This window comes from Vipera ursinii (genome assembly GCF_947247035.1).
Source record: "Vipera ursinii genome assembly, chromosome: 5".
Taxonomy (NCBI): Eukaryota; Metazoa; Chordata; class Lepidosauria; order Squamata; family Viperidae; genus Vipera; species Vipera ursinii.
In genome coordinates, this window is record NC_139518.1 from 42,404,864 (window position 1) to 42,634,511 (window position 229,648).

The following is a 229,648-nucleotide window of genomic DNA, read 5'->3' on the forward strand; positions in this document are numbered from 1 at the left end:
ATGAAGTAGTGATCAAAATGAAAAGGACCCCTACTCTGGGGCCATAATGTTCCCGCTATGTAGGAATAGTGAAGTAATCTGATATCATCAACAAGCAGCACAACAATCTTAGAGCATTGTACAAAGTGCCCAGACTCACTACTAGTCCCAAGTTCTGCCCCCTCCCTAGCAATTGCCAAACGAGAGCCAAACGGGGCCATCACATCTTTTCCCGCGAATTGTACAGTGTGGAAGCACCGCCCCCGTTTCTCCTGCCTTCTGCGAATGCGCAGTTGATGGCTTTGAAGCCGGAAGGATGAGGTAAAGGGCGTCTAGACCAGCGTTTCCCAACCTTAGGAACTTGAAGATGCGTGGACTTCAACTCCCAGAATTCCCCAGCCAGCATAGCTGGCTGGGGAATTCTGGGAGTTGAAGTCCACGCATCTTCAAGTTCCTAAGGTTGGGAAACGCTGGTCTAGAAAATGCTCTTCTCGTTCAAGCGCCCGCGAGGCAGTGGGAGAGTGGCGGGGGCGGGGCTACCTGCGCAAATTCGTTCTCCGCCCATCCGAACCTTTGTACGAAGGCGCGCAAGCGCTTGCCTGAACGAAGGATCACGTGTTTGAAGTTTAAAGAGACCAAAACCAAGGCGGCTAATCGCCTGCGTAGCAGGGCAGGGGGCGCTTTGCGAAGGCGGCTGCGTCCCACCGTTACGGAAGCGCCGGGCCGAAGAGCAGCCTTCCCGTTCATCCACCGTCTTCGCCTCCCGCCTGTTCCCGAGACCGCTCGCCAAGATGGCAGATCTGAACCGAGAACTGCAGGAATATTTAGCTCAGTCCAAGGGCGGCGGCAGTGGCTCGGCGGTTTTGTCCGTTCCTCAGACGCCGCCTCGGGACGAGGCAGAAGAAACTGGCTTGGGCTTGGGCGTCTGGCTGCGGCGCATGAACCCTTTCCCCGCCACCGGAACGTGGTCGTCGTCGTCGTCGTCGGCCGACCCGGAGCCGGATCCGTGGCTACCGACAAGGGTGTCCCGTTGGCAGAGACTGGTGGGAAGTGCCGTGTGTCTGCTGCTGGCTGCGTTATGTTTCGGCCTGGCCGCGCTTTATGGCTCGCTCCTGCTGCTCCGGAAGTTTGCACTGCTCTGGTCTTTGGGCTCGGCCTTTGCGTTGGGAGCCGCTGGTTTCTTGCAGGGCCCGAGTCGCTTTCTGGGCGACCCTGAGCGGCGCGGCCTGGCCATCCTGTATTTGGGCTCTCTGGGCGGAACTCTGTATGCCGCTCTCGGGCTCCGAAGTACGCTGCTCACGGTGCTGGGAGCTGTGGTCCAGCTGGGAGCCGGAGCCGCCTACTTCTTTTCCTCCTTACCTGGCGGTACTACCGGGTTGCGCTATGTCAGCAGCTTCCTGGGTAGCTTCGTGCGACGAAGTGTTTCAAAAGCTCTTCCAGTGTGAGTTAACCTGTCGTCGGAAGTCCAGCTCCCAGACTTGGGAAGACTGCTCCGCCAGGAGGCACCCCGGGCCGCTTTTCAAAGTAACGCGCAGAGCAGGATATGCAGGCTGAATCCCAGGAATCCTGGAATAGAGAGTTTCTTCTGCGTCTGCTTTGTGAATGCCAGAAGACAAAAGACAAGGAGATAATTCAGTTGCCTCGCTGTGGCTGTTTGACTCCTAAGAAGTACTAGTAAAATAAAAGATGCGACTTAAAACTGAACTACCTACACTGGGAGGTAGAAGGAGCCGAAGGTTTTGTAGAGTCTTGTGTGTTCATCCAGCCATTGCAGAAACGTGCCCCATTAACCATTTTTAAAATGTACAGTCTCACGATTTCTCTCACTCTCGGGCTATATAGGAGAGACAGCTTAACATTCCCTTTACTTATTCGTTATTGAAGTGTTTGCCCTCTTCTGACACAATTTTGGGGTGGATGTGATTAGGATGCTTTGTCAACAATTTAATTGATGGTGCTATTAGCCTTTGGACTGCTGTGATTACGACTTCTCCATTCCAGTCAGAGGTACTGCCCTTTTGGCCATTTTGTCCTGAACTGCAGAACAGACTTGGGTTAGATGAGGCTAAGTATATAATTTGTTAAAAATGTGTTCTTTTAACATCTGTATGGTGAAATTAGCATGTGAAGCCATATACATGAAGAGGTTTTCTGTATATGTTCTGGAATCCCATTTCTCAGGAGTTTTGCCTTGTTGATCATTCCCATCCCCTTTACTTTATGCTACTCTTCTGCATTCCAACAATGCTTTTGCACCCGTATTTCTGAACAGCCCCTTTGAAGAAAAAAAACACTAGTATCAACTGTCTCTCCCTCATGCTGTCTCTCACTTTGCTTTATTTCTTGTTTCTCATGTAGTTCTTCCCTCTTCACATCTTTCAAGAGTGCTAGAATGATAGTCAGAGGTTACTGATGGGCTAGTCAGAGGTACAAAACATCTTGGTGCCTGTGACCTATCTTTTGGGGAACTTGAAAGATACACCAAACTTTTGTTCCAGGCACATATTGTCTGCATGTGGGAGAGGGTTGCCCACTGAGCAGCCTCTGAACTCTTTAAATCCACTGCCAGCACAACATCAGCAGGAGCAGGAGACTCCTCTCTTGCTTTCCTACCAGCCCTCTCCTAGGTCTGGACTGAGCCTGGATCTGGTTACCTAAAAAATTTGCCCCAAATCCAAATTAGGGCAAGTGATTGTTTTTTTTCCCCTGAGGGACAATCAGCAGGAGAAATGGACCCAGAGGAATCTATGAATTATTTTGCTTTAATTGTCCCGCATTACAAGTGTAAGAACAACCCAGTTTGCCTTGCTACTACATTTACAAACTACATAAATTCAGGGTTGGTGTCACAATTTTGCAGTGCAAATGTACTTCATATTGTAGCTCGTAAAGCATACCTCTTATGTGTTGTGTTCTCTGAAGTCAAAAGCATTAAATGTAGGGAAGTATGTTTAAAAGTCAAACTCAAATGCTTAATAAACTAGCATTCTATAAAATAATTTCTAACATGTTAAATACATGCAATAACTGTCCAATTGTCTATTATTGAATAAGAAAGGTCTGTCATAGATGTTTTGTTAACTTGAAAGCAAATGCTTATATTTAAGCCCCCCCAAAATCTACAGACCTCCACCCTAGACAATTTAGTCAAAAACAAGTCTTGCTAAATCTAGTGGCACTTCCACATTCGTGCATTAAGAAGGGATCAAATAGTGAGTTACAGATTAATAAAATGGTAATTTTTAATTTAAATTGGTGTTTGAGTCAGTGATTTGTGTTAGCATATATCATGCAATAGAAAATAGTTGTAAATCCAAAAGCTGCTAAATATTTAAATGTGGAACAAATTTTCATGCAATTATTTGAAGTTTCAGAAGTTCAATAAAATGAAACTTTGCAGTCCTTTCTATTTAAACTTAAGTGAGGCTGCTTATGCCCCCCAAAAGTGACTATAGGATTGCAAGCTAAATGTATTTTTACTATATAAATTAGTCTACAGACTTGGAGTATATTATTCTATTTCAGCTTTTCTCAATTTTTTTATTTTGGAAGAACTCTTGAAATAGTCTCAAGGAACCCCTGTATAAAAATGATAAAAAATGCAAAACCAGCACAATACAATTCACTTCTAACCTGTACAATCCAATTTTACAACTTTTACAACAGCAAACTGGCAGGTCAGCAGCTGAGTTGTGACATAAAAATTCCCATTATTACAAATGCTTGTGTGATTTCTTTTTTTAAAATTAAGTTAGTCTCTCACAGAACTGTTACAACTTCAACCTTAAGAGTTTGGTAGAACTCAGTTCAGAAAGGCTGTTCTATTCCCTAGTGTGACATATGGGGGAAAATGTTATTTTAAAAACTTTAAATGGAATGTTTAAAATGTGATGGATTTTTACTTTTTATGTTGCGTTCAAAGAACATGGAAGTATGTTGTGCCAAATTACCAATTTACTAATTACATTTTTTCATTCACTATTTAAATTCCTGCACATAGGAAGATAACCACTTTCCTGTGATATTCAACCCTTGGGATTTATCAATTTATTTAAAATGATGTACTTTTACTATTTTCTATATTTTCTTAATATTGAATTTGATCTTGGATTCATACATTGGAATGAAAATAGATTTTATATCTATGAAATAAATTTGAAAAACAAAACTTGCCACAGGAAGAAAACTCCACATAGTCAACTATCGGTGGTGACAACTCTGTCACAGTTGTCTGGCTGGCAGCCAGAGGGAGAGCCAAGTGAGCAGCTAGGAAGAGCTCAGAACCATCAGGGCAGCCAGTGGGGAGGCGGCAGTGGTTGGGAGCTTCCCATACTCACACACACACTGCCATGCTGAGCTCAGCTGCTACCGCACTGTGTTAGAAACTGCCACTGCCAAACCAGGCTTGGAGCCACTTCCAAGGTGGCAGCAGCAGGGGGTATCAAAATGGGAAGACCTTGGCTGCCAGCTCCCCTCCACCTGCCCCACCATGCTCTACCCACCTGGTCACCCGGCTCTCCCTCCGGCTGCTCACCATGCATTGTCCCCATGATAAGTTGGCTCTGTGGAGTTGAGTGCAGATGAGGTGGCAGCATGTTGGCCAGTGAGTTGCCCTAGCCTAGACCCCAGAATTTAAGACTTTACAGTGAAAATGGGAAAACAAGTTTAAAAAAAGGTACCATCCTGCTTTTTTATTAGTTTGTGCTTATTCACTCCTTACTTTAAGTGAAAAGAAAATTAGATCCTAATTTTAAACAGAACTACTCTGTTTAAATTAATGCAGTTTATCCTGGTGAATTTGTCATTACAGCAGTGAGACAAATTAACTTCTGAACAGGAATAGGTATTCCCAAAGCTAATTGATGTCCTCTACTTGGTAAGGAAAAGTCAAAAATATTCAAAATAGAATATGCTTTATAATTTATCTACCAAAAATGGAGAGATATCTGTACATCATATGTACTTGTTCTATACAAACTTATATAATTTGTCATTTTTCTCATAGAAAAACATGTAAAAGTCCTTTACAAGGTGGTTTAATTCACTTTTCTTTAACTGTGTAACTAATAAGTGGTGTGAGGTACCAAAGATTGTTTTGATTTTGTGACTGTTATGACTTGCAAAAAATGAAGAAATATGCCTGTTTTGCATACTTCTAATGAGCATGATTGCCTTGTTCATTGTGTTTTGAATAAGTTGGTTGGCTTACTGTACAGCTGACCCTAAAATATTTTAAATTCCTCTTACCTAAATCACATTGATCTTTTAATGGCTCAATATCTATGTACATAATATATAGAAATTTCTAGGCTGCAATTGTTTACACATTTTATAATAAATCCTATCATATATATTAGGCTAGTTATCTGCCTTGTTTTTATGCCAAATCATGATGGATTCGCACATCATGGTAAGCAAAACAAAACAAAACATATTGTGATGTGTAAAACCAACTTTTGATAAATAAAGCTTAAACTGTCTCAGAATCAGAATACTGGATAATAAACATCTCAACTGAGGACATTTTATTGTAAAATAAATGTAAAACAGATACAATACTATAATGGAAAGAAACGGTACTTACACCTTTAAGAAAAATATGGAAAATATGTAAAGGCTTTTTTTAGGTTATGTCTAGAAATTCAGACTATAGTTAGGTATTCTTTCTTGATATTTCTGAAGCTATGTTCATCTATTTTTTTAAAAAAATATTAAATGGTTTGGTTAAATTATAGCTTCAGAAACAACAAATTCAAGTCTTCAGTTTAGAAGCCCATTCAGATTCTTCAAAGGGTTTTCATTAGGGATTAGCTAACATTTCTTTCTTATTTGAGGTCTTCCACTGCATTTCAAAGTGGTCAGCTGGCATAATATTGGGGTGTTTTTCTGAATAAATCAGAATTGATCATTAATTATCAGATCACAGAACAATGTTCATATGTTTTAACTATATGTCCTTATTGTACCATATACAAATATCTCACTCTATGGACCAAGAAGTACTCAGGGAATCTGTACATGAAACTCTTCTGCTCGTTCTGGTTACGGAAGGGAAAGACATTCCTAGTAATTAACAAAAGTGATTTTCATTTATATATTTTTATAACATGCTAACTGAACATGTGAGGCTTAAAAACTGTGTGTAAGTAGCTGATAGCTAGTTCTGTGGCAGTGCATGTATCCAGTACAGAAAATGTCCATAGAAATTTTAGGAGATGGTTCCTCTATGATATGTGAAAACGTGTATAGAAAAATCACACACTCTTGTTAATTTTGGGACAAATTGCATTCTGTATTCATACAAAAACAACTTAACTTTTCCTGACAACTGTACATATAGAAACAAGTTCTTGACATGAACTGAAATCTGGATGTGTTCCATATCTCACATCACTAAAAAGAAAAACAAAAACACCCAGCTTTATCTTCAGATATCAATTTAAGAAATATGGATATGGCAAGGAATTGGGATGGCGTGGAAATGAAACAAAGATTGTTGTGATGGTATTATTAGCTGGTATTTAATGTTGGAAAAGACCTTAGGAACTAATGAACAATCACTTATCTCCATCTAGAGTCCATGTTTGTAGGATTGCAGAATTATTTTTGCAATGATTCTGCAACAAGTGGAAAGACTGGGTTTTCCCCCCAGTCATGTCTACTTCTATCGACCCCTTCCTCCACCTCTAGAACCTCCTCGCCTTGACTGGCTTGAGTTCATGTTACTTCCTCTTCCCCAGTTACTCCCACTTCTTCCTCCTCTAGAAGGATTGTTTCCTGGGGGTCCTCCAAATTCTTCTCTATGATATCCATCATGGTGCTCTCCATCCAAAGAACTGGATCTTCCAGATTTTGACATTCTCTGTGAAAGTCCCGATTTTCCACGTCCTACAATAAAAAAGGGCAAACTGAAATTAGTTCATGTTATTGTTATCTTTCTGATAGAAAATACAAAGAATGTCATCTCAGTTTTTTACACGCTACCATCCCAGAATCTTTGTGTATTTAAATGAGAGACAGAGAGAAAATTTTTTTAAAAAGTTATTTATACAGTTCTGCTACTGTACTGGCTAATAAATATATTTAGAATTTGTAGCTATTTAAGAAAGATGTACAACATGCCTTGTCAGATCACAGTCTTTGGAAATTAAAGAAGATGTATACTATTCAATGGCATCTTTCAAACTAATGGCCAGCATGGGTAGCATCACCTGTCTTAGCTTTTCATTTGAATGTCCCTCAATATTTTATTTTCACCAGCCCTTCCGTTATTATTTCTAGCACAGTATGAAGAACCAAGGAAACTGCTATAAACACCTGCTTCTTCAGTGTGGTGCAACAGTGATGCTAGGGAGATCCCCCCTCCCCTTTTAATGCTACATTTAATTTATAATAAACTATATATATGGCAGTTAGACTGGGTAGTTTCAGGGTTTTAATTTTCCAGGTAATGTTATCTGTATGAGATAAACGGGAATTTTTTGGCTTTACCAATTTTTAATATATTTATTATGGATCAGTATGAAATCTATTATTTTGTGGGGAATGACTCTTATTTTTATATTCTCAGTCTCAAAAGTAAATACTTTCAGAGGAAAAATAGAGGTTAAGCAATGAAGGAATAGGAACAAAAAGTGACACAGAAGCAGATTACAGTAACAAGGTTTTTATTTGGTCACTGCATCAATCCTAGGGAACCCCTGAGAGATAGTTTCTGAAATAATTAAATATAATTTACTTTCATTTATTTAGATAAGCCTAAATTGGAGTGAAATGGTAAGAATAAATTGTTTTGCAGTCCCAAACTTTTACATATGGATTTAATTTTTTAAAAGAAAATAGTTACGTTTTAAAATATTTTATTAAGATTCATTTTTATTTTATTTTTTATGTCCCCTTATTTTTTTACAAATAACTCAAAGTGGTGAACATATTCAATATACCTTCCTTGTTCTATTTTCCCCACAACAACAACCTTGTAAGGTGGGTTGGATTGGGAGAGTGACAGGTCTAACTTTATCTAGCTGGCTTTCATGGCCAAGCAGGACTTGAACTCATGGTAAATTGATTTCTACCCTGGTGCCTTAATTACTAGACCAAACTAGCTCTCATTCCCAGCATTTCTCAATTGCCATTTGCTATATATACTCATGGATAAGCTGAGATATTATATGTTGGACTATATACGATACTACTCAATCTCTCAAAGAATTGTAATTTACCTTTTCCTCTCTCCTCTGGATGCCCGGCTTGCATTTCCATTTCCCTGTGGTCAGAGGTTCCTGGTCCATCATGCCAAGGACGTTTGCGGGGTGGTAGTGAGGCCATATCCATTCCTTGCAGTGAGGAGGAACGTTCTCGATTTGCAGGAGAATGTCCATCGTGAGAAGGATGATCTTGGCGGGGACCTGATCATGACAAAAGACAATGAGGTGAGAAATTTAGTCCAAGTAAATAATTTCATAGTAGAAATTTTTCTGTAAACTCTTTTTTGTTAAAACCAAAACCAAACCCAGTGTGACAGAGATGCATGCCTTAAACTCCTTTCAATTAGATATTATCATTTATTATCAACTCTTAATTACACATGCACACAATTATTTGAAAGAATATTTGCTCCCTTTCACTTTTTATGAATATTGGTATACTACCAGTGTTATCAGAAGTTCTGTGGGTCATTCAGAAAGGGGAGTCTATGTGAACAATAACACGAAGGCTTGATCCTTGTTTAACTATAATTACTGAAACCTAACACTTTATAATTGGTGATTGGTCTTTCAAAAAGTCATAAGAGAAACAATAAAGTGAAATATATTTCTTGTCTTTATGACTCAAAGTACAGGGAAAGCAAGCTATTCGGATGTCAAAAGAGACAGAGTGAAATAAAACATATTGTTTAACTTTTTAAAAGTAAACTCAAATGACTGATAGCTCTATGGAAAGCTGAAGCAGAACTTGAAGGTGCATGGTAGAATTTTTTTAGAATGATCTAAGCAGACTGCCTAGCTTTTGGTAAGTGAAAGGAGGCAAGAGATATAGCATAGCATTTGTCTTTCAAATCAAGTATGTGAAAACAGCATTACTTCCAAGCAAGTGGAAAATACTGCATGAACACTAGTATTCAATAGTGCTCAACTCTAGCAGAAATTTAAAATTTTCACCTGGTTCTCGATTTGCATCCATTCGGCCTTCAAAATGAGGAAATTCATCTGGAGTGGGAAGGAGACCTTTTCGTCCTCCTACATTAAAAAAAAACCATATGGGATATTACAGTGCACAGTACTGTAATACAAAGTACAAAAAAGGCTTAGAATAATGTGGACCGTATCACATTTTATTTTCAACTGAACATGAACTATACCTCTTGGAGTACCCCGACCTCTTCCCCGACCACCGTGATCTCTTCCCCTTGCATTTTCCTCTGACGAGTCAAAATTTTCTTCTGGCACAAAATCATCAGGTCCAGGAAAACTGTCTCTTCCTCTTGGTCCTCGGCTTTCATGCCTTGAGGGTGTGCCTCTCCTAAAGCTTCAGCAAACAAAGTAGGAATATTACATTATGTAGGAGTTCATGCTGTCACGATTATGTTCAATTAAAATTTTAATTTCTTTACAAAATAAACTTTGACACACTACAATTGTTACACAGAATGACATTATTAAACTGGAAAGGCTTCTCAGCCTTTTGACTAAAATCAAATGTAGATATTAACAACTATTTACTTATATTCTTTGACAAAAATCAGAACTTTTGTTAAAGTCACAAAGTGACTTTGCAACAACAAATGTGTTTGCTCATATGAGTTCCAATTAATTAACTAATCAAATTGAATACATTCATATATGATATAAAACTCATGAAGTACTCATTGAGTTTGAAAACACTGGACAAAGTGTTAATCTATCCATGGTGGAAAGGGGACAAACTTATTTCTATTTACAGCAAAGAACTTAATGAAAATGGATTCAAATTTGTGAACATTCAAACTCCCATTTGTATTATGTTCCCGTTTTCTCTGTCTTAACTGCAGTTTTATTAGCCTCTGACATTCATTATCACAAGAAAGGCCACTGTGGTACCACACTGCCTATTAGGAAAAAATGGTTTAGTATTATGACTGATTAATAAAAAAAGCAAATTACAGATAAGAATTATAGTGGGTTATCTGTTGACAATTAATGGCAACCAAACTGCAAACCAGATTCAAAATTAGCAAGGTATCATTGATGCCAACCATACCTTGTTTATATCAATAAAATTGTTGTATATATAGAGAGAAGTGAATTTTTGAATACTCAGCTTCGTGAGACTTGAGTGAGTGAAAAATTTTTCACTATGAACTCTACAAAATTCAGCTGGTACAACTTCATTAGCAGAGAAAGGGAGGAGGGTCACAGATTAAAGCAGGGCTTTTCAACCAGTGGTATGGGTACCACCTGTGGTACATTGGCACCTAGCAGGTGGCACGCAACCATCCTAGAAAAGTGGTAGTGGGAGAGGGGAATGAGCTGATCTGGCGGCAGCACCACACAAGCCTGAGCGAGAGATGGCTGGAGCTGCAGGGCTGTCAGGGCTGAGTGGAAGCACCAGGATCAGTGACAGGCTCCAGCTGGAGCTTGGCGCTGATCCTTGTGCTTCTGCTGAGCCCAGAAGAAGCGCCGATCAGCTGGAATGTTGCAGCATCTCCAGGGTCTTGTGTTTTACATTCAGATGCTTGGCAACTGATTCATATTTATGATGGTCACAGTGTCCCAGGGTCATGTGAAGTGACCAAAACCTGCTGCAACCACCCAGCAGAGGGGGGGAATAAAAACCAAACATCCCCGACCCCACCCCCACTGCCATTCCTCAACATAAATGCTCACAACAATGAAAACCTTGGACAGGAGGAAGAGCGCCGCCTGGTGGGCAGGCAGGTGTCTTGCTCGGCTGTGGATTGGGGGGTACTTTTTTCAGTGTCATTGTAATTGCGAACAGTCACTAAACAAACTGTTGTAAGTCGAGGACTACCTGTACTTCATCACTTTTTTCCTTTTTTTTTGGTGATAAAGTTTTTGACACTTTGCTAAGCAACTGGTGGTACTCAGATGTTGCCATATCCTAAAAGTGGTACAATGGGTGAAAAAGTTGAAAAGCTCTGGATTAAAGGTCTGATTGTTAGGCCTCTAAGTTGAAATAGTTCTTTGCATTCTACCCAAAGGGACTGATCTGTATTCCTAATAAATCTGTTTCCCACTTCCTTTATTTGATGTCTAGAGATAAGTACTAAGATATAAGTGCTATAGAAAAGCATTTTTATAACTTTGTTTTAATAAGGATCTGATAAGACACATGCACAGGAATTTAAATATGTACAAATATTTAAATTAGCTGATTTATTATTAGAATTAAATACTTTTCTTTAAATATGAAACAAGAAAGAATACTTTGCCTAATTTTCAACTAATAAAATTATTAGAATTCTTACTTTTCATCTCTTCTTCCTCGATATCTTGTTTCCTCTGGATCATGAGAGAATCGCTCATCTGAAGTTCTCCGTCCATCCCATGACCCAGGAGGTCCACGGTTTGGACCCCTACTATCTCCTTCATTGAATTCCCTGTGATCAGGAAGGAAAGGAGGGCCTGGACCGCTTCTTCTCCATTTCTCTTCTTGAGGTGGACCTCCTCTTCCCTCAAATTCACGTAAACGGTGCCCAAATCGCTTGTCTGGATGAAAGTCTTCACGAAATTCATCTGTTCGATCAAAGTCATCATGGAAATCTGAATGAGGCGCCCTCCTGTCTTGCATACCCCTACTGTCTCTACCATCATTCCATTCTTGACCACCTCGGAAGGGACCTCTTTCAGGACCATGATCTGGGCCACCACTATTCTGGTCATGTCGCCTTTCTGAGAGTGGGCCAACTTGATGGTTTGGTGGACCACGCGAATCACCTTAAAAATAAATGAGAAATATCTGAAATATTTTTTTAATCCACTAAACATGTATTTTTGCAGTTTTATGAAAAAACTTTCAGCTATTAAAGGCAAGTGTAATAGGAGGAGAATAACCTTGAGACAGGAGGAAGAACTGCAGCCTAGACCCGAGCTCCCCAACCTTTCTGGGTTGGTGGCCCGGAGGGAAAAGGAGAAGCAGGGAAATGTGTGTATGCGTGCACATGCACAAACAGGCACACACACAGCAGTGCAAGCGCTCGCGCACATGCACTAGTGGGCTGCTAGTGCCTGTGTGATGCTGGTGACAGACCTAATGCCCCCATGTGCAAATGGGGCCGCTAGCACCTGCACGGCAGTGCTAGCCAAGTCGGGGTGCACGCACATGTGCGCGCTCACCAGTCATTCCTGCAGCCCAGTGGCCAAAAGGCCATGGCTTGGTACCGAGACCCCTGGCCTAGACAATAGTCTGATTAATAAAATCTGATACCACATCAGAAATGTAATTTGAGAAAGTATCTCAGAACTAACCCTCCCTCGTTTCCAGGAATGAAAAGTGGGAGCACTTTCAGACTTGCAAGATTCTGTTATGACAACCTTGCAATAGAAGTGCATTAGTATTTATGATTTTGGTTTTCTGTTTTGGACTGCTTTGAAGGGTTGACAAAAAGCTACATATGATTCTGTCTGTTTCTCAAAATCTCATAAAGTGTGTGTGTGTGTATGATAAAAAATAAAGCTGCCTTTAGCAATTGACTGATGAATTTGTCAATGCATATGGTGTTCAAGTGGTGCTCCAGTTGTTTTGAGACTGCATCCAAGACACCTATTAGACTCTAATGCAATCAGCTCAGTGAAGGCCACCTAGAACCATGCTCACCTTTGCTCCCAAACCCCCAGGGAATCACAATTCCCAATTAAACTTCTGCTACAATGCATGTTATATGACCAATTAAGCTACCTGAGTTAGAATCACACACATCTTTTACTGAAATAATGGGAATACTTTTCTTTAAACGTATCTTACAGCATATTCATTTATTTCATTCTATTGGTTACCTTACTGTCCTATCATCATTTATTATGTGTTGTAATTGAGATATTAAAATAAAAGTTTATCAGAGCCTTTCCAGAAGACAATTTCATTCATAATCCTGCTGTTCAACTATTGCTTACAGCTAGTTAGCTGAAACACTAATTTAAGTATTTGCATCATTAGATTTGCTACACTTCTGGTCACAATTAAAATTATTATATGTTTGAATATCCTTGAATACACACAAGAAGCACTAATATATTATTTTTCATGGTTTTGTAAATTATATGAACAATCTAGGTCATTTACTTCCACCTACTATAAGACTTTAGAAATGCTTTGGTCATCCATTCTGATCCAACCATGTGTTTCATTACCTTTACTAGAAACAGGTCCTTGGTTGTGAGGGCCATGACGACCTGGTCCTCCATGCTGCCCCAATCCTGGTATCAATGGTGGAGGACCAGGATTCTGTCCTTCCTGTAAGTTTAATTTAAGTGAGATGAAATGAAACAAGAATTTTAACTTATATATGCTATTTTATAAGCACCATAAGCACTACTGCCTAATTCTATATGGATTTGTGTAAATAAATATTGTCACAATAAAGAAGTTATTTTTCTTGTTTTTGAATAATGCAACAAGGTAATATGATTCTCAAGCAGTACATCATTTTAGAGCTGGCCTGTACAACAAGCCAAGCAGCCTTGTGCTGCACAGCATCACTTTTTGAAGAAGTCAATAAATTAACACCTGCCCCCAAAGATCACTGCCAAGCACCACCAATAAGTAACATAATAATTGCCAGCTCCACTAGCCATCAAACAGCTGGCCAGTGTGCTAGGTATTTTTTTTTTTTTTGCAGCCTGTGATAGTTTTTAATTTATCAATGTGTCCCTTTCCCCTCCACAAGTTGTACAGGCCTGTCCAAGTAATCAAATAAGATGAACAAATCCTAAAATTGATTTAATAATTTTTTTAAAAAAAATCCATTTATATCCCGCCCTTCTCCGAAGACTCAGGGCGGCTTACAAGCTTAGCAGTAGCCTTCATTCTATGTATATGCCTGCTTATTAGGGCTTTTCACACACACCCCAAGCGGCATTATTACAAAGTCAGCTTAATTGCCCCCAACAATCTGGGTCCTCATTTTACCTACCTCGGAATTTAACGTAATATCAGAGACATCCATGAGACTTAAGTTCAAAAGTACAGGTAGTCCTCAACTTAAGACCACAATTGAGCCCAAAATTTCTATTGCTAAGCAAGACAGTTGTTAAGTGAATTTTGCCCATTTTACAATCTTTCTTGCCACAGTTGCTAAGTTAATCACCACAGTTGTTAATAACATGGTTGTTAAGTGAATCTGGTTTTCCCTTTGATTTTACTTGTCAGGAGGACACAAAAGGCAATCATGTGACCCTGCGACAAAGCAACTGTCATAAATATGAGTCAGATGCCAAGTGTCTGAATTTTGATCATGTGACCATGGAGATGCTGCAACAGTCATAAGTGTGAAAAATGATCATAAGTCCCTTTTTTCCAGTGCTGTTGTAACTTTGAATGGTCACTAAAGGAACTGTTGTAAGTTGAGGACTACCTGTAATGTCAGACAGTATTTACTTCACAGAAAGAATAGTGTAAGCTTGGATCCAATTTCCAGTGGAGGTAGTGGACCAATCATCAGCAACTGAGTTTAAACATGCTTGGGATAAACAGAACTCCATCTTTCAACAAAAATTAAAAATAATAAAATAAAAATAAATAAGAAATAAAAATAAGAAATAAAAAAGAAAACAAAGGGCAGACTCAATGGACCACTAGATCTTTTTTTGCCATCAGTTTTCTATGTTTCTATACTGTATATAACACAAAGTACAAAAATGCCAGGTCCTATATTGTTTTCAAATGACAGAAGCTTTTAATGTACTGCTTTTCAAACAACATGCAAATATAGGTAGTCCTTGTTCAGTGACTGTTTGAAGTTACAATAATGCTGAAGAAGGGCATTTACATCTGTTCCTTGGAATTGGGGCCATCACAATGTCCCCATGGTCCTGTGATTGGCACTTGGCAACTGGTTTGCAATAACATTGGTCGCAGTGTCTCATGGTCACACGATTGACATTTATTTCACTTCCAGCCTCGTAACAAGCCAAGTTAAAGGGGAAGTCAGCAGAAAGTAACAAATGATGATCATTTGACCATGCTGCAACCAGGCCAGATTCAACTAATGATGGCAAGTGGAACTGCTGCAACTGCTGTAATGTGACACTGCACTTTACAATCGCATTGCTTAGCAACAAAGTTGCTGGTCCCAATTAGCATCATTAACTGAGGACTACCGGTACTGAACAAGCTTAAAAACATACTAATGATTCATCTGGACATAGATAAATTAAACAATTATTACTGAAGTATTAGAACAGGGCTTTTCAACCAGTGGTACAGGTACCACCTGTGGTACATTGGCACCTAGCAGGTGGTACGCGACCATCCTAGAAAAGTGGTAGTGGGAGAGGGGAATGAGCTGATCCGGTGGCAGCACCGCACAAGCCTGAGCGAGAGATGGCTGGAGCTGCAGGGCTGTCAGGGCTCAGCGGAAGCACCAGGATCGGTGCCAGGCTCCAGCTGGAGCTCGGCGCTGATCCTGGTGCTTCTGCTGAGCCCAGAAGAAGCGCCGATCAGCTGGAATGTTGCAGCATCTCCAGGGTCTTGTGTTTTACATTCAGATGCTTGGCAACTGATTCATATTTATGATGGTCACAGTGTTTCAGGGTCATGTGAAGTGACCAAAACCTGCTGCAACCACCCAGCAGAGGGGGGGGAATAAAAACCAAATACCCCCCCCACCCCACCCCCGCTGCCAATCCTCAACAGAAATGCTCAGAAAAATGAAAACCTTGGACAGGAGGAAGAGCGCCGCTGGGTGGGCAGGCCGGTGTCTTGCTCGGCTGTGGATTGGGGGGCACTTTTTTCAGTGTCATTGTAACTTCGAACAGTCACTAAATGAACTGTTGTAAGTCGAGGACTACCTGTACTTCATCACTTTTTTCCTTTTTTTTTTGGTCATCAAGTTTTTGACACTTTGCTAGGCAACTGGTGGTACTCAGATGTTGCCATATCCTAAAAGTGGTACAATGGGTAAAAAAGTTGAAAAGCCCTGTATTAGAAAACCCTTGAAGAACAGAGTTCTGGATTTTCCTAGCCTTTGGATCTTTAACTCTTTTTCTTAATGCTTAAAACAGCAAATTGTATTGTCATGGTCAGTGAGACAAAATATTATTTGGAATTCCCTTAGCAATGTGCTTTTACATACCCCTGAACAGAATTTTTGCAAGTCCATTATTAAAATCTACATTTTGAGATTTGAAACCTAAACTATGTCCCTTAATTTCCAGTTAACTTTATTAGTACTGAAGTTACAACAATATTTATACACTGTTTCCAACTGGACCTGATGAGCCAATCATTGCTCTCTCGGATAGTTAAGTTACTTTATAGAATACATTTATTATATACTTTGAATTGATATAATTTTCTTCCTGAAGATTATTATGCAAGAAAAACTACCTCTCCCACACATACCTGACCAAACGGGGCTCGAGGACCATCACCAAGTAAAGGAGTTTTCTGTTGCTGGAAAGGTGGAGGACCCTGGGAAGGGTGGGGCCCCCTTGAAGGATTCTGTTGTCCTTGAGGCCCAGGTGGCCCTTGCATATTTCCTTGAGGTGCTACCATATTAGCTTGTGGAGGTCCTTGTTGTCCTTGTGTACCTGGTGGCCCACGCAATTCCTGCAGAGGTCCCATCATTGAACCCTGAGGTGGAGGACCTCTGAGCTCCTGGGGGCCATGCCCCAACAAACCATGAGGTCCTCTAATTTCTTGTGGTGGATGACCCATCATCATCCCCTGTGGGCCAGGACCCTGAGTCTCTCGTCCTGGAGGACCTTGCATGCCTCTTGGATTAAGTCCCATCAAAGGTCCTTGGGACACAGGACCCTGCATCCCTTGAGCTCCCTGTACTCCATGGGGTCCTTGTATCCCCCTTGGGCCAGGTGGTCCCTGACCACCAGGTGGCCCCTGAGGACCTAAATGGCCTTGTGGTGCAGGTGGAACTTGTTGACCTAAGTGACCTTGAGGCCCAGGTGGTCCTTGTGGGCCTAAGTGACCCTGTGGTCCAGTATTACCTGGTGGACCTGGAGGGCCCATGGGCCCATGAGGACCAGGATGTCTCTGCATTCCTTGATGTCCATGAAGTTCTTGAGGTCTTGGAAGTCCTTGTGGAGGTCCTTGAGGACCAACAAACCCTTGTGGTCCACCACCTCCTTGGTGTAAAGAAAGACCTTGAGGTCCCATTTGTCCTTGAGGTCCTGGAGGCCTGAACTGTCCCTGTGGCCCTGGTGGTCCAATCTGAGGCATATTCATTGGCATCTGCTGAGGTGGATGGGCTTGCTGAAATCCTTGAGGTACCTGAGACATTGGACCTTGTCCTGGAAAATGTTGGGGTCCATGAACAGGTCCTCCCGGAGGAGGTTGCTGTTGACTTTGTTCTGCTTGCTTCTGTGCAAGTCTCTCAATCTTCAGTTGCTGTGGAAAAAAGCAATGTAGTTACAACACATATGCCTAAAATTGTTAGGAACAAATGGAAACAGCTATTTCTACTTGTAGTTTTTATTTTTAATTGTTGCTTCAACTGAACAAATTAAGAAATCTGACTGGCAAGCGATTACAATATGTGACCGAACACTACAATGTTATAGCATAACAAAAAGGAGTTGCCAGGAACAGTACTCATTTATACATACAATAAATGAGCACTATCCATATATTAAGTATTAATGGCTTAGTACTCTATTTTTCTTCTTTCTATATTTCTGGACACTTTCTCATCCAATCAACTCAAAATAATAGTAACTGTTTTCTTCAGCTTAAATATTATATGTATTATACTTCCAAAGATAACACAATACATCCTAGCAGTATCCTTACTACTGTTTTCAAATTCCTTTAATATGATATATATGTTTTGAGGAATTCTAATGACTAATCTTACTTTATTTTACATACCTCTAGAAGCTGTGGATTAGTGTACTGAAGTGCTGCCATTTCTTGCTCTATCTCTGCTTGAGTCTTCTTTTTCTCTTCTAATTTAAGATCTTCCTTTCGATCATTCAGAGGCTCAGCTGGTGAAGGGATAGGAACTTTATTCTGCATCCAAGCCTAAATAGAATAATTAAAGCTTTGGGTATACTAATACTGATATTATTTATTCTACTGAGATTAGTAAATTAGATATGTATTACTGAATGCTGAAGAAAATAGTGAAAGACAATAAAATATTACAGCCTTCTGGTGATTTGGGGGCTCCTTAATTAAAAAAGAGAGAGAAAGATTAGCAAATCTTTACAAATTTTATCTTGCAATACTTTCCCTCTTTTATTTTCTAGCGGCAAAGGCTGTACTTGCTACAGAAATTATATCTGGGTCTCTAAAATTGGCACCATGCTAAGGATGATGAGGGATGAGGGAATTCTGGCAAAATCCAAATTATGTCAGCCTTAAGTTAGAGGAAGAATGTGGATTCTTACTGTTTAAAATTATCATATCTCTCAAACTCTGGTCAATCTCTTTTAAAATTTTAATTACAATTATAAGATACAAAGAGGCCTAGGACTTGAGATAATGGAATAGGGATTAAGGAATTGGACTTGGATCAGGGAGACCCAGCTTCAAGCTTGTCTTTGTGAAATTCAAATGAAGCCCACTCCATGTGTACTGTCTCATCTATCAAGAGAAAAGGCAGGATACAGATACAATCATTAATCCAAAATAGTCTGCATTTGTCAAATATCTGTATGCCACATATTTTGTGTGTTCTGAAAACTTTGTACAGATAAAATACTTTAGAATGCAGGCAAGATTTTTTAAAAAATATACAATTTCAAAGTAGGCAGAAAAATGTTTCAGAATTGAGATCCATTGCCTTATTTTGTCCATATAAGAAGCTAAAGGCCTAATGACAATTGATCTAAATCAGTAATATTGCATGTAAAGTACATATGTAGTAAATTCATTTCAATAAAAATATTTAAGGTATACTAACCTGTTGAAACTGGGCAGGGATTGGTTTTGCGTAGGGAACTTTTTTTTGTGGTACTTTCTTTTGGTCCTTTTGCATTACCTCTTCCATACCCCAGTCTAATCCTGGGATAGTCATTTCAATTTCACTTGTCTCATCTTTCCCTTCAAAAATAGGTTGAAACAGTCAATTCTGTAGTTTTATATTTTACATTTTTTCCACCCAAATAAGATGACAAATAAAGAAATAATTTCCCCAGTTCCTATTATTCAGGGAAAAAATCATTTTCATTTTCAGATGTGGCAATACAATGTCATCCATATTTATTCAGCAGCAGTATTTCACTGTCTTCAAGTAATGGATTTCCAAAAATGTATTATTTCTGCATGATTTCTCTCTTACCCATCTGTTCCTGTTCCATGGCTAGTTTCAATTGTTCAGGAATTCCCATCCCTGGAATCACTGCAAGGCTATTGGGTTCTAGGTCATCTAGAAAGAAAAAATACAATTATCAAGTGAAACATGTTTGCCTTGGAACATGTTGAAAATATTTATTTCCTATAACATCAGTATCAAGACAGAGACTGAAAAAAATGCATGTTTCCTACTCAAGATTCTATGTTGGATGGACTAAGATGACAAGAGTGGAATAAATATTGGGTCTGTGATCATGCATGCTCCCTTCTGAATCTGAATTGCCGTACAGCCCTTATGTATGCACGTATGTCATCTTTTCCCTGGGAGCTCAAGGTATCCATCCCATGGGCCTTCTTTCACCTTCCCTCCACAATAACAATCCAATCCAATGACAACTGGACTGAAAGTAAGTGGTGCCAAATCACCCAATGATTCTTCCATATCAATTAAGGACTTGAATTTTAATTGAGTTTTTGCAGTCCAAATCCAAATTTTACCGTAAACCATTATAATATGCTATATAGACCAAAAATAACTACCATATTCTACTCCATCTTCTGACATTCCTGGAAGTAAGTTCAAGTTATATCGGTCTCGCATTTTATCTCCAGGTCGATTCCGGGTCCAGAATTTGCTGTCAAAATAAAACTACATGATGATATGTTCTCTTTTGTCTGTTATGAGGATTAAATCTCTTCCCCCTCCTCCGTCAGGTATTTTCCTGCTGCAGAGGTAGGGTTAGCCATCAGGTGAGTCATTGCTATCCTTCAGGGAAAAAGACAAGAAGCACACCAATGGGAATGGAACAAGTTTCTACATTTTTATACTCTGCAACTTCAGACTATGATGGCTTCTGGAATTGGATGGTCAGTTACTTGTACACAGAGCAGATGGAAAATATATATTCCTTAGGAGGAGGAGTAAATATTTAATCAACTTAAAAATGGTGGAAATTTGTTCACCATCTCATGTGTTTCCTATCTTCTTAGATGTTATTTATGCCATCTCATTTCTTTAGATACCAAAATATAAATTTATTAAAATATGTATATACTATCTTTAGGTATGAATGTTATCAGGGAAATGAAAAACAGATTTATTTATTTATTTTTATTTTAATCCCATTTATATCCCGCCCTTCTCTGAAGACTCAGGGCGGCTTACAAGCTTAGCAGTAGCCTTCATTCTATGTATATGCCTGCTTATTAGGGCTTTTTTTGGGGGCCCCAAGCGGCATTATTACAAAGTCAGCTTAATTGCCCCCAACAATCTGGGTCCTCATTTTACCTACCTCGGAAGGATGGAAGGCTGAGTCAACCTTGAGCCTGGTGGGATGCGAACCTGCACTAATTGCAGGCAGCTGGTGTTACTTAAGGAGGCATTAGCCCACTGCTCCACCAAGGCTGCGGGTAACCTGTAATAAACTTGACTAAATTTAAACATGAGCAAATAAGATTCTTCAATAAACATACTAAAAATGTGGATTTGCTTTACTGTTTCTGAGAGTGTTGTGAGAAACTGCTATTTTCTTGTTTTATTAATCTGGTAAGAGGCCCAGATATTACAATAATGTAGACGACAATGTTTTCTTTAAATCTAATTTTTTTATTTTGAATTATAGTAGAAATATACATTGTCATAATTAGATGTTTGCAGCTAATTACAGTAGATGTATAAATGGAATGATTTCTACTAAAATTAATAAAAAAATAATTGTTCCAAACATATATGTGTAAGTATGCTACCTTTTCTCTGGGACTCCATAATTCAAAATGAATTATATTTTTTTCTAATTTTTATTTTTCACTAAACTAATAAAATTAAATGTGCCTTGTTTTTATCTCTTATTAAAGAGAGAACAATAATGATAATGATGGCTGTTAATTAAGAGAGAAATGTTCTTGGGATCAAGAGTGCCAAACCTCATACTGCACTCAAAATACCTGGTGTGATCATTTGATCCTGAGCACAGAATGTGTCCTAGAGGATGCCAAGCCAAGCTCCAAATCATTCCTTCATGGGCTATTTCCATACCACCCACTTCCTTTTCAACCCTGAAACATATAACAAACAGTAGTTAAATAAATAAATAAAATATCTTGGAACAAGCCTCCAAATAAATTTGCTATACAACTTCTTAATCTTGGTCAATGCATGTTCTTTTTCTGTTGAATACAAACACTTGTTGCAGATTTAAAATATGAAAAGCTTATTCAATTATGAGTTCTGTTTTTTTTAATTTTTCAGTTTTCAAAGAATCTGTACATATAATTTACATTCTTTCCATGTGTACCAAGGTTAAATAGAAATATTTACAAGAAAAATTTATCTAACACCTGATGACACCAAAAATCAAATACTGTAAGCTATCTTAGATTTTTAGAATAATTAGGAACATGAATCCTGAAGCTTGAAAAAGTTATATTAAAATATGCTGAATGTCTACTGCAGTTTAACATTTGATGGGTGAATGAGATACTTACCCAACATGCCAGAACAGCAAAGAACCATCAGATCCTCCGCTGGCAAAAAGACCTTCATGAACAGGATGCCAAGCCACAGCTATATTACCGATTAAAAAAAATCACTATTAATGCATATACTTTTGTTTTCTGTTTTCTAATACAGTGCTAGATCATAAATGACAGTATCTATCTTGAGATTTGATGCGCAACATGGAGAACAGGAATCAGCATGTGGGAAGGACTGGGAAGGTTAAGGATTAGCAATGAGCATAATGGAAATTTAGAGAAATATCACAGTATGCCTTGGAGTTTAAATGTTCAATGTTCTTTTTACTCAGAGGTAAGTGAAATGATTCAAAACTGTAGCATCAATTACATTTCACAACATATAAATTAGAATTACAATTATGAATTAAATATGAATTACAATTATGAATTAAATTAAATACTAAATATGAATTAGAATTACAGTTGCATCAGTCTGATGATTTAGGATGGACTTAAGCAAAAACAACTAACAGAAAAGTAACTTTAACCTGTGGCCTCTTTTTTATGACCTCTGAAGACCTGTAGTTCTTCTTTCAGATTTCTGATGTCAAAAAGTTTACAAAGGTGATCACGAGATGCTGTAAGCAGCCAATTGCCATTGAGATTCAGCTTCACTTCCATCACAGTGTTTTTATGAGCGTGTCTGGAAGAAATTGCATTAATGAATAACAGTATAGATTGTAATATGGTAACAATTACACAAAACTGACAGACCCTCAAAATGTAATTAGTTTCATTTAGAGTTTAGCATTTAATTCAAACAGCTCAATTTTTATTTTACTAGAAGTCAGAATTGCTAATCTCAGAAAAGGGGCAAGTAGAAACTCATATTAACTTTCTTTCTGAGATAAAATTCCTAAAAGGTATACACAGTAAGCAGATGAAAAACCCAAATATAAATGCTTCCATAAAACATTACTATTTTAATAGCTGTCATCGTTTTTAATAGCAGATGATTGATTCAAGCATCCTTAGCATACTCTTTCCACACAGCCATAAAAGGGACACAGAAGTTAAGAAGTGCTAATAAGCTCCTGAGAGGTTTTTACTTTTTTTTTTTCAAAAATAAGCCTGGAAGGGACAGGATTGTGTTGGGACCATAGAGCTTAGGAAATAGGGATTAATCCCTCTCTCTCATATTTTCCAATGCAAGCCCACCCTTAGCAAAATTTTCAAGTGTATTTTCCATATATATCAGCTAGCAAGTGGATGAGAAATAGAATATTGAGAAAATGGGATGGAGAAAAAGATTAATTTCCTTTCAGTACCTTTGTCCCAATGTAATCCCATCCTCCTCCTTTATCGAGATGGAAAATCAGATCATAGACTTCCAATGCCTTATTTTTCTCTATCTATTATAAAGTCAGTCTATATTAAAAATCAGGCTACAAGAGCAAAGAGCAATATTAGACTGGTAATTTACTGAAGGTAAGATCAGGAGGGACATTAAACATTTATGACTGCATTGTACCACACTTTTTATCCAAAGAATTTGAAGAAATGTACATAGTTAAAAGGACAAAAATATTAGACAACTACACTTACAAGGTAGCCAGGCTTTGGCCAGTCTTTGGATCCCAGAATTTGATTGGCTGCTGGCTATCTTTACTTCCAGAAACCACCAACCCCTTTGTTGGATGCCAGTCAACGCATTTGACATCAGCACCATGACCTTTTAATAGTGCAAAATCAATTAGTTAATGTTTCGCCCAACAATGACAGGAATTAAAATCTAACCAAATTCAGAATTAGCAAATTTCTCTGAAAAAGCTTCACTGGTGTTTTAAAAAGCTTTAAACAAGTTTGTAAATTTTCAAATTACATAAAACTTTATTCCCAAGTAAAATCTTTCATTATTAAAATGTAATAAACAATCGCAAATGTAAATAGGTGTTCAAAATTTAGGGAACTATTGTAAAATATTGTTCTTTTTCTAATCAGTCTAATCAAATGATATAATGTGGTATGATTTGAATTTATAAAATTATTTTTAAACTTCTTTTAAATTCAAATATTTTATAATATTATATTGGTCTCCAATAATATAGGGATTAATGAATATAAGATCAATGTAGGGTTGAATGTTATTTTATATACTGTATTACTACATACTAAAAGTTCTAAGTGTAGAGTACATCCAAAATCATTGGAAAAGCTCAATAAAAACCCACTATATCTGATGAACTGATTTCCCATTATTGCTGAATGAGGATGTATAGTTGCACTCCAAAATGAAAAGAGGCTAATACAGCCTCTGTCTGATAGGAAAAAAACCCCCATATATTTATGTTGTTTATAAACTTGTATACTATATTCAAAATAACAAAAGCAATGATTATGGCAGTGTAGGAATTTGGACACCATTCCAATCCTTTATAATACAACCTTGGGCAAAAATAACAGCTTCCAAATGTTTCCTGTGGTCAGCTAAGTTTTTCTATTCTTGCTTTTGGATCTTCATTCCACTTTGTTGGGGGAATTAGCAATTAGCTCACAAGGTGTAACAAGATGGTGAGTTTGTTGTCACTGTGAGTTGTAGTGGGGGGGCACAAAGGGAGGCTCAGCCAATCTCACTGTAAACATGTTGTACTTTGATAATAAAGGTTCATTCATTCAATTGTTTTGTTGATTTTTTTTCCACCTCAGAAATATTTTTAGATCTCTTTGCATGCATTGCATGCTTGAAATCTGCCTACATAGATTAAGTAATATCCAAATATGAAGACTGTGAAGACCATTCCTACATGTCCCTACTTTTTTTTCTATTAGTACTTCGCAATTCATTTGGAGGTATGTTCTGGATTGTTGTTTTGCTTAAATCCAACTTTTTTTTCAGTTTATTTTTTTTCACTGAGAGAAAGATGTTAAAGGGAAAAATGTATTTCAAGGTAATGGGGAAGCAAGGATAACTGACGGATAATTTTTCAATTTGTAATTGTCTTTTATATGGTTTTATTTCTTGTATCCATAAATCTTCCAGAATTACTTGTATAGTTACTCTGTGGTGAGATGGGCAGACAATAAATTGTACTGATAAATAAATAAATAAAATAGTGAGATGGGCAGTGCCCAAATTTGATAAATAAACAAATAATGAAGAGATATGGTGAATAGTGCTGGGATGTATTCATTCATTCTGATCTACAGAAGGAGTGAAATATAAAAACAGATTAGTAGAATTAAACATAATTAATCAGCTGAAACATGTTTGTGCTTGGAAGCACTGAAATATGTGTTTTTTGCAGAATATAAACTGTTATGTGGTAACACTATCTATAAAGATGTGCTTATCAAACTTGTAATGTAGATTTTTTTCTCCCAAAAAATACAATTGTGTAAAAACAAAACATGCTCATTTATATGTAAGACATGATGACTATGATATATTAGACAGTGATGGCAAGACATTTACTGAGTCCAAAGTGGAAAGAAAAGGTCAATTCTGCAAAATATATATACACAATTGGTGTATATGGGATGTTAGAAACATGAACCAAGGCAAACTTAGTCCTTGTTACTGAGCTCTTGTTAGTAAGTAGGTAGTCACCTAAAAGGCATTATGGAGAAACATCGACAAAACACTACTCAGACCCTTGAGCTGGTGTCTTCTATGTTGAGAGTCAGTCTGATTAGCAGTTAAGGCACCAAGCTAGAAACCAGGAAACATGTGAGTTCTAATCCCACTTTGGACCAGTCATTTTTTGTCAGCCAACTCACCTTACAGGGTTCTGATTATGAGGAAAATAGGAGAAAGGAATATGCTGCCTAGAATTATGTATGAAAAAATAATAAAAGCTGGTTACAACTAACTAACTAAAAATATTGCACCGGTAGTCCTCCACTTACGACCACAATTGGGACCAGAATTTCTGTAGCTAAGCTAGGGCAATTGTTAAGCAAGACAGACATTATTATTACCTTTTTTGCCATGGTTGTGAATCACTGCTGTTGTTAAGTGAATCGTGCAAATGTTAAGCGAATTTGGGTTCCCCCATTAACTTTGCTTGTCAGAAGCCAGCTAAGGTTGCAAATGGTGATCGTGTGACCCTGGGATGTTGCAACTGTCAGAAATACATGCTGGTTGCCAAGTGCCTTGATCACGTGACTGTGGGGATGCTGCCACAGTTGTAAATGTGGAGATCAGTTGTAAGTCATTTATTTCAGAGCCACCGTAACTTCGAATGAAACAAAAGGTTGTAAGTCGAAGACTACCTGTACTGGGTTCAGACATTACTGATCGCAGGCAAGAGCACATATAGCTTCCATATGACTGACTGATGGCCTTTTGATTGAGTTGGAAGTGGGACCATAGAGGGTAGCAAGAGGGGACGAAGCAGGTTTGCTGCAGTCTCCATTTGTACATTGTTGTACTAAGCTTTGAAATCACTATTATATCACTATTATATTGGATAATCTATCCACACTGAAAAAAGTTGCTACAATTTAAGTATTTTCTTGTCTTCTAGCAAATAAGAGAGGAATGGGGTGACTTCGGCTATGAAATAACGCTATACATAGTAGAGTATAGATCAATGATATCCAACCTCAGCCACTTGTGCAAGTTGAGATGTATGCGCATGGGCTGGCCAGCCGTTCATGCAGCCCAGTTCCAAACAGGCTGCAGCCCAGTAGTGGGCCATGGCCCAGGGATTGGGGACCCCTGGTATAGATGAAGCAAAGTTTGAAGAATTTTTTTTATATCCAACGTGTTTAATTTTCTGCATCCTTGGTCCACAAATACAGAATGGAGCCTGAAAGTGATGTTTCCAGTATAAAAGTTAGCTGATCGATGTTGGAATAAGAAATGGCATCCTTTCCCTTTGCTTTGTAAAAATTCAAAATGCAGTTGAACTAACTGGTGTACCAGGTCTTCTATCATCTGAGGTAGCTGTTAAATTTCAAGGCCAAAAATATATGCTATCCTAAAAAAATCTGTTTGCTGAAGAAATCAAGAAAAGCACAAGCTTTTCTATGGGAGGCAGAGGATTAATAGGATAGATCTGATGTTCATAACCGATACTAACTGGCTTCATTGAATCTGGCCTTACTGACAGAGGGAAGATAGTAATTTTTGGTAAGAGGCCATGCTGGGTCTAGAATAAGGCATAATTAGGTGGCAAAAAAAGAATACAGAACAGAATACTTCTATACATAATAGGCTGCCTCTTTAGCTATTACCTAGTCCAGAGGTGCCCAATCTTTTGGGCACCAGTTCAGTGGAGAAAGGTGCATGGTTTTGTGTGCTGCCTGGATCCCACGGATGGGGCTTTGCTTATTTGTGCAGACTGGTTGCTGTCATGCTGCAGCCCGGTACCAATCCACAGACTGGGGGTTGGAGACTCCTGACCTAGTCCACATTAGTTTCAGGGTTCTAAAATTAGTTCAGTCTTTGGAAACAGGACAGGTGACTAACTATGATAGCAGTCATAATATAGTTAAAGAAGATCTGTTGTAACCAATCTAATGGTAAGAGGGAGGAAGGAGTAAGTATCAAAATAAATCTGTCCTTAATCTTCCATTCCAATACTGTATTGATTCCCATGCCCAAATCAGAACAGTTAGAGACTGAACAGTATGAATTTAGGAGTCTGTTAAGAATAGAATTGATAAAAGAATTTAGAAGGCCATTATAGAAATGTATAGCTTCCAGAGGGGATGAAGGGTGTGATTAGATTGGGGTGAGCCAGGCATCTTAGACGTTTTATTAAAAATCCCTGGTGATTTCCTCAGTGCAGTTAATGATTCAGAGTATATTCTGTAGGAGCTGGATATTTTAACTAATGTCTTGAAATGACAAAGATGTCATGAGGGAAAAAAGGGGGGAAGGAACACCATGGATTTTTGATGAAAAATAGAGAAATGGTTAGAGAAAATAAAATTAAGAATGAAAAAATAAAGGATTTTGGCAAGGCGGAAGGACAACTAGCTCAAGGAGGAATGTGCTAATTTTGTAGTGACTGAAACAAATTGAAGAAGTATAGTGGAACTCACACCCACTAATTTCACATGCATGGTGAGACGCTCCCACCCAACAATTCTGAAAACAATACAAGGTCCTGACTGGGGCTCTGCTGAAGTATATACGACACATATACATGGTATGTATGAATTCACAAACTATTATGAACTCTTGTTAAAACATTTTTTTACAATTTTGTTAATAGAGATTTACTGATTTGCTTTGTTATATAAGCTTATGGAGGTATTTTAATTGTAAGTTCTATAAAAATATTCTAGAAAACATATGTCATATGTATTATGACTTTTATTTTCCAAGAAAAAATGGCCCAGCTTACTTAACTCTTTAAATAAACGTTTAAAGCTTTGGAATTTAACTGTCTTAAACTATATAAAATTAAATTTAGCAGAATTAAGCACTACACTCTACTAAAGCAAAATTTGTTTTTAAAAACAAGGTAATTTCAGTTGAATTTTCCCCCCAGAATTTAACACTTTTCATAAATAATGTCCTGAATAACTGTATTGTAAATGCAAACAATCAAATTCAGAACACACATTTGGACATTACCACAGATATAAAAATGAATTAGTTTTATAGTTATATAAAGTGAAATTATTTATGCTGATTAAAATGTTAAAAATATTGTATTTTTACAATAAAATATTACAAGCAAAATTGACACAAAACTGCTATGAAAAGGAAGAAATCAAGCCAAAGCTTGATCTACAAACAAACAGTATTTATTCTATGCACTCAGGCCATGGATTAGTTAGTGCATTCATTAAAGAAAAGTTTATAAACCAGTGACAACTAAAAGGATTTCATGACAAACCCTCACAAACTGCAAGATGGGAAGCATGTAAGTATAATAATAAATAATAACCTATTACAAAAATTCTTAAGTACATATACCGATTGGTATGTATACTGATTAACTATGTAACAAACAGTGATAATCATCCTAAATATGTTTAATATGCAGAAATAAAAAAATACAAAGCAAATAGTGTTAAGCAGAAATATAGTAGGTGTTGAGACTGATTTCCTGTGTTAGGCTTTCCATTTTTTAAATTATGCCTGATCTATAGTTTAAGATAATTTGGGAAAGACAATTTGAACACGTGTCAATAGTAAAATGAGTAATTTTTCAGTATGTCCTAAATAAAACACGGGCATTTTAAGAGCTATTACATAGAATAGAGAATAAAGAATAAAGAACAGAACAGTCCCTTAGCTGCTAGTGGAACAAAATGGTGATTCATTTCTCCATTATAATATATTTCTAAAAACAGTCATCAAAATGTATTTCCTTTTCATTCTTGCACAATACTAACAATATCATCCTGGTATGCTATTGGGAACCAAACTAATCAAGGATAGAAGTAACCTAGAACTAAGGAGAAATTTTGTAATAGTGATGACACTTAACCAGTGGAACGACTTGCCTTTAGAAGCTGTGGGTACATCGATGCATGTTCACATATTATCCTATATTTAATTAGGAATGTATGCTTAATGTAGAAAATACAGCATCTGATTAATGCACGAACATGTATATATTCCAAATATTTACCTAAGTGACAATAGAAGCAACCATGCTGTTTAAGGTAATGCAATGTGCAACACTTAATAGTCTTTTCAGCACAAAAGCAGAGTAGTTAATAGATGCTTGAATCTCATATTAAATCATAGGAACTTGTCTGGTAACCGTTACTGTAACAGAAAATTTGGGTGCTTTATAGAAAGTTTTATAGAACCTGGTAATTACGGTAGTGTTGTAGAAATCTCTCTTCAAGAATCAGCAGTTAAGGTTTGTTTGCCCTCTTTGAAAATTCACAAAAATAGATTTTGTGAATAAATAAAAAAAAATAAACTAACTTTCACCCACTGAAATTTCTAGATTGATTTTAGAGATTTTAGTAGTCTCTACTAATTGTATCTATATCAGTGCAAGGCCATTTTTTAAAAATGTAAATTACCTTCTTCAAAAAGGTAAAAGAGCAATACAGTGATAAGGGAAAGTTTGTGAACCCTGTAGAAATATATGACATCTATAGAACTACAATCACATCAGCTTAATCTAAACCTATTAATAATTCTGGCTGAACAAACAACACACAAAACAATGTATGTCATGCCTTTATTTAACACATTAAACCAACATTCACTGTCTTTGCTGGAACAAGTACAGTATGTGCCTACAAGTCTGCAGATCTGTTAAGGGACTTAAGTTGAGTTTGATGTTCCAATCCATGAGATGATAATCAGGCTTGGTTCTGAGAGGCTTTTGTTTTTACCACCACTGAAAACTGGTTTTCGTGATACAGGTGTAGAAGTGAATCATGGCCCTCAGATATCATAAAAAAGATTGCAGATGATAAAGCTGAAAAGGACTAGAAAACCATTGCCTCTGTCAAATTAGTGAGGCAAATAATAACTAAATGGACAAAAATGCAAAATGTTGCTTTTCCTAGCAATGACTGCCCCACAGAAATCACTCCAAGAGCAAACACACTGAAATGAATTGAGAATTTGTATGTTTGCAGAAAATTAAGTTCCAGCAAAAGTATCTCTTTCCATCCATGAATCAAGACAGTAGAATTAACAAGGTTTGGAGCTGTTTTGGAACTTCTCCATCATTAAGAGGCAAGGGACTCTGGATTGTACTAGCAAACTGTACAGGAGTATGTACCTATTCATGACCTGAAACCTAAATCAATGTATTTCGCAAAGCATTAAAATAATCCTACGATGTAAATTTGGATTTTGAAATGGCCAATTCAAAGTCCTGATATTAATCCTACTGAAGTATTGTTACATGACCTAAACTAATTACCACATACAAGGCAACGCAGAAATATAGGAAGTCCTCAACTTACAACCACAATTGAGTCCAAAATTTCTGTTGTTAAGTGAGACATTTGTTAAGTGAGTTTTGCCCCATTTTACAACCTTTTTGCCACAGTTGTTAAGTGAATCATTGTAGTTGATAAGTTAATAACCCAGCTGTTAAGTGAATCTGGCTTCTGCATTGACTTTGCTTGTCAAAAGGTTGCAAAAGTTGATGACATGACTTTTGGACACAGGAATGGTCACAAGTATGAACCAGTTGACAATTTTGATCACATGATCATGGGGATGCTACAACGGTTGTAACTGAAAAATGGTCATAAGTCACTTTTTTCAGTCCCATTATAACTTTGAATGGTCACTAAATGAATTGTTGTAAGTCGACAACTACCTGTACTGATGAAGTTCTGTAAAGAACAATGGGCAAAATACCTTCCAGTCAATGGGCAGGATTGATTATGAGTTACAAGAAATGTTTTGATTAGGTAACTTCCTTCTAAAAAAGGTACCACCATTATTCAAAATAAATATGCATATTTTTTTTAAAAAAAGGTCCTGAACATTAAGAAAATAACATATTAACCAGAATCTGGGTGACTAGCATGAGTAAGATGAAATCAAGACCATAGTACTGCAGGAATTACCGATCTAAAGTTTTCACAACCTTTCCCTTCCTCAGCATACAAACAGGTGCCTTCTTCCCATATAGGACCAAAATAGCAGACAGAAGTTGGAAATAATTTTAGTATAATTTTTTATCACGACTGCTTGGTGTTAAACGTCTGGGGAAGTAAAGTTGAATTAAAGACAGCTCCTCCACTGATAGCAGAGCCAACAACTGTGGCATAACACAGAGCTACCAAATGGATCAGCTTCAGCTCAGACAGTAGCTTCTCATGAGGAGACTGTAGTACAAATTCCAGGGAGTTTAGAACTCTGGGTGCCAAGGGATTGCAATTTTGGCCCAAGTTGCGGTTGGTGACTTTATAGACACAGGATTTGCATACTTGCTTTCTTAATAGTTTTTGGAAATCCCTTTTTAACATTTTTTAGAGATTAAGAATCTCCACTTTTGCCTACCTCAGATATGAGAGTGATATGAACTAGGAGAGTCATACTGGCTTAGACATTGTCTAGATTAATAAAGTCCACATTAGATTTTGATAGATCAGGTCAATCTGACAATAAGTAGGCTATTGGAACAAACATACATTAATGAGACAAGAGAACCTGGAATTGATGGATTGCTACAACAACAGTAGGCCTAATGAGAGAGGATATATGAAATGTATGGGCGAATTATGGATGGATAGAAGACCTGCATCTACACTAGAAAACAGCTAGTTAGCCAATGCTTCAACATGTGAAGATAAACCTGCTCTCACCACTTTAAACAAACTACATATTATATGCCAGACTCAAGATGACCTGAAAAAACAAGTAGATGTGTAGTCAACATCTGAAGTTGGAACGTCACTCCCATCCCCTCTATTAGGGAGCATGGTAGCTGATATGAGGGTTAAGAGTCACTTGATAGTGAGATGGGTGGCATACAAATTGAATGAATGAATGAATGAAATGGATAAACTAGCTATAGTCAACCGTCGAGACCGTTTACCAAGGCTCCGTGGAGAAGTATCATCAGATAAAATGCTAGAAGATGCCAACCAAGCCCTCATGGCAATCCCTGTCCTTGCTACTATTCTGCATAGCTTGAACCTCTTCAAAGTGTTACTCCTAAGTTGGGAGAGTGGATTCAACAATTCCTAGCATCAGAGTTCTCTGTCCAGAAGATAGTAGTGTCTAGGATACTGCACAGAACCTTCAAACTCCTAAGCCTCTGGTAGAGGACCCAAGATTAAGAGAGACACATACCACCTGTAGTGGTGAGAAAGGAATTTTTGAAATTAAGTATAACAAACCTTCCTGTGGGTAAATGCTGTTGATTAGATAAAGTGGGACTTTAAAGATTGAACATGAAAGGGAACCAGAAAGAAGAAAAGATTATCATTAAAAGAGAAGAGACTCATCAGTACTGAATGTAGCAAAATACTCTAATTTTTAAAGAATTCAAACATATTTGGGGACAATACACTTAGAAGTTACACTTAAGATTGTCTGCTATCAGAAAAATGGCTACACAAGAGGAAAGCAAAGGCTCAGAATGAACAAAAACTTGCAACAGAAATCATGGATAATACAAAAAAGTTTCTTCCAACATTTAACAAGAAAAAAGCCAAGGAAACTCTAGGTCCACTAAAGAGAGAAGGTGGTATAGAAATAACAGGCAATAGGGATAAAGAAGAGCTGCTTAACTCATACTTTGCATCAAACTTCATACAAAAAGAAACTATAGCCCAATATACCAAAAAAACCACTGCAAAAGACAAATTAGAAACAAAACTTAAAATAAGCAAGAAAATGGTAAGAGAACACCTATCCGACCTTGACAAATATAAATCACCGGGGCTGACAGATTACATCCCAGAGTTCTGAAGGAGCTGGCAGATGGTATCTCAGAACCACTGCACCACATCTTTCAAAACTCCTGGAGCATCAGGGAAGTACCTCAGGATTGGAAAAGGGCTGATGTGGTTCCCATCTTCAAGAAAGGAAAAATAAAATGGACCCAGGAAACTACAGACCAACCATTTTAATATCAATACCTGGGAAGATCCTAAAAAAGATAATCTAAAAACAGTTCTGTAAACAACTAGAAGCAAACAAAGTTATAACTAGTAGCCAGCAAAGGTTTATTAAAAACAGAACATGCCAAACCAATCTTATTTCATTTTTCAACAAAGTGACTAAACTAACAGACCAGCAAAACACTGTGGACATAGTATAGTTAGATTTCAGTAAGGCAGTTCATAAAGTATACCGCAACCTACTCATTGGTAAGCTAGAAAAAGGTGGGATAGACAACATCACCCCCAGATGGATCTGTAGCGGGCTAGCAAACCGTAAATGAGTAGTCCTCAATGGCACTACATCCACATGAAGAGAAGTAAGCAGTGGGGCACCACAAGGTTCCGTCTTAGGCCCAGTATTCTTCAATATCTTCATAAATGACTTAGATGAGGGAATTGAAGGGGAACTCATCAAATTTGCAGATGACACCAAACTGGCAGGAGTAGCCAACGCCTCAGAAGACAAACTCAGGATCCAAAAAGATCTTGACAAATTTGAACAATGGGCCCTATCCAACAAAATGAGCTTCAATGTGGAGAAAAGCAAAGTTTTACATTTAGGCAAGAAAAATCAAAGGTGCAAGTACAGATTGGGTAAGACCTGGCTTAAAAACAGTAACTGTGAGAGGGATCTTGGAATCCTAGTGGACGATCACTTAGCCATGAGCCAGCAGTGTGCAAGAGCAGCCAAAAAAGCTTGATACAATCCTGGGTTGTATAAACAGAGGCATAAAATCAAGATCACATGAGGTATTACTACCACTTTACAAAAGCCTAGTAATACCACATGGAATACTGCAGCCAGTTTTGGTCACCATATAACAAAAAAGATGTTGACAGTTTGGAAAAAATTCAGAGAAGAGCAACTAAGATGATCAAAGGCCTGGAGACTAAAACATACAAAGAACGACTGCAGGACTTGTGTTTGTCTAGTCTAAAGAAAAGAAGAAATAGGGGAGACATGGTATCAGTATTTCAGTATTTGAGGGGCTGTCACAAAGAAGAGGGAGTTACATTATTCACCAAAGCACCAGAGGGCAGGACCAGAAACAATGGTTGGAAACTGATCAAAGAGAGAAGCAAACTGGAATTAAGAAGAAACTTCCTGACAGTGAGAATTAACCAGTGGAATAGCTTGCCCCCAGAAATTGTGGGCGCTCCATCACTCCAGATTTTTAAAAAGAGGCTAGACAGTCACTTGTCTGAGATGGTATAGGTTCTCCTTCTTGAGCTGGGGGCTGGACTAGAAGACCTTCAAGGTCCCTTCCGGCTCTATTCTATTCAAAGGTTCTTTTTCAAAAAGCAACTGGAGATGTTTTGCTTCTCATCCAAGATGCTTCTTCAGTTCTGAATGGTGGTGAATGGGAAGATTTATATTCCTTGCATTCATTTGATTGTTAGCACTGTCTGAGAGTCGTTGAGGCAGTTCCGAGAAGATTCCACACCTATTTGCACTATTCAATGGCACAGATAAACCTCCAAGTGGCCTCAACAATTCTCAGAGAGAGTGCTAACAATCAGATGACTGCAAGGAATATAAATCCTTCCACTGTCCACCATTCAGTCAGAACTGAAGAAGCTTCCTGGATGAGAAGCAAAACATCTTCAAGAAAAAACAAAGAAAGTCCAATTGCCTTTTGAAAAAGCACCTTTGGGACAGCTATGTGTTGGGTTATATATTGTCCTAATTCCAGCTGGTACATTCTGACAAAACATTGTTTTTCTTCATGAGACATATTTTCTGCCTCAATATTAATTTATAAGGGGCCATACTAATATGCTCATTGAATTCACCATTTATGTCAAAAATAATTTTACTAAGGATAGCATTATTGAACCATGAAACTAAAACTATTCTAATTGGTTTATAACACTATGTCATAAACCTTTTTAACCAATAATATTTCAATTGACACATTAAGCTAACCCCAAAGGAAACAAGTTAACATTATACTTTAGCAAGACAGAAGGAAAGAAAAATTAGAAGCTTTCATTACTCATACTTCTAGCTGTTAGTATTTGATTATGTATTCTGGGTTTTAGGCTGATCCACTGGTTATCATTTTCTTTCATTATTCATAAAGGAAAATAATAATTAATGGATCAATTTTTCTTAATCAACTTAACTATTCTGCCACTTTTCAACCTAAAATCCAGAATACATAATCAAATACTAGAAGAGACACTGCATCTAAATGCTGTCAGCCAAAGTTGGCTATGTAGGACACAAATAAAATTATAACCATTAAAACAAATAGGATTATACAATAATATTTTCTCAAGAGTATAGTGCCTGATGAACTAGGCTTTGATCTTTATACAACTATATCAGTCATAAAACTTGTTTTGTAGGAAATAACTGACAGGTTACCATTTTAGAATATAATATATGAAACTAGTAAGTCTTCCTCTCAAATTATAAAAATAACTTCTGAGAAGCATTTTCAAAGCTTGTTTTGTCTATAGGTATTTATGCCAAAAGAGTAGCATAATATTCAAAATGTTTTTCATATAGAACCTGGCACTATTTTTGGAAAAGAATTTATAGTACTTCCCCGTCTGGTTTTAAAACTCAGAAAAACTAGATAAGAAGTGGTAAGGAAAGGAAACATAAAAGGAAATGTGTAGATAGGAAACAAAATCTTTGAATTACTAAACTAGCAGAGAGCATCACTGAAGTCCAACTAGGTGGTGACAAGTGGGGTGACAGAGGAGAAAACGACAGATAGTTGTAAGTATTCAGATAAAATTAAATTATGAATATTGAACAATTGATATTTTAATTTTTTTATAAATTTCACACTAACTTTTCTCATGTGGGAGAAACCAAACCAAACAGCAAACAAACCTATCAATCTATAATAAAAAGATCAATTTAAGACAATCAAGATTTTAGCAAATCATGGTTTAAATTAAATCAAATTTTACAGTTAATTTTTCACAGTTAATTAAAATAGCATTAAGTAAAACATTTTGTTCTCAGATATTCTTGTGAAAGCAACAAAAATCTCTACTTGTGAAAATATACTAAGATCTTCGATATGTAAAATATTAAGATAACTGGAAGAACCCGTTACTTGCATCTTAAGATGCTAACCGAAGCAATGTCTTCTAAAAATGTGTGTTTGTACATGTTACAGATTATCCTACTCCTAGCGTAAAGTCTCTTTTCACTTGTCCTTAAATGAGTTTCTGAAGACAACACAATTTGGCTTTCCCAGTTAGTAATGTTTGAAGATGAAGTGACAGAATTGTTGATCTCTATTGAGCGTACATGGCATGATCTTCTGCACAAACAGATCTTTGGATTCAAGCCTTTGTTTTCAAACGAAGTTTTTTTTTTCTATTAGAAAATATCAATATATCTTTGACAATCCTTATTAGCAAGAGAGCTAGCAAACAGCAATACTTCATTTCACAGAGAATTAATGCAACTATTTCTCTATATAACTATAGAATATTAAAACTAGATGATCACAGAAATTAAATTTACATCCCACTTTATTTGTATAACTCAAGACAGAATACATAATTCGATTTTTCCATACCATAACAATCACCCTATAAGGTGACAGTCAATGGATGAAAGTCATTCAGTCAGCTTTCAAGGAAGGACTAGAATTCATGGCCTCCAGCATCTTTAACACTACACCAAATTGAAGACAATTATCTTTTTTTAAACATCCTCAGAAAAAACAGTGAAGCAGTGTCATTAGATTGTCTTAATTGCAAATTCAGTGCAGGTTTGCAACATTCTTTTTATCCTTCTAACTGTGGCCAATATAGAACATAATGGATCATATTCTGACCTATTTATCAATAGTTTTCCAAACATCTATCAATGAATCAGGTTTGGTCAAAGATACATAGTGAAGCTTTTTCTGTATTGCACTTTAATTCAAGAACTCCCTCCCCATGCAGTTTTCCTAAATCTAAGACATTTTTGGAAACATGAGATCTTTTGAAATATAACAGAAAGACGAATAAAGAATTTAGTGGGGTTATTTCATATTACTATGAGCTTGCATATTACAAATCAGTTATCACACTCAATTGAATGCAGCTTTATTTCTCCTGGATAGTAATATATTTGCAATACAAGTGTAATATTTTGCATTATATTTTCTCAAGATGGAAAACAGATCATAATGCATATTTTCCCTGTTTTTTATTATTATTGTTTAAGATTTTATATTGGTATCCTATAGAATACTTCTCAAACAAAAATGGATACTAGTCTAAAATCAGGTAAATAAAGTAAAAAAAAATATAATGGGGCCATTAATTTTTAGTACTGTTTGAATTATCAATCAATATGGATAGAAAACCGTGTCTTTGTTTGTGTTTTTGTGTATGTCTGTCTGTCTGTGTCTACACCTTCAAGTCAATGTTTGCTCCTGGTGAATGCCTGGACAAGTCCCTGCAGTTTTCTTAGCAAGATTTCAGAAATGGTTTACCACTGCCTCCTTCCTCAAATGGATGTGTGACTGGATGTCATCCAGTTGGGTTTGTGTGTAAGGCAGGACTAAAACTCTTGGTCTCTGGGTTTCTAGCTTGGTGTATTAATCACTACAACAAACTGTCTCTCTTCTAGTATTATAAATATTTTCAAATAGTTTTTGTTGCGTGAAATATGGTTTGATTCTGGATTTTAAAGGGGCAAAGTTCATATTCTGATATAAATGGGAAAATGTTTATAAAATCACTTTTTCCATTCCTTCAAGTCACTTCCTTAATTTTGTGAAAATAATTTCTCATTCTATAACATTGCACTTTTACAGAAACCAGGTGAACATTATCATTTCTCATAAATTATTACAAAGTAACATAATACAGTAGTGTGAGCTAATGCATTTATGATTACCATCATTATATTTCTATTAAAGCACATGCAGTGTCAAATGCAGAGATCCATACATACTTTCTGATAAAACCATTAACGTTTCATACAGCATTAGTATAAACATCTTGACGTTTATACTAATGATGGAATACATATTGAGTTGTACCCTGTATATGCTGTATCAGTATTCTTATAATGAACTTCTTATAATGAACTTATAATGACTGAAGAGAAATCTTTATGTAGCCATATATATAAAAGACAAAGCAACTCCCTTTCTTAGGAAAAGAAAAAGGGTGGGGCAAAAAACCTCATAAGGATAAACTATGCTTAACAAAAGAATTCTATGATCATCAAAATCAAGTCATTATTTCTTCCTATTTTCTAATCAAAAGCAAAAGTACTCACCTTGTAGTTAACTATGTCAACCTATAGTATTTTTGGATTTTCATGGATTTCCAAAATAAATAGTCCCAAAGTGAAATGTACATAAATACAGTCCTAAAATACAGGATTAAAACAATTTCTTTTCCTGTCTTTAATTGCAATTCTTTCATAAAACATCTGCACAATGTTGGTGTGATGTATAAGAAACTAATTAAAAAGTTCCATATTAGTTCCATATTAAAATTACCATGGGAATTCAGTAAAATGTAGTATTTAAGGAATTTAAAGAGGGGAAGAAGATAATACAGAAAATTATTTATGAATAAAGGCAAGGAACAACACATTTTAAAAAATTGTTTATTTTTTTAGTTGCCATTTTGCTAGGTTTCTGACAAGACACAAAACAAGCCAGACACAGGCCTGTTTAAGATATAACAAATTAACCAGTGCATTGTAATGTAAGGAAAGAAACAGGAAATTTATTTATGGCCAGAATAATAAGCCAAGTAAAGATATCAGTATTGTACATTTACATCAATGGCATATTTGTATTTCTGAGCAACCATAAGGGATAAAATCAAACTGAAACTCACATGTAGTGCAGCATTTACAATAGTTATCAAAATGTTATTGGGACATATAGATATGACAGATCAATATGGTGATTATACTGTCAACCAACTATATTGGTACAATATAACTATCCTAACTGGCATATGGTTGCATTTATTCAGTTGGAAACACATCAAATGGGATTTCTATAGATCTAATAGCATTTACAAGTCACTACATGTTAAAATTTAGACTTATTGGCTGGGAACCTTTATAACAGAATGCAACTACGAAAGCTGATGAATCCAAATCCAATTTAATTAAAGCCTTTGTTCTCTGGAAATAAGGAATGCCCAGGGTATTGGCATGATAATTGTTTCCAAGTGTTCTTTTTTGGTCAGAAAAGTCAGAAATAGTTCAACTGACCATTATCCAGAACCCATTTGTTGTAGCAGTGATAATAGCAATTGTTCCTCTCTGATACCCTTGAAAATAATAATAATAATAATAATAATAATAATAATAATAATAATAATAATAATAATAATAATAATAATAATTTAATTTTTATACCGCCCTTCTCCCGAAGGACTCAGGGCGGTGTACAGGGCAATACAATAAATAAAATGCATATAGTTATCCGATAACTCTTGTTCTGAAGAAGGGATCAAGAGGCTAAAGCACCAGTTCACAAGACCATAATAATCCACTCAGACCAATTTATACAGGAGTCTGTAGATAAAACTGTCCAATATTTTACCAGTGTGGACACTATTATTGATGCCAGTTCAGCAAATATAACTTTCAATGAAAATTTTCAATTTCTACTATTGAAATATAAACAGAAATCTTGGAAAGTGTTATCTACCATCTGCATGCTTGAGTTTTTGCTCATCCTGGCTAACAGTAAGCAACTGGACTAGTCAGTTGCTTGAATCAGTAACTCTAAAGAATGTCTTTTGTAAGGCCTTCATACTCAAGAGGCCCTGGTGAGACTTTTTTAAAAAAAGCTTCTCCCATTTTGGATAATGTCCACCCATTCTTCAATATTCCATTCCATTCCTGGTCTGGGTGCTGGAATATTTCATGACATCTTAATTCTAAAGTTTTTTGGATTATGCTAGTAATTTAGATCCATTTTCAATCTCACTTCAATTTTCCAGGTGATCTGTATAGGAAGCTGGAGGGAGTTGTGTGTGTTTTTCTTTTTCTCTTTTCTTTCTTTCTTTCTCTGTCTTCTTTCTCTTTCCTTTCTTTCTCTCACACTTCTTTTTTCTTTAGACTGATCTGGTATGCTCTGAATATTTACATAGGATATAACTTGAATTCACTGTTCTTTAATGGAGCCTGCAGATTATTTTAAAAGTAGCGGAGAACTCTTTGAAAACAGGTTTTGTCTGTAGTTTTCTTCAAAGCTTCATCTTGTTCACCACAGTTATTTAACTGACAAATACATGAACACATTAGATGACGACTTTGGGGAATCACATACATTTATGCTCATCATATTGCTATGGATGATGGCAACCATATTGAAGTGTAATCCAACAAAGACAAGAAGTGTTCTTGCTCACAAAGAAGGCAGAAGTTTAAACTGTAGTGAATAGAATCTTAGAATGTGATTCAAATTCAAAATCTGGGGGTGCTTTGGGCATGAGCCCTAAACCAGAATGTAATTAAGTAATCAGATTTATATTTGTCCTGAAAATTAGATTCTAGATCACTCTCAAGAATAATTCAACAAATAATCCTGTTTGGAGGCATCCAATGAATGACTTGTAGAGATCAAGTGAATTTTGTCCAGGAATGTGTGTAGTAGTAGTATACAGGACTAAGCTAGTAGTAGTGCTTGGAGATATAGAAATTAACTGTCTTTTCACTGCAATAACAGATTCAAGAGCATCACAAAATGCAAACCTGTTTCTTCTGGGTAAGTGTCTGTCCATAATAATACTTCTCTAATTTTTGGAAGCAGGAACCAGTCACAGACCTCATTGACCATGCTGTTTAAGCAGCTGTTTCATCATATGCAACTTCTTCTGATTTCAAGAAATCAAAATGGATGCCACTGGTACGTTAGTATATCCCAGATCCTTGACTGACTATACCCAGTGTTTTCATAAATATTAGATAGCACTGTAGATTGAATAGCAGCTTAAGGAAAACTTTTCCTCACAGCAAAACTTACAGAGGAAGGAATAACCCATAATTCCTCTTTCTTAGAGGACAGGGTTTCAAGTTAAAGTGGGAAAAATGTCTTCAACTCCCAATCCAAGGAACCAATACAGGAGAATACTATGGTAAAAAGGTACCAAAATCAAGTAAAGGACAATGCATTTGTCTGTCTCCCAATATAGAGTGTTTTAAGATAACCAATGTGATACCCCAATTAGATCAGAATTCAGAGTAAAATAGATCTGAATAATCAGTACTTTTTTCTAGAATATCTGTAACTGGATTTATACCATTTTCTTGACCATCTTCTTCGTAGGATATTCACCCTTAGACAATAATATTTATAAGCTTCAGGATCCAGGATTTTTTTTTATTCTCAAGGCATAAATGGGCATTCTCCTCACACATTGGTACAATCATTACTTTCTGAGCTGTTGTAGCAACTTCTTCCAACTATTTCCAATCAAACATACTAGGTAAGAGTAAAACAGTTATAAGCATACTGTTTATATCTTCAGAGTATAAAAGCTGAAAATGATATCTTGTTTGTTATAAACAGAGTGGCAGATTGGACATATGAAAGCAATAAAGATAAATAATTTATTCTTAGAAGTACCTTGAAACATGATTTACAGCAGGTCACTAAGAGATACCAACATTTTCAAGGTTAAATGGTAACATTTTCCAGGAAATATACAATCTGAAAAAAATTCTGCTGAAAATGTAAAATATAATGGAGGCAAGAAAAGAAGCATTCTTTCTTGTCTGTATTATCACAAAAGAAATAATAATAGCTCAGTCAACTTCAGTGCCACCTGCACTTAGCTTCATAGCTTGAAGCTATTTAGAAAAGCAAAATTACTCAAGGTTCACAATATCAGGATACTCAGTAGCGTTCATGCCTGTTGCCTGCTCCATATTTTGTTATTCCATAGTGACGTACTTAATTAAGAAAAGTCTCATATCTCGTAGAACAGAGGTCCCCAACCTTTTGGGCACCAGGGACCGGTTCCATGGAGAAAGGTTTTTCCGTGGACTGGAGTGTGGTTTTGTGTGCTGCCTACATCCCACGGATGGGGCTTTGCTTGTTTGTGCAGACCGGTTGTTGGCATGCCACGGACCGGTACTGGTCCACGGACCAGGGGTTGGGGATCCCTGTCATCGAGTCCATTTCCCTTTTGTAGGACAGGTGCATAAGTGATATAAAACCACATTCGACCAAGTAATGGCCTGACAATGACAACTGGATTGGTAAAACCTATCATGTTGTATGAAAAAAGACTAAAGGCTACATTCTACATGAATGGTTTACAACAATGACTACATGATTCACATGGAAGCCACAGTGGTTGAGTCACTTACAGTGACTTCATATTGAATTTAATGTCAAGGACAACTGATATAGCATTCTCTAGCAAAATTTGTAATATCTGCCAGAGCCTTGGTGGAGCAGTGGGCTAATGCCTCCTTATGTAACACCAGCTGCCTGCAATTAGTGCAGGTTCGCATCCCACCAGGCTCAAGGTTGACTCAGCCTTCCATCCTTTCGAGGTAGGTAAAATGAGGACCCAGATTGTTGGGGGCAATTAAGCTGACTTTGTAATAATGCCGCCTGGGGTGTGGGTGAAAGCCCTAATAAGCAGGCATATACATAGAATGAAGGCTACTGCTAAGCTTGTAAGCCGCCCTGAGTCTTCGGAGAAGGGCGGGATATAAATGGAATTAAAATAAATAAAATAAATAAATAAATAAATCTGTATAACTGCTTAATTTTTATCTTTAGCATGCAGAACAATCTTACTGAACTCATTCTCAGAGTTCTCCAAATGCATGCTAAATTAAATCGTTAAAAATCTTAACTTTGTTGCAGAGCAATTTGACATTAAATAACACCACTGCTAAATAAGGGGATACAGTAATTATCAACACTCTTAATGTTAAAGGGTAGTTCTGAAAACAAGGATGATTTGCAGATGTTTACCTTTTCCTGTTCTGATTCCGTACACCATTTCCCCTTTTTCTGGTAACTTTTCTTTTGGTGATCCTTCAGTAATTTCCAGCAATGCTACATCATAAACCTCAATAAAAAAGAACCTAACCTAAACAGCCAACCTATTTCAAGTAATGGAAAGCCCACCCAAATCCAAGCATTGACACTCTCTATCATTATTGTATTTTCCCCATACAGTTTTAACTCATTGACGCCCAATCAATGGCTCACCCTGATCAACTAAATTTTCACTTTTGATACTATCAGTAATTATCTTCATGGTTTTACTCCATTCTCCTATCCAGGAGATAAAACAAAATTAGCAAAACTCATTATTAAGAAACATTAAAAAAAAATCCATTTTTGTTCTGGGAAGAAATAAAATGGAAAACACTGAAATGGCATAGTACTGACTGAAGTGAAAAAGGAAGAAAAAACATTACAAGCATACCCCTCACATAGTTTGTTTCTAAGGGAAGCTGTTCTGATCGCAGCAAAGCCGCAATTCGCCGGACTTCTTTTTGACGAATATTTGACATAACACAGATGATGGCGCAACCTATGTAATTGGATAATTGGCAATGTATCCTGTTAACTTCAATATCCTTAAGTCAAATAATCAACAAATCCAATTAAAGTTGAGCCACTTAAGCATAAATTCCTAGTGTACAGATCTAGTATTAGTGATCTTCAAACCTCCCCTAACCAAAGAATAATAATATCCACATTGCCAAGTCTTAGTGTCTGTTGCAGAATTCCAGGTCATTATAGAAAATTCTGGTCATATTCTAGGGGAGGAAATGGGAATCAATTGCCACCATTCCTGACTATTGAGAATCTTCTGAATCAGATTATATATAGACACAGCCTTGCCATTGGAAGTATAATCACTCAACTTAATTAGTTTCAATCTACTTCCTAGATTTCAGGCAATTAATAATGAACAAATTGTCAGGTTATACTAGATGAAACAGGCAATGGTATTCTGCTAATCCAGAATGCTTGTCAATTTCTATTTGCTTAAACAAAATGTTTTTTTCTTTGGATTACATCTAATGTTATGAGAACAGATTACAGGTTATAGAGATTACCTATACAGACTGAACAGATAGGAATGGTTTTGTATAAGCTATTTCAGTCAAAAGCATGCAATATAAATCCACTAACTGAATCATGGTTGGGGCATGAGAGGGGAAACCCCAAATCTAAGCAGTAACCAAAGCAACTGTTAGTCAAATTCTCTCCTTGTTTAGCTCTGATACCTAGACCTGGATGGCAGTTATCATGAAGTTAAACCTCTGCCCTTTTATATTTCTCTGGGCACAAGGGGTAATCACAGACTTGTATGTCTTATCTTGCAAACAGTGTTTCAGAATCCAGCTGGGACATTTTGTTTTTTTTAACTATGTTCCATACAACCCGCTCAAATGGAGCAGTTCGATATCTCACAATAGTGATGTCTCACAAGAATAGAACTTTTTCCAATTCTGTTACCAGATCGCCAAGTATACAGTATTTAGATGGTAGAATAGCCTGTGGTTTCATTTGTGATTTGTGAACACAGCCATACAGTTACATTATATGATATATATCATGTAAAGTCTATGATATAAAAACTGATGATTTGGAGAAAATTACCCAGATATTAGTGTGTTCACTTATATGTACTGATGAAATCTAGATGTGTCTAACAGAAATCATCAAATTCTGCACAGCTGCAATGTGGATAATACCTAATGTAGCGTAGGGTCATACTAGGAAAACCTGGGGAACTCTCCTTTTTAATTCAAAAGTACTACTAGCTATTGCTGCAATTTTATGTTTTCAGCTGCTTCATTCTTACCTGAAGGGTTCAAAACTATAAAGCTACATTATCACAGTAGTGGAATCACATGTCCTTACAAACTTCTGAAGAAACCGTAACAGCAATGTTCTTCGAGAACTCTCAAACACACCTCTCTAGAAGATGGTACATGTATGCCATCTAAGTATGCTTTTTGCAAACTCCCTTTGCAAACTTAGAACAAACAGCAAGTCAATGAAAATCAAGGTGTGTATGTATGTGTGTATGTATGTATTAAATTTACTGGCCATCCATTTTATCACTGGGTAATTCTGGCAGCTTACAATATTAAAATATATGTATTATCATCTCTATAGTTCTTTTCAGTTGCAAAGCTGGACCATCAGAAAAGCTGAATGAAAAAAAATGATGGCTATGAATTGTGAATTATGGTGCAGGAGAAAGTTGATCAAAATACCTTGAACTGCAAGAATTATAAATACTAGATGGAAGTAAATGCAGGCTGCTCACTGAAGTACAAATAATGAAACTAAAATTAAAACATTTTAGCGTTGTAACAGAAAGGCAGTCATTATAAAAGCTGCTTGAATTTGGAAAAAATGAAGAAGACAAAATGTCAACAAAAGACAAGATAGTTAAGATACCATCACTGATAATCCAAACATGAGCTTGAAAGAACTTAACGCAGCACTGACTAAAAGACAATCTTGGTCATGTTTCTTGAGTCCTTGAGCCTTGAATAACAAAGAATATGATTTTCTCTGTGTTTTAAGTACAAAACCAATATATTAGTGTTTTTTTTAAATCCATGAATTTAAAAAAAAGGCCTAGAAAATTACATGCTACTTCTTCCAGTTGTTATTCTAGCCCTGAGTCACAAAGTGGATTATGAAAAAAGGGTGCCCCGACCACAAAAAGAATCTTTAACATGTTCTAGAATATTTAGTTTCAAAAACATTTCAGCACTTCAATGGTACTGAAGATGAAAAAAGAAAAGCAACAAATATCATGGAATTTGTCCCTCCAATATAGTAAAGTATTGATGGCTTCAAGCTCTTTACCATGACTAATTTAGAAACTAAATTAAAATATATATAAGAATAGCCTATAGGTCTGCGTGAAAGTGTAAAATAGCAAACTTCAGGACTTCAGATCAAAGGAGAAGGTTGGACTGGATTTAAAGAAATCAAAAACTCAGGGAAAGATGGATTCTTGTTTAAAGCCAGAAACCCTATTAAGATTTTCCAACCAAGAGCAACCTATTTGCTTGCTAATAATTATCTATGTGAGTAAATATTGGATTAATTTGGATGATAGTTTTGGACTTCAGTGCTTATGCTTCCAAGTGTGTTAATTATGGAGCTAGTCTTCTCTTATTTAGATGTAATGATGAAGTCATTGTTTCAATGCTCTACATTTGTACATGAAAAAATAAGGGAAATGGTGAGAGAACTTCTAGTCATCTCATATTTATGAAGTTGTGAATGACATCTGAATCAAACAAAGTAGAGCTTTGGAAGGTAACACTTAATCTAATACACAAAGAAAAACACTGAGTTTCCTCCCACCTTGTATATGAAATAGTGGCCTCTATTTAAGACAAATTCATATAATTTTGTCTACAGAATAGTATATTCTATATAAATCCCAGATAAACCAGGTTTATTCCAATCAGAAAAACCTAAATAACATATCAGATAATGGAAACAACCCCCAATCCCAGAATTAGCTATGTGGAGCGCTTCATTACTTACCCTACTCAAGTTTACAAACATTCTGAGTGAAGTCATAGAGAATACAGTACTGAAAGAATATAATTTCATATTGGATTATAGACTTGTATAATTTATGATTCCTCACTCTCCGATAAAAATTTTATTGGAAACATTTCCATTAAACCCAGGAACACAAAATATGAATAGTAAATGATCTATTATTTTCAGACTTTCTGATTTCAAGTACTTCCTTCTATATTTGCCTGTAAGGGGTACTAATTGTTGCATGGAAATCCAAATGTTTTTACAGTGGCTTTTTCAAATGTCAGGATGTCCATGCAAGAGATGATAAATAGCAAGTTGTAGACATTGTGCCTTTCAAAGAAACTTATCCACTATTATTGATGACCTAATTAGGAAAAAAAAGTGATAAACCATCTGAGGCATTGAAAGATTATAATCTCTGATGAATGGGAAAACAATAAAAAGCAATATTCAATGTTCTAAACATTCACTTTGAGAGTTGCAACATACATATCAGGACAAGCTCCTATCAAGAGATACTTCGTTTTCTGATAAGCAGGATACTGCCGCCGATGTTCACTCTGTTTCCTAAGCTGTTTTTATCTCATTTCTTTAGAATTCTCTATGGTTTAGCTCAGTGATGGCGAACCTTTTAGAGACCAAGTGCCCAAACTGTAACCCAAAACCCACTTATGTATCGTCGTGTGCCATTGGCTGGGAGTGGCTGCAGTGGTAAAGGCAGACTGTGTGGGACTAAAAAGTTCAATCAATTCCAACTTTGCGAGATCTTTTTTTTTCCCCCGCAAGAAGTTGAAATTGATTGATTGAACCCTTTTTTTGCACATGGTGGCGGAGGCCTAAAGCGAAAAGGTTTTATAAAACCCAGCTGAAGGCCTAGGACTGGGGCAAGGGCGTGTATGCCCACCGAGAGGACTCTGCGTGCCACCAGTGGCACGCATGCCATAGGTTCGCCACCACAGGTTTAGCTGATATATCCATAGTAGGTAAACTTTAATTATTTTAATAGAAAGCTATTTTACTTTTGAAAAATTGTTTATATATTAGAATTATCAAGAGGAAAGACAGACAATATAAGGTATACCATATTCTGAATCATTAATAGTGTAAGACATTTTTTAAATACTACGGTAGGCAGTCTTTTCTATGATGCTTAAGTGTCACAGAATGGCTTTCCGTTTATTCTAAGTTTTCATATATCTTTGCTTTGCAAACTGCTTAACTGATATCAATGTTTATATTTTAAGAAGTATATTCTGTATTTGGAGTACATGTTTGCGAGATATGCCTTCATTGCTGGCCACTCAGTCCACTGAAATAAAAACTGAAAGCTCTTACAACAGATGTATACAGATGTATACTAAATACCTTAAGGTATTTAAATTATTAAACTGCATGGGAGTTATGTAAACACTGATTTTCACAGACAGTCATAAACTACAGCCAGTTATAAGTACATTTTGCTTACCTGGATATTCTTCTAATTGTTTCCTAAGCAGAATGACTGACTACTACAGCTACATTTGGGCTCAAAAATGAAAACAACTGCAGGAAAGGGTTAGCATTTTCTGTATTTCTCTGCTGCCAACTACTGGCTAACTAGGTTTTTTGCAAATCAGTTATAGTAACCCTCCGGGTTGGGTGAAAAGATTTTCAAAATCATAAAAATAGAATTATGGCATCTTGCAATGGATTGGAATGGTAGAGAGCAACGTCTTTTTTAAAAAAAATTCCTATGAAACAGTGATTAAAGGCTTTGTCGCTTACAATTCGAAAGAAAATAGCTCTTTTCTATCTGTTGCAAAGGACATGGAGAAAAGTATATATTTCTTTTTTCCAATGAGCACTATTGTAAGCACTCGTATTCTTAATTTTTTTTATTTTATTTATATCCCAGCAATATCTCAAGGTGGCAAATATATCCAACACATCTTCCTCTATTTTCTACAAAATCAGCAACAATTGACTGCTGAACACATGAATATCAATATCAAACTTTTTCTTTATAAAGAGTTCAGAGACAATGAATAAGGGGGAAATGAAGCTATGTGCCATCTGCTAATGATTTTCTTCTGCTGCTATCATTGGTCCACATCTCTCAATCTGTGGTTGAAAAGTTGGAAATTCTTTGGGAATGAAGTGCAATGTAGTAGAAAATACTGTAAATGTAGTTTAGTAGAACTGCACTCCATCCTTCTGTATATAAGAGCAACTGAATATCCAAACCAATATATTTTCACTCCAGTTTTTATCAATTTTATCTAAGTTCAATCAAGCTTAGTGGAGCTTATACACATATAACTATATTATGACAAGGCTGCTAAATGTAACTGCTTCTATTTATTTCACAATATGAATTCAGCCTCAAACTGTCAAAAGATAGAAGTTTATTTATTTAAAACCTTTACATAGCCACCCATCCTATAATTAACCCTCCCAATCCAGCCATATTAAAATTATAAAATCTAAACACATTAAAACAAAAAAGTGGCGCCAAGTGGAATTTCTGTAGTGTATTAATTTCATCTTAGCCCAGCACGTGGGGGAAAATCCAGATCTTCAAAGCTTTATGGAAAGCTAGGAGGGTAGAGGCCTCCTGAATTTCGGGGACTACCAAAGAAAAAGCGTGCTTCCTAGTTCCCATAAGATTTAATATTTAGGGGAAGGGAACATGTCCATCCTATCTGACTTGGTAGGACAAGTAGGTCTTCTTAAGGAAAGGTGGTCCTGCAGACCACCTGGCCTGTGCCATATAGGACTTTGAAGGTGATAACTAGCACTTTGAATTGCATCCAGAAAGAAAGTAAAAGCCAGTACCCTCACATAAGGTGTTATATGGGGAAACACGGGAGGCCCCATTATTGTGCATGCTGCTGCATTATGGACCAGTTGAAATTTCCAAGTGATCTTCAAGGGTAACCTCATGTAGAACATATTGCGCTCTACAGATGAGGAAGGCATGAATAACACTGAGCAAGAAGTTGGACTGCTTTTCAATGGTCCCATTTTTTTAATCATGAGGTGTTTGAATTGTAATAGATATTCCTTTGTTTTAGTTTTAGACACTGAATAAATGTAGTACATATATAACCTATTAAAGTGGAAATAAGACAAGTGTAGAATCTGAAATGTGTAAATATACAGTTCTCACAATTCAGAAACCTGAATGTGGATGTATTTCTTATATTTTGGAAATATTTGCATTTTTGAAACCACCATAGATTTCAAAATGTCTTGCTGATGATATATCAAAAACAAACCCAATGCAAAGCAAGGGTGTCATTTCCTGAAAAATAGAACTCTTCGGATGGTTGCTGCTATTTATCTTCTATCTTACAATCTGCCAATCCAAGTCTAAAACTATGTAGGAATTTATCTAAAGTTCATTTCTCAGTAATATGAAATCAGCGGTAAATGTAGCAAATATAATGAAAATAAAACCAGTGGAATGACAACCTTTTTATCTTCTTGGTTTAAAATTGTTTTCACATCCTTAATAATTCTAAGAATATTGTTTAAACATTTTTTTTCTTTTAAAAATGTGTTATCTTTTATTAACTGGTAAAATATTATACTGTGTAGTGACCACATAGGTTGCAAAATGAAAGAATTCCAGATAGGCTGTGTTAGTGTGGTTTTTACTTGCTGAAAAGCTCTATTTTTCAAAGGTGGTATATACCTGATATATTTAAAACTATAAAAATTGCAAGTGTCAAAAAATTAGAGGCAAATAATTATCTATTTGAGTGACTGCTTTTGGAATAATTTATAAAAGCTGGATACAGAAATATTAGATCAATAATTCAGTTTGAATTACTAAACAATGTTTCAACAATGCTGAGGATAGAAATAACCACCATACAAATAGCTCCAATGAGACAACAAAGTTAGGTTATGAATAGTACTGAATTTTGAAATTCTTGTGACATAACTTTTTGAAGGATTAAGAAAGTGGTGTCACACTTTGGAGTGGAAAGAAATTTGTACAGTTCTTGTTGGGCAACTAATGTTTTCCCTTTCTGAAATATCCCAATCAGTACTTTTTTGAAAACATACCTCGAAGAATTCTCTCCTCATGGCAACGGAGAAAGTCCCAGATTCTAACAGTGCCGTCATCAGAGCATGTAGCAAATTTATTATCCGTAGGTGAGAAACTGTTACATGAAGACACACAGCAGGGGAAAGAAGTCAGCATTTAACAGATCATCTAAACTTCTTAGGGCAAAATTTAGTTCAAGTGTAAAAATATATTGATGGAGGAATCTGAACATACTGTGCATGGCAAATTAAAAACTTCACCCTGTTGGTATAATTGAGTCCATTTGTAAAAGAGTTCTCATACAGACCATCTGTGGAGCAAAGTAGTTATTCCTGAATTCGGTTCCCCCAACTAAATGGAGATAATGTCTGCAGAACTTTGCCATGTTTACCCTTGACCGAAGGGATCATTGTTTTCTGCTATATTGATTTAAAAATGCAAAACTGATGAAAGTAAACATTAACTACTGTTGAAATAACTATATAAAAAGGAATCCTGGAAAAATTAATAAAAGATATAATTCTTCTTCATCAATGGTTTTCCTATAATAAGACAAATGGAAGGGCTAATACTGTTTGATTATTTAAAAATCATGTATTTATTTATTTATATTTATATATATATATATTATATATATTTTAAAAATTTTAAAAATTTTAAAAAAGCATTTGGATAAGACTGAATGCTACAGTGACATATCACCACAATGGAAGAAGCTTTAGAAATGGTGAAGCTTGGTATAAATATGAAGATATGATGTGCAAATGCTTATGGAGCTATTTTAATTATGGATGGATAGCATTGCCTTTCTAGTCACTTGGGAAGAATCTACTTGGATTGCTAAACAGTGGTCCCCTTTAAATATGTGGAACTGAAGTGTATGTGAAGAAATCCATTTGGTAGCTACATTACACTTAAACGAAATCACTTCTTCTTAAACTTTACCAGGAAATATTGAACCAAGATGGAAAGTGACAAGTTCAGTGGAAAGTACTTCAAGGATAATATTATCTTCTCCAATGGATAGCACAGTACCAAAACCCAAGGGAATACTGTTGTAGGTTGGTTTCTCCAGTTCCTCTTCAGGCAGAGTTTAATATTTTTTAATCCTTTTTCTGTATTCCTTGCTTAGAATATTAAAATTCTTCACATGCATCTACTTATATGTTTGGACAACCGGAGTATTGACACTGAACCAAGAAGATGTCCTAAAGATGTCTTATTAGCTTTACATTCCAAACCTGAAGAACACACTCAGTATTAAACATGACTTCTGAAGGTAGAAATCTCTGTTGATCCTTCATACTACTGGACATGTTGGCCTCACCAAGCCAAGCAGTTCTTCACTTTATTTTGCTTTCTAATATTGTGAGAACTATGGAGCTGTTTTTATTTCTGGATTATATTTTATTCAATTATATTTTTAAAGACTGAATTCTTTATTTGGAATGAAATAGTCATCTTACACAATAGCATAAAAAAGAATATCTAATACACACTGTGACCATATATAAATGAAACCAATACCAATGCAAAATGCAGCAGAAAAATACATCTCTAACATATTGCAGAGGCAGATAATGGGACAACACTATTTCATAGAAATACCAGCAAATCTGTGAAATCATAGAAACAAAAGAAAATAAGTTCACATGGTGTGAGATATCTCCCAGAATCTGACAATACCCATGCATGTTGGCACCCAGAATACACTTAGAGAACGGTTTAACCATGGAAATAGTAACTACATAAAATTGTATATTGTGTATAAACCTGGCCTCTCTAATCGCCTCCTTATGTGCCTGGAACATCTTGACGTTGTTCATGTTGGACTGCCAATACTTCACATATCCCCCATGGTCTGCTGTCAACATCCACATATCATTGTGTGACCATGTCATAGCTCTTACTGGACTGTCATGAGCCTGCAAAATCAGAAAGAAGAATTCAACAACAATTATTTATTTATTTATTTATTTTATTACATTTATATACCGCCCTTTCCCGAAGGACTCAGGGCGGTTTACAGGGTGATTAAAAAACCAAAATACAAAAGTTAAAAACAAATTTAAAAAATTATATTTGTCCCTGTATAAATAAAACCCCAGTTAAAATAAGATTAATCCTCAGCCTGGGCCATTACTTTGGTGACTCCATAAACACTTTTACTACAAGTATTGTAAGCATATTTGGAAAATAAAATAAATCATATGTACATCCATACATTATTTTATGCTACTTAAGAAACATTCATGTGCAGATATACACTTATATACAGCAGTCAACAATTATTCTGCAACTGTCTCTCATATTAGAAGTACAGTAATACATGATTCAAAGGATCTTATAAAAATCTGAATGATAAAAAAATATAAAACTTGAAATATCTCACTCTTACTTAATATTTAAACATTTTATTACACAACACTATTGAAAAATTACAGTTCACACAATTTATGTACTGATTTACCTGTAATATTGTTTCAAAATTGAAGGTAAGCCCATTCCATAAAGTGAATTCTCCACTAGAAGCCCCAGTGACCAAGCGTCTTCCTTCAGGTGTCCACTGTAATGATGAACATGAATTAAGGGCGTGCTAGGACACAAATTGTTGCAACACCACTGCAGAATTTATTGTGAGGTAGATAATATATATTCAAAATTATATTTTCCAGAACTGTCTATGTTGCTTTGTTTTTATTTATACACCCAGAGTCAAGCACTACTTTTTGTCATATGCTCTATTACCAATATCTTCAATTTAATAAAATAACAGTTTCAGCAAAACATAGTCATGTAAAACAGACTAAAAGTGATTGACATATTAAGCAATTTGACATAAATTATATAGTATTCATATTATACTTACTCTAACAACAAAAACTGGACATTTTACTTTATTGGTAGAAGTCCTAACAAATTTTGTTGTCACAGCATTCATAGGGTTATTCAACATTCCTATAGGTGGGACCAGCTAGAAGAAAAAAGAATATATTGGCTTAACCAAAGCAACAAAATAACAATGTTATATTTATAAGCTTTTATTACTGAAAATATAAAAATCCATCTCCAATCAAAAGCTCTGACAGCAAATCCAAAGCACTTCCAAAAGCTGTTTTGAAAATACAATTAATAAAGGGAAGAAAGGATGATATATTAAAAACAAAGCAAGTAAAGACTTAATTTAAGATCAAATTAAATGTAGTTTTTGTTCTGGCCAACCAAGATTTGGGACTGCACTGTCGCTTAATAGTGACATATGGCTCTCTGTCTGAAAAAGGACATACCGGTATATTCCTGATGGAAGCCAAGCAGGGCCAACTTTTATGACTACATCTTGAGCCCAGTCACACATTTTACCAATTAGCCTGCAATATTGCATTTATACATAACCGTATAAAGGATACAAACAGTATACTCACATCATTATAATATCCTCCATCAGGCTGAATTGCCCGCATATCCCGTTGGTCTCTTTGCCATACTCTATTCTGAAAATGAAAAGAGAAAAAACTGAGCATTGGTCAATATGGAATAATTGAGAAACAGAAGTAATTTCTCAAAAGAACTAGAACTTCATACTCTCCCATCCAAGTCAGGTTTATGGGAAAATTAAAGGAAGCACTGGTTTCTTTCTTTTAAATAATTCTTTTAAGATTTAGGGTTTCCACTGCTGTCATTGCTACTTTAGGGCTTTCAGGAAACGTGGTCACAGAACTACAGGAGCCATAAAAAGGCAATCTGGGGACTGCATGCAAGTCTGGGGTTTCAGATGACTTATTCTAGCTCAAAGAACCTTGTTAATTTTGAAGGGATGAAGGGAATACATTTTATCCTTTTTGCAGGGTGTTTTTGATTTGAGGTTTTAACAAGAAACAATTAAAATCTGGTAGCAGAGTTATTTTCCTTTTCTACATTAAGTCTGAATTTTAAGCACTATGTATTTGAACTGCAGATGAAGATGAAGCATTTCTGAACATACCTCTAAATATTTGATAACAGAAGGATTATAGTCTATTGTTTTTCGGTTCACTGCTTTTCTCATACGCTTTCCATCAAAAGTAAGTTGCTGCATTGCTTGCTGCTGAGCAAAATCTGGTCTCTTATAAAATAATTGCCGAGGGGCCTGGTGCTGAAACTTTGGCATATGGAAAAACCGTGGCGGAGAACCAATCTCTGTGGCCATGATGACTTTTGCTTAGCGAAATCTAAAACAGAACAAAACCAAGCAATTATAACAAAGCAACAAAATCAAGCAAACATAACAAATATGAGGCAGTGAAGTCTTTCTCAAGTAATCAAGATAACATTTTATTTCATTTCTGAGAAGAATGGCACCCTAAGCTATGTGAGTATGCACCAATGTCAAAAATAACTTCATGTACAGTCATGGCTGAAACTGTTGGCACCCCAGAAATTTTTCCAGAAAATCAAGTATTTCTCACAGAAAAGTATTGCAGGAACACATGTTTTGCTATACACAGGTTTATTCCCTTTGTGTGTATTGGAACACAACAAAAAAGGGAGGAAAAAAAGCAAATTGGACATAATGTCAAACAAAACTCCAAAAATGGGCTGGACAAAATTATTGGCACCCTTAATATTTGGTTGCACACCCTTTGGAAAAAATAACTGAAATCAGTCGCTTCCTATAACCATCAATAAGCTTCTTACACCTCTCACCCAGAATTTTGGACCACTCTTCCTTTGCAAACTGCTCCAGGTCTCTCTTATTGGAAGGGCACATTTTCCCAACAGCAATTTTAAGATCTCTCCACAGGTGTTCAATGGGATTCAGATCTGGACTCATTGCTGGCCACTTCAGAACTCTCCAGCGCTTTCTTGTCATCCATTTCTGGGTGCTTTTTGATGTATGTTTGGGGTCATTGTCCTGCTGGAAGACCCAAGATCTCGGACGCAAACCCAGCTTTCTGACACTGGGCTCTACAGTGCGACCCAAAATCCTTTGGTAATCCTCAGATTTCATGATGCCTTGCACACATTCAAGGCACCCAATGCCAGAGGCAGCAAAACAACCCCAAAACATCATTGAACCTCCACCATATTTCACTGTAGGTACTGTGTTCTTTTCTTTGTAGGCCTCATTTCGTTTTCGGTAAACAGTAGAATGATGTGCTTTACCAAAAAGCTCTATCTTGGTCTCATCTGTCCACAAGACGTTTTCCCAGAAGGATTTTGGCTTACTCAAGTACATTTTGGCAAACTGTAATCTTGCTTTTTTATGTCTCTGTGTCAGCAGTGGGGTCCTCCTGGGTCTCCTGCCATAGCGTTTCATTTCATTTAAATGTTGACGGATAGTTTGCACTGACACTGATGCTCCCTGAGCCTGCAGGACAGCTTGCATTCCTTTGGAACTTGTTTGGGGCTGCTTATCCACCATCCGAACTATCCTGCGTTGCAACCTTTCATCAATTTTTCTCTTCTGTCCACGACCAGGGAGATTCGCTACAGTGCCATGGGTTGCAAACTTCTTGATAATGTTGCGCACTGTGGACAAAGGCAAATCTAGATCTCTGGAGATGGACTTGTAACCTTGAGATTGTTGATATTTGTCCACAATTTTGGTTCTCAAGTCCTCAGACAGTTCTCTTCTCCTCTTTCTGTTGTCCATGCTTAGCGTGGCACACACAGACACACAATGCAGAGACTAAGTGAACTTCTCTCCTTTTTATCTGCTTTCAGGTGTGATTTTTATATTGCCCACACCTGTTACTTGCCCCAGGTGAGTTTAAAGGAGCATCACATGCTTGAAACAATCTTGTTTACCCACAATTTTGAAAGGGTGCCAATAATTTTGTCCAGCCCATTTTTGGAGTTTTGTTTGACATTATGTCCAATTTGCTTTTTTTCCTCCCTTTTTTGTTGTGTTCCAATACACACAAAGGGAATAAACCTGTGTATAGCAAAACATGTGTTCCTGCAATACTTTTCTGTGAGAAATACTTGATTTTCTGGAAAAAATTCCTGGGGTACCAACAATTTCGGCCATGACTGTATGTAAGTATGTATGTACATAAATATAAATATACTGAATTTAACTTAGAAATCATTTATCAAATAAAATTATTATTATATTATCGACTCTAATTTTACACATGGACTTGTAGCATTTCTGAAATTGGGTTTCTCTTAATGTAAGGCTTTAAAATATTATATCTTGCATCATCTGATAAGGAGTTTCATATTTCATATCTGTTGTTTACTCTGATTGACAATTGTGATTGGCTGCCTTTGCTAATTATTATTAATTTGATTTTAATAATGGTTTCAAAGTGCTAAAGCATCTACCATCTGGCAACTCTAAAGCAGCTTGGAAGAGACTGGGTGAGATCTACCTCTCTTACAACCTAATTACTTACTTACCTGCATAAGCTACTAAAGTACTTTCCCCCCTGTGGTAAGGGAAGGGAGATTTTAGCCCTCCGTCCAGAAACAACGGCGATTGACTACCCAGGGGAGTTTAAAACATTGGAAAACACTGGGACCCTAAAAGGAACTCTACTTCCTAAAATTGGATTACAAGATTCGTAATTTTCTACTTTTTATTTTTCTCTGATTTTTACGCTTTATTTTTATTGAAGATCTGGGTTTTTCCTCTTAAAATAGAAGTAAAAAACTGAAAAGATCCAAACAACTCTGGGGTGACATCTGGTGGCTAAACTTGAGATTGTAACCTGTTATTCTTTAAGAGAGACTTGTTGACAGCTTTGAAAATACATAAGATATAAGCAACCTTGAAACATCAGCTGCAAGGAATTCAGCTCAGCTCAGCTCCTCACTTAGTGGATTCTCTGACTGTATGCTTTTAGTTTAATATACTATAATGGAAGAAGAACATGAATGGATTTTTCCTACAGAGGAAGAACAAGAACAAATTCTTTGTACATTAAAAGCGATGGTCTAAACTCTCCTTACATTGGTGATGAAATAAGAAGCGGCAGGAAAAAACAAGAAAGCAGCCTGGTTATGCAAACTCAAATTATGACTTTAACTAAAGAATCATCTATACAGAATTCTACGGAGAAAGTGGAACAATCAAATGCTATGACAGAAGACTTAGCTACTCAACAAATACAGATAATGAAAAATACAGAAAAGAAATTGATAACAGAGAACAAGGAAAGGACTTTTCTTATATACCAGAAGGAACCTGAAGATCAAGAAGAAAAACAGATGAAGGAGAAGATAAAACACTTTGGGACAACCACGTCAAGATGGGAAAACAAGGAGATGACCTGCTAGATCAGCTAGTCCTCTAAAGAAAATGGCAACTGGATGGTCTTTTCAACACCAAACAATAGCCACAACAATACAAGGAGATCTATTTGATGATTTAAAAGCAAAGACAGGAACGATGATTTGGCAAAGAAAAAAAGTTAGAATAAGACTGAAAAGGATTGGGGTTTTGATTTACACGAGATTTAAAGTAGAATGTATCAAAATGGATAGAACATGTATTCTAAATATAAGATATTGTAATGACTTCAGTTAAAGAAAATTTTGGTTATATAAAATCTAGAAGCATAAATATTGAAATAAGAATACTATATTGTTTTATTAGTTTGTTAAGGTAGATGGTAAGAATCTATATATAAGGCGTGTATTTTAAATATTAGATTGTGTGAGGAATTGTGATAAAGGAATGGTGGATAATTAAAAATTTGGAAAAAATATTAAATGTTAAATTAAAATATTAAGGGAAAATTAATTATCAGTTCACTCATTGACTAGAGGTTTGAATGTTTAAAAATTATTAAGATTTGAATTCAAGATATGGTTATGAGTTGAGACAAAGGTTAAGTAAAACTTAGAAGTATAAACACTAATAATTAAAAAAGAGGAACAAACAGCCACTACCACACACTTCTCCCAGAAGAACGAAGCTGAAGCCACCAGCCTGAGGATGACAGATGAGATTTTGTCGAAATGTTGCTCTTATACCTTCAATTCTACGTGGGAAAAAACCCGAATGACCAAAGATCTACATACAAACACCCGCGAAAACCTCAGAAAACTAATAATTAAATTTGTATATTGGTTTGTGGTATAAATGCTAAGTTTTTTTAAAAAAAAATAGCCTCAAATATGAGATAGGAGACATAAAGAGGAAAAAGAAGAGAAAATATTAACTGTGGAAATAAAAGAAATTTTCGCTATTAAATTTGAGGTTGTAAGACATTTGAGAATTACTAGAAAAATAAGAATATTACTTTATATTACTAATTGGTTGATGTAGATGGTGAGAATCATGTATAGATAAGAGGTGTATCCGGAACTTTAGACTGTGGGGGAATTGATAGAAATTGGGGTCATTTAAAATTTGGAAATGATAAAGATTAAACGTTATTTAAAATATCAATGGGAAATTAAAGTTAAGAAAACTTTATTAGGTCATTTGATTGTCTAAAAGATGGACTGTCAAATTAAGATATGTATAAACTGAAGATTATTGATGAATGCTAGAAAGTTATTTTTTGCTTGATTGATAGAATAAGAACTGTGTTGGTTCAAATACGAGACAGTATATATTACAGGGGAAAGAGAGGGAATTAGTTGTTGTAATACTTTGAGATTTGTATTGATGATATTTAAATGTAATGGAATTATTGTACCCAGCCACGTTACTTTTCAAATATGTAAATGTAAAATGTGAAAATTACTAAAAAACCTGGAAAAAAAGAATTTATTATTTGCAATATTCAATTTTATATACCTTCCAAATGTCTTCTATTTTTTTATCCTTTTTCCTGTTATACTTTCATATATCTGTTAAATGCAAAATATTAACAAAATGTGCTCAGTGATTGAGGTCCTGCCTGTTTTCAATGTATCACATGCATGTAAGGAGTGGCAGAGCCCAGTCACATTTGCCATTTTAGAGTGTTAAAAGTAAAGGGCAGAAATATAAGGTTGGTTTATTTGTTAAAATAGAGATGTTGTTACCTCTAGTAACATCTATTTTAATGAACTTTTGCTGACAAGACTGAATGAGGAAGCTTTAAGGTTATATTTATAGATAGGAGATTAGATATAGGAAAAAGAGATTATTTGCTACATTTTAAGAGAAGGCAATAAGTTATTGAATTGTTTATATTCCTTTTCTATGCCATGTAACCTCTTTTAAATGATTAGTTTAGTTTTAAGCCTGATTTTTTTCTTTTTATTGAACTGAAATTTAAATGTCTACGTGTATCATAACTTTTTTGATGGATCAGTATGTATTTTCTAGCAAATTAATGTATATATAAACATTTAGGTCTTTTTATTGCACTTCCTCCTTTTAGACTGAGTGGCCTTTAGACTGCATAGTAAATGGCTAAACAGAAGAAGAAGTCTTCTGAATATAAAAATGACATGCATTTTTGGATTACATCCTAAGCATGTATACTTGGAGTTGTAACTTCCTGAAATCGTTGGCATTCTTCCAAATAAATATGTTTAAATATATAAAATTAGACCTGACAATATCAATCAAAATTTTTCATTTCTCTCTTAAGAACTGTAAGGGTGGGTTAAACCCTCAGTTTACCCAAAGCCATCAAGTAAAGTTACAGGATTAGGTTTATGTATTCTGCCAAGCAAAATGTAATTTGGTTCTGATTTGTAAATTATGATTTTGGTTTGCGAACCCAGTGAACTGTAGTTTGCTATAATACTCATGTAAAGATACCATGACTTAATAGAAACAAAAACAGTATGTAGTTTTTATGTTAACAAAGCCAGAAATTAATAAATGTCTTTAATAATTAATAATGCAGTTTTATAGTAGCTCAAAAAACCCTCCTTTATGTGTATGTGCACACAGTGCTATATATTTAGTATTACTTATGTGCTTACTCAGACATCAAAGCATCCTTATCTATAGGCTGTAGTTTATCTACAATCATTTGCAGCACTTCTTCTCAGCAGATATCCATCTACTTTTGTAGTGACTGGCTAGCTGTTATGTCTGGCATCCCTTTAAAACAAAAGCAACAATTTGCAGATCCATGATGGCCCAACTGTGATGAGATTCACCATAACAAGAGAGTGACCCAACCGGGTAAGATCCAGCAGGGTGCAGAAGGTGAATTCCTCCTTAGCCATTTTGTTATAAAAAGTAAGCTCTGTTTTCAAGAAAAATGGGTGATGATGGTAGAGTAAAAATTAAATCAGAATAGCAAAGTCTGAGGGGTGATGTTGGCGGAAGTACCTTGCCTTGATTTGGAAAATTACTGCCTACCTGATCAGAAGTTATAATTAAGACAGGTAAAAAGCCATGGTTAACAAAATAGTTTTACTCTATTATAATCATTAAGAGATAATAGGGCTGGTTCCAAGATAAATTAACCCAGGATTGCAATTAAATCTATTACGTATACAGAATCCATGAATGTTCCAAAATAATTTTTAAAAAATATCCTCATATTTAACCTTTATAGAAGGAAAAATTATGGAAAATTTTGCTGTTGAAACAATTAATAATTTTTCTGAGTATCTTGGACAATGTCTATGTAGGAGAAATTCTAATGTGCAAAAATGAGATATGAATAGAAAGCTACAGTTAATTATAGGTTTCCATTAGTTCAAATTGAAAATCTGAAATCACAATTTCAAATTGATTTAATTTGAAAACCCATTAATTATAATTCTACTTCATATGTTAATTTAAGTTACTAACATTCAGTTGTCTAAATACAGCCTCACCCATTCCACAGATCTCAATGTAGGGACAGGACAAATGGCAGTTAGCAGGCAATGTGTCTTTGAAATGAGAGGACTTGTTGCAGGCCTTAATCCTAAGAAAATTTTGAAGAGGCATAAGGACTACAGTACTATTATGGGGAAGGAGTTGTAAAGACTTTGGAGAAACTTCATGAGCAAGTAATGTAATTATATAATATGTTTTGGATCCTAGCTCATACAGGAAAATTTTTAAAAATTATAAAATTCATTAAATTACAAAGGCTGTATCTATGAAGAAAATGAATTACTAAATCTATAAAGTGTGGAAATGTACTTTCCCAAGAAAACCTAGTGATGTAAAACTGCTACATTTCTTAATAAAACTTCACTGTCCTGTTTAATGATGTTACTTAGCAGGGGTGTCAAACTGCCGGCCCGTAGGCCAGAGATGTCATGAGGAAACCACGCCCACCCCATTGCCGGCAATGGGGAAAAAGTTTCAGTACGTCATGCAACGTCACGTGATGTCACGAGAATAGGCCTGTATTTCTTTGTAAATAATTAATACTATTTTAAACTGATTTTTCTCAATTGTTTTATTTTTGAACTGCCCATTTCCCTCAGGAATTAAACTTCATATTCAATTGTTCATGTACTGAATTCATTATCCTGAATGAGGAATGGCACAATGCCTTTAGATGAAACATATTAACAGTACAAACAGTGTTTAAAGGATTGTATGGGACAATTTAGATGTAGCACCTAACATGCCAGAATTTATTAGGATTGCTGCTACATGGTACCCGATTACTACCTACCAATCTTATTAGCAGCATGCCTAATAAATTAAGACTACTGGTCTTCTAACAAGCCAAAATATAAAACAAGTCTATGATTAAAAGAATGAAGCACTCACTGATACTGCTTCCAACAGAATTTCCCTGTTTGGTTAGTTTTGCTGGGAGCTTACTGTAAGCTAAACTAAACCATCCTAGTTTTAGTATAAACTATCAATTGTGGCTTCAACTGCAGGGGGCCTTCAACATTAGGAATACATTTAGAGCCCATTTGGAAAGCAATTCTGCCTGTCATCAAAACTACAGGTACTCTTGCTTAGCAATGGTAATGACAACTAGATTTCAGTCATTAAAGCAATGCAGACTTAAAGTACATCATGTGAGTGCATTGCTTAGTGACAGCAATCCCTGTCACTAAGCAAAAATTTGGGCACATTGAAGATTTTCATGTGATTCCAATTGTGAGCTCCTACCGGCTTCCCACAAATAAAATGAATGGGGAAGTCAATTAGTAGTTGCATATCCCGGGTGGCTGCCAATGAGCAGGTGTTACGAAGTGAGGTGGGGAGGGTTGCTGTGGTGAATATGCACAGGCTGGAGAGCGGGAGGTGTGGGGTTATGCAAATGCATGCAGGCTGGGGAAGGGATGCTTCAGTGCGAGTGCTCTATGGAGTACAAGATCCCTGGGAACTCGTATTCCATAGTGGGGCTCCTGGGCCAAAAAGGCAGTAGGAATATCATCACTCCAGAGTAAAACAAGATAGGAAACACAATTAGATGAGCTATATCTACTTTATTCTAAGGTTACATTAATAGAATCTTGCAAGTCGGAAAGTACAAAGCTTCCCACTGCCACTTTTAACTGCTTGATCCATTAGGGTAGGTCCTTTTCTAAGTTTCTTTTCCTGACGATTATCCAATGGGGGATCCTGCTCCTCTTGCTTTATTGTTTCCTTAGGCAGTATCTTTTCCCCTCTTTCCCCCCCCCCCAGGTCGTTCCCGCATTCTACTATAAGAGTGACTTGCAGTCTTCCCTGCTGGCTTCCCCATTGCCTTTGCTTGTGAAAAGCTGGCAGGGAAGGGTGCAAAGGGCAATTATGACTATGAAATGCTTGTGTCACTGTGGGAGCTGAATAAATGGTCCTTAACCAAGGACTCTTGTAATGTTTTCTAACGTACTGGCTGAGATAGTATTATTCAGTTTGCTGGCTCTATTTCACTGCAAAAAGAAATACCTGCCCTCAATTGCTATTATGCATTGTGGCAAGTTTCTCCCCCCCCCACAGGTGTCTTTAGTCACTGCCCTCCCATAGGCATTTTGTTGTGGCTTGCCAGGCTATCACCTTATGATCAGACATCCCCTTCTGAATCTTCCCCCCTTCCTTTCTTTGATTGCCTCTTTTTAAAAGACTAAGTAAAATTAAGCTGACTTTGTAATAATGCCACTTGGGGGGGGGGAAAGCCCTAATAAGCAGGCATATACATAGAATGAAGGCTACTGCTAAGCTTGTAAGCCGCCCTGAGTCTTCGGAGAAGGGCGGGATATAAATGGAATTAAAATAAAATAAAATAAATAAAATGGACAACACCTCTTCCCCCTACCATGAGGGGGCGGAGGTATTTCTAGGAAGGATGATGAAGAATGCCAGGAAGGCATCAAACAAGGTCATCCAAGGAGTGAAGGCCATCCCGGCTGCTAAACTAAAGCAAGCAAGTTTAAAGTACTCAGAAATTACTTACAAGATTGTCCGATACTATAAAAGAGGATACAGAAGAAAAACAAATATTATAAGATAAAATGAAGACTTGGGATTTTTTTTTTAAAAATGCCAGTTTACGAAAGTGATAAAAGATGCTATGGATCTGAACACGGATTTTAAAATGCCAGAACATAAGAGTGATATGAAAAAAGATGCCACAATGGATTTACAAATGAAACCACCTGATGTCTTAATGATTAAAAGAAACATAGAAATAAGAACAACCTGGTGAGCACTCTTATTTTGGACTTGATAAAAGGATGTGTTAAACTAATGAAGCTGTTCCTAAGAGGAGACAAAAAGAAATGATAAGAAATGTGTGTGTGGGAGGGACATTATTTGATGGGATTAAAGACCAATAAAATAAAGAAATAAAAAGTAGACTTGTTTAATCAAGTTTCTGACAGCTATTAATGGAATTTCTTTTTGACCATGATTGAACCATATATAACCATAAATGCCAAGAGATTTCTTCTGCTTGATTTCTTAGAGAAAATGTTAAATCGGAGTACAAAATGGATTTATTAGATTCAGATTAAAATTTGTTAGTATTTCTGTTAGCTCTTAACTGAATTAGCTCTGCTATTAGGACAATGAGTTTTCATAATTTAATTATTGAGAAGGAATGAGATATGGGAAGAAAAATATTTTTAATGAAATGTTAGAATAGAGTTAAGTTATGTTTCTCTGGAGAAAGTGGAAATCGTGTTTTTTCTTATTTCTTATTTTCTATCTTTTTGCACTTCTTGTTTACTTTTTATATTTTTAAGTTTTATCAGTTTTAACTTAGTATTTGTAAAACTCTAGTAAAAATTATATTTTTATAAAAAATATAACATAATTGACAATATGGTTTCAGATGATCAAGTCAGATAGCAGTCAACATGCTACTAAGAACAAGCTGAGGATCTTGTATTAATGTGTTTATTATGTGACTATATTAAGCAATTTGGAATGTCTAGTTGATGTTGCTATACAGGAAAAGAAAATCTGAAGGTGCAAACATAAAATTACAGTGGGACACAAAACTGAAGAAACATGAGCTTATTAGGTAAGTTTAACACAGTGAAAGATGAAATGAAGTGTTTGCACATTGACATCTTAGGCATGAGTACAATGAAATGACTGGATATTAATTAGACTTCACAGAAAATTTTTAAATATCATTATGGTCCGTGTTCATGCTCAACATTAGTGCAGGAGAACAAGTTGTTGTTTTATGGTCAAGTTCAACTTGAAATTGATAAAACATGAAAAAAATGTGCTGCTTGTGATTTGGAAAGTGGACTGCCTAAGTTGGAAATACTAAAAAAATGTAGTTGGGCTTTATGGCTTAGGGAATTAAAATGAGGCAGAACAAGTTATCAATTTTGGCCATTCAATGATTTCTTCATTGCTAACACAGATTTCAACAACCAAAGTAATGTCTATATGCATAGACATCACCAGATGAAATGGAGAGAAATAAAACTGACTTTATTTATTGGTATAAAGAGAGGGAAAAATACAATTATAACAGCATATACATGGTCAGGGTATGACATTAGAAAAGATCACAAACTGCTCATTTGCAAGTTCCAAGATAAGCTAAAAAAGAAAGCCTATCAGTTTCCATGATATGATCTTGACCACCATTTTCAAGAACATCAGAAAGTGTGCTTTGGAAATCAAGAGTCTCTATGATAAGAAACTAACAATTTCAGAAACTAACTGAATAAAAAAAAATCAAAAAGCTGTCAGAAGTGACAAGAAGCAGTATTACAACATCTGTAAAGACACTGAAGATGGAAATAGACAAGGAAAGTCTTTGAAAACATTTATAAACTCAGAAAGAGGTTCCAAGTTGAACTTGTATACTAAAAGCCAACAATGGACAGACAGTAACTGATCCCAGTAGGTCAAACATAGGAGTATAACTGAAATTCTGTAAAGTAGAAATGTCCACATCCAAAATAACTTAGAAGTTCTGCTTCCAAGAACTTCTAGTACAGAAGATGAAATCAGAACAATAGCTAAATCATTACCAAGTCAGAAGGCTACAGAAATTGATGGAGTAACTACAAAAATATGGCAAGCAACAGAATAAGAATCTGTAACTGTTCTAATCAAACTATGCCACCCATTCTGGAGGATGACACAGTGGTCAAGAGAATGGAAAGTCAGCCTACACAATACTAAACAAGAGACTTTGAGTGTGGAAACTCATGTATCATCTTTAATTTCACATGTTAGCAAAATACTCCTGAGGAGCCTTCTGTTCAGTTTACTGTAGAGCCTTACACAGAAAGAGATGCCAAATGTTCAAGTTGGCTTTCCAAAAGCCAAAGAACATGTGACATTACTGCTAGTACAGTCTGGATAATGGAAAGCCAAATAATACCAAAAAGAAGCTAGTATGTGCTTTGCTGATTACAGAAAGGCTTTTGATTATTTCAACTATACCAAACTGTGGCATGTGCTTAGAAAAATGGGAATCCCAAAAATATCAATGTGCTTATTCAGAACGTACACACAGATAAGAAAGCAACAATCTGTATTGTACATGGTAAAGAAGTGAAAGAAGACTGTATGTTATCTTTTTATTTATTCAGCCTATGTACTGAATATATATTGAGGGAAATTGGGAAAGGGAAACACATAGTTTTAGCTATGTTTGAGCATAGTTTTAAAACTAAGGGAAGAGGCATCAATAACCTGCACAATGCTGATGACACTGCTGATAGTCAAAAATCTAAATGATTGCAACACCTGATAATGAAAGTCAAGGAGCATAGTGGGAAAAATAGAAATAAATTTAAATATAAAGACCAAACTAATAACAAGAGATAACAGCAAGTCTTAAAATTGACAATGAAGATACTGAAATGGTGGATAGCTTTAAGGTTCATCTACAAACAGTAAAGAAACCAAGAAATATACACAGATTAGCACATGGTAAAGAAGCAACAAAGGCCTTAGGAAAAAGTATTCTGACAGCCTACAAACATCAGAAATATACAGACAATGGTTCTTCCTGTAATGTCCTATGGAAGCAAGAGCTGGAGCTGAGATCAGGATAGAAAGAGTACTGACAATTTGAGCTTGGGTGTTGGAGAAGACCCTGAGAATACCACGGATAGCAAGAAAATAAATAAATGGATTACTAAACAAATCAAACCAGTGTTCCCCCTCGAGATGCAAATAACCAAACTCAAAATATCTTGCTTTGGACATATTATGCAAACACCTAGGTCTCTGGATACGTCTATAATGCTTGGAAAGATGAAAGGAAAGATGATCAGCAGCAAAATGGATGGACTTACAGTAATGAACGAACTGATGGAAAACCTGAAAGACCAGGTTGGGGAACAGATCCTCCTGGAGAAAATCTATCTACATCGTTGCTGAGGATACCAACTTGACAACAGACAATTAATGAAAAACATTAAGATGATTTTTGCCAGTTTGTCATTCCAGTGTATGTGAAATAAGGATAAAACAGAGGAGCTTTTTTTAAACTGGTCCACTGTTAAATGCAAAAGATACCAAAGTATTATATATAAAACTGAACAGGAAGTGCTTCAAATAAATGATCCATCAACAGAACCACATGTTCTTAAAACTCAGGAAAGGAAAGTGATTGATGTTTGCTTTTCCATGTAGATGAGCAGGTAAAGAAACAGGAGAATCCCCACACCTGACCCTAAACACCAACATTTGGATTATTGTTGTAATAATATTGTTGGGCCAAACTATCTATTTTACAACCCAATCTAAGTATAGCTGATCCATTTCAAAAATATTTAAACTGATTTGCCTAACAGAATAACTCCCCTATGGGAGAAAACCACAAGCAAAGACATAATTACTTCATCTATCTATAATGAAACTGCAAGCTTCATTGTTTTGTGAGAATGAACTCAAACACAAGGTAGACAAGATGTGCACTACAGGCAATCCCCAACTTACAAGTTTGTTTAGTGACTTCAAAGTTACAACAGCACTGAAAAAAGTGACTTATGACCATTTTTCACACTTACAGCTGCTGCAGCATCCCCATGATCATATGATCAAAATTTAGATGCTTAACAACTGACTTGTATTTATGACGTTTGCCATGTCCCAGGGGTCATGTGATCACCTTTTGCAACTTTCTGACCAGCAAAGTCAATGGGGAAGCCAGAGTCACTTAACAACCATGTTAATAACTTAACAACTGCAGTGATTCATTGAACAACTGTAGCAAGAAAGGTCATAAAATGGGGTAAAACTGACTTAACTGTTTTCACTTAGTAACAGAAATTTTGAGCTCCATTGTGGTTGTAAGTCAAGGACTACCTGTACTAGACAATCTACCATCACCTGATCTAAATATATTTAATAAACAATAAATCAAAATCAACAATAGTCTCTTTCCAAGCGTACTTGAAATATACATAATCTGATGGAGCAATCTGACAAAATGAAATAATTGCTACCCTGGTTAGTTAACAAATTGTTAAAACATATTAAAACAATTAACACAAAACAAAAAAGAACAAAGATGGCAGAGATAGTAAACCTAGATGCAGCAAATGGGGCTTCAATCACACTTACCGAAGGCCTAAGTGAAGAGTAGGGTCTTTGAGGCCTTTTGAAACACCAGCAGAGTGAAGTCTGTTTGAATCTCATTTAGAGGGCAGGGGCTAAAGTTGGGGTGTGCTTCTGGAAGCCTGAGAAATAGCATTTTTATTTGTGTCCTGCCTTTATTATTTTTAATAACCAGAACAGCCAGACCTGCCAGACCAGATCAGCTGGGCAAATATTATGGGAGACAGGTCGCTCTTCAAGTAACCATGCCCTATGAGATGTAGGGCTTTATAGATAGTGAGCAGCACCTTGAATCACAACTGGAAGCAAACTGGCAATCAGTGCAACTTGCAAAGCAGAGGTTTTATATGAGCATATCAAAGAATGCCCATCATTAACCATGCCACTCTATGATTTGAAGCTTCTGGGTGGTTATATGTACACTGCAGTAGTTAAGCTGTGAGATAACTAGGGCATGAGTGACTCCCACCATCTCAAATATTTGACAATGTAGCGAAATACTATGCCTGCTTTTCAATGGTCCTTTGATGTAACAGTTTAGAACTGTGAAAGATTTTCATCTGGCCCAGAGAAATCATCACATGGAATGAATGGTTCTATATAACTGTCAGACATTTCCACTAGGTAGATATTAATCTGGGAATTAATGATATAGACAATTAATGATAAGGTATGTATTTTCTGGATTTTAACAAAATAGAGCAATTTTTTTTAAAAAACGAACATTTAATTTTGAAAGCTGAGTTTATATTTGATGAATATGCCTTATTCACCCTAATGACAGTTGGCGTATTAAGTCAGACCCTTAATCTTATAACGTCAATGTGTTTATATCACATTCAAGCAGAATTTATAAATACACTCCAGAATGTTCATTTTGCACCCTAGCAGCAAGACTATCTAAATAAACCAGGCTCTTTCCATGATCTGCTATGTTTAAACTGGAAAAGTTGGCTTCTTCTCAAAAGCCAGAAAATTGGAAGTCATATTTGTTGTTTGTCTGAAGGTAGCTACTATGTACATATCTGTATGTCAAAGGACTAATTCTTAATTTAAATTTTGAAATTGCATGCTGTAATTATTCTTGTATACTAATAGCTTTATAAAGTAAGGTATATATTTGAGGAAAAATATATAACAATGTAAAATGTTTTATCTTAGCAGCATGCAAAAATTTCAAAACTACAAAGACACAGAAAAATTACACTCTTATTTCACTTTTTAGGTGACAATTCTTAAAATACAAATATAACTATCATGCTATTAGATTTCAAGATTAAAAACAGTGAATTATTCTTCATGTGCTCTTTACTGGCAAAGGTAGTAGAACTGTAATTCAATTTCACTCAGATGGAGCCATTTCTATTTCAGAAGTGTTTTACAAGCAATTTTAGCAAGTGTGCTTTTCAAGTTTTACAGCATGTCAGTTAAAAATCTTAGAAACACTTTACTGTATGTTAATCCTCAATACACTTAAATATGCATATCTTTTCCTAAACTTTCAACCTAGCGCAAAAATATAATTAAGAATCCCAGATCTATTCAAATTACCTGCAGAAAAAGTTAATCAAATTCATTTAACTTTAGAAACTTCAGTTAATCCCACATATCTATGGAGTACAACTTTTATTTATTTATATTTCATATTTCTAAATGGCCCATCTCCGTTAAAGAGGGCTCTTTATGGCTTCCAATACCAGTGGGTTTGCTATTAAGCTTCTGTAACTTCTTTTCAGAAGCCATGATTCTAAGCAATAGTTCCCAGAAATTCTACAGTACTTAAAAGAAGTAATTATTTAAGTTCAGATGCCTACGATATTTAAGTGATCCACAAATATTAGGAAAAAATGCCAGAACACAATTTGTAGATCAAACAGTATTTCCTCTGACTTATTTCAGTTGTTTCTAGAAGTATTATTACAGGATCACATTAAGATAAAATGAAATTTTAAATGGCTGGTATACTGAACAGTCAACTATCATATTAATTATAGGTAGAATAAAAGGGATTATCTAGAGACTTATGTGTTTTTTAAATACAGCCCTATGAATAAGTACCCACTAACCACAGTAGAGAAAAGAAATAGTTTTAACCATTTTTTTCTTCCTAATCAATTGTAGATGACCGAGAATCATCTAGAACCAGATAAGAAACAGTATAGGGCATTTCAATAAAGAGAAAATTGCAAAAATGACCTTGTTATCAAAATTATCTGCTAGACAAACAGCCCTGCATTTCATATTATTTTTCCATGAACAAAACAACATACAACACTCTTTTATCAATATGAAGTTATTTTTACAATAAAAAATAGTCTGAGCCTAGCCTATTTAGTTTACTTTCTTTAAATGCCTAAAAGATGCAGCATTACTATAAATGACTTTGTATTTGCAAGTTATGATTTAACTAAGTACCCACTGACTTTGTATGTGTCCCCTCCACATAGCATTGTTTCCACGGGGAAGTCCCAAAGGTGATTTTTACTAGACTTTGTTCTTCCTTGGAAATGTTTTAATTCTCATCCAATATAAGTATAAATCCTTCCATTCTCCACATTCAGTCAGAACTGAAAAAGTTATCCTGGATGTGAAGCAAAACAACTCCAAAGAAAAACAAAGAAAGTCCAGCTGTCTTTTGAAAAATCACTTTTGGGACAACCATAACTTGGATGACTGAGAATCTCCACAGACATTTCCACACAGGGAACTACTTATGAAAGCCACACAAATTAGTTTGATATTCAAATTTAATGTAAGAAAAATAGCTTTTCTGAGGAAACTTCATACAAATTCTACCTGGTTAACTTATTTTTACATGTGACTATTTATTTGCCAAATTTACAGATATGTGAAATTAAAGCTTCTAGTTCAAATACAAAATATTTTGAATCATTTTATTTGAAATAACATAAGACCAGGATGTTTGAGGACTAAGCTAATAGCTATGAACTGCTTGTACCGTAGTAATACTTCATTTGTGTAGTTATGTTTTATCTGAAGATTAGTTGCAGGGTCTCAAGATTCTAGTAAAATGCAATGACCCCCATCAGGTTTCTACCTAGACAAGGTATAAATGATAACTTGTAAAAATACATTGAGAACTTCAATACATAATCACACAATTGAAAAGAAAAGACATCAAAATTCTATTAACTCTACTATAAGGACCTAGCTTCTAAGAATATGTAAGCATGAGTATTGGGAAGTTACACATTTTTATAATGAATGTATTAACCTTTAGCACAAACTGTAAACTAATACTCAAAATTCAGAATGAACTTAAATTTTCAAAACTAAGATTTGTAATTAAAAACCCTATGCATAATTATATTTTGAAAGGAAGATGGTAATATCTGCAAACTGTGTAAGGATTTTGGAAATATAAGAGTGACTTCCAATGTTACCAATCTCTAACCTCTGTAGCAGCTCTGCAAGTTTATCAGTGTAATACCTCCTACATTAAGTTTGCACGTTTTAAAAGAATGACTAGAGAACACACAATGGAGACGAGATGTGAACAGGAAAACTCGGCTCATGTTATACACGTATAGCAACTGATCTTGACCGAAGAACCTCCGCTATAAGTATTCTCCACCTCTTAAACTTAGGATGTGACTACATAATCTTGTCCTAAGGAAAAGGACAGGATGTTGGCTACTTGCTTGCTTTTCCCAGTTTCCTTCCAGACACTAAATTTCACCTCTCGTTTAGAGTGAAGGACTTGCAGCTTTTATTGAGCTACACTTCGTAGCTTTTATCTAGCCTTTCCTCTTCCATTCACGACGTCTGCCTATGCCGGCTTTCACTCTCAAACCCATTCGCCGCCAGTTAACAGCAGCAGCAGCAGCAGCCCTCGCGGCCTAAAAATGGCGGAAACGGCTTGGATCTTCCGACGTACTGGGCGCCTCCAGGCTACTCCCCAATTTTCTTGATGTGAAACACTCACAAAAAACAGCCGCTCACGGAGTTTTATACCGTGGGGCCTCGACGTCCCGAACAATCTTATTCCGGAAGCTGCCGCCTCACGAGCCGTCTCTGCAACAATCCGCCATCTTCCCCAGCAGCGACTGGAGACGGTGCACATGATGAACGTCATCAGGTACACCAACCAAAAGTAGGCGGGCAGAGGTAAGACTTCAGGATACGCATGCGCTCTTTGATAGAAGCGCGATACGGCATCTTTTTGCGACTACCATGGAGTGGTGGGATAGAGGCTTCTGGCTAGCTTTGCGGAAGAGGAAGTGTTAATGTAAACTAAAGAACGGAAAGGGAAAGCCCAAACAATATAGGATTGTAGTTTGAAAAAGGCACAGTTCCACCTGGGAAAGAACAGTTATGGCTGAATGTCAATTAATCACTGGCCAACAAAAATAGTAATTTGTCAAACTGTTGTCATATGAGATGCTTACATGGAAGAGGATAAAAGTATTTAAGGAATTATTTCACCAAGCAGTCAGAGCTGAAGAAGCTTCTTGGATGAGAAGCGAAACGTCTTCAAAGAAAAATAAAGTCCAGTTGCCTCGTGAAAAAGTATCTTTGGGGTTAATCATTAGATATTACATTACTACCTAAAAATAAAAACCACCCATTGTGTTTAATGTTACAAATTTTTTTATTTAATATTAAGTAGAGACACCATTATTAAAATTACATTCATTTCTGCAAGGAGGTTCCGTATTAAATAGTATCCGCTCTTACTATAAGTGGTGACATTTGTGAGACTTGAAGAAAGTCATTGACAGTTTACAGCCTGCCTTGGAGGTAGTATTGTAAGAATTGCAAGATGGAGGAATGAATTTTAATAGCTGATAGCAGTCAATTTGTTTGTGATGTGTAAGATAACTTCTATAATAACTGCATTTGTTTTGAGCAAATTTCTATGAACTAAGCAGTGATGATTAAATAGATCATGCGCTAAACGTGATCCTTTAATAATATGCACTATTGCTTTCCAATCTTTAGTTTTAAAAAAGCTAGAAATATTATCTTATTTCAAATGCACATGAATCCAAAGTATACATAGCAATGCATATACTGTATTTAATAAGGTAGTCCTCCACTTACAACAGTTCATTTAGTGCATGCTCAAAGTTACAACAGCACTGAAAAAAAGTGACATAACCGTTTTTCACACTTACCTTTGTACCAGCATGATCAAAATCCAGATGCTTGGCAACTGGACCATATTTATGATGGCTGCAGTGTCCTGGGTTCATGTGATCATCCTTTGCACCCTTCTCATAAGCAAAGTCAATGGGGAAGCCAGATTCACTTAATAACCATGTTACTAATTTAACAACTGCAATGATTCACTTAACAACTGTGGCAAGAAAGGTTGTAAAATGGGGGAAATCACTCAATAAATGTTTCACTTAGCAACATAAATTTTGGGGTCAGTTGTGGTCATAAGTTGAGAACTACCTGTATTTCAATAGTAAAAACATTAGATCTAATTTAATAATCAGTAATCCTCTTCCCCACCTTTATAAAAACAATGAAAAAGGACAGTCACAAGATCTTAGTTAAAAATATCTTACTTTAATTTGCAATTATTTTTGAAGGAGAAAGCTGAGTCTCAAGAACAAGCACAATAAAACCCCCCAGGTTTATTATGATTCTACTGTACTGCTACAATTCTCAAATAGTAATTCAAATTAAATACAGTAATATTTATCCTACTTTACACATGACATATTCAAATTAGTATTATTGGACCCAAAAATATTATTTGCACTCTTAAGATGAAGTTATGTTTAATATTCACTTTCAATCAGCTAAAACCTTCCTAAGTTCTGCAATTTATGCCATTCAACTGTTTAAATTCTTCATCATTAAAAAGTTCATAAAACTGGGAAACATAACTTGGCCAAAATACAAAATACTATATTAATATTCATAGATGTTGGCCTCAAAAGGAGTACAAAAAAACAAGAATGGGATCCTCAATTCCCCTCGCAACCCCACAAAGTTCAGAAGAATCTGGTAATTCATGTTAATATTGAAAACTTCGTTTGGTCTGAATGTCATCAAGAATTTGCTGCAACTCTTCATCTTCAAACCGACCCTCTAAGCTGAAAGATAAGAATAAGCAGTATATTTCTGTTTATATAAAAAAAAGTTTTGATATATAAGCTCTCTGAAACAGAACTCCAGGGCACCAGTTTCCAGAGGATTGCAAGAAACTACCAATAGGATGTAAGGATTTTTTCCTCTCAATATTATTTAAAGGTAGACTATTTCAATTTAGACTAGACATGTGACTAAAAAAATACTAATTTCTCACCCCCACTTTGCTATTAGTTTATAACATGTATCTTAATCATTAAAAATGTGATAAAATTATAAAAACAAATTAGTTGAACTACAAACTGTAATAAGGAATATATTTAAACAAGGCCTCCAGGAAGGCCTGGAGGAACATTGTCCGTGAGGTCATGATGGGTCGGACACGACTTCGCAACTAACAACAACAAATTTAAACAAGGGTGCATTCAGATTTCCTCTTCCTATTTTTTGTTTGATAGAATCAAGCCTATAACTAATTTTAATTAAAACAGAACATAAATATAGCTAAGAAATTACAATTTAGCAATTTTAAAGGCTGTTGTTCCAATCGGCTCACTATTTTTAATTTCATAATATTTGACCCCAAAATTGTCATTATTTGACTGAAGAATGGATATTTAAGTCTAAATGCTGTTTTTTAACTAGGTAATGAGATTGTGGCAGTTCGTTTTTTCTGATGTTTGAGAATCACATTCACTTGAATCATGAAAAGCTTACCCTTTTACTTAGGGCAACTCACCTGGGAATTAAAGCTTTGGCTTCTTCAGCTGTTTCAGGACCCAGATTAGCTAAACATGCTAGTTCAAATTTATGGAGCTTCTTCTGGAGCAATAAGCTGCAAGAAAAAAAATACAATTTAAAATTGAAAAGATGTACTGCAGTAGAAATTCTTTTTACAGTACCTCATACTTTCAGTGCAATTTTACTATCATGCGTGGGAGAGTATGATATAGTCTACAGTGCAATTCAAGGACACATCCACAAGTACCCAGAATATATGTATGCATGCGTGTACTTTATATAAAAAATCTTTGCATCAAAAATAACACTTCTATTTTAACATTGGTTTTATATAACACAGCAATTACAGTTACATTATTTTAACTTAATTTTTTTTTACTTTGCGTCTGTTCTGATTAACTATCCAGAATAGTGTCCTCAATTCCTATATTCTTACCAGTTACAAAACAGGGGAAGATGGTGAAGTTCCAAACTTGTTCCATTATTCTGTTCTTTTCTATTTATGGCCAATATCTATATATTATATATATATATATTATTTGTATTTATTATATTTATAACCCATTTTTATTTTGTACAATTCAAGGTGGTAACCATATTGCTTCAACTTGTTTCCTCAATACCTAAGACAGTTACATTGCTCTCCAAATCTACATTGTCATTTATCACTTTTTTAAAAAAACTTTGGGCTGATTAGGAATAGAGTAATAGTTTGCCATGGCAAATCTAGACAGCACACTAAAAAGCACAGACATCACCCTGTCAACAAAAGTGCGTATAGTCAAGGCTATGGTCTTCCCAGTTGCAATGTATGGCAGTGAAAGCTGGACCATAAAAAAGGCTGAGCACTAAAGAATTGAGGCCTTTGAACTCTGGTGCTGGAGAAGACTCCTGCGAGTCCCTTGGACTGCAAGGCAATCAAACCGGTCAGTCCTAGAGGAGATCAACCCTGACTGCTCTTTAGAAGGCCAGATCCTGAAGTTGAAACTCAAATACTTTGACCACCTAATGAGAAGGAAGGACTCACTGGAGAAGAGCCTAATGCTGGGAAAGATTGAGGACAATAGAAGAAGGGGACGACAGAGAATGAGGTGGCTGGTGGAGTCACTGAAGCAGTAGGCGTGAGCTTAAATGGACTCCAGAAGATGGTAGAGGACAGGAAGGCCTGGAGGAACGTTGTCCATAGGGTCACGATGGGTCAGAGATGACTTCGCAACTAACAACAATAGTTCTTATTCACTGCAACAGAAGAATAATGCTGTATGCTGCTGTTGCTGTATTTTCCCACCACTCTCTACCCACTGAAGCCACCCCAGCTGACCTTTGTTGTTACTTACCTCTCTTCCCCTCCACTAAATGCCCTCAAGTTCTATATCACATAGGCTGTTGCCCATGCTGTGCAGGTCATCTTTACCTCTTGCTGCCAGCACCCTGACTGTCAGCCTCTTGGTGGGCTTACCTCACTTCAACAACCTCAGTCTGTCACCAGCTGGGAGGGCCCTTTATGCGGAAGATAGTTCCTCCGCTGATGTTGAAGTAAGCAGGGAAGATTGCAAGTGGTGACCATGTAACTGCAAGGCATTTGGCAACTGATCATAAGATGCCAGGCATCCAGATTGTGATCATTTTCCTTTGGTGGGGTGTGTGACAGTGAGAAGTGCATTACAGGCTAAAAAGATTCTTTCTGGGGCATTTGTAATAACAAAATATCACTAATCGACCCTCATTAGGCAAGGAATATTTATTTTATGAAATAGTAAAAAACAACTTTGTACTAAATTTTATCCTTGTTCAGTTTAAAAAGACCATATTAGCTCTCTTATTACCTAATTAAAATTATTTTTTTTAAACTAACTCACCTGCGAACACTAGCAATTGTCTCCCGGTTTTTGAAGCGGCTGAAGCGACCTGTATAATTCAAAGTTTTCATAAACAGTTCAGAAAGTTCTTGTTCGTCTTCTACACTCTCATTCTGCTGTTTCCGATGTTCCAGAAGCATGTGCACTTCTGAATTTAAAAGAGTTTCAGCAGTTTCAAATTCTGCATATAAATATAGGTGCCAGGGAAATAGATTAAAAAGAAAGAAAGATAGATTAATAGTGGTATTAAGCCTTGACTATATGCAAGGCAAAAGCATAATAGTGTTTCAGGCTGTGAGTGAAAACATCTTTACCTAAATGCATCTCCACGTCAAACAGAAATAAAGCAAACCATTAATCCCTATGTAGCAAAAATAAGTTTGAAAGATTCTAGTTATTGTTTCTTATACATATTTGTGTCACCTCACAGGAACTTTTACATATATGGAAGAATTGAAAATGTGATTTCTTCTTGAAATGATAAGCAAGGTAGCTTTTATCACCTTCATTCTGCAACAAAGCATATATCACTTCTTACAATGAATCTTGCAATAATCTTCTACCTATGAATGTAGAAGCTATATTGTAAAATTTATGATACATTATCTTCCTTAGTCTTTTCATATATCCATCAATTTCTAAGTTTCATATTATATTAGCAATTCCACATACACATATACATTTTTATATTACTGCAGATTCAGAAAGGTTTATGATTCCCAGTCACTTTAAAGAATAGAATTTATAAACATTACCTCGATGTTCACAAGTTTCAATCCAGTTAGATAAGCATATATCCCCACACTATTGTTACAACTGGTAACACATGCTTAGAATATATAAGTGAAACAGCTGCCAAAAGAATAATATCTTAGTTTTACAGACAAAAAAATTAAAAACTCCTATTATTCCCCAAATATAGATAGTCCTCGACTTATGACAATTGAGCCCAACATTTCTGTTGAGTGAATTTTACCCCATTTTACAACCTTTCTTGCCACAGTTGTTAAATGAATCACTGCAGTTGATAAGTTGGTAACACGGTTAAGTGAATCTGGCTTCCCCACTGATTTTGCTTGTCAAAAGGTTGAAAAAGGTGATCACATGACCTTGGTAAACAGCAACGGTCATAAGTATGAACCAGTTGCGATGCATCTGAATTTTGATTGCATGATCATGGGGATGCCACAAAGAGTATAAGTGTGAAAAATGGTCATAAGTCACTTTTTTCAGTGTTGTAACTCTGAATGATTACTAAATGAACTGTTGTAAGTGAAGGACTACCTGTATAAGCTATGTAGTCCTGCACAAATTATTTGCCAGTCAATTATCCTTTGCATGTATGTAGAAGGACAATAGTGATAGGATACTACTTTATTATAATCATGCATGGAATTATGACGATAAATATAGAAAAGGATCTCAAGCAGTCTCCCACCCAGGAAAAGCCAGGGCTCTTAGCTTTACATTTGCTACCCCTGGTGCTTCTAGCCCACATACCTAACATGGATTGAAAACAAGAGCGGGCCTTTAAAAGTCACAGCAGGATCTTTTTGTACATCTAATATGGATTACACTAGATTGCAAGCTATCTCCATCTGGTGTCCCCCCCCAGGCCAACTCTTCAATTCTCAGCCGCAGAGCTCTTACAATTCTGAAGAACACCAGATGGGAAAAGACTATTAAATGATCCTCAACTCTGTCTAGTTCTTCAATGTCCATACACGGGAATCTCCTTTCTTAGCTTCTCCGGCTGCTTTAGTCTCCCCAAGACTGCCGCTCACCCTTGGGAAAAACAAGCTGAGATGCATCCTCTTCCACATCTACGGCGCGAATGTCAGTGCCACCTACCGCCATCGTTTCATCCGGCCCCAGAACACGCGCAGCGGGCCGGAAATACGAAAAACGAGCAAAAACATGGGCGACTCGTTCCGACGCCCCCTGGAGGGGAGAGAACGAAGCGCTTCCGTGACGTTGGCCCCAGACAGGGACGGAGGAGGTGGGCCTGAGAGAAAAGCGAGCGCAGGCCTGAGATCGATGCGCTCGTATCGCAAAAGCGCGCGCTTGTCCCAAATATATTAGCTGATGTATTCCGTAGAGCCGCCTCCTCGTAAGGAAATTCAGGGTTTGAAAGCCTTGCTTTAGTGAAATTTAGTTTAAAATTAAGAACAGACATAGGGGGCAGTGCTCTGCATCTTTTTTTATCTTATTAGGAAGATTCTAAAATATGAAGAGGATGATTAGAAGTCAGGACAAAAGGAAAGATTACTAGGTTATCCTAGGGCAGGGGTAGGCAACCTCGGCTCTTTTATGACTCATGGACTTCAACTCCCAGAATTCCTGAGCCAGCTTGGCTGGCTCAGGAATTCTGGGAGTTGAAGTCCATGAGTCATAAAAGAGCCGAGGTTGCCTACCCCTGTCCTAGGGTTATTCGTTGACTAATTAATAAATGTTTACTTAAATTGATTTCGTTGCTTTCAGTATGATTTATTGCGAAGTGAATGGAGAAATACATGTTTCTGAATTTTTTGCAGGTTTGATAGTCCCCCTCATTACATAAGTTGCCATGAAAAACGAAATTTGCTTTGGAAATGTGCTTTTCTTGCCTCCCCCCTTCACCCCCCCCCAGGTTCTAAATAATCTTTATTGCATGCAAGTTTAATATTCTAGTATATTCTGGAAGGTTCAGTTCAATGCATAGGATTTGCTTTCCTTGCAGAAAGCCTCATACAATTCCTGCCTGATATCTCCAATTGAAAGGAGAGAGTAGCAGGTATAGGGTTTTCTGCCTGAGCAGGGGGTTGTCCTAGATTTACAGAGGTGTCAAACTTCTGGGCTAGTTGCATCATGCACAGGCTGCACCCACCCCAGCTCTGGCAATGTGAAAAAAGTTACGATATGTCGCAACACATCATGTGACGCGGCAAATTTGACACCCGTGGACTAGAAGATCTCCAAGGTCCCTTCAAACTTTGTGATTCTGTTATTCTGATTTTCTGTATCATTTTTTCAGGTCATCCTTATTTTCAGGCAATAGTGTTGTATCGTTTGCATACTCAAATTATTTATGATTCTTCGTCCAATCTTCAGGCCCAAATCAGACTGTTCCAGGTCTAATTTCTGAATTATCACTTCAGCATACAGATCGAACAAAAATGGTGATAAAATACATCCCTGTCTAACTCCGTGACTGATTCAATTTGTGTTGCAATAGTGTTCTCACTGTTGCCTCCTGTTCACTGTACAATCTGATCAGGTGGATTGGGACACCAAAATCACACAGAACCGCCCATAGCTTATTGTGTTCTACACAGGCAAAAGCTTTTCTCTAATCAATAAAACACATATATAGATCCTTTGATATTCATGTGCCTATTCCATAATTCATCTAATATTGGCAGTGTGATCTTGAGTGCTATGCCCCTTTCTAAAGCAAGGTTATACATCAGGTAACTTGATCAAAGTCCTTCTATAGTCTCTGTTGAATGATCTTTAACAGAAACTTGCTTACATGAGAAATCAATGCAATCGTGAAATAGTTGAAGCAGTCTCTGGCACCACCTTTCTTTACTAATGGGATAAAAACAGATCTTTTCCAGTTGTGAGGCCATTGACGTGTAGACCATATTTCTGACACAGGGCTGTGATGATGTTAACTGGCACTGGTTTTAGTAATTCCAAAGGTATTCCATCAATACCTGGGGCTTTCCAATTCAGCAATTTCTCCATGGCCCATTCTACTTCTTTTAAGATGTTTGGTTCTTTATTAATTGGGCTGTCATTATTGTTATCTTCATGGTAAGTCATACTGCTATAGAGTCCTTCTATATATTCTTTCTACCTGTTCTTGATCTTCTGCTGGCCACTGAGTGCATTCCCATTGCAGTCTTAATTCCTTGCCATGCTGAAAAGCTGGATCACATCATTTTCACTACGACAAACATGACCTTAGTATGCCCTTCCCTGTTGGCTTCTTCCAGATGTTCACACTGCTTCTCCCACTGCCTGTTTTTGTCTTTCCTGGCCCATTTGGAAAATTGCATTCAGTCTTTTAACTTTGTCTTTGTTATCTTTCGCTTTGGTCGCTCTACACTGATCAGCTATTTTGATGGTGCCATCAGATAGTCCCTTGTTTGTTCTCTTTGGTTTTGGCGTGACATGTTATCAAGAAGTTTCCATGATGTTACCTTGGATCTCTTGCCACTGTTCATTTGTATCTTTCCCTTCTAGATTCAGTGGTTCCAACTATTCTTAAGGTCTATGATATACATAGGTGACATGTTGTCCACATTGAATTTGGTGTGTGGGGGGAGGGGAATAGTACCTTTTTCACTTTGCAGTTTGATCTTCACTAATAGCTGATGGTCTGAGCTACAATCAGTGACAGGAAGCATCTTAACAGATGCAACTGAACCTTTCCAGCGTTGGCATAAAATGAAGTCTATCTGATTTCAATGTTGTCTATTTGGTGCTGTCCATGTGTATATAAACATCGCTTCAATTGAATAAATCACGTTCATTACTCTGAGATGATTTTCCTGGCAAAATTGCACTAGGCGATCACCATCTTCATTCCGTTCACCTTCCCCAAACTAGCCTACTTTTTTGCAATTTCTCCTTGGCCTACTTTTTCATTGAAATCGCTCATAATATGCAAAATATTCTTTTTGGGTATTTTCATGAGAGCACATTGAAGCTCACTGTAAAAAAGTTCAATTCCATCAACGTTTGAGTCTATACTTGGAGCATAGATTTGTAGTATGGTGATGTCGAGTGGCTTGCTTCAAATTTGGATAGATATTATGCAATCACTGTATGCTCTGTGATTCTCAACACATTTGAATTATTTGCTTACACAGAATGCAACTCCTTTTCATCTGATATCGTTTCCAGAAAAATAAACCATCAACTCATCTGATTTAAATTGACCACTGCCTTTCCAGTGTAATATCTATGCCAAGGATGTCTATGTTCACTCTAATCATTTCTCTTTTTACAATTTGAGCTTCCAAAGTGAGATTCCTCTAACATTCCATGCTCTAATTTGATATAAAATGCTTTATAGTAATGCTGTATTAGATAAATTAAAAAGGGCAAGGCAAATTTTACTCTTAAGTGACTTATTTTAAAAATAATTTGCATTAATTCTGGTGTTGCTGGAATAATAACCTGTTCTTGTTTATAAACGGGGAAAAAAACCACACAAGGCCCATTACTCAATATTCTGTATGGATCACAAGACAAAATACCACAGCCAAACTATCATGAAGGCTTTATTTTTTTTAACAAATTGTCCAATCTCATTCTTTCTGAGAGTTTATCTTGTAAAACACAGTACTGTTAAAGATTCCCACCCATTTCATGCTGGTTTTGCCACCATCTTAGAGTTTGATTTATTTTTTTTAGAAATAGAATTTGAATTATTAGATTTCTGTGTGAAAAGTCAAAACGGACAGACTCCAATAAAAAAGGGACAAGATAGAAATGTATCCACTACAATTTATTTTCTACAATACTTCATTAGAGGGTAAAGTTCAATGATTTACACTCAGAAGTTATATAGCTAGGAGGCAACCAAGTGTAATAACAAAGAATTGGTCTGACATCTCTTCACTGAAGGTTTAAAGAGGTTCTTTAAAAGGAACAACTTAAATTAACCAAAGCATTATTCATTTTAGAATTGGGGGAAAAGTAGAAAGCAGCACTCAGTCAGAGAAGACTGCAATGTTAAAATGAGTAGGGAAAAGGGTTATCTGCAAAACTTGAAATGTGGAAGGTTAAAATATGCAACTAAAAATAATATTCAGAACAGGTAGATGTAACATGTTAACTGTAACATCTTTTGAATTGAAATGCCTCTATTGAGATTGCTATTTATTATGAAAAGAAAATCTCTTGAAAAATATTAAAAACAGTGAACCTCTGATGATTAATGATATCCTCTGCTATTACTTGGAAGGGATGGGAACAACAAAAAAATCCCTTAAGAGTCTCTAGGCTGCAACAAAGGAGATTCTCAACCACTTACAATAAATTCTTCTAAACCAAAAGGCACTTGCTTGTAGCTAAGGATGAGCCATTTCCCAATCATACCAGAATACTATTGCTAAGTTCGCTGTATAATTACATCACTCTTTAATCAGATAGAAAATACAACATTTAGGACTCTTGAAAAGACAGCGCTCTTCTGGCTTTTTGTTGGTTTCCATATCTTTTGTGTGTTTATTAATTTTGGGCTCATCACAGTACATCACTACTATGCATATAATATATAGATCCATGATCAATTCATTCTGTAGCATTGATATATCATATTGTGACTGAACTCTATTTGTGATCAATGTAATTATATCCATTTCTCTTACTGTTCTGTGTGCTCCATTGCCTGTTGCTGTTTTACTTACTAAAAGAAAATCACAATCCAACTTTAACAGAGGCATTTCCATTACTATGGATTAGGAGATTAGATGGAAACTGGCATGGAATGGGACCAGCTCTCACTCCAAAACTATTTTGACTTATTTCATTATAATAATAAAATTAGACCAAATAAGTTGTCACACTTAAAAGTCTGTTCTTTAAAATATTAAGGCCCCCATCTGACTCCTAAGCTCCCCTACACTCATTAAAACAAAACCAAATAATTAATGCTATACACTGTTGATTACATGTAACAGGGAAAACATTTTCTTTTTTTAAAAAAAACAATATTTGTACGGCACTATATGCTTGCATGACCAGTCTTACCAAATGTGCTCAGGGGTGAAAGTTTAGCACCATTGTTTTCCGTTTTGCTTTAAAAAAAATCTTTAAAATTGAAATTCTAACATAGAACACTAATAGTAATTTGTGTAGCCCTATAGTTCAATACTGTTTGAGAGCAGAGATGGATGGCATGACCGGAGCTTAACTTTCCCCTCCCGTTCTACAGTTTCTTTTCTGTTGAGGGCACCAGTAAGAGTAGTAACAATTCATTTTAATTTGTAAGAAGGCTAATTTACTCTCAGTAATAGAAAACTGTGGAAATGTCCCTTCAGATATACGTACTTTTCAGCATAATCAGAAGGGAAAATCAGTAATCCAAATGAATAATACCTGTGCAAAACTAAAAGCTATAACAGTATTGTGCATGGCTAGTGTGTATTCCTCTTTTACCCCTTCCTTCTACAAGAATTAAATAAATTTTGTGATATTTTTTCCTGAAAAATGTGAAGAGTGCAAGAAAAATAATGCAGTTTGAATGAATCCTAGATTCTCTTAAGTAGGCCTGTTGCAAAGAAGGTACATACATTTGCCATTTTCTAGCCAGCAGTTTAAGTGATGACAAATAATGTTTACCTCAGCATATAAGCAATTCATGTCTACTTATACTTCTTTCCAAGAATGGGGCATCTGCTTGGCCTATAAGGCTTTGCTTCGAGATTGCATTTACTCTTCTGTTTTACCCTGATAAGGTTAATTTGTTCAAAAGATATGGAGATTTTTATCCTGTATTCAAATGGAATTTCTAGATACTTTTTGGTATTTTTTTTACAAAAGCAACTGTTGTTCCATATAGTGAAATATGGTATCATATTGGCATTATGCTGAGTTCATCATCTGATTGTTCCTGTTTTTCAAGATGATTATCACTTTTTTCAGAAATCCTGCATTTCAATTCATTTAGAAGATTAATGCTACATTTTATGAATTAACTTTGAGGATATTGTTGTTCATATGATAACACTTAATGACTCACACAGGAAAATTGAGATAGTGAATATTTTGGAAAAAAAATCTGTTTACTGTTCAGTGTCCTGCATATTCAATTAACAATAGAAAAGTTGAAAATCTACAGGATATTAAAACCTGGATCCCAGTTAAATTGTCTTGGTGGGTAAATCATTGTTTAGATTCCAATTCTAAGTACAGTTAACTGGACGCATTTAATTTAAATTAATTTATTTCCAATTACTGTATATTATTTAGGGCTAAAGCATCAGTGCAGCAAGAACACATGCAGATCTGATAACCCATTTCAGCTAACAATTAATGTTTTATTACCTATTAGTGCCACACTAGCAAAACACCCTACTGCCTGGAAAAAACAGGCCTCATGGAATATTTTCAATAACAAAATTCCACTGTTTTTATTACAATAAGGATAGCTTTATGGGAAAAGATCTGCTGCAATTCATTTGCAAATCCTACTATCTGAACTTTAAGTAAGACACCCCAAAAACCCCAAAGATTATCCTTTTGGGATACAAGGAAACCTACGCTACTTCCATACACAACCTTTAGTGGTTTGCCTTCTTGTATGCAGTACCTTATCTAGTAAATTACTTTCTTTTTGTGTCAATAAAATAAACAAAAGTAGCTAGGTGTATAAATTGAAACCTTCTGGATATGAATAGGCAATGCATTTTATCTGCAGTAAATTTTATTTTACTTTTGAAATCTTTGATTAATTGCCATCTTTTGCAAGGAGGAGAACTTCCAGACATACCATCCTTATAACAAGTCATAACATGTTTGCTTGGGACATGTTAGGACTACTTAGCTTATGGCAGATAAATATTAGAGATTAAAAAAAAAAGAAAATACAAATAACCTAAAAATCTTTTGTTGGACTCCGTTGCCAGACTGCCAGAAGAAATCTCCTACTTGATCAGGGGGCATTGTAATTAACAATTCAAATGAACACAGTGCAATTTAACACAGAGACAGAGCAGTGGTACTGCCATTCCTCAAGTTTTTCTCTATCCAACAGCCATGGTCCCAGGTACTCAGTCCAAATGAACCCTCATTCTGAAAAATGAAGTAAGCTTGGGCCTCTGTCAGTTGCACTCACTTTGTAGCCCCCACCACCCATAATCAACTGGAAGGCAGACTTGGCAACGGAAGCTAGCATCATAAAATGGTGCAGTAATAGAAGTAACTGGACCAGGAAGAGGAGGCATCTGTTCCAATGATGTCGTAGCTGGCAGCTGGGGGGCGGGACTGGTCATGCAGCTTTGTGTCAGGAGTAATGATTGTAGAGGGGTGGGGCATGAAGAGTGCCATTTTGAAAACAATGCTGTCGTGAAGCCATGTATTCTGCATAACTGATTGTCACCTTCTCACTACGGTATCTGAAAGGAAAAATGACAGAATTAAAAATATATATTTATAAATAAAACAAATAAATGAAATTTGCCATAGGTGAAACTGAAATCCTATTGCTATATGTTGATGCAATAACCTATTAAATTTCCTATCAATACAGTTCTCTTAATTTAACTTCTTCACTCTGCTACCGGCTGGATATAAACTTCAGAGTTATGGAAGCTGTAGACAATAACTGAGACAATATCAATTTTGTAGAAAAGGCTTTTTATATTGTTAAGTATTCAAATAACATGAAAGATCTATATTCCAATAAAAAGTGGTATGTTATTATCACCCTTTTTCTATAGCAGTGGTCTTCCACTCAGTCTGGAAGCAGAACTGAAAAAGGCTTTAAGTTGCTTCTGGTGTGAAGAGATATTTCCTTCCAGGTTTTGGAATGACAAACCAGAAAGAGCAAGGGATATGAAAATGTGATGTGTATATAATAAATTCAATGTACCATTTTCTTACAGAAGAAGCAGACAATTCTCCAGTGGAACGTTCCAGATGTATCCCTAAGAGTGGGATCGTAGCCCTTCTTATGAAATAATGGAGTTACCTTTTAGCTGAGATACACTTTAAGCTTATACAGTAATGCTTTTTAAAGGAGGACATAGAGAGCCATGTGAAAATCCTACAGGTGCCTTTCAGGATAGGGGCATTGGTGATACAGATGGCTGATCATAAAACCAATGGAGTAAAAACAATAACCAAGTCAAGGATAAACATACTACGACAACCAATGAAATCAGCAACCAACCCCCCCTTGCTTCAATTAACTTTTCAACTCTGGCCTTAGCTGCTTGACCAAAGACTCAGAAATAATTCTAATAGGAGAAATGGGGAACAGTCTAGTTTTTTGTCCCCCACAACTTGGAATAGTTGGGGAGACCCAACATGGGCTTTGTTGCTTTTTATTTTGCCTCTGGGGTATGGTTAGTTTCTGGTACACTATGTGCCTGGTTCAAAGAGTCTGCAAGCCTGCCTAAGAATGCTTTGGATTTTCCCATGAACTTCTAGGAAGAGAAGATTGTCAATGAGTGGGAGTGAGGAGAAATTACCTGACTGAATTAGTTAGGAAGGTTGAGGTGGTTTCTGCCTTGATGAAGGGATTGTGGGACTGGGTAATAGCTAACATCCCCTCTGGTGTCTAGGGTCCCAGTGGTGCAGTCACTGTTGGCCAGTACATCTGTGGAGAGTGCAGTGGGGAAATGAGAGAGCATGTTGCTGTTTCACTGGGGGCTGGACCTCATGATTGGCCCATGTTGTTGAAGAAGTCAACTGCTATAACCCCAGGCAGCAAACATGCACGGAAGAGTAGAGGGATCCATGTGCTCTCTGTAGTGAAACAGGACCTGAACTGAGAAGAGGTCATCTTCTCCCACTCCTCTTAACATCAAAATGTTTTAAGCCCACATAACTCCCAATTTAATATTGATACATGCTTGATAAGAGGAACATCATAGAAGGAACCTTCCAACTATAATTAAAAAGTTTTACTATCTGTTTCTCCATCTTTTTCCTTTGTGCTTCCTTTTTAGTTCAACTAAATCCACTAATGGCAGTAGTGACCAATAATACTCAATATTAGTATGGTAGGTGTTATTGCTATCTAGTATTCTGCTCACTACTGGATTCAAAATGTAAGCATGCGGGGAAGGAAAAAGTGAAGAAGAACCAGCACACGTGTACAGAAATTATGAATAGAAAAACAGAACATTAGCTAATCAAGTGAAACTGGGCATGGGCATATTGTGTACAATACTAAACTGTAAAATTAGCTACCAACAGATGTGAGATGTGATGATGGATTCTAGTTTAGAGCATCTGAAAAAGGAACTAGATAAGTTTATGAATTATCAATGATTACTAATATTAAGGCCATTGCCTACCTCAAGAAGCAAAGATGGCTCTAGGAGAGGAGACCACAGAGTTGGGAGAGAGTTAAGTGCATAATAAGCTTAGAATTATGTTCCCACAAATGGCCCAAGTCAAATCCCTCATAAATTCTGCTGATGCTTATCGGATGCCAATTTGCTGCTGAACTTTAGTTGACTGAATTCTTGTGTATAGGCTTGAGTAATAAGTTGCATTCTTCTGAACTGCAACTTAAGTAATGTCCTGATACTTTATGCCTGACATTAATCTAGTCAGCTGAAGTTCAATACTAAATTGACACAAGAATCCCCCGTTAGTGGGAACATAATGACTATAATATACTTATCCCTTTTTAGGGAAAGGGGTAGAAATGCTTGGCAGCTTCACAGGATCCTGGATGAAACAGATTTTCTAGACACCTTTCAGTCTGGTTTCAGGCCTGGTTATGGGACAGATACTGCATTGGTCACACTAACGGATGATCTCCAGTGAGGGTGGGATGACGGCAGTGCAACCATCCTGATTCTCCTTGACCGCTTAGCAGCCTTCGAGATCATTGACCACGGTATCCTTTTAGGCCAACTACAGAGCTTAGGACTGGATGGCACAGTTCTATGCTAGTTTAGCTCCTTTCTCCAAAGCCACTCCCAATCAGTGTTGATAGGGAGTGAGAAACCCAGCCCCCGGCTGCTCTCTTACACTGTACCGCAGGGCTTTAATACTCTCTCCACTCCTGTTTAACATCTACATGAAGTCGCTGGGGAGATCATTTGTCACCATGGGTTGAAATATCATCAATATGCTATGTTAATGCTTTAGATCTCCACATCTTGTGACCCAAGTGAAGTTGTCGCTATCCTCTCATGGTACCCGGAGGGCTTGGGCCTGGATAGGGGATAACAGGCTATATGATTGAATCCTAGCAAGACCGAGTGGCTTTGGGTGAATGGAACTTCAACATTTGGGTCTGAATGGGGTTGTCCTACCCCATTCAGATTCAGTTTGTAATCTAGGGGTTCTCCTGAACTTGCAACTTCTGCTCGAAGTTCAGGTGGTGGTCCTGATTTGGACAGCCTTTGCACAGCTTCGGTTTGTACACCAGCTGCAGTCTTTTCTGGATCAGGACTCCCTGTGCTCAGTCACTCAAGCCCTAATCATCTCTTGTCTGAATTACTGTAGTGCACTTTACATGAGGCTACCCTCAAAATCCATTTGGAAGCTTCCACTGGTACAGAGTACAGCAGCCTGAACAATCTGTGGGGCCCATAGAATGACCCATGTTATACCACTGCTCTGTGAGCTACACTGCTGTAGCTTGTTTGAGTGCAATTTAAGTTGTTGGTTATGACCTTTAAAGCTCTCCATGGCCATAGGTCCAGATTACTTGATGAGCTATTATCTCACCAAGACAAGCTTGTCCTATCTGTGCTGGCAGGAGCCCTGCTGAGGATCTAGTCCAGGGGTAGGCAACCTCAAGCTATGCTGACTCAGGAATTCTGGGAGTTGAAGTCCATGAGTCATAAAAGAGCCGAGGTTGCCTACCCCTGATCTAGTCAGTCAAGGAACTCCGACTGACAGGATCTAGGAGAAGAGCCTTTTCTGCTGCAGCACCAGCTCTCTGGAACTTTCTGCCCTCTGGGTTATGGTTTGCCCCACCCTCCTATCCTTCCACAAGGGCCTGAAGCCTTCCACAAGGCTTTGCAAGTTGGCCTGGGAACCCAACAGAGGAATATATTACTAGAGGTGGCTTCTGTACCAATTAGCAGACCCCACCTCTCCACTGCGCTTCCTGCTCCCCTTTTGCCCGTCTTTTTAATTTTATATTATTGTACTCCCTTTGTTATTTTTTATTATTTTATTCATTTGCTATTGTTATGTTTACATTCTTTATCATTTTTCCCCATTTTATTGTTGTAAACTACCTAGATTAGCCAGATGGACAGCAAATAAATTTAACAAACAAATACATAAACTCTGCCCACCACCTCTGCGTACTCTTCTAATACAAGAGCTGACTTAAATACCTGTTACAAAGGAGCAACAATGGAAAAGGACATTTACAATTCATGAAATTAAGCAATTCATTTTCATCTTATTAAAATAATATGGTTAGTGTACCTAACATTATCACACTTTACTTCTAAAAATATCAAGGCCTAAATATTCCCTAATGTTTCCATTTTATAGCCTTTTAAAAAAATTATTAATTATTGGAAAAAAATCTTGTTTTCGAATGGGTAGAAAAAAATAAGCAAGATCTCACTAATTAATTCATAGATTATCGACTCGTGAGAAGTAGATGGGCCTCCCCTGCTATAGCCCCTAGTTTTTGGAATATTCTCCCCTCAGAGATTACAATAGTGCCAACCCTGCTGGCCTTTCATAAGGGGTCTGGAGCTTGGAATGTGCTAAAGGCCCTATTTCTTTGCTTTACTGTTAGTTAATTATTGCGGTTGCTTTGGATGTTTTTATTGTTTTAACTGTATTAATAGTTTTAGAATTGTAAGCTGCCCAGAGTCACTTGACTGAGATGGGTGGCTATAAAAAATGAATGAATGAATGAATGAATGAATACCGGTAAATAAATAAATAAATAAATAAATAAATAAATAAATAAATAAATAAATAAATAAATAAATAAATGTTTAATGCTGTTAAAATGGTAAAATAAAAATTAAGACAACACAGATTTTACTTTCTCAAAATGTCACTTTTTTTCTAAAATTCCTTTGCAGTTTAAAAAAACATTAAGAAATGTAAAATAATTTCTAATAATTCAAAATTGTTGGCAATTTGGGGAATGAGGTGATGGTGGTGGTAGGAACTATAGGATCAGGAACATCTAATTTAAAATTTAAAAACTTGCATGGAAAAAAACAATTTCCAGAAATATGCTCTTCCAATTAGAAACAGAAGCAATGATAATACTAATACAAAAATAACAAGAAAGTTTACCTGGTGAGTTTAATAGTTTTCCTAAAGTCATTGGTAATTGGAGCCTTAAAACCACCTTTCCTGAGCAAGGAGTCTATTGTTTGAATCTGATCCCAATCTGTTTGAAAATGACAGCAGCAGACTTATAAATACAAGCTTAATTTAAAAAAGATATAGCCCTTTAAAAGAAAGCTCAAGTTACTCAGGTTATTGATAAGCTGCTGATAAATAGCTACCAATAAACAGAATAGTAACTGTAAATATTGAATACTACATGACTAAAATTTCATACACATGTATTTCAATAATAAACAAATATAATCAAGTTTTAAATGAAGTATACTGTAGCTATAATTTAAAATTTTAAATCTACTAAATTTCCCTGAAAGGTTTAAATTATACTTTGGTTTTTTTCATGCAGGAAGAGAAAATGTGATTCTCTGCATGCTGGAATAAATAATTTGAGGAAATGTAATATATTTCAGGGCAAATCATCAAAATAAATCATTGACTTAAAACCATACATCTGTTTTCACTGTTTGAATTATTTAAAAATCCAAACAGTTATGAATAATGCAGCATTTAAAACATGACTGCCACCTTGTTCCTATACAAAAATTAACATGTAAATCTAACAAATAAATAAAAATGAAATATATGTCTTTAAAAAAATCACCACACACTGAACGTATTACTATTTTGAGCCATTTAAGGTCAAAGCCTCTGAATATTTCAACCAAAGACGAGGAATGGTTTTATTCAGCACTGTGTATGGTATCTCCATGATTTACATTATTTCATTTACACAGATTTTACTTAAAATAAAATTACATTTTATTCCATACTCACCCTGTTCCTTAGCAACTTCAGGTAAGTATGTAGCTGTGCGCTTGACACCTTTCTCATTGATGAACTCAATTCTGATCCCATGGATTCCAACCTAAAAATAGAAATATTAAGTCAGCTGGGAGGTATTTTCTGGGAAAAAGGATTTACCCTTGCCATGCATCTTATTCAAAGATCAATCTGAAAAAAGTCTTGCCTTGCCTCCAATTCATTTATTAACTCCTACTGGCCACAAAGACAGTTTCTCAGGGTGATTTTTGCTTAGTATTTATTACCCAAGAGTAAAAGGTGACTGACTGATCATTCTTGCTCTCTGTTATTCTTAATAACTGTTCCAAATCCCTAATTTAAATGTACCCATTTCTTTTTACTTTCTACAGTGTTCAATGCTTTAATTGTAATTTTGGTTGTCATTGACAAGATCATAAAAGATACGTATATTTCTAAATGTTCTTCCTCATTAGAACCATTCTTTTTATTTTTCCAGTGAAATCTCCATCCTTATTCCTTAGCTTAAGAAAACAAAGCTGTATATCACCTTTTAACATTAGCTTTGGTGTTTTCATTTTCATAATGAGCTGTCATCTCTTCTTTACTTTCAGAGAAGATAATATATTTTCTATATCACAAATGGCTCATGTTTTGACTTCTAATGTTTATTTCAGCTGCTATCTCATCCAATCCTCCCATTCTTATAGCACTCACTTTCCTGTTCTAAACCATTCTTTCTCCAATCTCAGTTCTTCCTGCACCGTTTCCTAGGAAGTTGGCATTCTTTATTCCTATGGAGACCTATCAGCTCACATGTAAATTACTCTTAGCTTCATCTATTATTCTGATTTTGATTTCATAGATGTCCTTATGAGGAATCCATGTTTGTGTTGGCACCATTCTCAAGATCACTGAAGCTATTGAGTCCTGCTTTTGTATTAAAATAATAATCATTTGAGAGGGACTGAAGTAATTTATTCAGTAATTCAGTTTTAAATTCAGTCCTTTTTCAAATCTCATTCTTTAAATTCTATCATTATAAGTTACCCTTACTATGTAGACAAAGTACAAAATATTGATCTGAATCCAAATGGTACGAAAGAGTGATAGAAAATTCAGATTCACAGTTTTACCTCCCAGTCCAAGTAGTTAGTGGCATCCTCGAAATTAGTGAGGAGGGAGACAGAGCAGAAAAGTTTAGGCAGCTCCTCACGAGTCAGGGGTGGAAATCTACTGTCCTTAAGTGCACTAAAGTGGAAATAGAACATGGTCACCAACTTATATAAAACAGCTCACGATAGTATAATTTGGAAGGTTTACTACATTCAAATAATTTAGTCAAACTTAAGAAAAAATTACATCCCTTTGAAACAGAACAGATTTATACATACTACAAGCAGAACTAAATAAAAATATATATACAAAATGAATTGGGCTTGGTTTTCTGAGAGATCACTGTTGATTTTACCTGGTTAATGTGTATTCCCTGAGTCCTGAGTGAAGATTCATGGCAGAGAAAGTTCCAATGCAGCCCCGAAGTCGTTTGTCTCGGCCTGTCTTCCATGTCACAAAGAGTGGGCTGAAAATGCATAACACAAAAGCTTCAAATAATTTTTGCTGAGAAAAATTAAAATACAAAAAATATGACTGCATTTATAATGAAAAATCAATTTATGTCTTTTGCAGCTTTCAATGCCTTTGTTTCACCGAAGTAATGTTGAAAATTACTAACTGCTTTCCTTCTTTCATAGTTTCCAAAATTTTAGAAGTACTTAAAATGACAGGTTACATTGTTTTTAAGAATGCACAGGAATTCAGTAGCAGTATTTGAAAAACAAGCTTTAATAATACTATTACCAACACAAAGACTATTATTTAATAATTTCACTTGGCTTAAGTATGCAGAAGATTGAGTACCTGCTTCTTTTCTGTGCAAGAAGAGAGAAAATTGCTTCTTTTTTGGGCAGGACTTGGCAATATTTTTGGATGATCTAAATCAGGATAGGTAGGCAGCATAATCCTATTGATTCTTCTGAAGCGTTCAAATGAAAGGCAGGGAATCCAAGGCCCAAACAAATTTGGTTAAATGTCAGCTACCAACTTCACTTTACCAGCTATACTGTTGACTGTTTTTATTTAGCAACATCTGAAAGGCCACAGGTTTCCTGCTGCTCTGCTAGTGACTTTTAATACCTCTGGTAATCGTTTAGTACTTGACTGGTGTTCCAGTCCGGAAGCAAGATTTTATGATGGCTCTTTCCTCAAGACAACAGGTTCCAGAAGGGTTGGGAGTATGATGTTCTTCCTCATGGAAGCCATCTTATCCTCAGTGTTCATTTAATTGTCTGTATTGCTGTAGAGGTTAAGGCGTCAGGCTAGAAACCAGGAGACTCTGAGTTCTAGTCCCATTTTAGGCCCAAAGCCAGGTGTGTGACTGTGGGCCAGTCACTTTTTCTCAGCCTAGGAAGTAGGCAATGGCAACCACTTCTGAAGAAACCTTGCCAAGAAAACTGCAGGGACTCGTTCAGGCAGACTCCAAATATTACACGCATTTGAATGAAAGGGAAAAAAATGTTCACATTATATATAAAGCATTTGTTTTGTTACTTAACAATTTCCCCTTCTCTTAGTCAAAAGAGATACAATTTAAAAGTGACAACTTAATTCTTAAATACAAAGGGACCAATATTACAAGAATTTTTGTTATTCTGGATATAAAATACCACATTAAAAAGGTCTGATCAGACAATCAAATGATTGCATATCTAAGAGCACTTTAGACTCCATGCAGATAAATAAAGTTAAGTTCAGTTAACACAGAAGAGTTGGACAACCTACTTAACTGCTGTCAGGAAAAATATCCGTTCCTGGACAATAAACTCTTTTGTCTAAAATATTAGCTTTGAACTTGGGGGATACTTCTAGATATTTGTGTGACTCTGAGAAAAAGTGTTGTTGCTTTCATATTAAATTTAATGAGTGGATTCCTTAAAGCAACAACACTTTTTCACATTCACTGGGTAGCCTGAAAACATAAAAAATATTTTTTATATGAACGGAGAGAGATGAGGGCAGGAGCACTTCTAAAACATTTTTGAAGTTTGCAGTTCTGATGCGCTAATTCCCTAAAGACTGGAAGCAAACTTTTGTGTTTCATTTTCTTTTCTACACTTTGTGCTTACAGACATTACAAGCTTCAACTTGGAATTAGTGCTAAAACCTAAGTAGGTCACTGTTTCAGTGAGGTTTCAGTCAACAGCAAATTACACTTGTATTTTAGTTTGAGCTTGAACGCTGTATAAAATAGTAAATTATCACTGGCAAGAAAGAATCTGAAAGATCACAGGTAAAGAAAAAAGAATAATGCAACCCTGAAATATTTGGGTCTATGACAATTTTCCGCAGCCAACTCACCACGGCCAACCAGCTGCAGCCAACTTGCTATGGGACAACTCACTGCAGTTACATTAATATCAAAGAAATGGTGGAATAGAATTATTAAAGAAATGGTGCAAAAGGAGGGGCAAAATGAAATTTGAATGACAAAAATTAAAATACTTTTATTTGAAATAATTAAATTGAATTGTTAAATTGTCCTGTGGTGAGTTGTCCAACGGTGAGTTGGCCGTAGCAATTTGGTCAAAGAGTTCTGCAGCAAGTTGTCCCATTCCAGACATTTTTCAGACTATTTGAGTCTTCATGAAGCTTTTCTTAAAAGCAATTTGAAAACTCTGAATGTACTCAATTATTAGTCAATGTAGAATTGGAATCGCTTAAGTAATTGTATTTTAAAATTATATTTTTATTTCTAACCCCAGTGCAAAGTGCTATTTTTGATTTACAAAATCCTAAATGATTTGACTCTTGGAATTTTGGGGCAGTCTGGTTATGCCTTTTATAATGACCAATAAGATCCTGTTTTCAAGTGTCAAATGATACAGGTGCTAAATGTTATGGACCCACAGCATTTTGTACCGATTTCTGCAGTATAGGTTGTTTAACAGTCTTTGCTATCCATATTTTTTAAAAAATAAAGCCTTTTTACACATTTTATCCAAATATATTTATCTGTATTAATATGCTGCCACAATGCCTAAGAATTCTTAAGTCGCCTGCATAATAGAAGTTTTATAACAATCTGATCCTGTTTCAAGTATTCTCACACATAGATTCTAAACAGTAATAACATGTGATGGAACTTAATAAGCCATAATTATAGTGCACTGTAAGATAAATGAATTAATACATACAAAATTTTATCTCTACTTCTCTATTCCATGTCTTACAGTACTGCCAGAAACCTTATTTAAGGACCAAACTAAATACTATATGACAGATCTTGTGCAGGTGAAGAAAATATAAATCAGATGTTTTTTGAAGGAATGCCATCCATTTTAGAGGGATTCTCGTACTCCCCCCTACCCCGCATTATGATTCTAATTTAGAGTGTTCTTCTATTATGGCTATTTATCTCAAGAGGACAGTTAATTGGAACTGGCAAAGCGTTAAAGCGGTCCTCTGAACCAAATCTAAATAAATTCTTCAAGAATTATTTTTTATGAAGAAATTCTAAAGCCAGGATGTCATGCCTAACTTAGATTAAATTTAGTTTTTGTAACAGAGCAGTTTACTCTTAAAGATAATTTGAGAAAATATAGTAATTGTGATATGGTTGTTTTTAATTTGTTGACTATCAGATTTGTATTTTTAATTTTATATTAGTCTAATGTGCTTTCAAATAAAATCTTAATTGTTCTCCTCTGTAATTACCTCCTGACCTAGTTTCTGAGTTCTTCAGTATGCTACACTTCTGTTGATATCCAATGATTAAGAATATCATCAATGGAATTAAACTAGTTGTAATAAGTATTCCAGATCTAAATCTGAAGCTCGTTGTGGTTATTTGGTGTATAGTTTTCAATTTTGTTTCTATTTTTAACAATATGTCAAAAAAATGCTACAAAACCCTACTTTGCTAGACAATTAATTCAAACATAAAAAAATCTGGATGAAAATTAAACCTGCCATGTCCATTTGAAAAATAAGCCTGCTGTTCCATTTCTTTATCTGATCAGCAAATAATCTATTAACATTTATCTTCTATTTGTAATATTTTAAATCAGCTCTTACGATTTGTAATGTTATTGTTACATAAACTATTTTTAAATATATGAACCTGAAATCCTCAATAACAGTAATCCCATTAAGTCACAGTAAACAGTGTCTAAAACAAAATAGCTACAGAATCACATATTTGATTCTGATTTAGAATCTGTCTGTGTCTTGCAGTTGAATATGCAGATTGTTTAAAACACGTAAGTTTCTTAATTCAAACTACAGATGACTCCCTTAGCTTTTTGTTTGGTTAACATTGTAAACAAAGTAAATATGCTCTTCTCAGCCTCTCTGTTTTGAGCTTCATTTGGTTTAGTTATCCCTACAATGGGAACAAAGCATAGTTAGAAGTAGAGATTCTTCCCCCCCCCCCCGCCAAATTGGTATTGACTACTCACTGACTTTGTTTTTGGTATTCCAAGCTGGAAGCGAAGAATTCTATACTGCTAGGATTGTAAGCCACTGGTAGAACATTAATAAATTCTCAGTGCCATGGATTAAAGAGATCCACTGAGATGGCTTGTGTGTGTGTGTGTTCTTTTAACATTAACAAGTAATGTTAAAAGAAATAAAAACCTGCATCTTTTTTATAATAAGATAACTTCAAAATATAGGCATAGAACATAGCTATGTTATCCAGTTACAAAATAACAAACAGTACAGTGTCTTCACTAAGGCCAAAGCAAACAAGTTTTGAACTCAGAGCTACTCTTCAAATGGACTTTAGGCAAATAGGTGGATATGACTCAAAAAACAACATGCCTCCTAGAATACTCTGTCTCGTAGAAACTGTAAATTTAAATTTCAAGTGGAATCTGTAACAAAACATTGCAATGTAGAGTGTTCTTGTACAGGATAATAACTAACATCTTCTTTTTCAAGGTAATTTCCCCTTACTCTCCTTATCTGCCCCCTTTTAAGATGAACAGTTTTCATATACATTGTGCATGGACAATGTGCATTATTAACTTGCTCCTCTCAAAAACATTTTCAGTGAAGCTTTTCTATTACTTTTGCAAACCTTAGTGTTAACAGAAGATTCCCAATTATTCGTCCTCATTATTGGACAATGTTAATTACTGCATAACCCTAACCCTATCCTGGTTATAAAAACAGGAGAACTAAATTTGGAAAAAAGCAAGCAAATATAGTAGTAAAAACTGTTGTATGCCACACTGCCAAACCTAATAATAATCTTAACATGGAGAAAATGTTCTCTTTCCCATCAACAGTAGCCAAGCATGAAAGAACTTCACCCATAATGGTGTTTGTTTCATTTTAGTGAGCTTTGTGTGAACTTACCAAGCAGAGTTTATTCCAACAGCCATGGTTAACCAGCAACTTCTGCACTGTGATAGAAAACTATCTCCAATCACCTTATTCTACCAAATAAAACATGATTACCAACACAGACATATCATGGCAGACTGAGGTAGCAGAAATCTAGCAAGTATGAGTCTCTCAGAATTAATATGCAATTTTCATTTACTGAATGGGAAAAACATTATTTATCAAGGAGGCTCTAAAATCCTGAAGACATAAATTCAAGCCCTATTGGGAGAAATGGTAAGAGTAAGGTCCAATTCATCTTCTGTATACATTGATTGCTAAAATTAAGTTAAGACACAAGGATGAAATAGTAGGCAGAACTAGAACCCACACTAGTCTAGAGCAACTCCTTACTCCATCATCAAATATATTCCCTATATATTATCTATATACCTGCTCAGACATTTACACCTTTAGTTGACAGGCTGTAAAGGAACATTAGATCTTTATTGTATTATAGCAGTTGCATATACAATAGCTTTCAGTTCAAGCTCTGAATGCAGTCTCACAACAAAAGAAGTTGGAAGAAGTCCACATAAACAGATATAGATATGTTTTCTTAAGTAATCAAGGGAATGCTAAATAGGCATGCATACAACAGCTTGCTACTAATAAGTTATATCTTTGTATTTTTCTCCCTCAATCAATGTTAAATGACTGTCTTGTTTACAGAACCAGAAACCAGGCCTCCTGTTGAAAGCTGAAGGGCCTATTTCCTTAGTATAACTAAAATTCAAGTGGCTGAATGATAGAACCATCCATGCACCAAACCTTAATAGTAAGAAATCTCTCTTTTTACCCAGTATCATTCTGAGCAATAGAAACCAGGAAGCGTTAAGTGAACATTACTTAACATACTAACAAAAAGACAAGCACTGCAATAAAGTGAAATCCTTATTTTTATTTTAAATATTATGTCCCACTCTTCTGCATGTAGCATATACAGTGCTTTAATTCTAAAATAAAACAAAACCACATAGAAGGGATTACAAGCCATCCTGTCACATTTTATAAATGGAAAACTGTGTAATAGTAGTGGGTGTGGGTACTCTTGCTTAATTTACCATAGAGAACATTGTTTCACTTGTTATATAACTGGCTGCTGAAATATGGAACCTATTGGCAACCACACAGTGGAATAATTGGATTCACATTAGTCTAGTTTTGCTGTAAATTTTCCTTGTAGTCTGCATGGCACCAAGAATGGAAAATATCCAGCCCTCCACATCTAGTAAGTACAGTTTGTAGAAATCTGAAGATATAAAGAAAGAGAAGCAATTAGCAGATGTAAGGCAGCCTCTGAATTTAAATACATGGTACTTATTTGTGAAGAAACCACTCAATACTGCTGTAGGTGCTCAAATAGTATATAAAATCTTACCCCAAATACCCACTTTTCAAGGAAGAAAACCTCTGTATGTTTATTCTCGTGTTCAGGTTTTGATGCTGTGAAGCAAAAGGGATCATAAGTATATGATTAAAAGCAGCAAGATTTAGAATATCTAGCCTTCACTAACAGTTATGTATTGGCATTTACTGTTTTCATGGCTATTGGAGCACACACACTATACCTTTGGTGCCTCAAAGTATTGTAGAAGAAAACATCAATTTACTGAATTTGCCAAGTAAATTCATAGCTTGTATGGACTGTAATTAAAGTAGTTACTCTAGGTCATCTTTTTCATGTTTCTCTCCTCTTCCAGACTGAACAATCTGCTTCACAGTGCCCCTATTTCCTCCTCCCTTAACTGTTTTGCTACCACTTTGTATTCCCACTCTGCATTCCATCATACATAGCTTACCTGTTCAAGATGCTTTGTCCTTTTATCCCAGTTGTAGGAGTAGCGCTGATAATCGACGTTCATGTCTTAGGGTAAGGTAGCTGTTTGGAGTTCTCTAACAAATGTCAGCCATGTCCTCTGGGCAGGTTGAACTATTGTGGAAAGTATTCTTCTGTATTTCTCATCACCACACAGCCCCTTGGTCAGTTGCAAATGTTCTCTCATTCTCATTCTCACACAGTTTCCCTCCCTCCTCCTCTCACATAACACAGACAAGAGCACACCTTAATATTTCAACTAGAAATCTTGTGTGGAGTTTATATACTGGTAAAGATACACTAGGATTAAAGGCAGGATTAATTGAAATCTTAACTACACCATAACGTAGGAATTCTGCCATAATTTTGTTTTGGCTCTCCATTAAATATAAGGGGACATTTCCAATCACAACAACCCCTTTATCAGTGTAATGCTACACTGATGCAATAGTATTAGGATGAAACACAGTTCTTCTTACAGTATCCTATTGGCAGAACATCATAGTAATAAGGATATGTTTATGTATTACCATTTTTATTCAAAAGAGTAAATCTCAAAATCAGCTGGCAAAAGAAACTTCATTAAATCCTACTTTTCCCACCACGTCTACCATAGTGATTGGCATCTTAGTTAGACTCCATCTAAAGTTCCATTTGAAATGGTTTCTATAGCATTGTATTTTGTTAAGCTAAGGCCAGTGTAACTCTATGTTAGGTCCTGTGCTGTTCAACTGAGGCCATTCAGAAATTAGTTCTGAATGGTATACCGCAAAACTACCATTTTAAGTCCTGTGATGTTCAACATATTTTTAAGCAATTTGACTAAAGGATTAGTATCTATGTTTATCAAATTTGCTCATGACATGAAGATGGGGGGACAGCAAATTCCTTAGTACATAATATAAAAATTCAGTAGTAATACATATGAAAAGGATCTAGGTGTTTTAGCAGATTACTAGCTGAATATGACCCCAAAATGTTGTGCAGTTCCCAAAAAAGAAACAAGAAAAAGCAATCCTAAACTGTATTAATGGAAGTAGAATATCAGGATCAATATAAATTATTGTTCCTCTCTCTTCTGCATTAATCAGACTATTTCTAGAATACTACATCCAGTTGTAGGCACATATTTTAGAAAAGACATGGTCAAACTAGAACATGCCCAATGGGAACCATGATAAAAGGCCTGGAAAACAAAACAAAAAACAAATCAGGAGCAGGTGGAGGTTTTGGTATGTTTAGCTTGAAGAAGACTGCAGAGACAAGGTAGATGTCATCAAATCTCTGAAAAGCAGTCAGTCCTATTGGATAGAATTTAAAGCTGTTCCAGAAAACAGGACAAGCAAAAAAAAGGGTTTAATTTAGCAGGTAGTAGTGGGGGGGGGGGGGGTTGCGTGTAGATTTTACTAGAACATAAAAAAATGGTAAGAATTGTCCATTATTGAGCAGATTGCCTAAAGAAGCGGTGGGTTGTTTAAACAGAGACGGTGTTTAGATAGAGACTGGGTTAGCATTCTGTAGGCAATGTTGTAGTACTAGATTTGCACATCACCAGAAGGATGAATCTCCAAGTTAACTTCCAACCCCTGCATTATACAAGTAGCATTTCACAGAGAATACAAACTACAAGAAAAAAAATATCCAACTACTGAAGTCAAATGATGTAAGTTTAACTGATAATATATGCAATATAGCATGCTTCACATAGGCTAAGAAACTATCAAAGTATCACCAGTATATGTATGTGTGTTTTATTTTAAAATCTACTTCAATCACTGAACTCCAGGACAGAAAAAACCTTTTAATAACTGAGCTTTCGTCAATCCACTGTTGATGTCATCAACGTATCGGGACGATTTTGCCATTGCCAGTAATGGGGTGGGCGCGGCTTCCGGATGACGTGTCTGGCCCACGGGCCGACAGTTTGACACCCCTGATCTAGAGATTCCCAGATGATCTTGAATGTTTATTCATGAGACAAACATAAAAGAAATATTTTGCCATGGGATAAAAATCTATTAAGTAGACTTCTAGTTATTTATTACATTTATATCTGACTTCTCCTTCAGGTGTTCAAGATGCCATATATAACATTGCCTCTCTAATATTTCTCACAACTTCATGGTGAGTTTATGTAGAAAAGGACATGGCACAAAGTCACTCAGTGAGCTTCCATGGCTGACGGTAGATTTGAACCTAGGTCTCCCCAGTCTTCATTCAGCATGTTCATCTCTATCCCATACGACTTTATTAAAGTCTTTCCAGTTATTAAATATTAAAATATTCCCAGTTATTAATATATTCATAATTTTTTCCTATTCTTTTAAAAATTATAACAGTATAGAGCAAAATGTTCACTGACACATTGATATTACTATAGCTACAGTTGAACACTACACTAATTGGAAGATTACTGAATTAACCAAAATGCTTGGTTCACACAACACTTTAAACCATAAACTAAGCACAGTGGATTATTTAACACAATGTATTAAACCATGAAGTAGCCAATCATATTTTATCCTAGAATATTGTGCAGAGTCACCTTGCTTATCTCTAATTACAAACTATGCTTCAGGAAATGTATGAATCACAAAACTAGGAAACAGTGTAAATTGATCCTGTATGTTTATTTAAACCATCACTTTTAATATTTGAATCTGATATTGATTTCTCCAATTTTTCTTGATATAAGCATGTCTTTAATAAGTGTAGTATATATACTATGGTACGTTCTATTAGATTATATTACTTTATCCCAATACCACTTCTTTGGTAACTAGCAATGCTTCCCAAACATATGCAAGAAACTATGTAAAACTGTCATCTTTCAACATACTACTTTTTGCCCTACTGGGGAGGGAAGCTCGACTTCATGTATAGTTGATTTTGTTTCACATAAATGGAATGCATAGTGATTCTTAACTAACTACATGAGCAATATAGCTGACCATTTCAGTTATACTGCATATGAGATTTTATTCCTTTAAGAAACTTTTTGCTTTTTCAAAAAAAAAAAAAGCAAGATACATCCTGAAACAGGACAAATTCATCAACCTCTCTTGATTCCCATCATGAATCCAACGGCAATGATGAGAAATTGCTGTTGTATCCAGATTCCTGATGCAGGAAAAAGACATGGAAATGTATCATACAGATCAGAAATTCCAGAAAAGAAGTGCAACAAGCTCCCCCTGTTGCATTCTATTTTCTACATGGATGCTGTAAGTATGAATAATCTAGAAGTCAGTACAGCCTAGACCAGGGGTCGGCAACCTCGGCTCTTTTATGACTCGTGGACTTCAACTCCCAGAATTCCTGAGCCAGCTATGCTGGCTCAGGAATTCTGGGAGTTGAAGTCCACGAGTCATAAAAGAGCCGAGGTTGCCTACCCCTGGCCTAGACAGTAGAACAGAACACTCCTGAACTATTTTGTGTCTTCCCACTAAAAAAAACCAAAGACTATATTGTATAAATATGAAATATGTAAGTAATTTTAAAAACTTTCTAGCAGAGCTTCGGTCTCTATCGTTTGCATTCTTCTCTATCACAATATGATATTCGCGCTATATAAATATTTCTGGTCTTACAAGTGTATACTTTCCAGTGCCAGTAACACAGTTATAGAAGTTCAATTTTGTTCAATAGGTATTCTGAATTTAAATTATTTATTCTATAGAAAGTATAACCCTTCTGCCTATTGATAGTCCTCAACTTATGACTGGTTGCTTAGTGACCATTTGATGTTCTGTTGGACATACCTGGCGGGTACTTATGATCCAAATCTGAAGTTCTGACAACTGACCGCCACGAGTCATGTGAACGCACTTCTGGTACTCAGCAACCAGGTCATATTTATGGTGGTTTGCAACATTCTGTGGTTATGTGATCACATTTTACAAAGTTTTGCCAAAAACAGTATTTACTTCTGATTTCCACCAAAGCCGCATTGGTTTGCTTTAAAACTGATGTTTGCTTAACTATCACAGATTCACTTAACGACTATGCTAAACTTTACAAACATCACAATTGTGATGGACAGACTCCATTATTGTATCATGTTATGATAAAAATATTTGGTTTCAAATTCCTGAATATAATCAAAGTTGTTTGGGGCATGCAACTTTCATTCTGACTATCTCCAAATGACTGAAAATTGGGTTAATCAGCTAAAAACACTGTGTGAGTTCAATTTTCAATGACTTAAATACAATTGTACAATTTTACTTATATAATTGTAGTTGTACTGATACTTTTAGATTTTATTTAAACTGGAAATCTTTATGTTAGCTGATTATCAGGTGCAGAATCTTAAAAATATGGATTAAAATTGATTTTAAGATTTTGGTTTATTCTGACCTTAGTAACTATGGTTAACTGAAAATTTCTGGTTTGCATTTATGCACGCAAAGAACATACTTGAACTGGATGTTTTCTTATTTTCTACCAGTTTTATTATTTTAAAATGTTTTTTTAAATTGTAATATATATTTTGAATTGTAAGCAACCCAGTCATTTCCTGAGACGAGTGGTTATAAAAACTGAGCAAATAAATAAATAAAAAATATTGAGTTGAGCAAATAGCAGAAACTCTGTATGTATATTAGCTTTTTCAGCCAAGATAGGCTAACCAAATTGAGCTCTTCTTTTTGTGAAAAACTAACTGGAAATAGTGACCAATCAACTAATGCCAGATGACCCGTTCCCTCCTTAATCAGGAGGTGAGGGAGGAACCCTTGCAGGGTCGTGCCGAGGAGTTTAGTCAACATCTGTCGGACAAAATCGCTCAGATTCGGACCGGTCTGGACTCTGACTGGGCAGAGTCTGACGATCAGGACGCGGGCGGTCTTGTTGATATTACCTGGGAGGAGTTTGATTCTGTGACTCCGGAGGAAGTGGACAGGATTATGGGGAGGCTGAGCTCCACCACGTTTATTGGACCCGTGCCCTTCCCGGCTGGTTTATGCGGCTCGGGAGGGGACACGAGGCTGGTTCCAGGCGGTTATATCTGCCTCTTTGAGTGAGGGTAGTTTCCCCGCCGTCTTGAAAGAGGCGGTGGTGAGACCTCTCCTCAAGAAGCCTGCCTTGGACCCAGCTGTGTTGAATAACTTTCATCCGGTCTCCAACCTTCGCTTTCTTGCGAAGGTTGTTGAGAGTGTGGTGGTGCATCAGCTCCCTCTGGTCCTGGATGAAGCGGATTATCTAGACCCGTACCAATTGGGTTTCAGGCCCGGGTATAGCACGGAGACGGCATTGGTCGCTCTGGTGAATGATCTCTGGAGGGCTCGGGACAGGGGACATTCCTCTGTCCTAGTCCTATTAGACCTCTCAGCGGCGTTCGATACCATCGACCATGGTATCCTGCTGCGGCGTCTCAGGGGATTGGGAGTGGGAGGCAGTTTTGCGGTGGTTCTCCTCCTATCTCCTGGGACGTTCGCAGTCGGTGTTGGCAGGGGGGCAGAGGTCGACCTCGAGGTCTCTCATTTGCCGAGTTCCTCAGGGGTCGGTCCTCTCGCCTCTCCTGTTCAACATCTACATGAAACCGCTGGGTGAGATCATTCGTGGTTTTGGAGTTGGGTATCATCAGTATGCCGATGATACCCAGCTTTTTATTTCGACCCCAAACCACCCCAGTGATGCCCTCGACGTGATGTCCCGTTGCCTGGAGGCGGTTCGGGTCTGGATGGGGAGGAACAGACTTCAACTCAACCCCGACAAGACTGAGTGGCTGTGCATACCGGCATCCCGGGATATTCAGAATATTCCATCTCTTTCCATGGGGGGTGAACTATTACCCCCCCGTAGATAGGGCTCGCAACTTGGGAGTCCTCCTAGATTCACGGCTTACTTTGGAAGATCACATGGTGGCCGTGACTAGGGGGGCCTTCGCCCAGGTTCGCCTGGTCCGCCAGTTGCGGCCCTATCTAGACCGGGATGCCCTATGTACGGTCACTCATGCGCTCGTGACCTCTCGCCTGGACTACTGCAACGCTCTCTACATGGGGCTGCCCTCGACGGGAGTTGTGTTGGGAGTCTCCCGAAACTCCCATGTTACACCTCTGCTCTGTGAGCTGCATTGGTTACCAGTTGTCTTCCGGGTGAGATTCAAGGTACTGGTAATGGTGTTTAAGGCCCTACATGGCATGGGTCCGGAGTACCTTAGGGAGCACCTGCTGCTGGCATCAACTTCCCTCCGCCCTGTGCGCTCCCACAGAGAGGGCCTCCTCAGGGTACCACCGATCAAAGAATGTCGATTGGTGGCCCCCAGGGGGAGGTCCTTCTCTGTGGGCGCCCCGGAGCTATGGAATCGGTTGCCGGTTGAGCTCCGGATGGCGCCCGACCTTCACTCCTTCCGTCGCGATCTGAACACACATTTATTTGAACAAGCCGGCTTGGCCTGTTGGGGGATGGTTTGGGTTTTTATTGTCACTTTTAATATATGTATTTACTGTTTTTAGCTTGGACATATGTTTAATTCCTTTTAACTTTTGCATTTTTGTATTTTTATATGTCTGCCCTGTTCACCGCCCTGAGTCCTTCGGGAGAAGGGTGGTATATAAATAAAATTATTATTATTATTATTATTATTATTATTATTATTATTATTATTATTATTATTAATGCGTTGGGTAAAAAAATTAGAGAAAGGAAAATTCTGGGTTCCTTGAAATCATTTGTAATTACAGCTCTTTTTGAGACTTAATTATTAAAGTCTTATTCATACTGTGATATTCAATATGCTCAGCACCCAGTAGAATGAAAAAGATGGGAACAAACCAGAATAGCTGATTTAGTCTACTGCTGGACTTTTCTTTCCTCAGCTCTCCAAATCCTAATGCTCTCCAACTACCACTGCACAGAGCTGTTGTACCTCATAAACACCAATATATGCATGATTTCTATTTATACCAGTTTCATTTTATATGTTAACCCATCTACAAAAATGACATAATATTTTAGATTTCTTAGAAGATAACCTGTTTTTTGAACAACTCTTTCATTATCCTTTTGGATGGATATTCAGTTTCCCTCCCATGCCCATAAATTTACTCACTAGGGATCATTGGTAAATCGAGGAAGTCGTGGCTGAGGGAAACCATAAAGATGACAGTAGAGTACATCAAAGCAATAGCAGCACATCTCCGCTGTCACGACTAGATTTTTGGTGCTGTTGGCAGTTCCATTAGACCGGGCAAGTGGACTCAATGCTCCTGAAGTGGGATTCATTCGAGTAATTGGAGAATTTCCAGGGCATAAAGTCAAATCCGATACATTCTCCCTTCCACTGCCCCCATCTCCATGCTGGTGGTTCTGAAGAGGACCTGAACTAGAGACTGGCACAGTTGTGGCTTGATTCCCGTGACTATGTGTTCCACTTCCAGACAATTTGGGTTTCTTTACCCCACAACAGCCTGCTGCCAACTTGGGCTCAAGTGGAGGAACACAGCGTCTTTTTCCCATCCTGATTCAGCACCTACCGTCTGAAGCACTGTAGAACCCTGATAAAACATACAATATGCAACATATGTCATCTCATTAATGAAAAAATATATAACAAAGTACTTTTTCCAGTAATAAAACAGCATATTTCATATCATAACATATGTATTATACAAGAAAACTTGCATATGACATAGCCAAAAATTAAACAGAAAAAAAATTGAGATTACATGACCTCAAAAGTTAATTTAAAAATGTATCAGCAATTCTGGACTACGGTAATCAGAAATCATTGGACTACCATCTTATGTAGTCCTCAAGTTATTACAATTGGGACCGGGATTGCTGTTGGTAAGTGATGTGGTCATAAAGTGTGATGTCACATGACTGCATCACTTAGCAATGACAATCCTGGTTGCCACTGTAATCCTGAGATATGCTAATTGGTAAGTGGAAAGTGGCAGTTCTAGGGCTGTGCAAGTTAACGGAGATAGGAGAGAAGCTTTCAAGTGTGAAGCTTCAACTAATATCTTGTCTGGAGTGCAAAATTGTCGTTTTGACTACAGCTTGGCTGCTTGAATGTTTTGGAAATATTCCAAGCTAAAACCAGAATGAGATCTAAAATGCTTGAAAGTGCATGTTTCATACTTGAAATAGGACATATTGTGAAATTTGAACTTGAAAAATTTAAAAATGAACACATCCCTACTTTCTATTTTTGGAAATAATCATCAGAGGAACCCAAGAATGATATTTCTTTTTACTTAGGCTTCTGTTCCTATTAAAAAATATTCTGGATCAAGACAGATGGTTATCCACACCTGCTATTTATTAGGACAAATACGATTTTTCTTTCCTTGCAGCCACCCTGCATTGTCTTCTAGAACAGCGTTTCCCAACCTTAGGAACTTGAAGATGCGTGGACTTCAACTCTGGGAGTTGAAGTCCACGCATCTTCAAGTTCCTAAGGTTGGGAAACGCTGTTCTAGAAACAAAATAGCGGTATTTTGATATCTTTGCATTAGTGAGGGCGTCCATTCTTGTGTTATTTCCTCAGTTATAATAGGGCAATGCGGTACAAGCGATTCCTACTGTCTTTGATCAGGGAATCGCTTTATTACAAATTATAATGTGAGCAGAAAAGCATTCTTAGCTGTAGGCCTCAAACTCTTTTATTGAACAAAACTGAAATAAATTACCCCAAAATGTGATAAACATATGCAAAATTTGTAAAAATATTAAAAAAAATCTTATTTCTACACTGGCAGCTGATATGCTAAATAAAACTTCAGCATGCAATATATTTAGAAATCTATCTTTATGCTAAATTGATACTGTTTACAACTATGTGTGAGAGAACTGTATATTAATACTATGTGCAAAAGTTCTGAAAATGTGTATACACAATGCAGGTATTTAACACAATACTTCATGTTAAATATTTGTAAACATCAGACTCCAAAAAATTAAGAATTAAGTACCTATTCAGTTCCTTTTGAGAGAGAAAGAAAATAAGAGGAAAATATTGCACAGCTAGATGACCTTCCCACTTTGCTGGAGTGTGGAACAGCAACAGCTGTCACAAATGTTAGCATTACCATTTACAAGCTATTTGCATTTTTACACAAACAAGCTTTTGTATATTAGGCTTCAGATAAACGCTTACTGAAAGCAGAAACCTTGTACTGCCAAGGAGGAAGTGGACAGGTGGAAGGGGAAGCTATTTTATTTCTGGAATGAATTTCCTTTTCTCACGGCCCATTCCTGTTTTCAAATCTGAAAAGAAATAAAACCCATAAATTTTTAGATGTAGTTGAACACCATTAGAGGGTTAGCTATCAACAGACGTGCAAAAGTGACTAAATATACATTGCAAAACATTTCCTACACGGATTTAAAGTAGTTCTATCTCAATGTCTGGAACAAATGTTCTTTAATATATAGCATAGATGGAACATATTGTAGAAAAAAATGAGAAAAGTAGAAGAATACAAATTATTAGAAATATCCAAGAACAAGGAGGGACAAGGACATGAACTTATCACTGAAATATGTAAGATTGGTGGAATAAAAAGATTAGCATTTGGGGGGAAAAGTGACCTGGAATAACAAATAACCTTTATTAGAAAAATGTCTACAGAGGAAATCAAGAATTTTCAGAAAATCCTCAGCATATTTCTTCCAACATTCAAGTGGTGACTTTTACTTCTAATTAAGGTACAATTATATGCACACTTAAGTTTCCTTTGACCCGACCCCCCCCCCCAAATAAAAAATAGGTAGAATACTGTAAATGAGTTTAGCTGACTGTAGCTGGTTAGGGACCAATTGTACTGATGTGGGGCATGTTCCTGTATAGAGGCACTATTGTACATACACTACAGTACAGAACAAGGAACAACCTAGATTTTCTCAGCAAACGCAAAAATATAACCTGGATTCTCTTCATTCATACATTTCCCCCCCCCAGTACCGTGCTATATAATTGAACATGACAGGAAAGCAAGCAAGAAAAATTAAGCTTGCCAAAGTCACCCAGCGAGCTGGATCCGCTCCAACCGGGGTTTTTGATCCTAATGTGGTTACCGCCTGCTAGCCAGCTAAGAAACTGCCAATCAAGCAGACTCAAGACCCCGACCTAAGTGAGGCAGTGGACCAGAACAAACGCGAAGGGAGGCTGCTTAAGAGGAGCCGCTGGCCTGGCAGGAAAAGGGAGGCAGCAAGCGAAGCTTCCAAGTTTGCCGGCAGGCCAGGAGAAAAAGGAGGGCGCGCTTACACGAAGGTCTGAAGCTTCGCCTGCGGGATAGAGGCGAGGCAAGCGGTCTGCGGTGAGATCTGAGGTGAGCCTAAAGGCTGGCTACACTCTGTGCCTGCCTCGGCCCCCCCCCTCCCCCAGGGACGGGGCTGCCCCAAAAGATCCTGACACCGCGCACCTTTTCTTTCCTTGACGCGAAGACGTTTCCCTACTCCAATTACTTTTCAACCTAACCACCGCCGTCGCCACCACCACCGCCGCCGCCACCGCCGCTCCTCCTGCTCTTGCCTCCTCCCCGCCGCCGCCGCCGCCGCCACCTCTACTACCCCGCGCTTCATGGAGCCATGGGCCAGGGCGGGCGAGAGCTGGAGAAGTGGACCCAGCCGGGCAGGGGAAGGGAGGACAAGACAGGCTGTGGGAAAGAACCGCACAGCACAATCGGACGAAGAATCGCGGAGTCGCCGCCGGCTAAACAGAGCTGAAGCAAGGCGGTAGAGCCCCAGGTCCTCCACCTTCCCGGCGGTCCCTTCTTGTGAGTGTGAGGTAATGGGCGAGGAATGTGCACACCGACCTCCCATCCGGCCCTATGGAAAACCATAGACAGAGTGAGGACAGTTTCTCCAAAAGAACCATAGATTACAGGAACTTCCACCCACCGCATAGTGAGCCGTTAAAAAGGTCACGTGAGAAGCCCTGGCGACTATAGAGAAGGAAGGGAAATGGAGAAGGTTCCCCCTTTTAACGGATTACTAGAGTTGATTGCGTATGTCAGGCTTTCCTTTGGAGTTTCCTCAAAAAGGCTATTTTGTCGGCACACCGGTAAGAACTGGCAGCCTCAGGATGATTAGGACAAGCTTGTTACGTCTTTAACAGCATGAGGGCGACGAAAATAGGTCGTGAAAAGTACTTCGGGACAACGGGTCAATGTTTAGAAGCTCTGGCCTCTTTTGTACTCGTCTAGCTAACGATTTGAATTTTTTTTTTAAAAAAATCTAGTGTTGAAATTCAAAAACGCTCTGTTCTGCCGATCAGGTTTTTTTCTTTTTTTAATTTTATCACATAAATTAGAAATGCAGCACTTTCCAGCCCAAAGTCTCACCACTTCAAGTGCACTCTTAAAATAAAGGAAACCAAACTACCGGTTAGAACAGGGGTCTTCAAACTTGGCCCTTTTATGACTTGTGGACTTCAACTCCCAGAATTCCTCAGCCAGCTTTGCTGGCTGAGGAATTCTGGGAGTTGAAGTCCACAAGTCATAAAAGGGCCAAGTTTGAAGACCCCGGGGTTAGAAGTTCCGGCTAGGGCTAGCCTACGTCTTTTCTTGCACATGGCCAATTTCTCACGGGACGAAGATTGACTGCGGTTAATAGCATTATATACATCTCAAAAGTGGGATTTATTTTTTTTAAAAAATCGTGCAACAATATGCCTTTTAGACTTCTTCAAAAAATTTACAACATATACATTGCAGGTAACGTATAGCTACAGTTTACCTGATTGTAGAAAGTAAGGTGAACCAAATGGAAAAGAACTTTCTTGTAGCTTTGAAATACCTCACTTTCCGCAAAGCTGTTGTTGGCTACTAATCTCAGCCCCTTACTGGCAATATTTCAAAACGGAGGTCAGCCAATAAACTAACATTTACATAATGCTGCATCTAAGTACATAGTAGACTATTAATGTCATGCATCTGTGCACATAATATTCTTCTATTTCAGACTTGTCGCCCAGTTACTTCTTGACTTTTTGTGATCTGAGGACTGTTTGTACTTATAAGCTCATGCTTGGGTGATTGGTGACATTATTTAACCACTTTTTCTTCCTGTCAACTTCTTTTTCGATTGTTTTCAATTTTTCTGAAATTCATGAAATAGGTTTATTGCACTTGTTAATTACAAGAGAATTAGGATTCAAATATCCAAAAACATAACTGATAACACCAGAATAATTAGGAAAGATATATACAAACAAAGAATTTTGATTAAAAGACAAAATATTAAGGGCATGCGCTGCACATATTGAACCAAGGAGAAAAGAAATTAAAATTTGCAGCCTGGTTAATATAAACTTTAAAATAGCAATATAAAATAGATACACCCACACACACGTATCCACTTCAATTTTTCTGAAAATCAGGTTCTTTTCCAATAACACTCATTTCTGCGAAAAGACATTCTTAAGATTTAGCTTTATTATTTTTCTACTGAGCAGTCTGATTTTATTTCAGTATTATTTGCTCTTTCTGTAACTTCATTAATTTTCTCCAGAGTTACAATTGAAAGACATCCATTTTTCTTGATTCAGATTTTCAAATGGTCCAGCTTTCAGACATGCTACAATTGGGAAAAAAACGTTTCTATGACAGAGCATACGTTTGTTATCATGTCTTTATGCTTTACATTTTAAAATCAAAATTTAAATATTCAAGATAAATTTGATTAAACTTAAGGACTAAGTAAGTGTCTTTTTTTCCAGATAATTAAATCAGCTATTTTCATGAAGGTGCTGACAATACTACACATTTTTACTGAGATGTACGTTCAGCTGAACTCATAGAAACTTCCTCCCTTAGTAAGTATGCTTAAGGCTGCAGATTTAAATGACAAATGTAAATGTATTGGCAGATTGAATTGTAGAGCAGGCAAAATCTATTGCAGATGTTTGTGACACAGCATTTTAAGGAGGAGTTTTCAGATTTTGCATTGCTAGGACCACCTAAAATGATAAATAGTAAAGCTTGATTGCTGTAGGTAAGGGCCTCAATTCCCATGTCCAGTAGTATTTGAGAAAATGATACAAAGCTTGAGGCTTTGAGTGAAACCACAGCATGCCAGAACACAAGATAAAATTAGGCATCCTGATTCAGGAGGCAATTTTGGGAAAGAGAGTAAAGCGTCCATAGCCTGCAAAACCCCCCACCATATATTGTTTTTCATGCATTTTATACCTCCTATATAGAATATCAATGTATTGTATTTATGTAGAAGACAGCTTGCTATTCTTGCAACTCTTGCTTCTGGGATTATGGATTTTGGAACAAACAGGTTTCTGGGGACAATCTACGGTGACAGTCGTCATCTTCTCACTTCCTCTTTCTCCATGTAAATTACTCCTTACTTAGGGACTCCTTTTAGAAGCATTTCATCCTTTTCAGTCTGTCTACCTGACTAAACATGACAATGGGAGGGAAATAAGTTCACTTCCTTTGAATACATGCAGAGTCAAGTAGGCTTCTCTCCAAATAATTTGCTTTATCCTTAATAATCTTGGCCCTAAAGTTTAAGGCTGGACTGTGGCTAACCTGCAAGTTGACCTGCAGGATTAAAACTTGTAGTGGACCTGCCCAAAAAATTAGGAATACTGGTCACAAGAGGGAGAGCTAGGCGCCTACTTTAGGTTAGATTGGGAAATTGTCCAGCAGGTTCATCTACAGGCCCTACTGGCAGGTAGAATCTGTTGTCTCAATGGGGTTCTTGTACTTTCAAAGCTCCCCTTCCATTTTTGAAATGGACATATATTATCTACTACCTAGCAGGTTGGGACAGCACGGCTAAAAGTTGTTTTTTTCATGGATGGCATAAAAATCCTTCTTCCCCCCCCCCCAGCACAACTGGATCTATCTGCAGCCGGCAGCTTGCCCTTCTCTGACAAGAATAGTGCATTTTTGCAAGAAAGGGATTTGTTTGTGCCTTAGGCTTGTGCTCAGACCCAAAACTCTACAGAAAATTGATCTTGCTCTGGAATAAAATTCACAGATGCAACATTCTGTTGGCAAGTCCATCCAAATCAGATTTGCTAATGGCACCCCTGGGGAATCATGAGAATCATTTTGTTAGAAAAATAGAGCAAAGAATTCCCTAATTGACTGCTAGTGAGTCTTTTCTGTTTTCTTGACATCGGTATGGGTGTGATTTGCGATTGCCTTCCTTCTTACAGGATGCTTTTTCATTGTCCATGGTCCTGGGGTTTCCTGGTGGTCTGTCATCTTAGTACTTATTAGATCTGATCCTCTTTAATATAATTATTATTGCGTTTATTATATTTATAAGGTTATTCAAATAGGAAGCACTATAAGTTATTAACAACACAATTCTTTACATATTTTTTAGAAATAAATCAGATGAATTCATTTAGTCACTTATGAGCAAATTTAGATCAAGCCTAAAAGTCTATTGATTTTATGTACAAAATTCTACTGAATCTTGCTTCTAAATAGAATTACACTGTCACATAGAAAAAATTAGTTTGAACCCAGTGACATGTTTGCATACCAGAATCTTAGTACCTTTGCAGAATTACTTGAATTTAAGCCATTTTTTAATAAATGTAGTTGCTTATTAGAATTACTTTTCCTTTTACATAAAAATTGTGAAATCAAATGTAATTTTTGATTTCATACAAAAAGATGTCAAGGGACCCTTGATGTTGCCCTACAATGTAAGTAGTCTTGAGCTGTAGGGATGGGCAGCATGCTATAGAATCCAGCATGCATAATCAGGTTTATTGTATATATGTTGACTCATGAGCCGAGAGCATATAAAAATTCAGGTATTCATTGCTGTTCATTGTTAATTGAGGAAACTTGTACATTAAAAGAAATCCTCAGTTTAAGGTTCTATAATTGTCTTTTTAGAGCTAGTAGGTTGGTCTGAAAATGTGGCTTTGGGATTTTATTATATGATTGTGTGGTCTTTTCTACACTTATTCAAATGGCCTGTATTTTAAAATAGCTCTGTAAATGCACAGAAATAAATGCATAGATAAGCTGTACCTCAACTTTTAACTGTCACATCTGCTACATAAACTCTTACACAAGTGCAAGCAAAAAGCCTTATACCAGAGCAGTCCATTATAAAGAAAATACCCATCTGGTGCAAAAGAGTGGTACATAACCTTTACATCATGCTGGCAGGAAATAAGAGGCACAAGAAATTGAATTTTTATCCCATTAGAGTTTGCATTTGCTATAGATAAGTCATTAGAATTTCTTTTGTGGCATCTTTGTTAATTTTGCTACAATAAATCTTATCACTTGGGATCCTTGGAAATCTATTCTTTAAGATATTTTCCTAGCTGAGCTGACAAAAGTACAATTGTTTTGTAAGTAGAACACTAGAATTGTGTAACAGAGAAATGTAGCACTTAAAATTGTTCCATTTTCAAAAGTCTTGGTTGCTTTTTAGTGTTGAATCTGTGACAATAAAACGAGGGCAGGCATATTATTGGTGATTAACAATAACATTTAACATATTTAATAACAGCATGTTCCATAGCAGATAGGATTATCTTAGAGAATTTTCTATTTTATGAGTTTTAGAGGGGGAAGTTTTTAAATGATGTCAAGTGTCACAAAATTTCTACGGTAGGAATCTATACAGTGCTGTCAATTTCTGAATTTGAAATTGGAGAAGTTTCCAGAGTCACAAAGATACTGCGGCCTCTTTAATTTGTGGGGCTTGCTAATCTTTTCAGCAGAAGGAGTTGACATGGTTTTATTATCCAAATGTGAACATTTTTTCTTATGTCCATTTTGATGTTACTCTTCTTATCTGATATTCAATGTTATTGGAAAATAAATTAGTAATAGTAAGAGTTGTGTGTGCTTGGGTTTTTGTGGATTGGTCTCTTCCCCACTATTGAAAATTGGAGCAACCTGAAGCTTCAGTACAACAAGAAGAATTAAAACTGAAACACAAATCTAGAGAACAATAATCTTGGATTACCCTCATGAGACTGGATCATGAGCATAATGGAAACTCTGATAAAAGTACACATACGTATTAAACAGAGCTCTGTTTAATAGTAGCATAATCTTATTCTGCACAGCCCTAACTGAAATCAATAGGAGCAGAATTTCCATAAAGTTTGGATTCTTTTTCTGTCAAAATGACAAATTTATACAACCTGGATATTTTTGTTTATCCTATTTTAGCATAATATAAGATTGGATTAAAGAACTATTGGCTTCTAAAAATCAGAAAAAAGTCATCAAAAATTACCTGTAATCTTGATGGATTAAGAGCATTATCACTGTTCTTAACAGCTTTGAAGGAAAATATATACTGTTATACAGACTCTTCTCTTTTTCCATTTCTATATTTTCACACAATTATAACCATTGTTCTTATACAAAATTCTCCAAATCCTTTATTTATGTTTTCAGATGTTATATAGCACAATTTTATGCAATATAATGAACAGTATCACACCAGCTACAGAAAGAACTGCTGTATTTGAAAACAATATCCTGGAGCACCAACATGGGCACAGCACAAAATTCACAACACTACAAATAACTTTGAAATGTATTTTAAAAATAGTCAGCTAGAGACTGCAGAACCACTTATGATTCTAAACATAGCAGAATTGCCAGTGCAAGGGCACTGGTTTATGAAGGCTACTTCAGACATTGCAAGTTCGTAAGGAGCCTGAATGGGCAGGGCTTAGTTGAAGTAGTGTCATTTCCCCAACTTTTTCAATTTATGTCAGTTTGCTTCAAGATAGATGGCTCTTGAGGTCTGTTGCAGGAATCCATTGTACAAATCAGTGAAGTAATGTCTAAAACTGTAAGATGAAAGGAAGGGGACTATCACACCTGCGTCAATGGTTCCAATTAGTAGGCACTGGGACATATCAAGAGAGCTAAACAAAATGAGACTGAAGAGTTTAAACAGGGACAAGCCTGAGAAAAATCTTTGTTCCATTGACAGATTATTAATTGTCTCTTAAGGTCACTGGGTTCCATGTTTTAATTCATCAGCTTTCTCATCTTTTTTTACTTAAATGTTGCTTCTTATAAGAAACCTCCAATAAAAGAACTTTAACACTGTTCTGTACATGTTTTGTTTTCAGAGTCCTTTTAGGTTTTTTTCTAAACTTTTTCTTTTCTCTTCAATTTGGATACCTTCTTGACAGTTCCATTTTTGTTAAGGAGCTTCAGAACGCGCTCTTTGTGATCCAAGACCTTTAGCATGGATTCTCGAGCTTCATTTATTTGATCCATTACAAGTTTACATCTCTGCATATTTCCCTGAAATGTAACAAATATAGCACATTGAATTTAAAATGTTAATACTTCAAAGTACTGCATTTTATCTTCAATCATCTTGAAACACCAAAAAGTACAGAAGCTGAAGAACTGAAGTATTACTATAGCATATCAGAAAGGACCATTCAGAACAATGTCCTCATGTAACTTCCCTCCCCAGTTCTTGCTGACAGTTTTCTAATACAACTGGCTCCTATAAAAAATGTGAACATTATTGCACACGACAAAAGTAAGATAAATGATAACAAGGCAGGTATTGCATAGGGAGCCACATGCCAACACCATAATTCTGTCCTGCATCCTCTCCCCCACTCTGCCCTTCAGTAAAATGAAGTTTTGGATTTTTTTATGCAGGGCCTAAGGAACTTCAGTTGAGAAAGATTCCCTTTCTTCTTTTAAAGTGTAGGTGAAATATTCAGTGGTGTTTAACAGGAAATGGACACCAGAAAGGGGAACGGGTGGCCTGAATGTCTAAATGCATAGCATAAAAACTATGCAGCATGCACAAATTTATGGATCATATTATGTAATGCCATGCTTTGAATGCAATATTGTCTGATAAAAGGAAGAATTTAAAATGGGTTGATATGTTCTAATATCAGGGCCTAAAAAACCCCTTTATAATGCCAAATTATTTCTTTATAACTTTCAGTTGAGAACATGCAGTTTTATTTTTCAGATGTTAAACATCTATCCAAAAGTAGTTCAGTTTTGATTTACAGTCCAGGAAATATGAATTAAATCAGTTTGCTAAGAAAAAAGGAACCAAATGAAAATATCCAGTTTATGTTTTGTATTGATTAGCTTTCTTTTACACAGTTGTTTCATCTAGAAAAATCAAGGCTTTATTCTGCAGCTACAGCAGAGGCCAAAGAAAATGAGCAAAATAAACACAACTCACCTGTATCAATTCATTTATTTGATGCAAATCATCATCAGTTGCTGCCTTTTTCTTGGGGATAATGCCTTCTTGTAAGGAGGTGAGTCGTTCGTACACATCATGTTCCAGATTAGTCTATAAAATATTAAATATTGAGAATATTTAAGATTCACATTTTTTCATAACACAGGGTACAAAATTAGAAATGCCAATTTGGTGTTTATCTGATTTCAACAGATTCTCAATACAATTTCATTGCTTGCAGAACAGCAGCAAAATCTTGATACTGATAACGACATCAATATGTTTCAAAGAGGAAGAAGGAACACCCTAATTCACTGAATGGGAAAACATGGACTCTTAACTGCCTACAGTGTAGAAACACCATACCACCCTTCCATATAGGCCCAACCCTTCTCCAATGCCTGAAAACATTTGCTTTTAATTCTTCATTTTCATATAAACTACCACTTTAGTGCTTAGATTAAAATCTTAATTTGGTTTAAAGCTTCAGATACTTTTAAAAAACCAATTGTTGTCTATGTATAACAACCAAATCTTGGTTTTCCTTTCTACACCTCTGGGATACTGTACAAAGACTTAAGCTTGGCACTAAGCTTAAGCACCTACCTCTATTGCAATAGGAACAACCAGGAATATATAATAGCGCTGCCTAAGATCAGTGGCTCCATACCATTTCTTTAAACCAGTGCACCAGAGGTAAGTTTTGAGCATTTGAACAAAATATCAGTATTTGTGCCTGACTCAAAACCTTCCTTACTAAAGCTTTAGGTTTATGTGATACAAATTATTTTATACAGAATCAACATGACTTTCCTACTTACCAGCTGTAATAACTGTGCTGCACAGAGATGGACTTTCCATCCCTGTGCACGGCAAGATACCCCTTTCTGATTAGCTATCTCTTGTAGCATAGCTTTCTTCTCTTCTAGAAGGAATGAGAGATGAGAAGGAAGCAAATAGCGATGCAAAAAAGAAAGAGTTTATTTTTACAGAATAAAAGGAGAGAGAAAGTAGTTTATACATTAATTATCTAATGGTCAACTTCAGTTATTGGAATAGAACAGCCTTAAAAATTGAACTCTTGATTTCAATATGTGAAGATGTTTTAAACAAAAGCAAAACCTTTATTCAGATGGAAATGAGTGGGAAAGTTATTTCAATCTAGATGGTAAGAATTTCAAAGTTCGTAAATAGGAACTTTTAGTTAGGGAATGTTGATTTCTGATGATAAAGAAGAATGGCAGCATGCAATGGTAAGAAAGGTAGTGGATCTGGAGCTGAAAGATGAATCAAAGAGTTACTCATGAAGAAGCGCATGCCGGTTGATAACGCTGGCTTATGGCAATGGGCAAGGTTGGCAGAATCATGTCACACTGAGAGATCACGTACACTGGGAGGAGCATCTGGAGATCTGAAATGTGGGCTTCTTCAAACAGAGCCACTGGCTGGAGCTGCTGAATCTCTGAATGCTGCTGTTAGTGATCAATAAATAACTGGATGCCTAAATAGATTGCTTAAAATTCTGCTATTCAGAGTATTAACTAAGACCGCAAAAGGAGTGGAAATAATTTGGTTGCAACAAATTAGAAGTGAAAGAGGGGGGGGGAGAGGGAGGGAGGGAGAGATGGAAGAGCAACTGTGACAATGGTAGTGGAATGAATTAGATGAAAGACAGAAAAGAATTAAGAATTAATTGAAGATTAAATTGGAAGAGTGAGTGAGTGAGTGAGTGGAGCGTGAGATAAATTCTCTCACTCCCCCAAGGAAAAAAGATAGCAACAGGACTCTGAAATACTGCCTAGGTTAAGAGCAAGGGAAATGGGAGAGGAGGAAACAAGGAGAAGACTAAGATAAAGTAAGTGGTAGATCTATGAGTGGGTTAATGGAAGGTAGGTTAGATGACTGGTTGTCCTTTTGAGTGGGATGGTGGTTGTATATCCATCCTTGTTTGACTTTCGCTCTCGGCAGCTTTCGATACCATCTACTCAGAGGATAGGGGGTAGGTAGGAGAGTTTTGTGCTGAATCCCTTTCTCCAGGGTTGATTCCAGTTAGTGGTGATTGGGGAGGAGAGGTCCCTCCTTTGGCCCCCTACTATATGAGGTGCTACAGGGATTGGTGCTCTCGCTTCTTTTATTCAACATCAGGAGACTGCTGGATGAGATCTGTCACTAAGAGGTGAAATATCATCAGAATGCTGAAAATACCCAATTGTGTATCTGCCCCTGGTGAATTAAGCCAGAGGTGTCAAACACAATTTCATTGAGGGCCGCATCAGCATTGCGGTTGCCCTCAGGGGGCCGGGTGGGTATGGCCAGGGTGGGCGTGGCCTACTGGGTGGGCGTGGCTAGAGTGCGTATGGCCTACTGGGTGGGCGTGGCCAGCTCTACATCGTTCGCTGGGGCCTGGGCAGGAGTGGGACAGATCTGAGGGTCTCTGGCAGAAGGAGGGTCTCTGGGCCAGGGCCAAGGCAGTGGGGGCCGTTCCCTCACTGTTTCCAGGATGGCTTTGCGGGCCGCATGAAACCACTTCGCGGGCCGGATCTGGCCCCCGGGCCTTGTGTTTGACATGTCTGAATTAAGCAATGCTATGGGTATCTTATCCTGATGCCTGGAGATTATAAGGGTCTGAATGGGGATCAGCAGGCTTCAACTGGAACCTGGCAAGAATGAATAGCTTTGAGTTTTAGGGCTTTCTGCTTTTAGGACTATGCCATCTTTGGTGCTGGATGGGGTTACACTGCCCCAAACAGACCATGTATGCAATCTGGGGATCTTCCTGGACTCATAATTCCTACTCGATGAGGTGGCAATCATGGTTAGGAAGTTCTTTGCACAACCTGCCTTCTGTGCCAATTATGCCAGTCCTAGATTGTGAGATGCCACTCATGGTCATTTATGCCCTGCGTACTTCCTTGTTGGACTACTGGAATGGACTCCAATTGTGGCTATCTTTGAAGAGTATCTGGAAAATTCAGCTGTGGAAATGGCGGGAACAGTTATACGTGTTTCTAGCAGAACACTTGTTACAGTCCTGGTTTGGAAGCTGCATTGATTATCAGTTTGCTTCCAGGTCCAATTCAAGTGCTGGTGTTGACTGGGTTATTTTAGGGACCCAATTTTATCTGCGTGTCCTACTACTTCAAACAGAGAGAGCATGTTATGGGCTTCATTATCTAGAGAGCTGCATTTGGCTGGCCTCAGGCAGTGTGTTTTTTCTGCTGTGGCGCCCATGTTATGGACCATTTCCCCCCCAAAGTTAAGGCTGGCTCTATCACATCTGAAGATCCCTCAAGAGTTCATGATGCTGCTAGGGGACACCAGGGGACTGGTGAAGTAGTGTGGTGGCTCTGTTATTATCAACATAATCTGTTACTTCTTATTTTTAGCTTTGTTTTTATAGTTAATGTTTTTTTAATAATAACTTAAAATAGTTTTATCTTTCTTGTATGCCATCCAGAGTCATGTATTTTGTGAGGTGGATGGCTATATAAATTGGACAAATAAATAATTGGTTTATTGAAGGTACTGAGTAATGTTGATGCCAAAATATGCCTACTGGGATTTCTGGTACCATATCAGCCTCAGGGCAGAGTAGCACTTTTTCATTGGGAACCTTGATAATATTAGAAATTCTGTTTTACAGATGGCTCTTTGTGGCCTTTGTATGTATGATTGAGCCAGAGGGACCAGGTAGAAATGTTTTTTTATACTGTCCTGCACATGGTCATCCCTGCTTGAATCAGTATGTGGTTGATGGTTTCTACTCCTAGGATGATGATGCTGGACAATTTATAGGAGCCTTGGTGGAGCAGTGGGCTAATGCCTCCTTAAGTAACACCAGCTGCCTGCAATTATTGCAGGTTCGAGTCCCACCAGGCTCAAGGTTGACTCAGCCTTCCATCCTTCCGAGGTAGGTAAAATGAGGACCCAGATTGTTGGGGGCAATTAAGCTGACTTTGTAATAATGCCGCTTGGGTGTGTGTGTGAAAGCCCTAATAAGCAGGCATATACATAGAATGAAGGCTACTGCTAAGTTTGTAAGCCGCCCTGAGTCTTCGGAGAAGGGCGGGATATAAATGGAATTAAAATAAATAAATAAAAAATAAATATTTGCTGTCCCTAGAGATAAAATTGGAGGTAATACAGCATTTACTACAGGCCTACACAATATATGGCCTGTGGGCTGCATGCAGCCTGCCAAACATCCCTATTAGCCTGCTGGCGTTTTGTTTTTTTTTAAGGTCAATAAATTTGCAATCCTCACTCTCCCAAAGGCAGCTGTTAAGCATCTCTAATGTCTTCACGTCCAGTACTGCCACGTGTTAGTTGTGAAGCATATGATCGACACACTGGTATTTTTAATGTATCAATGTGACCCTTTCCCTTCTACAAATCGTGCAAGCCTGCACAAGAAGGTGGGTATCACTTGTTATGTCTACTTCAGGGGCCCACAACCCCTGGTCTGTGGAGCAGTACCAGGCCGTGGCATGCCAGCAACTGGTCCACACAAACAAGCAAAGCCCCATCCACAGGATGCAGGCAGCAAACAAAACCACGCACCCTCCAGTCCGCGGAAAAACCGCTCTCCACTTAACTGGTCCCTGGTGCTACTTAATACTTCACAATAGAGATACTGTACAGGATCTATTCATATGATCTGATCAAGTTGGGTTCCAGGGAAAACATGGGAATTTCCCAACAACCTGGAGAGTAATTCTGTTGGGAGACTTATTAACCTCTGGAATAGAGAGATGATGAGAGCTTTTGATAAGCAAACAGTCACTTGTGCCCTTGTTTTCTCTAGACTGAATTTCTCTAATTTGGGCTTGCTAGAAACTTTGGCTGGTACAAATTCAAGATGTTTGTAATAACTTATAAAATGCCGTGGTTTGGCACCTGGGTATTTGTGAGACTATTTGTTCCATGTAGAATTTGCTGACACAGAATGCATACTGAGAGTCTCTCCTCCCTATTAGATGTAGCAGGAGCAGATTAGGTGGCAAGTATTCTCTGAAGGTACTAAATTCGGATATCCGCAGATGTAAGACTGCTATTAAGAAACATCATACTTGCTAAGACCTGGTTACTAGACAGGTATTTTAACAAAGGAAGAATTGATGAAAAATGTATCGGGAATGTATGTTGGCACTGGTTATGATTATTGATAGTGGGTTGTATTTTATGTGAATATTAGAATAATATAATTGCTTTAGGGCAGTAGGCACACTACACATACAAAGGTCAGACCTTATGATCCAAATATGTAATGCAGCATAAACAAATCTGATTTTTTCCCCATGCAATTTGTTCTATTTGTGTTAGCAATCAAGAAAAATCATGTAACTGTTGCAAAGCAGGGAAGATCCACTTTCAGCTCAGAGATGTAGATTACCTTATATAGACAGTTGAAATATTATATACTTTCAAATAGGCTTTTGCATGCATTGTTGGTGGCTAATACATCATTTCAATACACTAGTACAAAACGTGTAGTGGAAGACATACCTTTTACTCTGACATCACTGTATCGCTGGAAATGATGATAGGCTGCTTTCCATGGATTGCGATAGTGACGGAGCAGAGTTATGGGTGGCCGTGGACGTACAGGCACATACCTCACTCCTTCTTCATCTAAGACAATTTTAAAAATAATTATTCAGGCTTTGCTAAGAAGTTTGTATTATGAACTACACAAATGAATGTAATCCTATGACTGACTTTTAAACCAGAGGTCAGTTCTGCTTTGTTTAATGCTAGTTCCAGCACTAATCTGGGAAAAATATTTAATTTGTAATATTTTTGGAAATAAAGCATCCCTTTTACTGAAATATGGTATTTGGGTGGATGAATAGATATGGTTTTGAGAGATGGCTAAGTAGGAAAGTTTTGTTTCTGAATTCAAATAATCACCTATATATTCTTTTGGAGGTGATTTGCGCTTTTCTGCCTTTATCAGCAAGTTTTTGGTAGTGGATTTCTCATCATCCGTGCTATTGGTCTCCATCATATCCCCTTCCTCTGTAGAGATGATGTGTTGCTGCTTACGTGGTTTTTTCCTTGGGGAAGCACCTGGTGGCAAGTCACTTTGGGGTACTGTGAGATTGTTGGCCAGCAATGTAACAGATGGAGATACACTATTTGTGCTCAGTGGAGGGACTGCTGGAAAGGAAAAAGAGAAACAAGTTTAAGAAATTTCAGATAGTGTTTACAAAACACTCCAGATTTTCTAGCTTTTTCTTTCAGAAAATGCAGTGTGCTGCATCACCTATTTGTCACATGCATTTATATGACACTTTCAGAATATTCTGCAAAATTATTCTCTGAAAATGGCTTAAAGGCTTCACAATGGTCTGTCACTCTATTTAGTGTTTTTTTCAACAGTTTGGCCTTGTACTAAGAAATCAATTAGCCTTTTTGATAACATTTGAGAACCATACAGTAACTATGAAAATTTCAAGCCTCATAAAATATAATAAAATATTGATAATATTAAAGTTGGGGTAACGTAAGGCAAAATTCTTTTCTATAGAAGAAACAAACAAAAGATCCTCATGGAGCTTTATTAATAAGATGCCTCACAGTTTTCCTTTTATCTTGAACATAAAACAATAATTTGCTTATTATTTAATCAAATTAATATAGCCATCCATCTTCCTCCAAAAGCAAATCAAGGTTTAGTTGAAGCCTGTTGTTCCCCATCCATTTCTGAGAACTGAAGAAACTTTTTGGATGATAAGTGAAACGTTTTTAAAGAAAAAATCAAGTCCATTTGCCTCTTGGAAAAAGCACCTTTGGGATGATCCAGATAATCTGCTTCCTCCAAAGTTCTCTGGAACTGTTACTCAACCACTGCCTCTATCACCACCCTGTCCCCACCAAAGTAAGTGAAATACTGGACAAAAATTGTCCAGTGATGGCTCAAGAAGAGGGCAAGCCACAGCCTCCTTAAGAGATAAATGGATAACCCCCTTCACTCAGAGAAGAATTCACTACCACCAGAGCTCATTCACATGATACCCCCTCAGACCACTTTAACCAACCAGGGAGTGCTATGGATCTAAAGAACGGGTGGCCAAGCTCTCAATGCTAAAGCCCTGTCCATTTTGGGGGGCCAAATAGGTTCAAACGGTTTCCATATACAGGTAACTGGGCAAAATTCCACCCCAAACATCTCTGGATTTGTGTCAACGTGAGTATCCAACTGGGAATGAATTTATCTGACAGATACTATACAAATTCTTTCATACAGTATCCTGTTAATCAGGAGGTCTTGGGTTACCTAAAGCAGAGCTGCAGGGCAGTAGTCTGAGGCTGAAATAAGGGCAGAGATGTACTGGTGCTTTGCTACTCTTACCACCACGAGGTAGACTTTAATAGCGGCTCTAACCTATGTTTGGTTGAGTTCATCCTTATTCATGTCTCATAGTTGCACAAACATTAACAATGTTTTTAACAGATACTCCAATTATAGGCAATTACAATACCTGTGTAGGAAATTCCCCCCCCCCCAAGTTTTCAGTGATATGCTAATTTTTGGTTTAGCATCAATTTATGAACTTCTTTATGAAATAATATAGAAAATCAAAGTAATTAAAATGAAACAAGTCATTTTACCATTATTTATTTGATTGATTGATGTGCTGCCCATTTTATCTCGAGGTGACTCTGGATGGCACATGTTAAATCATATTGAAACAAATGCTTAAGTTGGTTTTCCTAAACAATTCTTATCTCTTTTTTGTAATAATTTACACAAATCTAAAGGTTTTCAAAATAGACTGGAAAACCATTTTACTTGGATGATATAAGACTCTTGCTGTGAGCAGAGGTTCAGACTAGAAGACCTCCAAGGTCCTTTCCAGCCCTATGATTCTATAAATCAAAACAAAACCAAACCCTACCTGAAACTGGTCGCATTATATCCAAAGGTTCCACTTCCTCTTTTATTTTTATCTCTGGTACAACAGGACCCAATACTGTAGAGAGGATACCACTTATGGTTGATGGAGGTGGAGGAACAGTTACAACTGTGGCTGAAGTAGGTGGAGGAGCTGGAAGTGTTCCTGGAATGCTTGACAGAGCAGCTGTGGGCTGCGAAGGTGGACTAGCTGCCGTAATGATTGTTGGAATGGCAGATTGTGGTTGCTGAGAAGTAGGAACTGAGACAGGAGGTTGCTCATTACTCTGTATGGATACTGCCTCCACAGATACTGTCACAGGAGTGGCCATGGACACATGAATTTCTGGTTTAGGTTTAACACTAGACAGAACACACACATTAAAAAGTTAGATCCTTTCTTCAAGATCCTACAAGAGTAAACTTACAGTGGTCATGGTGAAACAGTCACATAAGCGTAGAAATTAAATCACCATGAATCCACTGCAAATTTTGAAGCCTTCTCCAACACAAGTTCTGTGCATTTCTCTCATAAGAGCCTCTTGGTCCCAGCTTCTACTTTCTTCTGAAACAGGAGCTATGAATCTAGGATGACTCCCAAATCATCTACCACCTTCTTGGGGGAGTGCAACCCTGTCCAGAATAACTATGGAGACCCTATTATTAAATGTTTGCTGAGGATCAGCAGCTTTATTTTGGTAGGGTTTATTCCAAACCTGTTCCATCCCATCCATATCAAGCCTCCAGATACCTGTGCAAAATTTCTGGTATCGTTCATGATGGCAATATATTATCATGACTTTTATCGACGTACTGATGATACCTCACCTGAACTAATGGATGACTTCTACCATTGGTTTCATTTAAGTATTAAACAGCATGGGGGAAAGCCTTAAGCCTTATGGAAGCCTTATGCTAGAGCTTCTATGGATTTCAGCTTTTTGCCTCCATGACCACCACTGAAGGAATCTACTTGGGTTAGGCTCTTGCAGCTGGTCCAGTAGAAAGCTGTAATTGAATACTACCTACAGGTCTAACAGGACCAAGACAGAATATATTCCCTACATCTATGTTCTGATGAAGTAGTTTCTTTCTCATGATGGGGTCTGAATGCTGATTAGAAAGATCCAAACAACCATTTCCTTTTTTCATCCTTTCTAGCTGATTTTTTATGATTTTCTCAGCAATTTTCCTTAAAAACCATGCGTGGAAATGGCATCCAGGATATGCCCTACTACTTCTTTAAAAAAGCAGATGGCATTACCGGCGGACAATACCCAGGGGGAGGGACTTCTCTGTGGGTGCACTGGCCCTCTGGAATCAGCTGCCTGTAGAGCTTACGACTGCCCCTGTTTTTTAAATAACCTTCACCGCCCTGAGTCCTACGGGAATAGGGCGGTATATAAATTGAAAAAATAAAATAAAATACCCTCTTCCTTAAAGAAGTATTAATATTATGGATTTAGCAACTCATGCCCTGCTTAGCCGCTAAAGGAGTTAGGATGGGAAAGGATTGAACTCATTTGAGGCAAAATTCAAATTGCAGAAAACCTTGCCCTATTACCTTGATTTACACAGGTTAAAACCTTGCTCAGTGAACATTTATACATACGTTTTCTTATATTACTTGTTTTAAACATTTACCATTGTGTGATTTATACGAGATATGCTTTTGTTTGCAAAGCTAAAATATACTTTTTTTTAAAGGCGGGGGGTGGGGGGGAATCTTACCCAGTTGGTCTTGGTGATCCACTTGCACTTCTCACAGAACTTTCTACACGAGTGCCAGCAACCTCAGTTGGTTGAGGAGGAATTAGGCTTTTCCTCACTGCCAGCCTGCAAAATAACATGCTAACTATTGTGAAATTTCCCTTGTTTATAAGCACGAATATCTGTGTAAAGAGTATAGATCAACACTGTAATTACTTAAAAATATTATAGTAGCTCTCCAGTGGGGATAAAACAAGAAAGGTAATGTATTATTCTGTTCTGCAAGTCTAAAACATTTATTCAAAATTGTCCTGCAATTTTGACAGCACCAACAAAGAGACTTAAAAATACTTTTTCTAGCTTTGATCCTTCATATGATAAAAATACAGTCAGATATACAAAAGATTGTTATAGTTTCTTTTATACTTTATTAGTGTATTATCAACCATATGAAATATGGTTGATGAAATAACTGTTACAAAATAAACTTACTTCTGATATGGTGATGAACAGATCATAAATATAAATATTTGCACAAATAATACTGCAGCTGCAATTTTACTTACCCATCAGTAGTAGGTTTCTTTCGGAGAATACTTGGACGTGGGGATGAACCCTGAGCTGATGTGCTAGAATTGGCATTCTGGCTGTGAGTTTGCACCACTGTAGTTGAAGCTGAAGCAGAGTTGAATGTATTGCTAATTGGATTGGCCATAATGGTAGCTCCATCTGCCAAGACCACTAGTGAAAGTGGTCAGAAGAATAGAAATTTAGTTGAAGTGATTATCTGAAAATTATAATTTGCTTTCCTTAAAATAATCCATGTCTACACCATAGATATTGATATTTTTAATTTATAGGGTACTCTTATCTGTATTTTTCAGAATTAAATCTAATGATGTACAGTATAGCATTCTCCTTCAGTAAGTCTCCAAATAACTCAGATTGTAGTTAACTCCTTCGTTAAAGAAAAACGTGATACATATTTCTATTCTTTGAGGTTGAAAGAAAGAAGAAACTTTATCCTGCCTGATGACACCAAAATATTTCCAATAAAGTTCCTAGTACGGACAACAAAATAGCAGTCTATATGCAATTTCTTAAAAATTGCAGCATAATCAAAAGAACGTCTTAAAAAGCAGTTATTCAGAATGTGTTTTCCTAATGACACAAATACTATCCAAATAGCAGATGGCTACCAGAAAAAAAAAGAAATGTTTAACTGGGGCCTATATTATGGTCTTTTTACTACTAAATGAAGACCATCTTAAATGGTATGCTTTCAAAATTCTTTGCATACTATTACATTTTATTGAAATTTGGTTTTATATTGTTGATGATTTTGTTTTAGATTTAATGTCTGCATCTTACTCTTATGCTTTTAAATTTTATATTGCAATCTACAAAAAAAATAATTACTGGAAAATATATCTATATGTATATCACAAATAAATCAGAATAAATAAAAACCTGATGTCTTGGTTTCAGTTTGTGGTTGCTGAGGCCCCAGTGGTGTGGTTTGAAGACCTTGAGTGCCAATTGGTGTAGCTGGATGTAGGCCTTGGGTTCCAATTGGCGTAGACTGTATTCCTTGAGCACTGATGGGTGCTGGCTGTATCCCCTGTGCACCAATTGGTGTAGACTGGATGCCCTGTATATGACGGGCGTGGGATGCATCTACTGTCATCAGCTGCATAGGATTAAGATGCACTGTCGAAGCTACTCCTACTCCAGTCTGAGCTGCTATGGCAGAATTTGGAGCCTGGGCTGAAACTGGGACAACATGCTTAATAAATATTCTGGTTTGTGTGGGAGTAATTAAGTACGATAATCTCAAATGCACCTCATACCTGATAATGTAATCATATATCAGTATTTTGATAGTTGCAAAAGTTTAAGATTTACGTGAATCAGATTTAGCTTTAAATCCACACAATGAACTATGCTGTTTCATATTGCTAAATATATTATAACTTGCATGAACATGATTAGTGCCACTAAACTTAAATTATTTGCTTTCACACCAACTCAAGAAAATATAATCAATTCATATCCCAGCTCCATTCATCACAGCATGTTCAATTAGCCAAATTATTATAGTAGATGATACAGTCTAGTATTATTTTAATTAAGCAAAAGATGATGAATGTGTTTTTCTGCTTTTGCGTTCGGTGGCCACGCTTTCACCTTAAATACTGTTTTTATGTATAAAGTTATACTGCTGTTCAAAGTAAAGCACCATTGTAAATTAGAGAAATTAGTGAATTCTTACCTGGATATTGGCGGATAGTGGATACAGAGCTGGTAATAGGTGTGTAAGTGTGGGCAGCCAAAGGGTACGAAGGAGGATATGTTGGTAAGAAATATTGAAACTGAACAGGCACTGACTGTCTAAAGGAGCAGAAATGAGAATTATTAAATATAGTCTTGCAATTAGATCCATTTAATAAATTATAGTTATGATTACTACATTTTATTAAAATGCAAATTATAGATCTTATTTGTTAGCTTATTTGGAGACAACAGATTTGAAAAAAAGTTTAGAAGGACGTTTGAAAAGATTGTGGAAGCAACTCATTTCTTTCTATAGCTTGCTACATTATAATCCAATAAAAAGAATTAATATGGGGGTAAAGGAAAGGATTTTTTACGTATTGCTTATTTAATGCCTTGGTATTTTTTTTTAAAAAAATCTCTCTCCATTCTGTTGGTAATTATCTAGGACAGCACTGTATACATTTGACAAACTTAGAAATGCATTTTTAAGCACATACACATTACAATCCATTTCTAAATACAACTGGGTTTGACATGCAGCATTTGACAAGGAGCGTTATACGTATGGTAGTACTTGACTTATGCCCACAGTTGAGAACAGACTGTCTGTCATGAGTTATTGCAGACATTAGTTGAGTCATTGCATGCACTCCTAAGTCAAGTCATTATGATCATAAGTGCAAAATCATCTTAACCAACTGGTTAAAAATATAGCAAATTGCGATCACATGACTGCAGGATGCTGCAACAGATCATAACTGTGTGCCAGATGCCAAGTGTCTAAATTGTGATCATGTGACCGTAAGAGCAGGTGATAGTCATAAGTTCAAATTTAGATCGTAAATGACATTTTCAAAGGTTGTCATTAATTTGCACTGTCATTAAGCAAATGGTTGAAAGTGGAGAACTGCCTGTATTTACTATTAATTATCCTTCATTTCCTTGCATCTACATTACTAAAGCAACATAATTCAAGATATTTTCTGTCTGCATTTCCTAAGTGGGTTTGTGCCCAGGAATTTTAATTCTTTCAAAATCATAACAGATATCCAATAGAATTACACAAAAGGTTAATTATTTTAGAAACTGTAATAATATAGATTCCATGTAGCCAGGATTAAGATTCCTATATAAAAAAAATAAGCTCAGGTACCTATTATCATTTCTAGCTTCCATTGCCACTGGATTTGGAGATGCACGGTGACTAGATATGGGAATGAGATTACTCCTCTCTGCTGTATAATCAGACTGGATGCGGGGAGAGGTATGTGTGATTTGCTGGGGGACGACTTTAGCTGCATAGTAATAAGAGACAATCCAGTTATTCACCAAACTCAGTAAACTAAGACTAAGAAAATAACATATGTAGAAGGTGATGTTCACGGAACCAAGCCTCTCTGTATTGTCCTTTTTAGGAGATCCTTTGCACAACTCTGTGTTGTGTGCCAGTTGTGCCCTTTCCTGGATCTTGTGTCTCTGCACACAGTCACTCAAGCCCTGGTCAGAGCTACTCTTGAAAGATATTCAGAAGCTACAACTGGTACAGAATATAGCGATGTGGACAGTTCTTGGGGCCACTATAGTGGTTCAGGTTGCATTGCTGTTAGCTTCCGGGTCCAATTAAAGATGTTGGTTATCATCTTTAAAGCCCTTCATGGCATGGCTCCAGGCTATCTGCAGAAACATCTCACCCCAATAGAAGTGGCTCATCCCACCCATGTTGGCAGAAGGGGCATGCTGCAAACCCCATCAGCTAAGGAATTCCAAGTGGTGGGATCCAGGAAAAGGGCCCTTTCTGTCCTCCAAAACATCATGCCCTCCAATGTGAGATTCACACCCATCCTTTTGGCCTTCTGAAAAAACCTGAAGACCTGGCTCTACCAACTGACCTGGGGCCCCACTGGGGGCATGTCATTCTGGGGCTAGTTAATGAACTATCATCTTCCCCTGTGTGCATCTTGCTCTCTTCCTTCCCATTTTGTCAATTTTAAATCAATTTTAGTGATAAAATTTATCATTTTAAGGTTTTACCTTGTTTTTATGATTATAAGCGACCTCTAGGCAAGATGGGTGGCATATAAGTTTAATAAATAATAAATTGCCTACCTCTGGGAAAAACAAAAATAATATTTAAATATTACAAATCAAATCACAGTATAAAAATAGAACCTACTCACCAACTGGGATGTTTGAAGTGGTCACAGCTGTTGCATGGGATGAATGTGAGGGCATAGTCACAGTGACAATTGTGCTAGTGGCTGCTTGAGTGTGAGATATGGAACCTAGAAGAAAAATGTAACACAATTAAATCTTTGTTTAGAAAATGTCAATGAATATAGATAAGAACAGAATAATCTATGCAAGAAAATATATTTTATTGATAGAAGCAAATTAAAAGAAATGTCAAGCAGTATTTTTCACATGGTATTGCACTGTGGGGCTAATTAAAAGGGATATACCCCAAATCCTAGCCCTTATCTGTGCCCCTACAATATTGTTTTCTCCCAAAATGTTACATATGGCTCATGACCACCAAAACGTTGCTACTCTCACTCATTTCATTATTGTGAAAGGCAAAATATTTAGTTTGAACAGGGTTTTGCAACAATAATAGTTTTTCAGTTTTACAAATAGTTCCAAAGAAATGCTGAACCACAGATACTTACCAGCTGTAGTCACAGAAGGAATAGTATTAGTTGCTAAAATTGGTGCCACAGTTGCTGCTGCTACTGGAGTACCAGTACTAAAAATTGTTTTCTGTAGAGGAAAGTTGTATATGAAAAACTGTTGGAAATGTGCTTAAAAATCTTACTGTATCAGCTTGAACTAGTCGCAATGCTATTAGCCCTTACAAAACATAATACTTACATGTGGTTAAAGCCATGGTTTATTGAATAAAGTAAATGATCTCAGTTACTGCATTAAGCTATCATTGAGCATAATATGCAGTAATTGAGATCATGCAATTTATTAAGTTAAAAAAACCTTCTCTTGCTTCCAAAATGTGATGTGTGAATGCCCCAATGGAGAACTGGTTGGATTGCATTCAGAATAATTTACCTGAGCCATGGGGTGAAGCTGTTGTTTTTGTGTTCCTATGGCTGGATGGGAAGGCAAAGTAATTCTGGTTGCTGTATCCCTTGGTTGAGCAGGACGCTGAATACTGATAGGTGCAGAAGGCGGGTGCTGTTGAATTGACAGTGCTGGCCGACTGTTTTTAAAAAGAAAGGTTATTGTACTTAACGATAATTAAAAGACACAAAGAGATATCATAACTTATATGATATGAAAGCCCTAATAAGCAGGCATATACATAGAATGAAGGCTACTGCTAAGCTTGTAAGCTGCCCTGAGTCTTCGGAGAAGGGCGGGATATAAATGGAATTAAAATAAATAAATAAATAAATAAATAAATAAATATGGATTATCTAAATTAGTATGTAAACAGCAAGTACTATCATCTTGGAACATGAATCAGGATGATTTCATATTACATAGACAACTTACAGTGCATGGAAGCTGATTAGCATAGCAAAATACTGAGCAAAAATGGCTTGGCTCATGGAGCAATTATCTAAGAAGGCAATCTGAAACAGCTTCTATATAGCAGACAGATCATGCAAAGTGATCCTCTAGTGCAAGCAGACCAACATGCAAATACATATATGCATTCCAATTATATACTTGGTCTACTTAATGCTGTGTTCTGTAGTGGTTACCTGAGAGTAGATTCTGTAGCATGTGTGGTTGTTGTAGTAATAACAGGTGACTGAGCCCTTGTGGCTGAGACTGTTGCAACTACAGCAGGCGGAATAGTACTTGAAGTTGTCACAGCAGGCCGAGACTATATGTAGGCAAGAAAAAAATAGCATCTTATCAGCATTGCAATTTCGTTATTGTAAGAAATTTCAATTTCAGAATCTGCTTCTTTAAAAAATGAGACCTAATATTTAAGTTATATCCTAAATAATATTAAGCTGTATAAAATATGATAAAAATTGTCAGAAGGCATTATTTTTAGAGCAGTAGAAAAGAAAAAAATTCATGACAACCTCACAAGAATAAAAAAATATTTTACATATAAATAAGTTTCAAAAATTAATCAATTACCACATTGAAGCTCTTAAATAGAAAGGCATCTTGAAGTTCATTATTAAATATATTTTATTTATAGTAGTTTTTCCAAAACTATTCCTAGAAGAAAAGAAGTTGCCAGATTTCCCAGATTATTCATGCAGTGAGCCACCAAATCTGCAAAGTGATTTCTTACTGAAAGAGACAACAGAGAAGCATTAAAACACTTGCCTGGATAGGTTGATGAATGATATGCTGAACTGCTGGTTGAGCTGTTGCTGCATTTGGCAACTGCGAAGCTGGCCTCAAGACAGTTGTTACTTTAGAACTTGACATCACAGCAGCAGCAGCTGCACCTGAAAGAAATCAAACTCATATGACTGAACAACATTTAATGTTCCATTTTAAAAGTGTCAGATTAGTTGCAGCTTTTATGCAGGAGACACAATAAAAAATTAAGAAGGAATACTACCAGTACACATGATTCCAACTGTATACAACAGTGAAATTAGCCATACTTAAAACCACAGATTGGAAGAAGCCAATTGGGCCATCCAATCCAACATCTTGTGCAGAACTCCAAATTAGAGCATTCCTAACAAACTACCCAGTGGTTAATCTATCCAGTGAGGGAAAGCACATCATTTCCCTTGTAAGTTGGTTTCATTATCAATTCCATTATCATAAGGGAAAAAACCCCCAAACATTTAATTGTAATTTGTCTTCCCATTAAGGCCATTATTCTGACTCCTCCATATGGGATGACAGAGACCATAGAGAACTTTTTTCCATGCAACTTCCTCTCAGAACCTTAAGCAGTGGTAGATTTATCCACACCTACTCTCTTTTCAAGGCTAGATATATTCAGTCTCCTTAGTTTGGTCATATAAATTTTTAAGGGTAGCTTATCTGTGGGTAGCACATTTTTATGCCATTTTGACTAAAAATTTGAAGGCTACCTACAGCTTACCCACAGATGGTCTTATTCCAGAGTATATACAGAATATAATAATTATATTCATAATTATTAAGTTATTAGAAAAATTCATTATTAAGAAAATATGCTATTGATCTGGTTAAACCTTTGTTATCGTTGAAAAATGGAGAAAGAGGGAAAGACCATATGACTTCAGGAGAACAAATATCACTATATGTATAAAACACTATCCATCTGGTTCAGAAGATCTGAAGTTATTTAATGTCAGAACATCCTCCCCATGTTTCTATGATAACATCAAAGAAATTCAGCCACCTGGATTGCCCAATGGAACATATATTCTGCTTTCAAAGAAGATAAGTCTGACTTATTTTGATTATTTTTTTAATAATTGTTTGGATAAATTACAGTGAATCATACACTGTGGTAAACCATGAACTGTAACATCACCATTTCAATCAGGCTGCTAAGACAAACCTAAACAACTGTTCTTCTTAGAGCTTAGCATAATGTAAATGCAGTTCAAGACTTAATTTCTTTAATGGGACTTGAAGTGTGAGTCTCAATGACTAACTGCAGTCAACATTAACATACAATCATAACCATACTGTGATATGTCCTAAGCAACTGAATTTTTTTAGGATCAATGAAAAATTTCATACCACAAAGATGTATTATGATATCTCCTCACAAGAATGTAGTTAAATGAAATTGCTTCAGATTCAACTCCAGCCTTCTCTAGATGCTTGACTTTAGGAGTAACCTCTATATTAACCATATCTGAAACTTATCCAAACAAGATTGCTATATAATCATTTGCTCCAAGAAAATACAATTAAATTTATTACCTCGAGGCAAGTGAGAAGCTCCAATATGTAAGGGAGGCCCAGGAGCACTACTTCGGATAATTGACATCTGAACATTGGTTGTCATAATGTGGTGCACGCTGTTGGGATGCCCCTGCATATAAAATAAAATAATTCTTTTTAAAAATTACATAAAAAATCTTCTGTAGAATTGATTGGAAAAGTTTAATTCACAAACTACAATTAACTTAATTGTATAGCTATTATACAATTATAACTATGGTTAATCTGAAGTTTGAAAGCAAATACAAAAGTAAAATTTAAATATACATCTTTACAGTAGAAGCATATTCAAGGCTTTTTCATTCATTTTCATAGCCTTAAGATATAAGCATTGTATTTGAGCAGGAAAAAAATAATACCTGTTGTCCGCTTATTGTTGCTACAGGGATAGCAGATGCCTGTGGGATGCTACTCTCCATTGTTACAGTAACCTGCCCAGGGACTTTGGTGGGACCAGACAGAGTAGATGGTGGTGCTGGTGGTGCTGGTGCAATAGGACGACTGGGTATTCCAGTCTTCAAAGAAGACTGCAAATAACATAAAGATACAATTGTTGGCTCTTTACATAGAAATAATATGAGTATGTAACAGTTATTTTTCCTTGTGGCAGGAGCAGGCAACAAGTAGCTTTTCAGATATTGCTGCATTATAAACTCTCATCATCCCTACGGCCATGTTGCTAAGGTAGTTGGAATTTGGCAATATCTGGACGTCATCATTGTGTACCACTGCCTTAGAAGTCAGAATTGCAAAGACAGCAAAAGACAGCAAGCGCTCCCTATGCAAAGCTGAAGGAACAGTGGACCACCTACTTAGCTGCTGCAAGAACACTGCACAGACTGACTACAAGCAATGGCATGACAAAGTAGCAACAATGGTGCATTGGAAGATCTGTAAGAAATATCATTTGCCTGCAAGCAAGAACTTGTGGGATCATATAATAGAGAAAGTCATAGAAAATGAAGAAGCTAAATTTGCTTTGGGATTTTAGAATTCAAACAGATAGGCACCTGCCACATCTGGTAGTTAACAATTATCGATAAGACAAAAAAGTCTGGATAGTGGACATGGCAGTACTTGGAGACAGCAGAATGGAACAGAAGGAACTGGAGAAGATAACTAAATACGAAGACCTATAAATAGAAATAGAACAACTATGGCAAAAGAAAGCAAGAGTAGTACTAATAGTCATAGGCACCTTGGGTTCAACCTAAAACAACTGAAGCACCATGTGAACACCATCAGCATTGACAAATTCACTATCAATCAATTGCAAAAGTTGGCTTTACTTGGAACAGTGTACAGCCTGTTCCTTAATAAAGACAGAAACAGATAGCAAATGCTGCCTCTGCAAAGAAGCTGAAATTAGCTGCCACAAGATCACACAGATTGACTACAAACCTTGGCATGACAAAGTAACAACAATAGTGCATTGGAGTATCTTCAAGAAATACCATTTGCCTGCAAGCAGTAACTGGTGGGACCACAAAATAGACAAAGTAGTAGAAAGTGAAAATGCTGAAGTGCCCTTGGATTTTATAATTCAAACAGATAAATACCCCTAATAAGAAAAGTTCAGGTTTAAAGTCTACATGTTTCCCCAGCATCTTTTCTAGCCAAGTATGTATTTTTGTCCAATATTTCTTTGCTTTAACACATGTCTACCCATAAATGATAATAAGTACCTGGTTTGTGATTACATTTTCAATATTTATCCAACATATTTTTAAACATTTTTGTTAGTCTTGCTGGTGGCAAGTGCCATCTATAAAACATTTTGGGTACTATACTAAATTTCATTACCTTGATAAGCCCCTCAGGAAAGGGAAGTGACACTGTTGGAGCCAAATGAGCTGGAGGAGCTGCCACTGTAACTGGTACACCAGATGGCACTGTATGGTGTTGAGTCAACATTTGAACTTGTGGATATGGTCGAACTACCACTGTTTCCTGCTTCTCTTCACGGGACTGAAGAGAGCCAGCAGGAACCACATGATCTCTGGGAGTCACTTCCAATTCTCGATTAGATTCATCACTTACTACCGGAAAAGGGGAAAAAACAGTATAGAAAAATTGAACTATTATGAAAGGTGACTATCAAACTCTGTAAACATTCTGTTTAGTTTCAGTGGATTTACTTCCTTAGAACATCATTTTTGGTAAAAATGCCTTACCTGTTGCTGGATTTATCAGTCCAGCAGATCCACTGGTGGAGATTGGAGGAACTGGACCTAGACTTGGGGGAGGGGGTCCAGTACGGGGAAACTGCTGAGAACTCATTTCCACCTGTGAAGCACACATGCAGTTGTAAGAAATTCAAATGCCCAAATTATGGAATACTTTTGTTGAGAATTCTTAGTGAAATCCAGTGCCTGCACTTTTGCTTTTATCATATTGTTATTTACAATTGACTTGTAAAGCGCTCTCAAACCAAAATTCCAGTTATATAGTTCAAACAGCTCAATTATGTTTATAATAAATGAATGCAACAGCAGCTGGAAATCAAATCAGTTTTTAGACATTCAGAAGACAACTATCAATGTTAAATAATAATGTGAAACAAATCAACTAGTTGTGTTTATGCGAAATAAGTTACGCTGTGTTCAGAAATAACCAATTACGTTTGCAGAGAAAGGAGTTTTAAATGTGCTTTGAGTAAGATTTTTCTATTGAAATCAGTTTTAGGAAGCGTAATAAATACCATAACCATGAACTTGTATAAGCCTGACACTGAACTCCGAGTATTAGTCACATACTAAAGATCTGGCTCATTGCTTAGCACAAGTTATACAAACCGGGGATAACTATCAGTGATTTCATATTTTTGTAAAGTAATGCAATTTTATATACATGTCTCTGGAAATAATCCTCCTTAAACTAATTTAGGAGAGGGTGGATGGCTGGCTGGACTAAATGAGGGATAGATAGTAGTTCTCAAAGCATAAGAACACTGTCCTCTGAATTGTTTCTCTGCTTCCTAGTGGATATAAAACATTTCTGTATCAAAGTCTGAGAATGAAAGCATAACAAAGAACACCATTGTCTATCAGGTGTCAGACTGAAGAGGAAAAATTGGCTATTTCTGGGAACTGCAAGCAGATATTCCTTAATAAATTAGTCTTAAATTGTAAAAATGGTGTCATTTTTGTCACACCATTGATCCACATTATATTGGTACTTTTTCTTGAAATTTTCCGAAGACCCAGTCAGAGATCCTAGCCCTCGATTTAGATTCCCTGCGTTTCTCGTTAAGCTTTCAGTCTCCTGGACTCACAAACTACGTTGCAGGCATGCCCTAATGCAGGCTGTTAGGACACCCAGGGTGAACATAGTGCTGCAACTTCTATTCTACATATTACAAATTTGTATTTAAACGAAATGTGGCTCGCAGTGGCTCCAAGGCGACCTAGCCTCAAGCCCGACCGCAATGGGAACTTCGCCTTCCAAATAAGGCAGTCCGGGCTAAAGGCTGTTTCCAACTTTCTGTTTCGGAGAGCGTCGCGATAGGAAGAGCTTTGAAGGCAAAGCTCTCAGACGAAAAGCGAATCATGACGAACGCAAAAACGCTCCTAGAACTAGCGGCGAAGCCCACAATCGGACCCCAGCCAGAGGCGTCGCATGAAGCTCCTCCCTTTCTCTCGGATCCGGGCGGAATTATTCTCTTGAAATAAGTTCGGCCCACTGGCTTCGCCGTTAAAAGTCCAGCCCCTTCTCACGCCGGCCAATTGGAAAGCCTTATCTTCCAGCAGTTTACCAATCCGGATCAAAGAAAAGCCTTACGTGCCAGCCAATAGGGAAACGCAGATTGGCTACGCCTGGTTACCAATAAGAAAATAAGTAATGGCTAATTAGGGCCAGCTAAAGCCCGCCTCCCATCCCTCCCTGGTCACTATGTGAAAACAGACGCGCAGAATAAGGGACCCGGATGTTCAGACAGAATAAAAAAGCTGCAGCTACCGACAACAATCCCTCTTCCCCCCCCCCCCCTGCGCACAGCCTCTAGGAGAAAAGAGAAAGGAATCGCCCGGGTTAATAGCTACTGATCCGTGACTAGAAGGAGCGATGAGGGCTTCAGGCAGACCCCTATCTTCAAGGCCAGCCCTTCCCTCGACCCACGACTTACCTGCTGAGGAGGGCGCGGCGGAATCCCTCCGGAAAAACTCGCAGAAGCGCTACGCCCCGCACTGACACCGAGGGGGCTCAGTCGGGAGTGTTGCTTCCGCTGCTGCAGCAAACCACCCCTCCCCCTTCAGATCGATTGGGTCTCGAGGCGTCCCGCCCACCGCGGTGATACTTTCGCCTCGTTGTGCGCGGCCATTGGCTGAGCCGCGGGTGGCGGAAAGAGTCTTGGGAGTTGCAGTTCGACATCCGAACGGTGGCTAAGTCAGGTGTCGCGAGATGTTGAGGCAAAAAGAAAGATGCGATTGGTCGCCTACAAGGAGGCGGAACACTACGCTTGTCTCCGCCCACTAGCCACAGGATTGGCTGACCGTCTCCCGTGGAGACAGCTTTGGGAGGCGGAGCGGGGCTCTCCTGTTCCTAGAAGACGGCGGGAAATTGGCTTGCTGTCGGTCAGTGGTAACAAAGATTGAACGCCCTTTTTATTTTTTGTTAGTTCACGTCTGTTTTCCGAACGGGAAAAGCAAAAGCAGGATTATCTTCCGTGAAGTTTTTCTCCATACATGAACAGTATTTGATGAGGAGTTCGACCTGCTCTATCGCGCGCGTATTGTTAGTACAATATGTAATATGGCTCTGTTCAAGCAGCTATTGGTTGAATAATCTTCGCGATCTATCTGCCAAATGTGTTAGGTAGCAACCCCCAAAATCCCTAGTACAGCCTATAACTCGACAATTGCATGGTAGGAGCATCCTGCTACGTGTGGACATCAGTTTGAAATCCCAGTTGAGTTGTGATGCTCAGGAATTTCAGACACTCAGTTCTTCCCCCTCTGTTTTTAATTCCCTAACATTTACACACAAGATAAAGGAGGCTTGCATATGAAGTAGACTCTGGTGTCTGAAGTAAATTCTATTTTCTGTGTTAACACAGGAACAATAGTGAGCCTTGCTGGCTTGATTAGCCAAATTATCTTAATCCTGGAGATTAGCAGAATTTATCTGTTGTCATAGATATGTAGGATTAAAAGTGTTTCTCTACAATTTCAGAACATGATATAAATTACATTTACTTTTCATTTTTAAAGCTTTGGAGAAACTAGACATATGAAAGATTTTCCAAAAGTTTTTCTACTGGTATTCCTCCCCGGTGCTGGGAAAAGTTCCAGATTTAATAATAAGATTTGTATCTAAACTCCTCAACCTTTATTAGAAAGAATATTACTAAAAAGCACTATGTAACAAAAATTATTCCAGCTTTACAAGCTCTAACAATTTCCTGCTTCAAATATATAGAAATCAAATATTTTTCTTCAGCCACACATACAGTTTTCTCTATAGCGTTCTAATTGTGGTTGAAATGGCTTCTGACAGTAGGATTAACATATAAAAGTACTTATATTGCTCTGCCATGAATGGAAGTCTTGCATAATCTCACATGAATTGACACTAGAAACATTTTCTCAATTATAATGTAGTGGCTCCCTATTAGCATAACTTGTTTTTCAGTGCTTGTATGAATTGTGAATGTGGGGGATTCACAAATGAAAGGTCTGGCCGTCAGAAATTCATGCTTATTGGAGGAGTCATATAATAAATGAGCTGACTACAGAAATAGATTGTGGATAGAGCAATGTGAAAAGGGACAGGGAAAAGAAGCTTAAATGATAAAGTTTGGCTAAAAAACTGAAAATTATCCTGGCCAGCTTTGAAGTAATAATGCAATGTAATGCTCACTTTTCTGAGATTTCTCCAGGCTGTGCTGTATAGGTAACCTAAACACCTTGAACAGGATGGGATGGAACGGAACACTCCTAGATTCTGTTGCAGAACTCCCTACACGCAGAGTTGGTAAACAATGAAAGAGATCGTGCCATTGCCTTATTTGTGAACGTAAATGAGAATATATTCACAGGCAGAACGGCAAAATAAGAATTTAGGATCCCGGAAGAGCACGGGCGATATTTGCAGCACTTCACAAAAGAGAGACAAACATTAGAAAACACGGTATTTAATGAGGACACATGGGAAACCAACTCCCCGCCGTCTTTTGGCGAACCCGAAAGCCCTGCTTTGCCTTCCGAAGCCGTACCCCCGGAAAAGGGCAGCCAATCCTGGGGCTAGTAGGCGGAGACAAGCCTTCTAGGCGGCCAATTAAATTTCTCTCTCTTTTTTTTCTCTCGCTATCTCGCGACACCTGACTTAGCAGCCGTGCGGATCTCGAACTGCAATTCCCAAGGGTCTTTTCGCTACCAGGGTTCTCAGCCAATGGCCGCGCACAACGAGACGAGGCACCCCGAGACCCAATCAGCGTTCTGACGGTGGGGAAGGGTGGTTTGCTGCAGCAGCGGAAGCAAAGCTCCCGAGTGAGCCCCTTCGGCTTCAGCGCGCGTCATAGCGCTTCTAGTGTTGGGGACGTTTCCGGGGGGATCTCGCCGCTCCTTACGCAGCAGGTAAGGCAGTGGATCGAGGGAAGGGCTGGGCTCGAGGACAAGCTCTGCCTCGAGGAACCCTACTGTCCTGCTAAACTTTACGTCAGCATTCCCCCTAGCCCAGGGGTAGGCAACCTCGGCTCTTTTATGACTCATGGACTTCAACTCCCAGAATTCCTGAGCCAGCTTGGCTGGCTCAGGAATTCTGGGAGTTGCAGTCCATGAGTCATAAAAGAGCCGAGGTTGCCTACCCCTGCCCTAGCCAGATGTCCTGGATTGCTCTCATCCCCGAATCTTCACGCTTGCGTTGGGTGGGCATAATAGAAACTGCAGCGCCACATATTTGGTCTGTCACGCGTTAGGGGATCACGTTACATTCAGTTACGCACAATAACCTGCCATCGGTTTTAGACTGATAATGTGCCCGCCCCGTTTCCTTTTCCTGTATTTGCAAAAGAAAGTACCTTTTGGGTTTTTTTTGTGCCAGTGTCGTGTAATGTACTTAAGCAATTAGGACTTTTTTTTATAAATAAATAAAAAAAACTTGCTAGTTTGGCAGTTGGAAATGGAGCGTTAAGGCATGGTCCGATCTTTTACGAAATCTAAATGATCTGCGACTTTTTATAGAAATGATGAGAATCTGAAACGCAGAAACCCTTTCTATTCTTTGCGTGGGGAGGTAGAAGGATGAAGAGCGGAAAAGTCTGCGATGGGAATTTGCTGTCTGGTGCTTTTGGGGAGTTTTGTGCCTACATCTTTGTTTTATATATTTATTGTATTAAACAAATACATACGGCTATCCATCCACTAGAAGGGACTCTGGAAGGCTAAGAAATACACAAAACAATACAATTATAAATACTATTTGAATGCAAAAAAAGCACTGGTGCTTTGATAAAACTGACATCCATATTCAATCACACCATGCCAGCGCCATCAACTGCCTCATATCCTGATCTCTTTACCTGGGGAAAGCCAGATTTTCACATTTTTCCTGAAGGCCAGCAGGTTTGGAACTATATGCATTTCTTGTGGGACTGGGGGTGGCTCTTTCATAAGGCAAGGGCCATGACAGAGAAGGTATATTTCTGAGGTTCCCACAAGTGACACTGTTTCATCAACTGCTCTAGTTATGTCATGAACCACTTCATACCCTGCAGTGCCTTTGACCATCCATGCATAGAAAGTTTGCATAGCCACAATCCAATCTGAAACTGCTGTCGCTTTCTTATTACAAAGAGTGACTAAGAATTGATTAAACTGCAACAGAACTTCAGGAACTATTCCCAATTTCCTCTGGAACTCCACTGGGTTAAACTTCAATAAATCCCTACCTCATGTGGCCAAAATTTAAGGATAATTATCTGACACATAAGGAGGGCACCAGACTAGTTACTCCTGATCTGTAATTTAAATCAAGATCAGGATTCTCAATTATCTTAAGTGTTACTGGATTTTCTTCCATTTTTCTTTAGTTAGTATACAGGAATAATGGATGTTGCAATTTCTGTAGCAGAGATTTTATTATCATTAAATCTGTCCTATATGTTCTTTCAATTTTTGCATAGAAAAAATTCTGATAATCGTTGGAAGTCTTATTACTATGGGTGGGTGGTTTACATTTCTTACGGACTGAATTTTAAAGATTCATATTTTCACTTTTTTAGTGTTTTTTAAGATGGGGACTGTAAGTGCACTTATTGGAATTTGGATGACCTTCTCCCTAGTTGAAGCACATTCAAAAGCTGTTACAACATCCTTAACTACCAAGTGGTTTTCCACACCTCTGTTACTTGAAGCAAGGTAAAAATGTTGACAGTGTCTTCCCCCCCCCCCGAAACATTTTATGTGTATATATAAAATCTCATTTATTCATGTTACAGTCTTGTATGTCTTAACACTATTATCATACGTTGCTGTGAGTTGGATTGTCTTCGAAAGTTGATGAATCAATATATAAATTCAATATTGTAAATATATGCAGGTAAGCTAAGAGCCATGTTTTGCTTAAAAATGCCCAGTGAATTCATAAAAAATGACATTTGAACCAACATCTTCTAAACTGCAGTGTTTTCTCGGTTTTTAAAATTTAATGGATACAGTGCTACCTTTTTAAAATGAGACTATTTTTTTCCAGTGAATTTTTAGCAGAAGAAGATAACGAGAAATTCTGGAATTTTGTTGAGACTTGCCAAAACTTTCAGTCATCTAATCATGATGGTAATTGTTTTTATCCTTGTTTGGTTTATCAGTTAGATAAATTATTTAGTCTAGAAGATTTTTTTTAAATTAAATAACTTCATTATAACTGCAGAATGTTACATTTTACTATTTATCTGACTGTTCTGCAGGCTATGTGGACAGCAGTGATATTAGGCGTGCCTTAATTATTAATGGATTATTATTTATTTATTTATTTATTTATTTATTTATTTATTCATTTATTTATTTATTTATTTATTTATAATCCCATTTATATCCCGCCCTTCTCTGAAGACTCAGGGCGGCTTACAATCTAAGCACAAATCAATGTGCTTAGCAATAGCCTTCATCCTATGAATATGCCTGCTTATTAGGGCTTTCGGGGGCCCCCAAGCGTCATTATTACAAAGTCAGCTTATTGCCCCCAACAATCTGGGTCCTCATTTTACCTACCTCAGAAGGATGGAAGGCTGAGTCAACCTTGAGCCTGGTGGGACTCGAACCTGCACTAATTGCAGGCAGCTGGTGTTACTTAAGGAGGCATTAGCCCACTGCTCCACCATTTTATGTTATGATTTTGCATTTTACCCTAGGCAATTGTATTCCTTATTGGAAGAAGCCGGATTGTAGAACCAACCAAAACAATTGTTTGAAATCCTTCTTGCCTTCCCCTAAAAACTAAATGTATCTTGTTTATTGGCAGGTAGTGATTATTCCTCTTACAATGCAGTGCTGCAAGCTGCTTCCGAGAATCTTTCACCTTTGCAGCGGAACCTGTTGAAATTTGCTTTGTCTTTACGCTCTTATTCAGCCACAGTTCAAGCCTTTCAGCAGGTTAGACAAAACCTTGGGAACTTTATGTTGTATGTTTTTTTTTAAGCAATAATAATGCAGTAGAAAAATAACAGGTCGAATTTCCTTTTAACCCATTAGGACTAAACCTTAAAGCTGCACCCTCACTATTAAAATTGATTAAATTAATTGGCATCAAATTTGGTGTTATCCTAATAGCTATTCTCTATCCTTCCATTTTGCTACCAATCGAAAAACAAAGTCATCGTAATTAATACTGTAAAATTATTGCAGGGAAAACCTCCTGTTTAGATTGGAACAGTTACAATTGCAAAAGCAAATAATTCCTTTGTTATCTTTCTTATTTGACTGCCATTCTTACCGTGAACAGTATGCATGAAAACAAAACAAATTTGCAAAGAGAAAAAAGTGCTAAAAGAGATAGGAGAGGAAATCAAACCAGATTATTATAAGATTGTTTCCTGCTTTTCATATAGCTCAGTGATGATTTATTTCCTCATTTGTAAATGAAGTTACAATTTCTTTGTGGGATGTATGTCTGAAAAGACTGGAGAAGTTGATTCTGTATTACTTGTTTGTATCTGGACTGAAAGCAGAAAAATTATGAAAAATTTCTTATTCAAGTTACAGCCGGTAAAAATGATCAAATTATGCTATACAAATGAATGCACTAAAATACTGTACACTAAGATCCCATTGCTCTGATTAAGATGAGATGGAGGCTGTCATCATTTCATTAAAACAGACACATTTTAATACAGATAGCTGCTGATGAGCCTGCACCAGAACAATGTAATGCATTCTTCGTTGTTCATGGAGAGAAGACTTGTGAAGCCGACAGACTTGGAACACTCATACAGACAGCATCCAAAAGGTTGTTTTGTTTTTTTGCCAAGACATCCTAAAGATCTCATTTTAATAAATGACATCTTTATGTAGATGTTATTTCTGGAGAATATGTAAAACATTCTTGCTCATTTTGAATGATTCAGTATTACTTGAGATGTGGATGTGATCTTGAAAGGAATGGATATTTATCTGTGATTTCAGGATTACTGCACCAATGAGGGCATTTTGATCTTTTTTTTTAAATAGTGATCTAAGAAATGGAAATAGTCTTTAAAGTTTAATATGAGGATTTTTGAAGATTAATTAGAAATGAGGAATAAGGGATTATTGAAAATATGTGGGAGGTCCCCACTCTCCTTATTCTGGTCTTGACTATAATAAACGACGACACCCAGGGATAGGGCCTTCTCAGTGGGGGTGCCTGCCCTCTGGAACCAGCTGCCAGTGGAGCTGAGGACTGCCCCTGACCTCCGTTCATTCCGCCGGGACCTAAAGACCTGGCTCTTCGAGCTCTCTGGCCCAGGCTGAGGATTAATTTATTTTAATTGGGGTTTTACTTATACAGGGATAAATTTAATTTTTTTTAAACTTGGTTTTTTAACTTTTGTATTTTGGTTTTTAATTACCCTGTAAACCGCCCTGAGTCCTCCGGGAAAGGGCGGTATATAAATGTAATAAAATAAAATAAAAATAAATAAATTTTATATGTGAAGAGGCAAGCAAAAAATGCTTTCCTTCAAAGTCCTCATTCGTAAACTTCAGTCTGCTTGATTTAGCAAGCAAAGCCCCTAGAATTCTTTTCCCTATATTTTATTATAGTGATAACTTTCATATTTAGTGATTTATAGTATTCTTTCAGAAATTACTGTTAATAAAATAACATTTTTGGCTAATTTGGATCAAAGTATAATTTAACATATAATTTATAATTTAGGCCTTGTCCATTCAATTTCATCTGTTTTTCATTGGATTGGAGCTAAGGTTCTCCTACATGGTATTTCACCTATTTTCTTCTGATAATATCCATTGTATACATATTTCCAAGGACAGGAGTATTAATTATGCTTTCTTATTTCAGAAAACAGAACAATATGTTTCATGTGTGCATGAATTAAAAGTCTATGTGTCTCTGTTGTCGTCTTTGTGTGATCAAATATTGAATGATGACACATTACCTTTATATAATGTTCTTATGTCTCTGGCACCTGATTTAATAAAGCACTGCTTTTATTTATATATATATTCTCTTGCTCCAGGCCAAAACCTTTTATGTTCAAAGGGGACCACAAGTACCCAGGAACAAACTCTGAAAGTCCCGTTGTAGTCATGTATGCTGAGATTGGCTCAAAGCAGTTTTCTGAATTTCACAGACTTCTTGTATCAAAAGTCATTGCAGGAGAAATCAACTACATCCTTAGGCATTATGTTGCTGTAAGTGCTAACACCATTGTACAGAGCAATATTCATTGTTTAGAAATGTTTTATCTTTACTGTATTCCAGTCTAAAATTTTGTCTAAAGGCTTTTATGCAATCAAAATAATTGCTCATACTGTTCCATAGTTATGTGGTTTTCTTTCACTATATATTTCCAAAGCATTTTGCAAAATACTTCATGATATTTTTATTAGTTATGGATGGCATATTGGTAGCTAACTGTATAGCTGAGTGAAAACTAAACTGAAAATATTGTATTGCATTCTCATCAATCTGGATTTAGTTATTGCTTAGATATTCAGAAGATTCAGTCCTTAGTTTTCTACTTTTTAAAACATTTTAGTAATGATTTAAGAGGTAGAGATTTTGAGATAATCCAAAATTGGATACAGCAACTAATACCATACTAAATAAAAATAAAAAATAAAATGGTCTTGATAATTCAAGATGGGTTCAGAAAAGGCAGTTAATATTCCTGAAAGGATCTCATGGAGAATAGCTTAAATTCTGTTTTCTCTAGCAAGCAAAAGACAAAATAATGGATTAATCTTACAGAAAAATATAATCCACTTGAATTTTAAGAAAATCATCACAATTATAAGACTGCTTTGTAGTGGAATAGTGACAGAGTAGTTGGGCTCTCATTCATTCATGTATTTGGGCAGTGGCTTCTATTAAAGGAACGTGTTCAGAATGTTTCTGGTTAGAGCCTTTTTCATGTCTTTGGGTTCTCATTCTATTTCTTATGACTTCAGTATTATTGCCCTGATTTGTAAACTGAAAGTTATTAGTTAGCAGCTGAATATTTCCCTTCTATCAGTACAGCCTTGGTGGAGCAGTGGGCTAATGCCTCCTTAAGTAACACCAGCTGCCTGCAATTAGTGCAGGTTCGAGTCCCACCAGGCTCAAGGTTGACTCAGCCTTCCATCCTTCCGAGGTAGGTAAAATGAGGACCCAGATTGTTGGGGGCAATAAGCTGACTTTGTAATAATGCCGCTTGAGATGGGGCCAAAAGCCCTAATAAGCAGGCATATACATAGAATGAAGGCTACTGCTAAGCTTGTAAGCCGCCCTGAGTCTTCGGAGAAGGGCGGGATATAAATGGAATTAAAATAAATAAATAAATAAATAAATAAATAAATAAATAAATACTCTCCAAAGTATAAGCTTGCTGAAAATGAATACCATTGTGATCAAAAGCATCACAATACTTTTGTCTAGAATAATGTTTTATTCCAATTCATTGTTTACATTCCTGACATGCTGGAGAATATCATGATAAGATTTTTAGATAAGTAGATCATTTTTTCTTCCTATCCAAAGGTACTTTCAAGAAAACAAGAGATTTCCTATTGCAGGTTGTTATGCAGAAGCCATAATTCTCCTTTGATCAAAGAAAGTTCTGAATTAATTTGTCAAGTATTTCATAGACAAGCCTCAGCATTGTTTAAATATGGTTGGATAATATAACATATGTTGCAAAGTTATAAAAATTAATCTAGCAAATGTTTTGTTGGACAATATTCATGTGATTTTACCTTTATTTCCTTGTAGAATCCAGATAAGGAAAAAGTCTACCTGTCAGGCTATGGAGTAGAATTGGCCATTAAAAGCACAGAATATAAGGCTAAGGATGATACCCAGGTGAAAGGTGAATTCCTACCTTTAAAAGTAGTAATAGTTTCATGATGAAATAAGATATGACGAAAAGATCATTGTGATTCTCTTCATAACAGTTTTTCAGGGCATTTTAAGACTACTTAGTTATAATCTTGGTTTCTTTATAGTATTTATATCCCTTTCTTTAGCTAGGAGTATTCTCAGTGCAATTTTCATATCAATAAAAGAAAGCAGTTCCTCTCCTCAGGTTTACGAACTTAAAAAGTCATGATATAAAAGAGAACAATAGCTTAGGCAAAGGAAGAAAAGGATCCCTTAGTACTCATTCTTAATGTTATAAGGATCGTAGGCCTTTTGTCCAAGCTCAGTGGAATTCCTGTGAAGAAAGAGAAAGTCTGATGAATTGTCCTCTAAGGACTGCAGCTGATAGAGATGCCATTTTCCTCTCTCCTTTCACAGCCCTTTGTTAACACATTTGTCCCTGTTCATTTTCTATAAAGTGGGAGATTGTGAGTTCTAGTCCCACCTTAGCCATGAAAGCCAGTTGGGTGATCCTGGGCCAGTCAGTCTCAGACCAGTTCACTACACAGGGTTGTTGTGGGGAAAATAAGATGAAAGAGTTTTACATATGTTCGCCATCTTGAATTATTTGTAAATGTTTAAAGGTGGGATATGAATAAGTAAATGTTAATCATAAACTAGCAACACTCAGAAAAACAATCAGAAAATAACGTTGTCCTTGTTGCTTGATTTTCTTGTTATTCTGGATTTGTCTCCTGGTTGCCTAAAGCAATATTAGGCTAAATCAAGGAACCTGATTTTAAATTTGACTATCTGCTTATATGATGAGCCATTCTTTTATGCTGTTCTTTGGGTAGAGTCTCTTGTTGAATTCTGAAGATGGTATCCCTTGACTTAAGAATGATTTGTTGTATGACTTGCTACTGGCTCCTGAAGAATTTTTCTTAGAAACTCTTTCTTGGAGATTAGATACACACCAAAATCTAATACTATCATACAGTTACTTGTCTAGTGTGATTCTGCCTTTTTATTGAAAACAGCAAAATGATGTACCGTATGTATGAAAAGAGCCAGTTTGGTGTAATAGTTAAGGTACTAGGTTAGAAACTGGTAAACCGTAAATTCTAATCCCACTTTAGACATAAAGCCAGCAAGGTGAATTTGGTTCAGTCATCCTCTCCCAGGAAGTCCTAGGAAGAAAGAAATGGCAACTATTTCTGAAAAACTTGCCAAGAAAACTGCAGTGATACATCCAGAAAGTTGTTAGGAGTCAACACTGACTTAAGACATCCCCCTAAAATGAAATTTACCGTATTTCATCAATATACTCCATCCTGATTGTTATTAATAGCTTTAAAATCTTGAAATTACATGAGAATGTGTTGACTTTTCAAAATGTCTTATTTGACTGCTAATAAAAACTGTATTCTGATTGTTTCTGAGGCACAATGAAGAATGATAACACTGTTGTATGCAGTTTGGTCAAGAATAGAATATAGGAATAGTAGAGTAGAATTAGAATTAGAATTAGAAATAGAATAGAATAGAATTAATAGAATAGAATAGAATAGAATAGAATAGAATAGAATAGAATAGAATAGAATAGAATAGAATAGAATAGAATAGAATAGAATAGAATTCTTTATTGGCCAAGTGTGATTGGACACAAGAAATTTGTCTCTAATGCATAAGCTCTTAGTATACATACAAGCAACAAGTGAAAAATCATGATTATCATAAAATATGATTATCATAAATCATAAGATAGTGCTTAGTGATAGTCACAGGATACAAAACAAGCAATTAAGCTAAGGAAATAGATAATAGAAAAATAGAAGGATAATACTAGGATAATGCCCTATTAGGTGGTTTAAAAACTGTATTAAAACTGTATTCTGATAACTGTATTCTGATAAAAACTGTATTCTGATTGTTTCTGAGGCACAATGAAGAATGATAACACTGTTGTATGCAGTTTGGTCAAGAATAGAATATAGGAATAGTAGAGTAGAATTAGAATTAGAAATAGAATAGAATTAGAATAGAATAGAATAGAATAGAATAGAATAGAATAGAATAGAATAGAATAGAATAGAATAGAATAGAATAGAATAGAATTCTTTATTGGCCAAGTGTGATTGGACACAAGAAATTTGTCTCTAATGCATAAGCTCTTAGTATACATACAAGCAACAAGTGAAAAATCATGATTATCATAAAATATGATTATCATAAATCATAAGATAGTGCTTAGTGATAGTCACAGGATACAAAACAAGCAATTAAGCTAAGGAAATAGATAATAGAAAAATAGAAGGATAATACTAGGATAATGCCCTATTAGGTGTTTTGACATCCCAGGGCGAGTTGTGGGAATTAGTTGTTTAGCAGAGTGATAGCATGGGAGGGAGGGAAAACTGTCCTTGTGTTTAGTTGTTTTGGCATGCAATGCCGTATAGCGTTGTTTTGAGGGAAGAAGTTGAAACAGTTTATGTCCAGGATGGGAGGAATCTGTAGATATTTTCACAGCCCTCTTTCTGGCTCACGCAGTATACATGTCCTCAGTGGAAGTCAGGCTGGTTGCATTTATTTTTTCTGCAGTCCTAACTATCCGTTGAAGTCTGTGTTTATCTTGTTTGGTTGCTGTGCCAAACCAGACAGTTATAGAGGTGCAAACAACAGACTCAATTCCTTTGTAGAACTGTATCAGCCACTCCTTGGGCAATCTGAGCTTTCTGAATTGGCTTAGAAAGAAAGTTCTTTGTTGTGCTTTTTTGATGACGCTTTAGATGTTAGGTGTCCATTTTAAGTCCTGAGTGACTTAAATAAGTGGCTTCTTTTAGCTAAGAGAAAAGTTTTCAACATGAATCTCTTTTGATGAGGTTGATGAGGTTCAGCATAAAAGCAGAACAATCAAGGTAGTTGGGATAATTGGAAATTGCCGCCCCGTTAGAATGTGGCTTTGATAACAGGATACAAAATACAAAATGAAGATTAGTAATATGTGGTTCTTAAGAAATGGAACGATCATTATATTTTAAAAAGTATAGTGATTATCCTCATATTAGAAAAATAGAAATGACTTGCTTTTATCCTAGCCTGTCTTCTCTGTTATTGACTGTCTCCTATTTAGTAGAATAACTTCTTAATTTACATGTTCATATTTTTGTAGGTACAGATATAAATTCAACAGTAATAGGTGACAGTGACCCAATTGATGAGGTGCAAGGATTTCTGTTTGGGAAATTAAGGTATGTCATTTTATATATATAGGGATAAATCTGCTGAACTTTTTTTATATTTCCAAATCAAACATTTCAAAATGTGGCTAGCAGTTTTGTTTTTCCCAAACTAAAACCTATAAGATAGTGGAAAGGTAATCTAAATTCATATTGACCAGGGCAATTGTTTGTTTGATGACTGAGATAGATTGATGTTTTTTGCCCTTTCAGGCAACTGCATTCCCATTTGGAAGAAGAACTGAAAGAACTAAGAAAGCATCTTGTAGAAAGCACCAATGAAATGGCACCATTAAAAGTGTGGCAGTTACAAGGTAAACTGCCCTTATTAGATTTGTCTTTTGCATCTGTAGTAAACTTTATAGAGGCAATTGTCTCATCACAAATTGATATATATATGGACTTCCGGTGGCTCCGCGGCGACGGAGGGAGCCTTCCCGGGCTGCCCGCGGCTCAGCTGGTGTTTTTTCGCCCGAAACAGCGCCGATCAGCTGTTCGGGCGAATCTGAAGCCCCCTCCTCGGGAGAAGAGGAGGAGGTGAGCCCCCAGGTGGGGGTTGAGTTCTCCGGGGCCGCCTGAGCTTGGAGCTTGGGCGGCTGAAGGATTGAACTCCCCCGTAGCCTGGGCTGCTCCCAGCTGGCTAGCGTCTCTGCTCCGGACTTCATGGAGCAGAGCCAGGCGTCTGCGACCATCCCTGCTTGAAGGAGAGACTATGAAAGGGAAAGAGCAGGCAGAGCAGTACAAGAGGGAAAGATGAAGAGATGAAGAAGATTTTATTTTACTCTCAAGCTTGATGGACTTTGCTTAAAACTTAAAGTGAAAGTGCGTCACAATTGTAAGTAAAAGATGGCGGCTAAACCTCCCCCTAGAACTTTTCGGAGTGCTGGAAATTCTCCGGTGCAACAACAATCATTGCTGCAGGCGTTGCATTCTCCTGATGTATTGACATCGAAGGATCTTGAAAAACATACCCAGTTAATTTTGGAGTCAATGGGTGTTAAATTTCTACAGATGGAGGAGAAATTGGAGAAATTGGAGCAGAGAATGGAAGAAAGGATGGAACAGAAACTTAGAGAAATGAAGGTAGACATTTTGTCCTCAGTGCAAAAAGTTGCTAAATGTGTGGAGGTGCTGGATGATCAAGTGCAAGATTTGATTCAAAAGAATGCTTTATTAGAAGCAAAAGTATTGGAAATTGAAGATTTAAAAGACAAAATCGACAGTGAACAGAGCTTGGCTCAATTTTACCAGATGCAGTTTGCTGTGAGAATTAGAGGCCTAAAAGAGAATATTAAGGAAGATTTAAAGCAGCTGGTTTCTGAGGCTTTTGAGGGAGTATTGAACCATCCAGCATCTGAATTAAAACAAGGTATGGACAAAGTGTTTCGTGTGAATTCGTGGATTGCTAAACAGAGAAAGTTGCCTAGAGATGTGGTGGTTTATTTTGTAAAAAGGGAAATTAGAGATGAAGTTATACAAGCTGCCTACGATACCAAAGTTGTGATTGCTGGTCAACAAGTTTTGGTTCTAAAAGAAATTCCTCCAAAGATTTTAAAGAGAAGGAAGGATTTTATATTTCTTGTGCAAGAGCTCAAGCAAAGAGATATAAGGTTCAGATGGGAGATCCCAGCTGGGTTGAGCTTCATGTATGATGGCAAAAGGTACTGTTTGAGTAATGTGAAGCAAGCGCATGATTTTTATAATAATGTCTTGAAAGTAACCCCATCAACACTTCTGGAAGCTGCAGAGGGATCTGGAGAAGGAGAACATCAAGAGGATGAAGATGCACAGATAGACGAGAAGGGTACAGGAGGAGTTCAAGCTGCAACTCTTTTGGATGATCTTAGAGAACAGAGGGTGACGCGTGCTGCCTTAAAACGCTCAAAAAAGGAAAAAAAATAAGATCAGTAGAAATCTATGGAACTTCCACAAAATATTTATAGTTAAGTGGTAGTTGTGTTTTTTTTAAAAAAAAAAAAAAGTTTTGGGATGCTATGTATGGTAATAGATTTTTTTTTTTAATTTGGAATTAATGGACAACTTACTACAGAGGAAGAGGAAGAAAGTTTTGTGGGTTAATGTGGGTTAATTTGTGTAAGAACTATTTATTAATGTGCAAATGAGAATATGTTAAGGTAATAGTGAATTGTGGAAGAATATAGATGGGAATGATGCTAGTTTTCTTTTATTTTAGTTTTTTATATATATTTAGTATTATTAAGGATTGGTTTACTATATACAAGCTAGAGAGTGATGGATTTTAGAGTTTATAATTGTTAGTATATGATTGTTTATGATTGCCTTTTAGATATATACCTTGTATTTTGCTCTGGGAAGTCGGGGGGGGGAGGGGGGAGGAGGGGAAGTGGAGGGGGGGAGGTAGGGGAGGGAGGAGGGGGAGGGGGAGGGGGGGAGATAGGGGGGAGGTAGGGAGGGGAGGAGGGAGGGGGAAGGTGGGTTTTTTTAAAGGAAAATTGTATTTTATAAAACTTTTCAATTAAAAAAAAAAACAAATTGATATATATATATTCTATTTTTACAAACAAGTGCTTAATAGACAACATGTTGACTGGGTCCATTAATAATTCGGTGGTACATATAAGCTTCTTCAATCTAAATCCAATATTACACCATCCAATACCTCCTCTCTTCTTCCGGTAATAAACATTTTTCCACATTAAGCAAATACAATTCTTATTGTTATTAATAGATATACAGTTGAATATCAGCATTTATTACAGTTTTCTAATAGTATCAATGATACCAGTTTATAATATCTTTTCTAACCAAAAAATATCTTAATTGCATTTGCACTCTATGTCCATTTGTTCAGTATCCAATTTCACTTTTTTTTACAGTTTTAATTTCCCATCCATATTCAAAATATCCCATCATTTATAGTTTCAAAACAAGTTATATTTGGGTAACCAAAAGCTTCCCTTATTCAAACTTCTTAGCATTTTCTTCTTTTCATGCCAAATTATGATATTCTGATTACCAATCTTATCTATCTAGTTATAATATTTCTATTTCTAGCAATCTATTCTTAACCATATTCAAACATCTAATCCCCTCTAATAGGTCAAAGCTTCTGTTTTCTTCAGTCTTACTCTAGCTTTCTTCCTTTGCCAACTAACTTCCCAAGTCAGTGCATTTGGATCATCAAATAATTCTTCCTTTATTTTTGTGCATATTATTTGGAGCAAAAGGAACAATTTAGTTAAAATATTTTTGGAAGAGCTAGGCCATTGATATTCATTAAACAGCCTCCTTCCTTCTCCAATTCCCCACAGTTCTGGTAATAGCTGTGTCTTCCATTCCATCGGCTTTCCTTCGTTATCCTCCAGTATGCTCTGAAATCTTGGTTGATAAAATGTCTTTTCCATTTCCAATATTATTGTTACGTCTTCTAATTCTTCATTTGTCTGAGTCTGGCTGTTTTTTCCTTTGGGTCCTCCATATTTGGGTCAGCTTTCTCTAGTTTTCATTCTATTTTCTGAGTTGCTAGTTCCTTCTCTGTTTATTTTCTGGATTTGTAGATTTAAATTAGAAAATTGTTCTTTAATCTCCTTTGTCTTTTAATCTCATCATGAGCTAAGGCAATTGTTTCTTGTATTAATTTCAACATGGAGAGAATTTCTTTCTGTGATTCATCAGTATTTTCTTGGTAGTATGTCAAACAGAGGCTTCTGGAGACAGACATTAAGGATGGTTTTTTTACCATTTAGAGCTAAATATGGATCATCCATTTTATTTTTTGTAAATAGCTTTTATAGAAATCTGTTTGAAAACGTAGGAAGTTTTAGTTAATTGTTATTGGAGCTCCAGATTATCCAACCAATTTATCAATCCTTTCTTAAACCTCCCCTAAGCAAATATAAGTAAAATTCATTTTTTTCTGTCCAGTGGGAAATATATCCATTTTGTCCAGGGAGAAGAAGGAACTATTAAAAAGTTGTTTATCAGTCAAGATTTATAATCCAAAATGTTCCATCATATCAGGCAGTAGTGTATATTTCTTCTATAGGAAAATAGTTCCACAATACAGTTCTGAAATTTAGACAAGCCAATTTTAGAATAGTTTATTGTCTCTGCCACACAGATAAGCAGCCCCCAAGCCTTTTCCAGCTACAGTCTTCAAAAGTAAAAGCTTCTAAGGCCAGCCAGAGTCTTATCTAAATCTGGGCTTCGAGCCAGGTTTTTTTTTTAGGCATAATAAGTTGTAGTGCTGTAAATTCACCACTAGATGTCATTGACGCTATTTTCCAAGGTTTTTTTATTTTTTAAATCCAAAACTTATATTGCAGACTTTTCAAGTCTCTTAAAAAAAAGGTCTTAAAAGCACTTTTAGTCCCCAAATTTCCAAGCCATATATATATATATATATATATATATATATATATATATATATATATATATATATATATATATATATATATATATATATATATATATAAATTCCAACTTAGTCTTGTAGTTTTCTCCATTTTCCCCAAGTAATTAAATCACCGCTTTTCTTTTCCTGAGGGAATAGGGCAGAATTTCCCCTTCCCTCATCGGGGTGAGTGCTTTGGGCAGTTTTTCAGGAAGAGGTCTTAAAATTGTAGAGAGGATCAGGTCTCACCCAGCTTCATCCACGTTGCTGTAATGTTGCTTGATAGTGCTTATTGTCTTCCGTTGTCAACAGCTTAGGACTGGCTACACAAATGTAGTCAGTCTTTCCTCCGCTGGTTTGGAGGGCTTCCTCGGATCAAACAGGAGGGCTGCCGCCTCCCTCTCCCACGATCAACAAGGGGCCCCTGCTTGCTTGTCACCTCTATGGGGCGACTTTCGGCCCTTTCCAGGGTCTCCCAGTGGGGCAAAATCGAACACGAAAGATGGAGCCCCATCTTTCTGAGTCTGGTTTGTCACAACGTCAAAACCAGAAGCCCTTTGATAGTAGTTCTGTAACTTCAGCACAAAGTATTCTTGTGACAACAAAATTATTCAGACATATAAATGTGTTTGGAAGTGATGCAAGATTTATTTCTGCTATAAACTGAAACTTTGCAGGAACTCAGACCCAGCAGATATTGGCAGACATGTGAAGCCATCTTAAAATGTATTTAGAATATGCTAATATTAAAACATTTGAAAAACAGCTTGTTCGAAGCTATTTTAAAATGCAAATAAGAGCATAGTTTATATAGTAATAGAAACAAATACAATAAGTTTGTGATGTGTGGGCGTGCAGGTGTCAAGGCCAAGTAGTTCTTTTACCTTATTAGCCAAATACAATTTAACAATTGTCATTTCTTCCTACTAAGGTATTCAAGAAGATGTATGTAATCAAATTAATAAAATGTTTACTTGCGTGCTTGTGAAGTTTGTTGTACTATCAGAGAACGCCCTGTGATCATATTCAATAAAGCAGCTTCAAAGCACTTTTTAACTATTGATTTGTAGTTAATTGGAATTAGGTAGAAAATCTTCCATAGAAAGATGGGGAATGTCACATAATTTATCTCTTACAGCCACATTAATACTTCATAGTATATAATATTGTTCATTGTGTTTATCCTAATGTGTTTAAGAATATAATTGAAATAGGTACAGGTATGCTTGTATTTTTTCTTTGGGTGACCTTTTTGGGATAAAAATACAATTTGCCTGTTTTTTTTTAGTATTTAAAAAGGTGAAATGATTAACATACTAGCTTGGTAGAGTGAAAGTCCCCAAGTATGAGTCCATTAACCATGTGAACATTCTCATCAAACTTATATTTTTGATTTAAAAGAATTAGCTTTTGATTGAACCAGTTGTCTTCATTTATAGATTTAAGTTTCCAAACTGCTGCTCGTATTCTGGCTGCTCCCACAATGGATGCTTTGACAGTCATGAAAGATCTGAGTCAAAATTTTCCTACAAAGGCTAGGTAATTATTCTTGTTGCTGTTAAGTAGATGTATAAATAATATGAGTTAAGAGGACAGAGAAGAGTCTTCATTGTAATATATTAAAAATATTTTGGGAGATGTAAAAATATTGAAATTTCCCTTTGACAGTTTATCTATTTCTATTTGATCAGCCCACCCTATGTGCATGATGGACCCAATTGGACTTAAGAAGGAGCTTGGTGGTGTTCCTAGGGTTATGGTACATGGTTCAGCCAAGGCCTTAGATGCTGCTTGGAATGAGAGGGAGGCAATAGCTTTGGACTGGATTAGACCCATGTACTCTCCTTATGTGCTTGGATTCAGAAAGGCTCTGGTTTACAGAGGAACACTGGGTGATGAAGCAGTATAAAATGTTCCTAGCGCTTTGCTGAAAGAAAACAAAGAATAAACCCAATTCAGTGCAAATAAAAGCTTTTCTTTAGGATTTTCCATCTTTATTATGTCTGGGGAGAGCCAACGAGGAATCTTTTTAGGATAGTCCATTCCCTTGGGGGTAATCAGGAGAAATTCCCTCCTTGAGTAATTTCTATTCCTTCCTTGGTAATGAGGCACCAGGCATTTGGTTGAATCCTGCAATGCCTTTTTATAAGAGAGAGTGGTTCTGCTTGCCTCGAAATATGTGGTGGTTTGCTTCCTCTTGAAGAAGCCATTGCTGGACCCAATGGATCTGGACAATTTTTACCCAGCCTCCAACTTTCCCATTTTAAGAAAGGTTGTTGAGATTAGCTCACAGTTCCAGAGGACTTTGGAGGGACTGGATTATCTGTACCTCTTTCTGGTCATAATATTGAGATGCACTTGTCAGTAACCTTAATTTAGTAAACAAGAACAAAACTGAAATGGGATAATGATTTAATGGACAATTTGGTCTTTTGTAGGGGAATAACGAAGACAGTTGTTCCTTCAGAACTGAGATCAGAAATTGAAGAGAACCAAAAGGTAAGAATATACATGTAGGAATATATTCATAGCTAAGAGGGGATATGTCCTAAACCAGGGGTCGGCAACCTCGGCTCTTTTATGACTCGTGGACTTCAACTCCCAGAATTCCTGAGCCAGCATAGCTGGCTCAGGAATTCTGGGAGTTGAAGTCCACGAGTCATAAAAGAGCCGAGGTTGCCGACCCCTGTCCTAAACAGACATTAAGGTGAACTAGAAATGTAGTTATTGCTAGATTCCTGCTCTCCCTTTCTATCAAGGCAAGTTTTTATACTGTTAAGTACTTTCAAACAAATAGTTCTTTTAAGAATAGATTGTACTAATAAAATGCTTACCACATTTTATATTTTTAAAATTTCTTCAAAGCTTGTTCAGATGTAAGAAAAGCAGAATAATTGCAGTGTCTCTTTTCACACAAAAATATTGCTCAATGACACCAAATACCAAATTACCTTTTTCTAATATATGGATGTGAATTTGAGGATTTGTCATGTAAAATCTTTTCTTCCTAGTATTGTGGTATATAAAATCTAAATAAAAATAAAACATTTTGATTCATTTCCCAAGAAACATCAATTAAAAATATCTCATACTATTTCTAAATGCTCAGAAATAGTGACCCAGTGTATTCATAACTACCGTAGTTTGATTCTAAACATTTCCTTGGAGATAACAGTTAGGGGTTTCTCATGAAAAACCTATATTGTACCATGTAAGATGAAAGCTAGAAAGTTTATTCATTTAAAAAAATAGTGTTGTGACTAGTTTTTTCTAGTAGATCATAATACAGAAATTGATATTGTAACATTTTTTCCTTTAAATAAATTCCCCACTTCTGTCAAGGCTTATGGTTCAATGTGAACTGTTACAGGATTAATTCAATACAGATCTAATTGGCAGAATAAATACTGTGAACCCCTTTCCATCTATATGTTTATAGACTGTCCCTTCAAACCAAAGCTTTCTTTTGCCTGACAACTGCTGCCTAATATTTGTTTCATTTTTTTGTTCTGTCACTGTGGGAACAGAGTCTGTGAAAAATACTCAGGGACAAAACTATTTAATGAGCCCTCAAGAGTCCTATTCTAAAAATAGAATTACTCTAGAGGAATTGAATTGACACAACACTAAGGAAATAAATTATGGGACAAACTTAATATAACTTGATGTCTGACCAAAATGGGGCAGTCGTTTATGATTGAGGATATCCTTTTTGACTTGCTTTAAATCAGCATTTAGTCAACTGAGTACCATCCAGATAGAGTGGAATGTAACTCTTAAAATTCCAAGTCAGATGGCAAAAATATTGCTTTCTTTTTTGCTTTCCAACTTCCTTGTAAAGTTGAAATATTATGGCCAAATTCATCATTTTATCTGATTTAGCTTGCATATATTATTTATCAGCCAACATATCAGATATTGTCATTCATGAAAGCCTGTGCATTTGTATAGAATACCTTGTCTTCGTGAATAAAACTTTTCTTTTCCATCAGCTATTTTGCAATCATCAAGGCCATTTAACTATTGTTAGTAGTCATAAATCTTAAAGCTGTTTGGTATTTTTTTTCTTTTTAAAACTATTCTCAGTCTCTGCTCTGATTATATTTATTTCAAATAAAAATACCTACGGTATTTATTTTTGTGACTATATTTAAAAGTTTAAATGTTTTATTTACATGCCCGTGGGTAAGATGATGCATAGCCTTCTCCGGTCTGGTATCTTGTAGTTATATTGGTAAAGCTACTGTATGGTATTAATACTTTGGGAGAATGCCAGGCATGAAAAGGCTGAATCGAGTCTTCCTTCATCTTACTTTCATATGGGCATATAAATTGAAATCTTACAAATAGTAGCAATAAAATACATAGCAAAGAGGGAGTATACAAAAAGTTAACTTCTCTATGCTGACATGATAGTGAAAAAGATCAGCTGCTCGCTTAAAAGTGAAAATCAACTTGTGATTATTATGACTCACTACAGACAGCAAAGAGACAATGTGGCTCAGTGGGTTAGGACACTGAGCTTGTTGATCAGATGGTCGGCAGTTTGGCGGGTTGAATCCTGAGTGCCGCGTAACAGAGTGAGTGCCTGTTACTCGTCCCAGCTTCTGCCAACCTAGCAGTTTGAAAGTACGTAAAAAATGCAAGTAGAAAAATAGGGACCACTATGGTGGGAAGGTAACAGCGTTCCGTGCGCCTTTGGCGTCTAGTCATGCAGGCCACATGACCACGGAGACGTTCTTGGACAAGCGCTGGCTCTTTGGCTTTGAAACGGAGATGAGCACCGGCCCCTAGAGTTGGAAACGACTAGCACGCATATGTGGGGGAACCTTTACCTTTTACAGACAGCAAGGTTATTTTAAAATGTTTTCACCCATTATTCTGTTTCTGCAGAAAGCCAAACCATTTATTTCACTATGCATGATCAAAGCTGATCTACCGTATATTGTAATTTTATTAAATAGTAGGGGAAAAAAGGCAAAATGAATGAACTCTAAATGGGAACGCTAGGCCAACCAAGCCCAAATCCCTCAGTGTGGATGAGAATTACATTTAAATGTATATGTATGAACAATTTGACAGCTTTATGTGTGAACAGTTTGAGAAAACTAGACAAAAATGGCCAATTTCAATTCCTCAAACTGTATTAATGGCTTTTCTGCATTCTTTTTCCAGTACTTCAAAGGGACTTTAGGTTTACAATTGGGAGATTCGGCCCTATTCATCAATGGACTGCATATAGATCTAGATACACAGGATATATTTAGGTATGAACTCTTCAGAATGTTCCTTCTTGCTTACAGTTCAGTATAATAATTCTAAAAGGCTATAGAACATCAGTACCCATGTTTTAAAATTTAATGTGATCTGATTTGTGATTTTTCTAGCTTATTTGATGTCCTGAGGAATGAAGCTCGGGTTATGGAAGGGTTGCATAGTTTAGGAATTGTTGGGCATTCCATGCACAATGTGCTGAAGTTGAACATCCAGCCATCTGACTCTGACTATGCTGTAGATATCAGAAGCAGCGCAATTTCAGTAAGTATATGCTCTGTCTACATTATGGTGATGTGATAATTCTAATGGAATTGCTAGAACTACAATAAATTCTTTGTGCAGTGAATTTGCACTTTAGCAAAGAAGCCCCAAGAGCGTGCAACGTTTTCAGCAAAAAGTTTGCTCTGTGGAATATTAAGACAGAAATACTGGGAAAATAATGCTGTATTGCAACATTACAGTATTACATATGCAATGGTATATAGTCACACCTAACATTTTCATTTAATATCTGCTGCATTTCATTATTTCATTTAAGTGGAATCTCTAAACATGGTATTTAGGTAAGTGACAAAATTTAGCTCGCCTTTCTCTGACTTAATATCTTCCAATAATATTGACCTATAATGGCCATGCTAATGGGAATATGGAGTTGTGCTTAATGGATCTGCTTAGAAAGGCTAATCTTAATCTTGGGAATTTGTTCTTTTTTAGTGGATCAATAATCTTGAAGTTGACAGCAGATACAATTCCTGGCCTTCCAGTGTCCAGGAACTACTTCGTCCTACTTTTCCTGGTGTGATCCGACAAATAAGAAAAAACTTCCATAATTTTGTGAGTAATATTAGTTTACACTAATTGTATTCTAAATACCTAAGATAAGATGGGTTTATATTTGCTTATTTTTTGCCTTCTAATAGTGCATTTGAATTAGATACTGGAATATTTCAGTTTTATTCTGTATATTCATTGTGCTCTTGAGGCTTATTATAATTTTAAAAGATGACATTCTTTCATGAATCATCTAGCAAATTTGAGGGAACAGTGCACCCAATATTAACCTACCATATTTTTCCATGTATAAGACACTATTTTTTCCTGCAAACACCCTGTTCAAAAATCTGGTGTGTCTTATACATGTGCAGCCTCTTATACATGAAAAAATAATGGTAACCTCTGCAGCCCAGGGCATGCCTGTGTGAGTTTTTTCCATGCCGCTGCCATACCACTTGATGCAGGTGTCAAGCCCCTGTGGGCTTGCCACTAACGGGAGAGGGCAAGATTGTCAGATGGCAGTGTCTGGAGGCAGCGAATGGGACCAGCAGCATGGATGGCAGCGACAGCCCTTTCCCTCCCTCATATCTGTATGCTGGCCGGGGACCCTGTGGAACACAGCTGCAAGGCCGTCCTGCTCGATAAAGCGACTGGCCAAACTTCTGTATTTATTGGCTCAGCTGTTCCGTGCTCCGCCGAACAGTGATCGACGCAGAGAAACGGCAGGGAGTTTAAAAACCTGCCTTTGCTTCCCTTGCCTTGTCATGCCGGTGCTCACGCCGGTTTGTTTACCAGGGTCGGAAGGCTGCTGCTGTGAACTGACTATGCATGCTCATCGTGTCGGATGCTGGTTAGGTGGGTGGGGGTGGTGGGGCCGGCCGGGAGGCATCTATTTAGAGCGCTGGGAGGCGGTTGCTCCCAGCGCTGACTGTTCGCTGTAAGCTTGGAACTCACATGCCAGAGCGTCTTATACAAGGGTGTGTCTTATACACGGAAAAATACGGTATGAAGTTGGATAAAACAAACGTCTGCATTCGTTTATTTGCTTGTATGAAATATTTAGCTAAAAGGAGAAAATGTGTATTCTTCTGCATTTAGTTAATTACACCTTTCTTACTAAACTAGGAAGTATAGTTAGTAACTGCAGTGTTATATTACGTCATTTTAATTCTATCCAGAGTTCATTGCTCTAGCTGTCAGAACAAATCCTTGTTTACAAGGAACAGTACAAGTACAAGTTTCCAATGTCCAATTTCCCTGTTAGCCATGTGGAGAAAGAAGAGTATATAAATTTAGAAGGAAATTGTTGTTCATGCCATGGATTTGTACATTGCTTTAATTTGACCCTTGGACCTGCATGCTAAAGATCTAATTATTAGACAACTGAAGCCCTAATTTAGAAAGCTTTGGAATTTGGCCACACTGGGACACAACTGAATATTAGGCAAACCTGTTTTAAATGTTAATATATTTTGGTTTATTTGCTTTTGCTAGACCTAATTGTACATTGTACTCTGTCAGAAGTATGGAATGAAATTCATATTCATAATTTTGTTATACTTTCAGGTGCTTCTCCTAAATCCTTCCCATGAGAGTTCAGCAGAATTACTAGGTGTGGCTGAAATGTTCCTGTCTAACCATATACCACTGAGGTAAAATTGCGGCTTTTTTTCATTCAGAACTTTTATGTTTATTTTTGAAGCTGAGTAATATTCTCATCTATTCCATTTTTGATCCCAAGAAAAGAAAACATTTCAGCATGTTGAAAGTCTCATTAGTATTTATGCAATCTTCCCACATCCTTTTCCTAGCCATCTGGGAAATATGAAATACAACCCTTTTGATTTTGTTGACAAATGAGAATTATATATATATTCTGATACTGATTTTAGAATTCTTGTGCATGCTCCTGACTGTTTATTCAGTACCGAAGACAGACGTCGTCGTTTCCTTCAGTAAGAGTTAAAATTAACCTTAAAACATTTTCCCATGCCTCACTATTTCTTTGTGTTGCTTTTGTTATTGTACTAGCACATGATTTGGTCTGTCTACAAAGGTATCAATCATATTTAAGGTAAACTAGATTTTATTCCAAACTCAAGATTTCAATATTAATTTGATGAGAGTTCCAAATTTTAGCTATGTATAACTTTCAGAGTACTTAACATATTTGATAACAGCAGACGTTAAGTGATTTGTTTATGCTTGGTTGATCCCTAATCATTCCCATTCTCTTGATTGATGTTAAGGAACGGACAGAATTTGCATCTACCGAAATGATGGACATTGCCATTTAGTCATGTAGCAATAGTGTTCATGCTTTCAATTCTTGATTATGATTTAATCCTTTTTTTAAAATAGGATTGGTCTGGTCTTTGTAGTTGATAATTCTGAAGATGTTGATGGGTTGCAGGATGCTGGAGTTGCTCTTCTTAGGGCATATAATTATATGGCAGAGGAAGTAGATACGAATTATGCATTTCAGACAATTATATCTGTGAGTAATCTGTCCCATATTAATGTAAATATATGTCAATTATTGTAACCCTTGGTTGTGATGATGAGAAGAGACACCCAAGTTATCTCTTTGGTATTATTAGGCTTGTTTGTTTATTTCTTATAATCAAATTTATATGGCTGCCCACCTCACAGATAGTGATTCTGAGTAGTGTACAACAATCTTAAAGAGTTAAAGTCAATTTGTTCCTAAAGCCTATTTGTTTCTGAAAGGACTTCCTTCTGAAAAGGCAAAGCATCTTTCTTTATTCTTCAGGATAAACTAGACTGCCTGTGATTTCTCTAAGAAAAAGAGATGTAATACTACCCAGTGCATCTTCATTTCTCCTCCTCATTCTGTAATTACACTGATACCAGTGAAGGATATACCTTTCAAAAATCTGTTAAAATTTCTCTGTCTCTTTCAGTTTCCATTCCCTTTCTTCTTTCCTTCATTGCCATTATATCTATGCTATGAGGTTAGCTATCTCTTGGACAGGAATCATATGTATTATACAGAAGGGAATATTTCGATCTCTCCTAACTTTAATGGTGTTTATTTTCACAAATGATTACCTACTAGAAACACAATTAAATTAAATTAACTCTGTTATCTCTTTATGAGATCATACTAGACACTTCCTTCAGGGAAAAGTAAGAAGATGGAAAAAATGTTTTATCAATAAAAACTTGTAAGAATTATAACAAGAAAGTGTTTAATGCATTTAATATATTTATGTGTGTTGTGTGATACACTAATTTTGATGGTTAAACAACTTTCCAATAAATCAGATAATAAAGGTATTGTGTTCCTATACAAAATGCCGAACATGTTTATGAGATTAAAAAGATAAAATAGTCCTACAATGTAATAATAATATATATTACTGGGTGTGGGGGAGTGAGTAAAAAACTAAGCATTAGCATCATGGCCAGTTTTGAACTATTGGAGGAAGAGAAAAAGTGATGCCAACTAGGTGTTCCAGGAGAGATATTTCAGTAATCGTCTGAAGATTGTGTATTTCACATTTCCCTTTATAGATGTATAATAAAGTGAATGCAGGAGAAAAACTGAAGGTGGAACATGTGGTTAGTGTTCTTGAAAAACAGTATCCTTATGTAGAAGTAAACAGCATCTTAGGAATTGATTCTGCCTATGATCAGAATAGGAAGGTAAGGAATTCATATTATTATTACTATTTATACTTTTTAACATCAGTATATAAAAGCATACATATGGATAGTTTAGATGTATATGAAAAGAAAATTACTTTTATATGCCTGTGGTAGCATCAAAAATGAAAGTTAGTTAAATAACTTCCTGTGTGGGAAATAAAGTATAGGTATTTAGTGAATATTATATATTCATTTAATTATTATAATCAGATGGAATAAGAAGTAAGCAGTACAATTATCTTCTTTCATTACTGAAGTTGGAAAGCCATTGTGATGAGTTAATAGTGTGCATGGTACTTGAGACCAATGTTCCCCAAATGTATGCCACCCCCTCCGATATGTTGGTATTATCCATGATAATTGGGAATTCTTAAAATAGTAGTCCCATGACACCTGGAAGGCATTAGGTAGGAGAGGTCTGGGCTTTGAACTTTAGGGGAATTATTTTAAAAGTTTATTTTGTTTATTATATAGCGGTAGATCAGTGCTTTTCAGACTTGCCAACTTTAAGATATGTCGACTTCAACTATCAGAATTCTCCAACTAGCATTTCAACACATTTCTATACATGATACTTGAGCAGAGAATTATTTTATAAAATATCTGTTAATTATATAAGGACCTACTAATTCAATTGACTATCTAGTTTACATATAGAATATTTGTTCCAGATGTTTGCATTTAAATTAGATTAAATGGATAAATAATACTGCATAAAGTAAGGATATTGTACTATGTTGGTACAGTTTAGTCATAAAAACTATTAATGGAGTATGTAGTAATAGAAAATAGGAAAGTCATTGTACTTTGTCTTCTGTGTATTTCAGGAAGGATATAGTTACTATGAGCAGACTGGTGTTGGTCCTCTACCCATTGTGCTTTTTAATGGAATGCCATTTCAAAAAGAACAACTGGATCCAGATGAACTAGAAACAGTAACTATGCATAAAATCTTAGAAACTACTAGCTATTTCCAAAGAGCTGTGTACCTGGTAAGTTAAATTTCTGATTATCAGGACTTCAAAAAATTCATTGAATGTTTTTGTGTTACAGCTTATTTTGTGTTTCCTAAAGAGCTTTAGATCTAGATTTGTCAAACAGTCTTTATTGTGCTACCAAATATTTTTAAATGGAGCATATACAATATACAGTATATCAAAAGTAGTTAATGTGATATGAGATAAGCTATTACAGAAATAAAACAGCATTTTAGTCGATGTACAAAAATAACGTGGCAACTTTACAATAGTGGAATACAATATGTAAACGATTTTTAATTTTTTAAAAAAACTGATTTTTTTTATTATTCTGATTTCCCAAATAATTCCAGCATTTTGATTTTGATCTGTGTTTCAGGGTGAATTGTCAAATGATCAGGATGTAGTTGAATATATCATGAGCCAACCCAATGTTGTTCCAAGAATCAACTCTCGGATATTGATGTCTGACAGAGAATATCTAGATTTAACTGCAAATAGTAAGGCCAATAAAAAGCATTTCTAATAAACATGATTTGGAACGCAACAAAAAAAATCATTGTGTCATGTAGTGTTCATAAACCTGCTCCTCCTCTCCCAGTTCTAGTTTAATCATAAGGAGGCAACTGAACGCATAACCCTTCTTTGTAAACCAATTGCAATTGTTCCTTTATTCTGAAAACAAGATATTGATTAGCTTACACTATAGAAAACCCAGGATCAGAAACCCTGATTTATTGTTTAAACTATTTCTATTTCTATTTATTAAATTTTTATACCGCCCTTCTCCCGAAGGACTCAGGGCGGTGTACAGGGCAATAAATATCAAAATATACATACAAAAGTTAAAAAGAATTAAATAATTATGCCCAATATAAAACAATGATTAAAAAATGTAGTTTGTCATAGATTAACTGTAGTTTGTCATAGATTAAATGAAATAACAAACAGGCGCTATTTTAAAACAAAAACAATATTTCCAAACTCTTATTGTAGCCATAGTAGGTGAAGAGAAGAAGATATGTATGATTTGAGAGGAATTTAATATTTAGCAACGATACCAATACTTGAACTGGGGGATCATCTAGGCTCTCTGAGCTTGGTTGTTTTCTTGCAGATGTTTCATTATCTAACTAGGCCAGGGGTAGGCAACCTTGACTCTTCTTTTATGACTCGTGGACTTCAACTCCCAGAATTCCTGAGCCAGCCATTGCTGGCTCAGGAATTCTGGGAGTTGAAGTCCATGAGTCATAAAAAAGCCAAGGTTGCCTACCCCTGAACTAGGCAATATCATATGTGCTAGAAGGAGTAAGGTTTTGTCTCTGTTTATATACAAGTGGCTTACCCTGTCAGTGTTGGGGAGGAGTGTTCTTGGTGATGCCTTGATTAGGCTGTTGTTTATTATTAGCTTGTTTGTCTGAGTTAGTATCCTACTCCCTTAAAGTGCTGATGATGTTATCTAGTTGGGTAATGAAATGTCTGCAAGAAAACAACCAAGCTTAGAGAGCATCACATTTGGACCTAGGATCTTGACCAAGTTGTTACAATGACTCCACTTCTTGAACCTCATTGAAACCGTATTATAAATGGGTGAATGGATAGATTGAAAACAGTAGAGAGTAACTTGTAAAGGGAATAGAAAATAGAGTGGAAGTATGTGTTGTATATTTGTTTGTCTGCCCTGATGCAGTATTATGTAAACATGTACAATCTTTTGCCTGTCAAGGAATGTATTATTAAAATATTTTTTTTCAAGACTCAGGAGATAAGATTTCTTTTAAAAAATATTTTTTATCAAAGAAGTTTTCAACAGAATACCTCTTCAAATATGTACGGGATGCAAAAAGTTCCTTCGTACATATCTAAAAATGTTTAAATGCACACACGGGGTTTTTTATTCATTTATTTCCTACATGAAAGTCTTCATATCAGCAACAGGATATCACACAACCTTCAAAAGCAGCTCTGGGAATTTGAGAAGAAATTAAAAGAAAGCAGAGGGTAGAAATATTTTTATGAATAATTGTCAATTCCACTTGTATCGCAATGATTGCAGAATGTAAATCCTTTCACATTTGAGGAGGTGTGTTTGCATAAAATGCATACTGTACAAAGATGATTATAATTTTGCCAGATCTATAAAATCAAACATTAAAATGTTGATATGACCATCTTTGTGCTTATAAGTGGTTTGTTGATAAGGTGTCTCATTTATTCTAGTTGCTCATGTTAAGTTAGACATTTCTATTCTTGAGAATAATCACAATTGGGTTTTTTTCCTAGATAATTTCTATGTGGATGATTATGCTAGATTTAGTACCTTGGATTCCAAGGACAAGACAGCTGCTATAGCCAACAGCATGACTTACCTAACTAAAAAAGGTATCATTATGAATTCTTTCTTTGTCTTTGGGTATTGCATCTGATGAAGAAAATACTTATACCATATTATGCACAGTTGTCCTTTGTTGAAAAAACTAATGAAGCCTTTATAAGTTTTCTGGCGACTCTTTATGCTAGTTTAAAACATATTTCCCTCTCAGTCTTAGTACATAACCACTTTCATTTACATTTAGTAGTCTGTGGAGCAAAATATAAAAAGTCAACCTGTTATAATCTGTTTATAAATAATGTAATTATTACATTAAACAATCCAAATAATTTAGGGGGGGGGAAAGTTTCCATTGCAAGGTGAAATTATTTTCCTCTGTCCTTTTGTCTGCTCTACCAGGGCTCCCCAAACCCTGGTCTGTGGACCACTACCAATCGCAGCCCAAACCAGGCCACACAAGTGGTGGGTGAGCACGCAAGTGCACAAAGCTCCATTTGCACAAGTGGCAGGTGTGCACACAAAACCATTCCTTCCCCCCTCTGCCACCGCTGCTCATGGTCCATGTAGCCTGGAAGGTTGGGGACCACTGTGCTATACTATACTATACTATACTATTTTTATGTGCAACACATAATTTCCTGTCACTTCTTTGCTGCTCTGCTGTTATACATTTGTGTCTGTAAACCCTGTGGTCAACTGCCAACTCTGTTTATCAATAAGTGTTGAATTTTATCTCTGTTACCCATGTTGGTTGCAGTCATTGCAATCTGAAACTGAAAAATGAGGAATTCTGGGGAACCAATGCACATATAGTAATTTTATGCTAGATAAGCTTAGCAGTTCTTCAGAACAAATCCAGACTTCTTAAACTGACTGTTCATATTCTGCAATAAACCATTGCATGTTTTAAGCATGATATGCTGATTAAGCTAAAATGGCTGAGTTCACAGATTGTGCTAGGCCAAAATATAGTTTGGATTTTGTGTGAATGTAATCATTTAAATTGTGAATAATATTGTAATATTATGTGTTAATAAACCAGTGCAAGTAATTCTGATTCATAGCCTAGGATAATATATAAATCTTACCAGTTATTACAGTTATGGCACCTACTTCTCAGAGTAGCTGATGGGCAAACGTTTTGCATAATAGAAATTATTTTATTGTTTATTGCTGCTATATGACTTCCTTTCCTTTCCTTTCCTTTCCTTTCCTTTCCTTTCCTTTCCTTTCCTTTCCTTTCCTTTCCTTTCCTTTCCTTTCCTTTCCTTTCCTTTCCTTCTTTCCTTTCCTTTCCTTTCCTTTCCTTTCCTTTCCTTCTTTCCTTTCCTTTCCTTTCCTTTCCTTTCCTTTCCTTTCCTTTCCTTTCCTTTCCGTAATATAATATTTGATAATTTACATTGATATTTGTATCTGAGATGTTTCTGATTTAATTCTGTTTCCTACATCACCTTGAACATTTGAGGAAAGGTAGTAAAGAAATTCAATAGTTCAGTTAAATTAATATGCCCATCCAGATTTTTAAATATCTATGGAGATTTTCAGTCATTCAGGTCATAGTTATCCCAAAGATGTTTTTTCATGAGGCAACTGGTTTTTTTTTTTAAAAAAAGAAAACGTTTTGCTTCTCATCCAAGAACCTTCTTCAGCTCTGACCGGATGGTGGGGAATGGAAAGATTTATACTCCTGCAGACAGCTTTCATTTGCATTCTTTTAGTGATAATTGTTAATGGAAGTTTATCTGTGTCTTCAGGGTCACCTGAGTAGTGCAAATGGCTGTGGAGCCTTCTTGGAACTGTTGAAAGGATTATATTGTAGACTAGAGGTAGATGATGTCGTATCCCTTTGTTGAGAGACGGCTGTTTAATTTTGACATAGATGGCCTCTTTGACCCCTCTTTCAAACCAGCCATCCTGTCTGTGCAAAACGTGAAGTTTGCGGTCTTCGAAAGAGTGGCCTTTGTGTTTTAAGTGCAGATGGACTCCTAACTCTTGTCCTGATGGGTTTGTTCTCCTGTGTTGTGCCATACATTGTTGTTCCGTTTCCCCCAATGTAGATCTGTACATTGGGGAAACAAAACAACAACTTCAGAAACACTAAAATAATGCAAATGAACAGCTCTCTGCAGGAGTATAAATCTTCCCATTCCCCCCCCCCATCCAGTCAGAGCTGAAGAAGCTTCTTGGATCAAAAGCGAAACATCTTCAAAGAAACACAAAGTCCAGTTGCCTCGTGAAAAAAGCATCTTTGGGATCCAGATTTTTAACTAGCAACTATATTAAAAACATTTCATCCAATGTCTAGGGGACAACATTTAAATTATGGGTATCCTGAACTTTCTCTTTTTCTCTCTTATTCTATTATTGTTACTCCTTGAATGAGTTTTAGTAATGGAAGTTTGAAAATATAGATGAGAACTGGGGAGTTGTTACTCCAAAATGTTGTCTTACTTCTGCGGTAGAAATGAGCTTAGGCCAATAATCTCTCTGTTTTATTTATGGAAGGAATAGTTCAAGTTTAATTAAAGGAGGTAGAGTTAAGACACCTCTTTAGACATGATGGGACTGTATTTTTGGAGCGGTAGCTAGTCTCATCCAATAGAGCATGAAATTGACTGGCTAGCTTCAGATTAGGTTTCATTACAGAAATTATTTTACTCACATCAGTGAGTCAACCTTGCTAAAACAGTGGACCATCCCTATGTATGATTTTGTTCCTCTCAAAGACTTTTAATATCAAATATGGTGGCTAGTTATACCTCTGAAAGCCTCTAGTACGGTGGGCTGCAGATTCCACGCTAGATAATTGTTTAATAGAAGAACACCTGAAGCAAGAAGCTTCTTTTAACATTAGGGATAAACATTCCTGCAAATTGTGGCCAATATTTCTGGCAAAGGAAAGGCAACAATTTTGTTTGCTTTCTTTGGGAGAAAAGGGCAGTTTAGGCTACTGTCTTTCTTCCTACTGAAGGAGAAAAATAATTTTAGTAAAAGGAGTTCAGAAGTGCATCTAAAAAAACCAGAAGTCAGATGGTGCTGCTAGGGAGGTGTATGTGGAATTTGAGGTGACAAGAACCTGATAGATAATTGTAAAGAAAGAAATATGAAATGTCAACCTGATTTCAGATCAGATATGATACAGCTTTGAGATATGGAGGTTTATTTTCCATTTGCTAGTAACAAAGTCATTCTTAGTTGATTTGCATTTGAGTTGGTTATAAGTGTACTATATGCCCTACAATGGCTGTTGGATATTTAATGAGGTCAATTCTGTCAACTAATTTTATGTTTTTCCACTCTTTCCTGTTTTACTTTTGTCAGGAATGTCCTCCAAGGAAATTTATGGTAATGACCTTGAGTGTTTGTTTTTCTCTCTCTCACTTATATTACTAATTTTAATCCTTTAAGGGGTCTTTAAGTCTTACTGGCTTAGGACTTATTGCGAATGAATCATTGCATATTGTTTTTAAGAAATCTTTGAATAACAATTTGAATTTATAGTATTCATATAAAAATGGATCTATTAACTTTCTTGCAGGTTTTCTATGTTGCTTTTTAAAAATATTCTGAAATTAGTGGTGTAATAATAACTTCATTAGAATAATAACTTCATAAGATATCACATGCACATGCTTATTTTTAATTCTTTGCAAAATAGGCTTGATTTAAAATAAGTAGTATTTTTCATAAATACTAATAGCTCAATAATTTTGATATTGTCTAAAAATTGCTTTCTACACACTGCATATGCCCAACATGTGCATTATGCATTATGACAGGATCACGTTCAATTTTTTTCCTTTTATCTTTTTCTTATGCAGATGATACTTTTGTCAGACCAGTGACATTTTGGATCATTGGAGATTTTGATAAACCATCTGGAAGACAACTATTATACGATGCTATCAAACACCAAGTATGCAACTAACACCTTCATCAAAGAGCGAGGAGTGGGGGAAGACTTGAGTTTTACGACTTGTTTGATTTTTGAAGATAGATAAGGAAAACTGTTGGGCTTTTATATTTTCAAACGGTTCTTCATTCTGCTATGTTCATTGGCTCCATTTCTACAACTGCCTTCAATCTGCCATTTCTTCTTACTATTTTTTAGATTTTTATCCTTTTTTTATAAATAACTCAAGGCAGTGAACATACATAATATTCCTCCTATTTTCCCTACAACAATAGTCTTGCTGAGATAGGTTGGGCTGAGAAAGAATGAAGCTTGATTTAGAGTTGCCCACAACTGCACATAGGTCTTGCTGCATACCTACGCTGTGAAGGGGTTGATGGATAGCACAGTCACTCATGCACTCGTGACCTCCCGTTTGGACTACTGCAATGCTCTCTATATGGGGCTGCCCTTGAGGACTACTCGGAGGCTCCAGCTAGTGCAGAATGCAGCTGCGCGAGTGGTGGTGGGAGTTTCCCGATACTCCCATGTAACACCTCTACTCCGTGAGCTGCATTGGCTTCCAGTTGTCCTCCGGGTAAGATTCAAGGTGCTGGTTATGACCTATAAAGCCCTAAATGGCATGGGTCCGGGTTACTTACGGGAACATCTGCTGCCGGCATCAACTTCCCTTCGTCCAGTGCGCTCCCACAGAGAGGGCCTCCTTAGGGTGCCATCGGTGAAAGAGTGTCGACTGGCGGCCCCCAGGGGGAGGGCATTCTCTGTGGGCGCACCAGACCTGTGGAACCGTTTACCGGTGGAGCTCCGGACGGCTCCCGACCTTCGCTCCTTCCGACATGACCTAAAAACATATTTATTTGAACAAGCTGGCCTGGTCTGATGGGTTTAGGGGTATTTTAACGTTTTGTAATTTATTAAATTGGGCTATTGTATTTAATATTTTTTAATTTTTATATATTGTATTTTACTGTATTGCCCTGTACACCGCCCTGAGTACTTCGGGAGAAGGGCGGTATAAAAATAAAATAAAATAAATAAAATAAACTAAATAAATAAATAGCGCAGGTTGTAGATGTCTGCAAATAGGCATATCTCCTAAATCCCAACTGTGTGTTGTGTGGAGGTGCGTGTCCTATGTTTTTGATTGGCTGATCTGACTTTCTCCTTGAGCCCCCCCCCCCAGGCAGAATGTTAACATGTGCAGAAATATAAATGCAACTTTGCACCTATGCAACCATCCCCGAACGACAGACTCAGGTGTTCCCTGATGTGCAAGTGATGTAGAAATCTAATCCAGGCTTAATTGCCAAAGTCACTCAGCTGATTTTCATTCTTAAGGTGGCATCACAATTCACAGTCTCCCAGTTTCTGGGCCAGCATTTTAATCACTATACCAAACTGGCTTGTGATCTCTGTTAAAAAAATAATAATGCTGATTTGCTGGTTGTCACAGCTCTTTCTTTCTTTCACTTAAGAACTGTAAAATAACACATTTTTAATCTGCAATTCATTTTCTTCTGTAGAAGTCCAGTAATTTTATCCGGATTGGTGTGATTAACAATCCCAGCGAAGACCCAGCAGCTGAAACCACAATTATTGCCAGGGCCATATGGGCAGCCTTGCAGACACAGACATCAAACAGTGCCAAAAATTTTATCACAAAATTACTTAAGGAGGAGAATGCAAAGATGCTGGAGGCTGGAACAGATATCACAGAATTTGCTGTTGGAGTAAGTGTTGAAGATGGCCTTTTTACTGTAAGATTAGAAACATAGCAGGAATAATAGCAAAACACAGCAACATTCTTTCTAAATTCCAGCTTCCTTCTGAAGTAACCAGACAGGATAAGATGCATCACATTGTCTTTTAATGAAATATCCCTTCCCCCCATTTTAGGGTATGGAAATCAATACATTTAAAGCAGCTCTTGATGCTCCTGAAGTGGATTTTATTCTTTCACATGCTGTGTACTGCAGGGATGTTCTTAAACTGAAGAAAGGACAGAGAGCTGTGATTAGCAACGGAAGGGTGAGCAAATTATATTTATAAAACAAGCAGTGCTTTACTTGCAGATGTCTTTGGTCCTAATGTGGTACTTTTTCCCCCGCTACACAAGAGAATGCTAATTTTGGATTCATTTTAATGTAAATCAAACTCCTGACTATATTTTTAAGTCCTCCTATGGGGATTCTGAAAAGATAAAATGGGCTTCCTAAAATGGAATTATTATGTATATTCTTTGCTGCAGTGTATGTTTATAGCTTTTCAACTGTGAATCATCTAGCTCTGAACTCGAAATTCTGATGGCCTATTATTATTTATTTATCTGTTTATTAGATTTAACCTCACATAGTATAATAGTTTCTTGGCAACTTACAAATTAAATACAGAAATATAGAAATACAACAAGAGATCTAAAACCCATTAAACATACAAAACCTAACGAGATGTTATGAAACCAATATCCTTTGGAAGAATTAAGTCTTTAACATTTTTAGAAGGTGGTCAAGATCTTCTAAAGCTCTTCACCACTAATACCAAAAAACACTTCTGGGTTTACCCGATCTCCCAAAATTGGAGAACAATCATCTGCTTCTCCCTGCATGAGTGTAATAATCAGACCAACGTTTATAGGCAAATGTGGTGTTGTAATCTGTGGTAATATGTTCCAAATCCAACTTGTTGGTGATTATTCAGGATGGCTTTACAATAGCATTTATGTGAGAATATTTTGTCTTTCGTAACTAGTTGCTCCAAACAGATCCTTTGGGATATTAAGATCTGCTCAGAAATAACTTAATAGACTGCTATAAAGCTGAAGGCATATCCCTTCCTCCTTATACCTGGTCCTCCCTCAATTATTTTCTATTCCAGACAAAACTCTCTTATTCTCCCAGGCATTTTACTTTCTCTTTTTGTGCTACATTGTACTTATGCCACTGCTCTATTTTCCACACTAACAGCTGTTTAAATTTACTGTTTCCAGTGCTTGTATTATATTAAGCTATTGTAGAATTCATTTATTCTGCTGTTCCCAGCTTCATTCTTTAACTGTTGTTTGATGTTCTGTATTAAAAATACATCTTAACATATAGCAATGAAATGTTTCCGTATTTTTCACTAGCAATGGTGTACAGTAAGCAATCAATGTAGAAGTATTTGTTTGTTCGTAACTATCGTGAAGGACTACCAAGGTAGTTAATAACAGTAGTGACCAAACCAAAATAAAACCATTGCATCAAATAATCAAGCAGCATATTGATCCTGCAGGCAGCAAAAGCTGGTACAACTCAATATCAATGAGCCCTAATACTGAGAGAAACTGAACAAATATCTTGAAAGAGAATATTCTTATGCTTTGGTGACATAATCAGAATGGTCCCGTTTCGTATGAAATCATCTGATATGGCAGGGTAGTACTGATACTGATCTAAATGAAATATTGCCATTTTTTACTATTCAAAAAAAGCTTTGCAAAGTGTATATGTGTTGTATTCCCAATGCATGTTAAAATACTGTGCATGTTGATCATACCATTTCATCTTCATTTCAGATTATTGGTCCGTTGGAAGCTGGGGAGCTTTTTAACCAGGATGACTTCCACTTGCTAGAAAATATTATTATAAAGACATCTGGTCAGAAAATAAAATCTCATGTACAACAGTTAGGAGTGGAAGAAGATCTGTAAGTAAAAATTGAGTAGGTTTTGGAAAGGAAGTGGAATTCTTCACTGAAGAATGTTGGTGGTTTCAGTGTTTATGGAATATATAAGAGACATTCTTCCTATATCGTGCCCCCCTCCATCCATATAATGGTATTTGGCAGTTGTGTATTAAAAAGAGAAGAATAAGGTCTTTGGCAAAACCAGGGCTTATTAGGCGGAAAAAGCACGGTATATTCTAAGTTTATTTTGCAGATACAGAAATATCTTTAAAATACAGGTGATTTTAAATGTAAAGAGACTGTATCATAAGATTTTAACTTACATTGATTCTGTTACTTTTATTTACATTTTTTCCTGTTAGCTCAATATCCTTAATGTGATAGCTGGTATTACAGTTTGTCTCCCAGTCATAGTATTTAGAAGAACACTTGACTGAAAATATTTAAACCTTATTTTATAATAAGGTTTTATAACATTTATTATATTTTATAATAAGGTTTTATTTTATAATAAGGTACATGAGCAGATAGTATAAAACATGATGCAGGTAGTCCTTGACTTATGTCCACAATTGAGCCCAAAATTTCTGTTGCTAAGCAAGACAGTTGTTAAGTGAGTTTTGCCCCATTTTACAACCTTTTTTGCCACAGTTGTAAGCAAATCACTGCAGTTCTTAAGTGAATCCAGCAGTTGCTAAGTGCATCTGGCTTTCCCGTTGACTTTGGCAGCTAAGGGGGTTAAAAATGGTGATCACATGACCCTGGGACAGTGATCATAGTCATAAAGACATTCCAGTTGCCAAGTGCCCAATTTTAATCACGTGACCATGGGGATGCTGCTGCAACAGTCATGTGAAAACCGGTCATAAGTCACTTTTCAGTGCTGTTTTAACTTTGAATGTCACTGAATGGTTGTAAGTTGAGGATTACCTCTACATTGCTTCTTTTTGAAAAGCATATAAAAACCAACTTCACTGTTCACAGAATGAGTCTCATCTCTTATTCCCCCTTTGCCTTGTAGTTTTCTGGTTGCCTTAAGTTGATTTTTTAATTTGCATTCTAATGGCTTCATCCTTCTTCTGGTCCTTCCATCCTCCAGTATCCCTGTGTGCCCCTCCCAAGCCAGCCGTCAGAGCGAGGGAAATGAAATAGATATCTCTCTTCTAAGCAAGCAAAGAGAAACAGCCAGTTTGCTTGCATTTACTGCCACTGGATTTCATACATAGATTGTTTTATCATTTACAAAAGCAGCACTTATGGTTTGTTTTTGTTTTTTTTTGTTACTACATCTCATCAAGTGACCTTTTTAACGAAAATTACATTGGAAGAAAACATTGGCAGGATGGTCTTTTTCTCTTTCTTCAGTGCAAGTGACCTTGTCATGAAGGTGGATGCTCTTCTGTCTGCTCAACCAAAGGGAGAAGCCAGGATTGAATACCAATTCTTTGAGGATAGATACAGGTAAAATAAACTGTAAGCGTGGTTCTTAATTGGTCTTGTCTGTCTGCCAAGAATAATATGCACTCAGGTTCTATAAAATATAAATAATCCTGAAAAGATTTCATTCATTAGAATTTCCATGCATATTTTCTTCAAAAAGTGTTAAGGAAGTATTTAAAAGATAAAATAGTAATGGATTATATGTACAGATGAGTTGACTCATTAACTGTTCTAAAAACAGAATTCATAAATGTTTTAGACTTGCTGATTTTTCTGTCATAGACTAAAATAAAAATCAAGATTACACATACTGTAGTTTCTTTTTCTTTTTTCTTTTTCTAGTGCAATTAAGTTGAGACCAAAAGAGGGAGAAATATATTTTGATGTTGTGGCTATTGTTGATCCTGCCACTAGAGAGGCACAAAGACTTGCTCCACTGCTTATGGTGTGAAATTATTATTGCAATCATTATTATTATTATTATTATTATTATTATTATTATTATTATTATTATTATTATTATTATTATATTGATAACTGAAAACTGTTTGAAATATTTTGGTGAGTTGTGGATGTTCCTTCTTTGACCAGCAGAGGAAATAAGCTTCTCATTTTATAAGCAATGTGTGAAACATCTTGTAAAAGAATTCACCCTTAACATGCAAAATATACAATTATCTTGCCTTTTCTTAGCTTATTGTGAGTAATAATAACTCTTAAGAACACACTTGTAAAGCTTTAAACCAGACATGTCAAACTCGTGACATCACGTGCCATTGCGTGACGTATTGGAGCTTTTTCCCCATTGCTGGCAATGGGGTGGGCGCGGTTTCCTTGTGACGCGTCTGGCCCACGGGCCGGCACTTTGACACCCCTGCTTTAAACCAAAGAGACCTACGATGTTAGATTTAAAAGCATTATATATTAATATGGAAACTGCTGAAATACATAATTAATGACCTGTACAAATCCTTTGGAAGAAGTGCTTTATTAAATTTAAAAAAATTAATACAGATGTACTTTCCTCCAGATTTGACTTTCTGTGTTTTAAGCCAGAATCTATTCTCCCCTGCACATCTGCTTCACTTAACTGAGGGGAGGGGGAAGCAAGGAGGAGAGCCTGAGCATGCAATTGCATATGGAGACAGGAGTTCCTTTAAGAAACAGCTGTATGAACTTAAAAAGATGTGAGGCTGTTTTAGAGATTCAAATGTGCTCCTTTATGTTGCACAGTGTTTCTTTCAAGGGATTTGCACAGCCCACGAAGATAAGAGATTTGAATTAAATTGAACGCATTTGGACAGGACTTTGATTTATCAAGTAACTAACTTTTAACCTTTCTTATGTTAGCTATATATGTAATATAATTTGCAGATTAATAACTTTACAGTGATCCTGTAATGATGAGTGCATTTCAATGTTAACGAGCTAGTAGACAGAACATTAGGGATATGAAAAGAGGAAGAAGTTGCAAGAAGTTTGTACTTTAGTTGCATTTAGATTTATGTGTCTTTTCCCCTTGATTTAGGTATTGAACAAACTCATAAATATGAATCTCAGAGTTTTTATGAACTGTCAATCCAAACTCTCCGACATGCCTCTGAAAAGGTGACTCAAATGCAACGGAATATAGTAATACTGATAAAGTGTTATGATTACTGTGCTTTTTAATACTAATGTTTGAAAACTGCAGGCTGCAACTAGTTATTAATTTTATTTTTATTATTTAAGTTTATTGATTTTATTTTTGTTTTCATTGTCTGGTGTTGATCCAAACACCAGAATTAACATTAGAGAATCAAGCAATAAACAACAGCCCAATGAAGGAACTACCAAGGAGAAAACAATACCCCACCCCCACCAACACTAAGAGGGCAAGCTACTGTATATAACAACAACAACAATAATTAAGTTGGAAGGGACCTTGGAGGTCATCTAGGCCAACCCCTGCTCAGGCAAGAAACCCTATACCATTTCAGACAAATGGCTGTCCAGCCTCTTCATAAAAACTTCCAGTGTTGGAGCATTCACAACTTCTGGAGGCAGGTTGTTTCACTGCTTAATTGTTCTAATTGTCAGGAAATTTCTCCTTAGTTTGAGGTAGCTTCTCTCTTTGATTAGTTTCCATCCATTTCTTCTTGCCCTGCCTTCAGGGTGCTTTGAAGAATAGCTTGACTCCCTCTTCTTTGTGGAAACCCCTGAGATATTGGAACACTGCTATCATGTCACCCCATATAAACAGAGAACAAATCCTACTCCCTTCTAAGATGAAGAGATTATCTAGTCTGGTAATGAAATGTCTTGCAAGCAACCAGCAAGAGAACAAATGTTTAATACTAAAACATTTAAATATTTGTCATCTTTACCTCTAAGCTTTTATCGCTACGTTCTGGAGCCAGAAATTACTTTTACAGCAGAAAAACATCTTATTCCTGGACCACTTGCCAAATTCCTGGATATGCCTCAATCTCCATTATTTACTCTGAATCTAAATACTCCAGAGAGCTGGATGGTGGAGTCAGTAAGAACATCATATGATCTTGACAACATTTATTTGGACGAGGTAAATTTATTAATATGTATTCAAGTTTTAGAGAAGGATAGAAGTATTCCATTTGGGAAATAAAGCTTGCAGCTAAAACCTGTTAGTCAACTAATTGAAGATTAAAATCTGTACTGCAGTCATGATGATTTGGAGGTTAAGATGCCTATAATTTATTTGCTTTTATCTTCCAATAATATATGCTGATTTTTGTTTCAAGGAGTTTGATTTCTCTATTATAGAATAGGCTTTTCAATCAGTTTTTTTAATGCTTTGATGTTAAATAGCAAGAAGAAAAGTGAAGCTGGCAAATTATGAATGCTAATTGTTAAATCAACTTAAGAATAGTAATTGGGACCAGCAACGCCATTTTAAGCAAGTCAGTTGTAAAGTCAATATCACATGATTGTGTCCATTTATGACAGCAGTTGTGGCTGGCACAATTGTTAATCAAATCCTGCATGGTTGCAGTATCTCGCTGTCACATGATCTCCATTTATGACCTCCTGCCAGTTCCACATGGACTTTTCTTGTTGGAAGCCTACAATGTAGACAGAAAATGGAGATCATATGATTGCAGAGTGCTGCGACCATCATAATTGTGAGCCAGTTTTCAAGTGCCTTGTGACTGGTCATTCAGCAAAAACTACCTTTGTAGGTAGTGTCTCTTGGAGCATTTTCCAGAACAATTATTCCAACTTTGTGCTCCCCAAATGAATTGGCATGGCAAGTTCCAAAACTGTTTACCTGGCATAATTATTAATCCCACTTGCTGGGAATTTGAGGTATTGTAAGCTCCAGTATCTCTGAAGAGTACATACTTGTGTAAGGCTGTCTTAGTAAGATGGTTGCAGAATCTAGAATGGAAAAAACCTGTATTAATATTACAACAGAACATAGCATGTGTCACGTTAGAGTTGCCTCCAGGTGAGCTGGGTGTCATATAAAATAAATAAAAATATCTGTACCTCTCTTAGTGGTAGACGTTTTCTTGCAATGCTGAGTTGTGAATATTTGGGGTACATATTTCTGGGTACAAATCTAACAGAAGAGTAGTCTTCCTTTGCTGCAGCTATCAAGGCTGGAATACCGCATTATCTAAAATTGTAAAATAGAATTATTTTATTGTACTTTTCCAACTTCAGCTGTAGCCTCTTGATGCAGATCATTGTTTTTAATTATTTAAGCTTTTGAATGCTAAACTAGTGGTTATTTCTTTCTACACAGGTGGAGAGCGTAGTGGCAGCCGAGTATGAATTAGAACACCTCCTTTTGGAAGGGCACTGTTATGATATCACTACAGGGCAGCCTCCCAGAGGCCTTCAGTTCACTCTTGGAACATCAACAAACCCTGTTGTAGTTGACACCATTGTCATGGCCAATTTAGTAAGTGACTGACCATCTTACTGACGTTAAGTAGAATGCTTTGTGAAATAGATTTGTAAATGTTTAATTGGCCATGCATATGACAGACTGTTTTATAAAAGCAAGCAAGATATTTTCTGGAATCCAATATTCAGAATATCCAATAGTTCACCTTATATCTTGTATGCAAACAGATGCCATTTTTTTATTTCTAGGGAATTAATCATGTAAAGAGAGAGAAAAAATCCCACGCCTCTTGACTTTCACAAAAGTTCTTATTGTGGCTTTTGCTCAGCCAGAAACATAAACAAACTACAGGCTAGGTTGAGTTAAGCGTTAAGCATTATTAGGCAATTTAAGATTTTTTTGAAGTTGATTTTTTAAAAAGCAGTTTGCAGTCATAACATAGAAAAAAATAATCTAATAACAAAATACAATTCAAAATAGTAAATAGTAAACACAACCAGCATCCTTAGTTTTTGTTTTTGTTTTTTTAAAGTCTGGGTGAGAATAACTGATACTTTCTTGAGATCTTGGGAACGACAGACTTCATATTTGAATAAGTATCTATAAATTCACTGGAAAAAGCAATTGTATTTGGAAGAGTTAGCGGTAAAAGGAAAGCAGGCTGCCAAAGAACATGGTGGGGGGTCACTATCAAAGCTGGCACCAACCAGAGCATAGAACAACTCAAAGCAGTACAAGATTGGAAGATGTGAATAGACTTTGTCTAAAGAATTGTCAAGAGTCGGACACGACTGAATGGATAACATCATCTATCTATAAAATAAGTGTGTTAGGATTCATGATTCAGTCTAACAGTTGATAGGTATCCATTTGGTATATGCATTTGGTATTATATCTTAAAAAGTATTTACAGCCCACCATCTTCCTTAAGTGACTGGAACATCAATATATAAATAATAATAAAAACAATAAAAATACAACAATTTTATTTGCTTGGTTGTATCAAATAAGAATGCCAACTTGCATTACAAATTATAATTTTAATGTTAATATGGTAGGAATGATCCAGTTTAAAGAGGTTAATAGGATAAGTGAGCTATAAATATATATATGTTCTCAACTGGTCACCTTAATAGGATAATATTTGTAAATCGTGTAATTTTTAAAATGATCCTCGACATTTTATGAAAATCCTGTAATTCTTTTCTAATATTTCTTTCTTGTGTTGGTTTCAGATTATATTTTATTATCAGGTATCAACAATACGTTACCTATGTTAAATACATACTGAAAAATATGTATGCCTAAGGTCTAATTAAAGTTTATCGATAGGACATTTTAGAGACATCAGAGGTTGATAATCATTTATTAAGGACATAATATTTTCTGTGTAATGAATAATTAAAAATTTGTAACCTGCAAATTTTGATGTAGTGGTTAAGGTACCAGGCTAGAAACTGGAAAATATTAGGCACAAAGCCAGTTGGTTGACCTTGAGCCAGTCATTCTCAGCCCTAGGAAGGAGGCAATGGCCAAACCACTTCAGAAGAATTTTGCCAAAGAAACTGCAGGAACTAGTATCCAAAAGTCAAAAAGGCACACACGTGTGCACACACAACTTGCCAAGCAAAATCCAGCTGAATTATGCATCGAAGTTTGATACTTAGTAAATTGCCCGAGGTCAACTAAAGTGTTTTCCCTTTCCCTTTCTCCTTTTTAGGGATATTTTCAGTTAAAAGCCAACCCTGGTTCCTGGTTTCTGAGGCTCAGAAAGGGAAGGTCTGATGATATTTACAAAATTTACAGGTAGGCTGGAAAAAATCATGATTCTACTTATTTGTTTGTTTCTAAACTCTGTAGGATGTAGCCATTCCATCAAGATGGCATTGGGTTGTTTATTTAACATTCAGTATTTCTATGCTACCACAAGCCTTGTTAGCAAGAGTTAACAACAGTTGTATATAGACGTTTTCTTTATAGAAAAAAGGCATCCACTTAACAAAATCCCACCACAGTGTTGCTATAACAAATCAGGGAAAGGATCTTGGAAGCAGCTTGGTCTTGAAATGTTTTTTTTGAAAGTCCAGCAAAGAGATAACTAGCCTGATCTCCCTAAGGAGACAGTTTCAGAGAATTAGCACTGCATTGGAAGAACCTGGGTGGTCTTATGAATTGGCACTTCAAGCAATTCAAGAGTAAGGTTGGCTTCATTTCACTTCTCTAATTAAATCATCGGGAGAGTTTTGAATTTGAAAACTTCTGAACTTAACATGCCCTCCTTTCAGTTTAGAACAGCTGTTCCTCACTAACTGGAAGCGTTGTGATGTCCCAAGTATTCCAGGAGTGTCCTGAGATTGAAACAGCGCTGAGGTTTAAAGCTGAATTTCAAGCTTTAAACAACTATCCTGAATTGAAAATTAAGAATGTTTCCCAAGGTTTTGAAATATTTTGAGCAAGATCATTTTAATTTTGAAGCTTTTACATTTGTAATAGTCGTGTTTTTTTTTGTTTCATACGTAAAGGTTTATATGAAGGTATATATCCATAGTTGGATTAATATGATTCTGAAATAGAATTTGGGGAACATAAACTATTTGAAGTAAAACCACTTTTTGACAAAGCAGAGAAAAGTGGCAGCAAAATAGTAATTACTAAGCTAATATTTTAAATATAATTAATTTTTAGTCATGATGAGACAGATTCTCCTCCAGATGCCAGTGATGTTGTCGTTGTTATCAGCAATTTTAAAAGCAAAATTATTAAAGTGAAGGTGAGTTTGAAAAGGATGGTAAAGTACTATTTTCAACAAGATTTTCTACATATATTTCAAAAAAATATTTTTATTATACTGGTATAATTTTTAATTTAGTTAAAAAAAGAATATTAACAATGTTAACACTTAACTGCTACAATGTTGCAGTTTTGTTTAAACATACTTATGCGAATTTACTATTTTCTCTTTTTCAGGTTCTTTGTGTTCTCTGAGTTTAATTTTCTTTTAGTTTTTTAATGACATTTCATTAACAGATGTTTCTGCAAGGAGAAAAAGAAGCTCATAGATCACTAAGAACCCAACAGTTTGATCCTCAGCACGTTACATTCTCCTCTATTGTATTCTGTCTTTGTAGGTCCAGAAAAAGCCAGATATGCTAAATGAAGATTTACTTAGTGATGGTACTAATGAAAATGAGTCTGGATTTTGGGAATCTCTGAAATGGTAAAGATACTTGGAAGTCCTTCACTACCAGTTGAATTTCCTTAACCTAATTCCTTACAACATAATTTTAGGAATATTTGGAATGAGCTTATATTATTAATAGGTTTCTATGAAAGCCATAATACCACTATCTGCAATAATGATTATTAGTTCATAAAATGACATAACATGAAAGAAAGTTTTTTTTAAAATGAAGCGTCGAAGAAAGTACTTGTTTGTTTGTTTGTTTGTTTGTTTGTTTTAGGGGGTTTACAGGAGGCCAGAAGAAAGAAGAAGTGAAACAGGATAAGGAAGATGTGATCAACATCTTTTCAGTGGCATCAGGGCATCTATATGAGAGATTTCTTCGGTAGGTCTTGAACGAAGGCTTTACTCAAATTGTAAAATGCTGCTTATATACGACATTTGCAGGAATTTATATTTTCTTCATTTATTAGGTTTTGGGGTTCATTGTACCCAAGAATCCTTCTTGTAAATAAGAGAAAAATTTTACAATTATAGATGCATACCATTGTAGAGTTGGAAGGGACAGCCTGTTTCTAAAAAGGTCCAGAGGAGAAAATCCACAGCATCCATCAAAAGATTATTGTACAGATCTTACCATCAGAAACCTTTTCCTTATATTTAAATGAAACCTGTATATCTATAGCATATATCCATTATTTCAACTCAGTGGCAGTGGAAAATTGCTTCTCCCAGTTTTCCCTATGGCACCCTTTTAAGTATGGAAACAGTAATATCATAATGTTGTTTTTTTCAGTATGATCCATATCTACATTGACGTTTCCTGTTTCCTCAGTACTAAAGCTATGCTCTTTATTGATTTAACAGTGGTGTGCTTACACTTGAATGAGGATTTATTTTATAGTATTGATTCTGCACTTGTGAGCTTTTGTTAGGTAATGATGAGAATCTTCACCCACTGTTCACTTTTTACATACATAAGTACTGATGTACATCTCTAATGGGCCTTCAGTGGAATTTCATAAACAGTTTTAAAACAGTTGATACCTGACTCAAAGAGTAAAAATAAAGCAAGTAAGTTAGTCTAGATTTTTTAAAAACTATTATCACAATCTTTTAATGATGTATTTTAAATTAGCTATTGCTGTTTTTTTAAAAAAAAATCCTACCCCCATTTGTCAATTGTGCATTTGCAGAAATCCAGAACACCTAGTCGTAGAAACCAAGAGGTGTCAGTAAAGACTCAATATTCTAAGCTTGGTACTGACTACATGCTCACGAAGCCAGAAATATGAACCCATATTTAATATATTACTTAAAAGTTTTCCTGCCTTCATATTTGCACCAAGTCTTTTTCAGCAATATTAATTAGTGGGAAATCAGAAATTCTTACCAATTTGTTAGAGAGTACCCAGAAAGCTATCAGAGATCCCTGTCTATTTTCAGCCTATACCTGTTCTTAAGTTATCCAGAATCATTCTAGCCAACCAGAAAAATGGCAATTCTAAAATATAATGTAACCACCTACAGATCAGTCATATCAGGTGGAGTGCTACATTGAGTAGACCATTTTATATATTCTCATTCAGCTTCTGATTTAGTGGTGCTAATGGGAAATCCTACAATCTGATTTGTTTTCATTCTTTACAGCCCTTTGTTCAAGAACACCTTAAAGCAACTAACTATACTTTTTAAAGTACAAAACTAGTTTTATCTCCTTCCAGTGCTCTCTAAGATAGTTGATTTGTTAAGATTTTTCATAAGTTTTTAATTACAGTTACAAAATTAGTTTAAATTAGTTCTAGATTTTTACTTTTATTTCTTTTAACAGCATAATGATGTTGTCTGTGCTGAAGCACACAGAGACTTCAGTGAAGTTCTGGTTTCTGAAGAATTACTTATCGCCCACAGTTAAGGTTTGTTATAAGGAAAAAAAACTTTTTTATATTTTTAAGAATTTTAGTTACATTTATTTATTTAATAATGACATACAGTTGCCCATCTTCCTTAACTTAGGTGGCTCACAGCAATAGTAAAAAAGCAATAAAATCGCAAACAAAATCTCCTCCTAAACCTTAAACAGGTAGGGCCTTCTCAGGGTACCGCCGGTTAATGAATGCCGGCGGGTTATTCCCAGGGGAAGGGCGTTCTCTGTGGGTGCGCCTGCCCTATAGAACCAACTACCCACAGAACTTAGGACTGCCCCCAACCTTCGTTCATTTCGCCGGGACCTGAAAACTTGGCTCTTTGATCTGTTTGGTCCAGACTGTGGGGTTGTTAATTTAACTGGGTTTTAGATTTACTCTTGGGGCTTGAATTTAATTTAATTGTTTTAATTGTTTTTAATTTTTTGTATTCATGGTTTTAACTGCCCTGTAAACCGCCCTGAGTCCTACGGGAATAGGGCAGTATACAAATCCAATAAAATAAATAAATAAACCTCAGTAGAGAAAAAAAATGTAACCATTGGGCTCCATCCTTACCCTGTCCCAATACGTCTGAGAAAGCCAGCTTTTTAAGAACTGGTGGATCTGGGAGGGGGGAGTGTTCCTTAGAGCAGGGCCACTATTGAGAAGGTGCATTTCCTGGGTCACACTAGATGAAAACATTTGGGAGAAGGTACCTGGAGCGTGCCCATCCTGTCCAGCCTGGTGGAATAGGTAGATATACTTAGGGAGAGGCAATGCCTCAGATAATTTGGCCCCATCCCAGACACGGCTTTAAAGCTAATAACCAGCATCTTGAATTGCACCTGGAAAGAGACTAAGTCACACAACAGGGTTGCAGTATGGAGAAACAGAACTGTCCAAAACAGGTAAACTAGTGAGCTCAACCATAAGTAACTTGCTTAAAAAGCAGAGATGCTTCTGCTTTTGCTTCAACAGAACATTCAATCCATAGAAAACAAATTCTCTGCATTTCAAGCAATTCATCTGGTAAATCTCTTTTTCTAAGTTCCTACTGGCCCAGATTTCTTTTTCTTTTCCGTGTGCTTGTTGTCTGCATCCCAACATCTTCAGCCATTTCATGTTCTGTATTTTCTTTTCATGGCTGTTTCTCATTTTTTTCTAAACAACCAGTTCCCATACGTTCATTTTCCCACACTTTCACGACCTGTTCTTATTTAATTATTTCAGTTTGATATCAGGTAGTTACAATGGCTGGGATGGGGGAGTAAGATTTTGGATCCAGGTTGCAGGGAATCTCAGTTAAAGAGCTAGAATGCAGTTAGTCTGGAAATATATGTATAATTTAGGACGTGACTCATTTATTGCTAGAACTACAAACATATTCCTAGCCATTTTTCCACACTGAATGTCAAATAATATAAGAAAATATAGTCCATTATTCACTTTCCTCAAACGAAAATAAATTACATTTTAGAATCATTACACATTCTTGTGCCGAGAGTACATTGACAAAGGTGGAAAATTTGTCTGAAATGGTATATGGTTTCCTGCCTGAGCAGGGGGTTGGACTAGATGACCTCCAAGGTCCCTTCCAACTTTATTATTATTATTAAATACAGATTAGGCGAGACCTGGCTTAAAAACAGTAACTGTGAGAGGGACCTTGGAGTCCTAGTGGACAATCGCTTGACTATGAGCCAGCAGTGTGCAGCAGTAGCCGAAAAAAGCTAATACAATCCTGGGTTGTATAAACAGAGGCATAGAATCAAGAATACGTGAAGTATTAGTACCGCTTTAAAAAACCCTAGTAAGATCACACCTGGAATACTGCAGCCAATTTTGGTCACCATATCACAAAAAAGATGTTGAAAGTCTGGAAAAAAATCCAGAGAAGAGCAACTAAGATGATCAAAGCCCTGGAGACTAAAACATATGAAGAATGGCTTGCAGGACTTGGGTTTGGCTAGTCTAAAGAAAAGAAGAAATAGGGAAGACATGATAGCAGTATCCCAGTATTTGAGGGGCTGCCACAAAGAAGAGGGCATCATACTGTTCTCCAAAGCACCAGAGGGAAGGACAAGAATCAGTGGTTGGAAACTGATCAAAGAGAGAAGCAACCTGGAATTAAGGAGAAACTTCCTGACAGTGAGGACAATTAACCAGTGGAACAGCTTGCCCACAGAAATCGTGGGCGCTCAGTCACTGGAGATTTTTAAGAAGAGGCTAGATAGTCACTTGTCTGAGATGGTATAGGTTCTCCTTGAGCAGGGGGCTGGACTAGAAGACCTCCAAAGTCCCTTCCAGTTTTGTTTCTATTCTATTCTATTCTATTCTATTCTATTCTATTCTATTCTATTCTATTCTATTCTATTCTATTCTATTCTATTCTATTCTATTCTATTCTATTCTATTCTATTCTATTCTATTCTATTCTATTCCATTCCATTCCATTCCATTCCATTCCATTCCATTCCATTCCATATATTTAATTGCAGATATTCTCTCCCTCTCTCTCTCCAGTGTATTCTGTAACTCTATTCCTGGTTGTTGTTGTTTTGTTTCTAGTTAAAAATCCTCTTTGCTAGATGGTAGAAAGGACAATATACCAATATCTCTTAAATTTCATCTTCTTATAATATTTTTCCCCACATAAATCTTTGTTATAAGACATGTAGGAGTGCAAGAAAATTAAACCTTGTTGGTTATGAGACCTAGGCAAAATGTGAAGATTCCTGCTTTTTCCCCTTGCATATTTACCATTAGCCTTGAATATTTTTCATAACCAAATGTCTGGCTTTGTTAAGAATAATGGAACATGTCCTTTCTGGGTTTTTTTGCAATTTGTATTAAACTAATATTTTGTTCCAGGAATTCATCCCATATATGGCTAAAAAGTACAATTTCCAGTATGAGTTTGTCCAGTACAAGTGGCCACGCTGGCTTCACCAGCAAACAGAGAAGCAACGTATTATCTGGGGTTACAAAATTCTTTTCCTGGATGTGCTTTTCCCCCTCGCTGTTGATAAATTCCTTTTTGTAGATGCTGACCAGGTAAGTGCTTTTGAAGATTCAAACATTACTTATTTTAAATGTCCGAGGTGTCTTTTTCAGTTAGGGCCCCCTACAACTTGTATTTTAAATGTCAAAAATAATTTACCAACCTTGAATTATTCATAGGTAAAAAAAATGGCTGATAATGTAAAACCCCTTGAAAATTAAATGGGTTAAAATGATTTAATAGTGCAGTTAAATCTAAAGAAAGAAACTACATTTCTACTCTCTTTAAAGAGAGTATTTCACAGTTTAGATGCTAGTATAGAAAGGGCCTTGTCCACTGTCTTCATAAATTAGCCACTGTTGATGGTGGGACATTCAGAAATGTATCCAAAACAGACTCCCATAAGAATTGAGATCCAGGATCCAGAATTTGTAAGGCTTTATAAGATCAGCCTCCTGGATACATGCTTGGAAACACAATGGCAACCAGTGCAATTGGTTCTAGAATCATAATTAAGCAAAAGCACAAATCAGAGAAGAGTCTGGTTGCCACTTTTCACAATAACTTCAGTTTCCAAAACTTTTTAGCATAGCTCTACATGTAACACAGCTCCTAATCTGGTTGGTGATTAAGGTATTGATTACTATGACTAGCTCTAGGACTAGCCACAAATAAAAGATAATCCACTATAGGGCCACCTGATTCTTCATGATTGGTAGCAAATTACCAAAGCTGCAAAACTCAGTCCTGTATTAGATTGTCTACTCACTAACAGTATGCTTGCCATAAGCCACTTATTGTGGCTTCTGACATTAATGATTTCCACAGCCTTCTTAATGACAAGAAAATGATAAGACCTGACAGGATGACTCTTCCCAGATAACGAGAGTATTTGTTAGGATTCTTAGGGAAATCCTAACAGATCAGTGGAATAATATTCCCTTTTAGCACCACCTTTTAGGAGACAGTGCTAAGGAAAGATCCACCAAATTCCCATATTTGATACATGCCAAAGAATGGCACCATGTTTGACATATCTAGTAAAATGAATGGATATACTGGAATCTCCCGCCTATTTCCATGAAGATTGTATGTCATATCCTGGACTTCTGATTGGAATCTTATTATTTTCCCTCTATAAAACTTTGAACTTGGTTGCCTTCATTAATTTTAGAATCTTTCTCAGAAAACAAATACTAAAAATCAGCATATACCGGTAGTTTTCTGTGTGATGAACAACTTTTTTTCCAACTGTACTGATCTGCATAATAGTTGCAGGAAACTGTAAGAAAAGGTGTGATATGAAAATCTTTACATTTGCAAGCAAGCTCTCAAATGATCGTAGGATGTTAAACAACAATTGCTATCGGGCTAAACATTTTAAATGTTTGTGATCTCTAGTAAGAACTGATATGAACTCATTCCAGCTGGTATCTGCCACTTGGCTTCACCTAATTCTACAAGCCTTCTTAATATACTTTTTTTAATTAAAATGTATTAAACTAAACCAATTGATTAAAAATATGTACCTTGCTATGGGTTCAAGCTGGCTTTTGTTTTACTACTTATACACCAGAAGTGAAGATAATGCACATGGCTCCTTATTCCTCTCCTGAAGGCAGCTCCAAGTTTGGGAACATATAATAGTATTTTGGACATACCCTTTCCCATAAAAGTCCATATATTTGGGGTATAGCTTTTGAGAATGGATGGAAAAGTATTGTTGCCATGGATCATGTTTAATTAAGAGGAAAGTGAATAGATTAAGATCCAAATTCTATGTTTCCTATGTAATATCTAAAATTCTAAACTGAACTATTTTTTCCTTAGATTGTGCGTACAGACCTAAAGGAGTTAAGAGATTTCAACTTGGATGGAGCACCTTATGGTTATACACCGTTCTGTGAAAGCCGCAGAGAGATGGATGGCTACCGATTCTGGAAGTCAGGATACTGGGCAAGCCATTTGGCTGGACGAAAATATCATATTAGGTGATAAGTTTGCATCCCAAATACTTCTGAGAGTAATTAGTACATTTATTTTGAATGTTAGAAATAAATTCCAATCTGAATTTATTTTGCGTTTTACTTATTTAGTCTATAATTCAGATACAAGTGAATCTAACAGCTGTTCTTTCTCTGTCCTTAGTGCGCTTTATGTTGTAGACCTGAAAAAGTTCAGAAAGATAGCTGCTGGAGATCGACTCAGGGGACAATATCAAGGGCTTAGCCAGGATCCAAATAGCCTCTCCAACCTTGATCAAGTAATTATAACTTTATATATGTGTACACACACACACACACACACACACACACACACACTGCAGACATGTTGCTATTCTGTGCAAAATCAATCTTTAGAAACTTGGAGAATGGGCATTCAGCTATGATTTTGCTTTATGGGATACAAATGTAAGAGATTTAAGAATAACTAATATTGAGGAATAATGTAGAACTTAAGGAAGATAATATTTTGTGAAAAGATTCATGAATATGGATTATGGTCATTAGTAGGTGGACAAATAGGAATATTAGTCTCAGTGGCATCTGAAGTAGTGATTATAGGTCTGCAGGAAAGATGGCCATGGTAGAAAAGAGGAATTCACAAACTCTGCCTGCCTTCTGAAGTATATGGATATAGCTGTTCCCAAAGCAAAAGCAATCCATCTGGGTTAGTCAAGCTGGTGTCCTTATTCTTGACTCAGCAGATGTCATCTGGTTTTCTGGAATTTAGTTGGGACAGCCCAGAAAATCTCCCTTCCCTAGGACTAGGTTATTAAGCAATTGTGTTGTTCCTTGTAACAGGATGAATAGGGTCAAAAACTTTGGAATATATGGTGCAGTACAAACACAATACTGGAGTAGCGATGAAGGATTTTAATGTTAAAAAATAGCTCTAAATATATATTTGGGGAATAACATAATGGAATCAAGTTGTAGGCAGTTTAGATTTACATACAACAGGTGGCAACTATTAATCCACAAACAGTAAAAGAAAGTACAAGTGAATGTAAAACTATGCAGCTGAGTAAAACAGCACTGAAATTCACCCACACATACACACAGCCAACACCAAAATTCTTTTGCTATTCTTTCTCTGCCAACTTTATCCTACTGATTTCAGGTCTCTCAGGGCTTTTGCCATAGGACTTAAATCCTAAACCCAGTTAAGAAATCTGCTCCTTCATTTCTTGATACTCTGAGGACTTGCAGCCAAGACTGCAGGAGAAAAATAAGCATCCATTTGTTTCTTCTGGTTAGAATCCCAACCCCTGCCTCTCACTGAATGAGGAGAAAGGCTTTATAGAGCTGTAGAATATATGAACTTCGAGATGTAATCCCTTAATCTGCTACAGACACTCAGATGAGCCCTGGTTGCCATCTGTTAAATGCAAGGTACTACAATAACTCAATACAATTTAAGAACTTCTGAAACTTGTCAGTGATAGCAGTATATCAGACATGTCAAACTTGCAACGTCACATGATGTTTTGCAACATATAAGAACTTTTTCCCCATTGCCGGCAATGGGGTGGGTGCTGTTTCGTCGTGACACGTCCGGCCCACGGGCTGGCAGTTTGACACCTCTGCAGTATATGGTTGCAGATGAGATAGGCTTAAAAGTAATTAAAGATAATTTTTTTCCATTGGTGCTTGATCTTTTCTAGCATGCACATCCTAAGGTTTTATTGTTTTATTCTACATATTCTGTGTTCTGAAAAATACAGCTCCAGTGTATTCCTCAATATAATTGCTTGCCCCTATGGCAAGTTTTGTTGTTTTTGTTTTTTTAAGTTTGGTCAGCAGACATTTTGTACATGGATTAATCTTAATTTATATGCAACTGTAATGCCATTGAAAAGTTTTTAGAAAATATATTATACAAAAAGAGAACTGTAAATTTCTGTTTTATAGGATTTGCCCAATAACATGATCCATCAGGTCCCCATTAAATCACTACCACAAGAATGGCTTTGGTGTGAAACTTGGTGTGATGATGCTTCAAAGAAGAGAGCAAAGACTATTGATCTGGTAAAGTTGCTTCAATATATTGTATGGGGGGTGGGGGTGGGGGGCTTGTCTCTTGCTCCACCTAGGAATCCACCAGACCTGCCAAGTGGTCATTTAGAAAACCTCCAGTTGGAAGGAGTCCAGCTTGCTCTTTAGGCAGACTGTTGCACTGTTTCACAGCTCCTAGTTTAAGGATGTTCCACTTGATATTCACTCTGAATTCTTTTTTCTTTTAATTTCAAGCCTTTTGTCCTTGTCTGGTCCTTAGTTTCAATGGGTCCTGCCTTCTGTTGCATATGCAGCCTTTCAGATATTTTTATCCCCTTTAGTTTTCTCTTTTGCAAGATAAACAACCCCCAGGTTCCTTAACTATTCCTCAAGGTAGCTCTTCTGTAAACCTATACCAATATTTCCATTTGAAGTGCAGTGCCCAGAACAGTACATCAAGTATAGTCTGCTGAGTGTAAAGTGTGGTGGGACTACTATCTTCTATGAACTGAACACAGTGCTTCATTATATTTAGTTAAGGACTACAGTGTTTTTATTAGCTGCTGGAATATAATGCCTATTCATGCTTGGCATACAATAGCATTTTTAGGTCCATCTCATATGAGCTGCTATTAAGCCAATTCTTCTTACTCCTCTTTACCAATGAATTTGTTGGCTGGTTGAGGTGTCCTTGATGCTCGCTGAGCTTGGTTGTTTTCTTGCAGACATTTCATTACCCTAATTAGGTAACATTAAGGACCCCTCATCATTGGCTGGTTATTGTATCATATCTAGGTTTTAAATTTGCTGATACAGTAGATGAGATTTTACAAATCTGGAAAAAATGCAGCCCTTGGTAGTAATAATGAAACTGAAAAAGAAGAGTAATATTGATTTTCTGTTGCTATAGAAATAACTTAATAAATAATAATAAAATACAATATAATAAAATATAGCTATTTTATTGCTATATTTATAGATTTTATTAATCATGCTGTAAAAGAGAAAAGACAGGAACGCAATAGCTGTCTTGAGAAGGGCTGTCACATAGAAGATTGTTGTTGTTGTTGTTAGCTGCGAAGTCGAGTCTGACCCATTGCGACCCCATGGACAGGCCTTCCTGTCCTCTACCATCTTCTGGAGTCCATTTAAGCTCATACCCACTGCTTCAGTGGCTCCATCCAGCCACCTCATTCTCTGTCGTCCCCTTCTTCTATTGCCCTCAATCTTTCCCAGCATTAGACTCTTCTCCAGTGAGTCCTTCCTTCTCATTAACTGGTCAGAGTATTTGAGTTTCAACTTCAGGATCTCGCCTTCTAAAGAGCAGTCAGGGTTGATCTCCTCTAGGACTCACCGGTTTGATCAAGGGACTTGCAGGAGTCTTCTCCAGCACCATAGTTCAAAGGCCTCAATTCTTTCACATAGAAGATGGGGCAAAATTATTCAGAATGATTTCAAAAGATATCAAGAAAAAAAACGCCATTAAATTACAATGGAAAAATGATAAAGGCCACAGCTGTTTATCAGTGGAAGATATTGCCTTGGGAGATGGGAGACTTTCCTTACTGAAGGCCCTTAAGAAGAGCCCAGCTAGCTATCAGCCAGGGGTGCTGCAGTAGTGAAGCTCTGTACCAAGCAAGTCACTGGACCAGATGATATCAAGGTCCCTTCCACAACCCTGTATGATTCTATACCTTGATCTTAAATTCTTAGGGAGTGTTCAGTAAAATTTTCACTTATGTGTATGAAAGCTCCCCATTGCCATTGACATATGTGTTACATTGCAGTGTAATAATCCAATGACAAAAGAACCCAAGCTGCAGGCAGCAATGAGGATTGTCCCTGAATGGCAGGATTACGATCAAGAAATTAAACAGTTATATAATCAATTCCATCAAGAAAAGGAGTCGGGAGTACTAATTACAACAAATGAGACTGAATCCCAAAGTCAGAAAGGTAATTATTTTTCATGGCCTTCATTATTTTAAGAAATATCTATTTCCCATAGAAGTTGGGAGGTACATGAATGTAACAAGGCAGAAAGGGGCTAAAGCCATTGTGTCCCCATTTTTTAAGAAGAGAACTTAAATGTGAGCTGTATGCCTCAAGAACAGGTCATATGTAACTTTTTGAGTCCTTTTTCAACTGAATAGGCATTAAGCGACAATTGTACCTCAACCACTGCTTGTAATTTGAGTTTAGTGAAAAAGAAAATATATAAATTGGATTTTTTTCTTTCTTAATATTGTTTATGGGTAGTCCTTGCTTAATGTCCCTTCATTCAGCAACTGTTAAATTATGATGTTGCTGCATCCCACCATGACTTGATTGTCCTTTGTCACTTCCTTCACTGCCGGCTTCTGACCAGTGGAGTCAATGGTGAATTCAGCAGGAGATTGCAAATGGTAATCAGATGACTGTGGAAAATTGTATCAACACATGATTTGCCTAACAATAGCAACTGGCACTGCAACAATTGCTATTGTAAGTTGGTGTGGTCACAGGTGCCTTACAAACATGTCACTTAGTGACCAAGTTCCCAGTCTCAATTACTATCAGTCAGGACTACCAGGAGTATTGTTCATGAACGTATTGCATAATAGTCCATTTATGAATTTGAAGGGGTTTTTTGCTGAAAACAACCATTGTACATTTGTTATAAGGTCTCTTATTAGTTGTAGGTAGAGCTGTTATGTAATTTAACCATGTTTGCTTCTAGTTCAGGCTTGTCTGTCAGAAATAGTGGAATATAATGGAATGGTACTCTTATTTATTTTGTCATAACAATACATTATTTGCCAGACCTATGCTATTACTAGCATTTAAATGATACACAGTTATTATATTTGTGCTTCTTCATATTTACTTGCATATTTCTCTCTCTTTTGTTTTTCTACAGACACGCTACTGCATGGGGAATTATGATCATGGTGACATACTGAGTGAGACTGTTTCATAGACAATTTTTCTATCAAATACTAGTTTTTCTTAATACACTTGCAAAACTGCTGAGTAAAATGGAAGGTGGGGGTCATGCATAATAATTGCAATTCAGTTGATTCTGACAGATTGAACGAGAACTGGATTATTTGAAATAGCTGAACAGGTTTTCTTTGCACCTATGAGAGATTGAAGAATCTAGAGAAGGATATGGAAACTGAGAAAAATGGTGTGGGTGAAAATCCTCTTTTACCAGCTTTTGGCCAAGTCTACCACTTTATGGCAATCTATGTCAATACATCTCTACACCTTTCTCAGGAGTCCAGAGAAAGGGTAGCGACTTAGAGGATGAAATATGGAGAATACACTGGCATTTCCATCATTTCAAGATGCTGAAGTAGAGATTGCTCTTTCATATTTGCACAGGGATTTTTATGATATTTTGGACTGACTAATGCAGTCAGAAGTCAAATGGATTTATTATTTTTTTATCATAGACTTTGTCCTAATGGGAAAGTCACAGTTCTTTATTTAAATCTAGTACATTGTGAATATCACATCAGATAACACATAACTGAGCAAAAATGTCAAAGCAATCCACAACTTTTGAAGTGTATATTTGCAATTGTGTATTTTAATGAAGCAGACTTCCTGTGGTACTTAACATCCTTTTTCCACTGACAACCTAAAAGGACATTTCTCTCCAGTTTATTGAAAACTGCAAAAATATTAGGGCATTAAGACTGCTGTAATTTGTCATCATTCACTGAATGTACTTTTTGTTCATGCAAATCTGTGGAAACTTTTTGATTATGTAAATTTGATAAGTTTATTTTCCCCCCTCAAAAAAGCGATGTCAGGTGAATAAAGCCTTAGAGTTCCTATATTTTTCTTCTTTAATTCCTCTCTTGTGGATCTCATTTTCATAGTAGTTGTCTTGTTTTTTGCACATTATTTATGCAAATTTTCAGTTGTACAACCACACTTGCAATAGTGGCAAATAGCTGTAGCTTGGGTGTAGGATGAGGGTGAAGTTCCATTCTCTGAGCTTGTGGGTTGGTTTTCGAATGTTTTTTTTTACCAGGCTAGGTAACATCTTCAGAGGAGTGTAGGGAATGTCTGTCATGCTCTTCTGTTTATAAGGGCATCAAGTGTGGGTGTGTCAAGTGAGGGTCTGGTGATGGGTCAGGGGTGAGTCATCTGTGAGAGGCTTGTGATGGGGAGGTTACATCAGGTCAGGGTCATTGGGAGGTGAACTGCTTGTGGGAGGGGGAGGGGGACCTTGTGTGGGTTGGTTGGGGGTCAGTGCTGACATCCCCTAAACTCTGCTGAAGATGTTACCTAGCCTGGTAACAAAACATTTGGAAATCAACCCACAAGCTTGGAGAACGAACCTTCACCCTCAACAAACACATTTACTTAGATGTAAAATGGTACCTAAGGAATGTCCAATTTTGTAATGTTCCCACCTCCCCACTTGTAATACTTTTTGTAACTGCTTTTCAGATGAAATAAGCAACTTTTGTAGAAAAACATTGTGTTCTGGATATTTTGAACTACTGCCTGCAACTTTGAAACAGTTTCAAATACTTATAACTTGGTTTTTTATATAAAAATGTCCTTTGCTAGAAGAACTAACATCGGAAAGCTATAAAGCCACCAGATAAAATCTAATCTGTGAAAGAATAATGGGTTTGCAATTCACATCTAATACTGGATATTGAGAACAAATTACAAGCTTTTCTTGGCAAGGAATAATTTCTAATTTTGCATTCATATTATGAATTCTATGAATTATTATTATCTACACTGAGTGTAGAATTTAAAGTGCAGTCTTGTAAGATTTAAAACATTGTCAAATTGTATCATGCAAGGACACACTATAATCCCTCATTTGAAAAGTCATGTTTTGGTTTGTGTTGAAATGTTTATAAAGTCCTCACTTGCCAACCACTCAGTCAGCGACCATTCAAAGTTCGACCACAATTGAAAAAAAGACTTATGACCGGTCCTGAAAGTTGCAGCAGTTGCAGCATCCCTGTAATCACACAGTTGCGATTCAGGTGCTCAGGAACTGGCACATATATATTTATTTCCTTGTTCATTTTTTATTTATATCCCACCTTTATTATTTTTACAAATAAGGCGGTGAACATATCCAGCACGCTGCCATCCTCCTATTTTCCCCAGAGTAACAGCCCTATGAGATGTGATAGGTTGAGGGAGAATGATTGACCCGAAATCACCCATTTGGCTTTCATGGCTTTCATTCATGACGCTGCTTGGAACATCCTGCAGTCATGTGACCGCCATTTGCAACTTTCACAGACAGCTTCCGACAAGCAAGGTCATTGGGGAAGCCAGCAGAAAAGTAAAAGTCAGATACACTGGATATTCACTTAACAACTACAGGTGATTTGCTTAACAGCTTAACAATTGTGGTCAGAACTGATGTCATAAGTTGGCATGGTCATGTGACATTTCACTTAACAGCCACATCAGCCTGCATAAAATCATACATACCCCCTTCCAATGCAGCACATTTCTAACCTACAATCCACATTTAAAAACATTTACAGCAACATGAAAGCTGCAGGGTGGCAGCTGAGTTATGGTGTGTGAAAATTCCCATTGCACAATGTGCAGTGCATAAAGTCCCAAAATGATTTGGCTTTTTTCAGTCTTGATCAATTGCAAAATCCCAGTGTTTTATGGAATCGCAGTTGAGAAAGACTATTCTAGAACAACAGCAAGCAATTGTTACAGTCAAGAGCTGCACTTGGTTTATATTACATTTAGGCTACAAATAATACATTAGTAGAAGAGTAACATCACAGGAGAAGGGTGAAGAACGAATATTCAGCTTTCTTGTGTTATATTTTTAATTTTACTAAGGATTATATAGTCAACATGTGCTAGCTTCAATGCATGTATTTACACAAATGTTCTTCAGAATTTGACTGCCAGATTTTTGCAGTTTGATGTTGGGTGAAAAACCATCTTAGATGAAAATTACATAGTATTTTCTAGAATACAGGTAATATTTTAGGGACATGGCAGTTGTTTGGAAGGTTAGGAAATCAAATAGCTTCTTGTGCTGTTTCCTTTAGTAACCCAATGTTGATGCATAGTTTAGCAGCCACAACTTTTGTGCTTTAATGTCACTAATTTTTAATTTTGTTTTATGAATTATTCAAGGGTTCAATGCCAATACAATGCTCTTTGATGAGTGAAGACTGTTCCATTGCTTATAAAGTAAATGTGGCTTCCACTGTTTTCCTCAGATCCTCTTCTTCTTTACTTCCTCTTTTACTGCTTTGAGTATGGGGGATCAGATCCTTTTTGATTGTCATCATGAAAATATCTTTAGAGCTTTCGGAGCAATATGGTCTGTCCAATTTTGTTGCTTTCTCCCTTAGCCTTTTCTTTTTTATCACTTAGTTGCTCAATTAATGGCCATTTCTTTTATTTAAGCGCCCTGTGATATTACAGCACTTTTCATACTTACAGCCTCTTCACCTCAGTTGCTGTTCACAGCAGATTTCATGAATAGCCCATTGTTTGAGCACTGAGATCCATCATCTGGAACAATTGATACAAGTTAAGGTCCTCAGGATTGTGTAGCTTTACCATTTCTAATTCAGACGGCAGTTGCTTCTGACGATACTCCTAATTCTACAATTAGTGAGATGTCCAAACTAGATTTTAAGGAAAAACTCATTCTGCACTGAGAGACAGGGAAAAAGAAACTGGCCTCATCCATAGACTATTTGTCTAATGATCAGGACATTTTAGGAGACATTTCTATGGTCTCCAAGTGCCAATCAATATGTGAAGGCACAATGAGGAAGCTGGTATAAAAGCTGTTTGTTTTGATACCTGACTCAGTCCTTAGCCCTGAATCAAAAGACCCAGTCTGGGATGATGGACTTTTCTTTAGGGACACGTTCTTTACTAAGAACTCAGTAACATCTTGGTTAAGGTGCAAGCACTCAAGACAATGACTAAAATGATGTATCTTTCGTTTTTGAAACTCTTCTCTTACTGATCTTAATACTAACATTGGAAAAGCTGGTTGTGGCATTTATCTCTTCATCCTATACTTAAAACAATTTCTAAAGTCACTCCATTCTCCTTTTAATGTGAATAAAAAAGTCATTTTGAACCACTGCTTTGTCTTTCTTGTTACATGAAATATGTGTTAATGGCAGTGTGAGTCAGTGTGAATCCAAGATGTTGGTGAGTGATGTGCACTTTGGTTAATTTTCCTCATATGAACCAAACCAGATAGTTTGCTTTTTACCTCTTAGGGCTGTAAAATCTGAAAAGTCGGGTGATGGTTGTAGCTGTAGCTTTTATCATTCTGATAAAAGTAACTTTTGCTATCATTTAACAGTCCCAACTTTCCCCAACACTATCAGAAGCCCAGTGACATCTGCAACAATGGGCACATTCCATTGAATGAATTATGCAGCCTAGGTGCATAGCCATAGGCATCATTATTTGTAGTGCACAATTAGATGAATATACAGTAACATGAGAGAGTCTTTAACTGTGGAATGTTTTAAATGAAGGCACTGAGTATATGCAAACCCCAAGTGTACGAGTTCATAAGTGACTGGTTTAAGATAGTTTCAAATGAGTAACCAGTTATGAGCCGCTTATAACCCTACAAAACATTATTTTGCTTTGAAATCTGATTGAACTTAATATCAAATAGTATTTTAGGTAACAAAACTATGTCAATATGCTGGCCAGTATACAATGTGAATGTTGTTGTTAGTTGCGAAGTCGTGTCCGACCCATCGCGACCCTATGGACAATGTTCCTCCAGGCCTTCCTGTCCTCTACCATCTTCTGGAGTCCATCTAAGCTCACGCCTACTGCTTCAATGACTCCATCCAGCCACCTCATTCTCTGTCGTCCCCTTCTTCTCTTGCCCTCAATCTTTCCCAGCATTAGGCTCTTCTCCAGTGAGTCCTTCCTTCTCATTAGGTGGCCAAAGTATTTGAGTTTTAGCTTCAGGATCTGGCCTTCAAAAGAGCAGTCAGGGTTGATCTTCTCTAGGACTGACCGGTTTGATCGCCTTGCAGTCCAAGGGACTCGCAGGAGTCTTCTCCAGCACCATAGTTCAAAGGCTTCAATTCTTTGGCGCTCAGCCTTTCTTATGGTCCAGCTTTCACTGCCATACATTGCAACTGGGAAGACCATAGCCTTGACTATACGCACTTTTGTTGACAGGGTGATGTCTCTGCTTTTTAGTGTGCTGTCTAGATTTGCCAAGGCTTTCCTCCCAAGGAGCAAGCGTCTTTTAATTTCTTGGCTACAGTCCCCATCTGCAGTGATCTTGGAGCCCAGGAAAATAAAATCTGTCACTACCTCCATTTCCTCCCCATCTATTTGCCAGGAATTGAGAGGGCCGGATGCCATGATCTTGGTTTTCTTAATGTTAAGTTTCAACCCAACTTTTGCACTCTCCTTCTTCACCCGCAACACGAGGCTCTTTAGTTCTTCTTCACTTTCTGCCATTAGAGTGGTATCATCTGCATATCTTAGGTTGTTGATGTTTCTTCCGGCAATCTTAATTCCAACTTTTGATTCATCTAGCCCTGCATTTCTCATGATGTGCTCTGCATATAAGTTAAATAGGCAAGGCGACAGTATACAGCCTTGCCGGACTCCTTTCCCAATTTTGAACCAGTCAGTGGTTCCGTGTCCAGTTCTCACTGTTGCTTCTTGGCCCGCATATAGGTTTCTCAAGAGACAAATAAGATGGTCTGGTATGCCCATCTCTTTAAGGACTTGCCAGAGTTTGTTATGATCTACACAATCAAAGGCTTTAGCATAGTCAATGAAGCAGAAGTAGATGTTTTTCTGGAACTCTCTAGCTTTCTCCATGATCCAGCGTATGTTAGCAATTTGATCTCTAGTTCCTCTGCCTCTTCAAAATCCTGCCTGTACTTCTGGTAGTTCTCGATCCACATACTGCTGGAGTCTAGCTTGTAGAATTTTAAGCATAACTTTACTAGCATGAGAAATGAGTGCAATGGTGCGATAGTTTGAACATTCTTTGGCACTGCCTTTCTTTGGAATTGGAATTTAAACTGATCTTTTCCAATCCTGTGGCCACTGTTGAGTTTTCCAAATTTGCTGGCAAATTGAGTGTAGCACTTTTACTGCATCATCTATTAAGATTTTGAATAGCTCATCTGGAATACTGTCACCTCCACTAGCTTTGTTGTTGCTCAGCTTTTCTAAGGCCCACTTCACTTCACATTCTAGGATGTCTGGCTCGAGGTCAGTGACCACCTCATTATGATTATCAGGGACGTTAAGCTCATTCTTGTATAGTTCTTCTGTGTAATTTTGCCACCTCTTCTTAATCTCTTCTGCCTCTGTTAGGTCCCTGCCATTTTGGTCCTTTATCATGCCCATTTTGCATGAAACGTTCCTTTCATCTCTCCAATTTTCTTGAAAAGATCTCTGGTCCTCCCTATTCTATTGTTTTCTTCTATTTCTTTGCATTGTTCATTTAAGAAGGCATTCTTATCTCTTCTAGCTATTCTTTGGAATTCTGCATTTAATTGGGCGTATCTTTCTTTTTCTCCCTTGCCTTTCGCTTCCCTCCTTTCCTCAGCTATTTGCAAAGCTTTCTCAGACAGCCATTTTGCTTTCTTGCATTTCTTTTTCTTTGGGATGGTTTTGGTTGCTACCTGTTGTACAATGTTGCGAACCTCTGTCCATAGTTCTTCAGGCACTCTGTCTATCAGATCTAATTCCTTAAATCTATTTGTCACCTCTACTGTATATTCAACAGGGATATGATTTAATTCATACCTGACTGGCCTAGCGCTTTTCCCTACTTTCTTTAATTTAAGCCTAAACTTTGCAACAAGAAGCTCATGGTCTGATCCACAGTCCTGGTCTTGTTTTTACTGACTGTATAGAGCTTCTCCATCTTTGGCTGCAGAGCATATAGTCAATGTGATTTCTGTGTTGACCGTCTGGTGATGTCCATGTGTAGAGCCGTCTCTTGGGTTGTTGGAAAAGAGTGGTTGCTATCACCATAGTATTCTCTTGACAAAATTCTATCAGCCTGTGCCCTGCTTCATTTTGTACTCCAAGGCCAAACTTGCCTGTTATTCCCGTTATCTTTTGGCTTCCTACTTTAGCATTCCAATCCCCCATGATGATAAGGACATCATTTTTGGGTGTTAGTTCTATAAGGTGCTGTAGGGCTTCATAGAACCGGTCAATTTCATCCTCTTCAGCACCGGTGGTTGGGGCATAGACTTGGACTACTGTGATATTGAATGGTTTGCCTTGGATTCGAACTGAGATCATTCTGTCATTTTGAGGATTGTATCCCAGTATTGCTTTTCCTACTTTTTTATTGACTATGAAGGCTACTCCATTTCTTCTGAGGGATTCTTGCCCGCAGTAGTATACCTGATGGTCATCTGAATTAAATTCACCCATTCCTGTCCATTTTAGTTCGCTGATACCTAAGATGCCTATGTTTAGTCTTGTCATCTCTTGTTTGACCACGTCCAGCTTTCCTTGATTCATGGATCTTACATTCCAGGTTCCTATGGAGAAAAAATCTTTACAGCATCGGACTTTCCTTTCACCACCAGACATATCCACAGCTGAGCGTCCTTTCGGCTTTGGCCCAGTCGCTTCATTCTTTCTGGCGCTGGTAGTACTAGCCCTCTGCTCTTCACAATGTGAATATAGAATATTTAAAGAATATCACTTCTTATACTAATGATTTAAATTTTGTGGGTTTTTTTAATGCTGCTTATGAGCCTGAGAAATATATAATACATGCTACTGGTATCTGTTATGGATTGTAAAATAGGAAATGGGTGTCTTTAAATTTTCCATACTGAAAATAAACAAGTAATATAGAATGGAATGTGGCACATTATAGTATCTCATATTCAAAGCAGAGAGTTTTATCTTCATTTTGTAAAAGTGAAATAAATTATGGCTTACCATACATTCTCTCTAAAGACAAGATTTTGCTACAAACTCCCTTGCAGATTGTTTTTTGTTGTGCATATAGGTAAGCAAGCATTTAGCTCTAGATTAGTTCTGTCATCTTTGTACAATTATTTGTAATGTACAGCATATGGAAAAATAAGAAGCACTGATGACAACTGAGGAAAATGAATCTGTCATCTCAAATGTATGGTTCAACATGAAGATTTGTGCCTATCCTAATCAGAATGATATGATGAAAGTCTAAGTGTGAATAAAGATTTAATTTAAAGATTTAAAGTTCTTGAATGAGCTACGAGCTTCATAATTTATACTTTCCAAAATTGGACTATGATTTTTATGCTCATACTGCCAATGAATCATAAAGTATAATACTGCTGTACAGTTTTAAAAAGATGATACTTGGAAAGCTTAATAAATTTGTTTTACTCTGAAAGCTTTATCTACCTGTAAACAAGATTTCTTTTAACACAGCGTATATCCTGATTGTGGATATGTGCTGTCAGTTTTAGCAAAATGAAAAAAAAGTAATAAGTTTGAAGCCACTTTTACCCTTACCCCTATATTACAATTGTTATACTCAGGTCAAATGATAAATAGGTCATATTGATTTGAATTATTGTTTCCTAACTTTAGCAGCTCCCAGACAAGTGGAAGATAAAAATGCCAATTTTGAACACTTCCTGTCCTTCCTACCCTTTATTGGCTTTAACTTCAAGGGAGGAACTAGAGTCTTTAGTGAAATTTAATATTTAGATATTAGCAGATGAATAATGGCTTGTTACAAGTTTAGTAAAAGGGATCAGTGATTAACAAGGACCTGAAAATGAAATATAAAAACTTGTTAGATCAGTTGTAATTTTTTATGAAGGATGGCTGCAGCTGGTCCTGACTTCTCTACTTACATTAGTTAAATTTTATATTTAGATTTGCTTATTTCCAAGCTTGTGCACTTTCACTTCTGGGAATTGATACTAGGAAAAATGTTTAATTATGAAAGCTGGTTGGCTAAAAACAGAGGTTGGCTTCCAAAACCATTATTGTGTGATCGTTAACATTTGGTTTTTGCGGTACCTTGAATTCAATCAAGAAAAGATGCTTTAGAACAGGGGTCCCCAACCCCTGGTCTGTGGACCAGTACCGGACCGTGGCATGCCAGCAACCAGTCTGCACAAACAAGCAAAGCCCCATCTGCGAGATGCAGGCAGCATACAAAACCATGCACCCTCCGGTCCACGGAAAAACCTTTCTCCACGGAACCCGTCCCTGGTGCCCAAAAGGCTGGGGACTTCTGCTTTAGAACAGTATTTTTCAATCTCAGCAGCTTTATGATGTGTGGACTTCCACTCTCATAATTCTCCAGCCAGATCTTAAAGCTGCTGAGGTTGAGAAACACTGCTTTAGAGTATCAACATAGCATCTGTCTGCAACAACTTAAGCAGTTACATTTCTCCCAAGGAGTATATGGCTTTTTAAAAATGTTGCAGACAGCTGCTACGTTCACATGGTCCCTCACCTTTTGGAAATTGTAGAAAAGCAGATCCTTATCCATTCCATGCTGTTGAATATTTTAAAATGTAAGCAATGTCTCGTCCCTTTCCAAATTTCATTCAGTGCCTTTTAATTTCTGTTTATTTTCCCTACCACATTACCGCTAAGGGACGTTTCATGTTTCTTTATGCACATTTTTAGCAGGTGGGTGTTTATCTCTTGGAATCAAAAACTGTTAAATCAGTTAAATAATAGTGTTTTGTTATCTGTTTATTTAGAAAAGATCACTATCAACCTGACATGGTTTTCTGTTGGCAATTCAAAATAATCAATTTTATTGAATATATTTGTCTCCCTTTGTGGAATGTTTCAGGACGTCATAATGCAATGAAATTTAAATGTGCAAATAAAACCACAAGATCAAATACATTATGTTGTAAACATACAAGTAACCAACAGTATTAGTCACTTAGTCATTAAATCAGTTAAGGCAAGCCGAACAAATATCTTCATAGTGTTTTAATTCTGACTGAAGAAGCTTCTTAGATGAGAAGCAAAATGTCTTCAAGGAAAAAACAATGTCCAGTTACCTTTTGAAAAGCACATTTGGAAATTTTATTAACAGTTTTTTATAGCTGTCTATGTTATGTAACAACTGACAAATAATAAAATAGTAAAAAAAAGTTAAAAGCACGAAAGCCAATAAAATAACACTCCAGCACCCCAAACAGAACCCTTCCCCACACATCCAAAGACATTTTCCAGGTTTTGTGGGTAAAGCCAGATCTTTACAGCTTTGGGAAAGTCAGGCACGTAGGAGCCTATGTAACTCATAGACGGGCAGCTACCAAGAGGTGTGCTACCAAGATCCCACTGAATGGCAACTTTTAAGAGACGGGAGCTAGAGTGTGCCCAACCTGTCAGACCTAGTGGAATTGGCAGGTGACCTCAGAGAGAGGCAGTCCTGCAAGCAGCCTATTCCTCTAGCATACAAGGTTTTAAAGTTGATAACCAGCACCTTGAACCGCACCCAGAAAGAAAGTGCAGCTCTCGCAGCAATGTGGTGTAACATGGGTAAACCATGGTGCACACAAAACTGCATGTGCTGCTGCACACTAGACAGCTGTAATTTCTGAATGGTCTTCAAGGGCAGCCCTATGTAGGCAGCACTGCAATAATTCCACATGGAGTAATGAGGATGTGAGTGACTATGAGCAAGGCCTCCCAATGCAGCAAATGGTGCAACTGACACACAAGATGGATCTATATAAAAGTCCCCCTAGCTATGGCTGCCACCTGCTCTGTGAGCAAGCGCTGTGAGTCCAGGAGGATCCCAATGAGGGTATGCAACCTGGGAAGAGTCAAAGTTGGTATCTTACCCAAATCAGATTAAATCAAATAAAACAAAGAAATTGGGAAATGTTGAGTGTCCTTGGTGTCTCAGATCTAAGTAGGCAAATCATTCAAGAAAAACTTTCTGGTTTTAATTTGTATGTCAGACTGAAAACATGACTTAAAAGATAACTCTCTAAATAAAGAGTAGCGCTTATTTCAAGGTCCACCAAGTATTGTGGGCTAGGAGGCAGACTTGGAATTTGGAGTATTGCCTCATGTTGTGATGTCACTCTTGAGATGGATGTAGTCAGTTACAAAATAACATTTTTTTACTGAAAAATGTTGGACTACTCCTTGTCAATCTCTATAAGACATTTTCTCCATTTACCTCTTTTTCTGTGCATAAACACATACATCATAAAGTACTAAATTTCCATTATTTTATTAGTTAGTGGTGCATTCGGTGGCCATGGCAACAATGTTAAGAATCCAAGCTTAGAACAAACAAAAATATTTAAGGCAGAGATAGAGAACCTGTATTTTGTAGGACTGATCCAGTCCATCTTCTAGATCAAATAAATATTTCCCAATGAATAATCGATTATTACATCCCAATGGAATTTATACCACACAGTAATTTTAATTAATTCTGTGTTTGAATTCTACAATAGATTATTTTCAAACTAAATAAACTCGGGGAGAAGCTACTCTGGTAAATATGATGATGGCATTGAAAATAGGCTTTAGCTGCCACGTGCCTGGATGTCTGTGTGGGCAAAGAATGAATTGGAATTTTATCCCAGCCAATTTAATTAAAACTTAACCTAAAACAAGCATCATTACAACATTTCTAGGGAAAAACTAGCAAAAGACGCAGCAGATGCTGCTGAGAAATTTACTAGTTTGTTTGGGGGGGGGATGGAATTCCATGTCATGAAATAGATCACTAGGAATATTCATTCATTCATTCATTCATTCATTCATTCATTCATTCATTCATTCATTCATTCATATTTATATAGCTGTCCATGTCACAATCAAGTGATTCTGGGTGGCATACACAAAGTTAACAAGAAAATATACAAATTAATGTTATCAAAGAGCCACATATAATGATATAATGTGGCGTATTTTCATCTGTGGAAGATTTTACATTAGAAATCCAGAATTCAAGACATTAGAGATGAATTCAGGTTTGTATGGTAATTGTTTGCTATTAAGTTCAATAAACAGATTAGTAGCAAATTCGATGTAACAACAGGAAATAACACTGGAGGGAAAGACAAATGTGTCTCGTTTGTATTTGCAAGAGGAATTACCTAATTTTTATTTTTGGAACCACTTTTAAATAGAACACAACTTTTGGGACGTACTTATATAAAACATAAAATACAATAATGCACTTTCTTAATTTCCTAAGTATGAAGAAAAATGTTTATTAGGAAAATTGCTTGCAACATGTGTTTATCAGTAACAAAAAAACCTCTACTAGCTACTGCTCTGAACCAACCCATGTTTAAATCTTCATGGAGGGAACCACTCCTGGTCTTTTTGTTGAGGCACAGTAAAACTTGGCTATAGAGAATGCAAATTGTGTTGACATTCTTTTTGCCAATTCAAGAATGTGAGGAATAGACATTAACACATGTGTGAAGAGATATTTATTTATTTAGATTCAGGCACTGGCCAATTTCAAAGCCGTTTACAGTGAAATAGAAAATAGAGAAAAAACACATTGCAACAGAAATAATAAAGAAAGCATCCAACTTATTAATACAAACACATAGAAAACCTCACCCAGTCAAGCTTAACAGATGATATCTCAGATATTTGGAGGTAAGAGGTTTTCTAGAATGGATGCTATTTATGAATTCCCTCAAATGGATGCAACTTACAACCAACAACTGGGACTGGGAACTTCTGCTGCTAAGTGATATGTTTAAGTATTGTGTCATGTTAATTTTACAACCTTTTTTGGTGCAGTCATTAAGCAAATCCAGTTTCACCCACCCCATTGAGTTTGTTTGTCAGAAGATGGCTGCAAAAGATGAAACTTCAAAAGAACTTCAAGGCATTGTTTACCTTAAAGAATCTTTTATTCGAGAAACAAAGTATTGGCACTACATAGTTGTAACCAAAAACTAAATTCCCCTCCCCTGGGTACAAAGTAACAAAGCATAATTCCCTCCTCCAATACAGAGTCATAAATCACATCCCCCAATTAGCTTGAAGTGTAGTCTTTCTCCCCAGCTCTTTAGCCTGCCAAAACTCTATCAACTCTGAGCCCAATGACCTTGGGTTCCCACGGCTGAGTTATTATTGTTATGACTAGCTGGACTCTCATCCACATTCCCCCTCCTAGCATCAGCTAACTCTAAAAGCAATTGAGAAAAATGGCTGCATTTCCATCTGTTGTCAAAGCAAGAACATCCAATATTAGCAGCATTGACATCGACCTCAGGACTCTGCAACCATTGTAAACACACGACGGTTGCCAAGTGCCCAAATTTTGACCATGTGACTACAGGAACTCTGTGATGATCATAAGTACAAGGACCAATCATAACCCACTTTTTTCAGTACTATCATAACTTCAGTTGCTAAGCGAACGATCATAAGTTGAAGAGTGTAACTTTCCTGAGGCCCAATGCTTTTCTGCCATCCTGGAGTCATTCATCACTTTCATGCTTATTTTTCATCCATCCCCCACACTTGCATGGAGAATATAAGGCATGACAGAAATAATTAATGGTGAAGGTAAGAACTACAGAAATATAGGCTAGAATGAGGTGGTTTCAAAACTGGTTCCTTCATCTGTTTGGCTTCATCACCTTCCTCCAAATATGGAAAGTAATGTTTCCAAATATGGAAAGAAATAAGGAAGTAATGTTCTTAGGGGAACCATATGGAATACCATAGTCCCAACCCTTATTTTTATGGGGGGGTTTTACAATGAGGGAGGAAATATTTTTATTAAAAGTTCTATGTTCCCATACATATAAGAATTTGAGTACATTTTCATAATGCAGAATTATTGAATGAAATAATTCTCAGCTTTAATACTTTTTTCCATCAAGAGTCTCGTTGAGATAGGCAGCTATAAAATTAAAGGAAATGGCTTTTCCTTTGTAGAAGAATTCAGAAATCAAACTCTACCATCCTGAAGTAGGAAAAGGAGTCAACCAAGAGAGATCCTTACAACATCAAAAAGGACAGAATTTCACAGTTTAAAAACACTCCATGTGTTCCAGTCACTGAATTTTTAATTTTATGTCCTTAAAGATTAAGATGGTATTTTAACATATGGTACCATACATCCAGAAGTAATTTCTTGCCAAAAAAACATGTTCTGATGAGCCATACCCAATCTGGGGAACATTTAAATGCTACCAATTGCATATAATTCTTCCTTTTCAGTTAGGAAGCATAGATGAAGCTCTATCTTGTCCTTTTGAAAATAAGATAAATTTCAAGTTGCTACTCTTGCACTTCATTTTTTTACATGTCACCTAACCTTGTTATTCCTCCGTGAATGAAATATTTCTTTGAAGTAAGAAGTCTGAATTTTCTTTCTGTTCTCATATTATCACCACAAGGTCTGTTTTCAAACTGTTTTCAAAAGAAAACAAAGCTGTGTTCATGCGGTATAACATAGCATAACTAGTTTGGTGTAAAGGTGCAGGACTGCGAGTTCTAGTCTTCCCTGAGGCATGAAAATCAGCTGATTGACTTTGATCCAGTCACTCTTTTACAGAGTTGTGGGAAAAGCAGGAGAGGGAGTATCACGTATGTCTCCTTAAATAGCAGAAAATAAAGATGTGATAAAAAAATACTATGTTTAAAAACTGAGTTAACCAGTGTGCACCACCATGCCACACACACCCCTCCACCTGCCCCTGTATATAGTGCAAACTGAATTTTAACAGGATATACCTATGTATCAGGAAAAATGGAAAGATACGGATCAGGATGGATAGTCCTTGTGGCCCAAATTGTCCAGCATGACACTAACCTTGATTATACCACAACATTTTTCTTCAACTTTCCTCTGATTAAAATAATATTAAATTAGGAAATTACAACTTCCCAGGTTTTTTCTTACAGAGAGTATTGTAAAAATAGTTAGCTCATAAAAGACCCAGCTGTTGTGTGTTGTGCACTGCAGATGCACAAATGGAATCTGCAAGGCGTAATTTAAAAAGTCAAGATGTAGCCACAATGGTGCAAGTGCTGCATGGGTGCTGCATATATAAAGTGGGCAGAATTTTAATTGCCACCATGATAACCTCGCTGACCACAACCTGTGGACATCCAATAGCCTGAAGATATGGTAATTGATTGAAGGAGGGTGTTGCAGGGTTGCTCACGCCATTCTGAATTTCTGGAAACTATGACTTGTCCCTAAGATTTGTTGGGGTTACAAAATCTGATTTCTGAACATTCAAAATGGATAATGTAATAAACCATAAAACATGGTTAGCTGATCTGTGGAATGGACACAAAAAGGTAGCATGAGAATGCTGTTTGAATTTTAATTTACAGGCCACCATTGCTCTCTAGTCCTGAACGTTTATCCAGTGGCATGGTGAATCATATATAAACCAAGTGGTGGGATTCAGCCGGTTTGCACCGGCAGAACTGGTAGCTAATTTTTTGTTGCCCAGGCCCAGAATGGACTTCCGGAAGCGGCATCCACACAGAGAACTGGTTGTTCACATATTTGAATCCCAGCAGTGTATAAACCCCACAATATTCTTTATTTTCTCCCTAGTAGATAGGGATTAAATTACAGTAGGGTGGCTTTTCAATGCCCTTATAGTTTTGAAAGGCTCCCATGTCCAGTGTAAAAATAAGTCATAAACAGAAAGAGCAGGGGACATGGAATTGATAGCACCTAAAGTGTACTTACGTAAGTGTACCGTATTTTCCGGTGTATAAGACGACTTTTTAACCCATGAAAATCGTCTCAAAAGTTGGGGGGTCATCTTATACGCCGGGTCATCTTATACGCCGGAAAATATTATTCACCTCTCTGATCTGCAGTCCCCGGCAATGCGCTCCGAAGCCGCCTCCCAGCCAGCATGTCGCCGCCAAACTTCCCAGCCCACACCGCATCTAGGCACTGCAGCCCGGATGGGTCCGGTCCCGGTCAAGGACGCCGCGGAGCCCGCTGGCACCGGGCGAGACCCGGCAGAGTTGTCCTGCGCGCGCCAGCTGCCGGGTGTCAATCACTCATCGGATTGGGGGAGGGGACAGAACGGCTTGGAGCTGAGCCGCCGCTGTCGCCGTCACCACCGGGGTTCGGACGGCGAGCCTCCCCTGCCTCCGAGCCAGGCCGGCGATCGCTGGAGGGATGGACGGACGCGGCGTCGGACGGTCGGAAGAAGCAGCCGATGCACGGAAGGCAGGCTCACGACGAGTCAAGGTGGGCCTGCGTCTGTGGCATGCAGGGATGGCGGGGGTGGCTCCCATAGCGAGGGAGGCGCGTCCATGGGGAGACGGGTGAGGCCCGTGCGGCGTGCTGCGAAGAGGGGCCCCACTGAATGTCGCGCCCATAGGCCACGACAGACAGTAGGAATGGAGCACCTTTGCTCCTGCCGAGGCACCGCCTGACCCGCGCCGACCGGAAGAATCGCTTTCCTGGTCACGGAGTGCGGAACAGTGGTACTTGGCGCCCCTCTTGCCCACAGACCATGCAGAGGCCCTCGCCAGCCGGCCTCGGCATGGCCGCCCCAAGCCCGGCTCTCTAGCGCGTCTTCCGGGCCCGCCTGGCCAACCATCTCCTGGGCGGGGCTTGGCTCCAGACGCGGCGGCTGCTCCGTCTGCAAATGCTATCTCAAAGCCGAAACGCGCTTGGCTGTGCAGGCTGCCGAAAGGCGGGGACTTAGAGTTCCCGTGGTGGTTGCGGCTTCTGGCATGCTGTTTGCAGAGTCTGGCCTGGAAGAGCGCATGGCTTCGCACCATTTGCATCAGACGGGGCTGAATCTGAATCGGGCTTGTGTCGGACACTTGGCAACTGGCATGTAAGTATTTTCCGGCGTATAAGACGAAAAACCTTAAAAATCTTCTCAAAAGTCAGGGGTCGTCTTATACGCCGGGTCGTCTTATACGCCGGAAAATACGGTACTTACATTTTATATTTTAAAATTTGCACTTACCTTTTATAAATTAATCTACTTATGTTTTTGCAATTTTTATTTTGTGCTTTTGTCTGCTGCGGACTGATGACATATTTCCCTTTCTTAGTGATGCCCAAGTTGCCACTTTATGTTGCAACCATTATCTGATCTGCTGCACAAAGGGCTTTCTTGCAGTCATTCCTATCACAATGAAATTTAAAAAAAAGTTTATTTCTTATTTATGGAATTAATTAAAGAGGAGCTGTATTTCATAAACACAACTCTGTTTGAAAAATGGTATGACAAATAGCGGTAATATTTTGCAAAGGTGCATTTTCATTCAGAGTTCTTTTGATAGTTCTTTGAAAGAGTTCTTTTGAACAGGGGAAAAAAAACCACAAAAGGAGGGAACTGTCACTTTGTTTCTTCAAAGGCTCACTATGGCCTGACTTTCTAGCTGCTAAAGAACAGTTTGATGCATTCTTTTTAATGGCTGCTTTCCTATTATGCCTTTCAAGTGAAATACTGTACCTTTTGTCCCCAAAACTAGAGCGCACTGATTTCAGACAGTGCCTTCCTGTAGGTTGACTGGGCAATGCGTGAAATGCAATTCAGATTTGAGGTGCTGCTGAAGCATTGGAAAAGCACGCAGCTCTAGAGGACCTAACAATGCTGGTGACTCATGGGATATGATGAGGGCAGGGAATGAAGAACAAATAAGAAGCCAGACTTAATTGTTTGTTCCTCCCACCCCCTTCAGCTTGCAATAGCAATTCTCAGCTGCTACAGTATTTGAAGAGATTTATTTTGTTTGCCTGTTTGTTCTTTACTTGGTTTTTTTCCCCTTGATTGGTAACCAGAAGCTTGGCCTTTGAGCCTGCGGGTGTCACAGTTTTCCATATTGCTGAGAAGAGGAGAATGTGCTTAGAATGTATTCTATCCTCCACATCTAAACAATGGCTTTTCCTACTGCAGACTTAAGATGCTGGACTCCCATGTGTAATTTGGCTGGAAAGGAAGCAGATTTAAGACATCTCTTTCCTTTCCTTTGTCCACAGTGATAGCCTGATATTCTGTTTAAATCAATCTTTCTCAACCTCAGCAACCTTAGTAGCCTAAAACTCCCAGATTGTGAAGATTCAGAGCAAAATATTCCAGTATTGTCCTAGTAGATGCTTATTACCTTTCTTTGTGGAGGTAGGAAAAAAAAAATTATTCTAAAAAGTGTCAGGAGGCCTGATGAAGGAGAAAAATAGGGTCTCAGGAGCCAACCAGACAAACTTCAGCATGTAAAACTTTCATGTGAACTTCTTTGTAATCCTGCTTTATTCATAGCTTTTGGAAAGTAGAAAGAATTGGATTCTCTTTTGATTGTGCAAGGCAGTACAGGTGGTATTTTAGCTCAAACGTTCACAAAAATTCCTCCCCTTTATAGCTTCTGTCTTAAAGACTCTCACATATATTAAAAAGAATGATTTATTGCTACTTCCTCTAGTATTTCTTAGATAACTATTTCCATGCCTGAGAAACTACAGCTTTTTCCAGTGACTTTGTGCCTGATCTATTCTATTGTTCTCTATATTAGCTATAGGCAGTCCTTGTTTAATAATCCATTTTTCAGTAAATGTTCAACATTATGTCCATCTGCACACCCTCTTGCACATCCAGCAACAGCCACCCCCAGCCCTGCTGCACTCACACTGCACCAGCCACTCACAGCTCTCTCCCACTTGGCAACAGCCATTTGCTTCCCTACCAGTCTGATTTTGAGCTGCCTGAGATGTGCAATGTCCTGCCAGCTTTGCCATTGCTTGCTGGAAGTCAACAAGAAGTTGCAGAGAGATCCTTGCTTAATGGTCTGTAGTCCTTGCTTAACAATGGTAAATGGGAGAACTAGGATTGGCATTGCTAAGTGATGCAATCATATGATCTCACTCTTTACAACCACATCACTTAGCAAGGGAAATTCTGGTCCCAATTGCCATCATAACCCGAGACTACTTGTTCTAAACTCCTTCCTTATAGTTAATCAAGAGCATTGATTATGCTTAGTGGGTGATTATTAAGATTAATGGCATCCTGATTTTCCTTCTTTGAATGTTCTTCTCTCCCTGGCCTGATAATGATCTTTCAGGTTCTGGTTCTCCCCCTTCTTCAGTTCTGTTCTATTACTTCTGGAACCCTTCTGTGGCCTTTACTTATCCTGGCACCATCTAATTTTCAAGAACCATACTGTCTAGGTGTATTTTGGTTCACTACCCACCTTCTTCCCAACTCATCAACTCATTTTCACTTGTTTTCTCCTCTGCTATGAGAAGGGACCTGGATTTGTGAATATGTGAGAAGCAGCTTATCTAGTTTACCCCCTATTTTCTTCACCCAAACTGATCACTCTAGAACAGGGGTGTCAAACTCAATTTCATTGAGGGCCGCATCAGCATTGCGGTTGCCCTCAGGGGGCCGGGTGGGTATGGCCAGGGTAGGCGTGGCCTACTGGGTGGGCGTGGCTAGAGTGCATATGGCCTACTGGGTGGGCATGGCCAGCTCTACATCGTTCTCATCAAGGGTGCCTATGGGGGCCTGGGCAGGAGTGGGACAGATCTGAGGGTCTCTGGCAGAAGGAGGGTCTCTGGGCCAGGGCCAAGGCAGTGGGGGCCGTTCCCTCACTGTTTCCAGGATGGCTTCGAGGGCCACATGAAACCACTTCGCGGGCCGGATCTGGCCCCCCGGGCCTTGTGTTTGACATGTCTGCTCTAGAAGTTATAGTTATCTTCTATAACTATAACTTCTAGATTCTGTTACATAACTTTTCCCTTAAAATGAGGGTTTAGGTAGCTTTCCCAAGTCTTACTTTGGACATGTTCATGAATGTTTTTCAGATAACAATTTCTGAGTTAGTTCTATATCTAGACAGAAAATCAGCAACTTGATACAATTTCTCTGGCTACTACCTTGAGGAATAAGCCTCTTTTTAATGGCATTGTATATATTTTTTTCCCTCTAGGTAAGAATGCTGTTAAAAGATAGAACATATACTGGATAATGAACAGCATATGGGGCTTTACCTTACCTTAGGAAGCATATGGTGATTACAGCTTGAAAGCAGGCCTGCCTCTGAATTAGGAATGTGTTTCTGTATTATGAATCTAAACGTGACAGATAACTGTCAGAGTAAGAGGCATAAAAAGGGTGCAATGATACTGAACCAAATCTGTTTTGTATATTAAGCAACATTCCCATAACATTCAAATATTTATTTGTGAAACTTGTGTTTAACCAATAATGGCTGAAATTTTAAAAGGGTAGAGTTACATTTTAAAATGGCTATTATTAATAAAACTATATCTAAAGCATGCATCATGAACATTTGCATTAAAATTTATGCATTTATTTGTTAAATTTATTTGCTGCGTATCTTGCTGTGGGGCTAATCCTGGAGGCTTACAACAATAAAAAAATGAAAGAGTATAAATAAAATAGAAGTAAAATAACCAAACAGAAAGTAATGGTAAAACAACCAATGAGAATACATCAATATGATAAAAAAAGATGACTGATAAGAGTGCAGAGATTAAGGGGGAAGGTGGGGGTCTGCCATCAATCCAGTAGCCATCTCCAGCATTAAACTCTCCCCATCTGGTCCACAAGCCAAGTGGCAGAACTAGGTCTTCAGGCTCCTACAGAAGGACAGGAAGGTGGGCGCAGATCTTATCTTAGACTTAGAGGGTAGGATGTTACAAAGTCAGGTGCTGCAGCAAAGAAAGCTAAATGGTGCTAAGGATTGCATATATTGGGACAGTGGGGAATAGCAGCTCTGTCAGAGAAAATTCTTAATGACAGCAGATTTTTCTAACCAAATGCGCTTTTAAACAAATTTGTTAAAAAAATCCATTTCTTCCTGTTTTCCTAATATAGAGAAATATAATCACACAGATTTACACTAATCTACACATCCTTACTTATTATGTATGAAGAGACCTAGATTTTTCATGTGCTAAAAGTTTTGGCAAGTTGCCCCATTCAAACCTTATATCTTTCACAGAATACTGGAACAGAATTATCCCCTCCTGAATTCTCATTTTAGAGTTGTTTCAAGGAAAGATAGTCTTGACTTTTGTGCTTCAAGCCCTTTTATAAAACTCCTAATAACGTGATTCTTTCCAATAATGCTGACCTTCATGGTTCAATTATTTGCTGACAGAGATAAGATACACTTGACCAAGAAACACAGAATGACCAAATAAAAGAAGTCTGTGGAATGGAGACTGCATTTTTTTTAAAAAAAAATACAACAAAAGTAAGATTATTGTTCTTTAAGCCAAACACACATTGATACATTATTTATTTATATTATTTATTACCTGTCATCAATTGCTTGTGGACAGGATTTTCGATGTCACTGAAGAATCATGTGGTCATTTATAACTCATAGGAATGAATGAATAATGTATTTATAGATGTGTTAGCAGAAAAGCTGTCCATATTGTATGGGGGCACACCTACTCATTTATGGTAGAGATTTTGCAAATGGTAAGTTTGAATGATATGCATTACATGATGAGTTTAAAACAATGTTTCTCAACCTAGACAACTTTAAAATGTGTGAACTTCAACTTCCAGATTGCTGGTGGGAGAATTCTGGGACTTGAAATCCACACATCTGAAAGCTTTCAGGATTGAAAAAAAATATTCAAGAAATAGTTCCTATTGAAAGCTGTAAGTCTCCAAATAGAAAATAACAGTGGATGTTCGAAAGGGTGTCAAACTGCCAGCCCTGGGACCGGTTGCATCATGCGGAGGCCGCCCACCCCAGCTGTGGCAATGCAAAAAAAGTCATGATACATCACGTCATGTGATGCGGCGAGTTTGACACCTGTGTTCTAATGATACTGCTTAAACTGAAAACAATGGCCCTCAAAATCTTGTGAATCAGACCAAGGCCCAGCATTTTATTCTCAGTGAATATATTGAGATCTATGGGAAATCCATCCACAGGGCATAAATGCTAAGACTACCCAGAAGCAATATTTATTTATTTATTTATTTATTTATTGATGGGATTTATATCCCGCCCTATCTCCCGAAGGACTCAGGACGGCTAACAGCAAAACATAAAAATAAGTACAGAGATCAAGATAGAAATAAAATTGAGAACATCTGTGCAATAAATTAAATTAGAGAATTTAAAAAATAAATTAAAAATACTAAATATAAATTAATTAAAATGCCTGTCAGTCTAGGTCGGCCTGGTGGAACAGGAGTGTTTTGAGGCCGCGGCGAAAGGACCGGAGATCCAGGGCCATCCGAAGCTCAAGGGGGAGTTGGTTCCATAGGGCTGGTGCTCCCACAGAGAAGGCCCTCCCCCTGGGGGTCACCAGTCGACATTGCCTAGCTGACGGTACCCTGAGGAGGCCTTCTCTGTGCGAGCGTACTGGACGATGGGGATTTGTTCCTGGCAGCAGATGGTCCTGCAAGTATCCCGGACCTAAGCCATGTAGGGCTTTAAAGATAAGTACCAGCACCTTAAATCTCACCCGGAGGGCAACTGGTAGCCAATGCAGCTCACGCAGGAGGGGTGTAATATGGGAGTATTGGGGAGCTCCCATCACATCGCATTCTGCACCAGCTGAAGCCTCCGGGTGGTCTTCAAGGGCAGCCCCATGTAGAGAGCATTACAGTAATCAATACGGGAGGTAACGAGTGCGTGGGTGACTGTACGTAGGCCATCTCGGTCCAAAAAGGGGTGCAATTGGTATATAAGACGAATCTGTGCAAATGCCCCCCTAGCCACGGCTCCAATATGATCTTCAAAACTGAGTCGTGAATCTAGGAGGACGCCCAGATTGCGTGCTCTATCAATTGTTATATAGTTGCATTTTTGGTAAGGGCTAGAAGTCCATGATCTGTAAATGCTTTGAATATCTATAATATTAATTTAATGATGAGCAAAGCAAATTGAAACAGTTAAGCATGGTGTTGTTTCTATCAGCAAATCTTGAATACATGAAATATTATGATAAAGGATGGGAAAGTTCTGATCCCCACTTAGTATTAACTTTTCTGTTTATTTTTTGCAATTACAGATTCAAATAAGCTGATAATTATGTCAGAGATCAGGGTTTTCTTTCTAATTATGGATCAAATGCCAAGTTGAGTATATTTTATACAGAAATGAGAGTACAATATAACCTGAGTGAATTAATATGTAATTGGCTAAATTATGAAAAGTGATCCACATTTAGAATAATCACTATTTGAAAAAAAAACCCAAAGATATACTCTACTGATCACAAAGTCTATTAGGAAAGATTTGGAGCAGAGTTTAGATTTTCCCTACTGATCACTGAATAAATAAACATGGATCAGTGATAGATTGGGAATATATATTATGCTGAACCTTATACAGCAAAGAGATTTAGTTGAACTGAATTTGATTGTGAAATTAAACAATGCCTTAGAATTATTTTTAAAGATGGACATGCATCAGGAACAATCAAGAAAACAATATTCTTTAAATTTAAAATTTATCTTTTCTGCATATTGATTGTAAAATATATTCTGAATTAATAGTGCAAGTTTTTACATATATGCAAGTTTGTTAGCACATCTTGCTATTATTTCTCCCAGAGTATGAGACAATTCTGTTAGAATACTGAGATGTCTTTTATTTGCTAACCCATACTAAGAGCTCTAATGTAAACTGGTGATAATTATAATAGCTTATAATGGCAAGTATGGAGGGACATTTTTCTTGTGAACAAAAAATTTAACGAGGTCTCTATATTGATATTTTTAAGATACTTTCCAGATGATTAGTGACAGCCAACTGACTGAAATTTATATTTAATACTGACATACCCAGTGAACACAATATGAATGGCTGGGTAGCTGCATTTCTATTTTTCTTGCTCTTTTAAAATAAGGATAAGTATGTGCCAATTATTTTAATGAAGCAATGAAGAAAAAGGCGAATGAAATAGTAGAGCATTGCTGTGGAATAGTTTTCTTCAGGTTGGCATCTTTCAGATACAAATTATGATTCTGAGTATTCCAATTGGGGATGATGTACTCGCAGTCCTGGAAACTGACAGGTTGGGAAATTGAGATGTGGGAGCCCAATTAGCAATGGAATCTTCTGTACAATGTAGTTGAGCATTTTGTATTAGAGGTGATTCATATATGATAAAGGTGAAAGAATGTTTGGTTTCTAGAGCAATTAATAAAAAGCAATTAGCATGAGTATCTGTCTTTCATTGCTGTGGCACAGGCCTGGTCAAGTAGGTGGCTGAAACAATAAGAGTAATTTCCTAGGTGGGATATTAAGCTAATATTTATTTATTTATTTATTTAATAATATTTCTATACCGCCCTTCTCCCGCAGGACTCAGGGCGGTGAACAGGGCAAGAATAAAAATACAAATTACAAAAGTTAAAACTAGATTAAATAAATGCCCACATACTAAAATACATATTTAAAACCTAATAAATAGCAATAGCAAACCCACCCCCCGATCCCCTCATCAGGCCAGGCCAGCTTGTTCAAAAAAGTATGTTTTTAGCTCGCGGCGAAAGGAGCGAAGGTCGGGCGCCGTCCGGAGCTCAACCAGGAGCTGATTCCATAGCTCCGGGGCGCCCACAGAGAAGGATCTCCCCCTGGGGGCCACCAGTCGACATTCTCTGACCGGAGGCACCCTGAGGAGGCCCTCTCTGTGGGAACGCACAGGGCAGAGGGAAGTCGATGCCGGCAGCAGGTGTTCCCTCAGGTACTCCGGACCCCTGCCATGTAGGGCTTTGAATACCATTACTAGTACCTTGAAAATAGAAAATATTGTGCTTTGAATAGACATAGAAAAAGACAATATTCGTCAACATAAAGTTCCAAGGATGTATTGGATCATCACAAATACTGAACAATTATATTGTTGTTGTTAGTTGCATAGTTGTGTCTGACCCATCTCGACCCCATGGACAATGTTCCTCCAGGCCTTCCTGTCCTCTTCCATCTTCTGGAGTCCATTAAGGCTCATGCCTACTGCTTCAGTGATTCCATCCAGCCACCTCATTCTCTGTCGTCCCCTTCTTCTGTTGCTCTCAACCTTTCCCAGCATTAGGTTCTTCTCCAGTGAGTCCTTCCTTCTCATTAGGTGGCCGAAGTATTTGAGTTTCAACTTCAGGATCTGGCCTTCTAATGAGCAGTCAGGGTTGATCTCCTCTAGGACTGACCGATTTGATCGCCTTGCAGTCCAAGGGACTCGCAGGAGTCTTCTCCGGCACCATAGTTCAAAGGCTTCAATTCTTTGGCGCTCAGCCTTTCTTATGGTCCAACTTTCACTGCCATACATTGCAACTGGGAAGACCATAGCCTTGACTATACGCACTTTTGTTGGCAGGGTGATGTCTCTGCTTTTTAGTGTGCTATCTAGATTTGCCATGGCTTTCTTCCCCAGAAGCGTCTTTTAATTTCTTGGCTACAGTCCCCGTCTGCGGTGATCTTGGAGCCCAGGAAAATAAAATCTGTCACTACCTCCATTTCTTCCCCATCTATTTACCAGGAATTGAGAGGGCCGGATGCCATGATCTTGGTTTTCTTAATGTTTAGTTTCAACTCAACTTTTGCACTCTCCTTTTTCACTCGCAACAAGAGGCTCTTTAGTTCCTCTTCACTTTCTGCCATCAGAGTGGTATCATCTGCATATCTTAGGTTGTTGATATTTCTCCCGGCAATCTTAATTCCAACTTTTGATTCATCTAGCCCTGCCTTTCTAATGATGTGCTTTGCATATAAGTTAAACAGGCAGGGTGACAGTATACAGCCTTGCCCGACTCCTTTCCCAATTTTGAACCAATCAGTGGTTTCATGTCCAGTTCTCACTGTTGCTTCTTGGCCCACATATAGGTTTCTCAAGAGACAAATAAGATGGTCTGGTACTCTCATCTCTTTAAGAACTTGCCACAGTTTGTTGTGATCCACACAATCAAAGGCTTTAGCATAGTCAATGAAGCAGAAGTAGATACTTTTCTGGAACTCCCTAGCTTTCTCCATGATCCAGCGCTTGTTGGCAATTTGATCTCTAGTTCCTCTGCCTCTTCGAAATCCTGCCTGTACTTCTGGTAGTTCTCGATCCACATACTGCTGAAGTCTAGCTTGTAGGATTAATACAAGCCCACAAAATTAAGATAACATTAAAATTGAAATTTAAAATTAATTAAATTTAGTTTAATTTTATTTAATTTCATTTAATATGATTTAAAATCCCTCAGTCCAGGCCAGACAATTCAAACAACCAGGTTTTTAAGTCCAGGCAAAACGAGCGAAGGTCGGGGGCAGTCCGAAGTTCTATTGGCAGTTTGTTCCAAAGGGCGGGCACACTCACAGAGAATGCCTTCCCCCTGGGAATCACCCGCCAGCAATCTCTAACTGGCGGAACGCTAAGGAGGCTCTCCCTGTGGGCGTGCACAGGACGATGGGGAAGCTGATGCTGGCAGCAGGTGCTCCCTAAGGTAATACGGACCCATGCCATTTAGGGCTTTATAGATCATCACCAGCACCTTGAACCTCACCCGGAGGGCAACTGGAAGCCAATGCAGCTCGTGGAGAAGAGGTGTTACATGAGAGTATTGGGAAACTCCCATTACTACTTGCGCAGCTGCATTCTGCACCAGCTGAAGCCTGCGAGTGGTTCTCAAGGGCAGCCCCATGTAGAGAGCATTGCAGTAGTCTAACCGGGAGGTCACGAGCACATGAGAGATGCATAGGGCATCTCGGTCCAGATAGGGCCGCAACTGGCGCACCAGGCGAACCTGGGCAAAAGCCCCCCTGGTCATGGCTCCTATATGATCTTCCAAACTGAGCCGTGAATCCAGGAGGACGCCCAAGTTACGAGATTTTGAATAGCTCAGCTGGAATACTGTCACCTGCACTAGCTTTGTTGTTGCTCAGCTTTCCTAAGGCCCATTTCACTTCACATTCTAGGACAGAGGTGTCAAACTCAATTTCATTGAGGGCCACATCAGCATTGCAGTTGCCCTTGGGTGCTGGGTGGGCGTGGCCAGGGTGGGTGCAGCCTACTTGGTGGGCGTGGCTGAAGGGCATATGGCCTGGTGGGTGTGGCCAGTTCTACATCATTCGTGTAAAGGGTGCCTATGGGGGCCTGAGCAGGAGTGGGACAGATCTGAGGGTTTCTGGCAGAAGGAGATGGGACCGGGGAAGTGCCAAGGCATGGTCCCCTGGAGGAGCCTCCCTGTTCCACTCAGGCCATGTGGAGAGGGGGCTGGACAGTGGCACGAAGGTCAAATGCCCAGCCCAGCCCTCAAGCACCCGTGGCACTAAGCCCAGCCCCACTTCCCCAAGGGGTGCCCAGCTGCATTTACCTTCCTTCCTTCCTTCCTTCCTTTCTTCCTTCCTTCCTTCCTTCCTTCCTTCCTTCCTTCCTTCCTTCCTTCCTTCCTTCCTTCGGACAGAGTGGTGGGAAAATATTTGAGATGAGAGAGGGAGAAAAACAGGCAAGAAACATAGCTGGGGAAATGTCATCCTTTGTGAGGAAAGAAGAAATGCACCATCGCCTGGAAGTGGCCAGCGCATGGCCCTCACCTACTTCACATATCCAGCTTGGTGGGCTCTGTGGAAGGGGATGCCATGAGAAGCGTGAGAGTCGATGTTATCTGCACAATGCTGCCCAGCCCCCAGCCTGCCTTGTTTTGGCAGGCAGCGGGGTGCTCTCCTCACAGTGCCGAGAGGCTGAGCCAGGTGGCATGAATCTTAAGAGAAGCGCAACACTGCCCAGCCCCTAGCCTGCCCGAAGTAGGCAGGGCCATGTGCTGGCCACTTCCAGGCGATGGTGCATTTCTTCATTCCTCACAAAGGGTGATACCTCCCCAGTGTGCGCCCAGGGGGCAGGGCTGACGTGGCATGGGCCGGTCCCTCGCTGTTTCCAGATAGAGCTAAGACTGAATGTATTTCAGCATAGATGACCACCACGAAATTGTACATTGGCTCCCGACCAGCCTGGGCTGGGGCCAAGACAGCGGGGGCCGTTCCCTTACTGTTTCCAGGATGGCTTCGTAGGCCACATGAAACCACTTCGCGGGCCACATCCAGCCCCCGGGCCTTGTGTTTGACATGTCTGTTCTAGGATGTCTGGCTCGAGGTCAGTGACCACTTCATTGTGGTTATCAGGGACGTTAAACCTGTTCTTGTATAGTTCTTCTGTGTAATTTTGCCACCTCTTCTTAATCTCTTCTGCCTCTGTTAGGTCCCTGCCATTTTGGTCCTTTATCATGCCCATTTTTGCATGAAATGCTCCCTTCATCTCTCCAATTTTCTTGAAGAGATCTCTAGTCCTCCCTATTCTATTGTTTTCTTCTATTTCTTTGCACTGTTCATTTAAGAAGGCATTTTTATCTCTTCTAGCTATTCTCTGGAATTCTGCATTCAATTTATTTATTTATTTTATTTTATTTTAATCCCATTTATATCCCGCCCTTCTCCGAAGACTCAGGGCGGCTTACAATTTAAGCACAAACCAATGTGCTTAGCAATAGCCTTCATTCTATGTATATGCCTGCTTATTAGGGCTTTTGGCCCCCCAAGTGGCATATTACAAAGTCAGCTTATTGCCCCCAACAATCTGGGTCCTCATTTTACCTACCTTGGAAGGATGGAAGGCTGAGTCAACCTTGAGCCTGGTGGGATGCGAACCTGCACTAATTGCAGGCAGCTGGTGTTACTTAAGGAGGCATTAGCCCACTGCGCCACCAAGACTCATTGGGTGTATCTTTCTTTTTCTCCCTTGCCTTTCGCTTCCCTCCTGTCCTCAGCTATTTGCAAAGCTTCCTCAGACAGCCATTTTGCTTTCTTGCATTTCTTTGGGATGGTTTAGTTGCTACTTCTTGCACAATGTTGTGAACCTCTGTCCATAGTTCTTCAGGCACTCTCTCAGATCTAATTCCTTAAATCTATTTGTCACCTCTACTGTATATTCGTTAGGGATATGATTTAGTTCATACCTGAGTGGCCTAGTGCTTTCCCCTACTTTCTTCAGTTTAAGCCTAAACTTTGCAATGAGAAGCTCATGGTCTGAGCCACAGTCAGCTCCTGGTCTTGTTTTTACTGACTGTATAGAGCTTCTCCATCTTTGGCTGCAGAGCACATAGTCAATGTGATTTCTGTGTTGACCGTCTGGTGATGTCCATGTGTAGAGCTGTCTCTTGGGTTGTTGGAAGAGTGTTTGCTATGACCATCATATTCTCTTGACAAAATTCTATCAGCCTGTGCCCTGCTTCATTTTGTACTCCAAGGCCAAACTTGCCTGTTATTCCGGTTATCTTTTGGCTTCCTACTTTAGCATTCCAATTCCCCATGATGATAAGGACATCATTTTTGGTGTTAGTTCTATAAGGTGCTGTAGGGCTTCATAGAACCAGTCAATTTCATCCTCTTCAGCACCAGTGGTTGGGGCATAGACTTGGACTACTTTGATATTGAATGGTTTGCCTTGGTTTCGAACTGAGATCATTCTGTCATTTTGGGGATTGTATCCCAGTATTGCTTTTCCTACTCTTTTATTGACTATGAAGGCTACTCCATTTCTTCTAAGGGATTCTTGTCCGCAATAGTATACCTGATGGTCAACTGAATTAAATTCACCCATTCCTGTTCATTTTAGCTCGCTGATTCCTAAGATGTCGATGTTCAGTCTTGTCATCTCTTGTTTGACCACGTCCAGCTTGCCTTGATTCATGGATCTTACATTCCAGGTTCCTATGGAGAAAAAATCTTTACAGTATTGGACTTTCCTTTCACCACCAGACACATCCACAGCTGAGCGTCCTTTTGGCTTTGGCCCAGTCGCTTCATTCTTTCTGGCGCTACTAGTACTAGCCCTCTGCTCTTCCCCAGTAGCATATTGGATGCCTTCTGACCTGAGGGGCTCATCTTCCAGCATATCTTTTTTCCTTTTGGTACTGTCCATGGGGTTTTCATGGCAAAGATACTGGAGTGGGTTGCCATTTCCTTCTCCAGTGGATCATGTTTTGTCAGAACTCTCTGCTATGACTTGTCCGTCTTGGGTGGCCCTGCACAGCATAGCTCATAGCTTCATTGAATTACGCAAGCCCCTTCGCCACGACAAGGCAGTAATCCATGAAGGGGGAACAATTATATGCTAGTTGATTTATTTATTTATTTATAAAATGTATTGGCCGCTCATCTTACCATAGAGTAACTCTGAGCAGCTTACAGTTACATCTAAGTTAAAACATAAAAAGTTAAAATCAAACATTAAAACCAAACACACGTGGGGAGGGCGGGGGTGGAGTGGGAGGGGAGGTGGGATCTGTTATTACTCAGACAACTACCTCCACTGCACTGTTCCCCCATTGGGGCCCCCAAGCCAACTGGCAAGTCCACTTTAGGCCTTTACAAAAAGATAGGAGGGTTGGGCCAACCTCACATCTTGTTATGAAAATTAAAATGTTTTTCCACCACTCAGTTTTAATTCCTCCTAAGCAATTTATGGTCCTTATGGGGGCAGCCAGTTTAAGAACTGAACAGTTCTCATTGATCTAAGGGACAAATTGTCTTTAATAATCATAATGTTTCGTTAGAATTGGCTCTAACTAACAGACTCTGTCTAAGTTAATTAATTATCATTTGTAAGACAATTAATCATCTGTCATGTGGACCTGATTGTAGTCCCGAAAGGTAAATTGTATCTTCTTGAGGTTCCTCCCTCCTTCCAAGTCAGAAGCAATTCTCAAAGAAGTATTAATCCAACAGAAGCTGACTGGTATTATAACTTTATAGTCTTATCTCATAATATGATGAAAAAACTTTGTGAAGAGTGGGTAGAATGGGAACTCAGCAGACCATCTGGAGATGTAATAAATCTGACAGCCACAGCAATTCTAAAATCAAATACAACTTCATTATATTAGGAAAATGTCTTTCTAATTAACTCGTGAGGAAACCTTGTGATTCATTCACCCTAATAGAGTTGGAGGGTTCAGACTTCTTCATCAGTGTCATAAAATCATTGTCCCTTGTAAATGATCACTTCTAATATCAGTGAAGAGCTTGATAGTTTAATTAAGTATTTAAACAGGATACAGATAATTCTAGTAATGATTCCAACATGTATCTAGCTATAAGCAGTATTTAAGAAAAACACTGTTGATAATAAATACAATTTAATTCAGAAGAATT

At 37.2% G+C, this 229,648-nt stretch overlaps 6 protein-coding genes and 1 long non-coding RNA gene across 14 annotated transcripts; 3 read left to right on the plus strand and 4 right to left on the minus strand.

Annotated features, from left to right (window-relative positions):
* Positions 1–460: 460 nt before the first annotated feature.
* SFT2D3 (SFT2 domain containing 3) lies at positions 461–5,480 on the plus strand. Its single transcript, XM_083364592.1, has one exon. It carries the CDS (start codon positions 771–773, stop codon positions 1,422–1,424), a length of 654 nt encoding a protein of 217 aa, XP_083220718.1. The 5' UTR covers positions 461–770; the 3' UTR covers positions 1,425–5,480.
* A 763-nt stretch (positions 5,481–6,243) lies between these two features.
* On the minus strand, positions 6,244–72,900 carry WDR33 (WD repeat domain 33). 2 transcript variants are annotated; one of them, XM_083364583.1, is made up of 22 exons: positions 72,771–72,900; positions 54,995–55,220; positions 54,435–54,503; positions 53,882–53,986; positions 53,483–53,578; positions 52,786–52,937; positions 51,030–51,127; positions 23,509–23,635; positions 22,452–22,606; positions 21,934–22,012; positions 21,394–21,504; positions 19,990–20,084; positions 19,436–19,522; positions 19,058–19,197; positions 18,022–18,174; positions 16,540–17,541; positions 13,329–13,431; positions 11,447–11,915; positions 9,341–9,507; positions 9,141–9,218; positions 8,202–8,387; positions 6,244–6,867 (listed from the first exon to the last, which is right to left on the minus strand). In XM_083364583.1, exons 2-22 carry the CDS (start codon positions 55,196–55,198, stop codon positions 6,644–6,646), a joined length of 3,900 nt encoding a protein of 1,299 aa, XP_083220709.1. In that variant the 5' UTR covers positions 55,199–55,220; positions 72,771–72,900; the 3' UTR covers positions 6,244–6,643. The 2 variants fall into 2 exon arrangements, 1 of the variants encoding a protein (XP_083220709.1); XR_014492741.1 differs by lacking the exons at positions 6,244–6,867; positions 8,202–8,387; positions 9,141–9,218; ... (9 more) ...; positions 21,934–22,012; positions 22,452–22,606 and adding an exon at positions 25,882–26,138 and having other exon boundaries at positions 23,528–23,635.
* Positions 72,901–74,340: 1,440 nt separating this feature from the next.
* Positions 74,341–79,417, minus strand: POLR2D (RNA polymerase II subunit D). Its single transcript, XM_083364304.1, has 4 exons — positions 79,275–79,417; positions 77,491–77,671; positions 75,630–75,725; positions 74,341–74,895 (listed from the first exon to the last, which is right to left on the minus strand). The coding sequence occupies exons 1-4, from the start codon at positions 79,345–79,347 to the stop codon at positions 74,817–74,819; spliced, it is 429 nt and encodes a 142-aa protein (XP_083220430.1). The 5' UTR covers positions 79,348–79,417; the 3' UTR covers positions 74,341–74,816.
* Positions 79,418–82,974: 3,557 nt separating this feature from the next.
* AMMECR1L (AMMECR1 like) lies at positions 82,975–111,037 on the minus strand. Its single transcript, XM_083363747.1, has 8 exons — positions 110,905–111,037; positions 109,638–109,747; positions 107,586–108,030; positions 93,737–93,847; positions 93,402–93,516; positions 92,281–92,371; positions 91,453–91,549; positions 82,975–86,603 (listed from the first exon to the last, which is right to left on the minus strand). The coding sequence occupies exons 3-8, from the start codon at positions 107,990–107,992 to the stop codon at positions 86,492–86,494; spliced, it is 933 nt and encodes a 310-aa protein (XP_083219873.1). The 5' UTR covers positions 107,993–108,030; positions 109,638–109,747; positions 110,905–111,037; the 3' UTR covers positions 82,975–86,491.
* Positions 111,038–111,369: 332 nt separating this feature from the next.
* On the plus strand, positions 111,370–138,369 carry LOC310641065. Of its 2 annotated transcripts, none has more exons than XR_014492662.1 (3): positions 111,370–112,197; positions 113,202–113,297; positions 137,053–138,369. It is a non-coding gene; the product is annotated as an uncharacterized lncRNA (long non-coding RNA). The 2 variants fall into 2 exon arrangements; XR_014492663.1 differs by lacking the exon at positions 137,053–138,369 and adding an exon at positions 116,890–116,986.
* SAP130 (Sin3A associated protein 130) lies at positions 117,522–140,684 on the minus strand. Of its 4 annotated transcripts, XM_083363743.1 has the most exons (21): positions 140,566–140,684; positions 138,617–138,728; positions 138,246–138,481; positions 136,802–136,969; positions 136,422–136,533; positions 134,868–134,992; positions 134,282–134,406; positions 133,623–133,773; positions 133,229–133,319; positions 132,740–132,844; positions 131,716–131,857; positions 130,558–130,676; positions 129,756–130,058; positions 128,852–129,026; positions 128,307–128,411; positions 126,580–126,938; positions 124,589–124,837; positions 124,184–124,309; positions 119,500–119,603; positions 118,676–118,789; positions 117,522–117,756 (listed from the first exon to the last, which is right to left on the minus strand). In XM_083363743.1, the coding sequence occupies exons 2-21, from the start codon at positions 138,720–138,722 to the stop codon at positions 117,598–117,600; spliced, it is 3,174 nt and encodes a 1,057-aa protein (XP_083219869.1). In that variant the 5' UTR covers positions 138,723–138,728; positions 140,566–140,684; the 3' UTR covers positions 117,522–117,597. The 4 variants fall into 4 exon arrangements, with proteins under 4 accessions (XP_083219869.1, XP_083219870.1, XP_083219868.1 ...); XM_083363744.1 differs by lacking the exon at positions 140,566–140,684 and having other exon boundaries at positions 124,589–124,771; positions 138,617–138,951; XM_083363742.1 differs by lacking the exon at positions 140,566–140,684 and having other exon boundaries at positions 119,500–119,600; positions 138,617–138,951.
* Positions 140,685–142,873: 2,189 nt separating this feature from the next.
* On the plus strand, positions 142,874–199,380 carry UGGT1 (UDP-glucose glycoprotein glucosyltransferase 1). Of its 3 annotated transcripts, none has more exons than XM_083363377.1 (41): positions 142,874–143,014; positions 144,661–144,796; positions 145,131–145,213; positions 145,899–146,029; positions 146,770–146,882; positions 148,114–148,288; positions 149,847–149,943; positions 153,106–153,184; positions 153,386–153,486; positions 158,987–159,086; positions 159,986–160,046; positions 162,723–162,814; positions 162,935–163,085; positions 163,539–163,658; positions 165,165–165,250; positions 165,960–166,095; positions 167,136–167,267; positions 168,098–168,262; positions 168,627–168,747; positions 170,531–170,629; positions 173,901–173,924; positions 174,401–174,495; positions 176,016–176,222; positions 176,389–176,520; positions 178,046–178,176; positions 179,521–179,616; positions 179,938–180,040; positions 181,124–181,203; positions 181,969–182,158; positions 183,365–183,523; positions 185,190–185,275; positions 186,155–186,239; positions 186,598–186,686; positions 186,931–187,035; positions 188,482–188,566; positions 191,429–191,611; positions 193,389–193,549; positions 193,707–193,821; positions 195,473–195,589; positions 197,344–197,512; positions 198,456–199,380. In XM_083363377.1, exons 2-41 carry the CDS (start codon positions 144,672–144,674, stop codon positions 198,479–198,481), a joined length of 4,605 nt encoding a protein of 1,534 aa, XP_083219503.1. In that variant the 5' UTR covers positions 142,874–143,014; positions 144,661–144,671; the 3' UTR covers positions 198,482–199,380. The 3 variants fall into 3 exon arrangements, with proteins under 3 accessions (XP_083219503.1, XP_083219504.1, XP_083219505.1); XM_083363378.1 differs by having other exon boundaries at positions 145,131–145,209; positions 145,898–146,029; XM_083363379.1 differs by lacking the exon at positions 173,901–173,924.
* Positions 199,381–229,648: the final 30,268 nt, after the last annotated feature.

Coding starts and splice junctions, on each gene's coding strand:
- SFT2D3 (XM_083364592.1), top strand. CDS start 771: ATGGCAGATCTGAACCGAGAACTGCAGGAATATTTAGCTCAGTCCAAG.
- WDR33 (XM_083364583.1), bottom strand. CDS start 55,198: ATGGCCACAGAGATTGGTTCTCCGCCACGGTTTTTCCATATGCCAAAG. Junction 19,198..19,435: donor CATGGAACAGGAACAGATGG/GTAAGAGAGAAA, acceptor CTATTTTTGAAG/GGAAAGATGAGACAAGTGAA. Junction 9,508..11,446: donor CGAGGAAGAAGAGATGAAAA/GTAAGAATTCTA, acceptor TGTTTGCTGAAG/CTTTAGGAGAGGCACACCCT.
- POLR2D (XM_083364304.1), bottom strand. CDS start 79,347: ATGGCGGTAGGTGGCACTGACATTCGCGCCGTAGATGTGGAAGAGGAT. Junction 77,672..79,274: donor TCAGCTTGTTTTTCCCAAGG/GTGAGCGGCAGT, acceptor ATTTATATGCAG/AATTTGAAACTGCTGAAACT. Junction 74,896..75,629: donor GCCAAAGCTTTAATTCCCAG/GTGAGTTGCCCT, acceptor CTTATCTTTCAG/CTTAGAGGGTCGGTTTGAAG.
- AMMECR1L (XM_083363747.1), bottom strand. CDS start 107,992: ATGGGAAAAAGACGCTGTGTTCCTCCACTTGAGCCCAAGTTGGCAGCA. Junction 93,848..107,585: donor CGATTTACCAATGATCCCTA/GTGAGTAAATTT, acceptor ATGCATTTTCAG/CCCACTCTTTGTGACATGGA. Junction 92,372..93,401: donor CTAACTACTTGGACTGGGAG/GTAAAACTGTGA, acceptor TTCTATTTTTAG/GTTGGAATCCATGGGATCAG.
- SAP130 (XM_083363741.1), bottom strand. CDS start 138,743: ATGTGTGCTTCACAGGTGGAAATGAGTTCTCAGCAGTTTCCCCGTACT. Junction 128,412..128,851: donor AAGAAACCTACTACTGATGG/GTAAGTAAAATT, acceptor GTTATTTTGCAG/GCTGGCAGTGAGGAAAAGCC. Junction 119,604..124,183: donor CAGTGATGTCAGAGTAAAAG/GTATGTCTTCCA, acceptor CATTCCTTCTAG/AAGAGAAGAAAGCTATGCTA.
- UGGT1 (XM_083363377.1), top strand. CDS start 144,672: ATGGGGACTGTAAGTGCACTTATTGGAATTTGGATGACCTTCTCCCTA. Junction 188,567..191,428: donor ACTTATCGCCCACAGTTAAG/GTTTGTTATAAG, acceptor ATTTTGTTCCAG/GAATTCATCCCATATATGGC. Junction 193,822..195,472: donor GCCTCTCCAACCTTGATCAA/GTAATTATAACT, acceptor TCTGTTTTATAG/GATTTGCCCAATAACATGAT.